This window comes from Opisthocomus hoazin, chromosome 20, assembly GCF_030867145.1.
Source record: "Opisthocomus hoazin isolate bOpiHoa1 chromosome 20, bOpiHoa1.hap1, whole genome shotgun sequence".
Classification (NCBI taxonomy): Eukaryota; Metazoa; Chordata; class Aves; order Opisthocomiformes; family Opisthocomidae; genus Opisthocomus; species Opisthocomus hoazin.
This window is the reverse complement of record NC_134433.1, coordinates 14,868,861-15,155,939: the sequence shown is the minus strand read 5'-3', so window position 1 is coordinate 15,155,939 and position 287,079 is coordinate 14,868,861. Positions and strand designations below refer to the sequence as shown.

Sequence of the window (287,079 nt, the reverse complement as noted above, 5' to 3'; positions counted from 1 at the left end):
CTGGAAGAGGACCTGGCCGAAGCCTGGCACAGCACTGCAAAGCAAAGTGCAACAGCATTTAAAAGACGGCCACGAGACTTTTCAAACTGAGATAGTCCAAAGCAGAGCTCCTCCGTCACACACACATCATTAGGGATCTAAGCAAGTAACACACACAATTCGTGGGCAATCTCTTGCCTCTACCAAAGGCTATAAAATTCATCCAGTACGTAACCCAGAGACGGAATGTTAGTTGGAGCAGGGGATGAAAATTCTCTTGAAGTAAGACATGCTGACATCAAATAACTGTACGCCTACAGTTGCGCATTTAATTTAGCTCACAGGCACACCTCCCTGCGCTGCTCTGGTCCTGGGAAAGAGCTGCGAGTGTGGTTTACCATGGAGTTTACGTGGGTCACAATGCAAACACAACTTGACCCAGTTATCTCAGGGAAAGAATCATAGACTGGGCAAAACCATACAGTTAACTCAGGTGCAATCTTTGATCATATAGGGAGCTAACTGGAAAACAGCTTTCATCAAAAACAAACAAAGCAATATGTTCATTTAATTTTTAATCCTTTTTCCAGTAACTGTACCATAGAAAGACAGAGGCTTACAATAGCAAGACATCCGTAAACAAAATATGATCATCCCAAGACTCAGTAATGGCATTTTACAGAGTTCGCAAGAGTAGAGCATGTACATTTTTAAAACCACAAAACGAGAAGAATTAGCATTGATTATGGAGTGGCAATGAAACTCCGGAGTTGCAAGTCCCATAAAAAGCTATAAACACAGTAAATGCTACAGGAGGTCTTTCCAGAAGAGAGAAAAGGAAGACACAGGGAGTATTTCACAGTGCAGAAACAGCATCTGGGAGGGAAGGGAGGGAGGGAGGAAGACCTGTATGGCCGTGCTGACCATGGATCTCAGTTCTGCCCTCAGGTGCACACCTGCAGCACCTCACCAGCGAAAATTTCTCCATTTCCATATCAGACGCACACATGCACCTAGAGGCAGACTTTAGCCCACTCCCTCAAACAACACACAACTAACAGAAACGGACACCAATTCTTGCCAAATGTCCCGTTGCCCAGTCACGTTGCTTTATTGGAAGCATACAATACAGATGTAAAGTAGCAGTCTTTTTTCCACCCCCTGAAAGTGCCTGGGTACTTCTACTCACAAGCATACGAACAATCCGGTGCAAAAATCTGTATACATGTACATGTGTTGCCACCATGATGTAACCCAGCCTGGGAGACTTCCAGTCCCAAACACCCCAGTGAATACCTACCCACCTCCTCACAGGTACAAAAAATCCAGCCTGCACAATGGCTGCAATGATGATCTGCTGAAAGAGAACGCACCTTGCCTATATCATCTATTAATCTCCGCCCAGAGGTCTTCCCCGTACCAGTGCGTGCTTTTCATACTCTGTTAAAGCAAATCACTGGTGTTCTTCAGTGAACAAGTGTCCCAGGAAAGGACTCAAAAACTGGCAGGAATTCAGTTTTGGCAAGCAAATCCCATATTTTTGTCTTGTATTTGCCATTGCTTGGGCATATCTATATACCCATCTGTACACCCATCTTCATAAAAACCTAACTGCAACAAAATAAGTAATAATAATTCTGCTGTTTCTCTGTTTCCTGTATTCTCCACCAGAAAGTGGGTAATAAACCAGCAAGCTCTCTAAAGTAGACATTACCAATCCAAGCCATGCAAACAAACACTTCACCATTTTATAATCTCACATGTCGAATGAACATCATCGTTCCCTTTGGTGCCTTAAAATACCAGGTCCATAAAATTACTAAAAGGCAGAGCAGCAATGCTGCCTAACGCTAGGACTGCCTAGAACAGACACGAAAGCTGAGAGTGCTTTTGTTTCCCAGAAAATCCTTTTCCCCCTGCAGACCCAGGCGATGGTCCCTTTACAGGCTCCCTAACCTAACAGCTAAGTTTTGATTTCTCATATTTGATATGTCAGTTCTCTTTTTTCCCCCCTTAATGTGGAAGGAGAAGACTGCATAATGCATCTGTGACTCAGTTCCTCTCCTAGCTACCCACAAAGACGCAATCACACCTGCCTCTGAGAAATGATGTTAATTTGCAAGGAAGCCTGAAGCCCCCAAGCTACACCCGTATCATCCTCACTCATTTGTGGCTTTGAATTTGCAGAGCAGCGTTTACTGCACGAAGTGCTGGCAGAGGCAGCGGGCGAGCGGGGCCCACCTTGTACGTGAGCTTCCCTGGGAGAAAAGCTGGCTGGAAACCAGAGTCGGCATCTCCCTGCCGGTTTCCAGCGGCGTGCTCAGGGCAGGGAACCGTGGCCAGAGGCAGTCTCCAGCCCTGAGCCGCTCGGCGTGGATGCCGTCGTATCTCCCCGTCTGTATGCAAAAAGAGGGTACCGGCACTTCGCTAGCAGTTATTTCTTGTTTGGCTCTCCCATGCACTGCTCAGCAGCATAGGGAGGCTAAACAAGAAACATGGTGGGACACTGAATATGGGAATTAGAGGGAGAGAAATCCCTTATATACGTCAGTCTGTCCATTGCTGTAGTTGTTTTTAAATAATAATGTACGCGGCATGACGGATGCTGACAGGCAGAAGCTGGCTTTTCTGGGAAATGGATAGGGCTTTCCAGCTTTATCCTTCCAGAGCAGTGTTAAAAACAAACAAAAAAAAGCAATAATAATCAAAAAACACAGGACCAACGTCACTGATGAAAAATAGAAAATGAAAATACGAGCACTGCTGCTGGGGGCTCTCCTTCGTTCAGAACGCCAGGTTTACGACAAGGCTACCATTCTGCAGACTAATGAGATCAAGTTGGTGGCAAAAGAGGGCGGGGGGGAGCGGAAATCAAGCCTGAGCTTTGGGGAGAGGAGGAAGGAGGCTGGCGAAAACGCTGATATTTACTTACTGTAAATGTTGAGCCTATAAAACCTTCCCTCACACAGCAGCCGAAAGGGCCAGGCAGACCCCACCATGCCAGAACGAAGCTGTAGATCGTTCTGTGGAAGCGGCAGAACGGAGATGACTACCAGCTGCCCCAGTGCACGCTCCATGGGCACGCCGGCACTGGCCGATGGCACCGGGCCTGGAAGCGCAATGGCACCGATTCACTCCGACGTCCCTTCTCCGGCCTGGTTTGGCGTTGGGATTTTTTTTTCCTCTTTTCCAAACTGGAGTGAAAAGTGAGCAAGCTCCTGGGGTGTTGCCTGAGGGACACCCCGGGCGCCCGGCTCCTCTCAGACACAGGAGTTCAACCCGCAAACAAACCCTCTCGCAAACCTCTCTCCTGAGGAGAGGAGGAAGGTTCAGCAAAGGAAGCCGGGGCAGGTTTAGGTGGGCCTCTCGCAAGACTCTGCCCGGCAAAGCCACCGGGACGGCAGAGCAGAAGTCCTGCTAGATATAAACACGCTGATTTGGGGCGATAAGTGCTTACAGCTGACCCCGCACCATCCCGGGACGCGGGAAAAGGGAGGTCACAGCCCCCCCCCCCCCCCCCGCGCTCGGGAGCCCGAGGGCCGAGCCGCCGCGGCCCCGCCCGCCTTCACCCCCGGCCCCCGCCGCTAATTGCGGCTCGTGCTTGTTAATGAGGTGTGGAGCAGCCTCTAGCGGCGGGCAGCGGCTCAGCCACGGGCCCCGCGGGACCGGCCCGGACCCCGCCGCCGCCGCCTCACCTCACGGCGCCCGGCCCGGCGATGGCCGCCAAGCTCCCCTCCGCCGGGGCAGCGCCTGAGGACGACGGGCGCGGGAGCCGAGCCGCGTTCGGCCTCCTCCGTGGCGGGCGAGCAGCGGCCTGCCGTGAGGCGCGGGCCGGCAGCCGGCCTGCGAGCCGCCGGGAGGGATTTCTGCTTCTTTTCCTCCTTTCCCACCATCGGAGGCACAAATTAATCCGTCCTGGATGTGTGTGTGGGCGTCTAAGAAGCAGCGCAGCCGGCGTCGGGTGTCTCCTCACCCACTATGGGCATCGGGGGCAGCTGGGGTGCGCGCCCTCGCAGGGAGCAGAAGCCTTGCTGGGGAGCAGCGCCAGAAAAACTCTTTTTTAGGTTCTTTTTCCCTTTTATTTAGTCCCCTCGCCTCTGCCCAGAAGCCCTCTGGAGCCCCCACGTAGCCCTCGTCCCCCTCTGGCAGCTGCGCACCCGCTCCTGGCCCTGTCTGAAGCTCTCCTGGGGCTCTCGGGGTGGATTCGTCCTCAAAAGCCGCGAGGAGTCGAGTAAAAAGCAGACACAAAGTAGAGCTAAGAAGGGCCAGGTACGGGGCACGGTAGCAGCTCGGCACAGGTGAGCAGCCAGACACGCAGCTCTTGCTGAGGCACGTTGCATGGATGCAGGCTCCCATGTTGTTCTTCTGTAAAGCACCAAACAGAACGAAATCATAACTATCAGTTTTCGTTTTTGTTCTTCTGTAGAAGAATAGGTGGTTTTCCTAAAACAGAGACAGAAGATTTAGTAGGCAAAGTTCTTCCTGTACCCCCAGTTATTTACTTACTCTAGGCAAGATGATGATGAGTGCTTTAAAGCTGTTTGGATACCAAATAAATGGGCATCAGACAGCTGGAGAGAACCAAAATTATGCTATTTTCCCCGCAAACACGCAAGTTTTTGAAGAGCAGTTTCCTCCTGGTCAACCATTGGAAAGTCTGATGCACCATGTTTGATGGTAGCTGTTCAGCTTCACTTACCTACTTTAGGGATGCTTCGAGTTTTAATCAATTAAGAGTGCATGAATCGGAAATATTTTGTTGAAACTTGTCGCAGAAACACAGAAAATTGCCCTCTCAGTGCTTGGGTTGAACTCGTGCTCGCTGGTTCCCTAGCTGGGCCAGGCGCCCTCAAACCCTTATAGTCCTTGTTCCCTTCCTCTTGTCTCTGGATTGTGCTTCCTTCACCGTTAAATTCGCCTTGCTTCATCTTCTGTCCTGAAGTTCCTTCAGCACCAGACCTTCTCCCGGTCACAGCCGGGGCAGTCCAAGCCACGTCCTCACAAGAGGCTCAGCGGCAAGGACCCACCGGCCCAGTGCTCCGCCAGGCACTGGCACGTCCCACACTTGTCACTGTTACTCCAGATTACGCTTCTTGACTGTGTTATATCCAACCTTTCCTGCCACTGCAGGAGTTATATCTTTTGGCTTTCCCTGGCCTATGATTTGCATTAATTCCTCAGAAAGCCACTGTCAGTTTTCTTCTCCCTTTATTGGCACAGCTACCAATTTTTTAATCCTTGATGGTTTTTCTTAATTAAACTCATAACTTCTCCTATTTCTCTACTGCAACCCCAGATTAAACCACACGTTGGCCTCCCAAGCGTGCCAGGTACCTCTGTACCACTGGCTTTCAGTTCTGGAAAGCTTCCTCAGACCTCCAGGCTTGGCACTTGCAGAACCCTCTCCATCACTGGTCTTCAAAGAGGTTTGTGTTTCCCTCAACAGACTTTTGCCTGCTTTTTGCTGACTCAGCTCAAAATCCTGAAAGGGAGTTGACACGGACCACATGCTTCCAAGGTTTTTAACACTCTTAATTTCTCCATCACCTCTGCTCAGTTTCCTTCAATATTTCTTCTTTATGCAAAGGAAATTTATCTTTCATTCTGGCATCTGCCCTGCCACCCGCCTTTGTGAACATGAAAGCAAAACTGTCAGGGATTTTTTTTTTTTAAATTTTTTTTCTTACACAATGCCTATCAATAACTCTTAGCAGCTTTTAGAGTCTTTCCATTGCTGATCTATTATTCCTTTGGCCCATGCAACGTTTCTTATTATTTATTATAACCATTTTCACAGTCTTCCCTTCATTTCCCACAGTGCCTCATCTTGTCCCTTCTTTTGCTCCTTGCATCATTCTGAATTTGCAGTTTTGGGACCAAATGTTGGCACACCCTTGTTCCTCTGCACCGGCAGGGCTGCAGGAGCTCCTGGGTAGGTAACCGGCCACTTACGGTGGGAGAATTCAAAGGGTGGCAAAACTCAGACAATTTTGATTCTACAGGTATACAGCACGAGAGGGAAGGCAGCAAAGAGCTTGTCCTGACTGCAGACGTCACTGGCCATTTTATACCAAGTGTATTTATCACACTATAATACCATATATTGCCTTTTTGATACCTACCCTTGTGTATTTTCCACTTCCTTCCATTTCATTCTGATTTTCTTCCAACTTTCTGCTTGTTTTTCCCAAGAAAAATTTCTCTGTTCCCTGTTCTGAAACTCCGTTTACTTTTTGTGATAGCAGCCACAGACTGTGGTTACTACCTCTACTCAGCGTAAAGCACCAAACAGAACGAAATCGTAACTACAAATTTTAGTTCATCTGTGATGTACACTGTGAGGGCTCTAAAAATCTGTGAACCTTCATAACTAATGCTCCCATCCATGTCAGTACCGAAGGAGAAGGTTTGGCTCTGTGAATTTGAAATTAGACACCTAAGAGAATAAATCAGTCCTTTTACCAAGAAGCAGAAATTGCCCTCATCTATGTAAACAAAATCCCTCACTCAAGGATGATTTCAGATTTTTTCTAGCTGCAACTTCCAGTGAGATCTTTGGAAACCCTCTTTTTTCCATTACCCTCACCTGAAGTTGTTCTCAGCTCAACTCTGGTTTTTAATAGCTGTGACCACCTTAACTCCTACAAAAGTAAGCGCTAAAAAGCCACAGCCCCGAGGGTCAAAGTGGAAACGCTCTTTATTTATACGGAGCACATTCAACTGTCACGCAGTTCCTGCCTGGCTTTTGTGTCACCGTTATTAATAGGCTGCTCTAGCCCTCCCTGCCTCGGTGTGTGCTCGGCTTTCGAGGACGAGCAGCACCACCTTGGACACTGCGTGGGACAAGGGAACCAATAAAAAGACACTCATGAAAATGACCATTTCAAGGGAGATGATAAAATATCATTATGTGAAATGGATTTGCTGGCACTCCTCACCAAATTTAGCACCTACTAAATTATAGAAACCATTATTCCTCTTATACAGAAAAGTCTGAAACTTTCCTTCAAAGATGTATTTTATTGTTGTAAGTAGGGCTTAGATATATTTTTGCCTTGTGATAGATTCCCACGTATGAAATTTTCTTAGAGATACAACAGGCTCTTGTTCTACTAGTAATTTTATTGATTAAACGGGACAATACTTCTCTTTTCCTACAGTGCAGGAATATTTCCCTCCCAGACTGATACAGCTGTATTTTATTAACAGCACATCCTACCTGAAGTAAACCAAAATGCTTCTACGTACAAAAATACCGCTACACCTCCAAAGTGTGATTCATCTAAATCTGCTCCCTGTGCTTTCCTGCTACGTTTTCTTAGACTCTGTGTGCTCACTGGCCTTGTCCAGCGTGCCATTAAAGGCGGTCAATGCAGAATGGCCTGTCTGGAGTTGCAGGAAGGGGGTTTTTTTTCCACTTTCACTGAGTGAGCACTCTGGGAAGACCAGAGGCTGCAGAGCAGAAGTGTTTGGCGAGTCTATAATCAACCTTCCATCCCCTGGCTGGGCGGGCTGGGTGCGGGAGGCCAATCTAATTGAACAGAACATCAACGCGCTGAGGGAGTCAAGCGTCTGAAGAAAGTTGCCGGGAGAAAGAGGAGCGGGTTGGAGAAGCAGGTGCCTCACGCAGGAAGGAGAAGTGACCTTGCAGGACGAAGCTAAAGCTGGTAGGAACGCTTGCTGCAGACGCCTAAAGGGCACCCGTGCTGCAGCTTCCCAGCAGACGTTGCTCCAGACGTACATCCGAGAGGCAAACGTGGAAGGGAGATGGGCTGATCCTGTTTGATCACCAAGCACAGCAAAAGTGGAAAAGAGCGGATGCACCTCTGGAAACAATATTTTTCCACTTCCTTTTTAACATCAAGAAACTTTGAAACACCTGCAGTGGGAAACAAAAGGTTAATTAAAAAGAACCCCAGTCTTTGCACTAAACTGATTGCTGGGACTCCTGCCAGCCTGGGAAGGTTAAAGAGCTCAAGCATGCGTGGGCTGCGGGGGGAATGGCTAAAATTTACAGCTAGCTCCCTGGAAAGTCACAGTTCAGCTGTTCTCCCGGAGCAGGTGCTCATGGGAGCGGGCCTGTCCCTTTCAAAGCGTGAAGATTGATGAAGCCTTCGCTCTCACCAACTGTAAATATACAACCAGCCTTGTCAGAGCAGGTTTGTAACATCACTTGCTGACAGCAAGAGATTTTTTTTAACCTCCTAAACACACACACACACGCCTACCCCACACAGACTCACACACACACAAAAAAAGTACTAAAAAAAAAAAAACCCACCAAGATTTTCTCAGGAAACAGAGAAAAGCCAATAAATAAAGTGGTGTGAAAGGCATTTATGTTTTCCCTGCCCAGAGAGGCAATAGATAGAGGACACACGCGGGGTGATTTCATCCTGTCCTTCAGAAAACAAGCAACATCTTCCTTGGGCTGCGCGGTTTATGGCCAAGTCCTGTAAGGCAGCTCAGGCACTTCAGCACGAGAGCCAGTGTGGGAGCCTGGCGGGCTTAAATCAGCGGAGCTGTGCGCTGCCAGCCACCCCTCCACGGACGAGTGGTCGTAAGAGATGATACGGCTAAAAAAAAATCACCATTTTACGCTGCCCTGGTGACTGCTGGCTGAGGACTTCATAATGTGTTACAGATAGGAATTACTTGTTCTTTGCAGCTACACTTTATAGGGTTGGACACACTTATGTTTAGGTTTGAGGTTTCGATGAGGCCTTGGAGGGTCCCTCACCGAGGGAGTGCCAGCTGCCCATGGGGACAAGTGGATCTCCCCGGGGACCAGAGCGACAGGGCAGGGGCCGGGCAGCCCAGCAAAGCGATGAGTACCAGGGCTCTCAGCCTTGGCATCTCCCTTCCCGCTTTTAACGTCACGCGTGGCACAAATCCAAGCACTCCTCACCCAGAATTAGTGGGGTAGTTCTTTGAAGGCACCGTGGCAGAGGTGAGGCCTCGGAGAGTGTTTTCACCGGGAGAAGACTGTCCTCCACGATTAGCTGACGATGGGTGTTCTGTGCCTGGTTAATTGGGCAAAAGCCTGAAGAGCACCCTGCAGGCACAGCCCTCGGTGCTGCCCGTGGGGACGGAGGGAGGATTCGATGCACAACGGAGCAATCCACAGCAGAGACCGAGCAGCAGCGAAGAGGCGGCTGCTTCTCCATAGAGGCAACTATTTCCACTAATAGCATTGAAGAGTCACAGGCAAATCTAGCAGGAAAGAACAGCGTCGGCAAGGCCTCCCCAAAGCCCGTGGAAACCAGACAGACTACGAATCCACTCCCGGCTTCAGTGACTGAACTCCTTGGATGACTGGAAGCAGAATTAATATTCTTGTATGAGTTTCTTCATTGTCCTGCCCCAGAATTCATTTTTAGCATTGCAGTCAGGTTAACTAAAATAATTCTGCAGCATCCTATACTCATTTCTTTCCCAAGGAAATTCCTTCCGTGTTATCATTTCTCTAAGGCAAAATTTCAGCGTAATAGAAAATGTTTAGCCTAATTTCCTAAATTTCTGAAGTTTGATGTGACCTTTGCTGCATGGAGGGATTAAATTTGTTGTTTTATGAAACATCAATACATTCCAACTACCACCAAATTTTACCTTGGAAAATCAGCATGTTCCATCTGGTGGCTTTTTTGGTTTTCATTTTGCTCCACTGGTTCTGTTTTACTACTTTCTTCTGCTTATGATTAACAGATTAGCACAAGGCTGCCCTTCCCTAGAGCTCCATGATCTATCCCCTGGTGCTCTTAGGCAAAAACACACCTTGGATAATTTCCTGAAATTTTCAAAATCCTTTGGTTATCTCTTTCTACGAGAGAAAAAAATGTCTACATGTCTAACATAAAGCTTGCACATAGACTTGTCCAGGATAAAACTCATTTGCATTTCCTTCAAGATACTTAAAGAACGAACGCACCTATGAAAAATCCTGCAACTCACTCCATGTTTGCAAACTGTCACATTCTTCCTTTTGCTTGTGTTACATCCCTTCTTTCAAATTCTGTGACTGACGTGGCTGTTTGAATTGCTAACACTCTGTGATGAGGACTGTCACTGTCATTTCTGCGGTGTTTACCCAGTGCCGCTCACAACGGGGTTCCCCTCCCCGGTGCAGTCCCTCACACTATGGTACATGCTAATAAATAGTAAGAGAAAAAGGTACTTCCCACTCCTCAGCAGCAGAAATAGAACAATTTTGATGAATAGGCCAGGGACTGGGAATGTTTCCAGAAGCTGTAAGGAAAAAAAGAAGTAATTTATTGCAGGTGCTGCAAATACATCATATACCTGTGAATACAGGTGACCATCACTTGCTCAAACGACTGGTGCTGTCCTTGGAGGGAAAAGACCACGAAGGTCTCTTTCTACCATTGTGAACAGCAAACAGCAAAGTCCTCCCCGAGTTTCGGGAGAGGCAGGCATTGACACACGCTTGCGATATGCTCCACGGCAGAGCTGGCCTGAAACACAGTTAAATTTCCTCAATAAAATTTAGTTTGGGTCTTCCATGAGATGCAAAATGGTTAAAGGAGTTTTTCTATCAGGTTCACTGTTACCCTTCAAACAACATTGCCATTCTCCTTCAGTTTTATTTTGCTTATCCCTTCGCTAAACTCTGCCTGCTGATGTTCCAAATCCCCAGTTATTTGCCCATTTCTTGCCCCGTCTCTGTCACCCCCAGATCTCCTCGGCTCCCTTTCCCACTCTGCAGCCGGGAGAGGCTGGGGCTGTCCCTCTGGAGAGGGCAGCCAGGGGCTGGGGGGCACGCACCCCCTTTCACACGTGTGCACAACACCCCACGCCATCCGGGCTGCCCCCGAGGGGCCCTGCTCTTCCTTACGTTTCTTCGTTCACACCTCTGGGATCGAGCTGTCGTTACCCGCTCTGCTCTGAACGCAGCTCCCCTGAGTTCCTAGGGATGTTTCAACGAAGCCACGGTCCCAGATACTTTTTCAGGAGCCTAAATTAATCGAGCTTCTTTAAGGCTAATAGGGCTGCTCCAGTTTCCGTCAGCTGAGGGTCAGACCAAACAACCTGCTTTCCTTCGCTCATTTTTGCCAAGGTGCTACGGAGGGGGTGGCCAAGGCATCGTCTCCCACCCCCTCCCTCACCTGACTCCCTGTTCAGAACTGGTACGGTGAAGAGGAGGAACCCGAAACCGAAGCTCTGCTCAGCCCTGCTCTCCCAGCCCGCCCATCCCACCCAGTGAAACGCGCAGCGTTACAAACTTTGGCAGCTGGGAGCATCTGATTATTTTTATGGAAATTTGCTCCAAGTTCAGAAGTGGATCAATGACAATTTCTCAAGCTGGCTCCATTTGGAGAACCAAAATTGACTTCTGGAGAAGCTGCTTGATTTCCCAGCTTTCCCCCACCAGAAAACAGATCATTGCATAGGGCGGGGTGGTATAATTCAGCTCCAAATAGGTTCTGGGCCTATTAGACCCCAATATAAAACTCACCTAGGCTCCAAGGAAAACAGAATAGCTCCCTGCTATACTCTGCCTCGTCACCCCTCTACACCGGAGACAGATGGGAGTAAATCCATTTGCTGATATTCAGTATGCCACACAGATATAAATGGCAGCTCAGGACATAACACAGGAGAGGCTCATTTTGAGCAATTTAGTTCAGCTGTTCCTTTTCCGAGCTCCGCAGTTTGCCCTATTTCCATTACCCAGTCACGCCACTTCTTTGCTGTCTGTCTTGTCTTGCTGCCTGCCCATCGCTCTCCTCGTTCTTTTTTTTTACAGTTGAAAATATTTTTCTGCAAAGGTCTCTCACTTGTGTGTGAGTCCCTCTCACCTGCCAGGTCTCTGCATCTCGCTGGGACCACATTAGCAGCAACTCGCCATCTTCTCCGCACCGAGCACCCTCCCGGCGCTCCCTCCCCTACCGAGCAGCTCCCAGGGCCTTTCCCCCTGCGCAGAGGGACCGTGAGCCCATGTGAGAGCTGCATAACCCAGAGCTCTTCTCCTTTCTTTTCTCCCCCACAGGCCTACAGCATTCGGTTCACAGAGAAACCTGACTTGCCTTGCATTTAGTGCCACAACTCCTAGCATTTAGGGAGAGTTTTACTTGAAGGTTCTGCTCATAAAAGGTAGCCCGGTGTGAAAACTGCATTTGTGCAGGCTGTAATTGCGTCAGTGGAGCGCATTCTGCACCGGAGGATAAACGAGGCTTATCCCTGGTTCAGCTTTAATCCACCCAGCACCTCCCAGCCTTTGCTCACGCCTGGCAGTCACCGCAGCGCACAGTCTTACCGGGCTGAAGGGCTGGGGACGAGGGAAAGCACAAACCCAGCGGCCAGAACAGTCCCATGTGGTAAACTTACATTTCGTGGTCTGTCTGCGACGGAGCGAGTGACCCTGGACGCTTTCTTGGCCTCTCGATGTCCCTGATGGCATAGCGTGGTGGCACGTGCACGCACCGAAAGGTCGTCCTGCCCCGCGGCAAAGGGCCCTCTGCCCGCCCTGGGAAGAGCAGTGCACCCTTTGCCATCTGTCTTCAAAGGCGAAATTCAGACTTTCTCTTCTTCCCATCTTCCCTCTCAGCTTGGCCTTTACTCGGGAGCAGGATCTGCCTACAGAACGCGTTGTGCTGCGGGAGAACTTGGTTTATTTTTGCTACAGCTCTGTTTAACAAATACTTACCTGAATACATATACAATACAAATACACTTTTTTCATACTCCATCATATAACTCAGGAGATGAGTCCCTCTTAGTAGGGCTGAGCAACAGTAACAAACGCAAGCCCTCTAGTCGTTCACTTAACGTGTTAAAGTCATCCTGGGGTCACCAGAGGTAACACAGATTCAGGCAGCTAATGCAGATTCCTGGCTTCAGGTTAGCACAGTGCAGTGCTTTCTGCGAGGCCTCCGTAAAGAGGCTTTTAATTTAGCTCTAATAGGGAGGTTATTGTATGTTAAATAAATACTAATTGATTATTTAATATATATGCATTGAGGGTTAACTGCTATATAATGAGCTCCTCTCCATTACTGGAGCTGCTAAACATCAATTAATATGGGGTTTATAACCAACTGATATTTAACACGCCCTAATTTCCCTGTTTAGACCTAACGGGTCAGCATTTCTGAAGTGGCCAATGCCAATAGTTTCTTTTAAAAATTAAAAGATATTTGTTGGGAGATTTACAACATGGTGAAAAGTTATGAATCTATTAAAAGCTCAGCAAATCAGCTCCACAGAACTGGACGCAGCAGGGCTGCTCTGTCCGATGCCAAGAGCTGCACCTACCAGAAACCTCTGGAAACGGGAGAGGGGAGCCATGCTCCCTCGAATTCTGTAGGACTTGGAGTTTTTCTGTACTTTCCCAGAAAATGCTCTGTACTATTTCAAAGCTTTGTACCGCTACACTCTCTCCTTACTCAGAACACTAAGCAGTGTATGGCACAGAGCGGGGCTTGGCCCCTGTGTGAGCCCGGTTTTACTGCCCAGGTGCACTTAGATACACGATAGAGATGGGATATGGGATGCCCCATTTGGAAAAGGCTGCCAGATAAGTATTAGGGACAAGATTTTCAAGAATGACCAGGGGATTTAGACACACAGCTTCCATTTATTTCGATAAGCATCGTGTCTCTAAATCTCCCAACTGCCTTTTTAAATGTCTAATGGCTACGACTTCATTTATTCCCTTTGCCTCTCCACCCCAAACACACAGAGATAAATCATGCGCAAGCTGTTTGTGGTCTACACCAGGGAGAAAACAAGGAAGTTTCTAATGAAAGGAGTGATCATAACGCATTAATGACCATTATCTATCGCAATTTCTTCTCTAATTTCCTTACTGGCAGCTTTCAGACAGTTTTCATGCCGTGGAAGAGTTTAGCTCTGCTTGCCAAAAATTTGGGCTGGAAGAGAACACGCAGGGAATTACAGGATCTTTTCCTATATGAGAGCATCTTTTTCAGGTTTGCCCTCTCTTGTGCCCAGCTAGACCCCTGCACCCTAGCATGCCACTCCAGAAGGTAAATGCTCGCTTGGAGTGTTACTATATTTCTGACCAGCAGGCCTGGGTGCAGGATGATGGATTCCCATTTCAGTGTCCTTACTCTGGTATGCAACGGCACTCATCAAAGGCAACTCGATCGCTTTGCCGTTGTGGAACGCAGCTCATCTTACCCACACTGAAAACGTGTCAGTCCATACAGGTTGTCTAACCGATATTAACATCGCAGCCTAAATCCTAGTCTAGACAAGGCCCCCATCTCCCACGCCTGCTCAGTGGGTTTTGTAAAACGTGTGGGTGTTTTCAGCGATGAAAGACGGTGCAGAGCAGATAAAAGCATGGAAATTCCTCCTCTCACTGCGTTTGTACAGCCCTAAGACAATGGAGCTTAAAGCATCGTTGCAGCTTTCAGGCAGTGTTATGATGCCGATAATAAAGATGAAGAAAGAACAAAGAGGAGGACGTGGCCTGATCATGGTTTGAAGTCTACAGGCTGATTTATGTCATTTGAGGATCTGGCCCAGTTAGATCTATTTTTAACATCCTTGACAAATTCCCTTTAACGGCGGGCTGTCAAAAGGGAATCTTTTCTCCGCCCCTCATCCTTCCATCTCCACGAGCTGTTCCCTGTGACAACACTGTTCTCCAGCAGTAATTGGCAGTATCATTCTATTATCACTTATTCTTAAGGCCTGAGGATTTCATTCCTTGCAATTTTCCTGTTGTACAAATTCACGTCGATTAGTTTAACACGTGTGCATGTGCATGCATTTATTCCCTCTGTGTGTGTGCGTGTGCTGAGTTGTCTGGGGAGGAAAACAGTAGTTAAAAACCTGAAAGGGCCATTGTCTTATAAAAAAATCTTAAGGAAGCAAAAGAGCTAATTACTGCTGACATGGGGCTGTGACTGGCCGTAGGAGGTGCCTCTGGCGTCTGCAGCAAGCAGTCTCACATCTCCTCATGAGCATTTTAAATGGATGATGATCCTAATGAACTTAATAGCATCACTATCCAAGGACAGCATCAACTCATTGCCGTCCTGTATTTTGCAGAAATAGCTTCTCTTTAAGCAGTGTGCCCCTGCTTTGAACAGTAATGGTTTTTAAAAGTGTCTTCGCACACAAAGGCAAAATCTTTTTTGAAACAGGGTGGAATTGGTTGGTGATTATCACTGAAAAGCTGGCAGCCACCAGCTAACCTTCTAACAATGAAATATGGGAATTTACCTTCATGCTTCAATGCTTGCTATTCAGCTGTCTACCAGGGTCTAAATCAATGATTCTACACCCTCCACTCAAGGTTTCTCTTTCAAATGCTGCAGATATGACCTTAAGTTCATCATCTAAACAATGCAGTTCATGTTTAATTTCATTAATCTAAGATCTTCCATAAAATTGCAATATGGCACCATACCTTTCAAGTACCTTCATTAAAATCCATGTTATTTCTAAATCCTATGCATATCTATGAGGTCATATGGTGTTTTATTAAAATGGATTTTTGAAAGGCTCAGCTCTTTTATCGCCAATTGTCATAAGGTAGTTTACAATTAAAAAATTTGAAAGAAGAAATCCTCTCCTATCGCTTAGGTGACGAACAGATCACCCATTTCTGCAAATTACCCCCTTTCCTAATTTTTAGCCTTTTTCCAAGGATTTTACATTTGGAGGGAAAACAAAGAAAGAAGTTATTAAATCACAGAATCCTCCTTGTTCCTGTATTTTCTGCTGTTTACCCTGCCTAGTGCAGTTACCCTTTTGAAAGGTGCCATGCCAGTCAGATCCAGTGGACATCATTTCCAAGATTTGCCCCCAGATGTCTACATGGCACCATGTTCTCAAACTGCACATCAGGTGGGTTTTTTTGCTATTCTGGGAAGACTGGCACAAGTTTATTTTCTACAGCATCCCTTTCCTTATCTCTTGTCTGTATCATGTATTACTTGGTATTGTGATAACACTTCGGAAGGCCAGTTGGAACAGGGAACTCACGACAGTAGATTCCGAGAACACAAAAGACAGATCCTGTCCCCTGAAGTCCCCCCTCTCAGCACTTCCCACCCATTTAGATCAGAAGATATTAAAAGGAAAGAATTTTCCTCTTTATTTTGTGCTCGCAGCGAGCAAACAGAATTTGTGCAGTAAAATTCTTACATAATTCAGGCTTATGCCCATAATAATAATAGCAGTAGTGCAAAATAAATAGATTAATCATCCTCCTAATAAGCGTGCACTGAGATCTGCCTCCAGTGCCCTGATCCTGCAAGGGCCCCGGTGCACGGCTGCCTGCCCGCACCGTGGACGCCTGCAGACCCTGGACCCTCCTCCAGGCCGCTTGCTCTCGGCAGGATGATTTCCAGGCTCAGGGAACAAATTCATCCTGCCCATACCTGAGCTTACCTGAGCCGTGCTGACTCTGGGCTCTCGCAGATCCCCCCTGCTGCTTTAATAAGCAGCAGCGCATCAGGGAAGGAGGGAGGGAGGGCTGAGCTCCCTCGGGAAGCATCTTGGAGCCGGGGCACATGCCCGATCCTGCTTCTTTATTAGTACTTGCTTTACTCCCTTCCTGTAATGAAAAGCAAAATAAGCTCCACCATTTATTGCAAAGCTACCAAAATTCACTTCCAGAAAAAATCAAAGCAACAAGTTCCTTAAAATAAGAATGTTTTATGTGTCTCCCTGTGAAATGGGGAGCAAAAAATATTGAAAGAGAGTCCTGGGAGTGCCTGCCTCGCGTCAGAGTGAGACGAGCACGCTGGGAGGCAGCCTGTGCGGGTGCAGAGGGCCCTGAGATGCTGCTATGAAACACTTGGTAAGTCAGACTTTAAACTGGGTCCCTGCCTACGCGTGGAGGCGAACCAGCAGAGCGGTACCGCGTTCCCAGCCTCGGCCCTCGGGGCGTCACAGCTCGGGGATGCAGGCAACAAACCCAGCCTCCCATGCTTTCCCCAGGCTTCCCTGCACTGCTGCTGGTTCCCATCAGTAAATTCTGCAAGTCTGGAGCGTAGCCACCGGGATACCTCTCTATGTGTAGGGACTCAGTTTAGACCTCATACTTTAATTAATTGCAAGTGAGGCTGCGTTGGAGCAACCATTGCTCCCTCCTTAATTAAACTTGCCACTTCAACGTAAGTACGGCACCCGCTCTATCGATCTCTTCTGGAAAAAAATCCACCTCTTACGTTAGTGCAAAAACAAAAAATAGATCCCTGGCAAAATCTAACGCAAACATTCAAGTATACAGATTTTTCACAAAGGTAAAGAGGACACAAACGGTTATTTCTGTGCCCAAAGAAAAATAACGGTCCACAATGTTTCCATCTCTTCAGCAAAACGTTAAGCAGCCTGAAGAGACAAAGCTGTCCCACGGTCCTGCCCTCATCCTCTGCCCTGCTTTACTGAGGCTCCAGCAGGAGACACAGAGATGCTGCTATTGAGATGTCATTTGTGACAAACCTTCCACAGTTAATATTGGTTGATGACTTCAACCTCGCCTTCCTTCATCCTTCCATAAAAACATACCCCAGCTGCAGTACCGCACTTACAGTGTAACATTACTCTGAAGAAGCAATTACAGCGAGCAGAGCAAGGAACTAAAGACAGGTCACCTAAATGAACTGAGGGAAAAGTACATGAGAGAACAAGAAAATGTCTTCATCACTTTTCAGGCTTCAAATTGGAAAAACAGGGATCAATACAGCAGAACTTCATTTAATGGTGTGAAAAACAATCCACCCCAAGACAGGCAGGAATCACTTACTGCAAAACAAACAGGCCAATTAGGGCCGGGCAGGGCGCAGCGGGACACAGGCACCCGAGCCATTCCTCCAGCCTCGGCCACCCCAGACGCGGGCGCAAGGGATGAAGCTGCCAACGAAGGATGCTCTGAGGCCACACAGCAAAATATCCCCCCAACAGTTTGCTGCTTTTTCTCCCCAAATTTTTTCATCCGTTGTACTTCTCATTCATTTGGTGATCGCGGACACGGCGTGCGGCACTGGCTGAAGCAAACACCAGGAGACCTGGGCTAGGAGAAGGGGACACGACGTGCTCATCTGTGCTGAGGTTCAGCCAACGCCTTTTGGTCTGGCCGTAGCATAGCAAGGAGGAGGAGATTATTGAGCCGTGGCTTTATGTTGTCCACGATGCTGGGGACATGCAGGAGAACCCCTTTACCACGGCTGCCACCCCTAATACCATTCCTCATTGAAAGCAGCAGACCTTGCAGAGCCACGCTCGCGTCCTTGCTGCATCCTTGCTCACAGCTTGGTCCAACACAGCCTTAAAGCGCTTGGTATCCGAGCCCAGCACCCTCCTCAGCAGCTCACTCTGCTGGAGGACTCTTTTGGCTTTGGGAAGTTTTTCTTCATCTAAAGAGAAATGGCAGCTCCTGTCTCCAGCATGACACGGTACCCGAATGCAAACATCTGCCACGTGAGGACTTTATTGCTTTTACTGTCGTTGCCACTACCAGGTCCGGGAGCATATTAAACAGATTAATAGGAGTGATGTAGAGGGAGTATAAAACCCGCCAGCCTGCACTGTGGGCCAAGTGCCACTGAGACGGAGAGAGAGGGGCTGCAGCTGACATTTGCAGAAGTAACGCCATGTTATTAAAACAAATTTGGCATGAGGGAAAAATATGTTTGCCTTGCACTTAATAATGGCTACGAAAGCATATTCAAAAATCAAATATTTGTAAGGCAGTAAGTTAGCATTTTCTCCGCCCCTTCTCCTCCCCCTCGTCAGCCAGAACCAGTCCTCGTGTTACCGAGTCACAGGGCTGCTGTTTTGAAAGTACATCAAAATGCAGAGTGGACATCAGGCCGAAATCTCAAGTCTAACTGGAATTTATATTTGTCTTCAGAAAAATAACCGACCCCAAAACATGTGGCCACAGTCTCTAGATGCATTTACAGAAAATTGCTATGAATTGCAATTTTTCTCTTTTTTTTTTCCCCTCCTCTTCTGCCGAAACATTGGTTGTATTTTCTCCCTTTATTTATTGGAGTGCTAAATGGATTATTTCAGTAATAAATCAGACCCTTCCATTACATTTTTTAAGGTGTTGTCACTGTTATGAAGTACAGTGTGCCATCAAAATTAAGCTCAGATTGCATTACCACCTATTTTATAGATAGAGAATTACTTGATGGATTTTTTTTTTTCCAGCAGTCTAAGCATTTTCTGTCTTTCCTTCAAAGAACAACTGGCTCCTGAGTTTCAGAGAAATTTTCCTCTACAAGTTCTGGAATTTTCATTCAGATTGTCTCACCAAGATCTTTGCGTTCTGTTTTGAAACAGAGGGATGATATTTCTTTTAGCCCAAACTAACCATGCAAACGCAAGGAGTTGTTAATGGGTACAGGCAACGCTAGAGCAGAATCACGCGGGGTGTCTGCCTCCTCTCTCGCTTCCCGAGCCGTAAATCAGAAGTAATTCCACTGGAGTCAGTACAGTTACCTTACAGCAAAAAAAATGGCCTTGCTGGCGCTGGAGTGAGGCAGCCGGTCGGTTTTGCTGTGTCTGTGGCAGAGGCAGCTGAAGGAGATGCTGATTTCCAGGGTGATTTCTAGCTGACTTCGGGGCAAGCGTCCGTTCTCCTTGCCCGCTGCCGTCTTTCCCCCAGGTGAGCGTACGGAGCCCACTTCATCATCCCCCCTGTTCCACGGCTTCCCTGTGAAGGACAAATAGCATTACTGGGGCTGAATTTCTGAACAAATCTCCGTCTGTGAGAGTTTAGCATTCACATTCTCTAATTAGCAATGGAAATTTCTACCTGGGTGTTTTTGTATGCAGTAATCATATATGAAGTCACGTGAATTATCGAGTGTAAATACAATCATAACTCTGCATGTGTGCACACGTGTCGGAGTCAGAGCCAGTGCAGGGTAGCTCAGAAAATCCACGTTTAAATCTCTGAGCTGCGTTATGCAACGGTGGTGAGTGACGACAGATCTCTCCTTGCAGAAGATGGAGCCATGCTGCGTCCCTACCTCCGAGGTCCGCGTGGAAGCGGAGTCAGGAAAACTTCCAGAAAGCTTGCAGGGGTGAGAGCCTGCGTTGCATTCCGTGTCCCGCCCCAACGCAGGAATCGTACGTGTACGGCCCTTTGCATCCCTGCTGGGGCTCTCCGTAGGACACCCCGCATGCACATGGAGGCCAGCAGTGGGAAAGACCTCTCTGAGCCCCCTTACAGACCCAAACGCAAAGCACCTCTTTTCTTAAACGCTTCAGCTGAAAGGAACGTTAAAATGCTGCTCCAGTAAAAGTACTGGAACTTCAGCACGTGTTTAAAGGTAGGTGTGTTATAAACGGCTTCCTGAGTTGCATGGGTATTATCACAGCATGGTGGGGGTTGGCAGGGCCCTCTGTGGGTCACCCAGCCCAACCCCCTGCCCAAGCAGGGTCACCCAGAGCAGGCTGCACAGCACCGCGTCCAGGCGGGGCTGGAATATCTCCAGAGAAGGAGACTCCACAGCCTCCCTGGGCAGCCTGGGCCAGGGCTCCATCACCCTCAGAGGGAAGAAGTTCTTCCTCATGTTCAGCTGGAGCTTCCTCTGCTTCAATTTGTGCCTGTTATTAAATATTATATTATATATATTATTATATTTATCTTCAATGTAAGACTTAGAAAAGAGATCCGTAACACAGCCGGGTGCTGCGGCGTGGCCGCGTTGCGCTGCGGGACAGACGGAGCCGCACAGCTCAAGTCAGGTAGAGCAGGTGGACGGGACTTTTCGCCATGTAGGTTGAACTCAAACCACTGACCTGCGGTCTCCTTGCCGCCACTGCTGCGATGCTGCCCGATGTAAGCAATAGGTGGCACTTCAGGAAAGATTTTCTTCTAAATTTTCAAAGCAAGGAGTTTTTCAGCGTTCCTCCTCTGCGCCTTGCCTGTAAATTGACGGCAGCATTTTTGCCAGGACTTTTAGCAACCAGAATGTCCCAGAAGAAATGAATAAGGAATGTCTGACCTGCAAATTATACATCTGCCTCCAACCTCCGCTGTGCCCGCTCCTTCTTCCGCCCCCCGACACAAACTGGGAGCAATCCAAAGAAATTAGGGACATTACCCTCCAGTAGCCTGGTAACACTTATGTTCCAATCTTCAGAAAAGTGACTGCAAATCTGTGGACATGTCTACCTCGTGCTGCAAAAGTAATTTTAGAAAACTAGCTGCCGCACATTATGGGTGATACTTTGAGAGCCGTACGTGTCAGTGAACCGCTGCTGCATCCTCTGACAGAGCTGCAGAGCATTTCATCCATCTTCCCTTTCTGGCCACGGCACTGGCAAGAAGAGAGCTGGGAATCTTATGTATTATCTAAGCCTTCCCTGCTATTTTTTTTCTCCCCTTCGCAGCATTTCCGATTGCCTGACCTGGGGATAGCCACGGTGCAGTGCACTGCGTCCGCGCGGTCCCGGCGCCGCTGCCGGGCCGGATCCAGAAGCTGGCCGCTGGCCACCCCCGAGCGAGGCAAGGCTCGGCGGCTTTGCAGGCTGCAGAGCCGGAGCAGAACTTTGCAGCTTCCAGGAAAAAGCTGTAATTTCCCTTTAGTGCTCCGGGCTGACTCTTCCTAAGTGCCAAGAGGATGACTTGGGTGCTTGGTGCTCTCCAGGGAAGGGAACCCTGTGGTGCTGGACAGAGAAAACAACTATTTACAACTCAAAACTTTTCTTGTTCATTAAGGACATAGCAGAGGACCAAGCTGCTCAAGGAGTTAAATGTATTAAGCAATTTACAATTAATATAGAACTCATTCCAGAGATATCTACTAGAGAGTACAACAGGGCAATTAACCCACTAATACACTAGGCTATTACATCGCTATGTCTCTTATTTTAGCCTGAGGTGATTTGAAACGCATTGGATTAAAGGATATTACAGGAGATAGCATGAAAAATAGCTTAATGTAATGAGCCATCCCGTGATGTCTGCTATTAAAGATGATTTGCAGTTGAAAACTACAACATACAGTAGTTCAGCCATTTAGAAACATGAGTATATTTAACCCTTTTCTGGCCCACGTCCCTTAGATGAATCGGTGCAAGAGTTTTCCCTCTCCACCCCCCCCACTCCCAGTGCCTTTATCCGAGGATTATCAAACGCACCTTATTAAAGTACAATGGTATCTTTGGGAGATTGGTGCCTGAGGTTGATAGAAAACCAGTAATCTGCTAATAACTTTTAAAAATAGATCCCCGAGAGAGTAAATAGGCTCAGGCGGAGGGAGGCCATTTGACTGGCGACACGTTAGCGAAATGGGAACTTGTCACAAATTTCTGTACTAGCCTTAGGCCTGTCATATCAGCTTCAAACGGTAACTCAGACAGAACCGGGAAACAAAAGCACCTTATCTTAAAATGTGTAACTGTACAGCTTAGCGTGGAGACGGCAGCACCCAGGGAGAGGAGGGCTCGGCGGCTGGAAAAGATCCTGCCTGTAGATCAGACTTGCTGTGGAGACCTCTTTGATAGCTCGGGCACGTTCGCTGCTGGGTTTGGACTGCGGGCAGCCACGGGTCGTCAGCTCCTCTGCTCTGGGTTAGTCTGGCTTCGGTCAAGAAACCGGCACCGACAAGTCTGGGCCTTGAATAAAGGCACCTAGAAGGCGCCTTGTTCCCACAGAGAAGAACGCACCCGAGCGGATGCGTAGCTCTAAGGACGGAGCTCTGCCCACGGGCTGCGTTCACCCTTGCCAGCACGGGCAGGGCTGTGCCGCCGGCGTGGAGGTGCTGGGCAGAAGGTCCTGCCCACGCCAGAGCCCACAACCTGCCTTGCACCGAGGTGCCTTCCCACGGGTGGCTGCAGCAGCGTTAGCAGCGCGCTCTGCCGAGTTACACAGCTGTAAATCTCCTTCCAAACAGCTTCGCTGTGCTCCTGCAGGAAGCCGCTGACTTCAGGGATGACCTGGCAGCTCAAGGTCTCCATCAGGTGGATTTTAAAACTCTCCAGGGATGGAGATTCCCTCACACCTCCAGGTGCTTGGTCACCATCATTAAAAAAAGTGGTTTCTTTACATCCAGCCTGAATTGTATTTACTGTTGCCTCTTCTTTCGTTTTGTTTAAAACCAGGTAGAAACGCCTAGAGGAGACCGCTCCAGCCACTACATCTACTGATCATGGACAAAAGGGAGGAAATCAAGTTCTCAGCAGGAGCAGACGAATCCAAGCAGAACCGTCCCGCAGCCTCTCCCAGAGCCTGGCATCAGTCTCCTCTGCAAACCCACCCAAGCCGACAGCCTCTGCCCACCTGAGCCAAGGAAGCAAATCCCACCGAGGAGACCTCGGACGTCGCCACCGAGGAGAGGGAGCCTGTCCCTGGGCTTGGTGCTGGGAACTTTTCCTGCTGTGCTTCTAAACATAACACAGGTTCAATCACCTGGAGCTGTGGGTATTTGAGCGCAGCTTGCTGCCTGCAAACCGACGTCCTTCCAGCCCAGATGTCTGCTGATTTCAGTTCTCAGGAAAAATCACAATCCTGGTGAAGCCGTTTCCACCTGGACAGCGTGCGTTTCTCTTATTTCTGCATTTTCCTGTCCAACTTGGAGTGCAGTAAAATCACTGAATTCACGCTGTCAGTCATGATGGTTTTCGTCTGCGAGACAGGTAAGATTCTGCACACCCCAGGCACAGTCTCTCTTTTTAGCAACCCATTTACACAGAAATAGAGATGAACAAAGCTGGCACTTATTTTTCCACCAGAAAAAGGTAGAATTTTTTTTCCCTGTGTTTCCTGTGAAAAAGTTTCATTGTTCAACAGATAGAAAGCAAGCAAAACATCCCATGCAGCCCATTAAAGATGTTCCTGGGGGTGGGGGAAAGGGGGAAAGTTACAAGTAAAATTAAAATATGACGGAAAGAAGGTACCGATGGTACTGGTAGGATCTTACAAAGAAGCCTGTGTGTACCAATGCTCTGAGCATTACTGTTGCCACCTTGTCCCTGCAGTCCAGTAGCGAAGAGGCTCGGCGCCTGCCGAGCAGCCGCGGTGCTCCCTGCGCCAGGGCTGCCCGTGAAACGTCCTGCTCTCCCCACAGCACCCGGGATGGGGCTCGGCACGCTGCATCCCTCCGGGTGCCCCTCGGCACCCCGACGGACGTCTGCTCATGTCAGCGTCGCTGCGGGATTCGGGCTGCCAGCGGTGCAGCCCTCTGGCCTTCTCAGGGCAGCACTTTCTCCCTGAAACCCAAAGAAATGCGCTTGGTTGTAAAACAATGTTTTTCAGAAGGATCAAATGAGGATTTTCATGTTCACATAGAAGTAAAAAAACACTTCACAGTGCAAAGCAGACCAAACTGATTACACTTCTCGTGGAAGGCGCTTTGGTAAGGTGCTCTTTACACAAGGGATACCTTCAGAGGAGTCACCGTGAAGAACCGGGCAGGGTGGTTTGCAAGCAGGAGGACACGAACGCTGCCTCGACCCACACCTCCCGAGCATCCTCCGCTGCGGGTGCAGCTCCTTGCTTCCCAGGAGTTTCCATCGCCTGCACCAGCGCTCCTCATGCACTGTCTCCTCAAGATATGTGTAAACATAGCAAACAATTGTCCAACAATTAAAGCAAATAACCACCACTGACACAAAATTAATTCTCCACCTGAGAAAACACGACCCAGCCGTGCTCGCCGCCTCCCTCGCACAGCTCCTAGCCCCGTCCCGGTGCCAGCCACCTGGGAGCTGAGGTTGCCCAAAGTAGGGTCAATGGCTGCTCAGGGATGCCACCACCGACTGCGTTTGCTCTTGGTTGTTAACCCATGCCCTGGGATTTAAGAGATTTAAGTTTACACTGAAATTATGAGGAGCATGGATGGTGTCGTTATGGTTCCTCCTCTGAAAAATTTGTGAGGAATACGGAAAAGGAAGTGAAGACTAAATAAAACAGGAAAAAGTGAGATTCTTCTGGACATTCCTGCACCAAAATGGAAACAGAAGACATAAAAAAGCCATTTCCCCACCCGCCTGCCCCAACCCGCAGCGGCATTCAGCAGGGATTTTAGGCAGAGGGTGGTGCTTGCCACGAGCCCTTCCGCAGGGACGGCAGGGAGGAGGTGGTGGGGACCTCTTTCTAATCAAAGAACTTGTCACTGTCACTTTGGTGTTAGCAGATGCCACGAACAATAACCAGGATCCCGCGCCTCTGAAATGCATTATTAACAGGCTCCGCTCGTTGCTATCCACCCCGACTCCGACCAGCCTTCCTTTTTGTTTCACTCTGGGCCGCCTGCATCCCCAGTGGCACGGGAACCTGTCATTTCTCATTTCCATCTGGAGGAACAAGTGATTTGGGAGAAGAGGAGAGGATGACCAGGGCTTTCTGACCTTTTCTCCTTCAATTTCACTCCCCTCCTCTGCGAGGGGAAAATGGCAATCACGCTAGGTGGAACCGACAAACTCATCTCTGTGTCACTGCCTTACGTCTACAATGGCCGTGTCACTCGGCATCAGGGACGAGGGGGCAGTGACGGGATTACGGGCCCATGATGGCCCTAATCTGTGAGCAGATTTCCGCCTTCCCGCTGCGCCCTGCGCTCTGTCGGTGCTGGCTGGGGTGGGGTTATTTAATTGTGAGCCCACCTATGTGAAGTGCACCAAACCCAAAGATCTACCTACTCTGTCCATTTGCCCTTTCCAGGCGGGGTGGGTGTCTCCCTGCGCCTGCAAAACTCCTCTTCAAGGGGGTAAGAGCTTGTGACTTCTGAGATCACGAAGCTCTTCGCGTCACTTTGTGAATTAAATTGAAGATATCTCAGGGGTATACTGTAGCAGTGGGGAAACTGAGGCACGGACACAAAGTGGGGCTGTCCCAAAGCCGTGCCGTAGCTACGAGGGTACCAAGCGCCCAGACCCCTGCCCTGCTCCCTCCATGGCTCTCCCGCAGCTGAGCAGACGGAACGGACAGCGCGAGAAGGCAGCCGGACACGTGGGAGCAACCTCTGCTCTGCGATGCCCACCCTGTGCCACCCCCAAAACTGCTCCGCCTGTGCCAGCAATCAACCCAGCAGGCAACGACGAGAGACACCAACGGTCCCCCCAGACCCATCCCCGACAGCTTTCGGTCACAGCGTGGAGGAGAGGAGGGCCTGGAGCATTGCAGCCACGTCTGGAGAGCCAGCCCAAGGCACGGCCAGCGTGCTGATGAACACAGAATTAATTAATAAAAACAATAGGAGTAAAAACAACTGGGCAGGAGGACTCTGTGCCAGGACTGGTATCTCTTTGCCAGGGCTTTGCAGGTCACTTCTGAGCCCAGCTTTCTGGCTCTCCTCTGCCTTCAGAGCAGAGTCCTGGGCCATAGGGCTCACTACGATTTGTTTGGCTGGTTTGATATCAAACGTGGTCGTTTGCCCAGGGAGCCTGGTGGGTGCCCGCCAGCACCGGCCCAGCTCAGCCCCAGCACGGCTCCAGCTACGGCAGCAGAGCCACCGCCACCACGAAGCCACCGGCTCCACACAAGCCAGCAGCCGTGCTCCTCGGCTGGCGGCCGGCAGTTCGCATCTCACCTGGTAGCTGTGTACGGTCTGCAAACACGTCGTGATCCGTGAGGGGGAACGGTTTATGGTAAATTAGCGATATCACATTAAAGAGGATTTTTCGAAACTATTCTTAGCCTCGAAAGAATAGAGCCTAACACAAAACTGCTGGGGGGAAGAACAAAGAACAGCTATAGCATCATTTTAGTCGACTGTAACTAGTTCGAGATGAGCTATGGTGTTGCAGGACTGTATTCCTGGTTGGCATGATGCAAACCGGCTGATTACTCCTAATACTGGAACGGAAGAGTGCAGGAAGGCGAAGGGGGGAGTGGAGAAGGTTTCATACAGAGACATCTTCTACAACAAAACTCCCTTTTTGGAGGGTAGGAGGGATATTAGTTGGTAGGAGCAAGAGCATAGATTTTTGCACTCCTATAAATCATTATTACTGGAATGTCCCTGAGGGGATGAGAAGAATGAATCAGTTACACACACACAGGCAAACTTTTAGATGGAGAAAGGAAAAAAAGAGAAAGGAGAAATAAAAGAAAAGGGGGGGGAGAAAAAAAGTGGGGAAAGAGAAAAAAAGATTAAAAAGAGGGTGAAAAAAGAGAAGGGGGGGAAAGAAGAGAGGAAAAAAAACAGGAAAAGAATAAAAATGAGAGAGAAAAAAAGAGAAAAAAGCAAAAGAGAAGGAGACAAAGACAAGAGAAAGGGAGGAAGAGAGAGAACAAAAGCAAAAGGAGAAAAAGAAAGCGAAGAACGAGAAGAAGGGAATGAATGAACTTTGGAAGCAATTTATAATTCCTTTCACCTACATCATGAATTGAACATGCAAAAAAAAAAAAAAATAAGGAAGGCAGGAAGGGAAAATATTCCGCCCAGCATGCAGATTATCATTTGAAAAGATTCTGTTGCTATGTTTTTGTCCCTGGGTGATGAAAATGAAATTGTCTGATGTGTGCGCCGTGTTAGATTTACCTTTGCAGGGTTCACCCACAATCAGTAGAGAGGGGTCATGCCACAATATGTCATCTCACAGCTCCATCACACCAACTCCAATTTATACGAGGAGGTATTATGCATTTCAAAGGAACCCCCTGCGCGTGGCTCTTGTTACTGATCTATATCACAGCTCAGCTGAGGGAAGATTAGTTCTGCTGCAAGGGCAACGAGACTTATTTGTTTATGATTATATTCTCCTTAAAGATGCACTATTCCTTTTTTTAATGTCTGATTTAAAGTGTGCATTAAAGGGGTTGGGGAGGGGGTGGGATGTAAAAGGTGAGAGAATTCTGCACTCTCCCACAAGGAAACCTAATAGTCTTAGTCTCCCATGCATCCTGCTCATTAAAAAAAAAAAAATCTCCATTTAAATGCAAATTTGAGTTTTAGCTGGGGACTCCCCCAAAAGCTTCTCTTGGAAGCACCAGGGAAATAGGATTCAGAAACCTAAAATGGCTGACAGCAGTCGAACGCCTGCAGAAAACGCTTCCCATCTAAATACCCTCGTCCTTCCCCCTCCGCAGCCCGATGCCCCCGGGTCCCCGCGCCGCGTCCTCGTACAGCCCGGCTGGCTCAGGCACAGCATCACTTATCACCGCTCTCCGCTGCAAGATTGTTTTACCTCAGGCAAACACCACCCCAGCGAGCTAAAACTGATAATATTAGCCTTTCAACTCCTGCTCGCTGTTGCTTTAATCAACGTTTTCCCAGAAAGCCGACGGTTTTGTCCCTGATAAAGGCTCTGAAGGATTTAATGAGGCCGCCGAGCGCTGCAGACCCCGGGAAGCCCCACGCCGCTCAGCGCAGCTCCCTCCGTGCTGCTGAACATGGCTTTAAATTTGGGGGGCTCCAGATGACGATGGGCACCCAGGACACTGCCAAGCAGCCGGCACTGATTTGATGCGGTCCCTGAGCTTTGGGGGGACCACGTAACCCCCAGCATCAGAAAGCCAAGGAGTCCTGGGAAGTTTTACAGCAGAAAAGCCGATTTGTTTGACGGGGAAAGATGGAGAAGGAAAGGGTGGTTGTACCTGGTGGCCCTGCTTGTGGTGGTGGGGATGTTCAGAGCTGCCAAGGAAACCCCACGGCTGCTGCTGAACCTGCCGACCGCAGGGCAGCCCGGTTTGCCCCCCCACAACAAACACCCCGCGCTTCCACGCACTCCCCGGAAAAAGCCAAACATAAGAACAGAATCGGGGTTTTCTAAAGAATAAAAAGGAGAGAGGCGGGATGAGGGGGGCGAGGACGCCTTTGGGCATTCTCACAGTGGAAGGGCGCTTGCCCACACAGCCAGAGCAGGGCAGGATTTGTGCCGAGCTCTCACGCGCGGACACTTTTGCTCATCATTGCTGGGCCCGTTCCCAGCTCCTCAGCCCGTGATTAACATATCGCTGGTTGTAATAAATAGGCCCATTCCCATCTAGGAAACAAATGGGTCCATCGGGGACCCACGAGGAGCAGAGACACGGAGATGCTGCTCTCTGGCCCCATCTCTCGGCACCTCCCAGCCCCTCTGCAGAGCAAAACCAGCAGCGCCGGTGGGCTGCGATGGGAGCAGGCAGCAGAAGTTGCATGGGCACCTCGAGTTTTGCTTGCTGTTTCATTGAATCATTTTGCCAAAGTTTGCCAGACCAACGCAGAATCGGAATCATCAAAGCTGCTGTCACCTTGGCTTCGAATTATCGTCAGCAGCATCAATCAGATGTGCAAGACTGAAAGCGATACCCGTCCCCCGTTGCAGTGCCACAGGCACACTGGAGCAATGAATGAACAGATAAACGTAGATGGAAGAAGATGAGGGTGGAATTGGCTCGTATTTCGCTCACAGCCTACTGTACATTTATGTGGAGTGTCCCCTCACCCGGGGTTTGGGTGCTTGGCGGGGTGGCAGGAAGGCTGCAGTACCCACAGGGATCCCACCCAAAGAGCTGCCAGTCCTACAACAGGTCCCTCTCTCCCTGGGGGCCTGATCCTGCTCGCCCACGTGCTGGGGAGCCCCCAGGGACAACCCCGGCATTACCAAAACCCTGGGCATCGACACGAATGGCCACACTGGGGAAGGGGTGCTCCCACAGTTCAGACCCACAGTTCTAAGTATCTTCTGCTGAAGTGTAACATCTTTACCATACAGCTCATTGAGTATCTTCCTCCCCCTGGAAGGAATTGAGTATCTTCCTCCCCTTTCCTTCACCAGAGAAGCAAAGCCTGCCACACCACGGGTGGGTCGCAGGTCCCCGAAACCCGGGTTTATCCAAAGACCCTCGCAGCCATCAGGCTCTGACCTGAGCAAACAGCCCGACGGCACCAGCCACGGCATCACCGGCCTCCAGCCCGGGCGAGGAGCTGAAAGCCTGGGGCGGGCGGGGAGGTGTCCACCCCTGGTCTTGCAGGAGGTCGTCCTGGGGAAGCAGTCAGCCTTCCCTCTCCCTGCCGTTCCCTCCCTTGTTCTTCGTAAAAACCACACTCATTTCACTACTTTCAAAGCTCATAATATGATGGGTGAAAACAATTAAATGAAATAGACTGGTAATACCCATGGGAAAACATTTTTAGATATGATATTACAATCTTGTTTCAAAATTGGATTTTGCCAAGAGGAAATACAGTTTATTATAAAACACATTTTCTTTTAATTTAATTATATAATCTTTGGCTTCAGAGAAGGGATGCTTAAATCAGACCCATTTAATTTTCAAGTGTATTCACCCATCACCTAGGGCAAATTGGTTTAAATTAGTAGGTGACTATATAAGTTCTAGATATGTGTCAGACAAAAATTTATCTGAGATTTCTGTGTAAAGGACCGTCTACATCAGCAGCACAGCAGCAGAAATTACAGGGGATGAACAGACAAGTACCTGAAGAGTAGTGTTTGCTCCGATTTCAATGATACCCACTACAAAACCTGATCTAGGATTATTTTTTTTTTTATCTTTGCTAATGTTTTGCCAGATCAGTTCATCACACTGCATGTCTGCACTATGCCAATAAAAACTGATGACCTGCAGTTAGTTTCTACCAGGTGCATTAAATTCCCATAACGTGAGCAGATCTTGCTAAGTCTACCATAGCCGCTTCTTGTGCGGAGATTGCATTTCCAACCTAATGACAAGAGCGGTTTGTTCAGACGCCGCAGTCGCTGAACTCTTCCTCCGATCCGTCACGGTGACCCGGCGCCCGGCGCTCGCTGCGCTGTCACAGAACGGCTCGGGACGGACAACACTTGGTGAGTTATATCGCACGAGTCTCTTCCCATCCCACCCTTTTTCCCCCCCGTTGCTGGGTTCCCAGAAGCCGAGGATGAGCCTGCTCACAGTACACCGGGACACAACATTTAAAAGTGGTCAAAGAAAATACCTCCAGACCTGGCAGCTACCTGGGTTTTGCACAAGCAGCCGTGCACTTGCGGATCCCAGAACTTCAGTTCTGTGGGTTACTGCTGCGGTTGGGGACAATCACTCGCAAAGACAAGAGGAAATTCCTCAGCGAGGGGAAAATACTGCAGTGCAGTCAAGGCTGACTCGGCGAGAACACTACGGGCGTAATAAATAATCATACGTGGGACTTGTAAGGGGTTTTTCATCGCAGGTGTCACAACGCTCTCCACGAGTGCTGGCCGGGGGAGGACAAGCGGCCCCGCTGCTGCGTGCCAGCCCGGCTCAAGTGCCCGAGCCAGCTCACCCGGGCATCCTTCTGCCCCGGGAGTCCTGTGCCCAGCTGCACGTTCTGGAGACCTCCTGCCCCAGCAATGGCTCTCAAGACCCACCTCAGCCCCCGGCCAGGTTCATCCCCCATCAGCCCTCCCGTATCTCTGCTCACCTCCCCAGCAAACACATCTAGGTTTGTCCCATCCAGAAAAAAAATATCTAGGTGATGGCACCAGCAACGAGCAGAATGACCCCAGCATTAAGTAAACCACAAAAAGCAGGGGTTCCTGCCCTTGCCCGGTGCCAGCTGGCCAGAAAACCTAAACAATACCAAAACTCAAGTTGGTTATGATGATGCTTGCAAGGCTGTTTTGTTTTTAACAAACAACAACAAAATATAGATCATAATTCTCATGCCAGAAAGTGAGCACAGGTCCCTGTAAGAGGTGAAGCCTGCGAAGGCTCCCACTGCTGCAGCACCAGCAACACGGGCATATATATGGATATAAATATATAGATGTATCTATATATGCATCAGTGTAGGGAAATTCTGGAAAGGTGATTTGAACTAATTGAAAGTGTTTCTTAAAGGCAAATACTTAAACATTATTGGCAAAATAGCTTGTGTTAAAACATAGATCACAAATCCAGAATTCCCCCAGCCAAGGTCTAAACCCATCGCTCCAGGTTAGACACAACTCTGGCATCTTCTCGCTGGCAGGGGCTCATCGACACAGCCCTCGCTGGCACCCTGCAGCACGGGGTTTGCACGAGGTGGGAGCTGGTGGGTGCCAGTTCTGCGCCCATGGGTGGTCCCAGCATTGCCCGGCGGCCCTTCCCCAGGGATGTGCTGCATCCCACGGGCAGGGAAGGTCACAGCTCCGGGCAGCGCTGCCCTTCACGCCATTTTACCACTGTTTGTGGAATGTTGATGGCTGGCTGTGGTTGCCCAACACGTGTAGGTGTATGTGGATGCGTGGGCAATCACGCTCCTATATCCAGGTAAGCCATGAATAAATATATATGATTATTTCAACAGGTGTTGGACATCCACCTCCTTCTGGGTCTTTGATGCTCTCCCCCCTGGCCACCCGATCTGGAGAGGCAGCCGGTCCATCCCACGAGACCAAACCCTGAGCGGACCAACCCTGCCAGATGCTGAAATGCAGATGTGCCCCAAGTGTGACGAAAACAGATGATCTCAGCCACGTCTGGCAAATAAACATTACAAGGGGCTGTTTCAAATCTTTGTAGTAGCAAATCTCAGCACTTAACTAGTAATGCAATAAGTCCTATCAAGAGCACGCTGAAAGGTGGAATAAATTTCCCGGAGAACAATGCGGGTGATGTATGCATATGACCAAGGCACAATAAAACTGTAGAATGGGAGGGAAAAAATGCATACAGTCAATACAATAAAATCAGCACAAACATAGGCCATGTAAGCAGATAAATCTAACAATCCAAATATTTTACAACACACTCACATGCAGAACATTTTTTTCCCCCTCCAGAAATCTTAGGGTGAGAAAAAAAAAAAATTAGACTGTTTTGCATCTGAGTGTATTGTAAAGGCATCAGCGGCTGTCTGCACAAATTACCATTCATCTAGGCGTTGTTGTGGAAATTTTCAAGGGATTTGCAGTAATTATATGACAAAATGCTTGCAAATCTCACTCATTGCTGAATAGAAACACACGGGTCAAAGATTGAACACTCTCAGCTTGGTAATTTGTAAATGTCAATCAGACAGGGGGCCACGGGAGGCACGGAGGCGTAAGCAGTGAAAGGCAGAGCGATTCCGTAGCAACCAGAAAAAGCCTTTTCAATGCAGATTATAAAAGGCACGGGATAGTTTTACTTTCCAGCTTTTTTTTTTTTTTTTTAAACAAACTGATCACCTTGCACCAAGAGGAGGAGGAAGAAGGGGGAGATAGCAGGAGGGAAGTAAAGAAAGGAAGGAAAAACAGTTTAAATAAAACTGGTGAGATTAAATTAACTGATACATACATTCGCAGAGGTAGATCGTTTGCTCTGTAATAAATATGGACTCCTATCTTCCCTTCTCCGAGACAGCAAGGAAAGCAAAATAAAATTAAAAGATATAACAATAAAAATTATAAATGCATTGCGGTCCCACAGACCAACAGCTTGTAATGAAGGCTGCTGCGGAGTTGGGTAGCGTGTTATCTCTTGGGATCGTAAATAGGTGGTAGTGGGAGGCAAGGTGTGGGGGTCCGACGTCTTCCTCCCCTCCCACGCTGCCACCAGCCTCCCGTGGGGACCCAGAGCCCTGTCGAGAAGTCAGCTCCACCTTTTCCCATTTTCCAGAAAGTGGGATTCGGAATTGAATTATTTTAAACTATACAAAAGAAATAATCCAGTTCAGAGCTCCCCAGTTCAAGAAAGATGAGGAGCTACTGGAGAGAGCCCAGCGCAGGGCTATGAGGATGAGGAGGGGACTGGAGCATCTCTCCTACGAGGAGAGGCTGAGGGAGCTGGGCTTGTTCAGCCTGGAGAAGAGAAGGCTGAGAGGGGACCTCAGAAATGCTGATAAATATCTGCAGGGTGGGGGTCAGGAGGACGGGGCCAGACTCTTTCCAGTGGTGCCCAGCGACAGGACAAGGGGCAACGGGCACAAACTGGAGCCGAGGAAGCTCCAGCTGAACCCGAGGAAGAACTTCTTCCCTCTGAGGGTGACGGAGCCCTGGCCCAGGCTGCCCAGGGAGGCTGTGGAGTCTCCTTCTCTGGAGATATTCCAGCCCCGCCTGGCCGCGGTGCTGTGCAGCCTGCTCTGGGTGACCCTGCTTGGGCAGGGGGTTGGGCTGGGTGACCCACAGAGGGCCCTGCCAACCCCCACCATTCTGTGATTCTGCGAATCCCAGCATCTCCCACTCCCCAGGGAACACACCGAAGCGACCTGATTTGCCTCGGAAGGGTCTCTCCTCCGCGAGGGCGATTTCAGACACAATTACAGCCCAGGCTTGGAGGGCATCAGGAATTAGTGGCACTTGCCTATGGGGACCCGCAGCTTTTCTGCATCTTGCCCTCTATTTCAGTACTAACAAGAATTTGTTCGAAAATGGTAATGTTTGGGGGTTCCTGAGGCTGGTTGTCTTTGTTTTTTAAGAAAGAAACAGGAAAAATATCCCAGCATGAGAGGAAGCTGCTGTTTTTTTCCCAGCCAGCCCAGCTACGCCAACAGGGCTCCTCATGCCTCTTCACCTGCGCCGAGTCACACCCAAGTTTTCTTAAATTCCCCATCATTTCAGGCAAGTTTCAAGCACAGAGGGAAACACCACAGCCAGGAAGCTGCAGAGGTGCTTGCTCCATGCCAGCAATCCCTGAAACCGCAGCGAGATGCCACCGCGCCGCGGGAGGGGTTGGTGCCAGCCGAACGGCAGGGTGAGGACTTCACACCAAAACGATTGAACGCCCTCAAAACACAGAAACACCGACTTGGGTTGGTGGCACCTCACAAACCAGAAAGGCTGCGATAGAGCGTGGTGAAGGCTGCGGCCGAAGGTTAACGCAGAAATCAGAGAAGTGCTACAGATTTTTGTCAATACAGAATCACAGAATGGTCGTGGTTGGAAGGGACCTCTGTGGGTCATCTAGTCCCACCCTCCTGCCGAAGCAGGGTCACCTACAGCAGGCTGCAGAGCTGCCAAAACACACCTTCATTTTAAGTGCAAGGTTTCCCTCCCCCTGACCCGTGGTTATGGGAGGGAATGACTGGTTTAACTGGTTGAGAAGAGAAAAATCGCCCTAACCCCTTCATAGATAAGGAGTACTCATGAAAAAGACTCCAAGGAGCACAAGAAGCTTTGTCCAACTGCCTCCTTGCCCACCCAGTGCATCCATCTGCTCCCGGCACCCCTGGGACCACCCAGGTGGGACCCCGTGGGGTGGCTGCGGTGGGCCAGGGTCCCTCCTGGGCTTGGTTCTGGCGGTATTGGAGAACTGGGCTGCAACCAGCTGCGTTGGTGTGAGGTGAAGCCTAAGGAGATGCTGTTTCTTCGCTGCTGTCACAGGCTGAGCTCCCAAGCCTGACCCTAACCCCGCAGCTGCAAAGGGACTGATGTCTCCATACAGACGTACGCCAATGTTTAAGCACCGCCGTGTGCTCCACAAGCGGGGCAGCGATTGCTTCTTCACCAGGACTGGGTGGTCTCGCCAGCAGAATAACCACGAGCTGGCAGCAGCTTGCAGCCCTGCCGTGGGTGGCCTCCAGCCAGCAGCCATGGGGTGTCCACCACCACCACCCCTTCCCCTCTTCCACCCGCAGCCCAGGGTTTACCTCACACGGCGTGGGCTCATCCTGGAGCCGGCTCCCGCACCTCGCGGGGGGATTACAGGCTGCTCTGTGGCACTGGGAATGCACTACCTGCTCTGCCATTAGCTCCACCCTCAACTGGATTTAATGAATCTGAGAAAAATTATGAAGTACCATAAAGCCACAAGTATCATAAAAAGTATAATAAAATTGAGAAAAGCTATTAAGTTATAAATACAACCAATACATGCAACATCACTCAGGTGGCAGAAACCAGCTATAAAATAAAGTCATTTTAAACCATCATTCTACAAGTTACCAAGTCTCTTAATTCACAAGTCACACGTCCCTTTATGGCATCCAATCCTACTGTCTGTACTGAGAGCTTTATAACATCTCTTCCTGTACCAGTTAAACATATATGTGCCCTTCTGTATGATGTAGGACAAAGGACTTCAGCAGGTGCTTTGGTACCTCCTACAGCCTCCCAGTCAGTAGCTGGGCAGATCTCCACCCCATCCCTGTGTGATGTCTTCTTCAACCGACTCCCTAAATAGCTGGCAAGGGCAGAAAACCCCTTTGCAGGTATCGCACCAAGTGATGCCGCTACAGAAAGCGGGTTTGGGGAGCGGGGAAGAAGAGGGGCTCCAGGCACTCCTTCGGCCAAAACCCCAAAACCAGGTGGTTTGACAGAAATCAGTGACCCTGCCTGCGAGTCGCAGTGCTGCCGCATCGGGCTCCAAGTACTTCTATTTAAAATCAAAGTTATCCCAAACATACCTAGCACCTGTTGAGAACAAATGACTCTCAGATAAGTTGCTGAGTATGAAGTGTATTAATTTCTTCAATATATATATAGCAACTGCAAAACCAAGAGCGTACGGTGCAGGTGTATCTCATTTTGCTCACTCAATTTAGAGACAACGTTTTGCTTGTCAACCTCCCGATCACCGTGGAACAATCTCTTCTCTATTTATTCTAAAGGTCCTGTATGTTATGAATATTCATCAAAATAATTAAACACCCTGTTCACAGCTTGTTGTGTTTACTGTTAGCCCAGTAAAAACCAAACAGGTTAATGATGATCCTTAACATGGGAATTTAATATTATTTCACCTATACATCGGCTAAAAATTTAGCTTCCCCTTTAAGCCTCATCAATTTACTGAAGCTAAGCAACCACCATAAAAACATGCTGTGGACTAGAAGTCAGAGGTACACGCCTCTACGTATGTGTTTTCTGTGCTTTTTTGCTGAATTTCTCATTTGGTTTTAGTTGCAGTAGTACAGAGAGAAAAAACTAGGTGCGATTTTTTTCCACACACACACACACACACACACCCCTCCCCAAGAATTATTCCCGTGACGGGGAGTCTGGTGCAGTTCGGCCACGAGACACACGTGGAACAGGAGTGCGGTGTGGGCTGACACTGGGAAAAGCCTTGCTACGCTCCTGCGGTCGTCAGAAAAACGTATTTACCAAAGATTGCATCCTAGCGAGGAAGCCTCTTCAAGAAAATTGTGCTGCGCGTCTCTGCCCCGGCGTGGGATGCAGCAGCCGCGGGAGCATCCCTGGGCAGGTGCCACCCAACACAGGGCTGGCACCCGCTAATTAACCCGCTCCACCAAGCCCTAACTGCTCTCCATTAGCTATTTAGAACAGGCTGTCAGAGACACATGGCGAGGACGGAAAGGTTCAGCGCAAATCAGGAGAGTTTATGAGGATAACTTACATTAATTTTATCCTTTATAGGCAATAAACCTTTGCTGGTTCATTACTGGCCACGGTTAAGTTTTAAAGGAGTTTTTTAATGCGCAGGGGAGGTGCTGCCCATCCCCGCGGGCGCTGCTTGGCCTCGCTGCCTGCTGTCACCACGGAGGAGAGCGGTGGGTTTGGGGGACAGTGGGGGTTTGCACACTGGTGTCTCGCCTGCGGGCACAGAAGGGCCCGAGCGGGGACTTTCTCCCCCAAACTGGGGTCCCTGACGGCGTTGTCCCCGCTGGTGGCAGAACACAACGGGGTCCCCGCTCCGATTGCTCGGTTTCCTGCACACCCCAGCTTAGCACCCCTGAAGTTTGTTCTCTATTTTCGGGAAGGGCACACAGTCCTGATTAACCCTTTCCTTTCTGCTCCCAGCAAGACTTCGACCGGCGCCAGCAGCCTGGGGGTGCCTCCATGGTGCCCCAACCCCAGTCACAGGGCATGGTCCCGCAATAGAAACGCAAACGTCGGGGCTTCCCGTTCCTCTCCCCGACCCGGGGCTGAGCATCTCGGACAGGAGGCAAACAACGCCAGGCGTAAGCAGAAATGCCTCCGCGAAGGGCCGGGGGGGTGGCTGCTGGTACAGCCCAGCTCCCCCTCGACACTGGGCATCACCAGCCTGTTGCCATCCCACGGCAAAACAGCTTAAACACCCGGTAAAAGCAAGTGCCATTAGGTCAGCAAGGAATTACAGAGCAAAATATCTGTCTGCAAGAAAAAATGATGCTAAAGGTGAAAACCTAGAAAATAAAAAATGAGGGGGGGTGGAACCTGCACACCCCACCGCTGCCCGATCTATAGTTTCATGGTGATTAAACAGAATCGACTTGGCTGGAGACTTTCCCTGGGTCTTGAACATTAGAGAAATATTATTCTCAGAATTACCTGAAGTTTTATTTAATGCAATAAAAGCTCATTTTCAATGGGAATTAGTCCTGAAACAGATGACTATTAAGAAATGCTGGATGATGTATAGCTCAGCCCTCTGAACTAATGAACTCCCAAATACCTAGTGGGAAAGCGCACGGGAGGGGGCTGCAGGGGGGGGTTGATGCCTTTCTGTCGGAAGGGTGGCTAACAGGACAAACAATTAAGAAAATGTCTAATTTAGCACTGAAATTAACAGACCTCTCAGAATTTCTACCAGCTAAGCAGCTATTCCTCTACCAGAGCTGGAGGGTTTCCACAGACCGAGCCTGAGCAAAGTTCTTCCCTTTTCCAAACTACGCACAGGAGACAAGAAACTAAAACCAAACCAACAAACAATCCCCACCCCAGAGAAAATACAGAACAAGAGAAAACCAGGCACATGACCTCTCTTAGGGGATTTTACAAGGCCTTTTCTATTAATAGAACTGTTAGCATCATTTAATGAGAGATTATTCCCAGGGTCCCCTCCAGCCTTAACCAAAGCGGGCTGCTGCTAATTTTAAGAAACAGCATCAAGTGTTTTTCAGTTTATTTCCTCCCAATTCTTGGCACCTATTTAATAAAGCGAAGGAATTCAGGACAAACAAAGGAGAGCAGCCTGAGCCGGGGTCTCAAGGGTACCCCTCACAGCCCCAGTAAAACACCTCCGTGCAAGAGGAGAAGAGAAAAAGGAAAGGAGAAATCAGTAAAACAAAGCCAGCAGCAAGGAGACCAGGTCCTACCCCAGCAAAGACAACAGCAAACCTCCAGTTCCCTGCAGAAGGCTCCAAGATGATAGCAGACAAGCAGAGGACTCCAGGAGCTAATCCACATTTCAGGCATTTATAATCTTCAGCGACCCTTACCTGAAACCCAGCTGGGGGAACCAAGGCTCCTGAGGAAAAGCCCCACCAGATTGATAACTGGGAGCACCTGAACGCTTCCTCCGAAGCTCTCCCTGGCCAATTAAGGGACAGGTTCATTTAGAAATCACTTGTTTCTCTGCAATTTTATTGAACTGTGCAGTGGTTCTCAGCACAGCCCCCACAGCAGCAGCCAGGGCAGCTCTTTAACAAGTTCCCTCGAATATTTCTCCGTGTAAGAGGCAGAATTACCCCCATTTCCAGCAGAAAGCAGGTAAAAGGCAGGGAAGGTGAGTCAGCCACCCACACCTGGAGCTGCACTTTTGGGCAGTTTGGCCCAGAACTGGCGTGTTTGGCACCGGGATAGCTGGCAGCATCCCCTCCCGCCCCGGCTCTGAGCTGGGGGGCCAAGCAGAAATTTGGAGATCCGAAACAGAAGATGTGATGTAGAAAGAACCCAACCTAGGAAGGCAGCTCCTGTCCGCCGGGTAGATGCTGTGTTTGGTGAGGTTGTCCTTTTCAGCTGTCTATATAAATAAAAAAGCTCCCCCTCGTCTCCATTTTTTTGCGCCGAGCAGCCCGTGTTCATTGTAGCAGTAAATGGAGTTCTTTAGAAGGTGTACGGGAGCTCTCAGCACCACGGCTGCGACGCTGACGGACACCATAGATCAGGGGTAACGCAACGCACTGCGAATGCAGGGCCTGATCCTGCTCCCGTGCCCGCGGGGCTGCGGAAAGCCCTGGGAACCCCCGACCCAAATGTGGGGGGCGAAGCCACCCCGAGAGCCTCGGGGAGCCGTGGTGCCCGGAGCAGGGCTCGGCTCCGACAACCAGCCTGGTCCCCAGTTTCCGCGCGTGGCAGCATCCTCTGCCCACTGCGGGTACCAGCCTGCGGCGCAGTCCTGCTCCTCACTTTTTCGGGGGTTTCAATGTGGGTTTTTTCCTGTTGAATCATGAATCACAGAGTGGTGTGGAAGGGACCTTATAGACCATCTCGTTCCAACTCCCCTGCCAACCCTTCCACCAGCCCAGGGTGCTCCAAGCCCCGTCCAACCTGGCCTTGAACCCTGCCAGGGAGGGGGCAGCCCCAGCTTCTCTGGGCAACCTGGGCCAGGGTCTCACCACCCTCAGAGTAAAGAATTTCTTTCTTATAGCTAATGCAAATCTCCCCTCTTTCAGTTTAAAGCCATCACCCCTTGTCCTATCACTCCATGCCCTTGTCACAAGCCCCTCTCCAGCTCTCTTGTAGCCCTCCTTCAGGCACTGGCAGCTGCTCTAAGGTCTCTACAGAGAAGCCCCAGCTCTCCCAGCCTTTCCTCCCAGCAGAGGGGTTCCAGCCCTTGGATCATTGCTGGGGCCTGCCCTGGCCCCGCTCCCACAGGTCCGTGTCCCTCCTGTGCTGAGGGCTCCAGAGCTGGGCGCAGGACTCCCAGGGGGATGCATTTGCTTCCTCAGCCCCTTGGCTGTGCAAAGATGAGCTGTGCACAGTCCCAGCAGCAGAGCTGGCTGCGCTGGAGATGCTGGGGGTTTCCTCCATCCCACCATGTTAGCTTACCTCTGCTTCACACGCACCTCCCTGGAGTCCCATCTTCTCCCCAGATAACCCCCAACCGCCTGTCCCTGCTCTCTGTCACCCCTTTCCTTTGCTGTTGGCTCATCCCCTTGGCTCACCCAGAAGTTGAAGGCAAGACCCCAGTCCTCTGGCACATCCTGAGAGCAAATGCAGCCACATGGGCAGGGACATGCCATCAGCAGCGGCACCACAGCCAAACCCGCTGCCGAGAGCCCAGAGCTCAGAGCAGCCCAGCGGCGTTGGTGACACAAAACGCAGCGCTGGCTGCAAGTGTGCGGGTGTCAGGACGCTGCCCAGCCAAGCTCTGCCCTCTCGCCAGCTTCCCCTTGTTTCCAGCCCACAAAACAAGGCTTGAGGACAAGCAGTGACGGCTGTGCAAAATAAAAGAATAAGGAAAAGCATGCTGCAAGGCGAAACTGGGAAGGGAGTGACAGGTACGGGGGGTACCTCCGCCGGGGACAACGGCCGCAGCCTGTCCCGACATACGGAGCACAGGAAGAGGGAACCAACCCTCGAGCAGCAACCCCGCACCGGCAGCGGGACGGGAGCAGCGCTGGCCTGGCGCTGCCGATATCTGGAACAGGCTGCCCAGGGAGGCTGTGGAGTCTCCTTCTCTGGAGATATTCAAGACCCGCCTGGACAAGGTCCTCTACAGCCTGCTGTAGGTGACCCTGCTTCAGCAGGAGAGTTGGACTGGGTGACCCACAGAGGTCCCTGCCAACCCCTACCATTCTGTGATTCTGTGATTCTGTGATCCCTCGAGCATCCCTCACAGTGAGCACCCCTCACCACATCCCTCACCGCATCCCTTACGGTGGGCATCCCTCACCGCATCCATCCATCACCTTGAGCATCCCTCACCACTTCCCTCACCGCATCCCTTACGGTGGGCATCCCCCACCGCATCCATCCCTCACCGTGAGCATCCCTCACCACTTCCCTCACCGCATCCCTCACCGTGAGCGTCCTCCACCACTTCCCTCACCGCGAGCATCCCTCACCGCATCCCTCACTGCATCCCTCACCATGAGCATCCCTTGCTGCAGCCCTCACTGCGAGCACCCCTCACCGCATCCTTCACCACATCCCTCACCGTGAGCATCCCTCACCGCATCCCTCACCGTGAGCACCCCTCACCGCACCCCTCACTGCGAGCACCCCTCACCGCACCCCTCGCCCACCCACACCGCCTCGCCCGCTCCCTCCAGCGCAGGGGGTGCTTTGGCTGAGCAGCCCCTCTCCCCCCTCGCATTCCGGTCTGCGGCGCTGCCTGCCACCTTCTCCGTCCGCACTCAGGGCTGCAAAGGGAGAAACCACCCCCGTTATTTCCAAACTCTATGAGGATGCCAGATTTTTTTTTTAATTTATTTGAGTTGTGACGTTGGGAGCTAAGCCAGACGCGCAGGGCTGCAGCGGGGACGAGGCTGCGGGGCGGCTGCGGGTGCCCTGAGCCCCGCGCCTCGGATGCGCTCCCGCCCCGAGCCGGCCTCACACTTCACCTGGCCGCTTTGTAGGGAAGTTATTACACGTGAGGCTTGGCTGTGGGAAAGCAGAGATTTTGCAAATGATGCTGAGGTTTGTTTAAAGCACACCTTGCAAAATCACATATGTTAAGGTAAAACAATCTGGAATACACTACCACCGTTAATACATTATTTTGTATGACAAATAAAAACGTGTTTATAAACATCCATTGCTGCACAAATAAAAATAGGTCTAAAAAAAGAAATCTATTATAAAATAAAATTACTTTCTAGCTTTAGAAATTCAGCTGCAATCATGAGAAACAACCCATTTCAGCCAGTAACAGAAATTTCTTTCTTTTTTTTAAAAAACAGCCAAGAACCCAACCAAACAACGAGCAAGAGGGAAAAAAAGCTGATCCTTAAAATGACGTGCAAAAGGGGGCGGGGGGGTGCCTCCAAATTTCTCTCGTCTCTTGAGAGCTGAACAGAGAGGAGCAAACGGCCTGAGCTGGAGGCACGATGATCCCCACCTCCCCTTCCCAGGACCGATCCCAGCTCAGGGCTTCCCTTCCGCAAACCAGAAGCTGCGCATTTTCTAACCAGCTGGGTCGAGAAAGAAAGAGAAGAATCCCCTGTATTTCTGAAAGCCCAGCTAATGTATACACACACATATATTTTCCATGTATATATTGCTTCAAGAGGCGTAACAAATTGCTGTAATCAGGGTTCCTGTTCTACCTCTCCAGGCCAGCTAAATAACGCTATTACACCGAACACGGCTGGCCTCAGCCGCCCTACGCATTCCATACGTCAGGGTTTGCGGCACCCGGCGTGCTGCTGGGTGTGGGGAGGGCCGTCGGTACCCAGACGGTGGGGACACCCAGCTGGTGGGGACACCCAGCCGATGGGGACACCCAGCTGATGGGGACACCCACCCGGTGGGGACACCCAGCTGGTGGGGACACGCACCCAGTGGGGACACCCACCCGATGGGGACACCCACCCGATGGGGACACCCAGCTGATGGGGACACCCACCCAGTGGGGACACCCAGCTGATGGGGACACCCACCCGATGGGGACACCCAGCCGATGGGGACACCCATCCGGTGGGGACACCCACCCGATGGGGACACCCAGCTGATGGGGACACCCACCCGATGGGGACACCCACCCGATGGGGACACCCAGCTGATGGGGACACCCAGCTGATGGGGACACCCATCCGGTGGGGACACCCATCCGATGGGGACACCCAGCTGATGGGGACACCCAGCCGATGGGGACACCCATCCGGTGGGGACACCCAGCTGATGGGGACACCCAGCCAGTGGGGACACCCAGCCAGTGGGGACACCCAGCCATCCCTTGGCATAGCCACCCCGTGCCGTGTGCCTGGGGACCATGCCACGGGAAAAAGCAAAGCGGTTTTCCCAGCGTGCTCCCCGCTCAACTTGTGCTGCCGCTGGACCTCGGCGCTTGGGCTTTCCCCTCCCGCTTCCCCTCGTTGGGTCCTGCTGGGAGGGTGCAGGGCCCCCGGGCTCGCCCGTGGGTGCCCACACGTGCCCGTGTCCGATATCGGAGCTCCACCTAGCGCTGCGCAGCCCGGCCGGCGCGCAGAGGGGAAAGCGGGGGAAAAGGGAAAAAAAGAAAAAAATTAAAACATATTAGAGGTGTTAATAAGCGACTTATTTAAACGGAGTATCACATATTGAACATTAATCACCTTGCAGTAAAAGTGTAATTAAGGAGTCACTCTGCCTTCTGGGGAAGGCTCGCTTGGAAGCCGAGAGAAAATGGTCTCTTTATTAACACAAATTATTTTATTTGGCTAAAGGTAATAATTCTAAGTGAGGTCAACGGGACTCGTGCACACGCGAGCGGCACCGGGTCCCGGCCAGCGTTTCCATGGCGACTGAGCCAAGTTCATCCTCCGCGGTAATGGCTTTGCTCTCCCACCACCGCTCGGGATTGTTTCTCGGGAAAAAACGGCATCTCCTGTCAGCGGCATCTCCTCGCCGCGGTCCGGGCGGCAGAAACCCCCCCGGGCCTTTCCAGGCGGTTTTTGCCGAAGCTCCGTGTTTGAGGGGTGGCAGCTCCGTCCCCCCCAGCCGCTCGGCCCCGGGGGCTCGTGGCACGGCGCCCGCCGAAGGTTCTCCACGTGGTAACGGCGTTCCACGAGCAGGACCGGCACATGATGTTGCTTTTCGTGTTTCCTAGCACAGCCACAGCCTGGGATGGTTATGGGACCGCATCCATCCCAGCCAAGCCGTGGGAATTGTCCCCTGCTGCCTTCCCGCGGGGGAGCCGGGGCTTGACAGGGGCTGCAGCCTCCCCAGGGAACTCGGACAGACTGCAGACCCCCAAGGAAATCTGTCCCAGGGATGTGGGTCCTGACATTTTCCAGGCAGAAATACATTTTCCTCCCCGTTTTAGCGCAGCTCTAGTTAAAGCATTTGCTGCCTTAGTGGGCACCAAGTCGCAGCGAGTCATTTACCTGCGAGCGTTTCCAGGCTCTTTCTTACAGCACTGAGTGTCCATTACGAGCAGGGAACAGCATATTTAAAAATATACCTAATTTCATAAAATTGAGCTCTAGTAAACGTACCAGTAAAAATCAGAGAAGGTTTGGGCTGTAAAGCCCCGTTTTCCCAAGCACATTCCTGTGCTGGGAGAACTCATGTGTTATTCTGTCTCCCGCAGATTATTGTCTGAACACAGCGGTGATTTATCTGTCTCCCATGTCATGTCATCCGTTTATGTACAGTATTATATGCAGAGTACGGCATTAACATTTTACTATTATTCTTACCTTTCAATGCAAAAAGATAAGAGTGTAAATCTGGGAGACAAGGGATGTGTCAACAGAGCTGAGCCGGCGCGGGGCCGGGTGCTGGTCCTCCTCCCTCGCTGCGCGGAGCCTCGGCTCGCCGTGCCCGGTGCCCGCGGCGGGGGCATCGCCAGCCCCAAAACGCAGCCTCACCCAGCAGCGCGATGGGACCCCTGGCCATCCCCCCCCGTCCCCCCCAATAAAACCAACCCCCTCGACGTGAGCATCCCTCGTCAGCACACGGCGTCCTCCCGCGAGGATGGAGCAACAAACAGCCTGCTCACAACTTACGGCCGGGCCCCCGTAACTTATTAACACCTAGTCAGGATTAATCAAGCGGGGAAAGCTAAAGCAGGTCCCTAATTAGTTGCTGATGATAACTATATTTGTCATCCTCTCCCAATTAGTCTACTGTACATTTTGGAGCTTAATTGCACCTTGTTCTTCATTTAAATGTCATCATGTGCATATATTCTCCTCATTCTTTAGTAAATTTGAGAAAAAATTGACATTAAATATAGATTATCTTTGGATTTTCATAATTAACACAACTGAACTGTCTTTGGCCTAAATACATCTCCTTCTGCTATAAATCTAGCCACTCTCTCGGAATCGGGTGTTTCTAGGGGTGCCACGGATGCGGGTTTACGTCCCCCTGGCACCGGTGACACTGGGGCCGTGCACAGGTGACACTGGTGGCCATGGTCGGGACGTGGCCTCGGGGTCCCCCACAGAAGGAACGGATGGGGCTACCCTTGGGTTTTTCCTCTCATTTGGATTTTCTGCTTAATTTTCATAGCTGATGGCGTTTCTAGGAGCCCGGTCTGCAAACGGTGGGTCAGATCACACCCAGGGAACCGGTGGAGCTGAGGAGACTGCTCCACCGCCCTCCCTCCCGCTGCCAGCCCTGCCCCAGGCAGCGTGGGGACGGGCAGCCCTCCCGCCCCGCATCGCCCTTAGGACAAGACACGTCTGCTGCTCCGCACGGGTCGCACCCGGTTCCCGTGGATCCAGATTAGAGAATATTCGATATATTGATGTACAGGAGAAAGCTCCAACTAGAGCCGCTGCCCAGTGACCTGCGCCTCTGCATCCCGCTGCCGTTAACCCTTCAGCCGCTGCCCGGAGCTCACCAGCGGGGCTGGTGCCTCCAGCTCCCCTGCCACACAGCAGAGTTGTCACCGGGGCTGGGGACCTCCGGCCACATCGCCCACCCGCACCCCGAGCTGGCTGGGCGCCTGCTTGCTGACCCAGTGTAATCCCGGCGCGCGGTGGCAGCTCGGAGGGAGCGAGACCCGGGGAACGGCTGCTCGGGAGCCATTCCCTGCCGTCACCCAGAATTTAAAGCCCCGTGTGAGCGTGGAGCTGCTCTCCGGCCATAACCAACGCGTCCTCATGCCGAGCCCCCAGCCTGGCCGGGGCCAGACCTGCGCCGAGCCACCGCTGCAAGGGGACGAAACCACAGCGATGGCCCGATGCCCCAGCGCTGCAAACGGAGCTCCGGGGTGAGGGTGCGACGGGACGAGCCGGGATGGGGGTCTGGGGATGGGGGTCTGCTCGTGGTGCCGATGTGCCGGCCCCCACGTCCCACGGGGTCTCGCACCCACCGGGCTGTCCCCAAGTGATGCTGGGGTACCGAGATGCAGCCATCCCCTGGGCACAGCACACGGGAGCCGACCCTCTGCTCCTGCTGCCCAGTAGGGGAGGCTGGGACCAGCACAAGCCCCCCGCTGCCCACCCCAGCCTCCCCAGTGCCTGCCAGGGCAGCTGGGTTTGGTCCGTGGGGCACCCACTGCCGCCTCCTGAGCACCCAGTGAGCTGGAGGAGATGCTGGTGACTGGCAGCTCTGCCCACAGCCCCTGCCACAGCAACGCTGGCACTGAAAACAAAGGTCAGGCTTACGAAAAAGAAGAGGAGGGGAAGGGGAAAAGCAACAAAGGAAGCTGTACGGTCCTACCTGTCCTTTGGGAAGAGGTGCAGCGCACAGATCATCCCTACCGCCTATTAAAAGCAAAAAATCAGTCCGGGCTACGCATTTCCGAACTGGTCCGGGGCTCGGCGTGTCCAGCGCGGGGACTGCAGCCGCTCGCTTCCCCGGGAGGAGGTTGCTGCTGCGTGAGCGGACAGAGGAAGGCGAGGAGAAAGGAAAAGTGGGAAAAAAAAAAAAAAATTAAAAAAAAAATCAAGGAGTAGTCAAAAAGTGTATTAGAAGCAAATTTGGAAAGAAATCAATGGCATGTAATTAGATTTGATTTTTCTTCACATTTTGTTTGGCTGGGGGTTATGTACAGACTCTCTCTGTGAGCGGAGCGGAGAGATTAAAGCACGGAGAACAGGTGCCAGATCACGAGCCGGTGGCCACCAAAGCATGACAGCTCCATCACCGCTGTCAGGAGGCACAGCAAAATAAACATGTAAATAAATAAAGGGGAAACCATGAAGGGAGGAGACGGGCATTTGCTTATTGGCTATTTTAGCTGCTGGGTCTCCTACCCACGCCCAAACCAGTCCTGCCAGCAGCAAAGGACCCATGGAGGGTTGGACTAGATGACCCACAGAGGTCCCTTCCAACCCCTACTATTCTGTGATTCTGTGAAAGGGGCCGTGCAGGGAGCGGGGCTGTGCCCAACACCTGGCACTGCCCCAGCATGGGGGGGACCCAGACGAATGATAACGATGTCCCAAAACACCACGTGAAGGGACCCCAGGTCCCTGCCAGCAGCGATGCTCCGACGCCCCCCAAGCCTTCACCGTGCTGCACCGCACAGCGGTGCACGTCCAACACGGGTGCGTGGTCACTGGGAAGAGAGAGGAGAGACCACTTGTGCCAATTCACCCCAGGTGTCCAGGCAGCATCAGCACACACTGTTAACACCACAGCTTTTTCTGTTTGAGGTTTTAGTTCTCTAAATGGGAGCGATCCATATGGTGCTTGGAAAGCAAAGCCACGGCACGGGCTGCAGGCAGGGACGCCGGCGCACGTCGCTGCTCCTTAGGTAAATACAGGCAAGCACCAGGCTGAAAAGGTTCCTCCTGCACACCACAGCATGGTTTGATAAACCCAGGTCGACAGGGAACCTCAGCCCTCTCCACACCCACCAGCGGCGAGAAAAAGCTGCTTTTCCCTGTTTATTAAACCTGCTTCCCAAGGAGCCTTTCCGCAGCTGGAGCGTCCAGCTCCACATGGCAATGTTTTCCAGCCAAAACTTGGGAAACGGGCGCAGTCTGCCGGGAAAGACGATGGGAACGGCTCAACGGCCCACATGGCCTTGTGGGAGCACGCATGCAGCCACATATGCACACATACACACACATATATATACACACATATATATATACACACATACACACACACACACACACACATATATATATACATATATATATATATATATATATCTATCTGCCTGGCACAGCTTTCAGCGTTGAGTTCCCAACCGTCACTCCTCGTCCTCTGAAGTTGTGAGCTTTTTTTTTTTTTTTACCCTTTAACCTTGAAAATTAACCTAAAACACAGGGCGCGGTACAGATGACTTACTCAAATAAATTGCATCCTTAATTATGAACACCCTCCGCTCCTCTGTGCTCCAGGCCATGCTGCCCCGGCAGACACCCCCCTCCTGATGAGTGGTTATTGAACACGCGAACAACAATCAACACTAATTAAATACTCAGCTGTTGAGAGGAGACAATGTTTATCAAAAAATGCAAGGGGAGGGGAGCGCATCTTCTGTTTTCTATAATTAGTTAGCAATATTCCCCAGGCGGTCTTGGAAATCGAACTCGGGTTTGTTCACATCTGTTTGGCACAGGCAGACAAAGGCCACCGTGGCCCCGGCCCCTCCCCGTGTCCCCCCAGACTTGCACCCCAGCACAGCACCCACACGGTGCCACCGCAGCATCCCTGGCCAGTGGAGGAAGGCCACCCGCCCTCCTCATCCCCTCCGTGGTGCCTCTGAGGGGGATTAGGACCTTCGAGGGGAGCGAGCCACTGGAGCGGCTGTCGGGTGCGGGGGTCCCATCCTGGGCAATCGCGGGGACTTGGGCGTCCCAGCACCACGGGGTCCCCGTCCCCCACGGCCGACCCCGCAAACCCTGGAGCTGCGGAGGCTCGGAGAGAGGTGAGCGGGAAGGGCGAGGGCACAAGGTGTACACACCTCCCCTCGCACCCCGTAAAAACGAACTCCTCATCGGCAGGAAATCATTTGAATGCAAATTTATACCTTTTTAATTCTTTACTTTGATTCTTTAGCGGTTTTCAGGCAGGGAAGGGGCAGGACGAGGCTGTTCATTTCTCCCTGTCTCACGTTATTACCGGCTTAAAGATCTACTCAGCGGCAGAGGACAAGAGTTAAAATTTCCCTGAAGGAGGGGAAGTAAGGCGATTAGCGATTGCCGGGGTTTGAATACTGAAGCCTGGGAAGGGCTCCAGATAAGAAGATGCTGGTTTCATAGTCTGTACATGACTGAAGAACAACAGGAACACAAAACCCTCTCCGTCATACTCTGCGCTCTGACATTGATCCCAGCGCTGCTGAGGAGTCCCTGTCCTACGGAGCCGCACTAGCGTTGCCCACCCTCCTACACACCGCTGGTAGCGCAGATCAGCCGTGTCGTGAAACGGGCTTTGCGAAGAAAAACCAACCTCAGCCATGCTCTGAGGGTGCCACGCGGCCCCGGGCGTCGTGCTGCCAGCCCTTTGCATACGCTCCCGTAGGAACTCCTAGAGCTATACAACGTGCTTACTACTACCACTCGTAGGCATCCCTCTGCATGCAGGCGCTCCTACACTCTGCATCCAGATGAACACGAGGACCTTTCTGAAGTCTGTTCCACTACGTTGACAGTTCATCTTTCCGAATATTGTACATAATTCAATATTACCAAAGCTTCGTCCCCAGCCCGTCCCCGCGGTGAGGCAGGGCAGCCGCATCCCCTGGGCTGGGAGGGTGTTCGGGTGATGGGGACAATCTTTTTAGTAGAGACAACAGTGACAGGACGAGGGGTAATGGTTTTAAACTAAAACAGGGTGGGTTTAGGCTGGATATAAGGAAGAAATTCTTTACAATGAAGGTGGTGAAACACTGGAACGGGTTGCCCAGAGAGGTGGTGGAGGCCCCATCCCTGGAAACATTCAAGCCCAGGTTGGACAGGGCTCTGAGCACCCTGATCTCGTTAGCGGTGTCCCTGCTCGCTGCGGGGGGGTTGGACTAGATGACCTCTGGGGTCCCTTCCGACCCAAAACTTTTTATGATTCTATGATGCTCGGCTGCCGGTCCAGCGGGAGAGCGAGCCCCGGGGACACCCCTGCCACGGCCCCCGCCCGCTCCCCGCCAGCAGCCGTTGCTTCCCAGCAACTTCGATCCGTCGATACCGGGCGCAGTCGCCGGGAAGGGCAGGCACGGCCCCGATCGATAGGCACAGCCGCCAGCCCCCTGGGTGCTGCACTTGTTGAGCGAGGCTGCGGTGGAAGAAAAAGAAACCCCACGCCATACATTCCTCCCCCATGCAAAGCCAAACCCCGAAGCGCAGGAGCAACCGGGGGGCAGAAACATCTTTTCGTGTCTTGCAGAGGCTGAGTAAGGGCAGCGCCAGCGAGCGCGGGGGTCCGGGGAGGAGCAGCGCCAGGGGCCGTGAGCCCACCCGGCAGCATGCCCGTGTCACCGCTCCCGGGCTTCGTCTGCCGCAGCCGGCACCGCTAACGGCGTGCAGGCTGCGGTAGTAAAATACACTGGGAAAAGCAGACGGAAGTTCAGCCCAGCTCGGTGGTAGTGCTGGGCTCCCGGTCCTGCGCACGTGCCGGTGACAAGGGCCTCGCCCCCTCTTTTCACCCCCTCTTGCTCTAAGAATCAAGAGCAAAATCTCACTACAAGAAATGGCAGATGATACTTTCACCGTACTTTCCATGCCAGGGATCTCAAACCACTTTTATTAAAACCAGGAATTAATCAATGCTGCCTCCATACGAGACCGAGAGGGACCGGCACCCTCCGCTCATGGATGGGACATCACTGTGGACAGGGAAAGCGGGGGTGGCACCAGCGCCGTGAGCCGGGACGAGCCGGGACGTTGGCAGAGCAGAAGCTGCCGCCGCTGCGGCTGCGCTCACCGGCTCGCTCGGCTCGTGGCATCAGCGCTATGGCTTTACGTAACCAGACTCGGAAATCAGTACATTGCCCTTGCACTCCACTCTGATCTACCCTAAATACCTACAATATTTCTGGTAGTAAACAATCTCCAGGACTCATTTCTTAGAGCAGTAGCAGATGGTCAAGAGCATTTCCAGAAATTGAATATTATAATGAATTTAGGATCGAAAAAATTTACATAATAATCTGGTTTAGATTCTGATAGTGAAGAAACCTACACAGAAACTGCTTCTTTTCAGCTATTTGAATTAAAGTATAAATCTTCAAGTACTTTAATTATAAACAAACTCTTTGCTATTCCAGATCCATGAAAGAAATTGAAAAATTAACTACCCAGTGAAGCTCAAGGCCACATGTCAGGCTTAATTCATTGGTAAGTTTACCTCTCGCGACCCAGCGGCTGGGCTCGCCCGGCAGCGGCTGGAGCGGGATGCTCGGGTGCCATGCTCTGCCGGGGTCTTGCCTCGTGCACCCGGGTTGAGATTTGGCTGCTCCTGTCGAGTCCCCATCAAACTTCACGGCCAGCACGGTCCCACACCATCTCAGCTTGGATTTGAAATCTGCAGAGCTGCTCAAGGGAAGGCAAGAGCTCTCGGTCTGGGGCAGCGTTATGGCCTTTGAGCAATTTGCTGTGGGGTATAGCTGGGTCTGCACCCACAGCCAGGATGGAGATGGGTGGGGTGAAATGAGAGGGGAGGGACGGGATGGGATGGGACGGAATGGCATGGGATGGGACAAGACCATGCCGCCCTGGGGATTAGCTGTGCCCAGATCCTGGTGAAGGAAGGTCCTCCAGAAGACACAACGCCCCGGTCACCCACAGTTGCTGGGAACCAGGTCCCACCATGCCTCCCCCTCGCCTTCCCTGCCCGCTCGGGGTGCCCGCGGTGACGCAGCGGCACAGAACCTGCAGTGAGGCTGCGAAGCCCCTCTCGGGGTCATCTCTGCATCGTGGCACCCGGCACAACCCCGGCAAAACCAGCCCTGTGCAAAGTGCAACCCCGGCTGCAGGTGCTGATGGGAGGCCCTGGAAGCGGAGGGGCATCCGAAGGGGCAACACATACAGCAGCAATGGCCAGATTCCTTAAAAACAGCCACAATTTCCTTAAAAATAACAGCAAAGCATCCGGTCCCAAGCCAGCTCTCCTCCCCAGGGCCAGAGGAGCGAGCTGAGGGCCAGTCGGGAGGACGCACGTCGGGCTGGGACGAACCTGCCGCGGGGGCTGCCAGCGGTCGGGGCTCCGGCGCAGACACCTCCGTCCTCCCGCGGTGGTTGAGCCACCGGAAAATTTCACTTCCCACCCTCGTGCCGGGAGATGCAGAGGGCCTTCCCTTTCAGAAAAGCAAATATTTAGTCTAGATAAAAAACCCCGAGAGCATTTTCCCCAGGTAATACTAGTAACTAAAATAATCACATTCACTTTGCTGGTTTAATTTTATATTTCCATTTCTACCTTATCTTTTTTCTGCAAGCATCATTAAACCACACCATAACAAAAATACATGAACTGTTATTCTTTCAAGAGAAGCCATAAACCACCTCAAAGCTTTTCAGGTTTATTCTTATCTCGTACATCTTCCTCTGGTTCTTTTTTTTTTTTTTTTTTTCCCTTCATGCATTTCAGAAAGGTAGTTTTCCCTAATGTTAAGAATAGTTGCATTGAAAATGAGATGCTGCCTCTGAAAAGCCCCTCTGGAGGATTAAATAAGTAAAATATAGCCAGAAAATAAACTGGAACCTCATTAAAATAATTTTGCAAGAAGAAATCCTGCTTTACAATAGGTTTTCAATATCACTTAGAAAATTCTTAGAGTCGTATATATATGTTCTTAATTCAGGACCTTCCATTAAAAAAGACATTACAGAGGGAACTGAAAGGCCATTTAGTACCCTAGTTTATGTGAAAATGCATATTAGGCACAGATGCAATCTCCAGCAAAAGACTTGTGGCACAGTTTGCGTCGGCCCCGCTAACAAGGGCTGGCAAAGCTGCCAAGGCGCTGCCACCTCACTCCTTCCGCCGGGCAGGGCGAGCCCTCGCGCATCGCTCCTGCACCCACCTCGCCGATTGCCCCGGGGCGAACCGAGGGGTTCGCTGGGCTCGGCTTGAGACGGTTCTGTGCCACCGACGCGCTCCATCCGCAGCGGGCAGGGACGGGGCTGTGCAAGCCGCTTGGTCTGGGGTTGCAAATCCACCCGGTTCCCCCAGCTCATGGGATGGAGCTCGTGTGCCAGGAACGATCCCAAGCGGAACTCTCCTTGCTGTAACTCTACGTCACAGATATTTCATGGATGACACTACCCCATACCTTGACGCACGCACGCAGAAGGACACTGGGCTGGGACAACCTCCACCCTCGCTGCCTGCAGCACCGCTCCACCATCCACCACTGGTTCCCACCCCGGGACCTCCTCGCTGCTGTCCCCACCTCCAGCTCCCTTCTCCTTTCTCCTGCCCCAGCCCCGCACCGGTACCCGACAGCACGCGGGAAAAGGGGACGTTTCAGGGGACATTTCCTGGAGCAGCTGCTGCGGGGTCGGATCTGCACCGGCGTGCCCAGCCCCATCTGAAAACAGCGGTGTCAGCGACCCCGGGGAGGCTCGAAAGCGCGAAGGAAAAGGCACATCTGCAGCAACAGCTTTCAAAAATGGGAAAAGCGATTGCAGTTTGGGGTGCCGGAGAGAGGAGAGGAGCGAAAGCATCGTTTCACTATTCATTGCCTCCTCCAGGAGGAGCAGGCAGTGATTGTTCCTGTAATTAATTAAACATTGGAGTAGCACTAACGATTTCTATAGGCACGGAGGCTTCGACCCGAGGCTCTCCGAGCCCTCGGCAGCGCTGTCACCCCGAGCTGCTCCACGGGGCTGAGCCTGTCCCCTCTGCCCGCTTTGCTCGGAGGCTTCAGGGACGCCTTGGCAGGACCCTGAACCCGCAGGGTCAGGCGGCCTTTTATCCACTGTACAAACCTTTCAAAGTCAGCTTTAAATATTACGAAAGGACATTTATACCCAACTGCAGGCACTACAGCTCCCGCCTGCGCAAGCGGCCATGAAAGAGGAGCCGGCCGAGCCGGGGCCGGATCCGTGGGACGCGCAGGACGCGACGCTCGGATCTGCAGAGCAAACAGCGGAGCTCCAGCTTCCCAACCTCGGGGGGAACACTGCTGAGTTCGCAGCTTCTAAAAGAGGCCAGGAAAAAAAAAATAAAGACAAAAAATTGGCAGGTTTAACTTAACATCAATTCACAGCGCATCGTTACATTTTTAAAGTATATAAAACTATTGATCATAAGCAAGGCAATTACTTCGGCCCATATTTAAAGCCACACAGAGGGCGATACGGAGGGATCCCTGAATCCACCCAGCCATTTGGCACGGAGGAGGCAAAAAAAATCTCCATCAGAGGGAAAAAGCCGTGAGTGGAGCCTCCTCACATGCAAGCCTGCGCACGTCTGCGGGGCTGGAGGTCTCTGAACCTGACTCATGGTTAAATCATGGAAATTGCCAAGATGGGAGCGGTTTTGGACACCCTACTCAACAAGAGGCAGAAACACAAGCGGCCTGAGGATGCACCCCCAGCGTACCGACCAATATTTCATCTCCAGAGGCTTCCAAACCCATCGTGAGCATCATGACTGCTCCCAGGCGCACTGAAAACACGACGAGAACTTCTTCAGCTACCGCCAAACCTCCATCATTTTGAGCTGGGCCTTGAGCTAGCTGTAATGATCCTGAGACCGAAGAGCGAGGGAGGTTGAAGCATCTTCCCCTGCAGTGAAGGAACCCCTCGCCCTCCCAGTCACCCCCCCAGGCATTGGGACAGCATGGGTGCAGAGCCCGAGCCGCGCGGGCTTTACGCACGGCACAGCCACTGCAGAAATGCCTCCGCGGTGACCCAGCCTGATCGCACGCGACGTTTGGGTAGCAAGTTTTGCAGAGAATAAATATCACACTTCAATTTCATGGTAACTTAGGAGGGTTTACTGGCAAATACCATGGCTTTTACATGGTTCTACCAATTACCGAGCAATTACACGTAACCTGGATCTGGAGGACATACAGTAGCAGTATAATGTATTCCTCTCTGCCTTAAGAAGAAAAAGGCAGCTAACAGAAAACACTTTTTTTTATATATATATTATAAACTCCTCCACAATATTCCTGTGTGACATTATTAAACCTCCACATCAATATCAAACTCAAAGCAAAGACTGCTGTCCCATTAACACATCAGTTGTGGGATGATCAATAAAAATTTACGTTAAACCGCGCCATATGTCGCTCCCCACAAAGTTTTATTATTCAGATTCACCAGTTTGTACCTCAACCCCCACGCAATTAAATCCCATTTAGCAGCACTGACCTTCTGATTTGAACTTGTCATTCCTACATCTGGTTTGGAGTTTTGCAGGACTTTTAAATAATGAAAACAAAATGTCTGTGAATTAACGGTGGGGTACGGGGAGCCCTGCGCCGGAAAATCCCTCCCGCGCTGCTGCCAGGGAGACGGGGGGCGGGGGAAAAAAAAGAGTGCCAGCACATTTTAACATGTTGTAGCATATTTGTAAACATCGTTAATCACGGATTAGCAGATGGTAATGTTAATTGCACCTGTGGAAGTAACAAGACCTCAAGGTTGATTACATTTACAAACTCGGGTGGGGGCTGCGGCGCAGCGGCGGATTCCCCACCGCCGGCGAGGAAGGGGCCCGTGGGGCGGCGTTCCCAGCCCAGCGGTGCCAGGATCGGCCCCCAGCCCCCGCGGCTCCCTGCGGCCGTGGTACCACCTCGAGCTTTGCAAAGACAAGGAAGGTGTCCTCTGTCCCACAGCCCTTCCCGCCTCGGCAGACCTCATCAGGACCCGGTGGTGGGTTTGACGGAACGGGACGTTTTCGGTCGCGTTGAGAATCTGTGCACTAAAGCGAAATCTGGGGCACGAGCGGAGCTTCTCTCGCAGCCAGCTCTCCCCGGAGTTGATTTTGGGGGATGAGAAGATCTGCGTTTGCCCTCGTCTGAGGATAAAAAGGGCGAGGCGCGGAGCGCATCTTCTGAACCAAGGAAGGCAAATATTCTGCCACTGCACTTAGAGACACTTTGATTATGGAGAAATCATTCTAGAAGGGCAATTACTAATTTTTAAGATCAATTTGGTAAATAAGCCTCTGAAAGGAGTCCATGACAAGCAGCAGGGAGGGAAGAATTGACTTTCAAATTACACACGCACTTTATTCATATCTAAATATCAAAGAGACTGTATGTACAAACAAACGTAATCAGGAAGCATGTTTTGATCTTGCTGATGTACACAAAAAATGACAATTAATGTCCTCCTTTATGATATAAAGCTGGGAGTTTTTTTACAGTTACATTACAGGGATGATTATAGTCAAGCTTAAGGCTAAAAATAATGAAAGACTATAAAAACTACATTTTAACATTTAAAAATATCCAGGAAATTAACTGGAGAAGCAGGCAATGATCCAATTAATGGATCGCATTTATTAGATGGGGGCAAATCGCACAGCACAAAGCTCCATCCACAAAGGTGCGAGTGCGCAGAGGTCCCCGTGCTCCTCGCGGGGCTCAGCCCGGAGCGGGATGGAGCTGGGGCAGGGAAAGCGTCGCCCATGGCAGATGCATCCAGAAGCCGGCTGGGTGACAGCAGAGGGGCATCCCCCTGAAACAAAGCGGGGCCAAAAGCTACCACGGAGGGAAACGGGCCCCGTGCAAACCGCCGAGCCGTCCGGCGTGGGATTTACTGCACCCACAAAAGCCTGTGTTGCAGGTCTCCAGCAAAAAGTCTGAGCTGCAGCCCTAGCTACACACGCAGATTCCTGCCTCTTGGAACTCCAGCCTCGTGCAACTCCCCGTAAGCCTTGTCCGATACTCCGGTGCCAAGACAAGGTGCTGCACGGGGAAATGCGCAGGGGAGCTGCGATGGTGCTGGACTGATGGGACAAGCGACTGCGGGAGCTTCGATCTACCTCACCCACCCCGTCGGCAGAGCCGCTGCAGGCACCGAGGTGTCAGAGCGTTTTGGGAGCCTTCCAGAAGTAAAGCAGCTGCTCCATCGTTACTCGTCTGCCTTCTCATTTGAGGGGGTGAGCTGGCATGGCTAAGCACAGTCTGACGGCGCCCGGCATTCCCAAATGCACGGGAAGGCAGTGAAGTGCCTCCTCTATTAAAGTACTGCTCAAATAAATAAAAAAGGAGAAACTGCAGTTCCTATGAAATCAGAAAAATATATATATACTTACCTACAGGTCAGGAATAAAGAAACAGCTTTATCCTCATCCCTGCTGCTCGACAGGAAGGATTCCGTTACCCCAACTGCTGAATCGTTCCTCGGAAAAATGTGGAAATCTGAGCCACGGGCACCCTCTGCTGGGACACCCACAGCTGCGGGAGCAGCGCCGGCACCCAGCTTGACAACTCGTTATTATCATGCTTTTTATTTCACATTTAAAAAAAAAAAAAATACATTCAGCCCACAAAATGCAAGAGCTGTCGCCCCAGCAATGCGCCAGTTCACTGTTAGTGACCAGCTCGCCGTCAGACTCGGGGAACCAAGTCCTGCTCGCACGACGGCCGCCGTTCCCGAGGGGTTTGGGATTTGTCCTTGGCCACTGGAGAGGGTGAAGGGGCAGACACAGCTCGGGGTATGGCCCACCACATCAGGCACCCGCTCCAACCCAGCCACAGCAGCGAGCACTCGACACCTTTGAGGAGCTCTGTGTCCCGTCCTGTCCCCCACCCAGGGCGTCCCCAGCCCCACAGCCACCCACTGCCACAGCACCCACTGGCCAGGCCCCCCCAGGGACTCATCTGAAAAACCTCCACATCCACAGACCGGTTTACAGACTTCATTTAGCTCAAAGGAAAGTCCTAATTAGTCACTCTGAGTGATTTACTTGTTCATTTGGATGGGGGGGAGGGAGGAGACTAAGCTGAATTGTTTGAAATTATCCCTAAAGGGCACTGTAAATTAAGTGTTAATGAGGAATCCTATGCAAAGGGCCACAGTAGCTAAATAAAATAATTAAGGTGCTAAGTGATAACATTCATTTGGTTCTCAATAATTTAGCCAGCCTGGTTTTCAACCAGGATATTTGCAAATGAAGCCACCCTCACCCCTCCGTGCCATCAGCGGGGACAGCAGCGCTGGGACAGCTCAGCATCCAGCAGGATCAGGCCCACCACAGAAAGGAAACTTCCCCGGAAGAGAACAAGCTCCTGATCCCCTTCCCACCTGAAGGAAGCACCCTGTTCCACTAATCACACTCCGGATTTATATACGACAGACGCAAAAAGGATTGACTGGAGCCTACAAGCAACCTTTACAGAGGGTTTATTTCAAGGGGCTGCGGTTCTCCCCGCGGCAGCGTTCTCCTGACAGCTCATGCCCATCCTTTGGCAGGGCTGCGGACCTGGCTTACAACCAAACACCGCACGGCGTGTTTTCAGACATCCAAGCAGCAATATGTAACAGAGAAACTGCCTCTTCGTGAAGACACTGCTAACGAGCAGTCCCGAATCCTACCTGGTTCTCACCAGCACGCTCTCGGCTGCGAAGGGGGCAGCGGGCTTGGGCTTGGGGCACGGCTGCTCTCGGCGGCGGTGCCAGCCGAGCACCATCTCTCACCTACAGCCCAAATTCTCTCCACAGCACGAGCAATGCACAAAGTCCCCCGCGCAACAAGCGCAAAGCCGGGTATTTTACTGCAAGAACCAAAGGATTTGGCTGTCTGCTTTTAAAACCTAGCTTCGCCTCCCCTCCTCACAGCCGCTCCTCCGAGGTGTTACCTAGTGCCTGCAGGTGTCTGACCTCAGCGTTCAGCCAGGGTTCTGGTGGTATCGCGCATCAGCCAAGACGCAGCTCAGGTCAGTGGGGCTCTCCCCGTAACTTGCAGCGACGGTGAAGACCCTGGAAAGAGCACTTCCATATCCACACCAACAGAGCACAGCCACGGAACGCCGAGCAGCTTCCCTCACCAAATACAAAAAAATTCAGTCACCGTGCCTCAGCTTCTGGCTGCAGATGGAGTGCAGGAGAATACCTGCAGGGAAGTAAAAATAAATTTTTTTACAAAAAGATCTTTTCTTAAACCACAAGAAAATCATTCTGTGGGCCTGGATGTCTGTTTGATTTGGAAATTTGGACTGTGATGCCTTTGTACATCAGAGCTGTTTTTACCAGTAGCAACAGAGACGTTCAGCGACTCGATGCCGGGGTGAAGCGCTCTGCCAGGCGGTATGGCCAGCATCCGATGGCACAAGAGCTGCGTCTCTAGGGAAAGGCCGTCACCTTCACTACCTGCAGAACAAAGACACTGCTCAGGTCAGCTTGCAGCTGCTGCCATGTCCCTTTTGCCCCCTCCCAAACACAGTTCTTGGTAATGCTCTGTCACAACTACACCCTTGCCCCTCAGCTCACCAGCATCCTCACCAGCTCCCATGCAGCAACAGCCAAGAACTACCAGGGGCGAGATGGGCACTGTACCTGCCTTCCCTTCCCGGCCACTCCAGCCTCCCCGGATATGTTCTCCAGTATCTGAAGTGGTTTTGAGGAACACCTGTGCAACATGTCTGCACGCCCAGCGTAAGGCACAGAGCTTCGTCACCTGAGTGCAAAGACCCCCTGCGCAAGCAGCCACCATGCCAGCGGACGGCTGCCCATGTAGGAGGGCTGCTGCCAGAGGGACAAGGCAGACAAGAGGCCACAGGGCTGATCTGGTCCAGCAAACCCCACATCCCTATTGATAGTGACGGGTTCAGCCTTCTCAGCACACAGTACCACCAGCTGGGTGCAACTTGTGAATGCAGACAGTTTAACCAGAGGCTTCAATTGATTAGTTGTTAAACCATCCAACAGCCCTGATATGTTTGGGCTGATACACTAGTGAAACAGAGTTGAAATCTATCCCAGGTCATTAGTAGTTGTTTGACTCACACTGTCACAAAGGGAAATGGAAAGGGAGAGGCTTTAAACAATCCTGCGTGCAGACAAGTGAAAATGCAGAAGACCACAGACCTCCCAGCCCGCTCGGCTCCCCACAGAATTCTTTCACATTCATTATTTAGAGCTACACAGACAGCTACACGGCTGCAAGACCCAGCTCATTCCTGCGACGTGCCCACCCTCCGACAAAACAGGCTCAGCACGCTGGAAGCCAAACGTTCCCCTTCAACAGCCGTCCCCCAGCCGCAGCCAAACCAGGGACGGCACTGCCGGGGCACGCGCTGCCTACCAGGGGTTCTGCGCCGCTGCCTGCGTGACCAGGGCTGCCACCACGGCCTCGCTGAGCTCACCTGAATGTAGACACTTACCCGAAGTTTTAACAGCATACATGGATGCTCTAGGCACTTTCTGTGCCACTGGAGACTCACTCCGCAAGGCAAATGAGCTCCTTGCTCGCCCGAGTTGCCACAAAATTCTTCCCCTGGTGCCTGCTTACAGCACCTCCGCGGCAGATCCCTACGTATCGATTGCGTGATACTCCTCGGACCGCACGGGCTAGGAAAAGTGTTCTTATTCCCATTTGGTAGACTGGAAGCTGAGGCCCAGTCTCGTGTTTTACTGGTGTGATCTAACTGGCAAGATGCATTTTGTGCAAGCAGAAGAATGCTTTGAGTAATGCATCTTGCACCACCTTCCCACATGAAAGAAGCCACACTGGCTAAAGCATCCTTTGGCTGGGGTAAGCGAACCTTCAGAAAACCAAAATCCCATCCTATCCTAACCATTATTTTCTTCCTTCTCTCTTTAAGCCAGCAGTGCAGACACGACCTGGGTGCGTTATCCAAAGTCACAGGGGAAGCCTGGGCAACACAAGGAATCAGAGCCAGGCCTCCCACGGCCCGGCCTGCCTCTTCATCACTAGACTGTGGCTCTCTAGGGATGCTTGAGGGAAAAAAATTATTCTACTTTTTCCTGATCCAACACAGAAAACTTTACAACTTGCAGACATATTTGTCTTCTGAGCCTCTCAAATCAGACTCTCGTGGGACTCTCCAACTGGGACAGCAGTGACTTCAAGAGGTACAATGGCTCCTGGAGCAATCCCCTCCTCTCTCTGATAAGGGTCTTACGATTCCTAATAAAGGCAGCAATTTTGCTTCCAGCTTTTACAAAGCTTTTTATAGCTCTGGCTGCTTAAAATAATTAGGAACCATAAATTCAGGGCAGAAAGACTTGCACAGAGCGTGACACGAGGGAGGGAGTATTGACCGAATCAGATTAAATCCTAGTTTATACTGGTGAACAAAACCCTTGCCACTTCAGATCTTTGACTTTCATCTCTTAGCTTCGGCCCTCACTGACAGGCCTCAAAGACCAGAGTTGGAGCTTGGGTGAAATGATAAAACAGGTTTCCTGCCCCGTTTACTGTTAACTCCGCTGTAACAACTGCAGTTGCCAGTGCAGGAAGTCCAAACCCAGGCAGAAGCAGCTGCGCTGGCAGTTCAGAGAAATCTGCAAAATGCGAATCTGGATAAAACCACCGATTCCATGAACAGCCTTAAACCCCAAGCTAAAGACTGAAGGTGTAAGAAGAACAAATAACCCAGAAACAATTCTCGCTCAGACATCTAAGTGCTCCCAATCTGTTCCTGTTCGCACAAGGCTCCCAGTCTTCAGGGCAGCCAGCCTGCCTGTCACCTTCGGCAGTGACTCCGGCGCAGACAACATCAAGCTGGACTGTCCAAATCACTCCCTGCCAAGCCAGCGAGGATGCCAGGAGGGGGAATTCAAGTCTGCAAATGCTTAACTTAGAAGACACCCTGCGCAATGCGAGCAAGCTCACTACCATGCTAAATTATCTCTGCCGCTCTCTGCAGCTGCAGGTACACTACATATTCAGATCTAGGACGCTTCTTCAAACAACCTCAGCATCAGACGACTGTAATGTTCAATTTTCTTTTCAGTGAAGAGTTAGTGCTCAGCAGAGAGTTGAAATCATTACCGCTGCAAGGTCCGGGAGCTCTCCTCATGCATCTACCAATCAGCCTCCAATCTCCCTTGACAAAAGGATATTTGGACTTTTTCCTGAAGAAATCTCTCATAATTCAAGGTAACGACACTGCTGCCACTTTCACCCCCTTCCTTCCTCCTGGTATTGTCGTTGTTTTTGGGATGCATTTCTTTGTGGTCCATCAGCAGCGCTGCCAGCCTCCCTACTCCCTTTATAATATAGCTCCACACATCTTGTAGAGATGCCAGATTTGCAGCGTTGTCTTGTCAGTATTTCTAGGAGTTCAATAAACATTTTAATTAAAGGAATGTCCTCCGAGCCAAGAAAAACGCAGCATGGGGCAGGATTACAGCCCCTTGATGGCTCATCGCCAGCATGACACGACTTCCAAGTGTAAAAGCTCAAACCAGCTCTTCTGACAGGTGACACAAAGTGGGGGCCTACGGCATGGCCACACAAGGTTGCCTAGAGCAGCGCTCCTGGGTGAATTTCTTTCTCTAGCTGCCACGAGGCCACTACTCTCTTCCTCTTCACCTTCTGGGAGCCAGCGCAACCCCAAACTCTGCCTACAACAGAGAGCATCCTTTGCAAGTCTCCTCTACTCAAAGAGGGGAGAGAAGCAGAGGGCTCTGGAGTAGCAGCCCAGTTTAGGTGCTCAGGAAGCTGGCACCCATTGCTCAAACAGCGCAGGGGTCTGTCAGGGAGGAGGTTACACCTGCTCCTCCTGCCGACACCGCAGCAGCCAGCAGCTCCTGCCTTCTCCTAGGCGTACACAAGCAGCCACCGGCTGGTCTCCACGGCGGTCTCTGTGCCACAAAGCCCAAGTCTGTGTTCAGACCATCCCCAGCAACAGCTCCTCATGCTTCTTTCCAGACCTGGGCACAGAGATATATTCCTGTTTTTTGGAATGACAGAGCAAAGTCATGGCACAGCTCACCATTACCTCAGCGCAGCAAGAGCAAACGCTCCCGGGTCTCTCACTCAGGTCTGTGGTTCTCCAACACAGAAAATCCAGGTTCAGGGCTCTAGGATAGGATCAAAAGCGCTGCAGAACACAACGCAAAATGACACGCTGTGGCTACACTGACCCAGACCTGTCCTGCCACTGAACGCTGCCATCTAGACCCTCTGCAGCTGCTAAACTCCCTGTTTATCTACACAAACTGGTTTGTTCTTGCAGTTCCTACTGGGAGGCTTCTCAGCTCCCTCTCTTCTTCTGGGTCCCTATTTCATTTGCAGCCAGATCATTCTAGTGTTTCTTGCCCAGCTTTTCTTCTCCAGACCAAAGTGCGATGTAACATAAAAGACCTGCAACTAGCTCTGGAGTGAAACATCACCCAGACTGTTCCCTCACACGTGCACTTCCACCAGCCCCAAAGCCCTGTACATTGAAATACCTATTACTATAACAACGGGCTTATTCCACCGAAATTCCAAGCAACTGATGACAGGAACATCTTCCACATCCTCAGGCTTGCCGACAGTGCCCACAATTTCCCAGCCTTCTGCAGTTTTAGCCTGGAAAGGGAAAGGAAGCAAATGTTAAAAAAAATGCCTACTTTTCAAGCTTAAAAAGAAAATACATCATGTATACAAACACGGGGGGTTTTTTTAAACGTTTTCAGTTAAGCTGACTGGCTATTCTAGATTTTTGGCATTCCCTGAACTGTCACCACCAAAGTCCTCCCAGCACCAGCACACAAACGTGAAAAAAAAAAAGGGGAGGGGGTTGTTGGGGGTAAGGAAGCAAAAAAAATAATTTTCCTTCTGGTGCTTATTCCAGTTCAGCAAGCAAACAAACAGCACCTGGAAAGCTTTTTTTTTTTTCCCACACAACAGTTCTGGGGAGGTTTTTGCCAGAAAAGCATACAAAAAGAGCAGTGTTAAACAAATCAGCATAAGGCTAATTCACAGAGCAATGCAGTGGAAGTTCTCAAGTGCAGGCTGAGCCACCAGAAGCCCAGAGTAATGTTTTCAAGCACAAGTGCACATTTTCAAACTCTCATGCCAAAAATCAGCTCACACAAAAGGCAGGGCACTCAACACCCAGTGCCTCACAGAACCACAGAACCAGACTTCCCTCCCGCACCCTAGTAAAAAGAGCCTTAATTATTTATCTTAGAAATCCATTCCAACAATAAAAGAGCTGCTGCTTGTCGCCAGCTTCATTTCCTGTGAAATCGGCACTTTTTACATTACATCAAATTTACACCAGCCAGGCAATGCCAAGGGTTAGGCCAGTGAATCCGGGTCCAATTAAATGAACTGCTGCAATGGCTCAACATGTTAAATAATTCAAGCTTTACAGTAACAAAGTGATTCTTTCAGGTGCTTCAATTAAATATCAATGTATTTTACATGTCTTTCATTTCATCATCATCCAGAGCTCCAGTTGCCACCAACCCACTGTACAGCTGGACAAGGGTTTTCTAGCACCAAGCGGCAGGAGTCCAGGCTTAACCCCTGCTCGGTCTGCTCGCTGTCACCCCAGACCATGCCGAGCTCTTCCTCAAAGGGACGCAGCCGCGCAGCGACCCAGGAGCAGAGACCAGGGGCTTCCGTTCCCCCGAGGGTCCGCAGCCTCTGCCCTCCCACACCATGCTGAACCCCCCAACCCCACTGCTCCCCCAGGGCTGGGAGATCCCACACGAAGAGGGGTGGGCAGATGAGAGCCTGCAGCTCCCTGCTCCGCGTGCACACGATATTCAGCGGGTCCCCAGTCCAGCCAGGGCACAGGGGATCTCCACAAGGAGTTGGGACAGTCACACAGTGCCATCACAAGGGATGGACACACTGCCAATTCAGAGCAACATCCATGGGTTTGTTTCAGTTTAAATCACTTTTTCCCACGTGCATTCCCTTTCCTTTTGCAGCACGTTCTGCGAAGGGCCCCATCTCACCTCACCGCATAGGTACAGCGAAAAAAGACTCCCAGGAGCTGGCCCCAGCCCTGGTTTCTCCTCTCTCCCCTGGTCCAAAGGCTGCCCAATGCTGCCATCGTGTGCCTGGGCCCCGGGATGCTGGGCAAGACCTGCTGCGGCCAGCAGCACTAGCTCCCATCCCCAGGGAGAGAAAGGGAGACGGGGGGACACCATTTCACCGAGCTCGCAGCCTGAGCACGGGAGATAGAGACGGTGTTACCCTGCTAACGCCAACCCTCCAGGAGAAGAGCAACACCTCAGCCCTGTTACCCCCGGAACGGGACTGGGGGTGCACACCCGTCAGAGGTGGTCCGACAGCACAGACCGCCGGCAGCAAACAGGAATGCAGAGAGGGAGCATAGGACATTGCAAGTAACTGAGTCCTCCTCCTGTGCCTCCTCTCTGTTCGACACATGCAGTATTTGAGGTTTTCTGAAAGGAAATGGGAGGCAGGGGGAAGTGGATCATTCTACCTTCAAAAAGCTCCGGAGATCATCTGTGCTGTAGACATCGAAGACTTCCATAGCTCCAGAGCTAGCTTTGCTCACTGTCGGAGTCAAGGGGCAGCTGCAAGGAAAAAAGAAAGAAAAAGTGCCATATGAGAACAAAAAAGGAAGTCCAGGAGAATTTTTGTATCTGTATTTCTGTCTCTCGCCCGTGCAACCGAATTTGAACTAGTCTGCAAAAATCTGGTTCGCTATACAGACATATTTTCCTACGGTGAAAAAGGAGGGCTCAGAAATTCATCCAGCGAAGAGGTTGTAGCAGTTTTGTGCACAGTTCGACAGCTGAAACACAAAATGGATTAAAACAAGAAGTAGCCAGGGAGGTTCCTTACTCGCCTGGAATAACACGTCCCACAGCCCTCTGCAGAGCGCAAGGCAAAGCAGCAGCGAGCCAAACTCCGCTCGCCAGCTCAGCCCTAGAAACCCCTCCGAAGAAGCTGTCGCGCAACGCAGGCTAAAACCTCTTTGGGAGACGAAGGAAAAGACAGAGAAAAGCTGAAAGAGCAGACAACCAACCCCATACCTGTTCCTCTGGCTTGTCACCACTCTGTCCACCCCCAAGAAGTACGCAGAGCGCAGCAGTGCCCCCAGGTTCATGGGATCCTGGATCTGCTCCAGCACCAGCCAAATCAGCTGTTGGTTTGGTCTCCCTTCATCGCCCAAATCTGGTTTTTCAGCTTCTTCCAGACTCTTGAAACGCAGAGGAGTGGCCTCCAGACAAACTCCCTGGTGGACCTGACCTCTGCAAAGCGCATCCAGCTCTCTCCTTTCGACGTGGTGCACAGGGACTCCCCGGGCCGTGGCCTGAAGGACAAACTCGCTCATGACGAGCCGCCGCGAGCCGCTGCTCCGCTTGAGGAACAACCTGAACAGGTCCCTCCTCGACTGTGAGAGGGCCAGGGAACACGGAGCGATCCCAAACAAGATCTCCGAGCCTTTGGTCCTCTCGATGGGTGCTGGCTTTCGGTCCAGCCGCTTCCTCGCCCCTGAGAAGCCACCGTCTCGCGAGGCCCACAGCTCCCCGGCACCTGCCGTGGCCGGCCGGGCCCCTCGCTCGTGCGGCTTCTGCCATGGTCGCGGCCTGCTCTGCGGGGCCAGGCCCCTGTGGGAGGCCCAGGAGCCGGCCGCGGCCCCAGAGTCCCCCGGGATGGCTGGCGGTGCGAAGGGCGGGGGCCGGGGCTCCCGAGTGGAGCGGTACCTCGCCCCCCAGCACCAAGGCCCGCAGTTACTGCGGGACAGCCCCGCGGCCCTCCGGACACCGGACCTGAGCGCTTGCTCCATCGGTGCCCCGAAGGCCTTTCCACGCGGGAGAGGCCTGTGCCGGCAGGGACCGCCGGGCTGCCCGCGGGAGGGGGCACGGCCTCAGGCCACGGCTGAGCTGACAGGAGGCGGCCCCACGCCACGGGCACGGGGGGAAAAACACCGAGCTCAGTTCCGGAGACAGCCGCGGCCGCAGAACGAGGACGGCAGCAGGGGCACGGAGCCCGCCGAGGGGGGGAGTCCCCGGCACGGCAGGACACGCGTGACCCCCCCGCCGCCCCGCTCCTACCGCCCGCCGCTTCCGGGAGGGCACGCGGCCGCACCAACGAGAGGGGCGCGCCCCGCCCCGCGCGGCAGCGCCCCCTGGCGGTGGGCGGGCGCGCAGGTGGCCCCGGGTCCCTCCTCCCTCCCGCCCCTGGCAGCCCTGAGGGGAGCGGGCGGTCCTCGGGCCCCGGGCAGGCTTCAGGCGGGCCTCGGCTCCGGGCAGGCCTAGCCTCCCCGTCGGGCCCCGGGGCCTCTGCCCCCGGCCGGAGCCCGCAAGGGGCCCCCGCAGCCGTGAGGGCGGAGGGCGGTTTTGTCCCCGGGCCGAGCCGGAGGACCCCGATGGCGAGGGCTGCACAGGGCAGAGCGGGCGCTGCCCCGGGCTCGTCCCTGACAGAAAACAGGCCGGAAAACGGGACAGAAAAGTGCTTTTAAGCGCTTCATAGGGCATCTCACCAATTCTGCCGTGCCCAGCAGCCTACCTGGCATCTCAGCGAAGCCCTGCGGCGTGCGGCTGCAGGTGAACAGGGATGGACGAGTCCAGCCTCCGCAGGTCACCCACAAGACACCCAGACGCTGTTCTGCTCCAGAAAGCAACGACGTTGGGTTTGTTTCTCATGAAGAACCAAACCCGCACGTTTCTGTTTGAACTCTTCACAAAGGAAAGGCTCGGCTGTGAACAGTGAAAAGGACGTTATGTTTCAACACAAAAACGACTCTATACGCAACAAAAGGACCGCAGTGTGCCTCTCTCTTTATTCTTTATTTTACAGTTCACAATTAGAAACCTACTGATAAATTACACGTTCACCCTGCCGTCTGGGGTGTTTAAACGCCTCGGAGTGGTGCAGCCAACCCCATGCCATCGCAGGAAGGTGGCTCAAGCTCCCACCAGGTTACGCAAGGCAGAGCGGGCAAGCAGCCCGCGCCAAACCCCTCCGCAGGCCCTGCTTCACCTGGGAAGCTAGCGGGCAGCAGGAATTATCCCCTAAAAACACATCTGAAATGGAAAAATAGACTGGGTATCATTTCAAGGTTATTTTTTAGACTTGCAAATGCTACAAACATTTTTTTGGGGAAAAAAACCCAAACTTCCAGGGCTGCGGGTCAGCCGGGCAGTATCTGCAGGGAGCAGCCGCCCAGACCGGCCCTTTCTCAGGGCCTCACATCTTGAGCCATTCTCTCCAAAGCCTCCTTTCACAGCGGTAAGTTAGGTCTGTCCCCAGCCATGCATTTCAACATCTGCTTAACTTTGTACACAGCTGCAGCCACCAATTCAGATGTTTCACCAGTGCTACCCACATCCCTGCTCATTTGCTTTTCTGCTCAGAAGTCTCCAATTTCTCAAACCTTTTTTTTTTTTTTGGCCTCCTGGTTCAACCACCTTCTCTTAAAAAGATGGCACACGCTGCACAGGGCATCTGCTGAATTTCAACAAGCTCCTGCAAAAGAAACCCTATGGAAAACACCAGGAGTTTTCATGTCAAGTCTAACTTTATAACACACGGGCGTTATAAAAAAAGCACAGTAGTGCTTGAACCTTCCTTGGCCAAGTGCCCCCAAATTGAGGATCGTGGTGGAGACTGAAGAGCTCCTCCAGCTGGCGCAGGCTCTCTGCTGCAGTGAGGACCGCTGGCTGCGTGCAGACCTGGACTGGCCGCTCCTTGCGGGACATGATCTAACCCAGTGCCGCGGGTGAAACCCAGCTCTGTGCCAAAAACCCACACAAAGCCACCGCCTCGGCACGGGGTAGGAGGGCAGCGCACTACAGTGGGGCGAGACTGCACCACGGGCCACAAATTTCACTCGCAAATTAAAAGACCAAATCCAGAGATGAGGCTACGCGTACCTGCCCGTAGATACTGGTGACAGACGAGTAATGGACAGAACACACCATGAGCATGTATTTGTAAAGAGAGAAAAAAAAAGCAGGGCAAATTGCCTTTGTTTCACTATTATGAAGGAATGTTTTACTGTTTTTTTTTCCTTGTATCCTTCTACAGTTGCTCACCTTTGGCACAAGGAATTCTATGTATCACAAGATTTAATTAATAATAATACTTCATATCAACACTCAGCACTTACATAGCGCTTCTCATATTCAAAGTGCTTTACAAAAGTTTGTGAGTCCTCACAACACCCCTGTGAGGTAGGTAAGTATTATTATCCCCATTTTACAGATGGGGAAACTGAGGCAGAGAGGTAAAGTGACTTGTCCAAGTCTTTATAGGGAGTGGAAACTCATGACGTAGTGGCCCTGTTCTGGTCTCCCTTACGGTGATGTAACACACACAAGCTCCCACAGAGCTATGCTGGTGTAAGCAAAACAATCCAACCCAAGTTTCTCTGGCTCCCAATCCTCCACTCCGATCAACGGACCATACCTGCTCCACCTAAACCAACGGTTCACCTTCCAAAACACCACAGAAAGTCCAGAGCGCAGCAGGAGCGATCGTAAGGCAACATTTACATTAACAGCTCCATAGCTCTGCAGCAGGTTGGACTACACACAGACGTGCTTCTGCCATGCCGCAAGAGTCTAAAGACAACTCAAGTGGTCTCCAGCTCTGCACATGTCAGCTTTGAGGCTGATTCTCTTCTCCCTCAAGTTAGAATAAATCTAGAGCAAACAACGAGGCTGCCCCAGCGGAGAACTCGTATGAGATCCGAACCAGACCTTTTACCTGCTGCTTTGCAGGCACACGCCCCCACTAACACCTTTTCATTCTGGACAGCTTCGGCATGGTTCATTTCACTCCCTCTCTCCGAGTTTGTATCTCTGCATAAAAACAAACTTTCAACATTTCCAACTCATCAGCACCAGCATTGAAACAGCACCATACATCTTTCTAAGACCGATCAATATTTCCAGAAAAGTGTCCATGCATGCAAATATCACATACAAAAACATCAAGAGTGCTGGGAGATGATACCAAGCATAGAGGTGATCACAAGACAGCACACATTTAGTTTTTATTAAAAATACCAAACAACTCACTCTTACTGTAACTATGCCACTTAGATGATCGCTCTAACCTGCACAAGTACAGGTACTTTTCCTCCAACTATTCACCTACCTACCTAGAAAGAAAGAGAAATAGCAAGCGCACACATTTATACTTCCTCAAACTTGGCAGGCATGATTCGTGTGAATGGGAAGGGAAGGTCTGGGGAGGTGAGTGAGATCGTACACTGGGTTTAGGGCAGTGGAGTTTGAAAGAAGTAGAAGGTATCACATGCATCATTACCATCAGTAATCAATCTGATGAAAATAAACCCCCAAATTAGATGGATTCATGTATGACATCCACTGAAAATCTCAAACCCTAAGCACACTGAAGCTGGCAAACATCTTGTGCCACTTCACCTATGTCCAGCAAATAAGATCAAACCTTCAAAAGAAAGTAAAAGGAAGAATAAACCAGCCTGGAGACAACAATCTTCCACAAACCACTTCCCTGCATTATTTTCAAATACAGTTTACTCTTCAGCAGTTTCAGAAAGGAGTGGGGGAGAAAGAGACCCACTACTACTTTTTTTTCAAACTGGCTCAGCACCAGCAGCAGCTCAGAGAGAGGGAGAGAAAAATAATTCTTCAGATGTGATCCTTGGTACTTGATTAAAACGTTGCTTGCCAGCCGACGAAACCCTAAATTGCCAGAGGGTTCGAAGTGGAGTGGATACACGGTGCTGCTCACGCTCCTCTTCATTTGCTATGATATCTGCTCCGTGGGCCTCATCTGTATATCTGCAATCTAGGAGACACCAACATAGGATTTTACTGGAGCACAGGAGTCCATTTTAAATCCTGCACTGGGCACGTCTGTGCTGCACAATTGCAGGGGCAAGCTCCACATGAAGAAAGATCCTGTGACTAGAAATGAGCCTGCTTAACTGAGATATTAGAAAGAAATAAAGGTGAATGTGACTGCTTTGCCTTTAGCAGAAGGGATAAAAGCACAAAGCTGTGCAGAAAAGAGTGCAAGCTGACACTGATTACAAACTCTCCTGGTTCAAGTCTTTAGCCTGGTCCTGCTCACCGAGGGTCAAGCAGAAGCACTGCTCGATCAGCCACGGACAGGACTTTTTACCCTCTTAAGACAAGGCAGCCAGCTATCACTACTGATCCGGTGTCAAGACAGCCACGTCTTGCTCCAAAGGAGCAGAGTTCACACGAGGGGCTGCTAAACCTCTCGTGATCAAAGTCTGCTTTTGCAACAGGAGCTTTTATGTTACATATACTAGACTTTGACACTGCTCCTGCCTCCTCCTGGCTCCAGCTCAAAGCTGGTCACTTATTTCTCATTTCACAAGAGGGAAGTCCCTCTGGCGGCACAAGCACCCTTGGGGAGGTGCACAGCACTTGGCAGGATCAGGCCCAACACGTCATTTGGCAGCTGGTAGGATCCGACCCTGCTGCAAGGCTGTCAGCAAATCTCAGATGGCACCACCCAAAAAAAGGGCAAAACACACCCACATCTCTCCCATTCCCCCCGCCTTGCGCAGTCCTTCTCCAGGGTCAGAGCAGCCTTTGCTCCATCTGCAGGGCTGGGAGCAACCCAAGCAGCGCAATCCCATAGCTGCCATAAGGGACGTGTAAACAAACGTGATCTCTGCTAATCCCAGCCCAGGCTCTGCTAAGCTCAGAGCTGATCCAGCGGCTGCAACGCTGGTTAGCAAACGTCAGGGCAGCAGTTACCCTCTCCGCCTTCAGCCACCCACCGCAGAGCCCTCCAACCCAACCCCAGCCTACCTGTACGTGAGGTGGGGCACTGAGGACATATATGACAGCGTTAGCCATATCTTCAGCTTTGAGACACTGGAAAGAGAGGAAAGAGATTCTCAGTCAAAGGGCACCTCGGGAAGTTAACCACAAGATCACTCCTTTCCTAACCGTCAATAATGAGTTTCGACAGTGTCACTGGGGCATGTCAAAAAGATGCAAGCAAGCAGGAAAAAGTAATCCATTAAAAAATTAACAACGGATGTGTCTGGTGCTGATAATTCTCCATTTGCTGTGAATAATCTTCCTACTGGCAGAGTCATTCTGCCAGGTCAGGCATTGCCAGCCTTACCAAAAATTGCCAGAGAAGCACAAGAAAGCCCATGTTAGCCACCTGCAAGACAACGTGCTCTCCCATCTTGTGCAGGCACGTTTGCTTATCATATCGTCTCTCCAATAAAGAAGTCACAGCCTGCAGAATGTCAGAGCTGACTAGTATTTATATCAAGGAACACCAAAATAAGAGGAAAAATATAGGGATTCGGAAACTGAACCTGAATGAAAATCTGCATAGTGTGTAAGTACCAGTGCAAAATCTGAGGTTTGAGTGCTGAGACTTTGAGGATGCTGATTACACCCTGGAAAGCACTGGGCACTCTGCAGAACAAGTTCCTTGTGCTATTAGCCAGGAGAGAGACTGTTAAACCATAATCAGAGCCACTTCCCTCTGTTTCCATTTCTCCATGTCCTACCCGAATGCTCTCATAGGTTGCAGCAGCTCTCTCCGGGTCATTATCATGAAGTTTAAAAGCAAATCCCGTTTCCACCAGTCCTGGAGATATACACTGGAAAAAAGCAGAGCACATCCTAATAGGATTTGTAATTCCCCTTCAGTAAAAGAATAAAAAAAAAAAAAAAAAAAAAGAGAGAAAACTTTTTAGCACTGAAAAAGCAAAAAACCAAACCCACACAGCTCCTTTTCTATTGTTCTCCTTCCCCACCCTTTTTCTAGGGCAATAGTTTAAGAGAGCAGACTTTGCCTTAACGATTGTTGTGGCAGGTACCCCTGGGGAACCGCTGACAGGTACTTCCCTCTTTATGCCTCAAAGGGACAGAGAAGCAGAGAAAATTACAGAAAAACTTGCAATGCCAATTAACTTCTGGACACATCACTCCTGAGATGCAAGTTCTGAAGGAGAGCAAAGAGCCCAGCTGAGTGCCTGCCTCTGCTGTCACGAGCCCCGCTTGCTCCCCGACAAGCAACTGCCCATATTGTGCTCCCCTAAAGTTTATTATCTGACACAGCTAATTGCTGCTGTACCTTCTCCTCCCCCCAGTCTCTCTCCACCTGGGGAAACAGAGGCATGGAGCCCTCTCGGTGGCCAAGGACAGTTGGCCACAGGACTTGAACATTCCCAGTGTGCTGAGCACTATATCTGCATTTCCTTGCCTGTTTTCCAAAGGGAAAACCTCTGCCCCATAAAGCCTGCCAGCTCTCTACCACCCACAAAAGCAGGAGAGAGGAAGAGAGCCCACAGTACTCACTGTCGCTCGTATATGGGTCTTTGCTTCTCTGAGTTCTTGCCTCAGCCCCTCCGTGAGGGCTGTAACTGCATACTTGGTGGCACTGTAAAAATGCACCACCGACTGTGGCACAACACTGTGGCCGTTCATGCTGAGGAGAGAGCAGAAAGGAAAGTGCTGAGAGGTGAGAGGCAAGCCGAGTCCCAAGAAAGAACCAACAGGATACTCAAACCACTGCAACGAACACAGAAAGAGACACTGACACGATGGCTACGCGAGGAATTCCCCTCTCCTATGGGAAACGCACACCAGAGGCTCTTCTTGACACGGTTTTCTGGAGCTGGTCAAGAAGTTTCAGTCTTCAGCTTTGCACCATCACAAGCGGTTGGCATTATCCTTTTCTCCCTGGTTCAGTCTTTGTTGTATTTAGACCAGCAGAGGTTAAACAACAGTGGTTTGAAAAATCAACCATCGCAATCCTTGGAAAACTCCTCTTCAGGCACCATCAGCCCTCTCCAAGCTCAGAGATCCACTGCCTAAATCCTCTCTACGAGGCAGGGAGGAGGAAGCCCGTGTGGCCGATCCCACATTCCCCCCTTGCGTACCTGTTAATGTTAATAATATGCCCATCATCGATGTTTCTCTCTTTCATGGACTGGTAGGCCTCTCGGGTGCAGATGCTCACAGCCATCACATTGACCTGAGGGATGACAAAAGAAGAAGAAACTCAGACCAGCAGCCCTGCCTGGCACCCTTGGACTTGCCCCCCGCACGCCCGAAGCCGTGGATGCAGGTTCCAGTCCCCACCCCACGGCAATTCCTGCAAATGCCAACAGAGGGAAATGCACATACGCACACCGCACGCCTTGCACACCCCGCGTCACGCCGCAGCAGCAAGCGGTTTGGGCAGGGCAGGCACAGATCCCCTGTTCTGCGAGACAGCCTTGGCCTCTGCCAGAAATAAACGGACTTCACGGTTTTAGGGGCAAGAGTGAGGGTAGAGTGCAAAGTCAGGGAGAGCAAACCCATCTCCCCACAGTCAGCACTCGGTCCAGGAGACAAAGTTGTTTGTTTTGTACAGCACTGAGCACACTGGTGTTTGGGCAGCTGATGGGACACTAACAGCAGGTAATTAGGTCAGCTAGTTAACGAGGAAATCCCCAGATATTGCCTGTCAGAGAGCCAGACGCTCAGAGGCACTGCAAACAGGTCAAAGAGCGTCCCGTGCACAAATGAAGCCAAAGATCACATTGTGCCATGGGGAGGGCCAGGATGGGCAAGTAACCTTGCAGATACGAAAGCCACCAATCTGTCACACTGTCCACTGATATTTTCCCTCAGCCTTAACTGGATAAGCCAGGGAAGAAAGGACACAGCAACTTATCCGGTCCTTTTAGCACAGGATCCAGAGCTTTCCAGGCTCTTGCTCTTTGGACCAGCACTGCCCAGCACCACTGTGGCTCAGATAACCCCAGCCGTATCACCCCTGCAATGTCCCACCGCTAACACGCAGATGCCTTGAGCATTTGCTGACCATAGAACACAGAGTTAAAGTTTCCAGGAAGATGGAGATACGGAAATTCCCACAGCTGGGATACAAAGCACCCAGAGGTGTGTGCACGACTGATGAGCAAGCCACCGCAGCAGCAGTGCTGACTTCTCAAGCGTACAGCGGTCAGAAAAGTAGCTGAAAGGTAGAAAGTATCTGCTGAAGCCCTGTAGAAAGGATGTAACCATTTCAAGGCAGGATGCACTGGCAGGCCCTACCTAATGGCATGTCACTTTGCTAACTAAATGAGCAGGCCAGGCAAGTCTAAAAACACTGCTGTGAACTAAACTTCCAGGAAGAACCAAATTTCTGATGTATCATAAGTCAGATGCAACTACAAATGGGAGGAGCAGCAGGAACAAGGACTTGTGGACAGTGAGTGAAGGATACCTGGGAGGGCTGGCTATCATCATTTGGAAGCTTATAAACAAGAATGGGGCAGGCTAACAAGCACTTGCTAGCACAAAAGGACATGCAAGAGAGGAACATTAGTTTGGAGACCAGCAAGGATGAGGCAGAAAGGGATGGATTTGAGAGATGCAATTACTGAGCAGCACACAAAGGACGAGTGGGGTCAGCTGAAAGATCTTCCAGTCACTGCTTCTGTCTCAGTCATTATTTCCTATTCATTAGTAGAGGCCATGCTTACGAATTCTTGTCTTGGCGATAGATAAATAGCGTGCTTATCTGATCTTGGAGTACCCAGGCAACACAACAAGTAGAGTCATCATCCTCATCCAAGTGCACTTTGGTTGAGCACAGTCACTGACCGATCTCTCAGTCATCACACCTGGAACTACAGAGATAAATCCCCTGGCACCAGGCTGAAGATTTACCTTGGCTGTGCGAGGAAGAAAGGCAGCAGACATGTCAGCAGAAGTGGCACTGTACAACCACCTCAGCGCTGGAGCAAAGCCCAGAGCAGGGCAACCGAAGGCTTTTGGATTTCACAGTAAGGTGGTCAAGGAAAGCAGGAGTAACCCACTCCAGTCTGATATACTAACCGAGTGAGCGGCCAGTCCTTTCAGATATGGATCTGGGCAACTGTTAGTATAAAAAGCCTTGGTGACAAACAACATTTCCGTTTTCCTCCCTGCTCCAGAATACCCTGAACCCACCCTGTCTTTGGTGCAGTTGCTCACTGCTCCACTCCATCTCTGTAGGCCACTAGAGGGTAACATCAGCCTGAAGCCTGAGCCCCAGCTCCAACGCTGTGACTCACAGCGAGCAATGCTTCCTTGCGTGGGTAGAGCTACAACGTTTTGACAACTACTGGCAAAGCAAGATACTAGTCAACAACCACATGGGAAAGTCCAGAGCCTGTACGATAAGACACCCTGGTACAACAAAACAACTGGCTGGAAGGCAGCTGAGCTGGGATTGCCTCACTGCCTTTTGCCAATAGCACCCACAGGATTTTCAGACGAAATCCCACTTCAGGATGTGGAACAGGCACTCAGGAACCTAAAAACATGCCTGTAAAATGAGCAAGTCTTGGGGCTGCATCGCTTCAAGAAACAGTCTAAAGGTCATTGTTATAAATATCCACGCAAGACGTTTTTCAACCTTGTTCTTATTTTAAGAACAAAAGGTTCAAAGGTCCCTTAGCAAAGATGGCCAACATGTCTGCGCTCTGCCTTTGCACAGCGTGCTGCACCGGGCAGCAGGCCTGGGACTGCCGCGTGTCTGTGCTAATGCAACAGAAACAATGAAGGCACATTTTCTAGTAATTAATGAGTTCCAGTTGCCAGGTTGGAAGAGCATAAAAGATCCTGTTCCTGGAAGCACTGAGCACTTCACTTCCCAGAATCAGCCTTTTCTAAGGCATCAAAATTAGTATCCCAGCTCCTAAGCACATATAAAACGCAGGTTACAGAAAACATATCTCTGCACAGACAGTATTAAAAGCAAGAAGAACAGAGCCTCGCTGATCAATGAACAGTGCCAAGAAGAATCAAACCTGCTTAGTGTCTAGAGGAGTGAGAGGATGTATGCTGCAGTCCTCTGTGCCCTGAACAGTGCAAATGGGAAGTTCAGCTTGGATTCCTGGCTGTAAAGGTCAGTAGGTAAAATGTGAAGGAGCTGTTCAAATCCCAGAGCTTGGAGTCAGTGTGTACACAGCACCCAGCCCCGGCTACTCCCGTGCGGATCGGGGACGGCTGGAGGACTTTGCTCCAGCCTCATGTCAAGCACAGCCTCACAAACAAGTAGAGAGAAAAGGTAGGGCAGCTGTGAACCGAACGATGACGGGCTCAGATCCTGCCTGCAGCGACACGCTGTCTCCTGCACACCCACAGAATTTGCTGGCTGGCAGCGCTGGGCTCTGTGCTGCTGTAAAGCGACGGGAGAGGCGATTCCCAGGGTGAGACTCCTGCAGCCCAGGGAGATGCAGCTCCCCCTTGGGATCAAATACCAGACAACCAGGAACTGGAATGCTAAAAAAGGAGGAGGAACAAGTAAATGATAACATGATTTTGATGGTTAGATGCCAAACAAGAAATTTTATGGAATGCGTATACCAAGAGGGAAGCCTGGAAGGAGGGGGCCGCAAATCTCATAAAAAATGCATGGAAACAAACAAACAAAAAAATCAATTTACCAAAAAAGAAAAAAACCCCACTTTTAATTTAAGGCCCTAATGCCTCCTAAATGGATAGATCGATAGCTGTTTAGAAACTTCTCCCGTTTTGCAGGCCAGAAGTACACCAAAACTCTCCAGCAGCATCTCTCAAACCACGCTGCTCACTACCACCTTTCTCCAAGGGACCTTTGGAAGAAGCCTCCCTGCTCCCGCTCGGCTCTGCAAAGCCCAGTGGCCCGTGAAAGGCGCTGGCAACCTTCCCCCGGCCTGACCCTCCGAGAGCTTCGGAGCATGCAGGAGAAACGGGCCTGGCGAGCGTTTCCCTGGGGCTGGTGTGCGACAGCGGGGAGAGCTGTCAGCGCAGATCCCTCCCCAAACCCTCCCCAAACCCCAGCCACGGCACGCTTGGGGAGCGAGATTTCCAAGCAGGGAGGTCACAGCCACAGAACTGGGGACACAGAGCAAAACCCTGAGCTGTTTCTACACTTACCAACAGGCTAAAAAGCAAACCCCGGGCTTGTCAGGCTGCCTAGGCTGAGGTGGGTGAAGCATTTGGCTCCGGAGGGTCCCAGGGCGTCACCTTCACATTAAAGGTGCAAGTGTTATTCAGACAATTACACACAAGCTGAGAGCAAACCCACCAGCTGCTGGGAAGCTGGCGAGAGGAAAATAATCTGCTAGTATATGAAGGAGGCCTGGGTGTCTCGGTCTGTTCCAAGTGCTACGACAGCATTTTTGCCAAGCAGACGAGAGCAGATGTAGCCATACAGATCACCTCTGGGAATAAAAAAATTCCCCCAGCCTGGTTTCCTAACGCTGCACTTGCAGAGCCACCACCCTGCCTCTCCTCCCACCCCATCCATCACCCCGAAGCAGCTCCAAAGGGTGCACACAGCAGCACCCACAAGGAGGGGGACGCCACAGGCTCCCAAAAATTTGAGCCACTGTAAGTACCAACACAGGAGTGTCTCATGCAGGACAATCCCTGTTCCAAAATCTTGCTCCCTAAAAGTGGTGGAATGCGAGTCAAAGGGAGCACTCCCACCTGAGCAGCCAGGGAAGGGAGCACGGAGAGGGGAAGGGCCTTTGGCTGGCAAAAGCCACGTGTCTCCCCAGCCTGCCCACCTTACAAAGAACAAAAGGTCAGAAGAACAAAGAGAAACAAGTGTGAGGGACACGCAGCATCCACGGAGGCATCCACACAAGACGCAAGGACAGCGACCAGGACAAGGAGTAGGTGACCCGCAGGGCCAGGCTTGCAGCGAGACAACGCTGGGAAGTGCCCTGCTTTACACCAGCTCAGCCTCAGCTACACTTCACTTAATTTTCTTTAAAGACTCCATGGCAACCGGGGACAGGGAGATGCGGCTGTGCAGTGACCCAGGCTGAGGGGTGCACAAAAGCCTGGCTGGGCAGACAATGCTGAGCTTGCTTTGGCTGCAGTCACAGCAGCCAGCAGACCGGCCAAAATCCTAACAAGAACTTAATTAGCCGGGATACGGCACCTCTTGCCCTGGCAGCAGGAGTCTGAGGCCTTGATGTACCTCTGTTTTGGTTTACACAGCCCCTGAATCTGCTGCTGGATGAACAGCCACCGGCTGCCACAGGAGCCAACAGATCCCAGCTCACTCCACTGTCGGATATAGTAGCCCGGAGCCGACAGCTTCGAGCACCTTTTCAAACAGACATGTCTTTTCCTTCACTAGGACAAGCTCTCACAGCTGCGGGAGGTGCTGCAGGGTTTCGTCAAAGCCATGAGTTCGACCCTTGTTCCTGTGAGGACGATGCTTTCATGCACAAAAGTATACAGTATAGGAGGGGAAAAATCACCTTCGGTAAAAGCTCCTGTTTCAGCATCTCACCAGCCAGAGCTTCAGGAAGCCCAGTACAAAAGGGCTGTTGCAAGGGCACGCAGACTGGCCCGAGGTTGCCAGTGCTGGGCACCAGAGAAAAGGGCCACCACATAACGACAAAAGATGGAGAAGTCCCAAAAAGATGCACAGCAGCACGCAGGGAGCAGCGCTGCTAGTAAACAGCATGGACTGTTTGCACAGACTCCCAGTTCGGCATATGAAATTGCCTCATTCATATCCAGCTCTAACCAGATTATGGGCAGAAAATTCAGCTAGAAAGACAAAAAGCATTACAGCTTTTTAAGCCAAAAAGAATCTGCCCATTTTACAACCCACTGCTACAACTAACAGGATTAGCTGCAAAAGCCAGTGCTTGGCATTCAATTTCCTATTTTACTGAAGAAAAAAAAAAAAAAAAAAGTGAGGCTCATCATCCTTTGCAAAGCCATGGAGCTAAAGGAAAAAGTGCTGCTGAAGCGCTGTTTTCACAGTCCAAGGTGAAGACATGGCTCAGCAGAGCACGACGTCTTTCCACCTCCCCGATCAGCAAACCCGGGCCACGTCAGAGCCAGCTGGGAAGCAGGTCCTCAGCGCTGCACAGGGGAAGTAAGCAGATGGGGACAATGGTGCTGGTGGCCAGAAGAAATAAAAATTAAGCACACATCCTGCTCTGCCAGAGGCCCTACTCACATCTATCATCGTCCGCCAGCCCTCTGTCTTCCCCGAGAGCAGGGGCTCTGGGCGAGCCAGCCCCGCGTTGTTGATGCAGACATCAACTCCTTGATGAAGGGTCTTGATGGCGGAGAACATCGACAGGATCTCCTCTTCGTTGGAGAGATCGCACTTGTACGGGATGAGGGTCCCCGGATAGCCGGCACTCTGGCATTCGGCTGCCAACTTCTAGGGAAGAGAAAGGAAGGAAGAAAACAGCCATCAGCCTCCTCCTCTCATGGAGCAGCTTATCCAGCCATTTGCTTAAAAACACACCCCAGGGTTAACAAAACACGGCAGGCTTCCTGGCGAGCCTGTCTATAAAGCAGGCACATGGGAAGGATCATTTTAAATGCTAATTAAGAAAAAAGAAGTATCGATATACATGAGAGTCTGAGCGCTCCGGCCTTCAGGTTATTAAACTTGAGGACGCGCTCTGTGCTCGTCCATCACCCCAGGCAATACAGGTCGAGGCGAGCATGTGCTGGCAAAATACAAATAAATACTGCCGCAGCACCGGGCTGCAGGTCTGCCACACGGATAAAGGACACGGCAATCGCATGCCTGACAACTCCTCGTTAGCCACTACCAACAATTATTCCAAGCATCCAGGTCTTTTATCAGACTAGACGATACAAAGCGAAGGAAAGGCGAAGAGCTGCTGCCGACTGCCTGTGTTAATGCGGCAGCCACCACACCAGATCCTCTGGAGGATGCCCTTTACCCTCTGATGCTAATGAGAAGCAGCATCCCATCTCTGATGTGTCGTATTAGCGACAGTGACAGCTCCAGCGCGAGGCGAGAGCCACGTGATGTCTGGTTTCTGCGGAGAGACGGACTCTGGCTACAAACGTCCACCAAATCACTCGAACGCCATCGCCCGTGGCGGTTTCACCAACGTGACATTTCAGAGGATGCAATAAAGCTGCTCTCCTGCCAGAGGCAGCTTCCCCCGCTCCTCACGGCTCCTCCCTGCATACCAAGGACTGAATTCACAGCCGTTTACAAAAGGAGGAGCGAGGCCCAGCCCAGGAGCCCGCTGGCTGGAAGCAGAGGACAGTGAACAGTGGTTGCACATGAAGGTGGCTGCTGACCTGGCCTCAGCCAGAAACAAGGACACAGAGAAGCTGGGCCACCAGCTGCAGCACCCGGGACCACACCAAACACCAGCGGGAAGCTCGCACTGGAGGGATGCTGAGCTTTTTTGCTTGCTATGAGGTACAGCTTCACCTCCCAGACTGTCCCGGCTCCTCCCAGCCCTCCAGGAAGACGCACAGAGAAATTCCCACATTGTGGAGGAGGCAGATGCTGAAACCAGCCCCACCATCTATACCGGCATGGGGAGGAGCCTGGAGAGCCACGCTGGCCTTGGACACAGCTTGTTCTAATGGAAGTGGTGACAAACCAGAGCTTCGAAGGTGTCTTTCTCCCAGGGGAGGCTAGCAAGCCCCCGGGTCCCCTGTCCCTTTCACTTAGCAGAGCTGGTCTTTTGGCAGCTGCCTCAGGGTCAGTCTTGGCCCCAAAACCACCCAGCACTGGCGACATTCACAGAGTCTGTCAGCCAGCCTGATGTCCGAATTCTGAAATAAATATTAGACAAAAGGAAATAAAACGTGGAACATAAGTGAAAGTGGAAAGAGAAGAAAAAAATTTGCAGACAGCACGGCACCCACTCCCCTGGCACGGGCTGGCAGGAGAGCTCGTGGGGCTGCATCAGTTCACAGACACCACCCGACCTGGCGAATGCCAAACCAAAGCAGGGGCCCAGCGTGCCATCCCGCAGATCAGATGCCAGTACGCCCGGGAAACCTGCAGCTTCTGACCCCTGAAGTTTCGTTAGAATCGGCTCTCTGCTCCCCAGCCAGTGCAGCACAGGACAGCCACGTGCCTCAGGGTAACTGGGGGGGCTGGCGACTCGGTTAGATGCCACAAAGTCCAGAAAGGGGAAAAAAATCCACCTGAAGATGTGAATGGGCTCCCAACTCCAAATCATAAAGCGTGCTCTCTGTCAGTGGCTTTTTCTCTTAGCCAAGTTTTACACAGAGCAGGGCTGAGCATCCTTACTGGGAGAGGGACAGACATGCCAGGAGACCTCCAAAGCCTGCTCTGCGCCCCAAGCACATTCATTTTAATTCCTCTGTTGCAAGTGGCTCTGGTAAACTGTTTTCAACGTTTCTCAACATCCAAGAGCACTGCAGAGGTGAGCCAAGTCCCTGAACAGTGAGTTTGAGCTTTTCTGCTTTGCTTTTCACAGAAATCCACAGCTTTCATGGACCACCAGCTGAAACCAGCCCAGGTCTAAGGATCTGGTCCAGAAGCTGCTCTTCTTTCAGGGTACTGCTTCAGTGAAGACCCTGCAGTAACACAAGCATAATTATTACTGCTCTCACAGCACCAAGCGAGAAGGGGACGGACATGCTGGGTTCAGCCCGGAGATCGATACATCCCAACAGCATCTCGGTCTCTGGAGAGCTCTGCTTGGGCTGAGCTAGACAATATTTCTGCCCGACGGAGAGCAAAGGTGCCCCTAGGACTGAATCGTACCTCTCTGCACCCTCCCGCGGCTGGTTTCACTTTGCTATACTTGCAAGCTTGTTGATTATGTGCTGATAATGGTAGAAAAATACATACTTTTTAAAGATCAGAGTACACAATTAAGAAAATGGTTGGGGGAAAAGTCTGCAACAGCAGCATTTAGAAAATTAAAAGCAGTATGAAGGGCTGCCGGAAGGTGCTGAACCACTCCAGGGACGGGGCCTTGTTCCTGCAAAGACACAGGAGGGAAAAATGGGCAAGGGGCCCTCAGCCACGTTCTTCATACCCTGGCACCAAGATGACAGCTTCAGAGCTCTCTCCATCCCACTGCCCAAACTCGAGCACTCCACTAAGGGATCCATCCCATCCAGTATTTGCTTGTAAAGTACCATGGCTCACGTCTGGCACTTTTCCTTCCTAGTTCACCAGGTCATGGCCAAGAGTGCGGTCTTCATTTGCTCTCGGAAGAGGGCTGATGTCCTGGCACCGCCTGCAATTGCCAGACCACATTTAGTTTGCTTGATTGAAAGCTGGGTTGAGTTCTCTTTCCGGTGGTGCCTCCATTTTTCACTGCTGGTGTCAGTGCTCATCACAGGTAAAGCAGGGGGCTGTCTTTCAACGTTACAATACTCACACGCTGCAAGGAAAAGCAGGCACCCATCGCGTCCCGAGGCCGAGCATCACGGTGCATCCCAGAGCTGCGGGGAGGAAAGCTTACAGCTCGCGGCAGCAACCAGCGCAGCTGACCTTGGCCCTGCTGAACTCGAATCAAGCAACGCCAGTGATTCCAAAAGACGAGGGATTGGGATGAGTCTCCCATAAGACGACTCGTGCCAGGAGAGCTGGCTGGAGGGAAGAAAGGCCCATCGGCACGGATGGGAAAGGACAGACAAGCTCATCAACAGCCCGTAGGGAAACGCCATGTTTAATAACTCCGTTTCCATGTTCAGCTGTCACTTTTCACTACTGGGTGAAACCTTTCGCTGTTCAGTAGAGCTCCTCGATGGAGGCAGACAGGGTCTAAACACCACGGGCTGCAGCACAGCAACCCAGATGAAGGAGCAGACGAAACAAGGGGTGCTCTGGACAGCAGCGGCTGTCGTGGAGCTGCTCATCCCATTTTCCCAGTCAATCTCCTTAGCTTGTGTCTCAGATACACCAAGAGAAAGCTCTTTCTCGCTCGGAGAAAGGCTTCTCTGCCACAACTGACCAGAGAAATAAAATATCTCTCAAGATCCTTCTTTCCTGTCTGGTGTCTCGCCGCCTCACACGAGACTCGACATGGATCCTTTCATCTCTCAGACTATACTTGTGCTAACAAATTCTCTTTGAAAATGAAGTGCCGAACACCACTGACATCCAGGCGAAGCTGAACGGGCTTCAACCATCTATAGATAAAGAGTCATCACAGGCTCTTCAAAGAAACATCAACTGCGGGCAAGTTTGCAAGAGAAGACTTATGTAGAGCAACTCTCTGAATTAGAAAGCTTGCAGTATTTTTTCAGAGCATCCGTTAAGTCACTCAATGCTCATTCCACTTTAAGCACACCACATGCACAAGGAGAGAAAAACAAAAAAGGAAAAACCTTGTTTTCCAGATTGCTTAAGCAACTTGAGAGTGACCATCAATACAGAGAGGGCCAGAGCACCTCCAGCAGCTGGAGGTGTAGATGTGAAACAAGAGCTGAATGCCTCTGTACCACAACGTTATCACTGGATGCTTGGAAATGGGCAGCCAGGTGCTACAGGTACTGGTACAAACTGGAATAATGCAACCTAAAGAAAAAATAAAGAGCCTATGCATTAAAACCTTTAACCTAGAGACACTCACTGCCATGGATGCAAGCCCTCCCCCACGTAACTCTGCTACGCTACCCAGCAGGGACACAGTACCCGGGAAGCTCTGCAACACCCATGACAGACCAGCTTCCCACAAAGGGCATGGGAAGAACTCGTGTGATGCAACGAGCCGATGCGGCAGTATTCACGCACACTGCGATGTCTCTCTCGCTTAGACATCAATTTTTCCATTGACATCACCGTGATTTATCTCAGCTTCCAGCGCTGCTGGATGAATGGATGAGCAGATAAAAAAAACCACCTAACACCTATGTGTAAGTAAGACAAAGAAGAATACCTGGTCATGATGCTTACTATAGACAACTACTTAGTTGTTTGCTTTTGACGGTCTAAAAGCATGCCTCGCATTTATGGGATGTTTTCCATATGTTAATAACACATCAGGTGTCCCAAGAAGGGGTTAATGTTCTCTGTGTGTGCAACACTCGGGAAGGGCACAGTGCCATGCATTTAGATTCAGTCTTGGTAAAATGGTTTTACAGAACTAATTGATACAAACATTTAAGGGGACTCTTAAGGGGAGGAAAAAAAAGAGAGTCACGTAGGGCTTTATTTGGCAAACCATCCTATTAACTTCAGACGCATTTAGTTCAGAGAGATTGAAGCCAGAAGAAGTCATTAGGTAATTTTTAATCTGACCTGCCATTCATCACAGGTACTTGCATCCTACTGATTTAGCTTACGCTTAAACACATCGCTGTACCAAGAAACCAACTGGAGAGAAACCAAAGTCACCCCAATTACCTCTGCTATCTAAAGGAAATGAAGGAGAAAAACCCTAACGAACAGCACCACAGTTGTGAAAGAAAACTGGGGGCTTACAAATCCTTTCATTTTACTGATTGGCAAGTTTGAAGCTTCTTTTAATTAAGATTTAATACCAGTGCGACAGCAGAATAGAGGAAGAGCTACATAGCGAATAAAGCACTAGACTGAGGTTTATTTCCACCGTGTGCTCTGTGACCACTGCAAGATTCAGAGCTGTTTCCCCACCTGCAAAGCAGAGATAATCACACTCGAGCCCCCTCCTAGGGCCGAGGGGGACTTGGGGCTTTTTGTCCATATATGATCCAAGGACGAGTATTACTCCACATTTGCTCCAGCTCCTTTTGCCCGATTCCAGGTGCCCAGACAGGGCCTCCATGGGAGTCTAAAAGGAGTTTTCAAATGAATAAAACAGTAACGTGATTTCTCCTTCCCTCTCCTGAGCTTTAAATCGATGCTTTTCGCTGATTGTTTGCCATCGCCGCTCCTCAGCTCTGATCCGTGCCTGTTCCAGGACGGCAGGCAGAACGGTGGGGATGGCAAAGCTCGGAAAATAAGGTCTGAAGGAAAAGCAAACGTGCAGTACTCAGCTGGGGACACCAATACCAAAACCTAGTACAGACGAAGAAGGACTAGCACCAGTTTCAGACCATTTACCTGAAGTTCATCTGAAGTACAGGCTGCCTGAGCAGGCAGACTGAATTTTTCACACTGGTCCAGAAACAGACCACCTCTCAGCACAGGCAAAGGAAAAAAAAGTGATCAAAACTTGGACAAAATTTAAGTCCTTGTATGTATTTTTTTCACCCTGTATCATCCTAGATGTACTGACTTTACATTCCTTGCAAAGACTCACAGGTGGCACACAAAATCAGCACTCATGTAATAAATAATCCAGAAAAATCCGATCTCATTTTGTGGAAGAGAAGGGAATAAAACCGTGGGGTCCCTCTTGGGCCCATTTGCTGTTTTATCCACTTCCAGCAGCGAGAAGCAGACCGTGGAGAGGCATCTAAGGGGTAACAGTCCCAGCCGGGTCGTCGTGACTGCGGTCATCAGCAGGGTTACAGAGCACGGCACGGCAGCCCTCCCTCCTGCCGGGCTCCTCACACCCGTGGTGCTGCCACAATTTACCATACCCACTGGAGACAGCACAAAATTACATCTTGGCATATCCCCGGCATCAGCTGTCCGGGACATGTCCTGAATGCCACCCAGGCTCCGGACACCAAACGTCAGCACGGCATCTGCCCTTGGCCCAGCAAACCTGTCCCAGGGGCTCTGTAAGGGCCAAGCAACATCCTGCCCACCGCCTCCTCGCCCACCACCTCCTCGCCCACCACCTCCTCGCCCATGGGTGCGGGGTGGCCCCAGGGAGCCCTTCAGCTGGTTTCATCCCAGGCACTGAAGCCAGCCTCCCTGCTAAACAGGGGTCTGCTTGAGCAGTCACGTCTTCCCAGTACTGGTAATTGGCCTACCAGACAGCTCCAGACTCACATTGCTTTTTTCCAAGCCCTCCCTGCACTTTTTCAGTAGTTAAACAACCAAGATTATTTTTTTTCCTAGCACACTCCATTTTAAATTCCCAGTCTCATACACACAAGCCGAGTCGCCCCATTTATTCTGCCCCGAAGGTCCCTGCTACCTTAAGGCATTCAAACAACCGCTCCTTACGTCAAGGCTGAAGGCACTCTTTTTTCTTTTTACTGCTTGCTCAGATCACGTTGCTACGGGCTGGCGTGGGGGAGGAGGAAACACGCTGCTCCTCCGATGACAGCTCATTAGAGCAATATCTCGCGCTCACTCTGAGGTACAACTACCCTAAAACAAGCGTCGCAGGTGCCTGCCTGCCCTTCAGCCCCGCCACGCATAAAGCAGGTGCCCACGCAAGCCGGGCCCGTGGATGTTCTTCTTCCTCAGAGAACCCCAGAACTCTTATTAAGACTGAAGCTGCTGTCTGGAGGTCTTCCACCAGCCCTTGGCTGCCTTTGCAAGCAGGGTTCGAAGACCACGTAGCTCCAAGATGCCCAAGTGCCCGCACACGGCAGGCCCGATGGTCCCCGCGTCGCAGGCTGGATCGCTGCCCGTTCGAGCGCAGATTTCCAAGGCAACCTGCGAACGCAGCACGCGGAGGGCAGAGCCGAGCCCGAGCTTCAGCACCCTCACATCAGGGCACATGCCTTCTGTGTCATCTCCACAAGCGAGCACACCTCCACCACGCTCAAGGAGTCGAAAAACATTTCCTTACTTATTTTTAATTAAATCAAATTCCACCTAATCTTGCAGCACTGAAGGTCTGAGATGCCCAGCGATAGCCTGAAGATCTAGGGCGTGATCAGAGGTCCACAGAAACCATCGGCACATGCCCACTCTGAATAACGTGTGTTGTAACCAAGTGTATCACCGTACCTTGTGGGTGAGACTCGGGAGCACTCCCGAGGACAGCCAGGACCCGTTCCCAGCTCTGCCACAAGCTCACCGGCAGGCTTTCCCCCTCCCCAGCCCCAGTGTCCCCACCTGCGAGACGAAGAGGCAGCAGATGACACCCAAACAGCGAGCTCGTCACTGGGGGGCCCAGGAAAACCTGAGCATCGATGGCGGCCGCTGGGCTCCAGGAGCTTGGCCGGGCCCCACGCCTCGCTGCGACACAGCACGCCTGCCGGCACGGCCGCCTGCACAGCACCCGCTGCTGTCACCGAGAGCTGTACCCCAACAGCAGCGCTCGCCTCGGATCACGGATCGGCCTCTTCCCCTCTCCACACGCCGGGCTCCGCTCCGAAGCCCGCAGAGCTGGATGTTTTCCCGCTCCTCCCCAGCGCCATCCCCACGGCAGCAAGCGAGGGCAGGGCGAGAGCCGCGGTCCCCGCACATCCCCGTCTCATCAGCTCCCGTGTAATCCTCAGCAAATCCTCTTCTGAAGAGGCAGATTAACACACGCCTGGAGAGGAGCGAGCCTTCCCCCTCCAGCTCCCAGTGCTCCCCAGTACCAAAATTCAGATCACAGAATCACAGCATGGTCGGGGTTGGCAGGGCCCTCTGTGGGTCCCCCAGCCCAACCCCCTGCCCAAGCAGGGTCACCCAGAGCAGGCTGCACAGCACCGCGGCCAGGCGGGGCTGGAATATCTCCAGAGAAGGAGAATCCACAGCCTCCCTGGGCAGCCTGGGCCAGGGCTCCGTCACCCTCAGAGGGAAGAAGTTCTTCCTCATCTTCAGCTGGAGCTTCCTCTGCTTCAGTTTGTGCCCGTTGCCCCTTGTCCTGTCGCTGGGCACCACTGGAAAGAGTCTGGCCCCGTCCTCCTGACTCCCACCCTGCAGATATTTAGAGGCATTTCGAAGGTCCCCTCGCAGCCTTCTCTTCTCCAGGCTGAACAAGCCCAGCTCCCTCAGTCTCTCCTCGCAGGAGAGATGCTCCAGTCCCCTCCTCATCCTCGCAGCCCTCCGCTGGACTCTCTCCAGCAGCTCCTCATCTCTCTTGAACTGGGGAGCCCAGCACTGGACACAGCACTGCAGATGGGGCCTCACTAGGGCAGAGTAGAGGGCAAGGAGAACCTCCCTCGCCCTGCTGCCCACACTCCTCCTAATGCACCCCAGATGATGGGTGCCGGATTTTAAGACGCCCCAGCTTGACACCCCACTGCCAAACGTGACGAAGGCTCCCGCACGCCCCAGCCCAGGCGCAGCAAGCGGCAGCAACCGCAGGGATTACCCCTTCCATCACCGCGCAGCTGCGGGTGCCGCGATTAAACATCTGTAGCAACGCCGACGGACACGGCGGGCTCAGCGCTGCTCACACCTACGCCGATGCTAAGCCCCGGTCAGGCCGAGCAGAGCTGCAGCCGATCTGCACGAGCCTAATGGGGAGAAAAGTCTGGCTGAAGGAGCAAGACCCCAGATCCTCTGCTCCCACCCTGCCCTATGAACCAGGGTGGGTGCAAACCCACCCAGGAAATCACCACTGACACTTCCCACACGGACACCGGCAGCAGCGAGGGTTAAAGCTCGACTTTGGCACAGCCAGTGCTTTCTGCAGAGCTTTAACTATTAACAAGCCCCAGGACCACCACCATCGTATTTACAGCCTCTCTGCCCCATGAACCCAAAACGCAGATCAGAATAAAACCCCTCCAGGTCCGAACGCTGCCCCCGTACAGCCCCCCCACCTCCCCAGGGCGGCAGCTGCCAGGTTTTATGTGGGAAAACTGAGGCACGGGACAGCCACCCGATCTGCCCCGTTACCTAGGAAGGCAGCAGCAGAACCAGAACCCCACCACATCCCCAAAATCCCGGAAAAGGCTCGGTTATTCCTTATTTTTAAGGCTGCAAGCACAACATACCCTGGTATCGCTGTGCTATTGCAAAGCCACAGAGAACCAAAGAGCAGCAGAGAAGGGGGGGGGCTGCTGCGATAAAGGACATTTTGGGAGGAAGGAGGAGGAACCCAACCCCCTTTAAAAGCAATCCTAGCCCCATGCACCTCCTGAGCTTCAAGGCTGAGGAGAACCATCGGGACAGCAAAGCATTTGTTCCCACTACTCAGAACAGCAATTACGGGACCTCATCTAGCCACAAAAGCATCTGGTCAGGGACAAACGGCAATAAAAGCACCTCGGAGGCCTTGAGCACCCACCGTCCCCGAGGCAAGGCCTTCGCCAAACACAAAACCAGCCCCTCCAGAGGCCAAGGAGATTCTGAAGGTCGCTCATTTACACATTTACAATCCCATACCTTGGGATTATCCTGCCTGGAGCTGCTCCTCCTGTCTTAAAAAAAAAAAAAAATATCATTCGTCGGGCTACCACACAGCCCAACAGCTCTGCAGCCTGCAAGCCAGGAGAGCGACGGGGCAGAGGAGAGGGGCAGCGATGAGGTCCACGACCAGCACCTGGGGACGGCAGCTCATCCAGCTCCGGCACAGGGAGGACGGGAGCCGCAGAGGCTGCCCAGCGGGTGGGAGCCGGGCACCAAAACTCACACCTCTTGCGTTCAGCCATGAGCCCGTTGCTGTAAATCACGAGATGAAGACACTGCGGGCACAGAGGCAAACCTGTGTTTTCAGGAACACCCCACGAAACCCAGTCTGGGCTGCAGGGCACAGGGACAGACCCCACCACGGGGACATCCACAGCTCGACTGCCCCGGACAGACATTCACAGGGGGAGGCCAAAGTTTTTACCAGTTGACCTCCACGCCATCAACATCATTCACACGACGTAATTAAACTCCACATTCAGGTACTACGAAACAATTTAGCCGTTAATTAACCACCTTGGAGCACCGAAGGGGTCAAGAACCTCACAGCCTGGTGGAAGCAAACAGCCAGCCTGCAAATGGCTCCTCGGGATGCTCAGCTCCCGGGAGGAAGGCTCGGCTACTTCTTCCTCCTCCCACACCACCAGAGCGCTGCTTGCCGAAGAGAGCACCGGCGTCTTCAGAGATCGGCCTGCTCGAGTCTGCAATCAATAGCTCAGCTTATCAAAGGCTTTTTCTTGAGCACGATTTAACCTTGACAACGCAGTCCCCGGCTATAAATGTTACCTTTGATCAATAACTGTCACAAATGCATTAGAATGAATCGGTTAAACCTTGTATTTTAAACCGCATTTATTGCTTCCTGCACAGCCTGTTCTGAGAAAAAGAAAAAAATATATATATATTTTTTGTTTACAACATGACATCCATGATTAAATCTCTCCAACACCTTTGATCTTGGCCTGGATCTCTCCTCGCTCAGAGGGGCAGAAGGTCGGTGGGGGGACCTGCTGCCCTCCCAGAGCAGCAAAGCAGGTCCCCCCACCGACCCCCTGCCCCTCTGGCAGAGCAGCCAGGTCCCACTGCTTCAGGGGATGCTCACCAGTCTCCCCGAAGCAGCCAGATGTTTTGTTCTTTGGCCTGCAGCAGACCCAAAGCATTCCCCTCGCAGATCGGGATCCCAGGGGAAGCCGTACAAGACGAGCCAGCCGGCACGCTGAGTTGTGCAGCTCCGCTGAAAAACCTCACAAAAAAGGGACAGACGCCCCTGGCCACCTTCCAGCAAGGTATCAAAGGAATGAAGGAGCTGCTGGAAGATTTCTGGCAAAAATTCGTGCAGCAGCATCCAGTGCTGCCTGACCTGAAGCAGGTGGGGCTGCCCCAACCGGAGCTTCTCCCACCGGCGACGGCCCCGGTCACGCAGCCGCCATGCATGCACGGATCCAGAGGAAGAACTCCTACCGGTGCTTTTGCCATTCTCTACAAATATAAAAATACATGCAATCAAATTTGACTGTTAAAAAAGAGTGCGATACCAAGCAAACTCTTCGGAAGCAGCTCCCTGTCTCCTGCCTTCCTGTGATCCCGAAGAAAAGCACCGGAATACCTCGATGCTTTTACCATGCCTCTGAGCCAGACCCTACGTTTACCCCTCCCAAGCTTCCCCTCATCCCAGGGGAAGAACACTGCAAAACAAAACTTCTGCATCATGCTTAAAAAAAGATCAGAGAGCGTTTTACCAGTTGGGGGATGGGGGGAACTTCTTGTCCTGCACACAGAGAGCGACCCCGTATCTGCGGTCACTCTACCATTTTGTGCCGCTGCAAGAAGTCAGACACAAAACATGAATTTCTGGAGACTGTCAGGAAGAACTTTCATTGACGAGCCTTGTAGGGAAGCCATCAAAAGCGCCGCTCTGCCTTTTGTCTGCGGGATGGAGTGACTGCAGCTCACTGTGCCTTCCGTACCAGCTAAGCTGCGCGAGGTCACTAAATCCCAGCAAAGCTGCTCGGCGCTGGAGACCCCCGTGCTCAGCGAGGGGGTCCCTGTGAAGGTGACCAGCTAACAGGGAGCAGCTGCCACCAAAGCCTGCTCTTGCAGGCTGCTAAAAACTCTTGGCTAATTCATGAAGGCACTGACGCTCGCTCCCGACTTGGAACGTGTGGAGGCATCTGAAGAGCAGAAAACACTCAGCAAGAGCACATGCCAAACGTCTGTGCCAGCTGCTCGTACCTCTCGGCTTCTCATTTAAAGCAAGCTTTCAACCCAAATTATCTCCTGGCACGCAAAAGTAAAATAAAGCCATTTTAATCACATCCTATTCCTCAAAGTCTGACTACAGTAAAAAAGTTCCTGCTGGAGAACCCACACGTGGAGTCTCCACTCACAAGGGTGGCTCGAGGAGTGGGGAACACGAGGCTGCAGGAGGGTCAACGCCGTGGTCTAAGGGGTCCCAGCCAGATACGATTACAGAGGGGAAACCCAGGCGTCGGAGCCTGCGCTGGCTGTGCCTGCACGTACAAAGATGTGACAACAGGAAAATCAAATCCAGTCTTGAAATGACAGCACCGAAGTCAGCCGGAACACTAACTCAAGGCAAGTCGAGCACGTGGCTTTTCTACAGAGCCAGTGGAAGGGAAAAGAATGAAAAAAAAAAAAGAGAGACTTTTGCAGGTTTTGTAAGCCATTAACATTTTTATTTCAAAAGTCAAATAAAGAGCACTGGAGCCACGACACGGGTTTAACATCAAAACCACAACTTTGCAATTCCTTCGTTACCTTGCCTCAAGCCCTCGTCTGATTTTCCAAGAGATAAAGAAATCTTGACATTGCATTTATTGCCCGAGTTAAACTCCCCACAAGACAACGTATTCTTTTGGTCACCAGTTTACAGTAGGTTATAAAACCACCATACAGAGTGGTTCCAGCCACTTCACCTTACAACGGATGACTGGTGCATAGCGTGAATGAAAACACACGCTTTTGTGCTACAACACGGGTGCTGTGTTCCTGGGTTTGAGCCGTACTGTTGGCACTCTTTCCACTTCAAGCTGCCTTGATTTATCTCCCAGGTCTGCTCCTCAGTATGCAGTTATCCACAGCGGTATTTCGCGAATTATCCAATTTTATACCGCAACAAGATTTGTCCTGCAGCAATCACGGCCGCGATGCTCTAACCTCTCCTCTGTTCACACCTGGCAACGCCAAGCCCTCAGCTCCTTCCTCGTTCTCTCCTCTCGTCCCTCCGTCGCCGCGCCCCAGCCCCGAGCATCGGCAGCGCTTCCCCCACCCTGCCCCTCACGTGGGACCCCAAACCAGCGCATCCTTCGTCCCCCCACCAAGGCTCCCCGCAACGACGGCTTGGAAAACCAGCAGCCGGAGCTAACCGATGAGTGTATTTTGTGGACAGATCTGGTTACACAATAACTAATCAAGGTAACGACGTGCTCGCAGAGCGCCGACGGCAGGCAGGACCTGCCCGTCGCCTTCCCACCGCCCGGAGCAGCCGAAGCCCCTCCAGCGGGCAGGAGCCCCAGCAGCAGCTCCCGAGACGGGGTCTGGCCGCGTCGCCCGCTGCAGCACGGTCATCCCCTGCACCAACGCCAGCTCCTGCTCCTCCAGACAGTTTCCTACAGCCACGGCCAAAGTCCCAAGTCCCAGCGCGAGCTCAACAGCCTGATGCCTGAATACCTTCCTCTTATTTTTTTTTTTTTAAAGAAAAAAAAAACCACAAGGTGACACTCCTGGAGGAAAGCTTCGTTATGGTGAACAGCTCTGCTCCGAAGGCACGGCAGGACTCATCTGTGCCGACACACGCGTTCCTGGCAGCCAGCGGAGGTGATGGACCTGTTCCTGGAATGACCCTGGACCACCTCGTGCTCCAGCACCATCCCCTCCCTGAGCAAGCAGCACCTCCAGGATTTTCTTCCTCTTTAAGGCAACATGCTTCACAATAAATAAAATCAGAATAGCAATGGAGCAAAACACAGGCCAGACACCTACCGAAGCTAATGACCGTGCGCTGCTAACACTGTTGGGTTCTTAGAGAGGAGAGGAGCGAGAAGGAAGCAGGGACAAACATCAGCCGCGGCGTTAAAGGCAAGTTTTTGAAATCCAACAGTAACCAGGGCCTTGGAAGACATCAAACAGCACAGCTCAGCACACACGCACACCGCACAACCCCGATAAATCACCTACATCAAACGTGACTGTGTTTTGTGCAGACTCCAACAAAAAGGCAAAGCCTTTACAAGACTACTCTTTCCTAAATCTATACTGCATTGTTGCCAGAAAAGTTTCAGAAAGGAAAGCTTTCGGGCTTCAGAAAGGAAGGAAACTCCTCTGTAGCTCTGAAGGAAAACACAGGTTTCATTGATTTTCTTTGCCAAAGAAAATCAAAAGATTTCAAAAGAATACCAGAAGAAAGAGCAGTATTGGAAACGGCAATCTTGGAAATGGCTTTTCTTTCCTTTTTGGAGGAGAATGGGAAGCAACAGCATCCTCTGCAGCGTCCCTTCCCCGGCACGGCGAGGCTACGAGAGCCTCGTGGAGCCGGGCTGCGGCAGCGCCTTCGCCACCCTCCGCCGCGGGCGGGAAGCCTCGGGGGAGCTCGACGCTCCCCGCCAAGCGCGGCACCGAGACCCCGGGCAGCCCAGGACCAGCAGCCAGCCCCAGAGCACGGCTCAGCACGCCGCATCGCTGCGTTCTGCCCTCCCTGCACGCGCTGCCCTTCTGATTCACAACGAAGAACGGAAAAAGTTCGGTTTCCTCCGAGCGTTTCTGTGTTTAACCCCGCTCCTCAGCGGCAGCGGCAACGTCCAGCCTTGTTTTCCATGATTTTTCGGACGATTTATTCCTGCACGCAGCGAGTCCTTAGCGATAGCCTGTGGTGAGGACACACAGACACGGGGTGCTCGCGCGGCTCTCCCTGGGCTCGGCAGCCACCAAACCGAGGTGACAACGCTCCCGCTGCCGGACCGTAACTTTTCCTTCCCTCGGAGGAAACTTCTCAAAGTAAATCAGCTTATACAGCTGCGAGGTAAAGCCCACGGACGCAGCCCGCGATGGAAGCGGGATCCCGCAGAAACTGTTTCTTCTGAGCACCTTCAAGGCTCGGAGGGTTCTGACCTGGCCCCGGAGATGCTCGTGGCAGCGGGAACCCCGCGCTCAGGGCCGGAGCCCCGTTCTCAGCGGAGCTCGGGGAGCGTCCGGCTGCCGGAGCCCGAGGGCCGGTCACACCCCACCGGCAGCCGGGCCCCGCTCCCCCCGCCGCAGCCCTCACCCCGGTCACGGGCACCTCGGACCCCCCTCGGGCAGCGTCCGACCGGTCGGCCCCGCTCCCCCGGGCCGGGAAACCCCCGCGGGGCCGCGGCACCCCCGCACGGCGGGGCCCGGCTGCCCCCTCCCGCAGGAGGACCCCGACCGGCGGGGAGCCGGGGACCGGCCTCGGGGCGGGGAGGGAGAGCTCGGCTCGGCCCGGCCCGGCCCGGCTGCCGGCAGCACCCCCGCCCCGGCGGGGCCTCCCGAGGAGGCGGCAGCGGCTCGGCCGGGGCCCGCCCGCGGGGGCTCCCCCTCCACCTCCCCCCGCCCCCCAGCCCCGGTACCTCGATCTTGTCGACGCTGCGAGCGCAGCCCACCACCTTCATGCCGTGCTGCACCAGCGCCCGCGCCACGGCCGCGCCGATGCCCACCGAGGCGCCGGTCACCAGCGCGACCCGCCCGCTCCAGCGCTCCATGGCCCCGGCCCGGCCCGGCCCCGCCGCCGCCGCGCACAATGCGCCGCCCGCCCGCCGCCAAGGCCACGCCCTCTTCCCGACGCCACGCCTACTGCTCGACGCCACGCCCACAACCCGACGCCACGCCCGCGGCTCGACGCCACGCCCACTACCCGAAGCCACGCCCCCCCCGCCTTGCGTGCGCCGAGTTTGTGAGGGCTCAGCGGGAAACGTGGCGGGGGGGGGGGGTCGGTCAGGAGCGTTTGCGCTGTGCGGGGTTGGGGTTTTTCCGCCCCAAAAGGAGAAAGCCGGACTCGAAGCACCACCCCCTCGGACTGGTTACACAGCCTCACTGAAAATTCAGAAGCAGAAAGCAAAGAATAAACTAAAAAACAGGTTTAAAAAAGAAAAAAAAGAAGTAGAGCTTGCGTCTCCCACACATCAGGGCGCAGGGGTCTTCCTGGAGGAGCTGAGCCTGGGCGGGTGCGGGGCCCGCAGCGAGCACAGGGCTCCCGCCCCGGCCGGGGGACGCAGGAGCCGGTGCGGTGAGATCGGCCCCTCGGCCGTGAGAAACTCTGCGGGGGCGACCGCGGGCGCTGCCATTCTGCAAGCGGGAGAGACCGGGCACAGCACCCGCTACGGCTGCGGCGCTCGCCATCTTCCTCCAGCCGCCCCGACCCCCAAATCTCTCGAGTGGTCTGCGGGAACGCTGCGTTTCAACCAGAGCGATTCTTCGTTCATTTTCTTTTCCCCATCATTTCAGCTCCTGGTGAAGCACAAAGCGACGAACGCTGCGTTGAGAAGCGACGGTTGCGCCACTGACCAAGGCCAACTCCCGCGCTGAACCCGCTCCTGGCGCGTGCACAAGCGGGGCACAGCTCTGCGCCGCGTTTCTCCCGTCACCGCATTTTTCCAGAGCGTGTGGTCGAAGAGACCCGTCCTGACAAGCGCTCCCCTTCCTCGCCTGGAGGGTGGAAACGCTTCCCTGCGCGAAGCCAGCCCTGTGCCCAGCACCCCGAGAGGCCGCCTTGCTGCAGGGGAAGCTGGAGGTTCCTTCTCAGGAAGCTGAATTTCACGGTGAAGATCAGGACCAGGAAACAAGTCCGCCCGTGCTCTCTGCTCCCCTCGGCGAATCGACCCGCAGGCTCCTTGCGAGAACCCCGGGCAAAGCAGGCACCGCCAGGCACGGCCGCTCTCCGCAGCGTGGCTGGAGCACGAAGCACAGCTGAGAAACAAACCGGTCTCTTCCCCTTTGTCGGAAAAGCTACGGGACTACAGCGCAGAAAATGAGGAAATTAGGAATGATATTCTGTAATCCTATTTACAGACCCCCCTCCCCCCAAAATCAGGATTTTTTTTCTTTTAGATTGTGGTAGCCGCTGCCACGAAGTCATCGCATAAAGAAGTATTCATATCTTCAGTTTTCTTCTGTTTCATGAGTGAAATAACCTGTCAGTATATCTTAACTGATATCCACTATTTATCACTATTACCAATTAATTTGGAAAAAATTATGCAGCTAAAGCTCAGTCCAGAATGTATTCTTTACGTCCGATTTTGCAAGACAGCTCTCCAATAACCAAGCGGGGGTGCGCATCCACAGAGCACCCGCTCCTTTAAATACGGACGCTATTCCAAGCTTTGTTACGATTACGAAAACCCTTGTGCCTTGATGTCAATGTGCACGCGGCGTTTGCAATTCCTCCGTTTTTGGGGTTGCACGGGTGCCAGGAACAGCCTCCACCTCCAGCTGCGCCAGCACGGAGCGGCTCCCCGGTGGAAGGGCCACGCAGCCGGCCGGTGGCAGCAGGAGGTGGGTGCTCACCGTGCAGAACCACGCCAGCACCTCATCTTGCTGATTTAGCACCAGGTTTTAAACGGCTTTTTTCTAAATCTCCCACAGCCCTCGTCCTCGCCGCCTGTCAGCTCTGCCTCTTACCAACAAGCCGTGCCCTTACAGACCGTACTGGTGAGGACAAGATAGGGGTGAAGGGATTTTTATGGAGAAGCACTCCCGCTCTCTCAGAACAGAGCTCATCATTCCAGTAAGAAAACGTCAGGGTGTGTTGAAAATCTGCTTTGTTTGGTGATGTTCTGATGGGCTCAGGCAGAAGCTTGAAGGCTGCTTTGTCCAGGGAGAAGGAAAAGGAGCGCCGCAGTCTCCTCGCTCGCCGGCACCGGTAATTGTCCTGATGAACAACTAAATTACGCCCGCAGAAAGGTACAGGCTGCACGCTCCGAACAAAGTCAAGGCCATCGCCAAAGGCAGCGCGCGGGCGCGGCCGTCCCGCCAGGATTCGTACAGCCCGGCCCCGCAGCACGCGGCCGCCCGGGGCCAGCCCTGCCGCGCCGGTGCATTGTCGCAGACCCTGGAAGCGGAACGCCCGGCTGGGCGCAGCGCCGCGGCCCCTGGCAGCAAGGCGACGATCCCCCGCCACACTGGTTTCGACGAGCACCTCCGAAGGGGCTGTGCTCTTCCTCCGCTCGCACCGACCTCCCCGCAGAGCGAAGCGACAGCCGCCCATCTACACCGCAAGAATCCAGAGCGCTGGGAGGGCGCCTTCAAAGCAGAAACACGTACACCGACTTTACTATGCATATTAATAAATATTCTTTATTTAAATTTTGCACATTGCGCTTTAACATATTACATCCAAAACATTTTGCAAATGGATGTCTACTTTGTAAAATCTTATATTCAGCTCATTGTCATTCTGTACAGAATTATAGGTACAACATTACTTTGCCACTAGTTTGCTTTTTGTAAGTGTCACAGTAAGAGAAACATTTAATGAAAAGAGATGGCTTAAATTATAAGAGAGGCTTGCACAGCTACTCAACTAAAGATACAAGCCTGAAGAAAGAACAAAATTAATGAAATCACCTCCACCAGCCTCCCCAAAAAAACCAAGAAAATAAAGAATCACATTAATTTAAGATAAAATTTTGCCATAAGTCACTAAATTAAGTTTTTGAAAGAGAAGGCGCAGTAGTCATCTTGAGAATCTCAGTGAAAGACAGAGCTATTTCATTGTGTTTAGTTCGCTCCAGCCGTTGTCAACCAACCATTACAAACGGGCCCCTTGTGATCATTTAAGCGGCAGTATTTATTAAATTTCTCCTTCAGATGCTGTCGGTATTGTTCTCTATTGCTGTAAAAAGACTTGTTGTTTGCCATAAAGGATTGTATTTCGTCTTGTGAGATAAAGATTTCCTCATCAGAAGTGCATTCAGACTCATCCTACAAACGAAAAGAGGCATTTGAGAACTCCGGCGCTGCCCTCCCCGCGCGGCAGACCTGCCGCGCAGCCGACGCCTCGCCCACAGCAGCTCCGAAGGACGACCGAGCCCCCGGGTCCCGACAGCACCCGGCTCGGCTGGCTAATCCAGCCCCCCCCCTCGCACACCGCGCTCTGCTGCTTTTCGGGTAAGAGGCAGCCTACGCGGTCATGGAATCTACCAGAAAAAGCTTCAGAGTCTTAGCACATTTCCATCGAGAGAGGATGGCTTTTATTAGAGTTTAAAAAAAAAAAAAGAGAAGAAAAGCAGAAAAAGGATGTAAAGCAAGGGGAAGGAGAAGGGAAGGAGAGGCAGAGAAGAAAGCTGTCCAAGGAGCCCGTAGTGGGAAGTAATATCTGAGGCATGAAGGCAGTAATAACGCACGCTTCATTTTACAGATTAGTAGGATCCTTGATAATGAGTGCTTACACCACCAGTCCTGTCACTTGCATTCCAGTGACAGCAATTTCTCCTCCTCTGCGAAGCACCCGAGTTACAGACTTCACAGAGAACGTGCAAAAACACGAGCCACCCGGAGAGTAAGCCGTGACTCTTCGGTTCAGTTACGCTCTTCTCTTTTAACAGCTCCTCAAGGGGATTTGAGTGCTAAGCCCCATTCTCAACCCGAGGATTTCAAACAGTATGCTACAACCTAAAACTCAAAGAAAATGGTTACTTACAAGGAGTTCCACTAAGCTCTTGGCACCTTTTCCAGTCTCGGGAACAAGTGACATTTCTGGAGGTTCTGCAAACTGTGACACGTTTTTCATATGCTCAAACCAAGGCAACTGCTGCCCGCTTTGTTCTGAGCTACAGCAGCTTTCAGCATGTGTGTCTTTGGTCTTGTTGCGATGAAACTCTGTGTGCATGATATTTCCTGAGGTCTCTCTGTTACCTGGATCTGCCATGCAGCTTCCAAGTTTCTGAATCTAGAATTGAAAATAACCTGTCGTGAACCACTCGCAGCGTTAGACCTGAAACACTCGAGTTTCAGACGGAAGCAGAAGGGAAAGAGGAAAGGAAAATGTTCCTAAAGAGAGCAAGGATCTGTGGGTTTTAAACACGTGTGCCGGGGAGGGGGGAATGGCACGGTAATTCACCGAGAGCACGCTACGTGCATGCGCTCAGGAACACAGGAGAGCAGAGGCTCCTCCGGCCACAGCCTGCTCTGGGCAGGACCTCGGCTGCAAATCTTGGACGGAGCGGGAACAGACGATCCCCGTCACCGCGTCTGCAGCACCGCTCACCAGGGAAATCTGAAATGCTGTTGTAACTACTGTAAAACGTATGCATTTAAATAAGTGTTCTGGAATAGCTATGTGCCTTACGTGTTCATTCTCACACTTCAAAGTTTTACTTTTCTTTTTCTTCTTTTTGTTTTTGCCTTTTGTGTTGTTCTCTTCTGAATTAGCCCAGCACTCCACACAGCTGTCTCCATCCTCCTCTTTGTCGTCACAGCGATGGACACAGGAATCGTCTCCTGCAGAAGACAGGGAATTTTCTTCTCCGATACTTAAGCTTTGTGGATACCAAACCCGTGTTCGGTTCTTACCAAACCTACCATTTTCATCATGGTTGCAAATGCCTTCAGTGCAGGCCACATCTGACCCCTCTCGAGATCCGGTTTCGCTGCCCTCCATGCTAGATGAATAGCCGCAATCGCTGCCGTTACAATGTGGAGATAAACCTGAGACACAGGGAAAAGTTACGGGAATCCATAGCAGCTGTTGCGTATTCTTTAGTTATGCCTCTAACAAGGAAGAATTCTTAAATTTTTTTTTTAATTATTTTTTAAAAATTTTTTTAAATTTTAAAGATTTTCTTAAAAATAGCTGAGCACTGTTTATCCCACAAGTGGTAGACATTTTTAAAAATGAGAAATGACACTTAACATACCTTTCTTGATTTTAGGTGACCCTAATAGGGTACCACTAGTAGGACAGGTGCAAGAAGTGCTTTCATTAGTAACAATTACTTCTACACAATGGTTAGCTTCTTCGGTGCTGCCACAGGCTTTGCAACTACTTTCTGTGAAGTTCGAATTTTCCTTGAAACAAAAACAAAAAACACTTCCAAGTACTGAAAGCGGCTCAGCCAGCACCTTTACAAAGGACACCTTTGCCACAAGCCAAACCAGCTGACGCTGACTGGCAGCAGCCACAGCATTGCTTAGAACTCTTCACAAGTACAAGACAATTGAAAAAAAAACCCAAACCAACCCCCCCACACTCTCCCCACAACAATATGACCTGCAGTTAGCCCCTGAAGTCCAGTCAAGCGATCTAGAATAATAATTGCACTTACTTAGTCAGTTAATGCTTCCCCTTCCCCAAAAATGTAATGGTAATTGTCTGTAGCTAGCACGTGAATGTCCATATTCTAAGTGATCTTTAAGAAATGATAGTGAAAAATATTCTAGCGTAACCTGGCCCTTTAGATTTAGGATTTTTTTTTTCTTTTTAAAAAAACCCACCAAACCAAAACCCCAAAAGCTAAGGAGTTCCAGGCAACCGCTTTACAAAAAGACTGCAGTAATCTGAAAAAGTATTAAATTCCACTAGCCATCAAAAAACAGTTCCCAGAACTGAAATGCAGTAGAAACCGCTCAAGAATTCTAACATGGAACAGCGAGCTGCTGCCTGAAGCCCCAGATTAGAACTCCAGTGATTTACTCCCAGCAGAAAGCCACGGCTATCAGTGCTTACCTCCGCTTGACTCATTTCCTTCTCTTCTGTTGCCTGCAAAGGAGCAGGGATCTCACACACACACTTATTTTTCCGTCTGTTCTTTCGTTTTTGGCGCTTCTTCTCTTGTTTAAGCTCTCGCACTCTTTCTTCTTCTGAAAACTCTTCACAGAGCTGTTCCAATCGACTAATACCCTGCACTTTTTCCACCGCCATCTGTTTATAAGAGGTTAGATCTATTTATAGATGTTAACACAATTCAAGCTTTTACATTTATAAAAGAGGAGGAAGAAAACAGCTGATACGTACTTTTTATAACAAAATCACAGCAACACAACTATAGACTATAGAAGAAAAATACCTATCCAGACTTAGTCACTAAATTTAGATTGCTGGAGAAGACGTCTGTACAGGGGAGTCCTGCATTTCACTTATGGCCCAAATCCAAAATTATCAGTAAAAAGTTGCAGACGTGAATGCATTTTTTGCTCTGTGTTTGCACCGTAGATGCTCTGACTATTTTACGCAGCAGCACAAAGAACCATGTCAGAGCTACTGCTGCAGAACGGCTGCAGCTCTTCGTCCAGGGTAACCAGTGAAGAATCTGACCGCAGGCCAATTTTTGAAGTGTAGACATCTCTCAAAAAATAGGAAGTATGTAAACATCTTCCTTAATATTAAATTTCAAACAAATATCATAATGGCACTTCTACATAGAAAGTTACATTAATATAGTTAGACTAGTAAACTACTCTGGATCAATGCTCCTACAGAGGTAAAAATAAATCCATGTATGTTTGTTTGTTTTTCAGATCACTCTGGGAACTCCTTAAGCCAAAATGAGACATCACCATTCCCACTCACCTTAGAAAAGGGCTCCATATCAAGATTTAAAAGTCCTGTACTTCAAAATTCACAGGCAACCTTGCATACCAGTGTAGTTATCCGAGTTTTACAATGTAAATGTATTTTCAACACCTTACTTTATTAGATTAAAGAAACACCAAAACAAAACCTGACCAAAATGCCACGGTGTACCCAGCCCGACACCACTTCCATAGCATTGAAAGTTTTAAAAAAAATACTTCAAAAAACGCCAAGAACTAAGTAGACTAGGGTTCCACTACGATCTTTCCCAAACTGATTTTGTTCCTCCTCCTCTGATGTTTTAAAAGTTTTCAGAGAGAACAGTCCTTATGAATGGCAGATAGACCAAACAAAACCGATCTACGTCACGCCGAAGGGAAATACGCTACTGGCATACGACAAAGGAACTGCGGGGAGTTCTGTCTGAAGTGCGAGGCCCCACAGGATTACAGCGTGCATTCGGAACACACCGAGTGCAAGAGCTAGCAGTTGTGTTTGTAATTCAAAAGCACATCCTCCATTTTTACTAATAAGAGAAATAAAACTGTTGTAGCCAGAGCTACTGTAAATGCTGTCAGGTAGAAATACCTTCGCTGCAAATGATAAACACAGCAGATCCAGCGTACTGTTAAGGTGCAGCTTGGAAAGTAAAAGCAAGCCTCAATCTTTTACGTTCCAGTAGACTTCACATCGGAACGCAACTCAGCTGTGCTACGCATTGATGTTACACAACTGTTGCCTGCAGTGCACGAGGGACTGAACGCAACACCCTTGCAGCTCCTTCCAGCCCAACGTTAGTAGAAAGCAGAAGAATAATTTTAGTGGCAATGCACACCGTTACTATAGCAATTCAAATACAAGTTAGATAAGTTTGATTTTACCTCAAAGCTTTTGCGTAAAGCATCGACACCTAGGTAAAAAAGCATCTGCCACGTTTGTTCCTCAGCCCGCAACTTTTGCCAGATTCGGTGTAATCTTTCATAAAGGTGAATACCCAGGCAGGTCAAAACTTCTTCTTGGGCTATGTCTATTGTCTTAGCGTGCCTTTCTCTTCGTCTAAAGGAAGAGTTGAACCAAAGCACAGTACGGTTAAAGTCGCTGGAAGTCTACCAAGAGATCAAAGCAGTTCAATGACGTATTTTCTTTATGTACAACTGAAGATATGTTTGCATGAACAGCTTTTTAAATCGAGTTCTGCTGTGCTGCATGCGGATGCAAAATAGAAAGGACCAGGTCAAAACCACCACTACATCCCCAACACTTTAAGCTGTGCACGGCACAGTGAAGCTGCACTATGCCTTCCCAAGCTGGTGCCCCATCGGTCTCTGCTTGCTCCTACTACGAGGGGTCAGCAGAGTTTGAAAGCCAAGGAGATGCAGCCATTCTTTTGTTTCCTAGAATTTGTATTTAGTTTATATAGCAAGTATTTCAGCTTCCTAGACATCTATGCGCCAATTCTCTGAAGCTGAACAAACACACATAGGAGTTTATACGTTACTTACTGCACAAAGTAAAAATATTTCAGTGTTAATCTGTATCTATCATCTATTAAGGACAAATCATTATAAAAGCATTTACCCTCCTAATCAAGCAGTTATGATTGAGTTCTAAAGACATTGTGCTCAGAATTGTGTTTGTCACTGGAAGATTTTCAGATGCTAGAACAGGTTCAGAAATCACTGTAACACACAAATGGCGACAGAACTAAATTGAACGCCTGGCATTTGGTAAAACTGTCAACCAAGGTTCTCTTTCTATTTCGCATATTTTCAACACCTCAATGGAAAAGCAGGCAGCCCTAGAGAGTGAAGAAATGAACTGGAAGACATTTGGCAATTTCTTTCAGTCTTGCCTTCGGAGCTAAACGCACTTTAAAGTCAAAAGCACATATAAAATCTTCGCTGCTTTGAAGCACGATCTTGAAAGTCTACTTCAATACAAATATTTACATTCAGAAGTTTATTATGCAGCAAGGAGGCAAAAATCACTTTTGCAAAGTACATTCCATAATAAAATAAAGAAGCAAAGCGCTAGATAGCCCACTCTAGCAAATTACATACTCATACCCTCCTGCGAACTCTGGTTCAGCTCGACCCAATAGGTGCGCGATGAAATCTGTTTCACAGCACACATGTATGTGGCGCTCGTGGGGACAGCAACGCAAGCCCTCGTACAGCGCAGCGCAGTAGCCCTTTTCCTTGCTGCAGTCTAGCTCGCCAATAAGAATATTGTATGCCCGAAGGACTTTATTTTTGCAGTCAGTGCAAAACCTGTGTTAAAACAGAACATAGCAGAACTGAATTCTTATTCAAGCAGAAATTTAGACCAGCTTAGTCTAAGTTCTAATACACTGAGCCATCTACTAGCGCATGCTATATTTAAACTAGGTCACGTAAGGTTTATGGTACTTCAAAAGGTAAAATAGTAAGAGTTTGGCTGTAAGCCACGTAAGTTTACTGTGTATTATACTACCTATCATATATTACAAGCCTGGATATCAGCTTTCATGCTCCAAGGCATAAAGCAGGCTAATTGTCAATATGAAGAAATTCCTATTTGGATATGCAATTCCATATTCATTCAAAGATCAGAAATCTAACAGTGAGCAAATGGAATCATTAGTAGAAGCCAGGACAAAATCCCTCTCAAGTAACACACTCCAAGTTACTTTATAGCAATTATTTAAAGTACACTCAAGTGAGTGATAAGCAACAAGGAAAGAAGTTTCCTCTGTTGCCTGCTGTATAAGAGCAATGTTTCCACTACAAGCACCTTTAAACACATTTTGAATCATTAGATTACTGCACAGATAGCCAAACAAGGTTTATTTATAACAGAATGTATTCAATTTATACACATGATAGCTCAGATAACTAATACGAGAAGAGGATAGTTACGAAGTCTGTTATAATTAAAATACAACCAAATTAAGCTCATTCTATTTTATAAGAGGAAGTAATCTTCAAGAAGCTACAAAACCTCTTGCTGTATTATTCTAAAAATGCAAGTCAGACAAGCTGCTCACATTTCAGCTTTCAGCTTGAAAAGCTGGCTCTTCGTGCCATCTCTGGATGGTGTTTTTCCCTTTCCTAGTTTGTCCAGTCACTTGACAACACTAAGTCAAACATATTTTGATGTTTGATAGAACTATGATAACTGGCTAGTTTCTGTGGTGAAAGGAAAGAAAACAGTAATATTATTGCAGGTTAGCATCAGGAACGCTGCCAACACCGTGTTTAATGTCACAGAAGATTAAAGTTATTCTGTTTCCAAAGTGTTATTTCCACACCACCACCCCCACACCCATCTGTGCCCCCACAGTTTATATCAGAACCTTGAGACTACTGCAAATTAAAACTTTTTAATCAGCATGGTAGCTACCGTACACACACAACAATAATTTAGTGGCCTATTTTTTCCCCTGCAAAAGAGACCTAATAGCATGAGTACTACTAAGTCATAAACAACTGTTTTAAAACTGAGATTTACAAGCAACACCAAGCCTCAAATGTGCTTCTATTAGTTTCGTTCACATTATTTTGAAATTCATATACTCCCCGGAAGCCTAAAAGGCGGCATAGTTGCAAACAGGGTAGGCTACTTGTGAAAGAGTGAAAGAATATACACAGTTTTAACACATTAAATTGTAAATCATAATTTAACCCTAACCAATAAAAATTAAGACAAGCAGCTATGACTTCATCTGAGGTCTCCGCATTTCCCCTACCATAACGCAGAACAACAGGTAAAACACACAGAATGTTTCACATCCGAGTCTCACCAACTGTCACAATGCAATCTGGCAAGGCTCTACACCACCACGGAGCTTAGATATTAAGTTTCAGATGGGTATCGCAAGAATCCTCTACACTTCTAAACATTGTGTAAACCCTACATACATTTTGATTCATGAGAAAAATGCAGCAAGTATTCTTCAAAAGAGAGGTGTGTCTTTGCTCTTTTAACATACCTGTGTTTTCGTAGATAGGTTTCTAACGTTTCTAAAAGACAACTAGAGTCAATTAAAACTACTTCATCTCTGCATTCCTGGGACATGAGCTCCCACACATCCATCCAACAACCCCTGAAAAAAAAAAAAAAAATCATAAGAGACAAAAGACTGTATGTTATCCTGCCAGGGGTTTAGAAGAGAAGCAAAGTAAAGCATCGTTAGTTTACCTGACGGCTCCCTGGAAAGGTCCATAATGGAAAGTGATGCTACACTTGCTCTCCTCCTTCCTGCTGTCTCCGCTATTTTTCTTATCTGCACTTAATGTCTCTGTACTGAGTGTGCTACTGCTCCCTTTGCTGTCACATAGTATTAAAAAACATTTTTAAACCTACACCATATATATCACAAAAGAGTTATTTTTCCTAAACAAATGCTGCGAAGATGCTACCGTGTTCCCTAATTTACTTTGAATCCTTCACAGGCTAAGCCTCAACTTCTAGTAAAGTTAGGGTTAGACATGAGATACAAATTTTGCTGTCTGTGTTTATAAACCCAGATTTATAACAACTTTTTAAAGTTACAGCTGAAGGCCAGTAGCAATTTTTCAGAATACCGCCTTATGTATAAACATATACAAGTTTTAATACTTCTGGCAGATTAAATTTCATATGACATCTTACTAAAAAAACAACCAAAACAAAAACCCAACAAACTTCCACACATCTACCAAAATAAGAAACCATAAACCACCTTATATTAAATTACCAAAATTTGTTTAAAAACCCCAAACTTCACAACACACATTTGGATATGCTAGAAGTACACTTGGAGAGCACAGTACAATCTTTAAATGGCAAGTCATGTTTACTTACAGGCTTGTCTACACTTGACATTTTATCAGAACGGCTGTTTCTGTGTAAGCTCACAACAGAGCAGGGAAAGAGCGGAAGGAGCACTTCTATTTAATAATTAGCTCCTCAAGAGTATTTGTGTATGCTGTTATCTAGTTTGCCAGATCATATGGCTTGAGTTTATGAGAGGTTAAAACACTCCTTAGCCCCGAATGGAACCTCGTAGTCATAAACCAGGCACATTGGAACTGGGGACGTCAAGTAACTCTCAAGTGACATTAGCTATTTAAGTAACTTGTATAATTAAGCACAATTACAATTCAAAGCTTTTTTTGTGTGTATAAAATGCATAACAGATGCAACTCATCTGAAGAATTTTCTTGTAATGAAGTCAAGCAGCAGCTCCGAGTTGATAAACAGAAATTGTTCCGTAAGACAACCCTATTTGATGCCTCCACGTACAGGCTGTTAGCACGCTTGCTTCCACGCAAAGCAGCAGGTTTATTTGGAGACGTATCAGCACTGATACACCCTGATCACTTCTGCGGCACAACAAATGGGTATCGACTGAGCCAGCAGAGTGCAAGCCGTGTTTCTTTAGCAAACTACACTGATTGTCCACAAGCCACGTTATCAGATAAAGCTGAAAGCTTTACCTGCAGTATATTAAATAACTGCTCTTTCACATACTCCCGATTAACCTGCCAGCATTCAAAACACTGCGGGGACTTACTCCAGCAGAAATCGAGGAAATAGAGGCAGCATTTTCCTCTCCATTCACTCACTTTCAGATTTGCTCTGCCTTGCCAAAATACTAAGTGCAGGTTTCATGACATATGTTCTTACACAGAAAAGATTAATCTTAATACTTTCATAACACTTTGAATTTGCTTTATTTTAAACAAATATACCCCTATACCCCTACGAACTTTTGCTTGTGTAACATAAGCTTTAAACTAATTATATGAAAGGCCTGTAACCAAAATATAATAGGAGATAATGATTAGCTAGCGCTGTCCTCAAGCAGCACAAGTGAAAATCCAGTGTCAAATTCCACAAGCCTAGCGTCTCAGGCGATTTATCTAAACCCAAAGAGACTCAAGTCTGCATAGAAGAATAGGTGTCCTGTAACTGGACACCACGAGCAAGCTTTCACGGGTTGTATGCTTAACCAGAAGAACACAACTGACTAAACAGGGTCCTGGACACTCCAACTAAGCACAGGAGTCTAAGTTATTGGTCATCATATTAAAAAAAACAAAAAAAACCAAAAAACACCAAAAAATACAAAAAAACAACCAAACCACAAAAAAAAATTCCACCCCACAAACAAGAAACCCCCCAAAATCCAAAACAGATTTACAGGGAGAGTTTTTCTGGTTAACCAGCTGGGACAGACCATTTCAACTTCCAGACCCAGAGGCATCTATGCATCCTTTTCACTAGTGTATTCCAAACACGCGCTCACATTTTGAGAAAATACATTTTCCAGAGTTGTAGCTTTAACCCTGCAGCCTAGCCACAACAAAGCCCTTTATTAACAGTTGTGCAAGGCATTTTTAACAGTCCCAAGCAAAACGATGTATATTTGTTTAGCATGTACCCTTTCACCTCAATGTGAGAAAAACTGCTGATCAATCATTGTGGTGCAGAGCACAAAACCCAGTTTGTCTCTCCAGAGCATTGTTTATATCACAATGCAGAAGCCATCCATGCCCCAAGCAGACTATATTCCTAGTTATGCAGATGAAATACAAAAAACACATCAGAGAGCATTGGTTTGTAATGGCCAAGTGGCATTTTGGCAACTGGTTTTGAAATTCAATATGTATATTTTTGTACAAAAAAAACTCGCAAACAAAACACCCTCCCATCAAGCAAAAGACTTAAAAGCCGAGAGGCAAAAATAGAACAGCTAGAACTAACAACTAGGCCTTACAGCGCTAGCTTTGTCCACTCAATAAAGCATGAGCAAAGGCAGCAGGGAAAGTACTGAACATCCTACTGATAAGACTGTCACTCTTACTGCACAACTACCTTCTTAGGGAAACCTGTGGAGAACTGCTGGGTGCCTCTGTTCCTCTCCCTCACAACTATCCGGGTCTACTATACTCCAAATAGCCTGCAGATTACTACTCTGGCAAACAGATAACAGCATAAGAATTGATCTCAATGCTTAAAAATAAATTAGTAGCAATAGTTTGGTTCCTTAAAATATTTTCGATTGAATTGTGCATGTTAAATGCAAACTTACCCCAAAGGTTTTGGTTTGTGTGTGTCCAGGGAGTGTAACTGACATCTCTTGTTCTTCTTACTTTTGGGAATTGCATCAATCATATCATTCAGTTTGGACCTACAAAAAAAGCGTTAACTTAGTATTCTGAAAACATGGTTTCCCAGAGAAATCCTAAAGTGATTAATTCAGCTCATGTATCAGAAACAAGTATGCTAACGAACGTTAAATGTGAAACTTTCTTCCTCTCCCCCATTTTTACTTATTGGGCCATATAATCCTGCAGTACACAAGGAAAACACAGTATAGATTTTCCAGACAAATCCTAGCAAGCAAGATAAAGATAACCCACATCTAAAAAGCTATTGCGCAACTTCCTAAGTAACAGACCTCGAGCAACGACACCTATTTCAAGAGTGCAGGGAACCACTACGACCGCTTTATCAAGTTACACTACCTCACCCTCTAAGCCTCAGTATCCCCAGCTCTGCACTAACCCTTCCTACTTCTCACTGGCCTGCTAACTGGAGCAAGAAGTAGAATGAGCTGAAGCCAACTGGAAGGCAAAGGCACATTGCGGTGAGCACTGTTTGGTCCGCTGACAGCTGAGAAACAAATGGCACTAAGACTGAGGCTATTTCTTGTGTTAGCTAAACCCAGAAGGTTTCACTTTCTCAGTGTTACCTTTCTACCCAAGAGGGGGGAATGTGTTAATTAACTTTCCTTTTTTTTTCTACATGCAAAGTAGCAGGGTGAAGAAACACTCTTCTTCCAGAGACCCTGAAAAACCCACAGCGCCTATTTCCGATTGACGACTAAACATTTTAATATTGGTATCTTTCAACTGCAATCATGGCATTGCAACTGATGCTATGAAAGACTAGGTCTTTCGTGTTTGCTTTTTTACCAGTTTAGGCAATAACTAGTTTAGCATGGCTGTAAAAGACAAGCAGGTACTACAACATTCAAACTTGTGACAATTCAGTATCACCAATAAGAAAGCTGCAAAGTCAAATGCACAGAAAGCAGCTTCGCTTTTCCCCAGATTATTATTATCTGAGCAGTTCCAAGACAGCTGTGGGTCTAACTTACCCATGCACATAAAACAGTGTATAAAGCTTCTTTGCATCAGTCATACAGCTCCGAGTTACAGAAAGCACCCCCTTTGGCCCTACTGTTAGGGGCTCAAGCGCTGGATTTCCAGACTCAACAAGCTGAGAAAACAGACGTTCCACACTACGACGACAGCCGACACAGGGGACCAGCTGGGAAAGTGCACTCAAAACCTCACGCGATGTCACCATCATGGCAATATTTAGATCCTGCTGTTTAAGCATGCTATGTCTCTAAAAAAGAACAAGAAATGAAATAATTAAAAAAATCCACGCCACATCTTAAACTGTTCAAAGTTTCTTCACCTTCAAGAGTATTTCCTTCTCAAGATACACGTGAAGTGGAAACTGTAAGCAGTGCTCAGAGTTTCAGGTCTGCTGTGCTAAGCAGTGCTCAGAGTTTCAGGTCACTGTCTTACTGTAGATCACTTAAAATACTTACTGTATCAACAAAACCACACTTGCTAATATCCTAGGAGCAATTCTGCCCCACGTCTTACTGTCTTACCCTCTGGAAGGAAGCTCATATTTTTCTCCTCTTGTTCTCTCCCCCTACCACTCAAATCAGCAAACGCTGCTTCCCAACAAACAGCACACCTCCCTGTCCTTATCAGGACGCCCTTTTTTCTCGTGTTTTAGTAAAGGGTCTCACATATGAACACTTGCAGAGTTGTCTTCTACTCACACTCATTTTATCTTTGGCACATAGAAAGGAAATTCCTGGATGCTCATTTGCATATATGGAACTGTCATTTACAACAAACTTGTTCTGTTCAGACCAAGATAATTTAGCAATATTTTTCCTGGAAGGCTAAATGCCATTTCCCATTAAAATCCTAACACCTGAAATTAAAAAAAGCACACATTACTAGTCAGGGTGAAACATTTTGCTTCGGCAGTGAACATTCAATGTGTGCTAATAATAGAACATTACAGAGAACACCTTCTAATATTTCTTACATCAATAAACAATTTTAGGAGCTTCTCCTGGTTCCTCTGGCAAACACATCCAGGCACACATAAAGCACATACCCTTCTATTTCTTCTTCTAAATGCTAAATTACTGGCTTGGAGTTCATCAACACTGAACTGCCACCAGCACAACTACGCAGCAGAGAGAGTCCCTTTCTCATACCCCAATCAACACATCTACACTTAGATTATCGGCACTTTCCAACACAATCTGGAGAAGCAGTCCTGTCAGTGTATTAGTTGTCATTTTTCCCTGGTTATACAAAGTACAGCTTTGTAAGCATAGCTGTATCTATGCAGGAAATATTTCGCCATGCTAGTATTTTCTGTATTATTGTCATATCACACCACTTAAACACTCCTAATGTAGAAATGACTCGTCACTGCTTCTGGAGAAAGAAAGAAAAGACCATACAACATAGCAAAACTAATCAATCCCATGGAACGTGTAAATACATCAATTGAAAACAGAAAATATTTTCAGCCCGTTTTATGTAATACGTGTTCTGAAAAGTAAAGCTACTATCAGAGAACATTCAGCATTTGTGCTCTTAAAGGCAGGCACATTAAGTAATCTGACAAACGATATCACTCTGCAATAATCCTCTTTCCTGCAATTAATAGTACCAGTCACGGCAACAGCAGGAACGAGCTATTCTGACAACACAGCCAGGCTTTCTATGCAGCTTATGTCTGAACTGCTGCTGTCAAACCACAAGTGAAGAAGCGCAAGCTGCATGTCCGCAAACTGTTGCGTCGAGTGGCACAATTTTTTAGTTGCTACAGGTGTTAGTGCTACGGTTATTTTCCAGAGTGTTAGCAGATAATTTTCTATATTGAAAGCTTCAGGGGTACCACAAAACCGTCTCTCACTATTCAACTACATATAACCTATAAACTGGCACACTACTTCTGTCTTGTATGGTACTAATCATAAGAACTCGATTTTAAGCAATGCCTACTTCCACTTGAAAAAGAAGTTCAAAAGTATTAAAAAAAAAAAAAAATCAAAGTGTATTTAGAAACTGTAATTTCCACTGTCTATAAATGAGCAGTGACCAGAAGCTGCATTGCTTTCACAAGTTTTCAATTCTAACTAGATATGCAGCAATTGCCTCCTAACAAGACAACGGCGTATAAATGCTGTGAAGTACAGAAAATGAACCCGGTGTACTTTGGTACCAACGCGTAATTGCATATAGGTGCTGACGTGTCTTTTAAGTCATTCCAGGAGTAACAACCTCCTAGAGAAGCAAAAGCATGCATCTAAGGAGAGCAAGATCTGATATGTGGCCTTCTTAAACAGCAAAAGGATGTATTTACCTGAATGAATTGTTTTAATTGTGCACCGTTGTTCTGATGTCCATCAAGGTTTAGCACATTATCGGGAAATTCCATCACCATCTACACAAGAGAGGAAAAGAAAAAAGAGCTTTCAGATAAAAGGCACACACAGAGCATTAGTTTATTCCACTTTCTAGACAAATTATGTTAAATGCTCATTCTTTTCATGTAACTGTTGGAAGTTTGGAAAAGGATAAAAGTAACAGTTTAAGATAGTGAATGTTTCAGCAAAGTAACTAACTGTTTCACTAATATAATGTTCTAAAGGCAGTTTATAAATGGCAACTTTTAAACAGCTGTGACACAGAAAGCAGAAGTTGCTAATTGGAACATCAGTATTTACACTACACCATCTACATGACTTGAGACCCTGGTGCAGTTTATAAAAAACTGCACTTCAACACACCGAGTTGTCTAACTCAATTTACAGAGCTATGAAGAAACAGTCACAACTGTTTAACGACTGAGTTGATTCATTCAAAGGCTAATTTAAAACCATATTAACCCAACGAGGTACTCCAAGGTATACTTTGTTTCGTCTGACTGCAGCTGCAACTCTCAAGAGGTTGAAAGTAAAATGTTAAGCCTACAGAACAATGTGATTACATGCAAGTAATTAATAACATTGCCTTTCAAATTACTGAGCAACAAAGAGGGCAATTTCGGGGGGGGGGGGGGGGGGGGGGGGAGAAGGGCAGAAATCAGTAAAATAATTTTCAGTCAAAAATCCAACTTTACAACCACAGAGAAAAATGAAACTAACTAGAAAAACATGTAAAGACTGGTTTAGTTGATCTTCTTTGTCCAAACTGAGAAATACAGAATTTATCCATAGGAATACTGAAAGTTCACTTTAATATTTGAAAGACAAAATAACAACTTTGGTTAATAACTCTAACACCAATCAACACCAAACAAAAATGTTGATTCATCCTCTCGCCTGCCTCCACCTTCCCTCAACTGTCTAGTAAAGACAGAATTCCCTGCTGTCTTCGTAACCGCTGACACTACCTCCAGAGAACTCATACATCTCCTTTTACAAGCACCACTTTTTTTTTTTTTTAACTTTTACAAACCACTCATTTGGAACAGCACTCAACATTGCTCCAGAATAAACATCTATTCTCTAAGGCCAGAAAGCATGGCAGTATTTTGACCTCACATGTGCTAGAATGGGAACATTAGCACAGCTGCCTTATCTTTGTGCCGAACACTGCCACAGTCCGTGCTCCTTCTGACCTCTCACGTATTTCTCTTCCAGTTTCCCTTGCCCCTGACCCATACACACTTAGCAGCAGCGCAAGTTTTTGCTGCAGAATTACAGCTTTCCTACATTGCTAATTTGATGTTTCTGGGGGGAGCAAGCTACATGCAGAAGTAAAACCTCTATCTGCTAATAACAGAGAGAAGAGGTAAATCTGCACATTTTTCTCCCCTCACCTTCATCTCCCACTATCGGGCAACACCCTTAGGTGTTTCATACAACAGAGTGAAATTATCAAAGACTGAATTAATTCATGTGTCTGTCTGATGAGAGTTTATTAAGTGGTTAAACATCAACCACCATCACACCCTGAACTGGAAGAAAAAATTCCCATAACACCACATCAAATGGAAGGCCTTCTAGAAATCATAAAAGCTGCTTAAGAAATGAAGAGTGTTGAATATTTAAACTTCCTTTAATTTCTAGTTGAGGCACCAGAAACAGAACAGTGGGACAGCGAACAATTCATTTAGAGGAGCAGTACCACATTGCACCTAAACAGCTTTCTGTGCTACTACAAAGCAATATTACAAGCTTTGGAGCACTATAGGCCACTCATTCGCTAATCTGCAATCACAGATTCACTATTTCTAGATTTACAGCATAGATGAAGTCTTCTAGCTGACTAACATCAATGAAGTAGTCCCATTACTTTTAAAATCTGAGTTTAAAAGAGGTCAACAGAAGCCAGTTACCATCAGTAAACACCACTATTTTTTAAAGGTAACGCTGCAGATGTAAATATATGTTTCAAAGACAGCTGCATGTCTTGCAAGAGCTCTCCTTGAGAATTTAAAACATACATTATAGGAGACCGAGACAAGGAAGCTAACAGTTCATTCACTTGCTTCTGTAGATTTATTCAACAAAAGCCTCCAGAAACCACCTACAAATCTGAGTAGTTTGTAACAACAGTAACAGAATGGGGAAAAAAATGGACCCGAGATGTGATTTCTTCATGGTGAGGATGACTTGCACTTGCATAAATGCCTTTCATCTAGATGGATACAAAACTGATTTACAGCTATAGGAACCTCTTCAATCATAAGTATGGCTGGCCTCTGATGTAAAAAGCAGAAGGATAGCGACAAAATAATGCAATTGCACAAAATTTGGGCCTGGCGTTAAATTCTGGCACCAAACTACAAATGGAATTTTAGGTCAGTTGAAGTCATCTACCTGATGCCTGGAATAGCCGAATTTTCACTCTCTCTCAACCTGTTAAACACGCCAAAGGTAACTAGAGCAGGGTAAGTCGCCTACTTGACACAATCTAATGAGTAATTTTTACTAGCGAGTCCAGGGAAGAAAAGAAAAAAAAAAAAAAAAAGAGAGAGAGAAATATAAGATTTTAAAACTACATGTGGAATGGAGGGGCAAAATAACTTTCAAGGTGTGGCCAAGACATCAAAAAACCTCAAACTTACACTATTCTTACCCACACTGCTGGGTTTTCCAGGTAATCAACCACTCTAGGAGGGCCAGATACCGCTTTGGATAACTTAAGGGGAAAATTTGCCTCATGTATAATAAGCACGGTTAACCAGAGATGACAGACTACGCAAAGCCATAAAACAGTGATAATATTTGGTAAATTAACAATATGCCATCATTTAAAACAATCAAAACTAAAATACAGCAAAAACCCTTTCTTCAAATGTAGCCAAACCAGATGGAATCGAGAGAAAATCTTTAACAGCAGGACAGAGGGTTAAGAGACCGTCTGAAGATACTCAGTTGTTTTGTTCTGGAAGACGGAAGAAATTACACTCCGAAGTTGATCAAGTTAGGTGGTGCAAGTCAGGCATTCTCCCATGCTAAAACACGAGATTAGGAATTTAAAGCACAAACATTTCACACCATTTAAAGTAACCGCAGTTACTGTCACACCACTGACAGCAACAGGAATCAAATACGAATAATTGAGATACCAAATTACACTGTCCAAGTCCAATTTTATTTTCATTCCAACATTTTCACACCTTAAGAATTAAAACAAACGACAATGGGCTGGTCAGAGAATTCTTTTTGCATTTGCTCTGTGTTCACCTACGCTGCAATCTCTGAGCCTTCCTACAAACACGTGAGGATGTGAACAGAGCCTCAGAGAGCCTCCAAGCTGCATATAGTTCATTTTTCCACTGAACCTTCTGGAAATGGCAAAACTCCCGTGCTTTTCAATCCAGAACAACACACCGAAATGGCAACTCTCTCGGATTTGTTACTGTAGTCACAGCAGCACGTTATCACAGACTCCACAAGCCTTACTTTCAGCCAAAGCTTTCAAAAGCAGCTTTAGCCTTTTCTTGCCTATTTAAGAGCGTAACAACCACCCAGTTGTAAACCCGTGGTTTAACGTTAATATGGCTCCCTTCCCTATTAACTGAAAAATGGCTTTGCTCCACATTTGGGCTTGGGAGAGCCGCTCGCCACTTGAAAACAAGTTACACGCAGGCCCCAGTGCAGCAATAACTCTCTCATTACGCGGTCTGCACGTTTTTAGGGCTGGGGATCAGATAAAAAAAGTTGCCCCGTGAACCCCTGCTAAGCCGCAGCGTTGCCCGAGCTGGAGGCTGCGGGAGCCAAGGAGGGGCCCGTCCGGAGGGGAAGGCCTCGCCCGGGCATCGCCAGGCTTTGGGGCCGGGGGCTGCTCCGCGGGCCGCAGGCGCTCACCGTCAGGGTGTCATCGATGTAGAGGGGGATCTGCCTCTTCTCGAAAGGGAACTCCTCCTCCCCGTCTCGGCACACCGCAACCAGCCGCGCCATCTCCGCCGGCCGCCGCTTCCTTCCCAGCTCCCGGCCTGCGAGCAGCCAGAACCCCGCCGAGGTAAACGCCCGCCCCGCTCCCCCGCCACACTTTCACCAGCCCGCGGAACCAGCCTGCTTTACCCCGTCGCCTGATTCACCACGCCGAGAGCCGGCCCCGCCGCCCGGCCCCCGCCCCGCAGCTCTGGACGGGACCCACGCAGACACGGGCCGGGGGGGGAAAGGAGGGGGGACGCGACGTAACGTGGAAGAAAGGGAGGGGGCGGCGGGGAGGAGCGCAGCCGGGCAGGGCGGGGGGGGATGGAGCTCCCCCGCCCCGCCGCCGGGCCGGGCAGGGGACCCGCCCAGCGCCGAGCCCGGTTCGCGGCTCTCCGCCAGGAGCGGCTGCGGGGCGAGGGGGGGGAAGCGGGGCCGCCTCTCCTCCCCCGCCCCGGGCAAGCCGCCCTCCCGCTCCCCGCAACAGCCCGGGATCGGCGGCGCCCGCGGGCCCGCAGCCTCGCTCCGCCGGGCCGGGGAAGGGAGGGAGGGCCGCAGCCCGGGCGACGCGGCGGGCAGACCCACCCCTCTGCTCCCTGTCCTCGCCAGGGCCGGGGCGGCGACGGCGGGGAGGCGGCCCCGGGCGGAGGCAGCCGGCGGGCCGGCTCCCGGCCTCCATCTCCACCCGCCTCCCCTCAGCCCCGCCGGGGCCGCAGCCCTGCGGCCCGCCGGCCGCCTCGCCTCGCTCCCCCCCCTCGGGCCTTTACCGGCTCCTCCGCGAGTCGGCGGCCCAGGCGCTCTGACAGGCGGGCGGACACCCCGAGCCCCGCCGCGGAGCCGCCTCCTTCCTCTCCCCCTCCCCGGGCCCTCCCCGCAGGCGGCGGCCCCGGGGCCCGGCCCGCCCCGCCCTCCTCTCGCGAGAGACCGCAGCCCCGCCGCTCCCCCCCCCCTCCCAAGTCCCCCGGGCCGCGGCCCCGCCTCGCGCCCGCGGGGCCTGGCGGCGGGACGCGCGCGCTCGCCCGTTACCTCCGCGTGCCTCTCTCCCCCCCCCACCCCCCCCAACGGGCACGGACCAGCGCGAGCCCCGGGGATCGCCGGGCGGGAGCCTGAGGTAGGGGCGCGGGAGGGGCCCGGCCCCGGTGGCTCCTTGGGCCTTCGCCTGCGCTGAGGGGCGGGACGCCGGGGGGGGGGGGGGGTGGAAACCGGTCGCTGTCTGGAGCGGGCCGGGGCCCGGGTGTTGCCGCCGGGGAGCCGCAGCCCGCAGAACCCGTCAGGCGTGGCCCGGGCGTCGAAGCGCGGCCTCGGGTTCCTTGGGCCGCGCCGGGTGAGGGGGCTGCAGCGGGGCTGATGGGCTCGGGGCTCCCGCGGCGCCCTCGGCCAGAGATCTCGTGGCCAGGAAAACCCCCCCGGCCTTTCTCCAGCTATTAAATATCACAGCCGATCTGCTCATTCTCGTTATTTATGTATTTATTTATGGTGACCTTACAGCAGCTGCCAGTACCTGAAGGGGCCGACAGGAAGGATGGAGTGGGGCTGTTCACAAGGGTGTGTAGTGATAGGACAAGGGGGAACGGCTCTAAACTAAAAGAGGGCAGATTTAGGTTAGATATTAGGAAGAAATTCTTCACCATGAGGGTGGTGAGGCCCTGGCCCAGGCTGCCCAGAGAAGCTGTGGCTGCCCCCTCCCTGGCAGGGTTCAAGGCCAGATTGGATGGAGCTCTGAGCACCCTGGGCTGGTGGAAGATGTCCCTGCTGATGGCAAGGGGGTTGGAACCAGATGATCTGTAAGGTCCCTTCCAACCCAAACCATTCCATGATTCTATATAGATGCTAAAGTCCTCACAAGAAAATGCAGGGGAGGCTATTAGGGAGCGGGATATGTTTTTTTTCCTTGTTTCTGCATAAAAGCCATCTTTAGTGGAGGAGTTAATTTACTCGAACTCCTCATGCAACATCTCTTCCTCGAACGGAAACACTGTGCAGAGCTGCATCGCTGCACCGTTTGCAGTTTGTGTATCTTCATGGTTTTCTTCTTCAGCAAAAAAACAAGCTGGCATTTTGAAGCGAGGGGTAGTTTCTCACAGTAGAGTACCGTGAGCACACCAAACCATGGCGAGCATGCGTTGCCTTCGCAAGGTCCGTTCAGCGTGCGGGGTCCTGGGTCGCTCCTGCCCCTCCACTCCCGGAGCGTGGCTGGATCGCGTCATCAGAACAGGAGTGCCCCAAATTTTGTATTCTCAGGGTCCACACTGATAAACTACGTATGGAAAGCACCACTACATTTCATGTAATTTTTATCCATGGAAAAGGGTTGTTTTTTTTAAGTTGCCAGAACATGCAGCTCGCTTATGAGCTACAAAACAGTGAAAAGACCGCCAGCCCCTTCGTGCCGTTCGTTTGCATGCCCCTCTTTCGCCTGGAAGAAGTACCCGTTCTGTAGGACACAGTGGCTTGGAGAGAGGATACTGCCTGAAATCTGTATTGTAACGCTTGACTTCGAAAGAGACACTGCTGGGTTGGAAGTAAGGCATGCTAGAGAGCTGATAGAAATAGTGAAAGATGAATGATAGTTGAAATATGAGTGATATGAAAAATAATTTGGTAAAGAAGAAACTTGGTAAGAACGATACTAATGTTTAACAAATAACAAGGTTAAGGATAAATGTAATCAGCCCTACTCCCCCACTGTATTTTTTCTATCCTGCAGCCCTACAAAAAGGTCATTCGGTGGAAATAAGGCAGCAAAGACAAAACATTTTATGTTTTCCCAATCCTCTACTTTACTGTTATTACCGAAGTCGGTGGCATGCTGTAGTTGAACCATTTTAGTCTTAGTTGAAATATCTTTAACTTCTACTAATTATGTAACAGCTAAATCAAAGTTTCTGATTTTTTAAAAATAGATCTTTGATCTGTATAAGCTTACTTGTCTAAACACACCCCAAAGTGAAATGAAACGTAGCGTTCGTGTTCCTACCAGCCACTGAGCTAACAGCTATCGAGGTGCCTGTGGAGAAAGTGTCTGCAACAGCGTCGTAGCGTTCGCTTCTCTCCCGTCTTTTCAGGCTCGTTACGGTGCCGTTGTACAGACTTTGATCATGCTTGCTTGCATTTCTTGGTTCTTTCAGAAGCATGGTTAATTATCTGTATCTATTCATAGTCTAAACATTCAGCATTAATAACTGCTGGTTGCTTCAGGGCAGAGCTCGCCGCATTTGTTATCGACAATAAGCAATGAGAATTAATTGTCTCTCATTAATTCAGTGGTGAACAACTTACTTCATACGGCTTTAAAAGCAGGACACAACCTCACGATGCGGTGTTGTGCTGTTGTTGAGAGAAGCAGGCTGTTCTCGCTCTGGTCGTTACTTGCGCACGGCAGTCCCCTCGGGTTTGCAGGCTCCGTTGGTGCAAACCGCAGCTCCGGTCCTGGAACCGGTGCCCGGCGCCCTGCTGCCTGTGCGGAGCCAGCAGGGCTCTGCGCAGACACAACAGAGCTCCCACGTAGTTTCTGCTTCACAAAATGGGGTTGGCATCTACATAGTTCGCTGCTTGTCCAGACGCAACTCCGCTTTGTCACACCCAATTAATGCCTTAATTCTGAATCACGCCGATAGACTTGTGCTCACAGGCAGAACTCATTGCAGCTGTTGTGCTTCAAATATTTAAAAATTAATATCCATGTGTAATTTTGCATAAATGAGTAGTGCCGTTCAGTTCACGATGGAGGCCCTTCTTCCGTAGGCAAGGCTAGGAAATGTTTTAAAATAAATACATACCCCAGTTACCAGAAAACTCTGCTATAAACTATGACAGCTGTTTATAAGACATTGTTGGTAATTAATTGTGTTTGTCCCCAGGATAATACAGGCTGGTTTTCTTTAGTTCTGGAGACTATATGGCTATAACTCAGAAGTAAACAAGCATGAAATCAGCATGGCCACAGCCTATAATCCTCAGGCTTCACCTTTCCATTGGCCAACAGCTATGAGAACCTCATAAATTTAAGAATATTCCACAGCATGTCTGCCTTAAGGAATCTGATTTAGAGGCTTAATCTCCATAGGTTTTATGATTCATCGCATTTGATAGACAGGGAGAAATATAAAATGTGGCCCATGTGCACTGCTGTAACTCCACTGACATCAGACATCTATCATCAACTACCATTTGTATTCTACCTCTTAAGTATTTGTATCTCCCATTATTGGATTCCTCACAATCTTTAAATGTATTTCTCTTCTCAACAACTTAATGAGGTCAGGAGGAACTGTCACAGTCAGGAAAGCGAACAAAGACCGTGTTCTGCTCCAGGCTCGCAGGAAGACTGTGATAGCAAAACTGAGCACATCTCATCAATACTCTGCCGGTACCCTGACCTGCTGCGTCATGCTTCTCTCCATTTGCACACTGTTTGTTTGCTAATAAAAATTAATACAGAATGTTCCCACTTGGAGACATCTCAGCTGTCAAAATACAGTACTAAATGAGCTGCTGTTTAAAATAATTTTACAGACAAGTAGGCGGGCCTTGAGTACTTCCAAAGTAAAGCTGAAGACTGTATTTTACAGCGTTCCTACAGATGAGCTGTCACAGCATGTTGGTGTGCAGTCTGGGGGTGAATTAGGTTCGGGTCTTTGTATTTTCTTATAAAAGGCTGTGCTGCTCTTCTTATCTGCACCACAAATTCCAACAACAGCTTTATGAACTCATCTGCAGTTGAGTTTTATCCTTCAGCACATCACACTTTATCTAGGGTCTTCATTTATATTCATCAGTGAGGATGAAAATAAAATGTAGCTTTAATTCAATGGCTAATTTAGATTTCAGTACATGATTAACATTTCACATACAATTACTGCCATCAAAGTCAAGCATATGCATAAATCTTTGCAGGACTGGGGCCAAAACATTTTTGATTATCCACTTATTCAGTACATTTTATATAAAGAATTATTCTTATCTATTATTTATGCAAGGGCCTCAACTAGGTAAATCTTGACACAGCTAAGTCTCTCTCTATGTAATTACTCATTTTCTTACTTTTCATCTGACTTCTGCTCTGTGCATTGTTATCCACATCTGCCAGCACTTGGGCACGAACACAGTTCACTAACTGTAAAACCATGTTACTCTGCTGCGTGGGTGTTCACAGGAGCAGCAGGGGTATGCAGCAAACAAGTCCCAAAACCTGAGTTTCCAGGAAAATGTGTAACAACTCCAGTAGGTAACAGCACTGACTGTATCATTTGGTAAAACCAACCACTAAAAAGTAATCAATACTAAATCATAAAAAGGTATACTGAGTTATAAATTATTGCATCTCCATAACAATATTACCATTCATTAAAATACTCTCATTCAGCTGCAGCAAAGAAAGGTCAACCAGTCCACTTAGGAGAGAGTGGAATCACCAGAACTTCACTACTATATTTTTGGCATGCAATATATACATAATTAAACAGTTAAAAAACATATACAAGTGTAGTATACATAATGTAATTGCAGTCTTGCTGTGGATTGTATCTATCAATATATTCACAGCACCAGTCATAACATTTGCTAGCAAGAAAAACAGTAACTGATTTTTATTAATAGCGCTAATCAGGCACGCGTGCGACAGCCTGCCTTCCCTCCCCACAGGCACGGCCTCCGTGCCGTGCTTTGCACTGGTACCGGGGGGCTTTACAATGTCCCAGCAACAGGGCACGCTGGAGCCCTTCACGAGAAGCTTTGCAAACACCAACGCGAGATCAGTCACTACAAACCAGAGAAAGAACGTCAGACAGTGAGCGAGCACCCACAGGCAGTAGGAGAGGTTCGCCATCCGGCGGGAGACGGGGTCCGCACACGCCTGCGACACGCCAAGCAGCAGGAAGAGCGCGAGAACCGTCAGCAGGAGGAAACGCAGCGCCTCGGTCCAGCCTCTGACTGAGCTGCTGCACCTCAGCAGGCGGAGTCCCAGGCGGACGCTCGCCATGTATATGGCCAGATAGCCAAAGAGAGAGAGCAGGCCTTCCCTGTTGGCATTCAGAAAGCCAGCCCTCGTGTCTCTGCCGTTGCTCCCGTGCAGGATAAACATCTTCAGAGAGGTAGTGTTAAGAGCAAGCTGATAAAGTACAGCGAGATTTATAGCAACAATCCAAGATTGATTTTTTGGAAATACAGCTAGAAGTAGAGATGCTGCAAGCCTTACAAACGCTAAGGTAAAGAAAAAATTCCAGTGCACTCCATACTCTGAGGTATGTTCATGGTACTCGATGGACTTAACACTAACCAGTCGTCCAACGCCAAGAAAAATCAAGGGCCAAACAGAAAAGAACTGCTTGGCCAAACTGGAAAGTTTTAGTTGTGTCACATAAGACTTCTGCCTAACTTCAGGACAAACGAGAGCATTACCAAAAATAAAAGCTCCGACCCCCAAATCCATAACTCCTGTTCCATAGGTCTCGGCTTTGGCGTATCGCCTCGGATACTGCGGGAAATCCACTGCTAAAATGCTGATCGATGTCAACACATTGATGTAAACGCGAAACACAGTTACTGCTGGAATGTATTCTGGATCCAAGTACACCTCCTGGAATTCTTTTACAATTTGCCTAAAAGGCACTCTGGTCTCCTGTTTTCTTTGGCTGTATATTTTAGAAAATATTCCGGCACAGAAGGCTGCAATGAGAGCTGGCACGACAAAGATGACTGGAGACAAGACTGTACAGGAGAACACGAGAGGAGATATTAGCACAAGGAAGTCCAGCAGCAGGCGGCATTTCCTTGAACTGAGCGGTTTCCCATAGTGCAGGTAGTATAAAATCAAGAGGAGTCCCCTGCAAAGCAGGCAGAGTGGAGGCAGAGACAAGCCCAGTGAAATTTCCAGTAAACTCGTTCCATTTAAGTTGCTGATAAAGGCTTCTTTCAGGTGATTGTGTGACATTCTTCTCGCTTCCTCTGAAAACACAAACGCGAACGTGCATTAGTTTTGTAAAACAGGGCTCTTGGAACTTCGTTAAAAATGAATCTTAGGCACTAGTTCATTAAAACATCGATTTCAAAAACCGTCTGGTTTTCAGTTACTCTTCAGTTTAAGGACCACGGAACAGCCCCGTGCTGCAGACACAGGCGCCAGCGCTCAGCGGTGGCCGGGGAAGCTGAGCATAGAATCGCAGAATCAAAGTTGGAAAAGACCTCTCAGATCACCAAGTCCAGCCGTCACCCCACCCCCACCACGCCTGCCAAACCACGTCCCGAAGGGCCATACCCACACGGTGTTTGAACCCCTCCAGGGACGGGGACTCCACCACCGCCCTGCGCAGCCTGGGCCAGTGCCTGACCACCCCTCCAGTACAGAAACTTCTCCTGATCTCTCCGATCTGAACCTCCCCTGGCGCAGCTCGAGGCCTTGCGAGCCGCGGCCCAGCTCCAGCGTTACACATCTGGCTGCATTCCCGCGAGATTCTCTACATATTTTTGCCGAAGATCGCTAAATATCAAATACTCCGCTGAATATTCGCACTGTGACTGATCTTACCGCACGGCCTGCCCCGGAGCAGGCTTCGCCACGCTCCCTGCCGCCCACACGAAGCGGGGACATGAACCGAGGCCCCCCGGGAGCTCCCGCCGCCGGTCCCGCAACACACCGCCCCCGGGCTCCCCCTGCGGGACCTGCTTCAGGAGAACGCACGTTAAATGTGCGAAGCGTTAATTAGAAAGTCGAAATTGCCGCTCGGGAGCCCTTACCGCGTCGCGGGGGCAGGCGGCCTGCGGAGGCCGAGGCGCCGGCGGGGCGAGCGGCCAAGCCCCGCACGTTCACCGCCCGCGCTCGGCGGCCCGGGCCCTGCCCGGCTCTGTCCCCCGCTCCCGGGCCGGCCCCGCAGCGCTTCCCGCTCCTCCCGCCCTCAGGTAAACGCCGGCCGCGCTCCCCGCCCGCACTTTCGCCAGCGGGAGCAGCCTGCGCTTCCGCAGCGCCCGATTCGGCACCGGCCGGGCCCGCCTCCTCCTCAGCCCGCGCTGCCCGCCCGCTGCCCGCCCGCGGTGAGTGAGTGCGCCCGCCGTGCCCTGCCCTGAGGGGAGCCGCCACCGGCGCTGCCCCGCGCCCGCCCGCCTTTAACCCCCGCGGAGGGCCCCGCCCCGGAGCGGCTGCCCGCGGGTGGGCCCGCCGGGGGGAGGCCCCGGCCACGCGTGGGCTCGCTGCGGGCCGGCGGCGAGGCGCTGGGGAGGGGGAACGGGCCCGCTGGGAGCGGCCTTGGGGGGCGGGTTCTGCCCTGGCCGAGCCCCGGGGAGGGGCTGCGTGGACCGGGAGCTGCGGGGCGTCCCGCGGGGCTCCGTGTCCCCCGCACCCAGCCCTCGGGCAGCGGAGCCGCGGGGCGAGGCCGGGACCCGGGAAAGGCTGAGGGGGTCTGGTGGCTGCGTGCGCCCTGAGCTCTGCGCGCCTCGGCCCCTGGGCCCGGGGAGGCCCTCGATGAGGTGTTCGTGCCAGGTAACGATGGGGTAGGGGTGGGACAGGGGTGGGGACAGGGGCAGGGATGGGAAGGGATAGGGTAGGGTAGAGCAGCAGGCAGTCTCAGGTGCTGGAAGCAGCCCGTTCTTGCTGGCTGTGCGACTGCCGTCTCTGTTGCTCAGGGACATTCGGAGGGCGAGCTGGGCTCGCCTTGGATTGGCCTCCGCTGATTTTTGAAGGAAACAGGAAGACAGCAGCCAGCGAGCGCGTCTTGTCTCTGCTGCGATACAAACCTGCCCGAGTCACTCCCTTTCCCAAAGCCCGAGCTTCTCTGCCGCCGTCAGACCCACAAATCTCTCCTATTTGTCCTAACAGGAGGAACTCAACAAAGCTGCGATTTCTTGCCAAGAAACCTTGCTTTATTAATTCAAGAGAAACAAAGCATTTTATTCCTGCAGTAAGGAAAGATACGTTACTCCCTCCCTCCAAATACACTTTATTTGCCGGGGCACACAGAATGTACGGCTCTCACTCTGATGGTGCGGGTCGGAGTTCTGGCTCCAGCGTTACCTGGGCCGCGCAGGGATCGGTACTTCTGTCTGAAGCCTTTGGGCTCTGCTTGTGGAACCCTCCAGAGAATGACATGTCCAGAGTTAGTTTGTTCTAAATGCCTTTTTTTTTTTTTCCTTAATTATTTAAGCGTTCTTCAGTCTGATTTGAATGCGATACCTTGGAGTAAAGGCCCTCTCCAGCGTTCCTGTCCATAGGGCTGGACAAGATGCCAAAGCAGGTAAAAAGAAAAACAAGAATTGTGTGTGCTAATTAAATTTTACTGCCAGGAAAGAATTCTTGGCTTGTTTCCACGCAGTCAGGATTAGGTAACTGCTAATGTACATTCACCCCCACCTCATGAATTGGCGGGCCCTGTTAACTGTGTGGTTTGAGCTGCGTCACTAGCGGCAGCCGTGATTTTTGTTGTGCCATTGGCTTGAATGGGGCAGGTGTTAATACATGTGGCAAGCCCATCCCTGAGGGTGATTTCTCCGTGAGATCAGTGGACACACCAGCTATGCAGTGGAGCTGTGAGAAGTGACTGTATTTCCAAATATTGCCTTGGCTAAGCGATCCCCATCTCTTCTCAAATGAAGCGATGTTGAGCGAGGGGGTGCAGGCGAGCAAAAACAAGCCCTTTCTCAATTCTTGCACTATCAGCTCCGCAGCAGACTGAAGAGCTTGGCTGGTGCCAGCGTAACCCAGTGAACACACAGGAGGGCATGGGAAGGGGGGGGTGACTGGCAGAAACCCCTCTTGTCCACACAGTGTTTCATAATTGTGGAAAAAAAAAAAAATTGTAATACTGGAAATGAACTACTTATGCTGTCTGGAAAAGATAATAATGCTCCTAAATGAGTACATTATTGTAGCTTTATTTTTTTTTTAGAAATGTGTTAACGGGGTATTGCGGTATATTTTCCCCTTTGTAAATGAGGTTAGCTCACCTAGTGGGAATGCTGCTAACTGAATTTAGCACTTTTTTCTGTATAAACAAGGTGATACTGTTCATTGACTTGGTTACCTTGTAAAGAATTGCAGGTTTATGCTACTAAATACAAATGAGTAGGGTTACTTTGAAGGAGTTTCTGTCAAGGAGAACAGAAAAGGAGTATCTGGAAAGCAAAAATCAGGACTGGCATCTTTTCCCTTTGCATTTTCCCTTATAGCTCCTCTCTCCTTCCCCCCAGAAATGACAAAGAGGACCTGAAGTCTCTCTTCTGGCTAAGTTTTCCATTATGTGTGTACAACAAATGTGTCCTTCCAACTAATATTGTCAAGGACGTGGGAGCCCAGAGGCTACGATTTAAATACTTTAAGTGATCCAAAGGGGAGAAATCTTCACCTGATGCAGGCCAGCTCTTATAATGCCCCCGTTTCTTTCCCCTGGCTGCGATGCGTGCCCTCTGTAACTTCACTGTGGGTGCCCTCAGTCTCTGCTTGAAAAATGAAAGTCTCTGCTAGGAAAACTGCATTTCAGTTGGACCACAGTAGCCTGCAGCTCTGCCTTAGCCTCTGCAGCCAGTCCTTCCTGCTCCCCTCTGCCCAAGGCAGTGTTTGCACGGAATGCATGACAACCCTCGGCTTAGAAACGTGCCAGTTATGAACACTGTAGAAGAGTGTCTGTGCACAATTGCAAGCGCCAGGTAGCGTGAGCCTAAGGACACGTTCTTTCTGAGCGCCTTTGCTTACGGCCAGCATTGCCAGCGATGAATTCAGTGTGCAGACAGTGTTGTCAGCCTGCCATCTCTCATGCGCTGGGTAATACCTTTCTGAAAACAGAGCACCCCATGGGAACCATTGATGCCTGGGGAGGGCAACTGGGAGGAAGAGTAGCTCAAACATCCTCAGTTATGACTCCTGCTGAGGCTGAACTCCTGCTACATGGAAGCAGCAGAAGAGCTCTAAACTATCGTGAGTGAGGTGAAAGTCCAGCTATATTCAGCCTTTGGTGCTGATCTGACATCCTCTCCAGGAAAATGGCCAAAAACAAGATTCTGTCATCCAGAATGACCTCAGTGAAGCATTTGAAGAAGAAGTTCGAGTGTTCCTCAGTGATGAAGAGAAACTGCATCTTTTTGATGACCTCACGAAAGTTAATCCAGTGACAACTACGACAGGTAAGCAGCCAGCCAGAGGCGTATCTCCTGGGGAGTCACTTGCCCTGGTGGCTCTAATGTACGGTAGTTACCGTTCTCATTGCATTAATACTGTCGTGAACACAGTAGTTAAAGATTCAAATCCTACTGAAGCCTAATCAAAGCCTTAGAAAGTCCCATTTGGCTTGGTTGAATTTTTTAAGAAATACTTCTATTGTAGATTTAGCCACGCTGATATCTTATCAAGCTCTGCACACAGAGCTCACTTTTGTATTGTTGGTGCAGGTAGCCAGGGTGCAGCTGAGCGTTGAGGCTATCGCAGGGCTCCTGCATGACCTTGTGATTGTAGTCTGGCGCTACGTGAACACACCAGCAAACGAGGCTCTAACTTAGATCCAAAATATATCCATGAAATTGGTTTTGAAAAGTAAATTCCTCACTCAACTTTTAAAGATGATGCTGTCAAGAGAAGCTAAGGCCTGTTCCTAGTGCAGGTGGGGAATTCTGCTTGTTCTGCAAGTGAACAGATTTTCTTTCTAGGACTCACTATGTGAAACCTCATAAAAGCACAGGATTTATTGAATGGTATAGTTAACAGATCCCTTAAGATGTTTACAAATAAGGGCAGCTTATGAAGACATTGTTATCTGTATTAAACCTGCATCACTCTCTTGATCACCTCATTCTCTGTTACACCTAATAGGTAACATATCTGAAGATTTTTGTTACAAACAGCAACAGGAAATGTTAAATACACTTTTCAAAAGATGCTAACAGAAGGTGTGTCTTTCAGTTCTGAAATGTCTTCAAGCAAGATATACAGTAAACTTGTTTTATACCAATGCTGGCTGCAGCCTGGTGGCTTTAAATCCATTTCAACCTATCTCGTGTCTCTATTCACCCGAGCTTATGAGAGAGTACCATGTTGCACTTCGTCCCCAGGTAATCCTTGTATTGAAATAACTGTCCTTTCGCAGAACCCAGACATCAAGTTCTTCAAAATCTATATAAGCAAAATAATCTTAAAGGATAAAACCCATTTCTAGTGAAATATGAGTTCCGTTAAAAGAGCAGTACTGCTTTCAGATAAACGTGAGAAGACCTTTGCTGTCCGTTGCTGTTGAACTTTGTAATTACTTTTCTCTTAAATATGTATATTCTCTTTTACTGCCAGGATTTAAAACCTCACATCTTTGCAGTGGCTGAACAGACCTACCGGAACGTCCAAAGCCAGATAGGCCCCGTCAACCAGTCTATAATTGTTAGTGGAGAAAGTGGTGCTGGGAAGGTAAGGAGATTTTTTCCTGACATTGCTCTTAAGTTTTGAGATTTGCTAATGATTTGTAGCACACAGTGTTTCAGTGAACAAGCAAAGATGAAGAAAAAAATATTCTGACAGAGCACCTAGCCAGTCTGCTCTAGCAGGACTTTCTTCAAGTGATTTCAGCAGTCAAATAGACACTGCTAAATATAGCTGCTCTGTAGGTGACATCTGTAATTTCTGGGAGGGCTAGACTTGAATCATTCAACAGGAATTGCACCCGAGTTAACGTCTCAGCCTAGTCTGTTAGGGAGCTAGTGTGGGTCTTGGCACACCCTGTGTAGAGACTTTGAAGAAGTGGGAGACTTCAGATCCTGTCCTGGGTCCTTCTGTAATGGTCCATCCCTATTCAGCCAGGAGATTTTTAAGCCTGAGAACAAAACGATTTGCTGAGTGTTGATGACTCAAATTCCATTTATATTCAGTTCATCTTAAGATATTAGCTGTTCATTCCAGCTGAGCTTCCAGATGCTTACATTGTGATAAGACTGCCGTTTAGCCAAGCACTCCAACTCCAATAGCGTTCAAATGTGTGTCTGTTGCGCGTAAGCATTCGCACAAAAAGTTCCCACTGAGCTAGAGCTATAAACCTGACACAATCACTCCCTTTAGCGTCGTCGCCAGCTGCATACTGTGTTTTCAGAAGCTAGCACTGTTTCGCTAACTGACATAACTAATAACATGGTGAAAGCAAAGGCCTGCTGTCAAGCCTCTCTCTTGCAGACCTGGACATCTCGCTGCCTTATGAAATTCTATGCTTCTGTTGCTGCTTCAGTCATCTCTCCAAAAGGCAATGAAACTGTGGAAAGGATAGAGAAGAGAGTGTTGGATTCCAACCCTGTCATGGAAGCGTTTGGTAAATGAGGCTTTTTTAATAGCAAAAAGAAGTAGCGTCCACTGTGGGAATTTTGTTTGTTCATACACAAGTCTAAGCTAGCTCTTAGTCCTCTGCTTAAAAGACAAACTCTTCAAATACTGGAGCTATATACAAATCACCCTTCATATCTGTATGTCCTACACAAAGAGTGGAACCACTCTGACTATGCTGTATCTGTCACTGGCAATTTCACAGGAAATGCATGTACCCTGCGGAATAACAACAGTAGCCGTTTTGGAAAATATATCCAGCTGCAGTTAGACAGGTAATAATTGCTGTGTAAAAACCTTATCTATTGTCTTCTTCCTTTAAGTCTTTACAAACCTGTTTCTGAAGTCTGCCATAGAATATTCTATCTGTCTTTAGAACGTATTTTGGTTTGCTGGTGGCTTACATTATTATTTTTATCTTCCTTCTTTCTCCCTGCAAGCTCTCACCCTGATCTCTGAAAGAGAGCAATGGAAAAACAGAGATGCAGTTAAGAACGCTGAGTAAAATGTTACATTAAGCTTGCACAAAAGTGAAGGTGAACTGCAAAGCATTCATAGTCCGTCAGTATCGTGACAACACAACACCTGTTGGAGCTTTGTTGAAATCTGCGCTTTTTTCCCCCCCTGCCTAGATTCCACCATCTGAGTAGTGCTTCCATTCAGACGTTCCTTCTGGAGAAGACCAGAGTTGCCTATCAGGCTCCCAATGAAAGAAACTTTCATATTTTTTATCAGGTTTGACTTCAGTTAATTTTGCTAGATATTTCTGACAAACAGTGGGGATGAAATCACTAGATTTAGCACAGTTGCAACTTTTAATATTTAACAGTTTTCCTGTCTGCATGCTTCCAAATTAAATCATGCTGCCAGCGTGCTACTCTTCATTGTCTGCGAGGTGTAAATACCAAAGGCAGAATTCAGTCGTTACCTTGTTTTCTGTCTCCAGATCACAAAAGGTGCCACTGCAGAGGAGAGGCTGGAGTGGAACCTTCCAGAAGGGGCTGACTTCCGCTGGCTGCCAAATTCTGAAAGAAACTTAGACGGTAAAGATTAGTTTCACAGACTGTCCATTGATAACGGCTGTAACTTTAAAGGAAGGCAGGCAGAAATGCATCTGCTCTATTAAATCCCATGACCCAGGCTGGCCAGCCAACAGCAGACGTTTTGCAAAGCCACCTGCATTAATGTAATGCTTTTTAAATGTCAGTTTGCACTATGAAGAGTTTTCATCTGGCTTAAAACAGCGGTTTCTGGCCTAGCGAATTTGCATCTCTCCGTGGCTATGTTTAGAAACTGTCTCGTCTTTGGATGTGCTTCAGCAACCTGCTGCCCAACTTCAGAGCCAGTACTGAGTCAACGACTTGGTTCTTCAGCTTGTACTCTGGGATATACCAAAAGAGCATCTGCCCTCCTCGATCTCCTTGGACAATTGCAGCTGAACTGGCGGTGGTGTGGAGTGGTCTGCTTGCCTGTGTTGTTGTGCATGGCTTTCTTGTAAACAGCACCTGTTTGGCTTTTCAGAGGACTGCTTCGAGGTGACCCGAGATGCAATGTTTCACTTGGGCATTGACCGCTCCACGCAGAACAATATTTTCAAGGTCAGGTACACAGCATGGTCACCGTGAGGCTGTTTGGAATGTCTTTTTAGCATGGGATTTCTGCAGAAATAAATGTGTATCAATGTATAGGGCATGGGTTTTTGGTATTCCTGACTGGAGGGCCTGCAGCTACGCATCGCATTAGGTTGCATAACCAAATATTAGTTCTTAACTAAAAGCCTGCACCTGTGAACTTTAGTTTTCCTTCAGTAATTGCAGCAATAGCAATTAGCATAGAAGCTTGGAATCTGCTTGCTTTTTTTAGTGCAGAAATGTTTTGACTTGTCCTGTTCCTGTGGCTAAGGGAAGGCTAAGCGGACACCACCTTGGAGGGGAGCTCTGTTGTAGAAAACTCAATGCTTGGTCATATTTCAGGTGTTGTCAGGCCTTCTCCATCTTGGGAACATTCAATTCTCTAATCCAGTGGATGAATCTCAGCCTTGTGAACTAGAAGACAAAGCCAAAGGTGAGGCAACAAGCATGCCGTGCTCCACAGAGTCTTGTTGTCTTAGTGCAGATGCCTAATAGAAAGGATTATACTACGCTCTTCTGCTTGACAGGAGACGATCACGGTCATGGGCAGACCAAAATCTGGGCACGTTTTTGTTCGGTACTTCACAGTTTCAAAGTACTGAACAAACCAAAACCTAATGCTCCCCTGCTCTGAGAGATAATATCCTTCTGTTACAGGTCAAGGCAGCCACAACATTAGACAGTCGTTTCAGAAGGATTATTGGCAGAACTGTTACTCTTGATTGTAGTCTTACGCTGACATCACAAGACTTCCAGAAATCTGACCCAGAGTGGAGAGCAGGGCTTTTTAAAATTAAAGCTTTGAAGTTTTCATGATAAAGGCTAAAACTCCGCTTAGTAACAGCAAATCTGTTGAATTGCAGCGTAGAATGTAGGTTGTTCTGCCTGTCTGTAGGAGGTTTGTGGACCCTTCAGAACTGCAACACTGTCTTGAATAGTGAAGTTTCCTACTATGATTTCCCATGCTCTGAATTCAAACTAGTTAATATTCAAATAGTTTTGCATACAGCTCAGCAAAGATCTTAAATGCTTCGTTTGCAAATACTCATTCCTCTAATGAAGGGATTACATTTCCTTACTATCCCCAAAATTATTCTTTTTTTTTTCTGGTCATGGCTGTTTGATAAATCCAGATAGGAAGTAAAGGAAAGGGGTGAAAAAGTAACAAAGACACGCCTGGAGAGTACTCCGGAAAATGCCAGCTTCAGTGTGGCAAACTACATACTTTTTTGATATTGTTGTTGCATTTGAAATAGAGTACCTGCAATTCTTGGGGTCCTGTACATCCAAAGTTAGAGGCTGGTCTTGCAAAACTTTCTGGTGAGTTTGGGTGAAAAGATCCAAAATCCACATTTAAGTTGGCGAGTTCCTGGAAGTGTCATTTTTCTGTATCCTCTCAAGACCTCCTGTAACTTTAAAGGGGCTGCATCCATTTGACACTCCAGATAATCTTGCAATGTTATTTTTCCTGAACAAGATTTTGTGAAGACTGCTGGAGATTTGCTGAAGATATCTGTCGAGGAACTACTGGAATCATTAAGAATTCGAACAATAACTGCTGGAAAACAACAACAAGTCTTCAAGAAGCCATGCTCGAGAGCTGAATGTGAGACTAGGAGGGACTGCCTCGCCAAAGCGATCTATGCCAAGTAAGGACACGCAGGCCAGGCTGCTGTGCTAATCCATGCAGCTTCTGTGAGGGAAAAGAGAGGCCAGAGGGATTTACTTGCCCTGGCTTTCTGCTTGGACTCAATAACAGCGTAACCCTCCCCTCCCTGCTCGGCACACCTTTGATGCGGTTGTAGATACTGACATAGCTGCGGTATCTGGCGGAGAGATCTTCAGAGAACGGCTGTTTCATGTCAGCGGGCAGCATGTCGTAGCTTTTTTGTTTCTTCCATGTGATACCGGTGAAAACAGCAGTAAAAGCACACTACTCTGTTGTAAGCAAGCACTTTCCAACTAATCCGGTTTTGTTGTCTGCAGATTGTTCGAATGGCTCGTTTTGGTCATAAATGAAAGCATCTATGCAGATCCATCAGTGTGGACCAGCTTCATAGGTATGGCTTGTTCATCCCTGGTTTAACTGACTAACCACAAGTCCTTCAAATGCCTGCGAGACCAAAGGGCACTGTCTTCCCGTGTTCCTAGGTTTGTTGGATGTTTATGGTTTTGAAGCCTTCCCTGAAAACAACTTGGAACAGCTCTGTATTAACTACGCCAATGAGAAACTGCAGCAGCACTTTGTCGCACACTACCTGAAGGCACAACAGGTAATACTCCAGGAAGATCAAATGTTAAAGATCTGATTTTAAACCAGCATCTTTTGTCTCTTTAATTGTATTTCTGATGAGATTGCAACCTTCAATTGAGTAAATAATGCCACAGAAATCAGTGGGATGTGAGTAAAGATTGCTATTTTAAAGAGGAGAGTGTGGGGCCGTTGATGGAATGAGACAGCTTTCTCTCCTGGGGTGCTGGAAATCTGTTCCTTGTTATACATTGGCTCTGTGACCTGTTAAACTGTTTGCATTCCCTCAAAACGCTGAACACAAAACTAAATTCCTGAAGTAAGTGTAGCCTAAATTAAGATTCTCTTGGAAGCTGCTGCATGTAACCATGTGAATTCTGATCATTGAGCATGAGGTACCCAAATGAGTGAGGAGCTGACCTTAGTGCAAAGCAGAGAGCCCGGCAGAACCTCGTAACCCGACCATCAGTGGCATGCAGTACCTGGTGGAGGCGTTCTGCTGCAGGAGAGCTGCTTCAGAAACCCAGTTTTCAGGCTGCTACCTTGAAAGACAAAAACACACTGCACATCAGCTTTTATTTTTGAATGAGGAGGTACAGGAGTTGTGTTGTTTCACAGCAGAGAAGCTATTTGCACCGTGCTAAATGCATTGCAGTCACTTGCCTAACTGGTCACACACTGCTAATTCCAGTTCTCATCTGAGTGCTCTGAAAGCTACAGAGTCCCTGCCCGGCCTGCTCCTCTAACAGATGTACTTCAGTCCTTGTTGAATTCCTCCCCATGCCACACACGTTACCACAGTGCTCGTTGCCATTGACAGGAATCTGGGAAATTATTTTCTTTACGGCACCAGCATGATGGTACCCTTCTGCCTAATGGCATAGTTTTGTCAATTTATTCAGGAGATAAGTGTCTCTTGGACCATAATTTGTGCTTTCAGATGCCCAGTGGGTTTTTTCCTGCCTGCCCTCGTCAGTATACCAGGGGTTAATGGTCAGTGAAGATGGAAGCAAGTTCAAGCACACAATTACTTTCCTTGAAACTGAGTCATGACCTCTGTTTATTGTACCCCTCCCAGTTACTGCCTGCCCTCTTACCTCTCTTGATCTGGCTGTGTCCCAAACCACTTAACGCCATTAGTGGCTGTGCTGAGCTGAGCTAGCTTTTGGCAGGAGACTTCTAAAATAACTGACCAGAGCTTGCGCTTGTTAAACGCTCCTGACAGTTTGTGCTGTAATTCAGCGTACAAATTATTTCAACCAGTATCTTTCTCCTTCCCTTTGGCTCAGGCTTTCTTTTAAATGGAGCCCAGTTAGTAAGGTCTGGGACACAATGGTTGGTGTAGGGCTATGTCCCAGCCTGAGGAAGGAGTTCTGTGCGTTCCGTGCCCTTCAGGGCAACATTCGGTAGAGCCAGGAGAGGCTCAGTGTGAGTGGAGCCTCTGTAAAGCAGCCTGGCAGCTCTCTGAAAAATCTGTGAGGTTCCCAAATACTTAAACAGATTGCTCCGGCAGGATCTGCTGCTACGTACTCAAAAGTTACCTGGGGTAGAAGATCCTCATTTGTTTTTTTTCCTCAAGATTGTTGTTGAACACGGTTGGGATGAGCAGGCTGAGCCTGGGATTAACTTGTTCAACAGCAGCTGCATCAGACGGCACAGGGCAGGCCGTTATTTGAGCCGTAGTGCCCTCTGCCGCAGAGTAACCCGTTTCTCTCTGGCTTCAGGAAGAATATGCAGCCGAAGGCCTGCAGTGGTCTTTCGTAAACTACCAGGATAACCAGAGCTGCCTTGATCTGATAGAGGGCAACCCTCTCAGCATTTTTGCCTTGCTGAATGAGGTAAGTGTGGATCTAAACCCCTAATGCTTCTGGCCTAGTTGCCTGCCTTCCCTTCCATGCCATCAAAGAAAACATGAACACTAAATTAGTAGGAAACTTGTCAGCTATAAAATTTCTGCAGAATTTATTTTTCAGAACAATCGTGACACTGCTGCTTCTTATTCTGCCTTTTTTTTAACTCTGATCTAGGATGTTCTGATTCAAATACAAAGCCTCGATTACTTTTTTTCTTGCCCCCACAGTATTTCAAGGCTTGTGTACTCAAAGCAACTCTAAAAGTAAAATGGCTATGATTTTAAGTTAAAGTGTCTTAGCTTTTAAAGACAGTTCATTATGACAAGCAAGAGATGCTGCAGTTTTGTCTTGTTTTTTTATGCAGGAGTGCCGTCTGAATAGATCCTCTAACACTGACCTGTTTCAAACTCGGATTGAGAAAGCCTTGGCTAATAATCAATGTTTAAGTCGAAACAAGTTTAGTAAGAAGCCTAACTTTATTATTTCACATTATGCTGGCAAAGTCTGCTATCAGCTGGCAGCAATGGTGGAGAAAAATAAGGTAGGTGTTTTCAGAAGAGCTGTTAAAAAAACAAACCAAAACCATCTTACAGACCAAAAGCTACTTAAGTCAAGGCACCACTAATGTGTGTATGCAGTGGCATTTACTGGCTGTACATACCTTGCTCCAAATAAATCCTTCACGCTGTGTAAAACTGGGTAATGTTCTTGCTCAGATTTTTAGGGAACCATGACTCACTGGCACAAGCAAATGCTTTGTTAGCAGACCTTCCGCTGAGGATTAAGCAGACCAAATGTCACCAAATCAAAGCTGCTTCCATTCCTGAGACAATGCATAAGTGTTAATGGCATTGGGGCATTTACATAACCATAACCATCTATATAACCATCATTTCCCCCCAAAATTCAGATAAGTTTATGAGAAACAAGAGCATGGACTTGACTACTGGAAGTTCTGGAAGTACCAGGAAACCCAAGTTTTGGCCTCATTGTGCCATCAGGGAGTAAGTGAAATGGTCTGCAGAGAGGAGGGTCCCTGTTCAGTTCTGACAGCACCAGCAATTATGGCGAGTGGTATTAGGTGATGCAATAAAATACCATCTCTTAATTAAAAGGAAAACACTTTCTAATGTCTGCTGCAGACTGTCCTATGGGGATTAAACTAGTCCTGAGACTTCTAGATCACTTCAGTTGTATCACAAGAACAACGTTAGGAGCAGTCGCACATTTGACTAGATGTGCGAAATATTGAGCCAAACGTTGTTTTCTGTTCCTGAATCTTGACTATGAATGAATGTTTGTAGTCAGATTTGAAACTATGGCTGTGGTTAAATCGAAGTTGGCATCAGAAATACTATTCCATCTATGTAGGTTAAATTTTGAGTCATTTTCGAAGGTGGCCGGTTTCTGCCCAAGTCCAAATACTAAGGAGTCATGTTTGTGTTTGCAGGACCCCATTCCACCAGAGCTGGTCCACGTTTTGCGGAATTCTAAGGACCCTTTGCTTCAAAAATTATTTCCCGTGACAGAAAGGAACCAAAATAACATCAAAACGCAGAACAGAGCAGCTGTTGTTACAGTGGTGTCAAAGTTCAAGGTACATCCTATTCAAGCCTCTGATTTCTGTCTTCGTAACTGGATGAGAAAACAGTATGGTTGGACCAAGAGCAGTAAATGTTATTGAAATGGAACAACTGTAAAACAGAAATAGCTTCAGACTCCTGATATTCTCTGGGTTTTAACTCACTCCAGTTTTACCTTTTCCTTTTAACTGTTGGGCACTTGCATTTCTGAGGCTTCTTCCTACCTGTTCCTCATGAGGGGTTAGCTTCAGCTGATGGCCCCACTGTAATTTTGGGAACTTTATGAATTTGCCCTCAACAATTTTACAAAAGCATCCACAGAGTGGATTTTTTACTCACGCTGTCCTTATGGAAGAGCTCTGCTGACACCGAGTCTGTAAAGCCATCCTTGCAGAAATCGGCTCCATTGTTTTTATATAAGATCAGTGATTAGCTGAACTACCTGTGGAGGAGGAGTCCCTAATTAAACCTGTATTTGTTTTTTCACAGGGTTCACTTGAACATCTCATGCAGATTTTGAACAGCACCACGCCGCATTACATCCGCTGCATCAAGCCTAATGCTGACTGCAAGGCAATGACTTTCAAAAGAGAAGAGGTAACTTTGCAAAAGCCTTTCCTCAGCGGGTCAAGGAGAAGCCTCCTAAAGACATTGTGCAGGGCTTTGTGTTGGGTCTCTTGAGTCCCTTGCAAGGCTCTTTCCACAGCACATTTTCTAATAGCTTTTTCTCCTTTGGAGCTTCCAAGATGAACATCCTTTGAGAATCACTGGTGATGCTTGTCTAAAATGGAGCTAGTAAGCACAGCAGCTCTTCCAGGTGCAACTTACTTGTTGCTGTATGAGAAGTTCTTACCAGAGCACTCCTGAGTTATTTGGGGTGCTGCCAGCCCAGCCCTCAAAATAGATAAAGGTGATCCGACTGCTCAGCAGTATCTTCACAGTGAATGCCCACAACAAAACTTTGCTTGCTCCTGGAGTCTATTCTAGGACAAGTTAGATGAGATCAGCTGCCAAGCATGTCTTTGGGAGCAGAGCGTCAGATGGCAAAGCTATGACTGGAGAACCTCAAAAACAAGCAGCTGGAGTAGTGCTGCATTAATTTTAAATGCTAGGAGAATTTGCTGATTGCATGCAAATAGTAGTAAAATACCAACACCAGGTTTCCGTGTCGTGCTGCGTTCGGTCAGCGCAGGGTGCGTGGATACCGCAAGAGCGGGCACAACAGGACGGTCCCTCTGCGTCAGCCCTGCTCAGGGCGTCGCTCACAGCAGTAGCTCCGTGGCTGCACAATCCCCTTCTCCAGCCTCTCCATTCATTCCCGGCTGCCGGGGTGGTGGCTGCACCCTGGGCGAGCTCCGGCGCGGTGGCTGAGCTGAGCGGCGTGTGGCTTGCGTCGAGCACACCCCACGCAGACCGCAGCAGCAGCGCCACAGAGACGGTGGTGACCTAAACCTTCTCGATTTATGCCTCAGGTTCTCAGCCAGCTTCAGGCGTGTGGAATAGTCGAAGCAATCACCATCAGTGCAGCGGGCTTCCCTATTAGGTAAGTCCAAATTTCTTGAGCAATGTCTTCCATAATCCATTTCTATAGCAATTAGTGGCGTATTAGTTCTTCAGAAGAGCTTATGAGCAGGAAATCCAGATATTGTGCAGTCTGTTTCAGACCACAAAACTACTGATTCTTTCAAAGCTGTCTGAAGAGTTCGGCTCACTGCTGGCTTTCAAGCTTGTCTGAGCACATCTCTTCCATGTTTTGGAGACAAAAGTACCTGTCACAAAGCTGGACCGGTGTTCTGTGTTTTGGAGAATGAAACTCTGCTCATTCAGCAAGTCCAAAAGCGCAGTAACAGCACAGGAAGCAGTGCTAGGGCAACTTGCGTTCCAGACAATGGGATTCTTAAAAATATACCAAATGCTAACAAAGCCCAGATGTGCCTGTAACACACCCCTGGCCTGCCTGAGAGGTTGCTGTACCTTTCCGGTCTGAGAAGCTAGGGGAGAGATGTTTTGATGTGGATTATCACATACTAAAACTTTCTAATTGAGAGTGTGGCTTCACAGTAGCATTTTCAGCAATTAAAATTAAATTATAAATGGCATTCATCTAAACATAGTCATCTCCAAGCCGAGCATCTCATCGCAGCCAGTCACCTTGCTGGGCTTTCCTGACCACCTTTAGAGGCTGGAGGGAACGAGGCCTGAGCTAGCCACGGTTTTGACAGCTCAGTATCGAGGGAGTGAGGCTCCCCGTTACCAGAAACAAGCACAATGCCTGCCCAGTCTTTGCAACAGGCAAAAGTCACTGTCTGGTACTGGGCAACAGGCAGACTCCTGCATTTCTTCGGGAAGTCTGTATTTTCTTCCCTCTTGGTGGCTGCACGGGCATCAGTCCATTTGCATTTTCTGCCCTGGATTGTTGAAACCATTCAGCAATTTTTTCCCCCCCAAAGGCTAGGTTATTTACCATACAGTAAATGACACTTGCCTAGAATTAACCGTACGTTTGTCTGTCAGGATCCCTTTCCAAAGTTTCACTGAGCGCTATGAAATACTGAGAAAATCATGTGGGGCCAATAAAAACAGAGTGTGTGATAAAAGCAACTATCATACTGCTGAGAAAAAAGGTATGTTTCTTTAGATAATTCTCTGCTATCAAGTAAAATTATCACTGCACCAACATGGTATCGCATAGCTCAGATGCCGTTACTGTATTCAGCGCTAGGGACACCACTATTCTCAAAATATTTTTCTAATCTATCACCAGCTTGAGTTTCTAATTTGCCTAACGCTTACAGCGGGCTCTTTCTAAAATTCTGCCAATCTTTCGTCTTATTGCTGGTTTTCAGTGTTCCTCTTGGGTAGAACAATTACCATTACGATGGTGTTTGGGGTTCCCCCCCGATGTAATCTGATTTAGAGTTGGTTCTTGAGTAGCCTTGAAAACCACTTACCTTTTTGCTTATATTCCTTCTCCTTCCTTTCTTTCCCCCTCGTTTGCTTGCCGAACACACTGACCTTCTAGCTTACCTGGATTCTGCTGCTTCTTCTACCTTTTGCAAACTTCTGCATGCGATTCTTTTGTCTAAGCAAGAGCGAGGATGGACTTTAACAAACACAATCCAGTCTGCAAGGTAACACCTTTGGTAGGAACCCCTGAAGGAAGGAGCTCATCGGATGTTACATTTCATATTGAAAGTTACTGCCACGCCCTTCTCTCTCCCCAGTTAATCCCATCTTCACCCAGTGGGTCTGTTCAGTAACCACTAGATGTGGGAAGCAGGACCAGTAAGTACCAGCCCGTGTCAGATAAGTAAAATGGCTGGAAATCTATTCATCTTGCGGAAATGGAATGAAGTAATGAAGTAGAGGCTGGAAAATTACTTACACACCATATCTTTCTCCCTCAATTAGAAAGCCATTAGCTGAAATGCCTCATTGTGATAGGTTACTGGTCCAGCTTTTGATCTTCGGCAGGTAACATGCTGCAGACAAAGCAAAACAATTTCCTAAAAAGGGGGATAAGCATTTGGTTCCCTTATCAGCCCAGCCCCGTGAACACCATCATAGTCACCAGATGTCTTCCTGTAAGCAAGAATTGCTTGTATTTGTTTCCAGTACCTTAAAATGCTCTCATCTCCTTAGAAATATGTATAGCAGAAAAGCAAACAGTATCCAGGACGGAAAGATACAGAGACCACCAAGTCCGGCACTGGGCATGCAGAAGCTCATGCAGCATTGCCTTGAACAACACAATCTCTTTCAAGGACAGGTCTGAATTCAGTCTACCTCTGTTTCCAGATAGATTCATCTGGCGAACCTTGTCTCATAATGTAAAAAAATTGTGTACTATGTCCCAGAAATGGTTTTAATAACCTCTTACTGCTGCAATAAACTCCACATGTCCCTGTGGCTGCTTCTGATGCCCTGTGAAAGCTGTAGAATTGTGTACAATTGGTTTTCTGTTCCTGCATCTTTCAGTACATTAAGGCTATGAGTCCAGTTCCTTGCTTTATGTTCTTTGTTCCCACCAGCTCTGAGTTTTGGGTATTTCACCAGATTTTCTTAGGACTAGGTGCTCAAATCTGTTCCGAATTGCATTGCTGTTGCTTTCTAATGTTTCCACATAGGATGGTTTAAACAATGTGAGAACAGCTGAGCCCTCTGTATGTCTGTTTGTCTACATCTACCCAAAATGGCATGTCACCTATGGATAGGGCATAATAGAGGTGGGAAGACAGCACCCAAACCTACACCCTAGTTAAAACACACCACGCTGGTTTTCTAGTTGCTAGCACATGACAAAATGTATGCTGTCACAGTTTCCCTTAAACACAGCTAGATCTAGTGACATCTCAGCAATCATCTCCTGCCCTCTTGTTGTAGGTGAATCCCCCCTAAACGGACAAGAAGTCTCAGTGTAAAGACAGTTTGGTCCTCATTTCCAAGTTTTGTGACGCCTTCTCTTCAATTCTTCACTTGCAGGAAAGATTCCAGGGGTGGATGATGACAAAGCATCACGTTCTGTTGTTTTTGAGATCCTTCAGAATGTTGTTACAGGACAAACTGCTGAGCAGCCAGGGAACAGAGCAGAAAACACTTCTGTGTACTGCGGCAAAACCAAAGTATTTATGGCTAATTCTGTGGTAAGAGTGCTGCTTCCTTGGCTAACAGTTCCAGAGAGCGCTTGCGTAATGGGGATTCTGGCACCGATCATCATCACGGTTTAGGCGATACTCCTGCTCATGCCAGTGCGGCCAGAATTTGGCATTTTCCTTCAAATCATTAAACCAAGTCAAACATCCAGCAGAATCCAGCTATCAGAAGCGCTTTGTTTAATGGCGTCCCTGTTGCTAACAGACAAGGAGCTGCGCTTTGCCCAGTGTTGCCACTATCCTCCCGGGTCCAGGAAAGCTGACAGCTTTCCTTGGCTTCAGCTGACAGCCTCGGCTGCTCTGACAGCCCCGAGCAGCTTCTCTGTCAGAGATGAAGGCACTTTTTGCAAGGCTTGCATACTGGAGGATGCAGCTGTGCAAGAACCCCTGTCAACGGAGCTGGTTTTAAGCCAGCTGCTACTGTGACTTCGGGAGTGTCCACTTTTTCCCCCACAGCACTCCTTTGCCCCTCAGATGCTTACATTTCCGTTTTACGTGTTATCTAATAAGCACTGCAGAAGTGTTCGCACTTCTAAACCCCAATCCAGCAGTCTTAGGATGCTGAATTGTGCTTGTGATGTTCTGGCAAACACCACGAGGCTGTAGAAGAGGGAAGAGCTGCGAACACAACTCCAGCCCCGAGCATTAACTGCAGGCTCGTATCCCCAATGCAGCTGGAGCAACTTGAAGCTAGAAGAGCAGAGGTGTTAAATGAGAAGGCATTTTGCATTCAGTGTTGCTGGAGAAGATTTAAGCAGAAGAAACTAGCAAAGGAGAGATGGTCTGCAACCCTCATCCAAGCAGGTAATGGGGTAAGGGTGTGGCTGAACATAACAAGTAACATTTCCAGTTACGCTGGATGTTTACGGTGGCAGGAGCGGTTACGTTAATTGAACACGGAGGAAGCTTACATGCCGTCTCGTACATTGTGTGCAGGAGCTTCTGAGATTCTTTGTGCTCATTTTCTTTTAATTAAATCTTCAGCTGTTCGTTCCTGGTTAGCCAAGAATCGCTTCCAAAGGATGCGCAGGGCTGCTAATGTCATTAAGCGTGGCTGGAGGAAATGGAAGGTAAGTACATTGGTACAGGAAAGCACTGAAATTGAGCGACCGAGGGTTTCTAGTGTTTGAGAAACAATCTACCTCTGTCAAGTTACTGCACAAACCCCGTGCTGTCAGTGCTGCAGAAAACTCTTCTCTAGCTGAAGAGTAGAAGATGGATGCCAGCCTTGCACAGCTGCTCTTACAGCGTGGCAGCATAAAGACTGCAGAATGAACTCGTTCCTTACCTTCATAAAATGGGAAGATACCCCAAAAGGTGTCCTATCCTTTAAGATGCCCCCTTTTTTTAGACTCTTGATCAAAATTCAAAACTGCAAAACTAAGAATACTGTTCTGCATCTCTTTGTCAGGCAAAAATGGCTGCATTAGCAGCAGCAGAGTTGGATGAGGGTGAAGAAAAGGCGTTCTTCTCAGTTCCTGGAGCTATGGGGATCTTGGCCAAAGCACCTTGCTCTTTGGAAACATCTTGGCCTCTGCAGGCAATAATTCAGTTCTGGCCTCTCGGCCTTGTCCTGGCTGCTGCCCCTGTTACTGTAACGGGACTTCGGAGAGACCAGTCCCTGCTGGCGTGCCTCAAAGTACTTCAGGAGAGCGACTGCTACAAGGTGGAAAGCTGTTCCTTTGGCTGCGGCATCACTTCCATTAGAGCTCTCCCACAGGTAACAAACCCCGTGCACTCTCAGCAGCACAGCTAAGCTGCCATGAGTTAAGGAACCTGAACTCTGTCAAGCAGAGCCACCACGAAGGCTGCTCTCGAGCTACAGTCTTCCTTATTCCACTGGCTTAGACACGCGAGGATGACTGAGATCAGTAGGTCGAGCTAGGCACAGGGCTGCGCCGGGACTTTCAATTCAGCACCAAAACTCACTGATCTCTGTCATAGGAACAAACCGATCCAAGCTCTGCCTCAGAAAGGGAGGGCAGAGGATTCCAGCGTGGGCTCTGTTACGTACCACGTGTATTTTTTCTGCTTAGGGGATTCATGTTGCACAACAGGTGAACACATGAAAAAGCTTCCACTTGGGGAAAAGCCACTGGGTGCATTAATAATATCCCAGTAATTCTGTATTAACTTCACTGTGCAGACAACTGCACAGACTAATTTACACAGGATTTTCAGGGCAGAAAATGGGGAGCAACCATCCAGTACTTCACCTCCCATGCACATGCCGGACAGTCTTAGAGACCATTTATGACAAGCCACAGCCCACGCTGGCTCCTCTCTGAAGTTGCACTCTGGTTACCAATCCGCTTGTGCCTGTGCTTGGTTTTCCTGTTGATACATTTCTGAGGTTGCATAAAATCATGTTTGCAAGTATGCAGCCCGTGCCTGGTCAGCTGCTACAAGCAGGAAGAAGCAGAACCAAGTTCAGTACTGACTACATACTCAGATCTTCAGAGTTTAAGCTAATTTCAGTTCAAATTACAGTACTGGTACTCTTTGTAGTAATCATTTCTCTTAAATCCATTTGTACTAGGACTCCTTTGGAGGTCGTCTTCTGCCCTTATCCATATTCACTAGTTGCTTGTATACCACAGCACTACTTTGTCTGAATAGCAAAATGAGCTTAAAGTCTGGCAAAGCCATCCACTGACCTCTCCACCTCTTTTCTCGTAGGGCTCTATCAAGTTTCACTGTAAGAAGTCTCCCCTGCACTACGCAAACGTCAGCCCCCACACGGACACCTGTTCCATCACCGGATTTAACCAGATTTTACTGGACAGAAAAAAACTCCTTCCAACATAGGTTTGGGCCACCTGCATACACCGTACGTTTTCCTTCAGGGAAGGACTGACTGCAAGCTGCTGCTTTCAAATTACTCAACGTCCATATCTGCTGCTACCTCAGAGCTTTCTAGATTGATGCATTGTACGTAATAATATACTTCAAATTCAGAAGGCGTGGGAGGGGGCATTGCTCTGCTCCCACACATGCACATATTAGAGGAAATATCAATACTAGGAAAACACTCAACATAATTAAAACAGATCAAGTGCTTTAAGCCATATATACTTGAACTGAACACTTCTGCCACTACCTGAGAGAAGCAAGAGTAACGAGTGCAAGCACGCCAGATGCGTGTGGGTTTCTCGGTGGGAACAGGCAGCGAACAGCAGTCAGCTGTAACACTAACGGCACGGCTCAGGGAAAAGCCAGACCGGACTCTCGCTTTTTATCTATAGGACCAAAATATCTGTACTCTCACACCGGGACCAAAAGAGGTGTCGTCTCACACTGGCGGTGGGTTTCTAGCACTACCTCGTCCATAGTGCTTCCTCTGCCAGGGTTTCATCAGAAGCGCTCTGTGCCGTCTCTTTGTTGCCTGTGTGGGTCCTGGAAATGTTAAGCTGTTCTGTGTATGCCACTTCTAAATAAACTCTTCAATACCTTGTAAAGGTGCCTGACCATCCGCGACACGGTTTAGTTAACAAAAACATTTCAGAATAGTTTGTGGATTAAAATAAATGCAAATATATTTAATATGGTCACTGGGTAGCAACATTCCCCATGGTTGACAGTATTTCTGTACCAACACAAAGCAAGTCCACAGAACATCACATTTAATTCCTACGATCTAGAAATCTGCCCAACACTGCATCACTGGTTGTCAACTCTAAATCAAAAATCAGAGCACTGACACCCGTGAGCAAAGAGTGACCACACCTTGGGGCAGCGCAGACTGGGGCACCACAGCAGCACGGCGTGCTGACAAACGGGGAAATCTCAAGGAAAGAAAAATGTTCCCAAAGGAGCTCACTCGGGAAGAATGTTCTCCTTCTCCGGAGGCTCAACGATCCTCAGACAGCAGTCCGCAAACTCAACAAATAACGGCTCCTGCATGTACTTCTTCATGAGGGAGCTTTTGTCTTCTGCTTGGTCGACCGTCAGCAGCAGCTGCCTGAGATGCGGATTCTGAAGCAAGCCTCTCAGTTCTTCCGATTCCCCTGTAAAAAAAAAGATTAACGTAACTAACATCAAACAGCTACAAACATGGTTGAGAACACCCTTATTTTGCAAACAAACTTCCAGAGAGACACGGCGACGGCCAGGCAGCTGACGGTTGAGCCTCTGTGGCCTTGCAGTGCAGCACACGCCTGGGATAAAGGAGAAGGAGCAAGGGCGGAGGAGCGGCCGCGTCTCGGCTGGCTCTGCCCCCGGGCCCCCGCCCCTGGCGCTCACCCAGACACTGGAGCTTCTGCAGCGGGACGCGGTCCTGCTCGTCGCTCTCGGTCAGGATGTCCTCCACCGACCAGGGGCCGTCTGCGGGCCCGGCCTGCACAGCTGCCGCGGGCCGGGGGCTCCCCGCGCCCTCCCCTCCCGCGCCGTTCGCAGGCCGCTCCGCCTCCGGCGCGCACCGCTCTGCGGCAGGAGAGAGGCGACGTCAGCAGCGGTGCGGCCCGCCGGGCCCGCTCCCGCCCCCCCCCCGCCGGTCACTCACCCCTGTGGGTCCTGCAGCAGGGCACGGAGCAGCTGCGGGGCGAGAGGCGCCGGTCAGGGCGGGCGGCGGCCTCGCCTCCCTCAGCCCTCACCGCGCCTCAGGCCTCGGCGGGCAAGGCCGCGCCGCGCCCCTCGCCCCGCTCCCTCCCCCCCGAGTCCCCCGCCGCCCCCCGGCCCGGCCCGGCCCTCACTAAGCGGCAGCGCAGCGCGGACACCGGTACTTCGCCGTCCCGGCCGCCTCGCAGACACCGCACGGCCTCGGAGCCCGCATGACGACCTTCGCCGCCCCGCTTCCGGCCGACGGAGCGCCGAGCGCCTCCACCCAGGCTGGCTAGTCCAGCGCCGAGCGCCTCCACCCAGGCTGGCTAGTCCACCGCCGAGCGCCTCCACCCAGGCTGGCTAGTCCACCGCCGAGCGCGGGCGGGACGGAGCGCCCGCACAGCCCCTCCCAGGGCCCGGCGCTATTCTTCACATACATACATATATATATATTTACATATCTCTCTCTCCTCTGTAGGGGGTCCTGGCTGGATTCCAGCCGTCACCTCGCTGTTGGAAATGACCGCCACCGCGGCAGGCAGCAACGCGCTGGATATTCCGGCGGTTACAACGCCCCGCGCCCATGGGACGCCCAGTCGTACCACGAACATGGCGTCACCAGCCCACCCGGGGCTGACCCTCACCCTCCGCCCCGGTAAGGTTGGGTTTAATCTCTTGGTGCTCGGTTCCGGTTGAGCACCACGTGGTAAGAGCGAGCCGCTCCGCTTCCAGCCCTCGAGGCCGGGGGCGGTGGGGCGAGCAGCAGGCGCTAACGGAGCGGCTGCGTCCCGAAGGAGAACACCCGGCTGGGTGTCTCTTGCCCGAGTTACATTATCCATTTAAATATTTCATTTTAATTATGTTTCATTTAGTGCCATCCATATCCTTAAACGTCTGCATTTCAGTTCGCACAAATGAAATTCTCCAGGGGGTTTTACGGCGATCACCACCGGCACTGAGCCCCGGGCTGGGCAACATGATGGTGCTGGCCCCTTTGTTACCTTTGTGGGTGAGCCCATTTCCAACAGAAAACACACTCTTTTCTCATCCCCGCGCGGGAGAAGACGGATGGGGTTTGGCTCCTTGAAGTGCTGAAACAACAACGGGAAAGCAAAGAAGCTGGAAGGCAATCCCTGAAAACGCCAGCCTGCACTGGGAGGGCTGGTGCTGGTTGCGCCATGCGCGTGTGTTTCCTGAACGTGGGCGCGTTGTCACCGTACGGATCATCGCGTCGATGTGATACCATTGAGCAGCACCTGAGCACACTTTAAAACCAGAAAGAGAAGCTAACGCCTCCAAGGCTTCTAGATTGGTAACTGTGCAAGAGGAGGGAGAAGAAATTTAAGCCTGGAGATTCTGCTAGACGATGTCCCCCTGTGACTAAGAATAAGAGTTAATTTCTGCTGGGGTCTGACGTATTAACTATTCAGTAGCAAGTTTCTTTTTTGGAGAGGAAGAGGGTAAGACCTTCTTACAAAATACTTAGTCTTGAGATTTTTATTTTGGTTTGTACAGGCAACTTGGCTGCAGTTCTGATACTGAAGAACTCCAGCGAGGTTTTCTCCTACAATGGTGCAAATCTCAAAAGCCGCGGACTCAGGTGTGCCTCTCTTTATAAGCAGAAATATGAAAAGTGCAGTCACAAATGTCTCTCAAAAACTTGTGATCCAGCTAGATACCACAGTTAAAATCACACCAGTAAACCAGTGCTGAGTGCCCCATCGATAAAGCACGTCATCAAATATTCAGAGATACAATTTGGCTGACTGCAAATGAGGAAGTGAAGTCGCGTTTCCCCCAGGCTGCTGAACGCTTTCTAGCTGTTTCACTGCCTTCAGACCCAGACAGCGACACAGCAGGGACACCGCCTCCACAGCCGCTTCCCACGCGCGACGCCAGCCTGGCGAAAGGCTTCATTTGCGTCTCCACGTGGAACAGCCCTGCTGTCGCCCTTCGGCAACCGTGCGGACCGGGCCCCACTGCCACCATTCCCGCCAACCCGGAGAGCTGCTCAGGGAAGGCACAAAGCTCCCGCGCTCCCCTTCCCGTGCTCCCCTTCCTGCATTCCCCCTCTCCCACTCCAATTCCCGTGCTCCCCTTCCTGCTCACCTTCCCTCTTTCCCCTTCCCGTGTTCTGCTTCCTGCAGTCCTGTTCCTGCGCTCCCCTTCCCGTGCTCCTCTTCCCGCTTGCCTTCCCTCTTTCCCCTTCCCACATTCTGCTTCCCGCACTCCCCTTCCTTCGCTCCCCTTCCTGCTCCCCTTCCCACTCCCCTTCCCGTGCTCCCCTTCCCGTGTTCTGCTTCCCGCACTCCCGTTCCTGCGCTCCCCTTCCTTCGCTCCCCTTCCTGCAATCCCCTTCCCGTTTCCCGCACTCCCGTTCCTGCGTTCCCCTTCCTGCGTTCCCCTTCCCGCAATCCCGTTCCCGCGTTCTCCTTCCCGTTTCCCGCGCTCCCGTTTCCCGCGCTCCCCTCCCGCGCCCGGAGCTGTCCCCTCGCCGGGTGCTGAAGCGCGGCGAGCGTGGCGGGAGCCGGGTTTGGGTGCGGGTTTCTCCGCGGGGCCGGGGCCAGCCCGGTCAGACGTTCTGGCTGGCGCGGAGGCAGGCGAGGGCGCGGAGCCTGGCCCCCAGCGCTTTGCCTTTCAGGGTGTAGATGATGGGGTTTCCCAGGCAGTTCATGGTGATCAGCATGGCCGTGCAGTTTCGGAAGACGTACACGCCTGGGTAGAGGTCGGCGTGGCACTGGTGGGTGGTTGCATCGAATAGGACTCCCGCAAAAAAAGGGGCGTAGGAGATCAGTGCCAGGAGCCAAATAAAAATACTGGTTCTGGCGACCTGGGTTTCAGCCGATTTGTAGGTGCCAGTAGCTTGTCCACATGCTTTCATTCTCAGCTTTCTTCTCCTCAAGATGATGATGATTCCCAGGTAAGTGAACAGAGGTATAACAAAAGCCACCGCAATGTTGGGAATGGCAATGAAGATGAGGTAGTCGATGCAAAATGGACTGTAGAGGACAGAGAGATTTTTTTCCGTGTGCAAGCAGTTCCACCCCATCAATGGCAAGCAGCCCAAAATGAAAGCAAGGACCCAGTTAATTAAAACTGCAGCTATGGAATGGTTTCTAGCAACCCTGAATCTTGTCCTCATGCTTTCAGCCACAGCCAGGTAGCGTTCAATTCCAATGCTTACCAGGTTATAGATGGTGGATAAAATAGAAGTAGTGTAAAAGGCATAAGGCGCAAGCATCTCCTTGGATCCAAAGATCGTAATGTCAGGATTGGTGATGAACAGCATCGAGATCCAAAAGCCAGAAAAGCTGGTGAAGAGATCGGAAAAAGCCAAATTGCAGAAGAGTATAGAGATAGGCTTGTGCAGATCCTTTGTCGCCATTCTGGTGAAGATGACTGTGCAGTTGAAGATCACAGATGCTATGTTAATGATCAGTTGAGGGATGCCCAGCGAAAGCACTAAATAATGACTCCAAATTTTAGTGTGGTTAGCAGAGCAGTTCGAGTATCTATTCATGGTGGAAAAAATCCTACTTTCAACAGTTAACGAGGTCTGCTTCACTCATCCCATATTCCATAAGAGACCATGCTGCAGGAGTGTTCCTGCCACCTTACTCTCCAGGCGAGGAATGAATCCTGACACACGGCTTTGATCGCCACAGCATCATCATGACAGTGGATTAAACTTTAACCATTCGTGCTTTTAAATATTTGGGTTACCAACCCAGGGCATAGCCACTTAGGTTGAAGTTGCTAGGATAGCCGAAAGTGGAAAACACATTTACTACCATACAGAAGACAATCTGCTTAAAGCAACCTCTACCAAGAGCAAAATCCAGCCAGTTCTGGTGAAGATGAATGATCGCATCAGTAGTTTAAAAGTCTTGAAGGATATTCTAAAACGGAATGAATGCGAACTCAGCTTTCATTCACAAATAAACTAGCTGGATAAAGGATAGAGAGTCAGAAAACAGAGAGCAGTGATTTTTTTGTTTTGGAGGGGTATGTGACTGCTGGAACTCAAAGAAGAACATCACTGTTGTGTCCCTCACCTGGACCCCAGGTCAGTGAGGATGTAAGCCTTAATTTCAGATCAACTCTAGTGACATCAAAAAACCTCTCACTGAGCAAGAGACAAGAGAGCCTCGTTGTTCACCGTCTCTTGCTTACAGTTACAGACTGATGCAGCCAACAGAGGCTGCTTTTCTAAGCACAGTTAGGTCAGACCTACAGAACAAACCCCAAACTTGTAAGCAAAACCACACGACGAACTGCAGCACTGCAAAGGGGATCCAAAGGGGTCAGAGCCTCTGTCTCCACGATGCTCCTGAGCTTGGGCCCACAGAAATATCTGTACTGAGTACTGGAATACTCAGAATTTGTCAGAATACACCTGAAATTGTATGGCTTTTCTTTCACTTGTGTAAATTAGAGGTACTGATGCTTTACCAGCTAAAAAAAAAAGGAGAAATGCATTTAATGAGTTGTTGAATTAATTTTCAAACAGGGAAACACAGGAGAATGTCTTAACCCTTTAGTAGATTAATTGTATTGGAGACTTATGATGCCTAAACAGTTCTGAAAATGCCATTTTTTCCACCTTAACTCTCAGATGAGAATATAGCTAGAAAGTGACAGACATCTAATCTATACTCATACCTTCCTTACGGGACATTTTGTGTTTGCTTATTGAAAGTTAATGTGTAACTTGTACATTAATAAAACAACATAACATCGTGATATCTTTTCTTTCTCCGTCTTTTTAAAGGTAAACGATTTTTGAGAACTACATTTAAAATACTTGAGACCTGGGGGAAAAAAGCTCTTTGGAGATACCTCCAGTGCTAGCAGACAGCAGAGGGCACTGCTGGAACAAACACCACACCTCCGGGGAGGGGGGGGGCTGTTCGACAGCGGGGCAGCTTAGCTGGGCAGAACATCGGCACACCGATCAGAACAGCCCCGTGGGTATTTTATCTGTGCAGAAGTGGCCGCTTTTCTTGGCTGGTGCTGAGTGTGGGTCACCTCTGTGTCACCCCACGCTTTATTCCAAATGCCCACAGACAAGGAGAAAGCTCCCGTCTGCTCTGGCTGCTGCCTGGCGCCTGCCTGCAACTGAGCAGCTTTCCTTTGGCAAAATCATCCAGGTAAAGCCATGCTACTTAGAAAGTTATTCTGATTTAATTCATTTTTTACCGTTATCCTAACAAAGGATTAATTTGCATTAGTAACAGTTTTGTACCATGATATTGGTATAATATGGGCAAAGCAGCTCAGCTAAATTTATGGGCTTTCCACATTCAGTGCTGACATCTGATCATGATGGCAGCAGTTCCAGCTCTGGGACTGTAAATCTGCGAACTAGGTGATAGCTCTGCCAGAATTTACAGCATAAGAAATTTGTGCTAAAATGCTGAGCTTAAAAAGGAAAATTCTATAGCTTCTTTTTCCATTGAAGTTGAGGTGTATGAAAGCATATTCAGGTTAGTGTGCAATTAGTAGTACACAAGTGTTACAGACAAGCAATACTTCATGCAAATAAGTAGTAGCTGTGTCAGATGGTCACAAGGAAGTGCAAAGAATGATTCTATAGAAATAAGGGCTGAGAACTGATTAATCAAGTCTGCTGATGTATTCATATCCTATAAAATATGCTGCTGGAAGTGTCACAGCTACACCTTTCTTTGCGCATCCTAGGACCCACCTCATACAGCCTCGCCAGCCACACCTCTGGTGTGAGGTTGCTGCTGAACAAGGGCTCTACTATTTCTGTCACCTTCTCGGTGCCAGCACAAGTCAGCAAGTCCTTGCAATAACAGCAAGAATGTCAGCAGGTAACGTCCAGCCCAGCGGAACACCGGTCAGGAGCGGCAGAGGACACCAGACTACGGCACGTGTGCTCCTGATCTCTTCCGAAAGGGTTTTCCACAGCTCTGTGAACAGAGGGAGGGGCCGAGCGCTGTGAGGAATAGCAGGCTATCCACAAAGTAAAACATCTTTGAAAGTATCCTAGTTACTATGAAGAGTATATCTGTGAGCTCAGGCTTCAAAGTGCCCCAGATATTCCTGAAAATGCTACTTGAAATATCCCTAATTGGAAAATTTGGTGTTCAAGCATGAAATACTGAACAATAGGAGAACAGAATGTAATTAAAAATAATATCAAGTAGTAGAAGTAGCTCTTCACAAAAGCTTTGTAATCTTATTTCCCTAATATAATTGCATAAACATTAGCATAATGTTTCTAGATTAAAGGAGACAATATTACTGTGGAAACTGCTTGGTTAGTGGGCTCCAATACACAGAAAATCCCAGATTCATATATTCCAGCCCTCTGTAATAAAGTCTGAGCTCTCAAATCCCAATGAAAAGTAGTTTGAATCGAAGTTACTGTGTGAGAGAGAGGTCTATGACACAGCCGGATCTCTATGAGTAACAACCTCGATGCCAGGGTATTTGCATACTCCCATATTCTGGGAACTCTGCAATCTCTCTTCTACTTCTGCTCCCCACACACCTGCGAGGAAAGAGTGTTATCTGCACTTTACAAACGGGAAAAGAACAATCACTTTATTTGCTTAAGATCACACAGAAGTCCAGTGCGGAGGGAACTAAACCAAATCTCCTGTATCTCAGGCTAACACTTCAAACACCGGCTGTACCTTGCTGCTGGCAAGCTTCTGATTGGTATTTATCTAGATTTCACTTTCTACAACACTTTCTAGTTCTATAATTGTTTTTATATGTCTTTATCTGAATGTCCAAATTGCTGCTGTTTTGCTGTTTGTCATGCGTAAGAAATGGCATTATTTTGTATAGAAACTCAAAGTTCAGTAATAATTATCTGACAATTATGCCTGCAGAGAAGACTGAGAAAGAGCCATGTGAAGCTTCAGGCTGAATTTTTACTGACCATTCATCTCAAGTGGCTGTTGTGGAAAATCTGCCTTCACAGACTGGGCCTGCAGTTTCCACAACGCCCATAACCGGCAGCTCTCGGATGGCAGCAGCAATCAGAAGTGCTCAGCAGCTCTCAGAACAACAGGCCCCAGCTCTGACTCGCCAAAGCTGATTTCAAAACAGGAAACGAAGTTCAGGAGCGGAGAGGCTTTGTTCTGTGCGCTAACCCTTGGACAACAGACACTTTCACCTTAGCTGGAGAAGAGAAAACTGAGAGGGGATCTTGTAAATATCTGCAGGGTGGGTGTCAGGAGGACAGGGCCAGATTCTTTCCAGTGGTGCCCAGCGACAGGACAAGGGACAATGGGCACAAACTGAAGCAGAGGAAGTTCCAGCTGAACATGAGGAAGAACTTCTTCCCTCTGAGGGTGACGGAGCCCTGGCCCAGGCTGCCCAGAGAGGTTGTAGAGTCTCCTTCTCTGGAGATATTCAAACCCTCCTGGACAGGGTCCTGTTCAGCCTGCTCTGGGTGACCCTGCTGTGGCAAGGGGGGGTTTGGGCCAGATGATCCCCAGAGGGCCCTTCAACCCTCACCATTCTGGGATTCGGTGTTTCTGTGGCGCAACAGCAGATCTCTATGTCCTTTATGCTGATAACACATCAAGAAACTCGAGTTCTGCCTGAAACCATAGGAGAAAAAGCTGCATCCATGTAATGAAAATAAGAACTCCGTAGCACAATCAAGCTACAGATGATTTGGTGTTACTTCCAAAGTCATGTACATGCACTATACACACGAGAAAAACAAGGCACTGAAAGGATAATGGATTTTATTGTTCTGTTTTCTTTCCTGTCATATTCTCCCTGGACTCAGGACCAATTCCTGCTCCCTTTCTTGAAACACCAGACCTTGTTTGTTACGAAATGCTGCTCTGCACTGCAACTCCACACTTTGCTAAGCTGCAGACAACGCACAACCTGAACCAAAAAATGGCAAGTGAGATGCAGCTCGGCTAAGCACTGAGGAAGATGAATTCTGCCTTCCCATGACATTCAGCACAGCCTCCAGACAAGAATATTTGTCTGTTCAGTCTTTCAGTGAACATCACGAGGCCTACAAATAAGGAACATTCAGGAAAGGGAGTAATACAAATAAGGAGCCTATTTATCCAATTTATGTTTTAATTTATGCAGATTAAAGTCTTCCTCTTTGGCGAGGAAGACACAAATGGGATGTATGATCTCCTTCCAAGATTTTTCTGAGATGTTTTCAAAACAGAAAGCTCTCCGATCCCCCTCCACCCACTCTCTTTGAGGAATTTTTGCCTCGCAGGTTTTGAGTTATCTGATGTCCCAGCTATGCTTTCACGGCCCTTACCAGGAACATTAAGTGAAGACAATCATCAGGCTCAAATGTCTCCGACTGTTGTTTAGCATTATGTTAGCTACAAGCCACAAAATAACGGCAAGGAGAGCTTGTTGCAAGAACATCCCCACAAACCAGGCCCTCTCCTCGGCTGTGCAGAGGAACTTGTGTTATACTGTCTAAAGGGAGACAAGCACTGATGAACACCTGAAACCAAATCGTACGGTAAACAAAGCCTTCCACCGATAATTTCTGTGTGAAGACACCAGAATGCATCTTCTCCCTTTAGACATGAAACGGTCCACGCAAAGAGCATTTTCCTTCTGAACTAAACAGCTACAGAGGCAGAGTGAGCACTCTTCCTACAAGAAGGGAATGGTCAGAAATGCACTTGCTTCAACCCAGGCAGAATAACTGGACAGGCTGTGAGCACAGAGAGCTACATGTACCCCCTAGAGACACACATCCTCAGAATACATCTTCAGAATTCTAGGAAACGCTGAGCTGCATACTGCTAGCATTTCTTCGCTCACCAAAGGAAGGCTACTCATCCATGTGAAGAATAGTGCTTTACATAAATCCTGGGGAAAGGAGAGAAATTCAGCTTTACTAATGATGGCATCACATAATACAAAGTCTAATCCTCAGGTACAGCCTAAAATAGAGAACAAGCAGTTAATGCACTAGAGATGAGCAAAGGACCGGATAAAGAGCCGCTGCAAAATGCTTCTTACTGTCCCCCTGGGAATGACCTTGTATTAGCACAAAGTTCCCAATAGAGCAGGCTCAGGGAGAATCACAGCCAAACCACTTTTTCAAGTGAAAGGTGAAGACTTCATGTTTCTGGTTCACCAACAGCTATTGCTCATGAAATTCCAGATTTCCAGTTCAGTGGTCAGGGAACTCTAAAGCAGAAAATGACCACACACAACTAAATGAAGAGCACTTAGTGTTTTCTCCCACTCTGAAGAGTAGGTTTCCCAATCACGCAGTCACTAATCATGAAATTCATCTGTCTTTTAAGTCTCTTGGAAGTGCTTCTCTCTCCCACTGCAGGGACGATTCCTCCCAGGCCAGCTCATCCACGGACAGGATTTGGGCTCAGGTCAGTCTCACCCTCACCAGCCTTAGCTCTTCCTTCCGAGAGCAACACCTCAGCCTCCCAGCACAAAGAGCTGTGCCACCGCCTTGGCTTTGGCCGGGATTCGTGCGTTTTGTACCCTGGAGCCAGACCCAGCCTGTTCTCACCCCCTCCTGCCTGTGCTGCTGGGACACAGGGGGCCTGCAGCCGTCCACTGGAAGGCTGGGAACAGCTCTGGGCTTCCTCCCTGCAGCACATGGTAGGATCATTTGGCTCGGACACATGCAAGCTTCGTTAGCCATCACGTCAGTCCCTCTACACTTCCTGTGAAGTCCTTTTGGTAGCAGCAGAATCATGCCAGATCTCACACGTGTCAGAAACCAGGCTGGGGGGAACATCTCCAAAATCTTTGCAGCTGTGGCTCTCAAGGCTACAAACTAAGTGCTATTTTCAGTGGTTTTGATATTCCCTCCTGTTCTTACCTATCCCGTAGCTATGGACACAACTGCAATCATTACGCCAGAAAAAAATAGCCTGGAGTTCAGTGATCTGCAATAGACTCCCAGTGTAACTTTGGCTCTTCGCTTCTCTGGCCAAGATCCTCATTAGTATTGAGGTTCAATGTCCAAAGGTCATTACGTAAAACCCATCTACAGCACAATTCCTTTCAAAAATATTCCTGGGTGCAAAGATGCCATTGAGAACCAATAACCAAGTGCCTGCCAGGTGAGTTTCTTTAGACAAAAAAATGGATATCACATAATGTCTGCCCTGCTTATTTAGATGACAGATTTTACAAGGAAAGAAAATGTCTTTCCCTGAGCCTTCACATTCTAGTACAAATACTTAGCTAACATAACTGCAGTGCAGTTTATTATTACTTTAATAACGACAGGCTGGAAGGCTGACAAAAGGAAAAAAAAAAAAAAAAAGGAAGAATGAATCCTGAATTTCAAGATCAAAATTTCTGACCCACAGATTTCTCAGTCCTAGACAGAGGTTTCTAGCAGGCTCTTAGCTTTCAGAGAACTAAACCCAAATATAGCGGGGAAAAAAAATTCATCAAAGAGCTTTGGTTCAGGCTCCCTCACTGAACACTGTTCCCAGAAATGAGAAAGAGAAAAGCCCCAGAGTACAACGCCTTGTAGATGCCCTTGAAGGCTGCCACCACCTGACACCGCCGCGTTCACGCCCCCGCTTCTCTCTACGTGCTCCGCATGCACCTTGCTTAGATAGCTCTGCCGAGCCTGCCAGGCTGGGAAGGGGAAAAACGCCGCAAATTCCCGTATTGTTCTTGTCACTGCAGCAACTATTTATCTTAGCACCATGTGCTAGGCAAATCATCGTCTGTTCGTGCTTTAATCTACCTAATCCAGGATGGAAAAACACTACCCAGCAAGTCTTCATTGTTGGAATGTTATTTATAGCCATCCTTTTTGTGAATAAAACCTGCTCAGAAGTCAGCTGTCAGATTGCCCATTGTTATTGCAGGTCCCGATCCTGTGCGACCCCACTACTACAGCAGAACGGCCGTGCTCTTCACCTGGGAGCCTGCGGCTCTGGGTAAAGGCAAGAAGCGCTTCCTTGGCTCTTTTTTTTAACTCACCCCTTGCTGGATGCCGAGGCTTGCTCAGTGCAGCCAGCATAATGCCACTTCACTCTGTCCATCCCTCGCTGGGTCAAGCGTCCTGCTCCTCTGCTTGCACCCAGCCCAACATGTGGGTGGCATCCCTGTGGACAGAGAGGCAGTTGGGGAAGGGGAGGAAGAACTTGCACTCCCTCTCTTGTTTTCCTCAGCTGTATCAAAATCCAACCCCAAACGAAAAGATGAAAATGTATCTATAATAGAGACTACAGAGCAGAAAGTAGTAATGCCACTTTCCCGTACACGCCTTTGTTTGCGGAACATAAAGCCCGAATTGCCACTGAATCAGACACATGGAATTAAAGCATTCCGATAGGAAAGCAAAGGGAACAGGAAAAAAAAATCTGGACATGTTATAGTACCAGAAGCAGAAAAGTTAAGAAAAAGTATTATTAAAGGAAAAAAAAGGACACCTCCCCAGCACCAAAGAAACAAATAAACAAAAGATGTGCTCTCAGGTAATTCACTAAGTGCAAAAGCATATAGAAGTGAGGTGTTGGTATGCCACCTAACAAACAGTTCCTGTCACTGCACACAGCAGTCCCATTTCCCAGCCTCACAAACCTACTCCAGTCCTAAGCAGCTGTTCAGAGGGTTGCAGGGTAGGGGTGGGTGTGGGGAAAGAGCTGGTTTTGTGTTTATTATTTCAGTGGGGTTTTTGGAAACAAATCACAAACCTTAACGTACGCATTAATCAAATGTCATGTGGGCTGTCAGAAAAAGAAGCTACCAGAAAATAAAAATGCAGCATTTTAGTAATAGGTTACTAAAAGTGCATAGGTTGCAAAGTATCAGTTATTCACTACAGGCTGCTTGCTTAGTGCTGGAAAGCCTTATTCCTTTTGCCATTCATTTTGGAGAAATGGATAAATGCAGGCAAATGAGGGTAGGGTGAATCTGGAGAAATTACAAAGGGGAGGAGTTCACCTTCCTGGCTATGGCTTTCAGGTCTGTCCAGGACTACTTACTCCAGTATAAAACTGAGAGCAGAAATATGATCACATACTAAGAAGTCTAATCAATTCTGGTTTCAACACTGAGCCTATTTAAAATAGATAATGGAATTGCTGTTCCTTGTTCTGTTCTCTCTGCATATTCTCAAGACAGAGGCAGTAGGTAAGTCCTTGCCTGCTCTTTCTAACCCCATGTACCAAGGTTACTTATTTGTGATTAGTTTCTGAGTATCAGTACTTACAGTACAGACTTTCTAATTCTTCTGTATGACAAATGAAGGATGTTTTGTTTATTTCTCTGCCTTTTATTATTTGTGGTAAAATATCAAGTATAGACTTTTCTCATGAACGAATGAGTGCGGGTTTTTTTTCACCTTTAGAGATCCCAGTTGCCTTCCTCCTCCAAAAAAAATCAATGAGGTTTGACTTGATCTCTATAGTTAATTATATATGTAATTTTTAAAAATCAAAACATAATTTCTTTATCTGTAAACTTCTTGAAACTTCAAATAGCTTGATTTAGGTTTCTACACATACTGCTTTGCTGGTTATGGTATAAAATGAAATTCTTATGGTTGCCCACTGAGAAAGAACAGTATGTCTTTTGCTGCATTAGCCCAGCAGATCCATCTGTTTTTGCACTGTGTGCACTATGTACGTAAGTACACTATGCACTGACGATGACTAGATTAAAGAGCGATCTATAATTAGTATTGAAAAATGCAGAAGGTATTTTTATGCTTCTATTAGATTAGCAGTGTTGTAACATTGAATAAATCACCTTCCTATGTAAATATCAGCACACAGCCTCAAAATTAAAGACAAACAGTGCAGTTCTTAATAGTAATGAAGGATCTATTGTTTGCACTAAAATAGACTAGACTGCATTACGGAAAAAAAAGAGATACAGTACTATCAGAGGTATCAGAGGGAAGCACTGCACCAAGAGCCTGTTAAAGGGACGTGGTTTTAAAGCAGATCAAGAGTCAGTTGCCAGACTTAAAGTAACAGAGGTCTGAGGTGCTCAGAAAGTGCCTCAGGGAGCACACTTTGAGCACTGGGGAAACGGGGGGGGGGGGGGGGTGTCCCAAGTTTTATTTCTCTGATCTTAATTAATTCTCTGTATCGATGACTCAGTCACTTGCCTTTTCCAGATTCTTACCTGACAGTTCAGATACTTTCCCTCTTCTTTAGTCTCTATTTTGTGGGTATTCTCTCTCCAGAGGCTCTCCACATGTGGCACAGGTAAATAGAAACACAAAGAACCTTTGCTCTTCCAAAGTCTACAGCAAGTGTTTGTCTGATATTGATTACTGACTGTTTAACACTTTGCTAAATTTACTGCTCTGTTAAGGGATTTATTACAGGATCTTGAAAGACTATTTCGAAAACCGTTACAGGCTTTATTAGATTAGTGTCAATAATTAGTGCTTCAGGAGACGGAAGTAAGATAGGGAATGGATATAATATTTTATGTCGCTTTTCTTCCCAACCATGATTATTTCCACTTTCTTCCCTCAGTATGGAGGCAAACTACACAGTCATTAACGCACAATAAACCTTCTCTCCCTTCTACCTTCTTTTCCAAACCTTTTCCTGAGGTAGAAGCTTCACAGGATACATTTCCAGAAACCTTAATGTCTGAGAATCAGCCTAAATTACTTTTTGCTATATTTGGAAGGTATCTTTTTTAGAAAACAAGGACTTCCTTTCTATCTGACCACTTTTCAGAACTAGCTGGAGTGATACCCACTTATCAGCTCATTTAACACACCTCCACCTGGACTGTTTTTCTAATCTGGGCAGCCTCATAATTTGCCAGTTAAATCGTCAATGTGACTGATTGCTACTCTTGCAAACTGCTCTCAGCATTGCCCTGTCTTAGTAGCATATCACCTATACTTAAAAATTATTACTAACAGTACTTGCAGGGCTTTATAAAGAAGCAAGCTTCTTTATCCCCATTCTACAAAAGCAAAACTGAGGCACACTGGTGCAGCCTCCTGCCCAGAGATCAACCGGCACCCGGCAGAGAAACCATCTAGCTTCAATCTCTGTCCAGCATCTCACCCACTGACTTCTGTGAGCCTCAGTGAGCACACTCCATTAATCGCTGCACTGATGCCCCTCAGATGGCTTGCTTGCTGCCTTTGAGAGATCAGTGACCCTCCAGTTCTGCTATTAGACAGGCAGGAGAGAGGCAAAATGTCCATAATGTTCCAACAGGAATATTCCAGACCTGTGGAGAGCGAGCTTTTATTGATGGCAGATTCAGCCTAGTGCCATCCAGAGAGCAACAATTGCAGAGGACGGTAATGTATGTCCGTCTAGAAGCTTTGTGGTGGGGTTACAGCAAGCTCCAAGTGTTACAGTAAAATAATTTTCTGTAAGAGGGATGGAATGAACCACAGCACTTTTTAACCTTTTTCTTTATCACAGACTGGGACTTAGCCATGAGAAGACGTTCTCGCACAGTCCATGCTCTAGTGCTCCAAAAGAGTGATGCATGATAGAATACAATTCCTCTATTTTTCTATATTTCTACTTACATAGTTTCATCTTTCACAAACATAAAATTTACATAACCATGCTGGCACTGACGTTGTCACATTAATTCTCAGTCTGACATTTCCTCCGGGCTATTCAAATACAAAGTATATCTGATATCTCTATAAACAACATAAAAAGATGTTTGAACTTCTTCCATTTCCACTTCTAATGGTATCGACTGCACATATAGTTCTATTTGTATTTCAAATCCATTTTAGGGCTGGCAAAACTGGGATGCTGCTGCACTTAGGTATGATCCAGGATAAAAAGTTTTATTTTCTGTTGTTTAAGAGAGAAGGATAACTGCAATATGAGACCTAGAACACATAGAAAAGGCAGTAAGCCACAGCTGCTTTAGGCAGTAATCCATAGGTGCTTTAGGAGGTACGGATTGCCCGAGTTTCCCTCTCTCCACCCACCTAATCCAACACGAGGTTAAATACAACTGGGAAGCTGTCACTGACATTATCTCAAAGTAGTTACCTCGACTATCTCAGTGCAGACAGACTTTTGATCTCAAGTTATGATCTTTATGCAGCATACATTGCTTAGGGCTTCCTTCTCATTCTTCCTTGTAATCGTTCAAGCTGCCAAAATAGATTTAAAGGCTTCTCTGAGTCTGCCTACCATCATCCATACATGTCTGTGTATGCCATTATTATCAGATCCACTGCACACAAGAAGAAACGAGAGCTCATATTTGTCAGGTTGCTGGGTGTGCGCTGAGAGCAAGAGATACCCACCGGTACGGCTCTGCTCTCCCTTCTCCATGTAGCTGCAAGAGCAGCCTGCAGGCAGCAGAGAATTTTCTAACTTTATCATCTGTGCCGAGCCAGTAGCAGCCCTTAGTACTTCACATCTTTGAACTCTGCAATTTTTTTTTACTGAGGAACTTTCCAATTAAATGTGGATCCTGCAATAAAATATTAGCAAATGACCTTTAGAAGAGGGACTGTTATGGTGAACAGAGGTTTAGCCACTCTCATGCTCACGGTCATGTCTGTCTTACAATTGGAGGGGTTTTATGGCTGAGTGAAGAATGGACACAGACTGCTCGACCAGGATACCTAAGGATGCCAACCCTGTAATCTCAGAGTACGCGCATTTCCTTCCGCAGTTTATGATAAAGGCAGAAAGTGATAAGGCACTGTAATCATTTCATTCTCACTCTCTCTTTGACACTAAAATTCAGCAAAAGACAGAAAAGCTCGTGTGGCAGGGCAGCAGGTGAGAGAGTGGAGCCAGAGAGCAGCTCTTCGGTTAGCTGTAACAGCATCTTTCATTCCGGGGGACGGGGAAACAAGCCTAGCAAGTAAAGAAACAGCATGGAGTATTCCTGGAAGACTCCCGAAAGGCAGCTACAAGACAGTATTCGTCGTATATGGAATAAACTTTGAAATGTTTTTAACTTCTTACATTTCTGTAGCCTGCCAGGTGTGTCATTCAGACATCTCTGCTTTGCACAAATGGATATATTTGGGTCAGAACAGGAGTGCCTTGTTTCTCTTCACATTACGTGTGAAGTTATTCAAGAGTATCTACTGTGCAGTCACAACTTGCTATAATCTGCATTCATCTGTGGATCCTGAGTTCCTCTGAAAGAATTACACCTGTAAGCATGATAAGGTCACCTCTGCTGCCACCACCACATCGAAGTCCACCACCTGCCCCTCATCCCCACGCATGACTCCCGAACTGCGGAGGAGTGACTGCGTATAGCGTGAGGTGACGAATGGCTGCTATCACAGCTGGGGTGAAGCCTGCTTTGCTTTACCTGTGCCGCCCCTAAGGCAGCATACATCTGTCCAATGCCTCGGCAGGCATCGAGGCTCTCGAGCAGATTTTTTACTCGGCCGATGCACCCAAGGGCGTCACAGCTCCAAGCTCAAAAGTCGTTGTTCACTCCTTTGCAGCCTGTTTCTGGTGACGTGCAAGGAGCGGGCAATTTTCCATGTACACAGTGGACCCAATCACATTATTAATGCTCCATTTAAGGACCAGCCTGACTAGCGTGAGTACACTACATTGTCATCAGTTTGTATTAACTCACTGTTTAGCTGACCTCATGCAGAGTGCAATGTGCTGCACCACTTTGCCCTTCTCTAGCATCCAAGCCAAGGTGCTTTCCTGCTGCTCTTCAGCTCTGGGGGAAGGACAGGACCATGGTAGAAGCCATACATAGGAGTTGTGGGCAGGTGACAAGCGACTTTACTTCAGCTTAAGAATTACTTTGCTTTCTCCTACAGCAAAAGTTATCAGCATAAGAATTGGAACATCCCTTATATACTGCAAGTTGTGCTCTGTGATACTGAAGAAAACTGGGGTCACGGTTTCTCCTAGGTCTTACATTTGGATTTTGAAGACTGGACGCAGAAAAGCGTTTTCAGAGACAGGCACTGCTATCTTAGCTGTCCAAATACCCAGCACAAAGCCTTAGGTCTTCAAGACGTGCTGCAAGGCCCAGTTCTTCAGCTAGGTGCCTGTCTCCATGGGAATAGGCTTTTTTCCCTGTTTGTGCCCTGCAGGAGATGCTTTGTTACGTCGTAGAATATATCTAATGGCCTGTTATTAGATTTTTAGTCACATTTCTAGCTGTAGGATCAGTCATCATAAAGCCAGCATAAAAAATTACAAAGTGACTGTAAAGTCAAAGAGTAATTTGTTTTAATTAAATTTTACAAATACTAAAAAGAGCATTTCTGAATTTTGTTTGGCACTGCCTCTGTTGTAAACAAAGCAAAGCAAAATATCCCACAGAAGCAAATCACCTTAGCCCTGGATACTCTTTTTTTGTTAAAGGTCAACTTCCTTCTTAGATACAGCAAATTTATGAGGACACATATATATGACAGAGGCTATAACAGTATCACAGGTCACAGCTAAAAACATTTTCCTCACTCTCTGACACAAAGGAAGTAGTTTGCAAGTGTTTATAGGGCACACTTAGAATCCTCCACTCTCCTCGGATTTTTCCTTTAGTTTATAGACGAAGACCTCACTGAGGATGTGATTTACATATACATGTGCGAATCATAAACACTGTGCTCAAATCAGATGTGGGTACTTGTCCTGTTTCACTACTACAATAAAGCTTATTTTCAAGGCTAACTCCCCATAATATCTTAGAATGTACATACATACAGATGTACACCATCATGAAAAATAAAATTCCCAGGTAAAAGTGAATAGAGGAGAGAGGGATGACCACAAATATTTGGTTTTACATGGTTAGAGATACACAAATCCAGAAGTAAACGTCTGGAGCTGATTTTGCCTGTCAAAGTAGTTGATCAGGACATCCTGAGGACGTGTAATACTTAAGAATGTATAAATAGACTTCTGTACATATGCTCACTTTGTGTTCAGCAATCTCATTAATTAGAAAGACAGACTTAGATTCCACTTGCTTTTAAGTTGCTTTGTCTTTTGTACTAAAGATAATAAGTTTCACAAAGCAAGCTAAAAATAGAGCAAGCCCAACACAAACCAAAGCTAAAAATATATCGCATGCAAAACTAGCTTTTGCTATTTTCATAGGAACAGCCAGTCTTCATTCCGCCGGCAGTGACACCAGACTTGAGGGGTGGATTTGAAGCCGGTGGACGATAGAGCAGCACGAGAACTCTGACATTCGGGGCAGCCCAGGCTTTCTGAAACACAGCAGCGCAGGGGAGCACCATCAGCTGCGTGTCTCAGAACACCACGAACTGTTAGCGAGGGCACGGCTAAAAGAGGGTGAGAGATCTAAAGGGCCAAACAAAGGAATCAGTCAGTGAAAGAGAGAGAAGGGATTTTAACTAAAACGCCGCAGAGGATATTCTTACTGCCTCAGTGCTTCAGACTGTTAGTGGCATAAAGGTCACTCACACTTCAAGAGGTTAAATATAGTTCATAAAAATAGCTAACCGTCAACATATAAAATTAATAGGTTTCCAACCACTTTATCCAGAAGGACAAAACCTGTTTTGGTAACTCTTTTGTGCAGATGGACAAATCAAAAGGGTGATTTTCAGCTAGCCTGGACACCACCGGAGTCAGGGGAGATGCGGGCTTCCAGGCAGCAGCTCAGCAGGTCCAAGTAGGGCAGTCAGCGTGGAACACGGACAAAGTAGATTTAGGAACTTTTATGGAATTCAGGCAATCTGACCATGGTCCAAAGAGCTGAAGGGTCTTTTCCTAGATCACACAATAGCATCTTGGCAAACTGCTAACCCCCCGGCTTCCAGCCAGCAGCACTGTCCTCCATCCAGCTGCATAAGTGAACAGGAGAGGGAGTTCTCAACTGAAGGAATTTTTTCCTCAACTTTCCAAACTAGGCTTGATAGCTAAAACAATTGAAAACATTTACAATAAAATGAAAACAATACATAATTGTATTGTTTTGCAGCTAGTCTGGTGCCAAGAAACAGCTTTGGTCAGGAAATCAGTTGTAAATTTGACAAGGAAGAAACAGAGACAAGTACTGGTTGCTTGCCAAGAGAGACTCCCTAAATTTAACTGTCTTGAACTTTGTGAAGGAAGGGGAGGCCTTCAGCCCAGTTCAGCCCAACTCTAAATGAAAACCCGGTGAAGTCCAGGTGACACCTATGATACGGTGCCTCACCACTGAAATCCGGAATCCGTGGCACAATGTAGGAGCCAGGTGCGGCTGATGATATAGCAGTTATCAGCCCAGGTGTACATGCGTACTGAATGACACTACTTTCAATGGTGACAACAATGCAAATGCCTCTATTTAATGCCAATTCAGCAAGAAGCTCTTGGAAATCTTGGCTAGTATCTCACACTGTCCTGAGCAAAGTGTGGATGCTCATGGCTTAACTCACGTGTACCAGCAAGGTATGGGAGTAAGCTACGGAACTCCCCAGGGCAGCTCAAACCGCAGCAATGGTTTCAGCACCTCAGCTACAAAAGCAAAAAAAACCCTGAACCACCAACCCCCCCCCACATTCTGGTGCATTTTTTTCTGGGCAACAAAATAAACAACAAGAAAGAAAATGGGAGGGCTGAGGTTTGCTCAAAAGAGCAGTCAGGTGAGAGGACCACAGGACGGGATCTGATACGTACCGAGTCCCTGTAAGAAAGGGGCTTCAGAGCAAGAGAGACGAAAGTCTTGGAAGCGGAAATGGTGGAAAGGTGAAGGGCATGTGGCCAAGAGATGGGACAAAGGATGGACGAAGCAAGAACAGGATTTACAGATTATGAAGGAACTATTTGAATGCTGTAAACACCAGGGAGGGAAAAGAATTGTTTAGGGTGGTTCAGTGATATTCCTAGGAGTGATGGGATGCAGATAAGCAAGTGGAAAATGTAAGTTATTAAACAGGAAGCGTTTCCTGACAGTGAAGGTTAATAGACTGCGGAAAAGTCTCCTAAGGGAAGTGGCAGGAGCCACTCAGACAATTAAAACTAGACTAGACAACATACCTTAGGGCATAATCACACCTAAGACCAGAGACAACTGACTGGATGTGACAACTATCTTTCCTTCTTGCTTCAGAAATAGAGCCATAAAGCCCAGGGGGAAAAAAGGACCATTGTAAATGCAAGTTCCCTGTACGTAGGGATGAATCACACCTGACTCGAATAAAATCCAGATGCAAATTTTCCTTCTAAGTGATGCAGGCTATGGCAGTTTGGTTCCTCCTGAGCAGTATCTACACAAAAGATCCTGTTGTTTAATGTTACCTTACTGCCAACAAAAAAAAAAATCTAATTCACAATAAACATTAATTCACTGTTTGCTTGGGCATTCTGCAATGTTTAATTAGCTCATTGTTTCAGGTGTTACAGCTTTAAGGACCTTTTTCTTATGAGTTGCTGAATTTATATCCTGTTCTACTTCACTGATACCATCCAGCTTTCTAAACCACAACTGTGATAGAAAAACACGGATTGTGTGTTACCTTGTAGATACTAGGAATTTTGCAGAAAGCTTGCAAAAATTAGATGTTAATTATTGGGTGTACATTGCGCTCGACAGAAGGGAAGAATACTCCTGCGTGCTGGAGGGAAGGCAGCAGTAGCCACCTGAGGGCTGGAATTTTTTTTTTAAACTTTTTAAACTTTTGCAGATAGGAAGGTTTTTAGTGTGCTCATGTGTCGATCTCCTAAGACGTGATTGAAACCCACAAGCTTATTTGAGAGAACCTGCCAAACACCTATCAGCCAGTAAAAAGTCAGTGGCTGTTTTGTTTGAGAAGGGTTGGACTCAAACCCAGCGACAAAAGGCTCCATAACCCACTGCCATATCGCTGCTCTGGTACAGAGGCACTGTATCGGGACCATTGGCAATACGATTTGTGACATTTACCTTCCCTCGGTGTTTCCTGTGCTCACCCTTGATTTTCCTGGTTCTGTGGTCGTGGTCTAAAAGCTCCACAACCTTGCACCCAATGAACAATGAACTTGGTGCACTTACTCCTCATTGTGAATCATATTGACCACAAAATTTGATTTGCATTAGAGTAATGCTTTGATGTCTAAGTCATGCTCACGCTCCTATTGTGCAAGGCACTCTACGAACCCAGAACAGCAGACCTTGTTCCAAGAATTTACAGTAAACAGACCAGAATACCTCAGCCGACCTTGATTTCTCACTCAACAATTTTCCTCTCTGGTCTAACTCACATCCGAAAGTTTGAGACCAAATCTTTGCACGTAACTGTCCTCTCATGCCACGTAGGTGCTACCACCTTCAAACATTTGTGTCCAGGCCATTTCTGCAGTGCAGCACTTTTCCTCCCAAAGGTTCATGCACATATAGCCTGCAAAAACAGACCACTCCCAATCCCAGTGTGCAGCGGTTGCTAAAGAATACACTGACCACCGGGCTAGAGCGGCTGCCAAAAATATGTCTGCAGTCCTTCATCCATGCACACACTAACACGTATGAAACATCATCAAGAGCTGTGAAGCTTGGCTTACCTCGTGTTTGCTAGGCTCGTATTGATTAACATATCAATTAAGGCACTTGGTGACATTCTGTGCTTGCAGCTTCTGGTTCTGCTGTTTCCCAGCGGGGACGGGACATCGCTCAGCGCTGCTGCAGGCCTGGCTGCTCTCTTGTGTGCAGAGGCCTGAGAAAACACAATAATCGATCTTAGACATGGCAAGTTCTATAGCTAAGGTTTGTGAATGTCTAGAAGTGTGTCAAAATAAAACTTTGTTGACACCATTTTTTTTATAATTACAAAATGCTAGTGGAACAGCAATGTAGAAATCACTACAGTTCTTAGGATACAAGTGTAGCAGTGTTTACTTTTCTTCTCAATACTACTAAACATTTGCTAAACTAGCAAGTGAGTCAATATTTTTTATAATTTTCAGCATGATTTTAATTTTTGTGAGAGATGAACTAAAACAGTATCATTTTTTTCAAGATTATATTAATTGCCACAAGCTCATCCGAGTCTCCCTCTGTTGTTCTAGCTAGCCATATCTTACATCAAGGTTCCATTTATAACTTATTCTAAACACTGAGTAGATGGATGGTGTTGCTGTGCTGCTGATATGAAGACCAAGGTGCTAAAAGCAGTTATGAGCCTTCCAGCAGATGCGTTATAACAGACTGCAAATTATGGTAATTAGCAAACTAATGACAGGAGTCCTCCATAATAATCCCTAAAAATTGATTAGCTATTTATTGAAATGTCTATAATTTACTAATCACAGACAAACAGAAACTATATCATTAACCATGAGTGTAAGAGGTTTCGAATTGTTATTGGCTAAAATTAAATAGCCAAAGAGAACTATTCCTATTAAAGTCCATTTGAACTTTACAGCTGTCATAAACAGCCATTGAAGCGTGCTGCAATAAACAGAATAGTCCTTACTTTCCTGACTAGATCAATACTTACTAAAGTCAAATCAGCTCTCTTCCTCTGAATTTCATATTTTTTCTGACAATGAAAAAGTAAGATTAAGACGTTCTGTTGAAAAATTTTGCAGCCTTCTGTGTGGGATCGCAGCTGAGTTAGAATGAAGATTCTTCCTGCCTTTCAGGAAAGGAGATCCTTCGTTTCTTAAAATTCCTTATTGCACCAATCTTTAAAATAATTCCTGGAACGGAGTGAGATAAGTCATCTCGCATAAGTGAATTTACAAGTATATAAAAGGACGGCAAACACAGAACTGATAAAAAGAAATTTATTTTAACACTATATATATTCAGATGTGGAACTTTTGCCTCAAGAAGTTGCTGAAGCCAAGGTTTCAAAACCAAATTATTTAGAACTGCAACCAGTCCAGAGTTCTTTTATTTCCTGCTAGCACAGTTTTTGGAGGGAATATTAACAGATGTAAACTGATTCATTAAAGACCAGAAGGAGATCTGGAGAGAGACAGAGCTGCCTACGGCAGGATTTTTGTGCTCTCTTCTGAGTTATTTGATATCAGAACCCAGATTGGTCTGGTAAAACTGGGCAGACGAAAACAAGAAGTTGTAAAAACTGAGTGCCCAGTTATCACCCTCTGAAGATCACAAGCTGCAAATCCATTTCACATCTGCTTTTTCAGGGGACAAGTTGTACAGCTTTTCATTCATCCAATTTTGGTTATCTGATCTTTTTTGTTTTTTTCCAGTTAGCAGCCACTGGTGCTATCAGTCACAGAAGTATGAAGAGCCGCACTGTCAAGGTACTGCTAAACAGTTTGTTTTTCCAGTCACATTAGTGTTTGGACTCTCCTGTTTTGCAAAGGGCCTCTTGATACAAAGAATACAAAAATTCACACAATGCAGCATTGAATGCTGCATAATCATGTTCTATGTAAATATGAGTGCTAAACAGGACACCTAAAGAAGGGTATTTTGAAGACACTGGTGTTTGTGCTAATGATGCATTTTGTTTCAACCAAGGACAATGCACAAATATAAAAATAACTCCAAATGTTCTCCAGAGCTAATCACCCCAGCAAGGTGGATTTAGACAGCTATTTAAATTCTTAAGGACAGTTACAAAAAATCCTAGTGTTCTACCTAGAGCTGCAACTTTTGCTTTACCAGCGGTGTCCACCCAGGGCACCTGCTCTCTTGCTCATCCCTGTGTCCCACCCAGCTCTCCCTGGAACTGACTGCACATGAAAGGGCTTCTCACTCCCAGCACCACCAACCCCCACACACACTTTTTTTCATTTTTCATTCTAGTTTCCAAGTTTCTGTAGTTCAGCCAACCTCAGGGGCAGTTCACTTTCTATTTTACAGCCATTTGCACGTGCGTGTTTTCTTGTTAAGCTTAACAGAACATTTTTGATGCATATTAATATTTTTAAAACTACAAAAAATTACATGCTAAGAAAGTTTCTTTATTGAATTTGAATACCCAGAGACCTTTCCTTCAAAGATGTCTCCAATTTCCCAAGTGAGATAACATTCATTATTGGGTGGTTTGGCTTTATCAAGGATTTGCAGTCTACAGAAAGAAATTCCTTCCTTCCTTCCTAAATAGATCCTCGAGAATGGTATCTAATAGACGTCACCTGCCATGGAAACAAGCAGTCACCTGTCAATATTGTCACCAAAAATGTCATTTATGACAACAGCCTTAAGCCACTGAATTTTGAAGGATATGATGTAAAAGAGTCTTCAACGTGGGACATAGAAAATAATGGACATACAGGCAAGTACTGTCAATTTATTACAGTTACTATGGGCTTTACCTGTGTCTTCACTTGGAACCACCCATTCACTTCTTCCACATCCTGGGCAAGGTGTTAGATATCACTACCGCTCCTTGAAATCAAGGAACCAAAAATAAGACAGCATCCCTGTATTTCAGAAGCAAAACTCGCAGAACACCTTCTGAACCAAGGCTTTCTGGGAACTTGGTGGGAATTATCTAGATTTTGGATGTTTTCCTTGAGCATCTCAGCAGAAATTGGGTCTGTGCATGTGCAGAAAGAGAACTTGAGATGTCTAGGGAACCTGTAAGTCAAACATCAACCTCTAGGACTAGGAGGCGGGTGAGTACAGGGCCTTAGGACAACAGTTTTGGCAGAGGTATATCATTTCTGCTGAATGCTCCTATACCCTTCATTTCTGGGTTTGTCCTTTCTGACCCTTGCTTCTGCACAAGGAAGAATTCTGCTGAAGATGAACATAATCTGGGAAAGTCATTCAACCAGGGACTCGCAGTGTGTGTGTCTTACTAGTTCTTTAAATAATGAGCTGAAATAATCTCAGATTTCAGCCTGTATCCTGCGCGTGTGGAAGAACGCTGATGTGAGCTTCTTGATCGGCTGCTTACTGATCCAGCAAACAGTGAACCAGTGGGCAGCAAATCAGTAAACATTCAATCACTGAGTAGTAATTTAGCACTGTTTCACTTCCTCCACTGAAAGCAATACTAATGACGATGCTTCAACAATATTATGCTAAACCACTTTAAAAATAAATACGGTGTCCTTTTTTTAAAAAAAAAAAAATTATCTATAGGTGTTCTTAAAATCTTTGATTGATTGTTTTAACTGCCAAATCCCTAAAGTGGAAAGTTGCAAGTGGCAAATATTTTCCTAACTTAAAATGGAAAGGTAGGAACGCAGACAGCTGGGTAGATTTTCACAGCCAGAGATTCTAGTTTAAAATGTCAGTATTTTGACAGACCGTAAAACAAAGACGTTTGACTTTTCACCAGTATATGGGTTAATGACTTTCCCATTACGGAATTATATTGTAGAATCTCCATATTACAGTCGCTGTGCATAGAAATATCTTTTACACAAGAATTAATATTGATAAGGCTTGGTCAGAACTCTCGTCTTTCCCAGCCAAGCAAAAGGATTAGGTTTTTAACCTGGGCTTTTAAAATTTCTTCCTTTTGAGGGCAACCAGTTCCTGTGCTACAATGAGTACTACACTGGAACAATTATTGCTTAAATTACAGCTGCAATCAGAAGCTCTACGTGAGATTAGACTATCATTATGTTTGATGATGTGCTGATAGTGAAGGCCAGTGTCTCAAAGGTCCTGCAATCTAAATAAACAAAGCCAACAAAGAGAAGTTACTCATCCATTTACAGATAAAAAAGCAAAGTAACTAAATGACTCACACAAGCTTACAGTTCATTTGGAAATCTGACCAGAAATGAAATCTCTGGGGCTTCAATTCAGGTCAAAACAGCTTTTCCATGGAAAGAAAAGTACTGTGCTTAATGTAGAGGTCTTAACAAGTAAATTTTAAAAATATATCCCAAGTGTCTCGAGCACAGGAGGTGATGGTGATTTATAAGTAGAAAAGTATCTCCTAAGAAAATTTTGTTTTGCTGTTACAAACAGATGAAGCATCACGTTAAACAGATATAATGAGTTCGATGCTTTGGCTTAAATTGCAACACTACTCTAAATTAAAGCAGAATATCTTTAAACCCCGCCTAAAACAAATGTTACAGTGCAGACAATAGGAGATAAAAATTGTGCTTAAAAACCACATAAACTCTGATCAAGTTTACTTCTAAGGATACTTTGACAGAGGGTGTTCTCCTGGAAAAAAATGAAGGAATATAGGGTCTTCTGAAAGGTAAAAGTGCCTGTGACTGCTGGGGTTATAATGGCAGTGAACAAACCCCTACAAATCCCCTGAGTGCAATCAAGGTCTGTTACCCTGCACCCTTCAAAATGCAGCTCCCTAGTGATACTCCAAGGGATGCATCAATGGATGCCATAAAAGCCTATAAGCCCTTTACCTCAGAACAGTCTGAAGTAGTGCTCTGTCCTTCTCCTCCGTTTGACAAGGGGAAACAAGTATCATGAAGTTTTTGGAGTTATTATTATTTATTCAACTGAAGTAGCGGGTAGCTCAGCTCTGCAGCAAGTGAGGCTCTACACAAGTCATTCGACTTCACTGAGCAGATCCTCGGTACCGATGGGAGCAGAAGCTCCGAGTGCTGTGCCGCAGAGGGATGCCCAAGTGCTGTTGTGCATTACTGGCAAGTGGGCCATGATATTTCTCCCTTGCACCTCAGATTAATCTCAGCTAGTATGTTGTGAGAGTTGTGTTTCTGCAGAGCTGAACTTCTGGAACACTTGATATGAAAAACCAAGCCAGAATAGGATAAACTTGAACCTCAAGAGCATGCATCTCTACTCTCACATACGATTAATGTATGATCTGTTGGGTTCTTTTTAAACAACTTTTTTGTTTTCCCCAGTTAAAGTAACATTAAGCACAACCCCTAAAATTGAAGGCGGAGGTCTGGGAAGAAAATACAAGGCAGTAGAATTTCATTTGCATTGGGGAGTCCAAGGTGTGCAGCAATACTTTCCCGGGTCAGAGCACAGCATAGATGGAGAAAAACAAGCCATGGAGGTAGGTGAGACTGTTTGTGGATTATGGCTTTTACTCAAGAATTCTGGCTTTCTAAGATACCGTTGCACAAAAACTATTGGTTAGTTGTCCTATGATACCTCAGCAGTGGAAATAAAGAACCGAGGAGATGTTGCTTGCTGACCAGAGTAGGCAGAAAAGCACACTGGTTTTGCACTGCAAAGGCACAGGACAGACAGCAAACCTGGAGTTAGATAGCCTGTTGGGAGGAGAAACATCTCAAAGTCTGTGCAGCCTGATTACACTCTCACACTGCTTATTCAGATTATACATTCATTTCTGGGACTGCAACCACGAATTGACCTATGCAACCAAAAAAAATATTCACTTCAAGGCAAGACAAAGTCACCAGTGCTGATACACATGGATTGATGGACAGAACACCCTCCCGCACCCCCACCCACCTTTGAGCCATGACATAAAAATCTGCCTGTTCCACTGCACAGGCTGAAAACGGGGGGCTGCAGCAGTCCACAGAGCTCTTCACCTTCTGGGGACATGAACTGACACCATTGCCGATGAGTGAAGTTTCAAGTTATAGTCCGCTCTTTGCACGGTCCCTGCCCCAGGGCAAGCGCCTCAGGCTGTCTGTCTGTCCCCAGCCTGGGAGCAACCAAGAAGCCCTGGCCTCACCGCAGCGCAGGTGGAGAGCAGCAGCCGGGCTGCATGAACAGCAATGAACTGTAGAGGAAAACGAACAAATAACTGGCCTTGACTGTTGTGTTACAGCTTCACATTGTCCACATAAGAGAAGATGTGTCAGATATAACCGAAGCGAAGACCAAAGCAGATGGTGTGGCTGTGTTAGCATTCTTTGTAAAGGTACGTAGCCAAATTTTTAATCGCCCATCTCAAATCTACCAGCAATTTGTCTGAGAGATCGATTGTGTTAATGTTACAGTCCAAGACCTAAGTCTCCCTAACTTATGCAGGCATTCAGTGCCAGCACTTAGTTCCTTCACCCTTTTCTATATTCTGCTTGCTGTTATCTTTCAGCCTTGCAGTTCTTTTCTGTTTTATTCACAATTAATATAAAGCTACCAGTTGAGAAATGCATGATCTGGAATCGAATATTTCCATTTCAGGCCGAAGAAGAAAATAAAAACTATGCAACTCTAATAAGTGCATTAGAGAATATTAAATACAAAGGTAAGACACTTGTGTTGGTTAAAACACAACATATATTTATTTCAAGCACATACACTACACCAGGTATTTCATGGTCCAATCCTGTTCTAATTACAGTAAAGATTCTTACTTGAAAGTCAAAGCCAAAAGATAAAGGTTAGTTTGGCAAGCACTCAGAGCATCGCAGGTGGGAGAAAATCGAATTCTCCATATTTGCAGTGAAGAAACCCCTCCAGAACCAGAATGAGTATTTCTGCTTCTGCAGGAGGAAGCCAAGTGAGAAGAAAAACACGCAGAGTGTGAACACGAGAGGCGTGTGTAACTCGTGCTCTGCAGGGTCCTGCAGCCGGTGGGCAGGGCTTTCCCGAGCAGAGCAGCACGGCTGCCCCAGCTGGCGTGGGAAGCGTGCGTGGGGATGAGGCTTGGCGCAGCCATGAGCAGCCACTTTTGAAGACAATGTGAACAATTATTAATTTTTTATTTTTTCCGCCCTTGTTATGAGCAATGTTTCCACATGGTTTGTCTAGGGCAAACAGCACAGATGGAGCCTTTGCCGCTGAGTTCTCTACTCCCACCTGAGGAAGACCTTGGAAGATTCTATCGGTATGAGGGCTCCCTCACCACTCCCGACTGCTACGAGGGTGTCATCTGGACAGTATTTGAGAAGCCAGTTGAACTCAGTATTTACCAGGTGAGTCGCAGAGGGATAGCCTGGAAGGTCTGCTTATGGTTATCTGCCCCTTTGGCTGCCTGCTCACTCACAGTTTAGCAAAGGCTCGTTAGCTACTCCACTGCTTTGTCCCAATGACACACACACTTCCTTGACGTTAGCCTAAGCAGAGTCCCTAGTGCCAGGTTTTTGACCTTATTAAATTATCTCAAAAAATAGCAGGAAAGGGAGAGGAAGGGGAAATGACAATGTGAAAAGAAAGCAGAAAAACCCCCCAGGTAAGCACTTGGCTCAGCACTTTGACAGCAGCACTTCCACTGCTGTCATCTGCTCACCCGCAGAGCTCACTGCTTTTCTCCTGTTGGTGTAAGCGTCAGGATACCATAACAGAATTCTTCAAAATCCAAACTTTGAGCCTATCAGCACCAGCTTTAAGTAACCCATTTTTGTCCTATAGAGAGGAACAGAGACTGAATCATGACTGCCTCTAAAATGCAGATTGTTCAGCTGGCAGAGTACACGTCTGAAAAAGTCAGATGTCCTGGAGTGGACTCAGCAATGCTGCTGGCCAGCACAGCCCGGCCAAGAGCCAGCCCCTGTATTTTAGCTCCTTACCTGCAGAGCACTCATAATGCATGCAGCCACAGAGCATTGCTCAGCCACGCACAGGTCAGCATAGCACAGTACACGAGAGGGAGCATCTGCTTGCTCTGAGCCAGCTTCTTGCTGAAGCAGGTAGAAATTTGAAGAGAGGAAAGAAATCCCAGTCTCCTCTGTCGCTGTGACATGATGGACAAGGACAGGACTGTGTGCGTCAAGAGGCCTGGTGTAGCCAGGTCTCTGAGCTGGAGAAGGCATTTGGCCCACACATAAAGGAAGTCCCCGTGATTTCCAAGGCTAGACGAAGTCAGCAGTTGGTGACCTCTGGCAGAAGCCACCATCACGTTGTTTCCTGCAAGGTTTAATGCATCCATGCAGTTCAACACAATGCCATGGAGTAAGGCACTGCACATTTACCGTATCACAATTTCCAGTGTTTCCCAGAAAAAGAATTTAACGATCTATTCTTTCTTCAATGTCTGCAGATCTCTCAGTTCTCAACAGTTCACTTTGATGAGCAGAACTCCACATACATGGCTGAAAATTTCCGGCCTGTTCAGCTTCTGAACGAACGCAAGGTGTACTGGTCCAGTGCCAGCATCCTCCTGCCCACTGCAAAGGTTTTAATGTTGGTCCTGATACTCACGTACATCCTGAGTTCTCTTTTCCAGTGAACACTTCTCACCTCATTCAAGGTTCTGGGCTTTTTGGAGGGTTTTTTGTTGTTGTTGTTTGGTTGGGTTTTTGTATCAAGCATTCTTTCTCACTACCAACTCCTGAATCATATCTGAATACAGAATTTAACCTTTTCCCCCTCCAGACACTAACCAAGGACTTTTGTTGCTGCTCTCATATAAAATGACATCCATTGCACTAAATTACAAGAATTCAAAGGAACTGAAAGATAAAGTTAAGAAGATTCCAATTTAAAAAGACACTTGAAGAAAACATTAGGATGGATTCTCTGCAAGCCTGTAGTTTTAACACAACACTGGAAGGACGCTTTGCCAGCTACACAGAGGAGCTACAGAAGGAATCTGTTCTTAAGTGCCTATGAAGGGGGTTGCTTGGAGTATGTTTACATTCAGCACTGCATATCAGGAAGACAGTAACACGTGGAGTAATTCTTATTATCCCTACATGAAGGTACAACACAGAGCAAAGGCAAAATGCTCACACACAACTGAGCAACATCGGGGTCACTCTATGTAGTGAAGGACGTGTGACAAATTTTGTCTGTAGTAACACTATTCCATTCCCCCCCCCTTCTTCCTTCAGAGTATCTGAAGTTAGTTTTTAGATGAGGATCCTGGGTTCTTTTTATCTAATCTACTGATTCTGGATTTCAAGATGCTGTTAAGCCTATCCAGCCTAGTACAGCATCCTTCTCTGAGATGCCCATGCCCAATACGATGTGCTGAAAAGAAAAAGGGAAGCTCAACTGCGCGTATCAACTGCACATCTGTGGAAATTCCCTCTCTTTGGAGGGCTGCGCCTGAAGCGTCAGACTTCGATGATTCTTTACAGTTTTCATTTGCCCAAGCAAATGGGACAGCTCAAGAAATGGCTCTTTTAAGTATCACATTTTAGAAGCTTTTAAATTTCAGTTTAAACATTCCAGCATGATGATTTCCCTATGAATCCCCCCCCCCGATTTATTTTTGTATAACAACATTCCTGTAAAATATTCACATATGGTTGAGAGTCATAGTTTTTCCAAGAAGACTGTGATTTGAACTCATTTCTTCAGGTCTTATCCATTTACTTACACAGAAGCTCAATATATTGGGAAATGGGATTTCCTTCTATTATTCTAGTTCTCTCTCTGGAGAGAGACATCACTGTTTCCTTTGGCTAATGCCATATAATATGTTACTGCTTCTTTTCGAATTTTAGATTTTGGCCACACCAAGCCAGGATTTCATATTAGCAGACCTGTATTTTTTTTCATTAGGGCAATGTTTGTAGGGATGAGTTGATGCTACAGCTATATGGCCATTTTCAGGGCAGTGAGACTAACCACAGCTCACCAAAGGAGAAAAGGCAGGGTGAAAAACTATTTTCATGTTTCACAATCAATAATATAAGCTTAAAAAAACCACATGGGAAAGCAAATTCACCTTTTTAAGTTTAGAGGAATGATTAAGACTTTAACTGTATTTTTAGCTACCTGAACAGATTTTGAGAAGCAAACACAAATGAAATATAAAAGTTGAACAGAAACCTATATTTTCATTGCCTGGAGTTTTTATTTCTTTTGTCCTTGCTGGAGGAGAGTCCACACAGCACTCATTCAGAAAAGGAATGTAACTTTTTTCTCTTATTTTCTTCACACTTTTTAGGGTTGGGTTTGCGTGGGGAGGGGGGGAGAGAAGGGAGGGACTGGCGGTACATTGGGATGTTTTGGATGTTATCTGGAGATTCTGTTTCGCGTGAGTCACCTGGGTATTAGCTGCACAGAGAAGAACTGCTGTGAGTATGGCACCATGCTCAGCAGAGCTGGCACACACACCCAGCGCGTCAGGGAGAGGACAGGCGGATTGCTTACAACGAAGGACAGGGCACTGCGGAGTTACCCGGAGGAACTTCACCTCTGCAAAAAACACGTGGCTAGTTAGTTAACCAGGATAAACAGTGCCTACTTATCCACCTATTGAACATCTCTTTGCTAGCTATGTCCATCATATCCCTCACCATCCCACAAACAGAATGCAGCAAGAAATTAAGAGGAAAGATGCTTTGTTTTCAGGCTGTTTTACGAGACGTAATAAATGGAAGAATTCTGAAAGGCTCACATTTTTTTGCTCTTTCAAGACTTACAAACAACACAGTAAACAGCACTATCAATCATACACAAAAGTCCTGTGGGCTTGGGAGCTCCTGTTTTACAGACCAGCAACGTGAATACTCCTCAGATTGCCTCCACCAAGAAACACGCCTTCTGCACTAAAAAAGCCCCCTGTCTCTGCTGGGACTGTGTGTAAGAGCCCACAATCCCTCTCCGTTCTTATTAATTACTAAATTCATGAAGTGAGTCTCATTTCATAGGCAGCTCTCTTAAGGAGGATTGGAAGAAGCTACAGAGGATGTGGGTCTCCTGTCATTTATTGATAGTGATTCACAGGGGCAATGCTTCACAAGGCAGTGCCTCAGTTTACCACGTGGACAAAGAGCAGCATTTACAGCAATTCCTTACAATGAGGGAGGATCTTGTTTACTATGAAATGCATTAAAACATAACTAGGAGGAAGAAAAAAAAAATCTGCTGAAAAGAGGGTTTGTCCTCTGTCAGCAGTCTTCCGCACAAACCTTAGCACTAACAACATCTGAATAAACAATTATGACCATTTTTACTGAATAAATCTGAATTTTATGCCAACAAGGAAAAGGGAAATGTTACAATCTGCATCTGTGTCAATGATCTAGTTCAATTTGCTCTTTGTCGGAGGCACCTTTTTGCAACCAGGCAGACACATTCTGTTCTGGTGCAGGACGTGACAGTTACAGGACTGGCACTGATGCAGTAAATCAATACAAATCTATAGCAAAAGCTATCAAATTTAAAAAAAAAAACAATAAAAGACAGGAAGGCTTGAAGTGGGACATTTGGTTTTCTTTTGTGAAGATAGCTATGGAAAAGTAATTTGCTGTTGCACAGGTAGCTTCAGGAGTAGATTTTCAAGAATGGTGGCTACGTTTCATTTGGCATGAAACTTCTCATATTGCGAAGACACTAGGAAACAACAGTAACTCCTGAAGAAGTAAAAGTCAAGCTGTGATAATACAGGAAAGGGCGGGGGGACGGGGTGACAGGGAGGGGAGGCAGAGGTATTTAGCAAGACACAGAAAGAGCAGCATTTTCCCACGTACAGAGCAGTTAGCACAGAACTTTGCTAATACATTTCACATATGCTGGAGCCGGAGTTGAAGACTGCTTAGCTTCTGTGACTGAAAACTGGAATACAATAGAAACAGAAACAGCAGTGGAAACTAAAATTCACTAGAGATGCACGTTTTCAGCTTAAAGCAAAAAAGACAAGCAGGGGCTTTGCCAGTCTGAATCAAGTCAGGGGCAGACTGGCATTTGGACTGCAGAAAACCAGAGGTATGAACTGATTGCTTTCAAGAGTGCAAAGACCAAAACATTCTGGGAGTTTATCAACATCTGGGTGCAGCTTTGCTTATGAGAACTCTGTCCTTCAGACGCAGTTTGCATTTTGGTTTAGGGTTTGCCTGTAACGGCCGTCGTGGCAGAGTCCATTCACTGTAAGGTTGAAGAGCAGCGAGGGACTCACCAGACTTCAGCAGGTCCTCCCTGTCTCTAGAAATACACCGAGCTGAGATCACATGGTGTGGTACAATGCATCCAAAAAGCAATCCTTTTCCAGCTTTGCATCAGACCTTGACTTGAGTGCAAGCCTTCAGAGGTCCGAGAGGTGAGGGAACAGATCTGCCGTATGAACTCAGGCCCAGCTTCACTCCCACCACAGCCATCGGACAGTCAGCCGGGGAGCAGGGAGGACGACAGGAGGGGCAGGCGCAAAAAAAAATCCTAATACAATATGTTTTCAGCAAAATATTTTCTCAGGAAGCAGAAAGAGACAAGGAAACCTAGCCATTACTCACAAGAAAGATATTTACAGTGTCTACAAACTTGCCATCTTCATTGTCAGCTCAGCTCCTCCTGCTGACAAACACGAGCTCAAAATGCACTTTTCTTCTGCACAGAATTATTTTTCCATGACCACTTGGAGAAAAGGATTTCGCTTTTTGCTTTTTCATTTCCTCCCTTGCCCGTTCAGAAGTGGATTTCACAGGGAAGACAGCATTTACCAACACAGCCAGCAGCCTTCCTGTTAAACAGATGTCCTATAGCAAATCTATGTAAAATATCCTCCATGCATCTGTAGTCAAAAAAAGAGACGGAGAAGCCTACCTAGCTTCCCAGGCTGGTTTTGAAGTTTAATAAACGTGTTGTTAGTACCAGGTGGAAGGTCAGCCGCCCCTGAGCCAGAGACAGGGGAGGCCTGTTGCCTCCCACTGCACCTTGCATGGGAGATAAAACTCCATGACAAAAATCAGGCTGGACTCGATGTTCTTAAAAGTCTTTTCCAACCTAAATTATCCTATAAATGATTATATGAAAAATGATTATGCTTGGAGACGCGAGGCTCTCTTCAATAGCATTACAAGTGGACGTGGTGATTTTCTTCCAGTAAGCACTACGAATGACTTGGGATTTAGAGAATTGTCGATGACATTAAAAATGTCATGGTAGCCACAGAGGTGGCTGTGGAAAACATTTCATATAGGAGAAAATCATATAGACATTTTAAAAAAAATGGAAATTCAGGATTTACTAGTTAATCAATGTGTATCTATCTCTGGAAAAGCCAGTAAAAATCTAGCTGAGATGCACTGAAGAAACACACCCGAGGAATCCGAGGCTGGCAGCCTCCTGCCACGCTGCCCGGCTGGACGAGCCACTCCCCGCCAACACAGGGGACGACGTGGATGACCACAGTCCCACGGGATCCTTCCACAAGAAGCATCTAAACCCCACCCAGCTCATACGCCGCATCTCTCAGCTACTTCTTCCAGAGCCTCACGCAGGCATCTCTCCCAGCACGAGGGAAAGCACCCATGAGGAAGCACCGAGACCCCCAGGATGCCCGTCTGAGGCATCCGTACCCCAGGGCAGTGCTCAGCCTGGTAAACCCTTGTGTACCTTTTTTTTTTTCCTCAGTGTTCTTTCACCATCTACGATCTCCTTTGCAGACGGGGCTGACTCACCGCTTCGCTGTTGACAGGCGGCAGGAGCGGCAGCGCGGCCGGGCTGCGGCCTCTCCGAGGTGGGCATGGTGGCATGGCGGGCAGGCGGGCTGCAGCACCCGCTGCCACCAAAGTCAGGGTCAAATTCCACGCGGGGCAGCCCTGCCACTTAAAGTGACCTGAAAGGAAAAAGGTCAGGGAGAAAAAAAGAGAAAAATTCCTTCTCAGCACGGCAGTGGTGACAGGCGAGGGGTTGGGCACCCACAGACCTCGCCCGCCGCTGGCCGCCATCTTGCGAGGGTCCCTTCCCGTCAGGCTGAGGGGAGCCCAAGCAGCCTGGCAACCCCCTCGCTGCAGGCACCTGCCGCAAGCCCCATCTCGGAGAACAAAACAGCCCCGTGCTGCCTTCCCCACCACATTTAAGGTAGTGTAGCCCCAGGGCTTCAGGTGGCAGAGACATGGTGGCAAGCACTGCATCTCCAGACCTGCTGCGGGCTGGCTGAGGAGCCCGCTGCGATGCGCCACACCAGCAGCTCCAGTAAATGGGGGTGACATTTCCAGACCCCACCGGTGCAGCTGGCCAACACATCTCTCCCACAAGAAGAGGCTGAGGGAGCTGGGCTTGTTCAGCCTGAAGAAGAGAAGGCTGCGAGGGGACCTTAGAAATGCTTATAAATATCTGCACGGTGGGTGTCAGGAGGATGGGGCCAAGTTCATTTCAGTGGTGCACAGTAACAGGATAAGGGGCAACGGGCACAAACTGAAGCAGAGGAAGTTCTGTCTGAAGATGAGGAAGAACTTCTTCCCTCTGAGGGTGACGGAGCCCTGGCCCAGGCTGCCCAGGGAGGTTGTGGAGTCTCCTTCTCTGGAGATATTCAAGACCCACCTGGACAAGGTCCTCTACGGCCTGCTCTGGGTGACCCTGCTTCGGCAGGGGGTTGGGCTGGGTGACCCACAGAGGTCCCTTCCAACCCCCAACATTCTGTGATTCTGTGATTCTGTGAACACCTCCGGGCCACCGACGCAAAGTCTGGTGCCCATGGCAGGATGAACGGCAGACGATGGCTTGGGGAGCACGAGCAGCAGCGCAGCGTCAGCGGGGCCATAGTGACCTTCCCAGCCAGGCTGGGTAAAGCCGGGCAGTTTTTCTTCTCGATGCCCTCCAAACTCTGAATGCTGACACAACTCCTTCAAGCCAACTGCCGAGAACGGGAACATGCAGTTTTCATTATGAAGTTCAAATACACTTCCTAAAAATACCCTGCTGTTTGGGGCTTTTAGTCTCAGAAATAAATCCATGTACACCCATAAAACCTGATTGTAGTCAGTCACACAAGTAAAATTATGACTGTAATTAACTAGAGCAATTAATTAAAATGCCTTTGGGACATTATTTCCCTTCTTGCAGTTGAATGCAATTTGCATTTAAAGTTCTATTATAAAAGGTACATAAAAGGTACAAGATTGTAATCTGTTTGGGTGATTTTATTATCTTTTACCTATTAATATCTTCTGAAATGATTTAGACATCTAGTACTCAAACACAACTGTGATTAAAAAAATCCAAACAGCTGACCCTATTTTAATAACTACGGCTTTTGTTTGTTTATAATCTATCTTCTCCTGGCTAAACTTTTCCACGCCCTTTCTTTTTATAGTATGAAGAGAACTTCGCAAAACTATATTAGTTTCCATCAACTGAAATTACCTTCACAATGCAAACACCCATTCACTTCCCACATTACTAAGACTACTCGTTGTTCCCAGCACGTAGGAGAAAGGTCTTGATTGATTAGTTTCCAGATATGTGTGGTTATGAAGAATTTCAGAGAGGGAAAGGAAGGCAGAAGTTGTACATTTCGCTGATGTTGAGATTAAGTCCTAAATAAATCATAGTCATTTTCTGTCAAGAATGCTGTATCTTTGAAAATCTAGAGTCAATGGAGTTTGTTGTACATGAAACTCTCAGCATTACACAAAATGCTTTTTTACACGCAGTGAAACGTAATGTTTTGTGTCCTGGAACCCAAGAGTTACTGCTGAACCTGTGAATAATCCTGGGAGAAAAACAGTCAGCTCCTAAGGTAAAGGAAAGCTGCTGCTGCAGAGAGCAGGGTAAGGAGACAAAGTCAGGCACCGAGGTGCTGAAGCCTTCCTCCAGCCCCGTCAGCTGAAATGCTCTGAGGCTGGCGGCCGGTTGGCTCTGTGCAGCTCTTCATTGCACATACATGTGGTAAAAGGGAGGATTCGCCAGCCATTTCCGTGTCCTCAGAGAATTTCACTGCTCCAAATCGTTGATACAGCTCAAACATTTCGGGAACTGGGCGTCGGGACAGCCCCAGTCCAAGGAGTGTCTCTGTGTATAGAGTGCTCACATGAAGTTTATGAAGCAGGTTGTAAGCAGAGAAATTGCCAAAGCTCCATTTACTTTCATGGTTTACAACAGTTTGATTGGCAGAGAACCTGGTGTCTCCCAAGCACTGCTCAAAGCACTCCAGTGTCCCTCTCCTAAAAAAAGCCCAAAATGGGTTTCTATTGTCCCGACTGTTAATATTGCAGTGCCAGAGGATAAACGGGAAGTACGGGTTTATGGTCCCACAGATATGAATGCACATGTTATGGAACAAGTTTGATATATTTTAAAAAACAGCTATTAAAGCTCATAAAACACAAACATTCAGATTACACGGGAATGCATTTAAAAAGTCAGGGCAGTGTCTGCTGCAACCATAGGAATGTTTTGAGATTGTGACAGAGCAGAGTTGGTAGGACAACAGGCAATCCACAGCTCATGATTTACAAATACCTCATATAAAGCTTATTAAAAAGAAAAAAATCACGCCCGAGCATTCCTCAGCAAGTACCGAATGACCTCAGCAACAGACTCAGCCTCAAGAAAGTGACGTTGGTTTGGTGAAACCTGGTGGCTCGTTTTGCTAACGCCAGGCAACACACACCGGCAGCTTACAGAGGGGCCGTGCAACAGAAGCATACACAGAATCACCTCTGTCACTCACAAAAGAAAAAGAGCACGCACAGCTAGCTATACAAGATGAAATTAGCTCTTCCAACAGCTCGTTTCCCTGCCTTTGACTAAGACGTACATGGCTAAGTAAGTCTTCTCCAGAAGACAGAGCTGCCTAGGGTTTTCAACTGCCTGAACAGACTAAATAGAGGCTTAAAAAAATAACAAAAAAAGACTGAGATAATGGTAAAAAACCCCGACACATGAGAAAGTAAAACTTTACAAAAGATATTTTGCAATAGTTGTCCCCAGCAGAGCCTATAGAAGCGACAGCACAACATGCTTCTCCATTTAGAAGATGAGGAAGAACTGTACAACAATAAAATCTGCCAGAAGCATAGGCAGTGGTAATAAAAACTTTGGTATCAGTGCCTGCTTTGCTGTAACTTACTGCCAAGTTCCTGTCAAGAAAGCCGAAACGGAATGATTAACACATCCTGCGCCCTCATTACACGGCATTCAATTACCCCAGGATACTCTGTGGTAAATAGATAATTTTCCGTACAGCATGGTACCATGCTCTCTGCATTGCACGCTCTGGAAAAGCCTGGCCAGCAGCAGTCTGCTTTTCTGCACCTGATCCTAATCCTGGTGGTTTGTATGTTTGTTTTTCTTCTCTTCAGACTGACCTGGGAAGGAGCTTAAGAAAAGGCAGCGCTGTTATACCAATGCTCTTAACACTCCTGGGTTAGAATTTGTATTTAACAATTTTTATAAGGAACTCCTTGCAGCATGTTCTTGATAAACAGCGCCGTTTGTTCTTATTAAGAGGAATCTGACCGTCACTGAGGACTTCTAACAGTACTCCACCATCAGTAACATTATTTCTAATACTGGAAAGACAGTAGGTTCTTCTCCTCCCATCCCTTGCTCCTTTTCTCCCTTGGTTTTTTTTAAGCCATCCCAGCATGGTTGAAGTGGCACACAGCAAAACGCAGCTTTACCAGTCTTTCCTATGAGCAAACCAGCAACGTAATACAGCCCTTGACTCTTAGAATTATGTCTTTCCCGGCACGTTGGAGGAGTTACAGGAACTAAGATTAAACAGACAGAAGACATTCGCAAGACTCCAGACTTCTGTATGCACCTAGATAAAGGCATACACACACACATCAGTGGAAGCAGTATCACATCAAATAAAAGGAAATGGCAAGTACATTTCTACAACGTAGAAAGGTACAAGATACAGGGAAGATATTGTAATATACACTGTATATATATATATACACACTACATGTACACTATATATACTGTATATATATACACACAATATACACTGTACACAAGAAGGAAAGGTAGAGTTTTAGGAGCAGGTAGCTACCTTCACCTGTAGCTGAAAGACTCAATCACATATAAATAAGATATTCATAATAGTATTTACTAGATGCAGATTGTAAATTGGGACGCTAGCAGCATTCCACAAACCCAGCCTGCTGCTCCTGTGTGTCTTGTCATGGTAGAACAATGTGGCTTCATCAATTGTCGGCTCATTGGCTCTCTGCAAGATGTTCTAGGACAGCGAGTTGGGGAAGTGGGGCAAAAATTGACCCAAATCAAGTTTTTGTTCAAAAAGATAAAGATAAATAGCAAGCCAGACTGGAAGAAATTGTCCTTTACATAAACTACTATAACAGCAATTTTTTTTAAATTGATCTGTAACAATTTCCATTAGAAATTATTTGAAGTTCATATTTAAGTTTCACTCTTCACTGGGGCAGAAGACAGCGAATCCAACGCTCATAGCTAGTGAGACTTATTACTGTGATGGGAGCCTGACTTTTTTACCAGTATGCAGCCCGGCGTGCTGGGGTCCCAAAGGTGGGCTCCCAACGCCGCTACCAGAGACTCGCAGAAAAGCAAGGAATTCAAGGGCCGCTTTGTAAATCACACGGAACGGCACTGCTCCCCACCAGCCACCTCTTGTCTAGACAGCTGCTCTCCACTGCTTGTGTGTCCAGAGTCAGGCACTTGGGCTCTAGGCATCCACACCACTTCAACCCAAATCAATCTGGAACGCTATTTGTTCAAGCAGGATGTTTTTTACAAATCAAATAAAAGTGATTTATAGCGTCAATCTGTGACCCTGGCAGAATCATCTCTGTAAAGGCCAAAGGTACAAAGCTAATAGACTGAAGTGCACAGCCAGGGAATAACCTGTCATGTGAGGGTCTCTCCAGCAGATAACTGCAAAGACTAGATGGAAATACTACTCTTCTGTAACAAAAATTCAGTTAGAGCCCTAATGAAAGAAATAAAGTCCCATATAGGGTACAACACAGCACTCACAAGCTCACACAGCCATGTAGCATACGAAGGGTATGAACTCCTGAAAAGCAGAGGGCAGAGCTTTGCAGTCACCCTGCTAGCGGCTGCATCGGGTGCTGTGCCAAGTTAAAGCATCGAATGCATTTTTCAGACTGACCTTATAACATTTGCCAGAGTGCTGGGGCTTCGAGGAGAACCACAGGCGAACCGCAAGGCTTTCAGTTAAACTGTGAGAACAGAGAGCACCAACCATTTCACGAACCCTGGCAGAAATAAAGGCTATGAGGCCACTGGAAAACTGGTTCACTTGCGATCTATTCACTCTGAGCCAGGGTGTACAACTGTGGACGTGGAAAAACTACCAATGGTACAAGTGACCTGTCCGCAACAACCTCTGGTTTTGGCATTCCCCTTCTTTGGAGGGATCGAAGTAGTATAAATACTGGAAAATATTTGGTACAGCTTGCAAGGGCTTGTCAGTGTCCATCAGTTCAGTGAGGGTAGGCGTTCTGCGTTAAAAGGCAACTGTAAGCAGGTTGCGGGTCTCTGTAAATTCTGCAGGTCGTTCTCTAGCCGATAGGCCAGGACCGCCAGCCAAAGTAAATCCGGCCTCTCTCTGCAAGTATTCTTCCTCACATAGCTTCCTTTGGAGTAATCTCTTATTTTAAGTAAAGTGCATAAACAAAAGAAAATAATGTCAGTGTTTCACTATTGTACACCCGAATCCAAAATAGCCATTATAATCATCACCAAAATAAATTATTGTACCGGTTTGAAGTGGTGGGAAACTTCAGTTTTCCTCTCATTCATCTGGAGAACGTTTCATAGTGAGACACTCCTCTGGAATAGTGTATGTTTTTTGTGTATTTACAGAAAAGTTATCATCTATTTTTTCATATCAAGGATATTTACGTTAAATTTAGTACTGTGGGAAACAGAAAAAGAGCCTGATGAGACTCTTAAATGATCATTTTTATGCAAGGGAAATAAACAGTGCCATTTCCAATGGCTCTTGCGAAAGCCCTTTAAATCAACAGCTGTCCACAGACGTCCGAGAACAAGCGGGCAGATATTTGTGCGGAGCATCTGTGTCCGTGTTTGAATGACTGCAGCCTCTTTCTCTAGGCTGGTGACTCTGCAGCATTTTTCCAGTAAGGAGTTTACTTTCAGTAAGCTGAATTACAGGACAGAGAACTCAGCTAAGAAAACGCCCCCCTGTCCCCTTTTTCCCTCTTTTTTTTTTTTGTTTTTAATCACAGAGCAAAGAAAAAGAAGTTTTGTTTAACAGACTGGAGCAATCTGAAAAATCAGAGCTCAGGTTGCGTACGTGTCAGCTTTTCCATCGCTGATACTGTTCCCTTCAGCTACTCTGCATTTATTTCTAAAAGGTCATTAAGCAAGACACAAAAGGTGAAGTGCAATGTTACAGATTTATAACCTGCCTGAGCCCTCCTCAGACAAAGGGTCGATGCTGCCTGGAACACAAAAGCTGAGGCAGAGTAGGCTCTGCTTTCCACCCTGCAACATCAAAGCCCAGCAGTTAAAGGAAGCAAGGCCAAACCCAGCGAAGACTGAAACATATTAGGAGGGGATACTCACATCTGTGTTCTATCCTTCACCTTCCTTTAATCAATTCTTCATCTATTTTATTTATTTATTTGAACTTTACCCTTCTTCACACTCAACTTGCCTTTTGCTGGGTTGGACCGCCTGCCACTCAGATGAAAGAGAAGGCAACTTTAAAATATAGCCAGCGTTTCTGTCCCAGTGAAATCAAACAGGTTAAACAACGGTCCAAGCTTCTTATCCCTACGGATTTTGTGTTAAAAGCTAATCAGTCTTCAGGTCACTCTTAATTCTCATGACTTTAAACTGCTGCTAGTTTGCCTCGCGTCGCATTAAACAGTCAAATACCTGAATTATGCTAAAAGCAAAATTCAACAACTTCTTTAATCGAGTCACTAATTGAAAATATCATACACACTGAAGGCAAGCGTATTCTAGCTTATATTTCATTCATTATTATTTAAAGCAATAGAATTACAGGGAGAGGTAAGCAGTCTAAACACCCTATGCGACATCTTTGTTCACATATCATGGTCAAATTCGCCCTCTGATAAGCTGCCAACTTTTTATCAAAAAACTTCCACTAAAATTCTCTTTGTTACCAGTTAAATACTGGGGCTGCCGACGCTCTCAGAGGCACCAGGCCCAGAGATTTATTCCCTTGCGTGTGCCTTTTAAACAGGAACATTTTTATAATCAAACCTGAAGATGAAAAGGCAAAGCCACATGGCAGGCAAGCATTTACAGCTCACGTGCTCGTGAGCAAGGTCACGAACAGGAGCGTGCGCTAACGGCCAGTGTGCCTCATCTGGGACTTCCTCTGCAGACTCCTTCCCTGCCTCCTGAAGAAACCGGCCGATACAGTGATGTGAATGGTTTTGATTGGAAAGTCTCCAAAGGGGTTTTATACTCCCTATCAAAAGGAAAACATCATCTAACAAAAATTAAACTAACTTTCTGCTCTGTTTGCTGGTGGATCACAGAAGAAAACCTCCAGCATCTAGAGGGAGCATTGAAATGTGTTCTGAAGTGCTGTGTGGATATCGGAACAGCAGAGCTCAAGAATTCAGCCAGCTCTACCCTTGTGAGTTTGGAAATGAGCCCAAACTGCAGGAGGATTCGGGCTGGAGGGGCCCTCGGAGGTCTCTAGCCTGGCCTCCAGCTCAGGGCAGGGTGGGTGTGCCATCGCAGCTGAGGGGTCCATCCAGGCGGATCTTGGAAGCCTCCAGGGACAGAAATTCCCAGCTGCGGTACCAGCCTATCCCACCACTGCGCTGCCCTCGTGGGGAAAAAGTTTCTCCTTGTACCTTACTTCTATTTCTGTCTGTCGTCTCCACGCTCTTGCCTCGCACCACCTTTGCAGCTGCCTCCTTGTCTGCCTTCACAGCATCACAGAATGGCGGGGGTTGGCAGGGACCTCTGTGAGTCACCCAGTCCAACCTGCCCAAGCAGGGTCACCCAGAGCAGGCTGCACAGCACCGCGTCCAGGCGGGTCTTGAATATCTCCAGAGAAGGAGGACCTGGCAGGGACCTGCCTTGACCAGGGCCTTGGGGAAGCAGACGCTGCGCTCTCAATGGGGCCGACGAGCGCTGAGCAGGGGGGATGATCACTTCCACCCGTCCGCCAGCGCGGCTCCAGCTGACGAGGCTCTGGGTGCTCTTCACCTTCCTCGCTGGCAGGACACTCCGCTGGCTCCTGCTGAGCTCGCTGTCCTCATCTCTAGTTTACTCTGAGGCCACATCGCCATAGGTTCATCCAGTCCCCACGGCTGAGCTCTTCCTCCCTACTCTTCCTCCCCGCCTCGGGCGAGCCGTCCTGCCCACATCCCGTCTGCTCTGCTCTCCCCGTGGCACGCTCCCGCGTGGCACTGGCACCGAGAGCGGTCACAATGCCGACGGAGCGCTTCGGAGGAGGGATCTGCCTAACAACGGCAGGGCCAGATCTCTGTAATCACATTGTTCCTTGCATTGTCCCGTTACTCCAAACATCGCAATACAAACATCGTTTGGAAGGCTTTCTTAATTGCCACTGGTGGTGGTGGGTCCTGTTCCTGGCGCTGAAGCAGCAGCTTCCCTTTGTTGTTGCCCAGCTCTTAGCTAACACGCACTCTGCAGTTTTCCTGCAGTTTCTCATTGTAAGGCCAAGGTTTATTTACAACATGTATAAATATTTTCTTCATCAAAATGCTGCGTTAAGCAAGGGGACAATTTTTAATCTGCAGACCATCTCAGCCACTCCATGCTCAACATACAGAAGGTTTAGATGAACACTGTGCTCTCTATATCACATTTCAGCAGATTTTAAACAAGATTACCCACGTACCCAGAGCTACTGGAATACCCGGCCAGACTTCTCCCTGACGTTCAGACTGAGCTAAGGCTGTTGCCTCAAACTATTTCTTTGACTCCAAACGTAGCCAGCATGTAATCCACCACCTTTCCAATTTATTTGTCAGTTTAGATCCTTTCTTCTACCTTTTGAGGCCAAAAAAGCTCTGGAATGGATGGTGTAAAGACACTAAGTTGCAAGATAACTTAAGGAAATAAAAAACTATAGAAAAGTCAGCAAGAGGAAGATACGTACTTGCTGACAAGATCCGCAAGCCTAGATAAGATGACCTGGCTGTTACAGAATACTGACAAACCAAAGTAAGAAGAAGGTATTTCAGAAAGGAAAATATCTGCATTTAACTTCTTTAAATCTTTTTTTTTTTAATTTTACTTTTTTAAAATCAAGTGTGTCTGCAGGCATTAAGGCATGCCCAAATTCAGTGCCGACACTGCTTTGAGCAGAAGGCTGGGCTGGATCAACTCCTGAAGCTCCTTCCAACATGAATTATTTTATGATTCTATAGTTCTATGCAAAACTATACCCCATGTTATTATTTCGTTTGTATTAAGTCTATGTTCCACTCCGCAGAAAAGCCAGATGGCATAAGCCAACCCTGATCCCTTCAGTTTGAGTGAAAGGGAAATGCATCTGCTCTTTCAGGAGAGGAAATGAGATCTGCAGTGGTAAGGCCACCACGAGCTCCCCGTGCTTCCCGCTTTTGGGAAAAGGATAAACACACTCTCTTGGCATGTGACACAGAACGGAGGCACAGCCTCCTGCGAAATGTCCAAGCGGCAAGGTGCAGAGCAGGCTGGATGAGTATTTCCAAAAACCAGAAAGCACAGTCATCTCACCCAAGAGCTCAAGGAGCTATCCTCTCATTTGTACTTTGCACCCAATAAAAACTTCATGCTGAAAAATATCTCAGCAGTACTAAGATAAATAATACTGCTTCACTGAGTACAAGGAGTCCCCTATTTGCAGAGATCAGACAAACACTTTCACAAAGGCTGTGAAGCATCTGCTGCTGGATTTATCTTTTTTGCAGCAAATGGAACTACTTGAACTCTGATAAACAAAAGCAGCACGCGACCCACCTAGGGACATTGGTCTGCTCTGCAGTCCCGATCTTTAAATACAGAGTTAGCAAGCGAGGTTCAGCAAGTCAGGTAAGGTGGGACAGGAGATTCAGCTGCCTTCGCTCTGCTTTTACTGTTTTATACTGAGAGGAGACATGAACGGCTGCAACCAGCACTGCGGTGATGGATTATGTCTAAAGACTAAGGAGAATGTCAGAGTCCGAGAGTTCTCAAGAGCTGCTGGTGGGCATCAGACACAGCGCTGCTAGCCAGCAAAACCCCACGCCGCTCCCTGAAATCATGCGATCCCTTCGTCTGCCCCCGAACGCGGGCGGGAAAGCAAGTAATGACATCGACGGAAGCCAACGCGGCGGTAATCCAACTGCAAACGCACCGTAGGACCGCAGCTTCAAATCCTTCCAAAGGAAGCATCTCACTGTTAGGCATCTGTCTGGAATGATCCCAAATACAAATGAAAGTTGCATTTCGCCATTATTTTTCCTTGTTTGTGTTCTACGCTAACACCTAACAGAACGAGTCTGCTGGATGTGTCTCTGTACAAATGGACACTCTTTTCTCTTTTTTCAGTCTTAAAATGAGTATCCACTCATGCTTCTGTTGTCTCTGCACTTCTCCCAGACTTGAACACACACAGGGAAGCAGCTTGGGTTGGTTTTATGCCCATTGCTTGTTCCGGGGGCATCACCACCACGCTGCCATGCAAGATGCAAACGCTGCCAGCAACTGATGGCGTTAAAGCACAATGATTAACTGCAGTTTAACAAATTAACAGATACTTTCCTTGTGATTTTCAGTCTTGAATTTACTTTTCATGAAATCTTAATAAAGGACTAAACCCGATTTTCCAGTCTCTTTCAGCTGTGCCTTTAGATGAACAATTACAGGAGCTTACGACAGGTCCTAGGGACACCCTGACACCCTGCCTGGTTCTCTCTCCGCAGAGCCTATCAGCTTTGTTTGTCCAGACAAAAGGACTAAATTGCAAAAACTAGGAAAACTGATAAAGTCTGTCTCAATCATAAACATTAATTAATCTCCAAATAACGAAAATCTTGAGTTTGTGTGTCTATATGATAAAATAGGCAGGATGTCACCCATCTGGTTTAGTTTTTGTGAGCTACTGAGACTCGGGAAGTGAGCAACCACCAGTGAGAAAAGCATTTCTAGATTCTACAAATACGGTCAGAAAAAATTGATTTCTATTACATCCCTAAGCATCCTTAATATATTTTCTGTTTTGTGGATGATTTTGCTGAAGGGACCTTATCAAACACAGCTTTTAATTTTCACAAACAGGAAATCTTTTACACATTAACAAGGAAGTTGGAGGCTTGTCCCAAACAAAAGGCACCATCTTCCAAGCTTCTGTCAGGTTTTTATTTTCCTGAAACGATAAATCAGCAAGCATGGATGACTGCATTTTACTAACTTCTTGCTTCAATTTACTAGACCTAAGGGAAAAAGTGTAGCAAAAGCTGCAGTCAATACATGCACACGCTGATCCCGTGGGGCCGCAGCCAGGCGGGGCAGCTCTGCCCGCAGTCCCGGGGCTTTCTCAGGCCACGTAATGGCACCGATCTGTAGATAATGCATAAATCCATGATATGGAGAAAATCAGCGACAGAGTCTCCTGTGCCAACCGCAGGGAACGGGACGATACACTCCGACCATAACCAGCAGCTCCAGAACAGATGCAAACAATCGGGTGAAGACGAAAAATACTTCTGGAGTTGGGCTTTCACGATTTTGGAGGAAGTGACAGTGGCCAGCTCCTCCTGGTAGCAGAGCATCGGCAGGAGTTAGTGCACCCGTGCCTCCCATCACGCTGGGGGAAAGAAGAGGCTTTTGCATAAGAAGGTACTTTCCCTGCTGCCTCTCTCCTGCTCCCAGGAGAAAGACCAAAAGCCATTCAGTTCACAGAATTTACTCCAGGTTTAAAGGAAGGCTACCTAACTACCACCTGCAAGTGTAGGCCAGTTCTTTTTAGCGCTTCGGACACACATAGAGGTACGTGGGCAAAGTCCCAGCACAGCTCCTATCGCAGTGGCTCCGCTCTGACAAAAAGGGCTCTGCTCACTTCAGACAGTCCTCATCTGAAACCCGTACTGTTTTGATCTGGGAAGTAAACAGCACTCAACAGCAGAAAATGGCTGCAGGTTTTTTTGGCAGTGACACGATCCTTTCATCTATTTAATGGCCCTTGGTACATTTCTGAATCAATAAAAGCTTTACTACTGAAAACAGCACGTATGAACATGTTTGGCAATTAGAATTTTTAGGGGTTTTTTTAATTGCGTTTTCAATACCTAAAAGCCTTAATAGAGGAAATTAATGATCGGAGTAACTATAGGTCATATTTTGTGATGCAAATTAATTTTTCGACATTGAAAATGCACAAATGACTCAAATGACACTGTGGAATTTGCATCACTTGTGAAGAACGACCACTGTGAATGCTCTGAAAATCCACCACCAGGCAGTAAAGACGACTGCTTTGAGCAAGTGTCATCATTTAACGCTGCACAAGTGCTCCAGTTGCAGCTGATAAGCATAGCAAGGGATGACTTCATTGCCAGAGACATCAGCTTCCCTGCCATCATCCCTGGTGATAACAATGCGTGCTAATCCTCGGTTAAATATCCATTTAGCTTCTTGAAGGGCCATAAAATAAGAACAATAGTTCATTTCCATCTAAACATAACTACACTGTTTTTGGAAACATTCGAAAAACAAACAACCCCAAGCGATATGTGACTCCTGATAGACCAGCTTACTGTGGACTTTGGTCCAGCTGCCAACTCCACAAGATTTACTTCCTTTTTGGAAGAAAGCGTGATTATAATCGTAGTCTCATATAGTCAGTGTCTGCTCAGAGGAAATGTCTCTACACTATGTACAATCAAGAAGAAAATACGTGAGCAAACACTGGTAAACGTAGGAGCAGCAGCAGGAACACATCAGTACACCGGGACCGTACATGACGTACCTTCAGCTCCTTGTTTCAAAAGCACTGCTTCCGAGCGCAAAAGCTTCATGCACGTAAGGGATCATTATTCCACTTACTTTCGAAATAGATTGCTTTCTAAGTGTCATTACTATTAACCACAGTACTGAACAAGGGATTCAACTGAGAAAATATCAGCCTTACCCTTCGTAAACAGTAGACGAGTTTCAGATGAAAATACAGCTCAGGTACAGTCTGCTCACCAGTTACTGGAGTCACCGTTTCCTCTTTTCAGCAGTCCCATGAACGAGCTGGATTCACTTTCTGCAGTCTTGTTTTACTTCCAAACTGCAATCCATCTGCAAGCACACATGTCCAAGCAACATCAAGATCAATTTTGACCTGACTCCTGTGTATTTGTCTCGGAGCTGTCCCTCCAGCAACCAAGTGAAAGATTTGCAGCTTTGACTTTCCATTTGGTTAGCCCCAAGTCTTGCATCAACTAAAACCTAGCAGGAGGATACAGCTAAAACACACAGACATACGTGAAAATAATATCCACAAACATGCGCATCACGAATGGAAAAGATTCTGAAGGAAATCTCATGATCAGCTCTGAGTAAAAAGCCCAAGTATTTTCTCAGATAGAGTATTCTCTTCCTTTCCTTTTTAAAAACTTGGTGTTATGATCTGACATGTGCAGGGAAGTGCTTGCTCTAGCAGCAACGTACCAAATGAGCCAGATTGCCAGTAGAATTTACCTTGCTAAACCCTGCATCCCATGCAGAATTTTCCCATGGACTTTTTGCCATTAGCATTAAGCTCACAGTTCTTTGGACTCATGACAAAGCAAATCTTCCTAAAAAGCCATTCTTAGTCTCTGCTTATATAAAACTCCATCTTACTTCTGCAGGTAGCACCAGAAAGTGGCATTCAGGATGGATTCAAGTATTTTTCCCTGCTTAAAGAAATTGCTTGGAAAAGAAAGCAATTTAGTGGTGCACTTGCCATGACTTGTACAGAAAAATGAAATGTAACCGAACATATCACCTCCGTGTTGACCACAGCCACAACAGAGGAACTGTTACAATCGTGAGCCGAGGTGTACTTCCAGCATTCAGATGGAGCAGAGGACTTCCTTTTTTCCAGCCCAAGCTATTCCATGATTTTACAGACTTAACCGGTTACAAAACACCCCAAGAGGAAGCGATGACCACCTGTGCTACAGCGCGTGACACTTCCTTTAGCTACAGGAAAGAATTTCCTTTGCTGGCAAACTCGGCAGTTTCGTTCTCCTCCTCAGCAAGCTGCTGTCTGGAGACGACCAGGCACCTACGCTGAAGCCGTACAGACACTTTACTCCTCGGCCTGTTAGTATACGCTGTATTTATTTTTGAACTTGCATCTTTCCTTTTGCTTCTGTGTCTTTTGTACAAACCATATGTTGATAGAGCTGTTTCTGTCTGATAGAAACAGATAATTCTGCTTGACCTAAAACGGCTGTTGATCATTTATACAAGAACGATTAAACAAATTCTTACGTGCAGGACTAGTAAGTGTCATTTACTCCAGATTCTACCATAACATGAAAGCTTTTAACTTCAGAAATTGTTCCCCCTGGTGAGGCACACCCCTGCGCTCACAAGCAATCCGCAGAAGATGCCCCCTGCAGATGACCTTTGCTTTATTTTCTCATTTTAACAGGTTAACAACACCCCTCTCCATGAGCGCGCTGCCCAACGCGACGCAAGCTCCCGCTGCGCGTGCGGACGAGGCGGGCAGCGCTGCCGCCGCGTGGCTGCGAGCTCGGCGGCGCTGCCCCGGGCCCAGCGGCAAGCAACCATCCCGCACACACCATTACAAGATCTGTCTCATCACTTCTTGTCAAACCTTCCGACAATGCAAATCGTTGTATGATTTTCTTACAATCCCATTCTTTCTGGGACATCTTGGAGCAAAGCTTTTTTTTACCTACTTTTCTCTTAAGCTCAAAAGGAGCCTTATTTATCACAGCATGAGAAGCTGGAGTAAAATTATTACAGCTCAGATTTTAGTTGTCCAAGTACACATACAACAATTAAGCAATTAAATATTTAAAAAGACAATTAATTTTTTTCCCCACTTTATCAACCTGTAGAAGGATTCTCAAGTGCAGGTAAGCAGGGATCCCATGTGCAGCCACTGTGCTTCTAAGTCATCTCTGCTCTCCTTCCAGATCCATCAGAATTACACCACAGAAATCGGTGAGAACCGCTGAATTAACGTGGTTCAGTGCACTAGTTCTTCAGACTTATTTCTAAGAAGGAAAAGTCTCACTGTCTCTCGTGTACACAGGCACACCTTTTAAATAGGATTAAATGGACTAACTCTAAAAAACAGAACAGAAAGTTCTGAAAAAGAAAAGTAAAATAACTTAAAAGCAAAACTTGGAAGAGCTGAAATATCCTGGTACTCAGAACTAAGTGCTGTGCTGGACAAATGGCAAAGAATTGCTGCACACTTCCTCACACGCTTCAATCTTTTGGATTGACAAATCCATTTAAGCTGAATGAAAAGAGTACAGAAACTTCAAAGCAGGAAAACAGCTATTAAAAAATATCTGGCAAGAAGTGACACTTCATCTGCATCCACAGTATTTAATTTGTTTGAATAATATAGTTACAGATAAACAGGTTCACTCCATATACAATTACCAATACCTTTTTTTAATACAGCTCATATTCCAGTACATCAACACTATTCTATTTACAAGGTATTTATGTACATTAACATCTTTCTAAAGTCAGTGCATTGTCAATAAGTTTTATACAATAATTTACAAAGTGAATGTAGTTAATAGTTAACTTAATAAATTTACTACTAATTCATGAATTAATTTAATTTAAAAAATTAATTACAACCAATGTAACAAACACAGAAGATCAAATAACATTAGTAGATTGTGCTACCTGCTTAAATAAAACATTTTAAAGTAAATCAGTTGAAAATCTTTCACTTTTCATGGAGTTTGCGTAGGAAGGAGCAGACACGTGGGTACTGAAAAAGCTTATAACCTAGAAATTCACAAGCCATGGTTGCTTCTCTTCAGTCTCAGTGTTCAGACCACTTTAAAGATAAAGACCGTATAGGATAGGGAGCAACACTTCACCAGTAAGACAATACTTACTCTGGAACTGACCTGCTGTCCTAAGGAGGCACGGCCTCCAACACAGGCAGGGAGGTTTTTGCCTGAGTGCAGACAGCAGGATGAGCTGATGTAATTTCTTAAATGGATAAAACTCAGATCCTTCCGGGAATTAGAAAACTTACTAGTAGGTTTGGCATTCTTGTAAAACACAATAAAATGAACCCAAACATTTATTTCAGAGATCAACCGTGTACGTATCAATTTTATCAGTGAAAATATAAAAGCTAAAGAATTTGGAAGATGATGTATGACAAAATTAGTAAGCTGCTTAGACTCAGCTGAAGAACAAAAGGCTGAAAGAGCAAAATTTTTATCTTCATTCAAATACGCAAACAATTTAACAGTCAAAATTTTTAAAGAATGCCTACTCAAAAAACAGCCATCTTTTTTCCAGTCTCTGTTAAGACTCAGTCATGCTTTCCCTTCATGCCATAACCCCGTTAACTTAAATGAGCATGTTGCAAGGGCATGGAAAGCAATTCTGGTCTAATTGCAAGTCTATGCATAACCTGTTGCAAAAAAGAAAACTTGAAAAGGCAACCAAATTTTGAAAAAAAGAAACTCCATTAAATTGTGAAACCAACAAAAAAAAACCATCCATGAATGCTACGATAGCTACCTGACAGCCACAGCTTCTCATTTGTTTGAAATACACAGTGGATAATTCACAGCCATTCACTCCAGAGCCCTTACAACAACAAAAACAAACTATGTTTTTGAATTTAATTATACGGATTTTTAAAAGTGCAAATTTAAAAGCAACACCAGTCATGAAACATAAGCTCAAGCATCTTTCCTTCCAAAAGCTGGGAACATTCTGTGCAATGTGCACATTTTAAGACACCACGCGTGTAATCACAACTACTCTCTTCAACCTGAAGTTTCTTCTTGAGGCATCTCAAGCGCTCGAGATAGCACTCGTCAGGCAGAAAAGCCATTCCTGAAACATGTTGATCTGCACAGCCAACACGTGGAGAGAACACAATTATAATAAACCATTCCAGTGCAGAAATCAGTCTCTTCTCAAATGACGATTTGGTTGTGCTCCCAACATGCAGAAAGAAAGCAACTGACACACATTAGTGGTGGCAAAACTGGAAACGTCTCCTACTCTTGATGTTAATTCTTTAAATTTGTGCACTTTTCATTCTCTTGCTTTCCCTGTTTTGCCAATAAAATGCAATAAAACTGCAGGAAAAAAGAGGTAGCAATATCGTGTTGTCCAAAGACAACACTACAATTTTTTTTCCCCATTATCTTAAACCTAAAGAGAGCCTTAGGGGGTTGTTAGAACAGTTGGTAAACTCTACACTACTTTCTTTAGCTCTTATCTGGACTATTTAATTTAGCTCTTATTTGGTCCTAGTCGGCTTTTCTCAAACCATTTTATTTAAAGGCCAATGGCAGTCTCAGCCTGATGTCTCACATCAGAAATGTTTAGAGCATGTAGTGAGATAACAGAACAAAATAATACTATCTTTATATTAACTGCTATTTAATTAGGGTTTTCTTTTTGTGCTTTCAGGTCACAGGGTACAATACCTACACTTAGGTTATCTGTTTCAGTAACATTTTCACCAAATGCTAGTTTCAGGATGTCATCCCTCACGTTCTTAGAACAGTCCCCAGAAGATCACCTGCTTACTGTAAAACACAGTACTTCTTATAATCTGACTCAAAGTCTTCATCCATGCTGCTTGTGTCTGCCATCTTTTTGCCATCTATCTTTGGCAGAAATTGTGCATAGTCTACCCCCTGCTGCTCGTAGAAAAGAATGTAGGCAGAGTCGGTGTCGATCTCGTCGGGATGCAATTCCTGCAAAAGAGAAAAACACGGTTTGAAATACCCAATGGGACAATTGTGTCACTCAGCCTAAAACACATGCGATTGCCCTAGACACAGTGTTTTAACTGGCTGTTTACAAGAAGAATAATCCCATTTTCTGTCTCCCTTATTATAGTTATGAGGTTCCATTATTTACTTGAAAAGTGTCATAAATTTTATAGTGATAAATGCAAATACTTAGAAATGTCAGAGCTTAATTAGGTAATGAAGATTACAATTATTTGCTATAAAAGTAAATAATTTACCTTACAGCTACTGTCATTGTAGCAGTACCACTTGTTGTTCGGGTTTTTGGCATAAGTGACATAATGACCCCCTCCCATAATTCCTGAATGGCACTGAAGAAAATTAAGAAGAAAATAAATTCTGGATCAAACATCAAAACTCAGAATTCACAGAACAAATTACTCACAAATTCACAATCTTTAAGTGAGTGACAATGGTTCATGAAAATCTATGCACCTGGAGCTGACTAAGCTTATACAGTCAGGCAGAAGAAACATTACGCAGAGAAAGACTTTTCAGCTGTACCCAGTTTTACAGCTAACTTATTCTGCTGTCAATGGCTCTACTTTGTTCTTCTTCTCAATAGGTCCCTACTTTTTGTAATGAAAACAACAGAGTAAATGCATTTAGTCAAAACAATGCCACATAAACATAGTTTACTTGCATAAAAAGTCAACCTACCGAAATTGCATATAGATTGTAAATAGGGTTGACACACACTTCTTCTCTTTGGTCATCTGTAACATCGTCCTCGCTGTGGCTATCAATTTGACCGTTGATACTGCCATTGCTGTATGCGTTCTGCTCACAGATGTATCCATTGGCCAGAGTCATCTCATTGTCCTGAGCAGTATATAGCTCACTCTGGCTACCACCCAAAATCTGCCCTCTAGTAAGAGCATCACCTTGATCAGAAGTAAATCTCTGTTCCTGGTCAGTACCGTTCTCTTTACTTGCATCCAAATTTTCTTTGCTACTTGACAGTTTGTTTTTACCCAGTTGTGGTAGCCGCAGACGCCCTTTACCTCTTCCTAAAGTCCTTGGGCTATTATTTGGGCTACTGTTTTTACTTGAAGGACAGCTGGTTCCACCTTTCCTCCCCAAAGACGGAGATGCTAAAACAGAAAACGTGGACCACTAAGATAAGTAAACGCACAGTCTAGATTTTTTTTACGTGGGTTTTTTTGAATAATCGAACGTTAAAACACACTGTTTCACTACAACTAAGGAGTGGTATATAAAAGTAAAACTATCTTTGCGTACACACAGACATATACATATAAACTGAAATTTAGCTCTTTTATGCAGGAGTACTTTCCTCACTCTTCATCCAGCCCACTCACACAAGCAGACAGTGCCAGTTATCTGCTGTCACTGAGTAAATTTTTTCTCCTCTTTTTTTTTTCTTTCGATAAATGGCAAACCTTCAGTAAGCTTTCCAGTGCAAACAACAGGAATGAGTGTTTCAAAATAAGAGCAGTACTTTGGCCAAAGAAATATTAAAATTTTTTTCACAATATAATTCCCCCCCCCTCCAAGTATCAGTATTGACTGGAATTTTCCCTAATTATTACCTACCTTTGATATTATTCAAGACAGTAGTGTTAAGTGAGGATGGACTTCTGTTCAGTATATCTCCTTCTCCCAGTGTGTAAGTGATCTGGAGATCCATTTTTCGAGACTCCCCTTGGAGAGCCCGTGGTTCAGGCAGGCTCTCAACCTGGAGCGTTAGCTGCTTTCTTTGAAAATGACTCGGATCCCTTTGTACCAAAAAGGCACTTGGGTCAAAATTTTCTCTGGGAAATTTAACAATTTTCTGAGATTTTATCCAGCGGCCATTTACAAACTGAAACCTTTTCAGGTGAATGATCTAAGGAGAAACAAGTTAAAGAAAATTAAAGGAGGACAATTACATTCACTGTTTAAAAATGGTTTCTCATGAAACATACACATTTTATCATACACTAATAATAAAACAGTAACAATGCCGTATGTGACAATTTGGATTTTGGGATCAAGCCGGTAAAATATGGAACTAACATTTGCATGAGGAAATGATGGCAAAGGTTGCTTCAATCCAGTGATCAGCACTGTGTGTTTTGAATAACCTACTAAATTTGAAAAGCGACAAATGCAGGTATTACACAACTAGACAAAAGATCATGTTACCAGAAAGTCTGCCTCAGCATGAATTCTATGTCAGAACAGACGACACTGAATGCAGAACACCACCATTTCCTGCAACGTATCAGCTAAAAAGATTCAAAAGGATTTGAGGTTTATTTTATTTGCCTGCATTACAGAAATGCATGAAGCAATCTAAGTCAATGCCCCTCCTGAGACTGTGAACAAAAGCAAATCTTCGTATTCAGAACAAGGAGACATACCTAGCAATTCAAATTTGTGATCAATGTACTTTGGTTTTGTTGCTGTAGAGGAAAATTACACAAGATCATACCAAAATAGGGGGAAGTCTCCAAAGATCCAGTTTTTTCGTAGCCAAACAATGGGTCTTGCATTTGGAACAGTAGTACATCTCATCCTCCCCCAGTTCTTCCTCACTGGTGAAGGCTCTAAGACAGCTGTCCAGATTGATGGGCTCTGCTTGAGCTCGTCGGCTTTGCTCAACACTTTCATGTTCTTCTACAATCTAAAGTGAGATAAAACTGTATCTGACTTGGAAACATATAGCAACTGCTCAGAGGAAGGCTCTATTCACAGTATCACACAAATATCATATAGTTACTTTGGATTAAAGATAAAAACTGTATGCACTAAGTTTTAGAAGAAATTTTATTTCAGCTGTGAAGAGGCAGACATACAAATAATGCACTGTCCTTATTCTTGGGTTCTGCTTACAAAATTATCCATAAAGCACAAGTTTATAGATTCAACTCACAAGTTTGAACAGCTATTCTAGAGTAACCCAGCTATAGGCTTACCTTTAGATATGTTTTATTGACTCAATGAGGAAATAGGCTTACTCACATGCATAACTGTTTATAGTACTGGTGTGCTTAGAAAATTTATCAGATTAACGTATTTTGTAATACATTGTGGAGGCTAGATCAAAAGCAACTCACGACACACAGAAAATACACTGCTGTGGTTTCTTAAAAGCTTCCCTTCCACATTATGGTCACATAAGAGGTCTAACACTAAGACATTAATTTGCCCAGACTATACTGTTCGATGATTACTGACTTTATTTTAACAGAAAATGGGCAAAAGCAGCATCAATAAAATAAAAATAGGTGAAATGGGTTGTGCTTCAGAGCTATTAACAAATAACAAAGGGTTTGCGTTGAAACTTTACCCGTTCTTGCGACGTCTGGTAGCGCAGATGGAGTGCTGTTGGATCCCAGTCTACAGCAATGTAAGCATTCCCAACACAAGCTCTGTCTTCTGTGCACTCAATTTTACAGCCACGGCAAAATCTAAATCCAAAAGTTAGATATGGTAAGTAAACTGTCTGGTAACTAAGTGTTATATTACTTCACACTCCAATTCTGTTCCTTATTTTGTAACATACGCACCCCCAAAGTTTCAGGCCCTGCCTTCAGTGTAAAAGAGAGGTATTTTTATAAAACAACAACCAGTGACAGTTTGCTATGTTATTAGAAAACTTAACAGAGATGAGAAATGGAAGCAGCTGGGCGAGCTCAACCATCTACCTGCATATAATGCTGACCAAGCCTACCCATGACACCAAAAAACTACAATGCTTTGTCTCCATAAATATTTTACAACATGATAGCTAATGTACTTTATTTATCTAGCTGTAAGAGACTTTTTTTTTTTTTTTTAAATGAGCATATGGTCTGAATATCTTCTGACAAGTGTCTGAAATTTCTCTTAGCATGTCTTTGTTTGGGGAAAATTCCAAGTGTGCTTCCAGGGTGAATTTCTTATTGTCCATTTTAGTTCTCACTCTTCAAACGGCACAGGAACTAATGAGGGCAGACGATTTACATCTAAAAGTTTGGTTTTGTATGAAATGCTCACATATCATCCAAATATGTATACATATGTGCCTGCATATATACACACATGCCCACAGAATATTCTAAGGGGTTAAGAGGTTTTTGATAATCTCACATCTGTCTCCTTATGTAAAGTTTCTGTGTCAGTAGAGCTTTCAGCTCTTCAAGTCATAAAAGCTGTTCTACAGTGAAAGTCTGCCCTGTGAAGGTTTTGGTTAAATTAGATTCTAGACTCTTATTGTTTGATATTACCTCTGAAGTCTGAAATGTATCACAAACCCATTACCATAAATTACCTTTCTGCTGGAGTAGTTCCCTTCCTTAAATCTAAAAAGCACCATTTACCTGTACCATGGACACCAAGCACAAGAATTTCCATCCTTCTGCACTACCCGTAGGGTGAATGGATACTGATATCCCATGCTATCATCACTGAAACAAAAGAAAATGCAACATGAAACACGAGCACTCATTCAGGCTGCCAACTATCTTCCTTTGCTATGGTTGCTATGTTTACGTTAAAGCTACAAAAAAAACCCACTCAAAAATCATAATATTGATTAGATAAAGCTATTAAAACAAGACCTGCCTTTATACCACCTAAATTTGTTAGATATAATTAATTGTCAGTCACTGGATGAGAATGAATCAACGGCAACCTTTAAGTGCAGCTAGAAGGAACACTACATTAAATTGCATTAAAAAGGATTAGAAATTATTTTTAATTATTTCCATTATTAAACTGCAGGACTCTAAAATGACTTCTTACAAAAATAACCCCCTAAATGGAATGTGCAGGCAGAAAGCACCTGGGGCAAAAGCGCATGCACTCATTCCTAAAGTTGTTGACATTTAAAGCTTAATTATACATTAAAAAAAACATATGTTCATTCAACAGAGGTATTACGAAAGTCAAAACTGATAAACATGAAGAATGAATATGGTTTTAAATCTTCTAAGCAAGTCTGCACCACTGTATCAGGTAATTCAAGCCAAAGACTGAGATGCCAAACTCACCAGTCCTGTGCATGATTACTAGCTTCCTGAGGCGGGAGAGGGCTAGCAAGCCTGGAAACCTGAATCCACACTGCATCATACAGGTCTTTTTTCCGTGTATGAACTGTACAAGGAACAATTAGTGGCATTCCAAAGAGACTAGGACGATTCTTCTGAGATGAAAGAAAATATAATTCTGTCCGCATCTGCGTATGTGAAATAAAAGAATGACTCAGATAAAAGTATGCATTAGCTCACGTTACCATAATTACTAGGGTGCTGACCTTGTTACTTATTTCAGGCTTTGGCAATTAAAATCAACCATTATTTCTATTAAAAGTACTCTACTTCAGCAATTTTTTCCAATATTAAATAATGTACATTTTGATCACTGACTTGAAAACTTTTTTGTATTTTATGACATTATGGCAATGTTCTTTAGGCATTAGACCACATGAAACATAAAACTGTATTTCAAACATGTACAATATTATGTATTTCACATGATGTGCATTTCTTACTTTTCCCACCACGTGGTACTATTGTAATGCAGGCATGCACCTAATGATGCTAATACCTGTCCCCAAATGACCTCTACACCAGGCAAGCTTATGTCTGCTAAAGAAAGAAAACCTTTACATCTAAAGGAAGCACCACAGCCTTGTACGCAACTTCTTCCAAGCAGACAAACTAACTTTCACGCTACATCCCCATTTTGTAAGACAGATTTAACACGCCGACTTAAAGACACTGAGGTACAAGCAAATGGTTACTGCCTTGCTTAAGTTTTATACAATTAACTCTTTCCATTGATAAGATTTTTGACAATGACAAGCGTGGATTCCTGGAATAGCTTCTACAAACAACTATTACTGGTTTTTAAGCTGTGTAACCAGCAGTTTGTAATGGCTCAGAAGTGGTTAGTGGCCACTACTTTAGAGACCAAAGCAAAAAAGCCTCATACAAACACACAGTAACGAGGGAAGTTAAAGGGCCTCCCGGCCCACATTTGCCAGGCTCTAAACATCAACACACTCTGAAGTCTGGCCACAGTGCGCACAGAACTCGTGGCTATTTGAGGTGTTCAGTCATCCAGCTTTGACATTTAGAGTTCAACTTAACTACAGATGCTTTTACAAAGAGCAGTTCATGCTAACAGAACAACCCAGGAATGTACTATACATCCTCTCTGTTTCCGTATAAGAAATAAGGCTTTTCCACATAATGGGAAAGAAATGCACTTCTAGTAGCTCCTCTAATTAGGATTTTTTCTGCTCAAAGAGTCTGGAACATTTCATCAGGGAGTCAGCGAACGCCCAAGTATGCATCTCAGCACTAAAGAACTGGGAAGCACGCCAGTACTAAGGAAAGAAAAATACACCAACATTAGACATTACGATTTAAATTTACAAGAGTTGTGTTTGTGTAGAACTTGGCACTCACTGAAGAGGCAAATGTATTCATGTTCCCTCTTCTTAAGAAATAAAGAATAGATTATCATGTGGACATTAAAAAAAAATCCTCACTGACTTTCTCTCAAAGTGTGCTACGTGAACAATTTATAACAAATGCCAACTCTACTAACCATTTTTCTGTGGACAGCAATTATATACCCTGTGCAGGGACTATCAGAAAGCAAGGGCACGTGACCGTTGAGAGTCCAGTTGGCAAGGTTACGCTCTGTTCCACATGGCACTACAGTATTTGGCATTCCGTTGGGAATTAGCGTTGGTTTAGGAAGGTCCCCATTCATCATTATGTTGGGTGCTCCATTAGCTGATGGCCCAGTTGAGACATCTGTAGACAGACAATTACATTCTCAGCTATCTGCAGTAACCAGAACTGGTCACACAGTTTTTATCCTTTCCATTCCGTTCAATGCATTTCATGAAGTATCTCCTATTCTCCTAAAGACCATCATCTGACCTTTTATTTGCCTACAACTTTGCAAAATCAGAGCATGCAAGAGCAAAGAATAACAGAGGTGTTTACAACCCATACATGAAACCACAAACAATAACACCAAAACCGAACACCATGCTTCCAGTTTTTCACATGTCCTGTCTTAGCGCCAATCTGCAAGTAATAAAATATTTTGCATGTTTCTTGTGTTTTTAACTAAGTATATAGCAATCTTCAGCCTGCTATCCTGGGCACGATACGAGAAAGGATTACAGACCATCAGTAGATACTGAGACTGCCCACAGCTTCTTTGTGGATCAGTACTCCAACTTATTTGTCCTTTCTTTAATCCTCACTGTTTACGTTTTACTGGGAGGTAAGGTTTTCTCCTGAATTTCTCCAGTATCTAAGCACTGTTCATTTTAAATGAGCCAGAAAATAATTACATTTTCCTTTACCTGTCTGCACAGGACTTGACGCTGATGTAGGAGATCCTGGAATAGGTATTTCAAACGCACACAAAAACCCACTCACTGATAACCGGACTTTCTGGTTGTCTTGAGGAAAGTTCTTCAGTAAAAAAGGGAAAATTAGTCAGACGTGTATATACAATTATCCATGACTCCGAACATATTTTGTTCTTTTGAAAACACTGTACCTGTCAGCTCATCTCCCCCCTCCCACCTGCTTTCTTACACCTTCTTAGAAGGAAAAAAGGGAGCCAACAAGCACACCTCTGACGATCTCTGTGGCAAGACCTGGCAGACTTATTAACGGTTCTCTAAACAGCCTGAGTGCACCTAGTTTCAAGTAGTTTTTATCCTATTCATATATATACATAACATATACACACACACATACACGCTACATGGAACTAAACCATTCATTACCTGTGCCTCCAACATCTCGACAGCGTTTAAACTCATTAGCACTCTAACTTGAGATTTATTACCTCAAGACGACTTTCTCCTTTTTTTCCTAAAATATCATTAGTAATGAATTCAATTAAACTTCTGTAAACTTCCACATCACTATTAATTTTGTTTACAAGTGGTTTATTTTGGTTCAGATTACACTGATTTTAAGTTTACTTAAAGCAAGCCAAACTGAGGTTTAAGAACGAAATAAAAGTTCATATGGAGATACAACTAAGCTGTCTTTTTTATTACACCTTTAGTTAAATTATTTCACAGTTCTTGTAAGCAAAACTTAATGTCAAAAAGAATGGAGAAGTATGCTGATGTACACTAACAACAAACAAAAATACCAAAACCATGTTGCAGCAAACATTAGGTTTTTTCCTTCTTACCTTTATATTGGAGCTATGCACCTCTGCAAGTAGAATCTGCTCTGGTTTTAGCCCACAGAGTTCACTTAACTGTTTTTTCAGACCTGTATACTTTTCATCCATGTTCAATCTCAGGCCATATCGAACAGGAGTAGTACCATCTAATTTAATTACTTTACAGAGGAAAAGAAACACACTGGTCAGCAAACCAGGAATGTTTTAACGAGAATAATACATTATAGCTACTTCTTCATTACAAAGTATTTTTTTCCTCCACTTTGGTATGATTTTTTTTTTTTAATCAGCCAGATTTCAAGGGCTGCAGACAAATGTCAGAAAATGCCTTGCTGATAGGCGGTAGAAAATGGTTTCACAATTTGTTTCACTTTTTATCACCTTTCTTTTGTCTTTTTTCCAACAATACATGGGTTCTTCACAGTCTAGTTCACAACCCATAAAGTATTTTTCATTTGCGTACTCCTCCCAGCCCTTCTTTTTCACTCTAGGCAGATTCAGGACGATCTCCACGACACAGTTAAACAGAATACGTATTTCTGTATTAATTGCTTTAGTCAAGACTGAAAATGTGCCATCTATGCTCTGTTTTTGAAGGTTTTATTTCAGTTTAGCTGTATTCCGATGAAAATTCTTGTACTCTATTATATTAAAATAGTTATACTATTTCTAAGCATAAGAGCTAATATAAGCAAGATTTGGATGTTTTGTAGCTGTTCGACACATCAAATTTTTATTTTACCACTGGCAAGTTTATGGGGAGTTAAACACTACTACTCACCTGTAATTTCTAGGTGCATGTAGCTATCCATTGGCAACGGCAAGGATAAAAAATTAAAAGGGTCAAATCTAACACTTATATGTCCACAAGTTTTACATTTTACTTGTGACTTCAGCTGCCCATGAAATAAATCTACAACAATGGATCTGTTTCTTCTCAGATGGTTTTCCCAGGCCTAAAAATGAAGTAAAAAATACAAAAACAAAAAAAAGAAAAACAAAACAAAGTTAGAAACTGAAGACTACTTGCTTGAACTACAGGAAGGAGGATATGCTGGAAGGCCTCCAAAGTTTCATTGGCCAATGGAAGTCAAATTATTTCCACGGAAATTGTTTACCCATTTCTACTGAAGAGGAAATATTCAGTTTCAACATGAGTAAAGAAAAGTTATTTCAATTAACACAATACTCAACGTATGACTTCATTTAAATTACTTCTGGAAGGATCATCAGATATCTTAAAAAATTTTGATACTCCACAGTTTTGAGTTGTTGTTCAAATTAATTGTATCACCTTTATACCTTTATTACAATACTTCAAAATCATTTTCCGTTCAAAGATTAAACTGACTCCTTAAATCACAAATCTAACAAGTTTCAAAAGACATTACAGTCCTGAAAGAGTATTGCCATAGCCTGCCTCATCAACAACTTAGTACCTTAGTACTACAAGGAAAAGAACGCAGCAAACAAACCAACCCCAAACCCCAAAATTTTACCCCATACCTCTGCTGCTACTTCCCAGTCTGGTCGACCATCACTGTCTTTCAGTTCAACATATGGCTTATCATGAACTCTGTTCAAATCCTCATGAAGACCATCCAAAAGAAAAGCCAGAAGCTCCTGTGAGTCTTGCTGCTGAAAGCCATTAAATCTTGGAGCATATTTTGCTATTGTCCACTACAAAAAAAAGCCAGAAAATTATAACATCATGTAACAAAAGTTGTAACAATAAATGAAAATATTGTAGACAAGACGCATACTGTCAATGTGCACAAATTCAATTGCCAAGAGTTATGGGAAACTGCCTGTTCTTTCAGAACAGACCATTTGCAGGGAAATGCATAATCTTTTGTCCTTAACAAGGGCTATAAAAGCCACATTTTATATCACAATCTCTGATTCATATCAGGTAATATCCCTTGACCTTAGAACCACTGAACTATGACTGTATTCCACAGAAAGCTGCTGAAGTCCTGAGCACCAGGACTGAGGCACCCTGGCCTCCTCCAGATGTGCATCTTGCCCCTGCACAGCCCTTTCCTGAACACCTCCCCTACATTCTTTACAGCAAGAAAACAAATTCTGTGACCGGTTTGGAGTAACACGCGTGATGACTGAATGCCCAGGATACAGCCACTGGCTTCACAGCCAACTTCTAACACCTAAAATACACGCCCAAGTTTCCTTCCCTGATACTGATTTGAGTCCCAGAACCATCACAATACAGGTAACATCAGGAAAAAGTGCATTAAAATATTTCTGCTATCCAAAGAAATTCTTGCTTTCCACCTTATATCCCAATAATGCACATCACAGACTTACCCGCAGCTTTAACGGTGCTATATTCTTCTGAGTTCCACTCCACAACTCCTGAACCAAATCCCCATAGCACTTGGCCATGTGTCCTTTCATTCCTATTGGATTTGTCCTAGAAATCATGAAGTAATCAACACCATACTAAAACACAAAGTTTAAGCATGGGGATAAGCAAGGAAGTGCAAAGGCTTCTTGCTGAACTGTTTTAACTCTCTCAGAAACAAGAGATTATACTTTTATGGATCTGATCTAGTATCTCCTGTATAGCTGATGGCTGATAACACTGAACTTAAAAGGATTTATTCATACTGTCTACTTCTGAAAGAAGTTTTAAAGAAACACTACAGCATCTAAAACGCCAGTGGTCTCAAACAGAAAATTACCTGTTAAGTTCATAAAGATGTCTTCCTGAGATGAAATACCGTGTTAGAGGTTGTGTATTACTGACACACTGGATACTGGAGTTCATGAAACATGTGTTACCCAGATTGCTTAACCCAGTAGCACCCTTTTCAGTAGGAACTGAGAAAAAAAAACAATTATAACAGTTGTGCAGGTGTGAAAAATTCACAACGGATGGTGTATCAGTGAAGTTAAGAATATGACCTTTTCACAGTAAGCAATTCAATTTAACCTGCTCCCAATTGCAAAATTACAGCTAGCACAGATGCAGCAGAGGACCAGTCTGTTCAAAATACCTGCTCTCTCCACTCCAGTTTAAAGAAATTCAGGTATTTTGTTGGATCTGATGCACCACGGGCATCAGTACAATCCATACAAACTATTTTCAGGTAAATAGTTATGGTCCTGAAAGTTCTGGATGATTTTATTAAAATTGTAACTATTCCTTACCTTAAAAAAAAAATCCAAGATAACGAACACAAAATCCGGAATTCATGGTACCATTTGCTACTGCTGCATCTGAACATCTACAAAATCTATCTATCTATATATCCAACCCTCCCACCCTTCCAGCATCTAGCTTCATAAACCAGAAAGAACAAGCAAAGCAGCACAGGTATAAAAGACCTCTTCCAATGTTAAGAGCACTTGTATTAAACAGAATTGTTTCAACATAATATAGCCTTTTGGATTTTTCTCCTCATCATAATTCGATTACTATGATGAAACACTTACCTTTATGTCTGTCTATTTTACTGCTGTTTGCTATAAAAGACATCTCTTCTGGCCAGCTCATGTCTTTGTTTCGAACTAGAAAGAGACATGGTACAAGGGTTTTTTAAAATTGTTTGTTACTTACTCCAGAGAGCTTATACAGCTGAAGAGGTTTAATCCAAATTTTCTAATATTTAATTCAGATTAGAAATTTGCCTATTTTTAGTATTTTTGCTAGTTTTCATTTCAATGTTTCCAATCATTATTGGAACTCATTCTAATACTGGCATCATTCCAATCACGCCAGTAACATCTTCAGAAAGCAGCTTTGAGATTGCTTTCCTGTTGGTTAATGAATTTCACCATACTTGTTCTAATACTTAATAAGGATCCCCCAGATTTGAACAAATCTGTTCACTTCATGAGCAATCACTAATATTTGTTGTTGTTACGAACCAACAAAAGATTCAAGTGTATTTCAAAATACAAATTACACGAGTTTCAAGATGAAGCGGCACAAAAACCCGCCAGCTTTCCTAAGCTTGCTTTACCACCACCTCCCCACAGGATCCCTCTGTAAACCTCTGCCTCGCGCTGACACCAGCCTTACAGCACCCTGGCGTAAGGAACTGAGCTAGGTGAAAAGGGGGAGTTATTTTTCAGTAGACCACTTCTGACAGCCAGTTCATCAGACAGGTGTCAAGTAGGCGTCCACGGGTAAGGCAGGTGGCATAGTGCACAGAGGGAGGGCAGACAGCTTCTTTCAGTGGCAATGGTGACTTCATGCCCGTTTGCTTACTGAACTGCAGCCTCGGGGTTCTTTTGCCTGATACAGCAAGGTGCAGTCCCTCTCCCCTTTCTCTACTCATAAATTCCCATTTCTTCTCTTGTGTCTAGTGATGAACGCAGATACACAATGAACTGCATCAGCCACTTTGCCAAGTTTAAACGGATTAAACATGAGCTGAGCTAAGCAGCAATAACGATGCCAGCACACCTGAGTTGTAATATGAGGCTACGCTAAGAGAAACTTGTAGAGAAACAAAGCAAGACCCAGCTTTGTATACTGCCTTTGTGATGTAAGGACGACAGTAGAGTGGATTAAACATGTACGCTTCTGTTTCTCACACTAAAAAATTAGCCAAAAAGGTCAACCTACTCGGAAACTCAGCTAATCCGTTCACCCTGACACCTTTGACAAAGGTTAATGTATTTGTGACTGATACCACTGCCTAGCGTAGTAGCGCACAGCAGGAGGATGAGACACAATGGACATAAATTGAAACAAGAAGGGTTGAGATTGTTTATGACGCCTTTTCACCACGATAAGAGTCAGTCAAGCAGCCAAGTCCAAAAGCGTTCGGTTCTCTCCAGATGTGAAAATAAAAGCAGCTTGCAATGAAAGTCTTAGAAATGAACATGGACTCAAGCATGCAGTTTTCTTCATCTTCTGCTTTGTGAGTAAAAATGTGTTCATGCAAATATCATAACCTGAACTCTTGTAAAATTAGTGAAAGAAAAAATGAGATAATGAAAAAGTCTCAGATGCCTCACACTGCTTTTGTTAAATCTTTAGTATTTTAGTTATTGTCGTAGGGGTAGTGGATTACTTGAAGCTTTGATATTTCTTCCTGTATTTCTCTCAACACATGCATGTATAGAGACAGACATCTATTTACACATGCTCTTCCTTCTCAAAACATTTCCAAAAATAAAATATTTGGGCAGCAGGCCTATATATTTGTGTAGTTGGGGCAATTACAGAAATGGGTACTACACACAATTTATTCACCAGATTTATATACTCATATAAAGCTATTCGGTTTTAGCATGTAAATCAATTATAGGCCCTTTTAATACCTTCTATCACTAAATGCTGCTCATCTTGGATTTTAAGATATTCCAGTCTGTGATCTTCATCATCCAGCAAAGTAAGATAGTTCTGCAGGAGAAAAAAAAATACTTCATATAGTTACTAGTTCTAGATTTAAAACTCTCTGAGGATATTTTAATCTCGAAGCAATGAAATTAAAATAGTATTAACAATTTCTTCACAACGAGAACATCAGTTTCCTACCTTTGTTAATTAAATACAGTAGTTCACTGATCTCCAGAAGCATCTAGTTCAATGCTTTAATTTTATGTGGTATTTCTTTAGAATGAGAGAATTACATGCACTTAATGACATGGAGGAATACATTCTGCCTGTTCATTGTGATTTGTTCACACACACATTTGAAAAAGATCCTGGATGGCTGCCGGCTTCTGTGCCAACAGAAGCCCACAGCATCACGCGTGTCAATGAAAGCATCTATTTTTATTTCTATTTAAAACAGTTTTAATGAAACTTCCCACCAAGCCTTTTAAAAGGTCAACCAACTGCCAATTTTTAAATACATCACAGGATAATTTAATGTTTGTCAGGCTACTAGGAAAACAGAAGATAAGTTTCCTGGGTCATTTAACACCAAAATCTAAATTTCACTGCTTCGAGTGCACAAACAACTCTAGAACATACATGGTAAGAGTTTTCCAGTCTGGGCAGTTATACTGCAAAGGACACTTACGTCCACTTCCTTTTTTTTTTTCCTATGCACGTGTACTTAATAGTTTCTAGAAAAGAATAAGATATACAATATCCAATAGCTGATAAAAAAAGAAAAAGAAAAAAGACCACCATTACCTCACTATTGTATAACCAGAGGCGCATATCTTCCTCTTTTATACGTAGCCTCTGGGAGAGATATTCATGTATCTCTTTAATTGTTTGCATTCGACTAAAGCAGCCGGTGTAAGCCAACACTCTTTTTAAAGGAGCATTCGGTGAAGGTACATTTCCTGCATTCACAATCATAACAAAAGGGTAAAAGATAACGTACATACTCGTAGGCCAACTGAAATCAGATTAATAACAACTTCTGCACTACATATACTACAAGTACTTTCTGTGAAAAAGTACACAGTTCTATTGCTTTTGTTTATGGATAAAATAATGAGTTAGACTGAAAGCTAGTTGTTACCAATCCTTTGGGACAACAAACTTGCCATCACAAACCAGATAAATTTACCTCCCTTCTTACCAACACCTCCCCTAAGATTCTCATTGAAAATATATAATTTTAAAAGAAGTTTTAGAAGACTGGACTATTCTCTTCTTTCTGTTTAAGACATAGCATCAGAAACAAAGGTAGTTTTCAAAATAAAAGAACCTTAACATTTCATGAAAATTTTCTTTTTGAGAGAACACTGTAAGCAAAAAATAAGGTAAAAAAATCCCAGCCTGACTATTGTTCTAAGTAGCAGGACTTTCCTTCAGCTATTCTATGGAGATGAATGCTGATCTGTGAAGATGAAAATCAGCCTGGAAGTTTCATAATAAACATATTCTTAAAAACTAAAATCCTCAAAATATATTTTGTGAAGATGCGTAGGACTGTCACCAGAATTACTCAACAAGCTCATGTTAGCAATACAAAATAATTCCATCAGTCCAGATCGTTGCTCTTTTCTATCATGTGAGCTCATCTTTAAATAAAACATTTGCACAAGAGATGAGACCAGCTTTACATGCTTTATTTTTTGATCATCTTTAGTTTAAACTCGGGAAGTTCCCCACTCCTCACAGAGACAGGTCTGTAACACAGTCATGAAAAGCTTTTATTATACAGTCAAACCCAACCAGGCAACTGCATTACTTAAGTAACCAGAGAAGTGACATCGTTCTACTTTCACTGCCAAAAGATTAAAATAAAATAAATAGTACCATATGCAAAGATGGACTATTACATATCATTTGACAAGAGTCTGAAACTATACTGTCATCATCTTGTAAGTCAGCAAAGCATCAGTTTTGCTTCAGTATACCAAGCAAAGTACTCATTTTTTTTAAAAGAAAACAAAAAAGCATTTTCTGAGATTAGGGATCAGAGGATTAGTTGTAAGATTACAGCAAGAAAGCGTATCTGAAAACTCAAAAAGATTAATAACTGATTGGACGAATAAATTAGTGCAGAGCAAAATAATTCCAAATCAAGATCAAATCTGGCACATCAGAAGAGTCTCTTTATTTGAATTTGGGCATTTTAGGATGTCCAAACAAAGCAGTTTCCATTTTATTAGGTCACGTAGGAAAAAATGAATTTGGGTAGCAGGCAGTTTCTGTAGCGGAACTCGATCAAGCAGGCAGCCACTATCTACACGTTGAGATTCTACCAAAGCAGTGAAAAACTGAGCATCTGCATGAGATTTTTAAACATGGGCTAACACTAGTAAGGCTAAAGGACTTAATTTTCAGTAGTCAGGTAAGCCTACTTCTGGACATACGTGACTGTGGATGCATACGCCTATTTGTGTGTATCCAAATGCACATGCATGTGAACAGCAGATACTGCTTCAAACCTATTATGCAAGGCAAGTATGCAACTGTGCATACAAACTGGTGACTGAACACAAATCCCGCAACACTTTTCATCTGAAATGTCAAGCTGCCATCTAAAGATTATTCTTACAGCCCATTACTTGTACAATCTTTTGGTGAGCATTACCACCACAATTACGGCACATACATTTTAGATGTTTACACTTTCTACTGAATTGTCTTTCTGAACTGCATCAAATAACAGTCCATGTATTCCATTAATTCAGTCCTTTTCTACAGACTATTTAATAATTTTGAGCATTAAAGCCTAGCTGCCCAAGTAACTCTGGACCAGCTGGCTGAACAATGATCTAGCTTATCACATCACCGTACTACCAGATACACACCCCCACCTCAATGCACAGATGCACGTGTGCTGTGGCTACACAATCAGCTACCAGCAGGATTAATCACATCTGCCCTTCTTCGCTGTGTAGTTTATGCAGTGCTCATTTCTCACTTTCGACTCACCAATCTATTTGCAGTGACTATGCGACTTAACTGACTGCCCTGAAAATGCTCCCTCATGCCTCTTCCTTTCAAGAGAAGACAGGAGGAAAGCCTTTAAATCTTTACCAAGTGCTGATTGTGCCTTACAGTTGATTAGCTGGTGGACAAGCACAGTGGCAGCAAGCTTCTACAGCTGCGGGTCTCGCTTTCTTAGAAACTGCGCACTTGTATTCTTGCTGCATTCTTAAGTTACCTCTAGGTAAATGCTGAGGAAACATTCTCAGGCTCATCATACCCATATTCACCCAGATGTTTGACTGCTGCGTTCGAGTGGCAGGCTGCTGTCTCAGGAAGAGCAGATAGCGAGGAAACAACTCTAGTTCAGGCACGTTTGTTTTGCTGTTTTTGATCACCTAGTAAAGAAGTTTAAAACACATTTTAGAGACTGCTCTTCCAAACGTGTAGGAAATCCCAGCAGGAACAGGAAGTAATGATTAAAGCAGATGGTTAAAAAAATAAACTATGTTTTACTGGCAGGCAAGAAATCCTTTGAACTTCTTATGAGGTCTTAGGCAAATATCCACAGGAATAACAATTTACTGATTTCTAAGCACTTTTTCAAGCTTGTTAGTTGCAGATTGTCAAAAGCAAACACCTTATTTCATGGAGCGTAGCTTCCTGCACAACACCATGGAAAGAACATTTTTATAATTCCTGAAATGTACGTGAAATTACAATGAACCTCATTAATTCTACTCAGCGTATACTTCAATATAAAAGTTTCACAACTGTTGCAAAAAACTCTCACGTGCTAAGACATTTGTTCTGAACTTTTTGAAATATAGGATTGAATTCAAACCTTCATATTGTAAGAACAGACCGAAACTTACTTTTCTTGCATTTTGATACGTTGACAGAAAAAGCTGAAATTTCCCCAGAACATGACTTGCAGCTTTTCAGTCACCATTTCTACAAAGACTTTGCTATCCAGTTCCACCCAAACATAGAGATATATAAATGGCAGGAATGTTCACTATTTTTGTGACCATGTGAAGCAGAAGAAAACAGCTGAAGTTGTGAGAAGCAATACAATGCACTGAAGTGCCATGGTATTAAACTTCAGTTACAACAAAAACAACAGTGATGACATTTTCTGGAAAAAGACAACATAATAGTTCCTGCTGCGGGGTGGGAGACTGGGACTGTCAAGTGCCCGTATACATCGTCACGAGTAATCAAACGGTCTTCAGAATTCAAGTGTTCACATAACCGTCAAAATATTCCTTAATTATGGACTGAAAGGCTAAAGTTTATACATAAATTAGTTACATTGTTTTGCAGACAGGATACCCAAACTAAAATTCTCTCATTCTGAATAGAAGTCTCCTTCCTAATGACCCTATCACAAAAATCTCAAGCACATTAGACTGTGCTGTGTATAAAGAGATGTGGCCTTTTCTGGATCATGCAAGGTGTTTGTTTCCATGGAGAATGTGTGGGAGGAGGGTAGCAGAAGCCAGTGATTTTTCACTGTAAAATAATTGCCAGTACTACAGCTAACAGACCAAATTGTCAAAAAATCATACAGCTAATTCTCTCCCATTTGTGACACGGAAAATTCGTGACATCAACCACCTAATCTCTATTGCTACCATTAAAAAAACATCCCCTCACTCCCTTTTTTAAAGTGTAGCTCCTATAAGAGACTACCTGACACAGAAGAAACCAACCACTATGTGGAATAAATATACTCAACAAAAATTACATAAAGTTTCCAATGCCTCTAAGTGAACAGAGCAAATTAATTCCATTTCTCTTGCCTCCAACATCAGCATACTTTTTTATAAACTCAATATTAATAAATCAAGGCATGCCAGCTTTAGCTCCAAATGCTTATGACCTGTTAAACGTTTTATATTATTACACACAGAGAAACAGAGATAGCTCAATAAATTGTGAGTAAATTATGATTTAACAATGACTATTGCTATATAATTACTGCTTCTCTTTCAGAAATACTGTTGCTGTTATAACTGCAACCAAAAAAATCTCACTGCGATAACAGAGTAATTATTAGTCCACTTAGTCAACTCCATTTAATACATAGCACTTCCACATCTGAAAATTGTATTCTGCAATATGTTCTGCACTGTACCCAAAATTAATTTTTAATTAAAGATATTACAGCTTTGATACAGAAAACACTAGTGTTAGTTACAAAAAGCTAATTTCAGCTCTTCAAGGTTTTTTTTCTTTTAACACCTCACCTTTGATAGGCTCTTTCTAATTAGTTCATTTCATTGTAAGGTTTTAAGTGACTACAGGCAACTAGATAATTGTTGATACAAAAATACATCATTACCAATTTGCAAATATATTTTTTATTACACAATGAAAACATGTTAATTGTCTGTAAAACTCTTTCATAATTTCATTGTCATTCAGTGGCTTTTCTGCTTTCTGTCAAATGTAAGAAATGTAAAAATTCACTACATACGGATTATTTGCTAATAGAGTATTCCATAAGTTTGGAGAAGTATTACGGATTTTGTGGCAAAGAATGAGAACGATCATCACTTGCCTCATCAGTAAGATCTTTAGTTACTTGTTAGAAAAAATAAAGGCAATTATTGTAATACTAGAAGAATGACACAAAAGAACATATTCTGAATATGCGATCTGCTCAAAGTAGCAACTGGCATTCACTCAGCCACGATACATAGTCCTTGCAACAAAAATCAAAACTGAAGAATTAAATCAAGAGCAGCCTGGATGAGTGTATCAGGTGACATTACTGGTCTTTCCTCTTAGCACTGAATGCAGTTAACCAGAATCATACCGATTCAGCCTTAGATAGTAGAAGCCAACTCTGTTTTAGCATCTGTATCTTGAGGAACTGCTTATGATAAAGGCTTTACTTAAAAACCTTTGACTAGAAGCTGAACAACTTCACCAGTCTGTGTAGTATTCAAAAGCTGATATGCTCATTTGCAATTCTTTTCAGGAATACCTGCTCCTGCTGCTTTTTAGATCTTCACCACATCTTGTGGATTGCATTTTCTATGACACTGAATTTGAAGGACAGCAACTGTTACCTTCCCTCTACTTCATGAAATTGTAAGAGAGAAGAAACACATTTTTAAAGCTGCATGTGTCCCAGTTTTAATTTTATTGGTTTTGCAGACCAGTTGAAAATTTATCTTAGCTTTTCAAGATGAGTGTTTTGATGCCAAGTCTTTTAAACTGATCTCAAGTTTACTTTTGTCTGCTTTAGCAATCATGATCAGTTAAGCAGCACTTCTGCCCTGCTGCAATATCTCCTAGGGTTTGTGCTGCAAACCTCCTGGTAAATATCCAGAACTTTCCATCCATGCCCATCTCTAAGACTGCTTTTTCCTAGCTTGCTCTTCAAGACTTCTCGTTCAGACTATCCATTTTGGATGAAGTGGGAGATGACTACAAAAGACTACCTTATGCAACTGGTAGAAGCTTGGACACAGCAGTGTCCAATTTAATAATAAATAAGCAGTGTTTATATTATCCCAGTGGTTAGGGCAAATAAAGTGTCTATAATCACAACTCACCGGCCTGGGCAAGGACAGATTTGCTCCATACCAATGGTAAAGTGCTCTCCAAACTGGTTCTGGTACCATTATGTAGTCCTTTCCTTCAATCAGCTGTGGCGATCGCCTTAATCTTCCACCCTCCATTGTTAATGATGCAGCCTTTAAACAAAAAGGGATTTTGTCAAATCTCAAGTGGAAAAAACAGTCTACAGCTACAACGATTTTAGTTCATGAACACAGAACACTTCAATTATTAAAAAAACTTTAAAGCAGCAATTAGCAACTACTTTTCATACTAAAAGATGGTATTTAAATGTAACAATAATTAACACTGAAGTTTTACTACTTACTATTTCTCTAAAAGGCTGTCCAACACAAAATGTCTATTACACCTCTCTTGTGTCACCTACTCCAGCAACTTCAGATACTGCATAGAGAAATCCAATCTCTACTCATCATAGATGGTGCTGGTTTGTGGTTTATGTTTTGTTTGCACGAATACTGGAAAAACGTTCAGTTTTGGTTTACTATTTAATTAACTATTTTCTGGGTTTATGCAATAGTAATAAACTCATATTTAGATTGAAAACACTGAAGAAAAGTGTTTAATTACTAAAATATTTTACAGTTAATGCAGAAAGTTGTATTTTCATAAACGCCTTTTTCATTCATAAGTTTTGTGAAGCTGTTTAAGAACATTTTGAATGTTTCTCTTCCCACAAAACACTAAGTAGTAGTCTCAGAAACATCACACAATTTTTTCCTCTCATGATACGAGTAAGAAACCCAAATTTTGTTATATGACAAAGCAGTGTTAATTTAGAATTAAGCCACTAGCTGAAAAAAAAACACACAAAAAAGCCGTGATAGAAGTATGCTAAAAAGATACTTTTCCCATATTCACGCATTTACCTTCACTGGCTCTTGTGTTACTAGGGGTTGGTTATCAATTGCTCCTGGTTTTTGAGGATTAAGTTGTAGCAAGGTATTCCCATTTGTTCCAAGGAAACACTGGTTATTATTGTCTGAAGTATTATGCTGCCTAGCAAAACATACATCAGTCCCTGGTGTGCCAGCGTAAAGAGTATCTATAACAGAATACAAGAAAAAAACCAAAACATCTCTCTATTTCAGTTCTTGACTCCGTAACATAAATAAATCAGTTAAACTGTTGTACCCTTTTTTTTTGTTTGTTTTTAAAAAAGGCTGTTGAAGTTTTCTGTGCTTTGTACTTCAGGAAAACATGCAACTCTTCCAAAGTACAGAGTGACAATACACTAGTACTCTCAGAAAAGATAAAGAAGTAGAGCTTCAAATACAAAGCAGATATTTATACAAATACTGGTTTGAAAACAGCTGAACTAGGTTTGTGTGAGCAAATGTGTATGGCATTTGCTTGTTGTCTGGATATGTGAATATCAAACTCTTGAAAATCTTGTATATAAAACTGAATATATATGCAAGAATGCCTTATTTTAATTTTTTTCCTCTTGAAACAGCAAGTATTTTTATTCCTACGCCAAATCTAAATTTCAGGTTAGAAAAAAGAAAAAGAAAGAACCTTTAATCTAAAACTTGCTTCCCTCCTCCCCTTCGTCTATTCCCCAACCCCCACCCCCAAAATGATCACAGTAATTTATCTACTTTAAATTGAAGTTACAACTTTAAGATACATATTTTAAAATACCAGATGCAGCATTCAGCTGTCTTTTAAGGAAAAAAAAAAAATTGCAAGTTCTCACAAGAACAGACTGAACTAAAAATCCCTTCTTTCACAAAGATGGCTCCTAGAATATGCACAGATTCACTTACACCATATGCCCTGTAAAACTCTCAGCACATTTTTCCTAATTTTTTTTCTGCTTCTTTCGTCTTTGTAGTATCTGAGGTCATCTCATTGCAAGACATAGTGCAACACCAACTAGGCATGAGCTAGAAACAACTTATAGTGAAGGGAGGGGTGGGGGGGGAAACATCCACTCAGAAAATAAATGATAGGACAAAAGCTATCTTGGAAACAATTCTGGAAACTAATCATAGCGTAAAAGATAAACTGCTGTTTAAACAAGACTGTTTGCTCTTTATCCACCACAGACTACAAAATCCCGGTAATTCGTGCTGTCCACATGTAGGCCACTTCTGCAATCTAAACCATGTTATCTTTTCGCCTGGAGGAACCCATGCAGTATCTCAAAACTTGTTCTACGTTAAACCTCCAAGGAAATAAGATGTTATGCTTACTGCTGCTAGTAGACTCTGAGGCTTCTGATGCAGTAGAAATATTATCTGAAAACTTTTCTTCTGTTGCACTGAAGTAATTAAGACCTCCCATTTTGTCTTCTCCCTGTTCTGAAGTATTGGCTGCAGCAGCTATGAGTGAATTCTTACCTCCACTCAAGACAGATGAAGGCTCTATCACAACAGGGTTTGCATCCTAAAATTAGTAAGCAAGTAGAAAAGTTAACTATAAGCCAATATCAAAGACATTTAACATCAGTCAAATTAATTACCAGCTTTCACAGCTGTGTGACCACCCTGCATATCACAACAAGCTTTATAGAAAAAAAAAATAATTCTAGATGTACTGATGAAAAATCTGCAGAAACAAACAGGCAAAACTGCTAAACCAATAGAATAAACTCTTCTGCACAATACAAAAATGTGAAATGCCAGATTTATTTTCTCTATCTAGATACATAAGACAACAAGCATTTTAGACAGATGTAATCACAGACTGTAAATATTTGAAGATTTGTCCTTGTTGAATATCACACGATTAAATGAGAACAGCAAGCACAAGAACAAAAAACGTTCTTTCCTCAAACCTGCAACATTTGAGTCTTCCCTAACTTTGTTTCAAAACAAAGTTCCTTTGTTTCCTTTGGAGAAACAGCATTGCAAAGGCAATCTGGCTCCCTCTCAGGCAAGATGAAGGTGGGCAAAAAAGTCTGCATCCCTCAAAAGCACAATTTGCCAGTCCGCTACAGACAAGATGCAAGATGAATCCTACCCAATTTAGAGCACCAGTCACAACAAGAAATGTCAATAAATGAGAAAGCAGAAGAAGGAGGGAATTAACTGAGGCCTTAGAGAAGAAAAGCGAAAATCCAGGCTATGAGCATCACTGGCAAAAGTGTTCTGTGTTGTCTCCTATTTATCACATCACTAAACACAGCATCTTGTCAAATAACAAAACTGTGCAATAAAGCTAAAAGTATAAAAATAAAAATAAAACCTATGTTGGAATTACAATAATCACTTATAGAGTTTCATGGAAATTCTGAGTGTTCTCTTTGCTCAAGAGGTAGACAGAGCAACTAATGGCATTGTGCTGCTGTGCAAAGGATTAGGTACGAAATCTTGTGCACACCTGAGTACTCACACGGCGACAAGGATCAAACTACCTACTATTTCAGGAATTTAAGCCCTCATTTGTCCACTTTATTGTGCACAAAGAATAACTGTAATTACATGGTTAGTTAATGCACACATGGCAGTTTTCTGAATATTTTTAGTTATTTATAAAACAACTCAAATATTTATATGATTACGTATCATATATAAAACTCTACTGCTAAATAGTTTATTTCACTTATTCTATATTCTTGATTGCAAAGAATATTTATCTCCACCTCAGTTAAATTTAATAAAATTTAATAAAGTTTACTCATTGTTATATGTTATTATATATTACTAATATATATTTTATTATAAATTTGATAAAATTTAATAAAATAAATAAATAGGCTTTGTTTTGTAAAATTCATAGTGATGCTTTAACTTTTACATTTTAGTTGGAGGGTATATGTAACTGTAAGGTTTTAGCAGGACTCCTTTGATCACCACCAGGTGCTCATAAATCAAATTATACCAATTCCCTCCTTCATTTGTCCAGAAAATGCACGGTGTGTATTTGTGGGCCAAGCAAAGTCAAAAACAAAAAAGGTAGCTTTATTATCAAACGAATCCAGAGACTTCAGGGAAGTACTATTGTGAGACTATGCTTTTATTCAGAAAAGTATTTTGACATGCAGGAACGATGAAACAAAGTAGAGGAGGACATGACAGTTTAATGAAATTATAGTGGAAAGCTCACCATGTGCCAATGATTCAGCAAAACAATTATTTTCCACTAAGAGACAGGAGATACTTAATTTCAAGCATTATTGGTTAAGCAGTCATTTGCTCCCTACTCTTTTTTTCATGAGCACATTCACAAAAACAAAGAAATCACTTCTTCAGTACACATTATTATACTTACGTATTTGACATATTCCTTCCACTGGTGCCACCATGGCATTGCAATAAGAAACCAGTTGTGCCCTGGCTGAAGGCCATACCTGCTTTCTCTCTCTAACCAGCCTCTGGACATATAGAATGAACAACATGAAGTATTAGCTGAAACGGGGAAATTAAAGTTCTTCTGAACATATTAAAAGGTGATTCTGAAACCCATTTAAGATTCTGAGCAAAACATGTACCTAATAATCTGTCCTTCCTCTTCTGGAGTGGCAGGTCGTAGCCCCAAAACTATATGACACACCTGGAAGAGGAAAGTAATTCTTATTAAGAACTACATGACTATGAAATGAGCATCAGGTAAAAGAAAGAACAGAACAATTCTAATGGGACTCTTCAAAAAATTTGTTTTAGTTATGTACCAAAATTACCTAAAATTGAACAAATCACTAAAGAAAAAAAAAACCAACAACCAAAAAAAACCAAAATGGAAACGGGAGAAAATGGGGAGACGCGGTTATAAATGGGACAAAGGAAATCGAGCACATGAAGAGATGGAGGGAGAAGCTTAAAGCAGTCCAACCAACCAGTCACCTCCAAAAACGCTCTCAAAATTGTAGAACATTCTCTGGATGTCTGATGCTTTTTTATTTTTTTTCTTTTTGAAACAAACGCAGAAGAAAAAGGCACCCTCCCCTAGATGGCCGCTCGATTTGGGTGGGGTTCTGTTCCGAGCACGAGACAGCAGTCCCAGACGGCTGGCATTTCACTCCTCTCCTCCCAGTAAAACCACGCTGGCCTTGGCCGCAGTGGGGTCTCCGGCTGGGCGTGCGGCAGGGAGTGAGGAGCACAGGGAAACAGTCTCTGCAGGAGCCTTTGTTTCCCATCGCAGGGAGGAGGGTCAGCTGTCTCGTCTCCGAGACAGTTTTCAAATTGGTTGCTACTCATAACATGATTTATAGTCTTTTCCTTATGTCTCTTTGGAGGCTATCAATTTGCATCTCAGCTGGAGATTTCTAATGACTGGTGAGATAACTTATTTAAATTTATATTACAGTGTGAGAGAACATTTCACATTCCGAATAAAACAAAGGCCATTAGCTGCTGGGAAGCAACAGATTTTCCAGGACACACAACACAGCTGGCTCTGCTGTTTCTTTTTGAACTCCTGTAACACACGCTAGTATCAGATTCTTCACATAAACTGCTCCTGCTGCAAACAAACCAATTTGTTGTCAAGCTTTGCTTTCCAAGGCATTCCACTCAGGCTACTTCGCTTTTCTGTCTGCAGGTGAGACACACAAGCTCACGACAGTTCAAATAAATACCCAGACAAATCAATAGCAGACTCTGTCCTGTGCAAGTATGCTGTTGAGCCTGCAGCATGAGACAAGGGTGCCTGATATGACAAAGCTATCAAAGTATATAAAAATAAAAATCTAACACGAAAATGTAGCAACTCTGTCAGGAGAAAAAAAAAAAAAACAACTGTAAATGAGACCTCCAACAAGCAATGTGTAAAAACTGTGGTGTGTAATCATCAGCGAGACAAATTTATTAAAAAATGTTCATTCATTCTACCTCAATATTGCACAGATATTTGTTAGTTAATCAATATTAAGTTATGATAGGATATTTGATGCTAGGCAGTCCAAAAATAAAGACACTCCTTCTTGACCAGGCTGCAGTGTAAGCAAATGCTGATGTGATTAGAGATAAAAAGAATTCGCAGAACTTTCTGATTTTGTTCTTTCCAGCTGTGGTGTAGCTGATGGCCATAGAATACTCTCACTCAGTCCCCATTAAGTTCTTGGCAATATAGTACAAAATAGTAATCTAACAACAGAAGTCCTCCATAATAATCCCTAAAAATTGATTAGCCATTTATTAAAAATGAAAAATAATACTAGTCTAGGGTCACAAACCAGAGCATCAGTAGTATGCTATTCCGGTAGCCACTCACAACAATTACTTGTTTTTTTAAAAAAAACACAGACCTTCTTTCTGACGAAATATTTTTCTGCTACAGTCTGACCCTGTAACTGATTAAGCTTCACTCATAAGACAAGAACAGAGCCCACTGGTGCTCCCTGGCCCTCCCTGGGAGAACCGAGACTGTCCTACAGGGCTGGAGGCGAACACTAAATTAGGATTAATCTTCAAGGCTCCATTAGGATTATTATTACTTAAATTCAAAGTTAAGGACACAAACTGCAGTGAATGAAAATACTCTTAGGGGGTTATTGTCTGTACAAAGTGAGCCAGCACTAAAATATGACTTATAAGGATTTATAAAAATCCAGATCAAGCTCAGTTAAAAACAAATCCAGCGCACACTTCACCCTCAGCTTCTGCAACACGGCATCACAGCGTTCGAGGACTGCTCCACTAAGAAAGCAATGACAGGTTCCTTAGACAGCCTTAACAGAAAATGTAAAGGGAAAGAGTCAGCAATACCTTTTCCCACTTCCCGTGTCACTTTCTCAGCAAAGATTTGCAAGAACAACTGTTTAAGAACACGGCCTTTTTCTAATGGCAAATATAACTGCTGATACGCTTGAAATTTCTTTTCATTTTATAAACAGTACACTACATTCACTTTAACAAATTATGGTTTAGGCATCTCCATATGCTGCAAAGAACAGTAATCCAATAGATCTTCATTCTGCCAAGGTAACGCACAATGGCGAAACCACGTAACTTATCACAATAGACAAAACCGCAAGCATGCTGACACAAATGCTGACGCTGCACTTCATGGCCACATAAAAAGCTAGTGAGTTAATTACTATAATTTTCAAGTTTAAATTTCCTCTAAACTTACCTGAAAAAGTAGATTTAAAAATTCATTGGCAAGTGCACTCTTCACGCTCCATATCTGGTAGTCCTCCAGAGTGAGATGTCCAAGCTTAGTTAAAGGGAAGAGAAGGAAAGGGGAAGGAAAAAACACCAAACCATTAACCTATTTCTACTAAAATGCTCATTAAATGTGTCATACAAGGCATGTCATACAAGGCATGACAAAGTCAGAGATTTGATAAAAATTAGCATCTACCACCAATAATAAAACCTGATTCAATGAAAGAAGAAAAATCCAGTTTTAACATATGCAACCTAAAGGACCAAATAGCTTTAAGAGTACAGAGGACAAACTATGCACAGCGTGTAACCTTTGCTCCTACTCTCCATCCTTCAGACGCAGTGCTCATGCTCAACTGCAGCAGTCATACTTTCTCAAACCATGAAACCAGCAGAAGCAGCATGTGACTGGTCAGGGCAATCACTTTGTAGGACACAAAACAAGACTGAGACTATCCAAGACTTTGATCGTCCAAATGCACATATAGATACTTGCATCCATTCAGACACCCATCACCTTCTTCCACGGGCTGGGAAAAACTATTTTGGATCATTAAGTCCTTATGATCTTACCTACAACACAAGTCCTACTAATTCTTAATGACTTGCAAAGTTACAGTAGCATAACACTGACCGATGTCAGAGGAACGTCTGATTTTCAACAATTCAGTGACAGGATCAATCTGCATGTTTTATATTGTAATATAATTCATAGCCATTTTTACAGCAGTGGCAGTTACTCCACCTCTTCTTACAGATCGTTTTCTCCAGAGTTCACACAGGTCAAAGCTAACGCATGAAAAGGGGTTAAGTAATTTATGTAATTACTGTACCATCCGCTCTTTCCAGCACTACATTCATGATGCAAGTATTCAAGATATTCTGACGAGTTACTCTTCTTTTTTAACTCTTTGTGGAAACGAGACTGCTATACACTTGCTTAGAAACTACCCTTTTTAAACAAGCGAACAAAAAAACCCTCAGAGGATGAAAGAAGAGCTCACTGAAGCCATATTTTCTTTCATAATGAAAGAATTATAATAAAATATTTTCACACCACTTTGTTGGAGAACAAGCAGGCAAGACAACAATTCAAATAAGTAATTAAGCATTTCTAGACATTCTTTATAGATTTTCTTAAATTATTTACAGTTTCCAGACACTCTTCCTAACTGGTGAAGCAAAGGATGAAATAATGCAAACAACTTCCCCTACATTGTTTGCAGACGATAATGGCTATCTCAAAAAAGAAAGAACATACTTAAAGATCTACACACAGCCAACTATAAAGCACAATATGAACTACGAAAACTTTTTGCTGTGGGTCACGACAGTCATGATAGATACCTCCATAGTTTCACGGATACTTGGCTCTGAAACAGTATCATCGTATACACTTCACTGGTTGTAACATTATTGCAAATCAAGTAATCTAATAATCATAGTGCATAAGTTACTATAGAATTAATACAGATCTCTTCCAGAATAGGAGGATAACATGTCTTTACACAGCATAAAATAGACGATACACTAATGCACTACCCCTTTTTTCATAAGATCATTTTTAACATGAAACAAAAGAACAGTTTCTCCAGAACAGAAGTCAAGCATCAGATTTAAAACTGGTATTAATTATGCATAGCAAAGCCTCGCAAACAGTGTATGCTTCAAATTAATTTCATCTGGTTATGTATTTTTGGTTTAGTTTCATATATAAAAATGGGTTATAAAATTCAAACATGTTCTTTCTCTCACAGAACAATGTGGGAAATTTTAATGGAAGACTGACATTTCTTGAAAGAGATTCTTTTATTGACACATCTCTGCTTTAAAGAGAGCACAGGATTTTACTTTCTTTCTTATAAATAAACTGAAGATACTAGGATATAAAAACGACAAGGAAAGAATAGCAAATTCCTACCTTTGTGGTATCATGCATATTCAAAATATCTTCTACAATTTCAGACAAATCCATGTCCAATTCCTTAACAAACAAAAGGATTAGAAAACAGAGTTAAATTCTCACAGCACTCTGGAGCTGTATAACTAAATATAACTGTAAGAAATGTTGATGGTACATTTATGTAATTCACAACTGTGCTTCCAGACAGTTATACTTATGTACCTAAGATTTCTTTATATGGAAGAGCATCTATTACAGTCAAATCATTCTGCTTTGGTTAATGGCAGGTCGAAGTTATGCAAGGTAACTTACATCCAGTTATCAATACTCCCCAGCTAAGGCAGTTCAAGGAAGCCTGTATTTCACTGAAACCATGTTCAAACATTCACAGTCCTATTTTTGAAGGATGACTTTAAGAAACAGAAGCAAATGAATACAAAACCAAATATAACTTACAGGTATTTTATCAGTACGGTTATCTTTCCAGACCTCTAAAAGTGCAACCACCATTTCTTTAAGTTCAGTGCGAGACAACACACCATCCCGGTCAATGTCAAAAACCTTGAAGCAAACTGAAAAGAAAGGAAATTACTTTTCTATGTTAGAACTACTCAACAACTATTTTTTTTCTTGCAGAATGTAAGTCTGCAGAGTCACAAGAACATGATTTAGTGCTGACAGTTTTGATGAGGCAGGATGCATGTGTGGTAGTGAGGAAATGGAGCAGCTGTGTTTAATAAACTGAAATCTAGATTCCTGCAATTCTGTGCTGTGTTTTCTGATGTGACAGAGCAGCGAACATATGTGCATCCAGAATTTTCCAGTGAATGATAGCTTTTAAGTTGCAGCAATATAACTTTGGAAAAGTGTGGAACAAAGGTATTTCAAAACACAAAAACCTTGCAGGGAGCCAGCTGAAAACTGGACAGTAAACAAGCCACAACATGCTATTCACTACAAGACAAACAGGACATTTGTTTTATACTATATATAATGAATAGATAAGTGTTTGCTCTTTCTATACTGAGATGCATACTTCCACATCATAATGCAGAACAATGAAAAATAACTGCAGAAATATTTTTTTTTCCCCAAACAGGTCAACAATTTATGTGAAGTTATGGAGAAGTTATAAAATATGCAGAATTAGGTTTAATCATGCTTTATAAAAGGAAGTCTTGATATTTAAAATTCCTTTAACTTTTTAACTTCTAAAGTCTGTCACCTTTCACAGACACACACTTTTTCAGTGGAAAAAAACTCTAAAAATGTGGAAACAACTAAACTTCATTGCTCAAACTGAAAAAAATTTAAAAGTAATAGTTAACATTTCACATACTTACACTTCTGTCTTTCTGCCAAGGGTCCCCTGCAACATGCTGAGAGCCCACAGGAAATTTCTTTAAAATCTATGTGATTGTCTCGGTTTTCATCAAAAGCATTAAACAAACCTGCAAACCACAAAAGCATCTCCTGTTACAGCACCTAGCTGAAACAGCTGACAATCATACTTTGCATTTACCTGAAGGGTTAACAGTTCCTACGAAACTCACTGAATACCACCGCAAATTTGACCCTAAGTGAGTGAGGAGTTCCTGTTGCTGGCCTTCAAAAGATCTAAGAGTTCTATTTATTCAGCACATACGACTTTATTTTATCCCATAAAAACTCTTTTTTTTTTTTTTTCAAGTGACAATGACTCAGTTGCAGTATCCACAGAAGACATGTAGAATGACCAGAAACCATTCAAGTTTCCCCATAGCAGCTGTGTAAAATTATATCACTAAGTAGGTAAAATGCACTTACAAGGAAAAGGATGTGCAAATATATCCCTATTGAATTGAACACAAGTTCAGGCATTCTAACAGCTTGCATCATTCGCAGATGAATGTCCCATTTTCTACTTACTGCTGCCACTTGTCTGCAAAGCTAACCACTTGGTGATAAAAAATTGTCACTCTAGGACAGCAGACAAAAACTAGCATGTAAGTAGAATGCTACTTAACATTCTTATGCTGTGCGGTAAATGACAATTAGACAATTGTAACCACCAGAGTGGCTTCAACTTGAAAGACCAGCTTGGTTATTAATGAGTCTGCATTGCAACATACAAGTCTCCTGCCCAAGTCTTCTGAACAAAACCTTCCTTAACTTACACTATTATGGAAGACTGTTTCATTGACCACGCGATACAACTTCTGACTTGCATGCTGAAATGTCATTTAAAAATGAAACATTTGTCAGTTTAAACATGGTCTTCTATTTAATCTCATTCACGGACAGCAGAATATTTTTGTCATTATAGAATCTTAAGGAATCCAATGAAAAACTTCAAGCTACTACAAGGCAAATTATGCATCAAGTTGGACATATTTTCTGACATCTAATAAGGCTGCAACACACAGAATCATGATTTCCTTTGTCATTCCAGATTTTCCAAAAAATAGAGGTTTCTCGGGTATCTTTTTCATTTTCAAACATTCAGAACTCAGTGGAATGCATCTCTCTAATTCAAGCTTAAAATACATTTTAAAATAGGCCCACTTTTGAAGCCATAAAATCTGTACGTCAGCAGACCATCCGGTACTGCAGACCCCAGCAACATTGATTCCTCACACGTTTGACTGAAGTTCCATACCTTCACTCAGAGATGGATGAATAGGAGGGGAAACTAAGGGGGCAAATGTTTCTAAATCGAAACGTCCAGTTCTTGATTGAGCTTTTAGCAGCCAGTATCGTTTTTCAAGATCGATGATGTCAGATTCTTCCACTGTATAATCAACAAAAGAAAATTTTGGTAATATCTAGACCATCTTAGAATTCAGCACCAAATAAAAATGCAGCATTATTTTGTCGCAAAGAGAGATGATGTTAGTTTTCTTATACCTTACTCCTGCATACAGAAATTAAGAATACGAGCAGTAGAGAAATAAAAATTCAATTTTACCTTCTTGATCTACACAATCATTTTACCTGTTCACCATCTAGGAGTTCAATATCAATAACACATCACCACAAGTGTTTAGAAATACAGAGATGAACTTTTCCCACTGCTAAAGGCACCATCAGTCTCTTAATTTTCACATATTTCTTCTTGGTGAACTGAATAGGTAGATTATACGTGCAATATCTTATTTTCCCAAGGTATCCATTATTTAATTCCTCTAAAAGGACTCAAGGTAGCATTTAAAAAAAAAAAAGCAAAAACAGAACTCTTACAGGGAAAAAAAAAAATCGAGTACTCCTCTGGTCTTGAAAAATTCTTATTTGAAATTTTTAGCCTTCTTATAAAGTAAGAAGGCTAAATTTTAATGTGACATTTAAATACTACATCTCAGAACTATTTTTTTCAAATATAAAATAGTTTGTTTCACTTTATTATTTATAATATAGATGCACTTATAAACCCAGACAACATTGGGGAGTGATTATACAAACCTAGAAGACACTTCATAAGGAGGAAATTGCAAGCTAATTTAAAGAACAGAAAAAAAAACCCAAAACCCCCAAACCAACAATGAGGAAAACAAGGTGCTACGTAAAAGTGAAGAAAAATAGCCAGAGGAAGAACTTGTGTTTTCTTTCAAAGTATTATTATATACAAAAGCCAGTCTGCTTACATTTTGTCCTTGAAATTAAATATACATACAACATTATTAAGTTTCTGCTCAACAATACTTTCAACCTTTTTACACATTCAAGTGTGTCAAAACACCGCTTTAGGTCAGTGCATATTAATTGGTTCTCAAATAGATATGTAATGACAAAGCTGTCTATATTAAGAACCACTACATGTGATCCCATTCCCAGATGGTTCTGAGTCTTTAAATCCACGCCAGCTCTCTAATAGGTTTAACTTGAGCTATTTGGCCTGGTTTAGTCTACAGAAACAATAATAATCCTGTAAGGCTTAAAAACAGAAGAGAACCAAAAAAAAGGTTATATGTCAAATTGAAATTTCATTGATTTCTTTTCCCATTTCTATCATCAGGAGTAGTTACTTTATCAGAAGAGTAACTTAGGTAACCTACAATAAGCACAAACTAGTTGTAACTACCCAGAAGGCACATCATGTAATGCATCACAAACTACACAATACCTTACACCCCTCATCAGCAGAAAGTTTGGAAAAATTTTAACAAAAGATTAATACCAGAAGTAGAGTTGGAGGAGTGGAAGGGGACTGCACCTTCCTGTTAATATTTTTAGACAGTCTAACTAGAAAAGTCGCATGAGTGAAAACACATCCTCCTTTTCCTCTGTGCATTCAGTACAATCACTACCCAGACCACGCACCCACACCGAAGCTGCAGTTCTAGGGTCACGCTGAGCTACCGTAACTTCAGGCTGAACAGAGGAAGTTTGCCTTCCCCCTTAACTCCCAGGCACATGGTGCAGCATCCTCACTTGCATTGTTATCAGCTATAGTGCATTTACACAGTGAGATAAGAGAACTGATCCAAAAGAAAAACTAAACTGATTGCTTCTCCTCTCCCCCTCCTTCCTAGATGGATCAATCCCCTATGTGGCTTACCATCTCCTGACTCTTGGTTGTGTTGTAACCACAGAATCATAGAACGACCTGTAAGGGTCACCTATTCCAACCCCCCTGCGATGAGCAGGGCCATCTTCAACTCGATCAGGTCGCTCAGAGCCCCGTCTAGCCTGACCTTGAACATTTCCAGGGATGGGGCATCGACCACCCCTCTGGGCAACCCGTGCCAGTGTTTCACCACCCTCAGCGTAAAAAATTTCTTCCATACATCTGGTCTGAATCTCCCCTCTTTTAGTTTAAAACCGTTACCCCTTGTCCTATCACTAAAGGCCCTGCTAAAGTCTGTCCTCAATACATAAGGAAATGGTAGTCTAAACATACAAAGGAACATTATTCTAATAGAAATCAAGAAAGAGAAAGAGTTACTTCTTTGAAGATCAGCATACAGAAATATCCTAGATGCTTAGGACTGCCACAGATCTAAGCACCTTCTTGATCCTAAGCAGAATAGTGAAGTGATGTAGAGCTTGATGTAGAACAAGAAATACAGGGATGTCTTGATGATTCAGCGACATATCTGCCCCAAAAAGGTCTGCAGATCAACAGATGAGAAAAAAACCTACCAAACAAAATACACTTTCCCTCAATCCTGTTGCCTCTACAAGTATCTGGGTGCTACGGTACTGACAAGAAAGAGCTTGCAAGACATGGCATTGGGACTAGAGTACCAGCATTCTGCAGAAAACACAAGAGAAAGTACATTCATGGAGCTTCAAGAACAGAAATTAAAAAAAAAGTAAAACGACAAATGAAAGGTAAAAGTCACTTTATGAGACAGAACCTTAAGTACACGAAGAGAATCACAGTACTATTATACTACCTAAACAACTGCACATAAAGGGCAACTTTGTACTGTCATTTAGAAGAACTGCACATAACACATTATCGTTCTCATTAGCAAACACAAAAGCATTATGCCAATTCTCTTGAGCATAAGCATGTAAATCACTTTGTTTCCTTTTAATCTACCTTTGTGACTAGGAAGAATAACAAATGTGCTAGCTGCACTTCATTCTTGAAATGACGCAACACTAAGAATATTCAAAACACATAATGAAGCTCACATTGTCTTTACTGAAGAGAAAATCTGCAGAAACGTACATTCACTGGCAGGTGCATGATTTATCTTTAGTAGTTCAGAACTGAAAGATAGGTTCTCTGGCAAAATAAAACATTCTCAAGTATCTACAGTAGAAGCTAGCTGTACTCCCTTTTTTAAATTGTACTCGTACAGTGCTAACTTTATTGCTTTATCATTTTAATCTCAAAAAAAGAAAGGTTATCAGAAAGCATCCTATCTGCATTTCAGTCAAGCAGTGGTTGAAATGACATGGTCATTTAAAAGACGAAGAATTTTCAAATACTCATCTTCAAAAGAATAGTTAGTAAGTATTAGCATAAGCGCCCCATTGACATTATAGCCAAGGCAGGTGCAGTGTATTGACTTTCCACAGAAGAGCCAAACATTTTAGAAGGTAAAACTGACATAGTAGTAAATAACGCTCTTTGTACTGCTTAGACTTACACAACTTCGGTTGAATATAAGTAAAAATGTGACAAAATAGTATTTTTCTTTCATAGTAACAAGGAATTGGAGCCCACTGCAATAGTTTCACTTACATGAAATACAGGAAGATTTATTGGATTACAGCACGTGAAAGTTTAACTCCACAGTTGAAAAGCCAGCTGTTACATGATTTAATTTCTCCAGTGTGATTTTTCTGCACATAACTTTGTAAATTAATCTCGGTATACACAGGGCACCATCTATTCCTCAATAAATCTAAACTAAAAGAAATTGCTTGCAATTTATGATATATACATATAGTCATATTTGTTATTGAAGTTTAAATGAAGCATGATAAAAGCAGACTGCACTTATTATCCAAACATACTAATGTTTATGAAAAAATACCATCCTCTTCTAAAGAGGTTTTACATGGATGATGTATTTCACCTTTGCAAAGTATAAATTATTTTGTTCCGAATGCCTGTTCAAATCACATCAGAAGTGTGAAATGGGTTTTCATTTAGCAGTTCAACTTTAAATAACTTAAGATCATTTAAAAAAATTAGTCTTATAAATACAATATAGTCCAAAACATCACAACAGACTGGCTTTCTAGGCCACATAAGTAATCATTTTTGTCAATTAAATATATGATACGACTCTTTGAGGTCATATGAAGATATTGTGCACCTGTGAAATTTAGGCATACAGTACCAGTTTACTACCATATATTATTTTATGTCTCCCCATCACTTGTCCATTAAAAATACGAAAAACTTTCAGATGTGCAAAATTTTGAATAGTGTTTCATAGTTCAATTCTTTTAAGAATTAGACTGATAACGTCAAGTACACTTCAAGCCACAGTCTTCATATACTCAAGGAAGAACATGAAAACAAAGTATTTTCAGAAAAAAGATGCATCTGAGCAACTGTAAATCTACTAAAAATGAGTTAATTGAAAGCCAGCTGCCATACTGTGATTGACAGTCAGGCTGCACGACAGTAACAAACATCAAAAAAGCACCATTCATTTTAATGCCATTTTCATGAAATGTACACCCTTCTTAAATATTACATAGGCAGCAAGCCATGAGTATCCTTCTCTAAGAAAAAAAAATTTAAAACATTTTCATTTCAGGCACTATTTATTAAATTCTTTATAACATCAGAATTTATTAACTATTTCAATATATTTTAAAACTTTTAATTTTTACCCACCTAATGGTACAATCCTCTCTGGTTCACAGCAGTAGAAGCATACCATATTCCCAACATTTTAACTGAAACTTGGTTTGTTTTACCAGTTACCATATCCTCCACCCAAAACCCAGTTCCCAGTTGCAGAGACGGCTCTTCATCGTGCAGTGGCTGAGTCAGAACCTGAGATCGAATGACTGAACCCTAAACAGTGTTTATGACTAACCACGGTTGGTTGCGGCTTTCAGATTAACACACAGAAGACTCTGGGACCTGGGCACAGAGAGCTGCTTCGCAAGACATAAAATAGCCTGGGAACTAAGAGGATAACAAAGTGGCAAGATGCAGATTAAGTGACACTGAGGGTTTTTCTTATTGGCCTAGCCTGCTGTAATACTTTCTTTTTTTTCTTTTTTTCCCCACTAACTGAAAATAGACACACAGAGAAGGGAATATTGTAACTTCAGTCAAGATCCTTGTGTGTATCAGACACAACTACCCAGGCGCTCATCTAGCAAAACATAGCTTGTCAGCGCCTTAAGATGGGAACCCATACAGAAGAGGCATTAAACACTACAGGTCCTCTCAAACCACAACTGTTCACACACTTGGAAAACAAAAAATAGCACAGAATGAAATATGCTCTTAAAGGCACCTTTAATAAAGCCAGAATCTTCAGAATTGTCTTCTAGTGGCCCTCCATATACCATTAAGAGACAGTGTTTCAAAAGTGGGTACTAGAACTGAAGTGGGCAAGCTACAGAATATGCATTTACATCCAGACAGCCTTTTAACATGAGCAAAGTGAAGTGATGACTTCATTTCACTCTCCTTTCACAGACTGGCATCTTCATCCTACCATAAAGCCCTACGGGTTTATAAATCCATCTCTGTGAGGAGTTACTTCCACAACATTCAGTTTCCATTTTATACTGTTTTAAAACCTCACTCTTCCCTTTCAGCCATGCTGTCTGGTTATCTAGGGCTTCTCTCATTATGTTAAATAAGCAATAACTGTACCTTCTAAAATATAATTATTATACTGATTACACACTATATCTTACTGCACCTCAGTACATAAGAGCTGTCAGAAAAAGCACGAGTATTTTGATGAATTTTTCTGATGACAGAAGAGAGACTCTTCAATGCAAAGGAGAATTAGGATGCTATTTAATAAGAACTCAGTGACACAAGAGCCAGGTAACAAAGAAGTACAAATTACAAGGTCTGTCAGTTTGAAACCAGTAACCGCTCTGATAAATGGGAATATTCTCCCCATGGAAAAGGACTGAAAACCTGAGTATATAAGCCCATCCCGTGACACTGAGACACGCCAAAATGACACGGTCACAAAAAAAAGAACCACCACCTATGTTGCAGCAGCCGAAATATTTCCAGCCAAATGAAGGAAACCAGTGAGGTCTCACCTGGAGTCAGTATGACAGCAATGTATCACCCAAGTGCGAGATGGAATGGTGGATGGTGGCACCTGGTCCAAAAGAGACCTGAACTGGGCTCATTTTACTTTGACAACAAGGTCAAGAAGAAACCTAAGAGTCACTTGCATTTATACTGAATGGTAAAAAGGAAGGAGAGGAGAGACTGTCTGAAACCAAGGACAATGCGGACAGAAAATTGAGACATAAACTGCCCACAAATACATGTAGAAGATGTACTGGAATAGTTTTTCCCAATTGGATAACAACAAAACCAATAAGCCTCAGCATTCTATGAAAGGAAAGATACAGTGACCCCCAGGGTCTGCACTAGGTGAGACAGGAGACTCTTCCATAACGTCTCACGCTCCCTTACGTGTCTCTGCCAGACTAAGCCACAGAAAGCTGCACTTCGCAGGACGGACGGAGCGAGGTCCACACTGATACAAGAGTGCAAACCAGCCAGGGCAGGCAACAAAAAGACATCCTCCCCTGGGCTGGAACTGCTGTATTATTGAATTACTGCATTTGGACTTAGAGTACCAGAGAAGATTAGGAGTTGAATTTGTAATTATTAAGGATGTATAATGACTTGGGGGAACATCCGCCTACAGAGAATTTTAGTGTTGGTAGCAGTCCCTGACAGGATTTATCTTTGATTTACATGCTCCACTGCAGTCAGGAAGCCAATCATACTGCAAAACTGAGAAAATCCAAACTAATGTTAGTTTGTCAGTGCTCAGGTATAGGAGAGACTCATATCCCTGGAACTGGTTTTGGCGAACAAAGGTCCAAGAGGAACTTCAGTTATTTTGGTAGCTTTCAAATGAAATGATTCATATTTATGATTTAAGTGAAACGGAACAAAATTTGATTAAAAGCAGCAAGTGTGTGCACCTTCCTGTAACTTCTAACTTTCATTTCTAACTATGTGTTGAGAAATACAATTAAAGTCATCTGCATACCAAAATAAATGTTATTTACAAATGAAAAATTAGAATTCCTTTGTTTCCCTCATAGCTTGGCTCATTAAGCAAATTTAAATGGAGTCACTGACGCTTTGAAATAAAACTTTCGCTGTCTGATTCTAAATCAATGTTAATGACTTTCACTATTTTTATCACTGCAATTTTTCATGTCTCTGACACATTATTCAAGATGTTCAACAGGAAGCACCCTGAAGCTTGCGCCAGGAGAGGGCGTGCTGCCGCCCAGCCGCAGCCCAGCAGCCAGGTGAGAAATTCACAATTGCACCAGCAAGTTTCACAAAGTAGTTTTCATTTTACAGTAGAAGAAATTTTAAAAACTTTCACCCTGTTGCTATACTTTGCTAACAGTGTTTGCCTAGGTTTACTAAACATTATTTCAGTTACTTGTTCTCCCAAAAGGCAACCATTATCCTAGGCAAAAGTATTAAAGACAAGGCTTCATTTAGAGCAAAGGAACTGTCATAACAGCTCTTACTGTTTTTACACTGTCATCTGTGTTAAGACTACTTCTGTACTAAATTTCTTATTCTTTAGATTGACCTGATTGGACTGCAATTATTAAACTTAAAAAACAAAACAGCAAGGCCCCAAGTATTCATATTTTACCGCAATTACTGATTTTTTTTTTTTCCTTTTCCTCTCTTTTGCATCTGTTGTATGAGATTCCTATACTGTCTCAAATCACACGGGAAATCATCAGATCCATCAAAGTATTTGTCCAGACCTGGGGGAGGCTGGTTAGCCCACTAGCAGGTTAGTTCACCAGTTCATCTTCCTACTATCTTAAATTCCTGTCAATTTTCTGTATCTGTCATTCAAAAGATACCGGGCTGCAGACATCATAACACAGCACAACCACTTTCTGTTTTTCTTATTACATTTAACTGAAACACCACAAAACTACAATAAAATTTAATTTTATTTAGAGGTCCAAACATAACTGGCTATGAACTGTCCAAATTTGTTTAAGTATACTGAGCCTGCGGACAGCATGCACTTTGAAACACGTTACTGATTCAAAAATACATGTAAGCTGCTTAGTCTCTGGAATGCAATGAAAAGCCCGACCCCAGATCTGACACGTACTTGAAGATTCAATAACCACCTCAAGCACTCTCAAGTATTTTATTTCAGCTTTTTAATCCTAACAATGGGAAACGACATTTTTCACTCAGTTCTATCTTCACTACCCCCAGCCAACAGCTTATAAAAGTTGTCAGTGAAGAAACAGAGAGCACCAACTACCAGAAAACACCAGTTTTGTCAGTAGCTTGATGCAATATGTAGCAACAGAAATTTTTTTTTTCCAGAATTTTTTTCCCCAAGAACATAGGTTGTGTTTAAACACCCAGAAGAGACTTAACACCTTGCAAACATGTTTCATGAGGCTCTGAAAATCTAACTTCTCCAACAGAACATGTAGCCATATGAGCTAGCACACGTAAAAGAGCAACCATGCATGCAAGTTTCCTAGAAAAGAAAGAAGACTAAACACTTCCTTCTGTAATTCAGTTTACAGTATCAGATGTCTCAATACACAGCAGTGTTGTGAAATTATTATAAACCAACTTGATCACAGAGAGATTAAAACCAAATACAGGAATATTACTTGAACTTCTAACCTTCAAATATGAGAAATTACAAGATACAGCTAAGATGCAGTGAGCTGATTTCAGGACTGACATTTTCAACAAAGATGATTGCTACACTGAGGTAGGATCACTGAGTCTGCTACGAAAATTTAAACAAAGAGCAAGACAGTTGCTTCATGAAGGAGTCAGTATATGTAAGAGCAATTAAGCAAGATTTGAGACTCTACCGTTGAAGATGTCAAAGAGGTAACTGGAAATTAGAGGGGACAAGAGTCATTAACAGGCAAACAGACAACGCTCCTGCAGAAGGCACGCTCAGGAAAGGAATGTAAGGCTGAATGGGGAGTGAGACACCACGATTAGTTGAAAAGTCCCTGCGATCAAAGAGGCTCCAAGGTAAACTGAGGTACTTGAGGCAATGTGAGTTGATAGAGACGGATTAAGTAACTGGGATTCTGTTAAGACAAAGGTTGAGAAATTTGAGATAAGAAGATGAAAATGCTCTCTCTACGAAAAGGAAAAAACACACTAACTACTACAGTAGAAACAAATATGACATGGAATCACATAAATTTTTTTTTCTAAGAACTAGAACAGATTTTGTCTCCATTCATTTCTTTCTAATATGCTTCTTATCCAGTCTCTTTAATTTTGTTTTTATTTATAGCACTTCAGTCTTAATTTCTCTAATTCTTTAAAAAAAATCTTTTAAAACTGAAAAAATCTCTTGTCTTGGAAGTTGAAGAAATAACAGCTTTCGTCTTGGTACAAGAACATAGGTGAGGGTTGGCTAAAGTAGAATATTATGCTGTTCAGCCTAAAGACCATTTCTTTCTTGAATAATTTATTTTGCACATCTGAAATAGCTGGGAATACAGTTCAGGGCCTGGCTGCAGAGGGTAACAGTGACAGGTATATCAAAAACAGAAGTGAGAAAAACATTAAATACGCAATAAAACCTATTAAAAGAGTAGCTCTTAAAAATTTTTCGGTTTTAATTATAAACCTCAGTTTCAGTATAAACTTTCTGCTCAAAGCACAGTAAAAACTGTTCAGAAAACATTTCAATTTCAAAGCATGAAAAAAAATCAAAGTAAGCTCTGAGGTAACATCCAGAGGCTTAGGGGGGTAAAGCTTTCTTTGAACACTTAGGGCAAAGGAGACTTGACAAGGTTGGAGGCACGACAGAACTCAATTTGATACAGCTTGATTTTTCCCAGGGCTGAAGTCGAGAAAATTCAGAGGGTTGGTTGTTTTTTTAGCATACCTCTTTCTCTACCTTGTCTACTAGACCTCAGAGTATTTAGAGGTCTTCTGTAACCTCAATGTCTACTGCAGTCTCTCATGTAATGCAAATAAATTACCCGCGTATAAACTTCTAATTTTATTATGCATTTTCGTTTCAGATGGTCAGAACAGAATTTTAATGCTCTTATTTAAAACCAAGAGAAAAAAAAAAATGTATGTTGCTTTACTCAAGTAACCCACCATTAAAGAGATTAAATGCCACGCTGACACCAACAAAGAAAATCTATGAGAGTACATAAAACACAACCAGATTGCTCAAATCACTGACATCTCAACAGCAAACACCCTTCTCCTAGAGATACCAAAGTCCCTTAGATGCTTTACTGTAATGTATGCTTACATTATACTTGCACATCAAGTATAATTTATCAGCTTTTTGTTTTTACATTTAATTTAAAAAACAGCTGCTCCTTCTTTTACATTAATATAGACACATAAGGAAGCATTTGTTCTTTGCAGATTATTCCTAAATGCAAATCCTGAGGAGGCTTCTCTTTAGTTAATTCAGTTCCCTGACTACATCACATGCCAGGAACATTACTTATTTTACTGCAGAAAACAAATGAAGAGGTAATACTTATTTTTGAAACCAGCATTATTTTCGGAACTGTCTCAATAGTTTTATAATCCACTATATCTGAAAGAGCAAATATAAACCCAGTATTAATATCAAGTCACTTTAGATACATGTATTTGTCAAAGAGAAGATATTTTCCTTTTTACTTTTTTTAATTTGCTCGATAGCAAACTTCTACTGAAAGAAGTATTGTAATCTCAGTATTGTTATCTCTTAAAAATAATGACCCAGAGTCCTTGTATGTAACAATGTTTTACAAAATGCAGAGAACAAACCAGCAGGGAGAAGAAATTTATCTTGCTGAACAGAACTGCATGTACCTCATCAGAGTAGTGAAATTTAATGAACAACTACAGCAAGGCAACAGTTTATGTCTGTGGACTCTGAAACAGTTCTAAAACCCAAGTATAATAACAAACATCGTTTACTTACAGTGTGTGACTCCAGCCAGGGTTTGATAGAAGGTTGGGGTATCACTATCATCAGTGAGTGTCACATACACACCTCCAGACAGCAGCCAACGGGAAAACGTGAAAGCATCTTTGTTGTGCAATAGCCAAACCCTAAACTTCTCATAGTTTACCTTTTCACTCTGTAAGAAAAATAAGAAAATGAGCACTGTTTTTCTTTGCTTTCTCAGTACCAGTAAATAGGAACCATCCAGCTGTATGAACAATAATTGGGACAAATCTCCTACAAAAATAAGTAGTGAAATAATTTCCTTCTTTGGAGCCATGCCTGTTTTTCCCTTCCATTCTGAAATACAGCATTGGGAAGGAAATTAGACTCCTCAGCTCTCTCTGTATTTCAGCCACCTACTCAATGTGGCCTTTGGAAAGTCATTTACTCTGAACCTCAGGTTAAAGGGATTAGAAGAAAAATGGTTACTTATAACTCAAAATAACAGAGGTTATTTTTATGAATTTAAATCTATTATGATAGACAAAAGTCCTTATGTGCCAAATAACAGGTGCTATAAAATCATAAACATTCTGTTACATCTGCGCATGTATACAAACACTTAACACAGGAAAAATTAGATTTGTGAATAAGTAATAGTATGATTAATCACTGCAGTAGCATGTGAATTTTTTGCCTCTATGGACCAAAACCCACTTTGGAGCACACATGTAAACATGCCATTCACAGTATCTCCTAACTCAGCCTCTCTTGCTGGATGTCTCATGGAACTGCCTGTTCAGGAACACATGCAAACTGTAGATTAACAGAGTTTAAATGCTGCAGAGGCTGTTAAAACCATTTAGTTGAATGGTTTCCAAGCTGTGGCCATGAAACCTTAGGGATCAGCAGACTAATTTCTACAGGACCTACAAAACTAACTAAAATAAAAACAAATCTATTATCGGTAGACAAATTCATCATATGGAGATCCTAATCTCCATGGGAAATAAATAGGGGTCTGCAAAGTGAAAGAGGTTTCAAGTCATTGATTATTCAAACTTCCCCAATATCACAGACCATTAAACCTCACTGAACTACACCTCTGCGGAATCCAACAATTTGCATTTGGCCACGGACTATCTGCAACAGCCAACTGCAGAAAATTTAAAATCCACTACTTCCTTTGCCAGGCTGCTCAAGTTGTTAATCACCATCACTGCTAAAATATTTGCTTCATATTCCAGTTGTAATGGATTATTTCAGGTTCCAGATACTAATTCTTTTTTACATCTCTTTTTCCTAGATTAGAATGTGTTACATTTTTCTCCAACTCCACGCAGAAATACCCCAATACTTGCAGCTACTACGCTAGACTTCCACACAGTTACCATTCAAGGTAGTCAAGATGCTACATCGCTATTCCATCACCAGTTTAGTACACATCCACACTACTGACTGACAGCATGGTCCTAACCTTCCTCTTACCAATGCTGTTTCTGATCCTTCATCCCTTCTCTTTTGTGACAGCAATCACATTAGTGCAGTCATGTGGTAAAACAGATCTAGCTGAAAAATAACCTGCAGGATTAGGAGATACAGAAAAAGGGCTTACTTCTCAGCCAGATCAGTTTCCCCATCCAGTTCATTAAGGCATCATGTAAATACCTGAGCCAGCACAAAGGTAGGAGAATGAATGACAGTCAGGAAAAGGGTAACTCAACTACATCAACTTTGCAGGATTTAACCCCCTATGGAACCACCTGCTTAAGCAAAAAAAACTCTGCTGCCAAATTAACAGAGAAGAAAAAAGTAGGCTTTTTTTTTTTACTTCTGTAACAGTTTGGATCAGAGACAAGATAATTTTCACACTACCTGTTCCACTCTACTCTCCCTCTACATCTTGCACTGCCTTCTGTAAATGCAGCAAGAGCTATGTCACATTTCACTAAGACCCTGCATTCTTCCAATTGATCAGAGGAAGGACAAGGAACAAGAGGGACAGGAAAACTTCGGACAGATGGAAAAAAGCACTGGAAGCAAGTCATGTTTACAGCTGAGCCATGATGGAACCCGAGTAACTACAGCAATACAGATATCACTGAATTGTTTCCTGTATTTCAGAAACAAGAGTGCGGAAAACTCAGATATATAGTAAAGCTTATATTTCTAGATGAGTACATGCAGTAATTCTGAAGAATAGTAGTATCTATAAACATCATCCTTGAAAGCATAAACTCATCCGCCATACGGCAGGAAGGCAGGCCCACAGCAGGAACATTAAACTTTCTTGCTCTCCAGCAATGACCTAGTATGATTAACAGGCCAGTAAATCCTGCTGAGTGGGTTATTACACTATTTTCATTTTAAAAGAAAAATCAATATACAGCATTTTCTTGATCAGGAAAATGGTATGAAGTCAGATTGATACTTCACTTCCTGCAAGTCTTCATAAAGTATTTCTGGATTTCTTGGACAGTGTGCAATGAACTTTTAGGGTATAATTCATCACACCATATTGATGAGAAATTAAAACAGGAAATACTGAAGTGGGTCAGCTTCAGAAACTAGACTGCAGTATACATATGATTTACGATTCCAGCCAAGAATGAAGAATGTAATTGTTGCCTACAAACCCAACAACGGTTACACCATCAGACCAAATGAGTCTGCCTCAGCCAATGCCCATAACTAAATTTATCTTCAATACAGTACAATAAGATTTAAGGTAATTAAGTAATCTGATATCCACAATAATGCTTCTAGTCAATCAGTTTCTCAGTGGAATGTATAATGATGACTAGATTTTGCTGATCACAAATGGAGCAACCAAAGCACAAAAACCTGACAATTCATCAAGGTCACTAGTGCCAAAGAACTATCTGTGAAAATTTAAAAGTAACAGTAGCCTGTTTTAGACATGGACTTCAGCAAGCTTCATGCTTGTGCACATTATCTTTCCTCTCTCAGACGTGTGTTCTAGATTTCTTATCCGACTGCAATAAAATGTCCACACTGATGAATGAATTTCCACTAACAATACTAGTATTTACTTGATAACAGAATTACCCTTGGGAAATTACATCTTTCAAACCAGCACAGTTAAGTCAAGCAGCATGGAGAATACCTACATTTACTTACCAAGCTGCTATTCACAATACAAAGGACATGTAATATTACAACATAAAAACCTACAAGCTTTAACCAAACTTAAACAAGGTCAATTTGTTACCATACATGCATGAGCATATGTATGTCAGAGAAAAACAAACTACCCAATGCAATTTTCACTTTTTTGTAAATGCAGTAGGATAAAACCTGTATGATATACCTCAGAGAAACATTTCTTGAGTGACTCTGGGACCTTCCCATCAACCACATGCAGCATCTTCTCCATCTCTTCACGGACAACATAACTTCCAGATTCATTAGAAAAGAGACTGAAAATGTCTGAGGAAGTAGACATATGGTCAAGCAACTACAGTAGTTACATTTTTCACATATTAAGTTCACAACTGACTGAGAATGCCAAAGGCTGTGCAACAACTAAAGGACTGAAAACTTCGGTTGATTCAGTTTCCACATAGCTTAACAAGATTTAGGTCAAGAAGTATCTCCTTTTTCTTATACCATTGTCCACTAATCAAAAGGAAAATAAATACTATCAAGTCAGATTAACAAGGAAGACAAAACAACAGAAGTATGTAGGCAGATGCTTTCATTTGTTTTGAAAAATATCAATGCCGTCCTCTGCCCACATACAGTGATCAACACTCTTTCTGTAGGTTTCTAACATTTACATTCATGATGACTGATCAAGTATTTCGTTTTGGTGAGTACAGAAAACAAAAATTCACTGAAATTCAAAATACACAGCTAAAAATGTCTAAAAAAATACTATCTTCACTAGCAAATGTATGCCCTGGTTACACAGAAAAACAGAGACTTAGTATACCACAGTTAATGCTTGCGTTACGTAAGTGTATTTTACACTCACTATGCACTGTCCTGTTGTTACTGTCGTAAATTACACTACTTACATTTTGTTTTCTCTTCCTCTCTGCCTCTCGTAAGTAGAACTAATCCGACTATCAAGTTATTGAAGTGCAGCCCTTTGGATATTCCTCCAAATGAACAGTAGATAACCTAGAAGAATAAAACAGAGAAGTTAACCAAAAAGTTAACAGGGAGAATAGAGATGTCAGAACTAAAAGCAGCAACTTATATTGAGGCTCTGTCTTATGTGGGTTTAAGTTAGTCACCTTACATTCAGCTAAACACCCTTTTAATATTAATTCTGTTATGCTTTTGTAGCTCTTCCAGTACCTATAAAAGAGCCTTTCCAGGGTCTTCTATTTAGTGAAACCCAGGTACTTTTCATCAACAGCTATATAAAAAAACGTTAGAATCCTCCAACGAAGACAGCTTTTTGCTTGGTCGCTGGTGCTGTTTCCCCAGACTTCTTTATTAAGGCAATGACGACTAAATCTCCTCCAGACTAGGCTTTGATAGTCTCTAAACCATGAAGAGGCTGCTGGAGCACCAAGTGTTTCATCGCCCCAATCACAGGAGATACACTTCTACTAAGCCATCAAAAACTACTGCTTCAAAAAGATGCGACGCACAAAAAAACCCCTTCCATCAACTATACCTTAACTATCTTAACACTGCAACTGTTGCTAGAATGACCATTCCAGTTTAGTACCCTGCTCTAACAATCTTATTTATATCTTCCTTCCAATAGAAAGCACTAGAAATCAAGACACCTATTCAGCAGCTACTCGAAGATCCACAGAGTGGCCACCAGGAACAATGCAGTCAACAGAAGGGCTGAAGCATTTACCTTTCACATGGAAAGTCTGTGCACTGCAGCTTAACTCACTCAACAGCATCTTAACAGTGATTCAACACTGATACATGAGTTATGAAGGCAGCATGTCATTTTAAGACAAACAGCAACTAATTTTAGTAAACAAGAATTACCACCTCGCTTATTGCAATATATTACTTCCCCTTGCCTCTAATGCTACAGAGCACAAATTAAACTATGTATGCCACACTGCTCTTCAAACATGGGACTCTCCCTGTAATCCCAAATCTATTCCTACAAGCGTCAGTACTTTATAAGTATCACAGGACAGAAATCTGCATTACGTATTAGAATTTACAGCAGTCAGAACTTATAAACTATTCTTACATAGAAGAATTATTTCAGTGTCTATGTCTTATAATTTGATTTTCTTATAGGTATCACACTGAGTATCTAACCATAAAGAGAAAGTATTAAGTCTAGCTGATGGGGAACTATTACTGTGAAAGACCAGAACAAAGTGATTTGTCATTGATCATGGTTTGGATAGCAGACTTATTTGCTGAACTTGTTTTTTAAATACAAATCTTTCAGAGGGAAAGACACAGGAACAGAGATCAAATTCTATTAAGAAAAGTGTTGTGCACATTCTAGAAAATATTTTCTTTGCTTGCATCTCAATTACATTCTAAATAAACAATGATAAAACCAGGATGTGTACACTCAGTTATGTATTACTTTTTCATTTTTCTCCAGTAAAGCTTTGAGAATATTCTTTATATGAGAAACTAGCCAAATAGCAATAGCAGACTTCAGAGGTCAGCAGAGCTTCAAAATTATTGTGGACAGATTGACAGTGGGTGACATCCTGTGAATCTACCCAGCAAGTTAAAGTTTTCAACACATCAAAACAATCTACTTTTAAACCACCATAAAACAAAATCATTACAGGAGTGTACAAATTCCCATATTAATTAGGACTTCAGTTTTGAAGTATAGAAGTTGGTACAGCACAAAATCTACCACTGTCTGGGCACCTCCCACAAATTGCAGAATTAGGATCATAAATCCACTGGATGCATCCAGCAAACACTCTAGTATAACAAATTTATCTTTGAAAAAAACCCCAGAAATAATTCTAAACCAGATTTAAAAAAATAAATGAAAACTACATTTGAGTACAATCAGAATTTTGCCTGTCTCTTTGCAGACACATACTGCCTACAGGTTGGTTTTTGGTTTTGGTTTTGGTTTTTTTTAAAGCAGTTTTCATCTTCTGCCTCTCTTAACACTGTAGTTTCATTGCTGGTTTAAACCAGTGCTAGCCTTTCCCCTGCCCCTGATAACTCATTCCCACCGTCCCTCCACTTCCAACATCTATGCCAAAACAAGCATTCATGCTGCGGGACTACGAATGAAATCAGGGAACGAACCTGAGTTGGAATTAACCCTTTTTGTTATCAGGTTTCACTAATCCAGCTCAAAGTGGATGACTGCAGAGTGAGAATAAGTAGCCAGGATGAAGCTGACTGTGAAACTGGTTCAAAATAACTAGATAAATGACATTTAAGTATTACAAGAGAACTTCTATACACTACCATAACCATGTAGGGTATTCCACGTAATTAAGTGCAGTCCTTTAAAGGAGTCAGAAAGCACAACATTATAATGAGGTGGAATAAGGAGGAAACCAGTTCTCCACAGGCTGAAATCCCTTTGCAAAATGTTGAGTACCATGTCTCCCAAAACAAAATTTTAAAAAGTCCCAATCTCACTGACACAGGTCTATATGCCAGGAAACCGTTTACCAAACACCTGACAACTGTCAATATTTGTTACTCTAATTGTAAGCTAAGAAACCAGTAAAGTGCTTTAAAAGAATTTGCGCCTTTTACACTGATAAAGCAAAGTGTAATGAAATTGGTTGCCAAAAGATTTATTTACCATAAAACAAATAGCTGAACACTAGAAACAGACATCAGAGAAAATAAATTCTTCCTGCGTTGTCAAAAAGAACAGCTTTTGAGGTCATCTGTTGACCACTATTTGTTATTAATACAAGAAACTTTAGCTTCCTTAGTAGTTTAATCACTTAATAATGTTTCATAATAAATTACTTGTAAATCACAGACAGGAATCTGACACTTTTCTGAGACAGTTCTGAGTAGAGATGGAAACAAACTGACAGCAGTTACAAGAAACCTCTGTAAACAGGTGCTGTAAAGGTCACCGTGACGCCCTGGACCTGTAGTTTTAGGAATCAGTTGAAAATTCCGAAAGAATGTATTACGTGCCAACTGACTTCTGTATCTGCAGAGGCTGGCATATGTCTCCTTTGAGTCTCTCGAGGATAATGGTGTGGGGCTCAAAAATGAGCTTCAGAAACATCTAGTGACAAAGCTCAGACAGATCTGATTCCCCAAGTACCTCAGCCTAAATGAGCTGGGACTCTACAAGAGGTTCACAAGGTTAAGCGGAACAAGAAGAAAGTCACTGGACCCAAAAGCCCTCTTTCTATCCTCTTTTTCCTCTCCAGTAACAACAGTCACAATGCCGCAGCCAGAATCCTCAAGCACAAGGAAAGGGTGGAAGAGGAGGGCTGAATACCAGAGGCATGTGAATGAGTCACTGCTCTTACTATCTCAGGCGTGGTTTCCATCTCAAGGAAAAATTAAGCCAGGACTGGGAGTGACCAAACAAAACCAGCCATGGGCCTGTCAAGGGCATTGGACAGATCTGGCTAAGCCACATAGCATTGTAGTGGCAAGAAGCAGCAAAGGAAATACCTACGACAGACTAGCTACATTAGATTTACTACTCTACCTGCCCTTTACGCTTTGTGTATAACAAGGTGTGGAAAATGTACCATTGTCGCCTTTCCAGCAATAGCACGCAGACTAGCAAAATTCATTCGCAGACTGTGCTCCAGACAACCTCTGAAGCAGTATCAGGCAACAAGGTAGTAAAAAATTCTAAACTTTTATTCACCTCTCTGTCACAGTTCTTACCAGACACAATGCTGAAGCAGACAGATTCCCTGAAGACACTTCACCTCGATACAGTTCTATGCGTTACCTTCAGTAACTCCTCTGCTTGCCCACCCCTCAAGCTATCACTTTTCATTGCTATCCACGTCAGACTATTACAAGATGTCTGAAGGCAAGTAAATGTAAATGAGGCCGATAATACAGAAAGATCTAATTCTACAGAAAACATTACGTAGAAACTGCAGTTTCATTCCACTATAAGACACAGTGCTACCCAAATACATTAACTTCCTATAGGGCGTGCAGATCATCCTCTTCTATTACAAAAGTTTAATCCATTTACAAACGCTTGAAGGGGTAAATTATTAAAACTAAATTTGTGCTCTATTTGGACATAATGATTGTATATGCTTCATGGACAATGTCATGGCAGAGATTTGAATTCCACACTTTCTACGTCTAATCATTCTGATTTCACAAGATGCCTTCAAGGCTACACTGCATATGTAAGCAAATTAACTTTATATTACATTGGAATCATTACTTTTTTTAAAATATGCAGTTAGCTCTGCTGAACGCTATAGTTTAAGTCTTAATATAATTATTTTTGATCAAGAAAAAACCACAAAGAGCACAAAAAAGAAGAGAATTCCTACATTCTAGATTAACAGGACTTCCAGGACAAAAAAAAAAAAAAATACATATATATGAATAAACAAATAAGAAATCACTGGTTTTCCTTCACAAATGTTAATAGTATGATCTTTTCTTTACACTTTATTCTCCATCACTCAGATTTAACCTTTCTGTGCTTTCAGACTTCAGAACAGCTGTTTTACAAATTATCTCGAATAAAGCTGTCTCCTCTGTTCATCCACCTGAAAGCGTATTTCTAATTCATACCTATTTCTGAGTTTTTCCACTCACTTCTGTTGAATTTTGTACATCTCAGTTATGATATCAGTTGAATGCCAAATATTACATTTATATATTATTTCAACATAACACATTGACTGTTCATGATATATGATATAAACACAGAAAAGGAATTCTATGGATAATGTCCAATCTATCAGTATTTAACATACGCAACTACAGCCATCGGCAGTTGGCATTACTTTGAATTTAGCTGCTTAATAATTCTTTGAGAAGAATTTATAAACACTGAATAGTTATAAATATATAACAGAGATTAGTTTGCATTTCTAAGGAAAGGAACTCCACAATTTTTCACACTAACGTGCTATTTGGAAAACTTCTTCTAATAAGATGTACCATTAAAATCTGATGCAATTTTGTATTTTCCAAAATTACTCAATGCTCTTGCAGCTTTACTTAAAATAGCCACACCCAGACAGGATCATAGCAATTTAAATTTCAGAATGTAAAATTTAGTATAATTTTATGGTACATAGTCACATTTTTTTACAAAATGTAAGTCTGACATGTTATGTTTCATGGATAACTGAAGAGTATAACAATACAGCTCCTTTTCTATTAAAAAAAAGTCTCAGTTTATACAAACAGTTTCCTTCAGGTCCAAATCCCTGGCCCTGTGCCCACACGCTCCAGTAAGCCTGCTGGAAGCCTAGGAGACTATGCTCAAGGCATTCTTTTGGCTCCTTTCTCTAGTGAGTATACAAAATCCTGGATTCTTTCCTGAATTTATCCTTCTGACTCCTCTTCTCTCTCAGTCCTTGAGAAGTCTGTGTTCTTGGTCCTTTGGCAGCCCCCTCAATATGTCCTTCATGTCTCTCTCAGCATTATCTCTCTTCACATTACTTGGCCTGCAGCTTGTTAATCGATTAGTCACATTTGAAGACAAAGATGGACTGGCACTTAACTACTTAGTAAGTATCATAGAATGCTGTGTATTCACAATCATAATATATGTAGGTATACATAAAAGGTATAATCTAATTAGTCATTGAAATGGCTGCACAGGCTGAAGTTCAGAGGTCCTTTCTCAACATTCTTCCCCTCCTCAGTCTAAAATACAAAGCTACTAAAAATGCTTTCTTGATATCTTATCAGCATTCCATCCTTCCACCTCCTCTGAACAATACTTTTTCTGTCAAGGAGCCCACAACTGCACATGGTAATTGCATTATTTCCCTATATTTAAAAATAAATGCTGTATTCATACACCTCACTGCTTGAGCAGCTTTCCCGCAGTTAAAACAATGCAGATGCAGCATATCTCTTAATTTCATTTTATTAATATCTTCAACTCCATTTTTCCGAGTGATTCTTTCAGAACACTACTGTCCTGAACATTTATATTTTGTGTGCATGGCAATCATGCACATGGTTTGACCAAAGTTCCACTGGTTTCAGTTCACTGTTTTATGTCCCTGCTGTAAAACTCTGCATTTTTAATTTAATGAATTCCTGAAGGCCTATCACTACTCAGATATGAAAAACTATTATTCAAAACATGCAGAGAAGACAGCCCACCAATCTGAGGCTCAAAATGATCAATTTTAATGATTGAAAAGCTCAAAACTCAGAAGGCGGCTTTAAGCCGCCTAATGACTTTGCCTGCTTTTCCACATCCTGAAGCCAGGAATCACAAAGCACCCCTTTACAGTATGAGCAGAATCAAATCCAAATTTTGTCCAAATTTACAGTATTCAAGCTCACAGATATGACTACTGCATTGCCTGAATATGAATGCTAGCAGTACACAGTAATTTGTGCTAGAATTTTAGATGTCAATGTGCTAGTTTTGATGAGATGACATCAAAAACCAATTATGATTCTTCCATTAATTTTATTCCACCAACTGGAAAACCAGAAATGCAGTATAACCATAAGGAGTGTTAAACAGATAATCATCAGCAAAACTGTGTCTTTAAGGACAGATTTCTAAAAAAACAAAGTAGAAGGTAGCCAGCAGACATTTGAAAACCCAGAGTCTCTATTCGTGACCGAAAGTTTACTTCACCCAAATCAGTAACTTAATCCTTAACACTGGTATACAAGGGATAAAAAAGTACAAACTAACTTCATAACTACATAGTTAATGTAAAATTCTCAATATTTTATATTATTTCAAACCAATCATATACAGTGTAGGATATATATATTTTTTTTAATCTTATGGGCTATTAACAGTCAAAGCATCCAGACAACATATACAGAAATTAATACTGAAGACATGCTTTAAGCTATGGGCATACTTTCTTTTAATTTGATAGTGCTAACATACACTGCAATTTTTCCTGTTAAGAGCTTGAAAACCCACATAAAAATCAAACTGTTAACTATATTACAGAAGGAAGTAATACCATCCTCTTTGTCAACACTTAGGAAAAACAGAAAAAAGAGCAGAGAAAAGATTAAGCTTAGGAAAGAAGTAACTCTACCACTGTGCTAAACCTTTTGCAATGCACACTTCACCACTCACATTGTCTAAATAAAACTGGAAGACTTGTACGCTGCCTGTGAGGTCAGTAACACTGAAGATACCAGAAAGAGAAGCTGTGATTAGAAATGACATGGAGCAAGGTATCATTTGAAAGATCTGGCTAATCTTTTTCTTCTCTACCAACAGCATTTTAATTTCTCTCTCAAGACAGGGGCAACACTATGAAAGAAAATATTTTTTTAAACATGCATGTGTGCAGGATGGTATTATTATTTTTTTTACATACATACACATACAATATTTATATCCAGATGTTCAGAAGTTTAATTCCAAGTCATCTACCACCTATTAGTCATGTTGGAATCAGCAGCTCAGTCAAGCACACATCAGTGATAACTCATGATCCAAGACTGGAACATTATCTTCAGATAGAGAACATACATTGCAATATTTTAGCAAAAATGGAAAGAAATTAAATTAGCTCATCTATCTGTATAGGCATAATTGTGTGTGCACAGCTATAGGTGTACATTATCAACTGTATACGCCTCCCCAGAAAAACAGCGAGCCCATAGATTACCTCAGCAACTTTTGGAGGGACTCCATCACCAAGAACTTCCCTGATGAAGCACTGTTGAGTCATATAATATGAGAGTCCACAAGTTCTCTTGAAAGCATCTTTCAGTCGCTTTAGCTCTATGTCTGTAACTGTGTTGAGTGAGTGAGAACAGAGGATAAAAAAAAAAAAAAAAGAGAGAGAGAGATTTAGTCAACAAAGACGTCATAGAAATGTAATAGCCTAAGGACTCTCAAAATCTGATACACTTTACATTTACCTCTACAATAAAGAGATAGGAAGACATTAAATGCATTATTTCACCTAAATAATGGGAAAATCTGACTACTAGAAAATGAGTTCTAATAATCTAATCTTCCCGAAAAAAGTGAAGTAGACCTTAAGTTACCATCAATGATTACAACAATTCACCAAGTTTTCTCTGACTACAATAAGTGTATTATAATTTGTTCTAAATTAAGGACCATTATTATCACACAAAATGAAAATAAGCTAGCTTTATGATCAATTTTACATTGCATGTAAGCCAGAGAAATGCTCTGTAACCAACAGAGGTGAATATTATTAAGACCAGCTCTAGCAGCACGCTTCAAGTAGTTTCATCTAGCAACCAGGCTACTTCTCCGTATAAAGAAAAAAAAAATTTAATCACCACTTACATGCTTGTAAGACAGTACAGTGAAGCACGAATTTAACAGGAATACCACAGTTGAATTTTGGATTAAATGTAATTCTTCACCTAAGATTTTCTTGCACGGTCAAAATCTAATTGACAGCTAGAACCTGCCCAAACTTGCTCACAATCTGTAAACGTGAAGTTTGATGACATCCCATTTCTACTTGCATGTGAGCTTCCTGAAAAGCAGTCAGTGCTTTCAGACTTTACAAGCATAAAGCAACTTTCTAACAAAGTGTTTAAGTGAAGTATCTCACTGAACAAAACATGTCCTTTGGCAAAAATCACATTGCAGAGAATAACACACCATGACCTGGATCACATGTAAGTTACCATGTAGTGCAGAAAGAGCTATTTACCATCTAGCAGCCAAAAGAAATGATGCTGGACATGACAGCTATTTCACTGTATTTATAGTAAGGCATTTTCCTTCCCCTGATATAACAAGCCAGACAGAAACAACAGTGACACGGCCAAAAGTGTGTCAAGCTTTTTGTCAGCCAAAAGAAAACAGAACACTTGAGAGCTTAATCCAGTGCTCTCTTTAAAACTTCTACATTTCAATTAATTTATTCATCAAAAGAAAAATCACTCCTTAAAAGTAAATCGCACTGAAACACTCCTCTGTAATTTTAATCCTAGTCAACATTGAAACAGATTAGTGACTTCATTTAACAATTGTAGTGTGAAACAGAAATTGGGTCATGTTTCTTTTTGAATTTTGTTACAGATTCTGGCTACTTCTGACCTGAAAATAATTCAAAGGGTCTAAGAAACAAACCTAAAGTGTGACCCACACAGCACTGGTGCTATCATTTAACACGGATTTGGCAAAAGATATACTCAAGTTATCATCATCACATATCATATTTTAATAAAACAAGCGTACTTTAATTATATGGCAGAAGAATGTTGGTATAATACTGTTACCTGGTTTATATGGTGTTTAAATTTCACTATTTCATACTAACGTCTGTCTGTAGAGTCATTTCCCTTCTCTGTGCGTGCGATGCTTTAACAAATGCTCAAATGCTGTTAGGCACACCAGTTAAAGTTTTCTTCCAAGATATTCCCTAGCTAACTGGAAACAGGCTCTCAGATATGGTGTTTACAACCTGAAGCGACACTCTCCACACTCCCGAGCTCTTCTGCATTACGGAAACAGGAAGCAAAATAAAGATTCTGCAGAGAAACCGACCCTCACACTGCAGCCTTTCCTCCAAACATGTGCAAGAAATCACCAGCAGTGCTTCACTTCAGAGAGATGCTTCACCTCGTCCCCTCCACATCTCTTACACGCCACGTAACTACAGCAAATTTTCAGCCACCAGGAACAACTCCCCACCAGATGTCTAATGAGTAAAAGCTTGGGATTGCTAAGGGGACGTAAAAAGGCGAAGCTACCAGCTTCATCATTTTGTCAAGGTAAAGCAAACAACCTAGAGCCTAGACAAAAACCTAGCGACCATACTTTGATGAAAATATTTTAATTCATTGTATTTTATATGCGTGAGCACACACATACTTTTAATAAAAACAGACTCTGCGTTCCATTTTTTTCTCCCCCTTAGCTAACTTCTTTGAACTCCTCACCAGTTAATCCAATCTGGTTTGTACTGATTTGGCAAAAAAGTTTATACACAAAGTGTTAACTAACCATATGCTTATGGCTTTACACATACTATAACGGACTTTCAAATGACCTAGCTACTGCTTGCTGCAAAAATAAGGCTGAAACATACACAACATATACAGCTACTTCATATAGCATTCTGTCATTATCAGTGTTTTCAGGTTTAGTTCCTGGCTGCATAGAAAATTCAAATGATTTTCATAAAAATCATATGCGAAATATTTTTTTCTCCCAGCATCGATGATATTGTGTCCCTTGTTCCAATTCGTTGAAGTTTCTCCCCAGTGTGGCAGCACGGCGGGGAGGAGCGAAGGAGGCTCCGTATGAGCCCAGCTGCACATCGGCACAGTGCTGCGTTCCTGCCGCACTGACAATCCCTCCCGTTCCACCCCACGCTGGGGTGACCTTCCAGCTGCTGTCACTGCTGAGCCCACTTACCGCAAAAGCACTTCTCAACAGGAACACACGTACAAGCTTGCCAAGTTATACCTGTGCACTATTTTCTTGCTAGGATTAATTCAAAGAAATACAACAGCCCATAGCCGTGTAAAACTTCCAATTACTGTTTTAATAGAAAATTTTATTAATCCAATAAATGTGAACTGACTACATGTAATAGGCTAGAATATAAAGTTATTTTAGTCAGTCAAGTACTTTCATAATAATAAAATTTACCGGCCATTCCTTTATGAGATTTACCTGTATTAACAGAAATTAAAGCAATTTGTAATCTGACAACCTTAATTGCAGACCATATTAGTACTCCAGAGATATTTTATGTATCACCTTACATCCCTAAGTGCATGAAACAAGTTATATGTTTCTAGGAGTTACCGAAACGCAACAACCTCTCTGGTGACAGAACTGCATACAGCAGTATTTCTCGTTATAAACTCTGATGTAACAGAGAGCAGTGAAATAATTTCACCTTGGTAGAGTTGCTGGTTTGCAGCTTGACAGGACAGAGAAGGTCTCTACTCTAAGCAAACAGGTCTCACTGTAGCACCAGTTAAGACAAGCAGCACAGCAATGAAATTCAGGCCCACTACATCTAGGAGATACAGAGTCTGCCCAAGAGCACTGCATGCAGCAGTTATTGGTGCTTCCTCAAGTGCCAACGACTGCCAAGGGTGTGTTTCAGGCAGTGTTCAGGAACAAGAAAATCCCATACCTACATATCTACCATGAAACACAGCAGTGACTGGGGTCCCACTGAAGGATGGGTTGACGTGGAGAGGACAGGGAAGAAAATCAGTCAACCAATACTACTAACACCTTCAAAAAGAACTGTCAGTGTATCATTTAATAGCAGATGATAAATTGATATTACTAGTCCATGTTACATTTCAAAAGCCAGTTATTAGTTCTACAGACCACATAATATTGTTGTTTGCAAGCAGAAACTACAAAACAGGTCATGGAATTACAGGAAAGGTAATTACTTCCATTCATTCTCTATGACACATTAAAATGACAGATGCTGGCCATTTAAAATCATCTGCAAAGCTTTGTAGAAATAAGTTCATTACACATTTAGATCCAGGCACACGAAAGTACTAGTGAAACGAGCAGAGTATAAATCAAAGATATTATCAATGTTTACTATGAGTCTGGAAGACAAAATATTTGAATACAAAATCCAACACCAAAGTACCAATTATTCAACACAGAGATAAAACATGATGGCACAAGAGGAAATAAAACTAAGTCTTAAATTATGAAAGTAACATTTCCAGAAGCAATACGTCTATTACTGTAGCAATATTAAAAATTAGAACATACATACCCACAAGCTACCTTTTTTCTCTCAATTCCACAAGTCCTTGGCAGCATCATAGACCACGGAGGTATTCTTATTCCTCCCTTCAGATGTAAATGTAGTTAACAACCCTGTTTCCTACACCGACTTCAGTTCCTTCATTAACTACATTCACTTTTTCCAAAGGCACAGTCTTACCAAACACTTTGAGGTGAGGTTGTCTACAAACACCTAAGTAAAGACCATTCACAAGCCACTTTCATTAGACATACAAGACAGACACTACATTATCAGATACACTGTTGTTGCATTCATAACCCGGCAGTGAAAAACAGAACATTTCAGACTTTCCAAAACAAGTTTACGGCAGCCAACACAGCAAAAACTGTCTCCACCTTGCTCCTACCAGTAACAGGTGGCATAACCTCAATATTATGGCAGAGAAAGCAATGCAATTGGAACCACACACCTAATTTTTTCACCTCAAGACTACAGAAGCTAACTTTTTATTGTGAGGGTCTAAATCAAAATAATAAAAACAATTTTCCTTAGTTACATACTGTATTCTAATTCTTAAAATTCTATCTGCCTACTTCCAAAAACCACCACTGAAACAAATGGTCTCTCCCACAAAAGGAGTAAGTCACAGACTATGTCCTTCTGTCCGGGCAACTTTTATTAACACAAACCTCCTCAGTGCTACCTTGGCTGGATGGTTTCCAATAAAGTTAAAGACAGTTTAACAGAAGATTAGTGCTGCTTCCAACTCTCCAGGGAATACCCGAGCTCCAGTTTGTTTAATAAAGCTTAAATGAAACCATGCAACCTCAGCTAAAAATGTCACTGCAACTTACAGTAATTGCAAAAAATCTTCAGCTAATTCATCTTCCGAGGATATTTTTAGTTTAATAGTGTTACTTAAACTTAATGCTGTTTATATGGATTTATGACTCTACTTTTTTTTTTTTAAACTCACATCTGTCCAGGTAATGATCTGTGTAGTGCCTTCCAAAACAATCCTATGCTGGAAACCAGCGTCTTTCCACTGCTTTTACTCACATATTTATCTCCAAGTCATCCCACAGTTTTTGTTAGAGAATAAAACTGTATCTGAAGCTCAAACTAAGCAAGCCCAACTCCAGATTTAAACTTTATTTTGCCACCCACATAAAACTGACTTGAATTTCAGAGGAGATCCCCACCAGCTGTGTCACTGATATACCCAGGAGCTGCAGGGAATCTGTCCCAGAAAAAAATACGCTACATTTATGTAGAAGCCTAATGTTAGATACCCACATTCTGGATATTAAATATAACGTTCCATTTGAAAAAGGTAGGCAGAAAACAGAGCTGAAGTTACTCCCCTCCTCATCCTACTTAAAACTCACACGGGTGTGTAAAAACAAGGTTAGTTATCTGAAGTATGTACTGTCTAATACCAAAATTCTGTAACATTTACATGTGTGCAATCAACGACTCAAATTTAAAGTCTGTTTTGTATAAAAATTGTAGTCCAAATAGTACACATAAAACAATAATTGATGTGTCACAATTTCTCTTCAGGCAGCAGATACTATTCTTTTGCTTACCCATTCTGTAACGTTGAAGTGCATCTTTAGATGTGCCTTAAGGTCTTTTTAACTAAACTAAGGCGGAGGAAATCAACCCTCACAGTGCAGCTTTGGCAAGTTTTGCAGACACATTCTCTATTCGTTTTAGAAACTTTTTTCTTTCCACATCCTGTAGCGCTAATTCCACCCCCACCTTCTTGTCTTCATCTTGGAAAGTTTTAAAATGCATTGTGAGTAACATATGGTTCAACATACAGCACAATCTCTGCCACTTCAAGACAAAGGTCACACTGAAAAGTGCAGGACAGCTTTCTACAACAAACACCTGTGCAAAACTCAGCAAGGTGGGAAGCAAATACCTGTCTCAGTAAAAGTTACTCTGCTGTTACAAGACTGCCAGTGAAATTTATTAAGAGTCATCAGAAAAATATGACTACATAACTAAATACACCTAGTATTGATACTTCTGCTTGCTCACCCTCTCTTGGAAAAAGAGATAGAAGAAAATGGTTATATCAAAGCCAACTCCTCACTAATAGAAGTGCCAACACTGCATACGCTATCATATTTCTTTAGAGACTAATGAATCGAAGCTAAGGTTTGTACAAATTACCTAAACAGCTTGCTTTATTCAAATACTGTAAGAAAGTAGGTAAAATCTGCCTTAATTTTTTTTTTTTTTTTTTTTTTTTTTTTAAAGATGCAACATTAGGAACACTATTGAGGTCAAGAATATAAGAACTGCCATGTACCACAGTCTCTGCCTGGCACCAGTAACTAACTTCTACCTAAAGCAAGAACTAACACAATAACTTATCTTCCCATCTTTCAGCATATGGCTGCTCTCCAACGCCCTTGCAAAGAAGTTTAAAGATTTACAGATGCACTGAAGAGAAGCAACACCAAAATTTACAAGCAAGCACTGCTGCTTAAGATGCAACAGTTCACACGTGAATGTTAAGCATTATAAGAAACAAATACTCATTTTGAAGGGACCCTGTCTAAAGGTTAAAAGAAGTGGTTAGGCTTAATGGATTTATCACAGCTTATATAATCTAATTATTATATACCTTGCCTATGACATGTGCAATGAGAGTGAGCACAGTAAATGCATTTTAAATTCCTATTTAATATTTATTAGGAAAGTCAGACCAGCCACAAAAAATACCTTCTTTTACAATGCTTTTTCCCCCACCCTTCAAAATCCAAGCACAAATATGTAAAATGCTGAGGTGATACAGAATGAGATACAAAACGCAGCTTTCAAAAGCATACAGTCGTCTGTTGCAGTAAAGCATAAGAACAAAAGCATAACATTTGAACTCTTCATACTGCCCGAGACACTCAGGCAAGAGACACTTCACCTTTCCATGTCTTAGTTGTCTCAACACTAAAATGAATATAAATTCTAGTCTACATCAGACAGATGTTTGATAAATGATCTAAGACACTCTGTAAAAGCACTATAAGCTACTACTAAGGAGCTGCTTTAATCAGTGAAAAGGACAGAATCCCAACAGTTTAACTGTGGGTAGGTGGAGTTAATCTGCCATGGCTACTATAACCTGACAGCCAATTAACGCAATTATAACAAACTGGACACAGAAACAATGCACATAGCTGTTTTCTTTCCTTTCATCTTATTAAAGTAGTGACTGCTGACAACAAACCAGTGATTTGGTAACCTCTATTTACACCAGAATCACAGAAGTAGCATGCAAGTCATCACTAGTATGAGCAGCAGCAACAGTATCAAAAAGCGATAAAATCTTTATGTCTCAAAAGCCTAAAATATTTTACTTGGCTACAAGAAAATAAATTATTTATTCCAGTTTACAGGTGACCAGCAAAAAAAAAAAAAAGCCAAATCAAGGCAGAAGACCACAGCATATGAACAATGCTGAAAATCAAAACAGGAAACAAATTACTTCATAAGCAGGAAGAAAAAAAAAAACCCGGAGAGGATAAGAAGTTCAGTTAAGGTGAAGGGTCAAGAAACTTTGAACTCATCTGCCTACAGTATCTCACAATATATCTAGTGGGCTGGTACTTTTTCCCAGAATTGTAAGCATCAAAATGCCCACAATACTCTACAAACACACACACAAAAAATCTGAATTTCCAATGTCTCTACTGGATGAAAAACAGCTTGCTATGGCAGCATTTAAAAAAAAAAAAACCAAAAAAAAACCCACCACACCCAACCCTGCAGATCTCCAGTATACAGAGCAAGCAGTAATTTGCAACCATCAGCATAACATTGCATTTATTCTTTACTAAAAATAACCAAACCTGAATTTTAATAAAACAACTTGATCATCCTTCAGAAAGTAGCAAAATTCACCTACCTCAAGCTCCTCCTGACTTCCAGCTCAGCTTTTAATAATTCTAATATTTTGATTTTTAAGTGACAATTTTACAGGTTCAATATCAAACTCACAGGGCATATAATTTTCTAACCAGACAATTATCTTCCCTGTAATCACTTGCTCAATATTCCCCCCAGGAATCTTCACCCTAGTTATACATGGAAATTTTATTACTTTTTTCATTAGTCTTTATTGTGACTTAATGGCTGCCGTTATGAAGTTGTCAAGAACCAAAGCAATTATTAAAAAGCTTCAAAGAGGTAAAATGTGCAAGTGAACATAAAGTATGTCTGGGAACAACCCCAAATAGGAAGAACAAACTGCAAAATACAATTGAGATAAACGAACCAGCTATGACTAAAAAGACAACCTCCACACCCACTCATTCCTGCCAAAAAGGAATTCACTTGAGAATGTTTTGGGGGAAAACACCAACAAAAAAATCCTGCCTCCCCTCTGAAAAAATTAATCCAGTCTTAAAGAATCTTTCACAGAGTATCAAAAAAGACACCATTCAAATTAAACAGTGCATCTCACTAAAGACTTCACAGTCTTAACATGACGTTTATCAATAACAGGGATTTAAGGATAGCAGCAACACAGTTTTGGTATTTAAAAAAAAAGAAAAATCAAATTCTTCAATCCATTTGTGTTTTTTTCCTCCTACCTATTCTTTGGCTGTTGGTAGTAGTGGCTCATCCCAGGGATAAAGCTTTTCTTGGTTCTATCAGACCTAACCATAACGCGTATCAAAGGTTTAACATCTTGTGTGCGGAGAGAGGAAGAAGATTTAGTTATTACAATAGGATTTGCCAATTTTCTGTAACATGAATACTTAGCATTTATGTGACGCTTTTAATCTTCAAAGAGCTTACTTCTCACAGTTACCAGCCTCAAAAAGAATGCCATTAAGTATTATTAGCCTGTTTTATCCATCTGTAAAGTATCTCCATCAGGGCACACACTGTCACATTGCTATTTGGATTATGTTTGCTTCAAGCAAAGCTAATCAGTACAGGTTCTGTGACAACCCTCCCCATAAGAACAGTGTGGATCGGAATTGCTACATAATAGCCCCAACAGTGAAATAATCCTCCCACCATCTGAGCACTTAAATCTTATTGGCTATATTTTATATCCTCAGGAATTAAAAGAGTCTAGTTTTATATGCTTACCAGTCCAACTCTGTAAGCCACAGAAGAAACCTGAAAGAACCTGAAAATTCAGATACCTCTGTAGATCATTAAAATAACTTACCATATGTACAAACGGCAAATTTTAAGTGCAATAGACTGCTATATATAATATACAAAACTAATTACTGTTATCAGTTAAAGAACTGGTAAACTCATTTTCAGGGACTGAACAAAGCAACTGCTAACCCTGATTAATCACAGGATGTCACCTTTCCCAGCCACAGGCTTCTGTCAGAGCACTTCTCACTTCTTCCAAGATGAGATGCTGTTACTGCTCTAGATGCTCTAAATAAATTATTGGTGACCCTGGAGAAGAGAAAACACACTCTGCCAGCTGACCAGCACAGCCAGCCACAGAAACAGTACAGAAAAGTAAAAGGAAAGGAGGCAGAGGTGCAAGCTCCAAATGGCTTTAAACACAGAGCATAAGCCATCTTGCAGCAACAAGAACCCTGAACTCCCCTCCAAAGGACAGAAGCAGGGGCAACAACAAATCAGGCGTTAGGGAAGCCCTAAAAGTAAGTAACCCTGTCTAGGATGCCTGCCTTCCCCTGAGCATTGTCATCGCTCTTTGCCCAGTTTCTAGCCTCTTCATTCCTCATTTTAATTTCCTTTTCCACTACTATTTTCTTCTCATGCTTCTTCACAGTTTACATAGTTTGTACATGATTTCCTAGGATGATGGTTTTAGCTCTCAATGCTTCCAGTATTTATGGTGGATATTTAGTCTGACAGATTAGAAACAAGACTCTGCTCTTCTGAGCTGCCCCTTCATCAGTGTTCCTGGCAAATACACTGAAAGTTTGTATTGTCACAGGTGAGCAGAACAGCTTCTGTCATAATCCAGAAAAGCTGCTTCCACTTTATTACCACCATGAAAATCATCTAGACATTTATGCTTGTTAAGATACACAAAATTACATTATATAACTAATTTCCAAGAAATAAATAGCCTATTAAAATGAAAGGCACAGGCAAATGCCAACTATATAAATGCGAACACCACATAAGGACCTTGCTACAAATAATTTGTAATATAACAAATATTTTGTATCCTGTCTCCCAACAGTGTCAAAGATACTAAATGCAGCCATACTACGAATTGTTCTTTAATTAAAAAAATATAGTCTAAGTCTGAAAGTTAAACATAATTGGCAACTTCTGCATAGGATGGCAGCGTTCCCTACAGCCTTTAGTGAGGATGAAAGGCAAGGCATGCCAATTTGCAATTGCTGGTATAGTTTTGATCAAGTACTTACTCAAATGCTAGTCTCTGGCAGCTAGAAGACACAACTCTAGTTAAGCATAGCAATTAAACACTATGGCAAGTAAAGAATAACAAAAGAGTCAGATAATATTCATATACTGCTAAATCTTAATTTCTAAAGTTAGAAGAAAAATAGTACTCATTTGCAAGTATTGTGGCACAAACACATTACACACATGTATGTATACCTACAGATGATGGACAACAAAAGGCTCTGTATTTTAAGCCTTCCTATTCTCAACTCTTGGGGATACATCTGTCTAAAATATAATCTGAAACTCAGAGGCAAAGTGAAGTATCTTAGCACCAGGTCACAAATTTCTGTCTTCTGTTACACTCCAACAAACACGTCGTAACAAGCTTGCTATGCAATCTGTGAATGGCTGAAAAATACGAGCAGAATCACAAATAGAGACACTAGCCTATATGGTCAATAAATAAAATAAAAACTAACATATGGTTAGTTCTGGGACCCCATTACATGTTTGGTAGAACACCAAGAACTGAACCAGTCTGTCTTTTTTAACAGACAATAGCAAACAATTAGCGTCACTATTTCCAAACTCCATTTCCACTGCTGCATCTCATGTTAAGAGGATTCTCCATAAACATGAGACAACTAATATCTTGAAGAACTATCCTGAAAGATGCCATACTAGTTTTACATATATCTGTGCTCTGTTAAAAAAATTATCTCTAAAAATATTCATCATTAGATGTATACTATTCCTAAGGTCCTACATTCTGAAGAATGAAACAGCGTGTTTAGATACACCGTATAACAGCTGTATGGGAAATCACCCTCCAGTGACTTTACTTCCACTGACCAGTTTAGATTGATGTGATGACTCAAATTTCAGAATTCCATATAAACACACTGTCCATTGTTTCACAGAAAAGAAGTACAGAAACAGAAAAAGTATTAGAATAACTTAACATCACAGAGCTCCAATGCCTTGAACAGCGTCAGCAGTTGGAATCTCTCCCTGAATCCCTGCAGAGACTCACAAGACATCCCCAAGGACATCACAGTCTCTGTTAGAAGCAGTACATTTCCGTAACAGATTATGAACGTTTTACATGAAGAGATATTTATCAAATATGTTATATTCTGCTTTTTAACCTCTATTCTTGTAATACTCTGGCTTATCTGGGTATTTAGCCCATGTTCTATATTACAATTAGTGTATACAATGGTTTCTTCCTCCTTTAACCTATCTACTTTGCCATCTACTCATTATTTAAAGAACAAGATCAGTTCACACAAGACGTTTACACACCTATTCTTTAAGCAAGGTGATAAAAAACAACACTGAACTGCAGGTAACACGAAAAAGTGAGGAATTTGCTACTGGCAAAAAGATCAATTATAATTCTTTTCCTAAAGAAAAATCATGTTGTTACCTGCAAGACTGGAAAACAGGCACCAAAAAGTTCTTATACTACTTTTCCACTGATAACTTTTGTTAACATCCTCACAGAATACTGAGCAGGCTATATTGACTGCACTGACTGCTGCTACTGATTTTTCTTAAAACAATGCTGCCTCAGCTATGCAAAGTGCAAATCCACTTCTCTAATATTTAATGTCTAATTTTAATTTCTAAATCCAGGATTTAGCTGTATCACATTGTCAGGGAAAATGTGGTAAAAACCTTCTTTACAAGACTAGGAAATCTGCAGTGCAGAGTAAGATCTTTGTTTCTGCATAACACCTAACAACTAGAAACATGGATTGAAAGGAAGTGTTTCTTCAGCCCAAAATAGATTCATGATGCCATTTTCAAGTTCATTTTTAGAACAAATTTAATCTGCAAAGCTGAAGTTCTCATAATTACTATCCCAATACTTTCAATTCTTTTTCTCTACATCCAGACTTATTAAATCTGGCACTTCCTGTTCTGCTTACATTTCTGAGTTTCTTCCACATTTTTCTCATTCAAGGTTTCAGAATTTTAAAAGAACCATTTTCCAAACTAATGCCGTAAAACTGATCATTTAACACAGCTGTCAAAAAATCCAACTAAACTAGTCTTATGACCATTTGTAGAGTTCCACTACAACAGTAGCATATACCTATTAAAGTATTTCAGTTGATCACTTGCTGCCAAAGCAGTCTGCCACAGGACAAAACCTGACCATTTCCATTATCACTATAAATTAAGATAAGGAATATCAATTCAAAACACAAAAGAAATGTAAGCATACATTCTATATTAAATACTTAACATGAAATTTAATTGTATGAGCAGATGACAACCAAAAGACCTGCTAACAAAAAGACAGATACATTGTGAATAAAAAACAGCTTGTGAGGAAGAATTCAAAAGGGCTTGTAAAAGGTTTCACTCAAAAGCCAAAGAATACATTTCCATGCAGAATGCAATTATCTCTATTTTGGCCTGGTGACATTGCCTCTCATAACTTCTGGGTCCAATTCAGACTCTAAACTAAGTGAAACAGCATCAAAGGTTTTGTACATTAAAAAAAAAATCATCAAAATAAACGTTATACAATACACTGGGAAGTACAGCTTCGTTTTCCCTTTGTAGTCGCTGGTTAGCAGCCTGTATGACACTGATGACTGAATGTGGCTGCTTCTCTCCAGACCAGTTCCACACTGCCTTTTCCTGTGGCTCATGACACACACCCGCAGAGAACCTGACCAGAAGAGAAGTCAAATCCCATTTTAAGGTACAGAATATCTCACCGGCTGTTTAAAACCATTCTAAAAGTCAAAATTGAAGCATAGAACAATGTATAAAGCCAGACGATATTTCTGCCCACCTCAGCTTCTCCAAAGTTACCCATTATGAGTAAGGGACTATCCTGTTAGTTTCAACGGCATCCTTGTCCCAGAAAATCTGGATGGTTTGCAGTGCATTCCACCTTAACACACTGGCGAACACATTAACCTTTGCAGCTTATGAATACCATTCCAGAAAAGAGATCGTTATTTTGCCCCAAACACACCACAGTAAGCACAATCAGTTGTTAGCCCCATCAGCACATTTCCATGTGATAGGAGAGGCTCGTTGTGTGTTGCAATAGGCTAAAAGGAGAAGGGAGAGGAGGACTTAAACATCCTAGAGGTCATGGCAGGTCACTTGATACACCAAGCCACCCTACCTGGGATAGCTAATCACTTTTGCAGGAGTAATGATTCAGGTAGATAACTATTTCAGTACTGTCGCCATTTTTACATTAAGTAAAACATGAGAAGTAAACTGTGGTCATTACAAACTGCCTTGATCATCGTTTGTCCAAACCTCTCTCAGGCATATCCCACCTTGCCTCAAAACCAAATAAAGGCCTTGTTGCAAACGTTAGCCTATTCTTAAAAGAAAGTAATTTTGTTAAACTATCAGATTATTTAACCAAGAAACACACATCTCTATCTCCTAGAACTCAGCCACATGTCCGTATTACACAAAAATAATGAAGGAATTTTTAATTGTCATGATGATGAATGACTTAATGGCCTACACAGAAAAAAATGCTGTGACTGATTATAACCTGCATCATTTTTTAAATAGATTTTGGTGAATCACTACAAAAACTATATGCAGACACATTTTGTTTTATACCAAGATCTGAACCCAGCTTATATCCATTAAGAATCGGAAATCCAGAAGAGCTTTTACACTAGTTTAATAAAAGTGCAGATAAAAGACATGCACTCTTTCCAAGCATGTCCCCACCTATAAGGAGGACTACATCAATTCTGCTCAATTGTAAACACAAGCTCATAAAAAACCCCACTTCTCAGAGGTGTTAAAATTCATTATGTAAAAAAGAAATGCTAAGTATTATCATACAGCTAAGCTGAAAATACTAAAGCTATAAAGACACAGTCATCACTAACAGAAGTAAGATGTCCCTGAAGAAATCACAAAAGAGAATGCGCATTAGGATTTTGCCACACTCCAGGCAAGCAGAGCATTTTTATGCCAGTAAGCACTAGCAATACTATAGTATTCAAAGTTTTGTGAATCAGACCCTTTCAAACTCTTAGTCAAAATCTACATTAATGGATTTTTCTTCTACATTCATCTTTGCCAAAAGGCTTCATTGTCTCATTACGTAAATAACCTTTTCATATGAAAATTCAGACGTTAAAGATGCTTTTTGTAGTTATTCAATATTGCAAATATCACATGGACATTCACAGTAATTCAGACTAAGTATAAATTAAAGAAAAAGCAACCACTTGAAGCAATATAAAAAATTAAGAAATAACTTGGTTTTAAAAAACTTAAAAATTGAAAGTCTTATTTAGAATTAACCTCCAGAACTTTCTTTCCTATACAGAAACTTAAATGCAGAAATCATCAGTTTTATTACGAGCAAAACCATAGACTAGCTGGTAAAACGCAGTTCTGAAAACCCATATGCAGAACTTCAAGACCTTCATATATACCTTTAGCACATTCTCCACCTCACTGGATGTTCCTTGTAGAACCCAGCCAGCAGTGAACACCCAACTGGAGCTCACCTATAGAGAGGTTGGGCAGTTCAAATCAAACGCTGCGTGCTCCTGGGTAGTGTCCACTGAACACCAAGTCCCACACGTTATTCAAAATAATTCTCACACTACTTCTACTCATTAAGAACACCACTTCACAGGGGCCATAAGTACTCTGTAAGATTCCATGGCCAGACGCTGAACATTTCTTGGTGGACTCCCAGTCCCTCGGTCAGCAGCAGTGAAACAACACTGCAGTTCCCAACCCAAGCAGGACTCAAGTGGATGCACAGCTCCCCGCTGAGCAAATCTTTAAAATTAACAGACTGCTGTCAAATAACCCAGGAGGCCCTAAAAAACCCAGCTGGGTAGCTCTGGTTGACAACAGTCCTTGAAATAATTTAGTCAGTGGACAAGAACAATTCTGGTATTTGAAAACGCAACAGTTGTTCTACCCCTCCTCTATCTCTTTTCTGTATGCTCACTGTACTTGGAATTTCCTCTTGGACTAAAAAAGAGAAGGATTATTTTAAAAATAATTAATAGCTAAGCCATACAGATGCCATGATGAGAGCTCAAGGACACACAACTCATTAGACCTACTCGGCACTTCCCATATACCAAATTATTTAGAACAAATATATGAATTCACAACCTAACTAGAAATACACTCAATTTTCAGAAGATATTCTGTTGTTGTTAAAATAACAAGTACTAGTAACATCTGGTTTTTTTTGAAATACAGAAAAATCATAATCAGTCCTACCACAAAGCAGCAGTTGTACAATAATTTTAATTTAAAGAATTAAGTAGACACATCATGCCTCACCTAATCACATTACTTCCTAATGCTATGTTCTTTTTTATTCTCACAAAGCTTGTCATTCCTTTACAGGTCCATTTTTTGAATGTGATTTCATTTTTTTTGAGTACCAAAGAACTGTATGCCGTACTTATTTTATGAAATGAGACAGTAGGCTGGCTTCCCTTTGAGCAGAAGAAAGAGGGTAAGGGTTGTTGCCAGCAGCCAGAAAGCCTGATACTGTTACCGGTCAAGTACAGCAGGACTCAAGTAGCCCCCTCTTTTTTTCCCTTCTTTCACATTAGAGATGCTTCATCTCATTTTGAAAAGCTTCCTAGTTTCTATTTTTGTCTTATCTTCTCTGTAGGCCACTGTCAGGTAGATTTAGGACCCTGATGATACATTTCATAAAAACAAGGCTTTACAAAATCCAAGACAAACAGAAAAATTTCATAGAATCTATCAGGTTGGCAAGTATCTCAGGAGGTCACACAGTACAACGTTGTGCTTGAAAGCGGGTCAACACGGAACTCAAACCAGCTTGTGGAGGGCTTTGTCCCGGCAGGTCTTGAAAGCCTCTAAGGATGAAAGTTCAACAGCTTTCTCTGGGCATGTATATTAAAAAATAACAAAAAAATAACCCCCCAAAAAACCCCAAAAGGCCTCCTGTTACAGGAGCAAAAACTGATTAGAAAGAGGTGACCATGACAATAACAATAACTGATTTAATTTATTAAAATACAAGAAATAAAGAACAAGTAACAGTTACATGAGCTACGAGATATACAAACATATAATCTATAAGACAAATAAATGTTTTGAGTACTCAATATTAGTCTATATCAACATAAGAAAGTATATTACATATTAAATAGCCTGATAGTGTACTTTTAGCTTATATCAAGATGTTTAACACTCAAAATGAGGATTTGTTCATCTTACCCTTTAACTTCCAGCCACCATGGCTAGAATGATATTATCTATTTACACCCATTTGGCAGCTTTCCTGACCGCTTTGATTTGAACCTCTAGTAACATGCTGACAGGACAAAAATGTATCTAATATTGAGACTACTATTATTTAGAGACACGATTCACTGTTGGAAGTGAGAAAGCAGAGGGCTCCCAACATTTACTGAATGATATTTCAAGGTTTTGAAGGCTTTTTGCTTTAAGATGTTTCTTGTTTATGAAATGCCTACATTTTTAAATCCTCTTTTATCAGACTTACATCACCGTGTGCACATCCAACATTCAAGCACTTCCTCACCAAGTTACTGCCAAGCTTGGTACAGCTGGACTTGGGAACCATCTGAGAATTACTAAAAACCTACTAAAAGGTATGAGATCAGCTCTCTCAGAAGCACAGCACCCACAGAAGCCTAAGCAGAAGGCAACATTTTCTTCTAATTCATAAGTTTTCAAGTGGTATTTTGCAAAGAACTTCTAAAGACCACAAACGGCATCTCAGGAAAGGAAACTTACTCTTAGTTGACTTAAGTTCACTATACAAATGTTCCTCATTTCCAATAGGAAATAACTTGGGCAGTTTTAAGTAAGAAGAGGTTGAAAACCACTGAGTACACACTTCTCTAAACTTGGAACCTGAAGTAAAAGAAAAGAAAATGGTCACTGCAACTCAGCAGATGAAGAATTACAGATAAAGAACCTCTCTTCTAACAGCAGCCTCTTTTCATCAGTTCGTGGAAGTTTAAGCTGAATTCCTCAAGTCACTTGTGCATTGTAGTACACGTTCAGCAGAGACTACTGAGGTATCCTCCCAAAATAAGCATCAGACCTGAATGCCAAAGTTGTGAAATAATTACTGCTCTGTGAATTTGAGAGGCTACTTGCAGCTCTGCAGATTTATAAACAGGAAGTGTGAAGCTATGCTTTCATACCTGCTTTAATCATATGACAGAGCCCTAAAGCCATCAAATACTGGCTGACAGAACAAGTCCCACTGTATAATCTAGACTGTCTCAGCAGTGGATCCTATTCATTCCGACAGCTGAAAAAAAAAAAAAAAAGGCTGAGAGAGAATTAGGAATTTTCATCATATGCATCTGAAAACTCAAAGCTCCTTAGACAGAAGGACACAGGTTTATACCCCTAGGAAACAACATACCCTGAAGAACGTTCATCTACCTATGGTGTTCAAGCACTGTTTTTCAGATATGAGAGAAAATAAAGTAGAAGAATTCCCTTCGTGGGATACAGAAAGAAGAGAATAAACCACTAAAATGGTTCCCCGATCATTTTTCCTTAAAATGCATCTTGGATTTAAAAAGATAATTTGATAATCTGGAGTAATAAAAAGTAGTCTTCTACAGGCTCAAGGGGCTGAGTCCATGAATTTTGTCACCAGGCTGAGATTAGAACAACCTCAAATAAATGATTATATATTTGCACAAGTTATCCATCATCCTTTTGTCAGATTTATTACGTCTGTAAGCTTGAGGATGTTAATGATCAGACACCAGATATATATGCCTTGATTTAAATAAAACAAATGTAGCTATTCTTCAAATCCAATCAAGACACAAAAGGTCATTAGCAAGATTTATTCTCTGTCCATCACATAACATTAGTCATTCCCATAAAGCATACTAACTAACCTTTTTGTGGATTAAAGCAGGTTTTCACTGCTTTGAAGGGTTTGCCGTTTTCCAACCAGTAGCATCTTTGAGGTATAAAAACTGGAAAGAAAAACTGTCATCAAAAACAGCTATTTCATGACCTCTCCAGAGGCAAATCCTGTGAAATTAATACACCTGCAAGTTTTGCCTCAATATTACCTGGTGTTCTAATTGCAAGCACTTTTTTGAAAGACGGCACTATTTTTGTTCTTTCTTTTTGCTCTTTTTCTCAGGGATCATCGTGCACAAAACAAAACACAATGACACGGATCTATCAGCAGCCACTCATTTCTCCGAACAGTATAGTCATTGACCACGCTGACGTCATGGCAGTTCCCCCTTCTTCCATCCCAGCACACATGCAACAAAAATTTTACCTTGCTTTAAGCAGAAAGAAAACCCCGTCTTCGTCGCTGGCACAAATCTGACAGATCCATGATTATCCACAGACATTTCTTTTAAGTGGTTACCTGACTGAATATTAGCATACTTAAGCTGAAAATGGCCTGAGTTAGCATGACCTGGTCTAAGTAGCACTCACGGAAACTTTGACTATAGATTCTATAATCTCATAATTTTCAAGTACCTTTGTAAATTTACACTCAGTTTGTGATAATATTCTGAAAGTTACTTAAGCAGAATATATTGACAGTCACTGGAAAATACAGTCTTTAAGGATCTGAAATAAATTGGCCATCAATACCACGTAGCCATCTCTTTCCTGGAGAATCCTTATTATATTATTCTGTACACAACATAGCATAGTGCAGGAGGTGCTCTGCTGGAGCTAATACAATAGTAATAGAAAGTTCTTCCTTTTATAAAGTTTTATTGGCCCAAAGACAGCCCATTAAGGAATCTGGTATCAAGGCTACTGGCAGAAGAAGTAAAAGATAAGGCAGACTTTCGAGCGCTAACTCCTTGGTATAAGGCAAGGCCTAACACCAGGCCATTCTCAGAGAGAGCGATCAGCCAGACCGCCTGATGAACAGAATGGCAGCAGAGGAGCCAGAAATCAGAGGCACATGCTGGAAAAGGCACCAAATCGAAAAGGGTTTTGGCTGAGCTAGGGAAGCCTGCCTGACTTGCGGCACTGCCCTAGGAAGAAAATTGCTGTTGGAGCTTAAGGCTAAGAAAAAAAGGAACAAACTCCAGAGCCACATTACCAGTTTACACCATCACAAACTTAGTTTGATAAAATAAACAATAATCTTATACCCAGTTTAGAATGCAAAACTTCTTTTACTTCACCTATAGTGACTTGTCCATGAATTTCACCTCCTTACAAAGAAGTCGCCCTCAGAAGGAGGTCTGCAGGGTCAGGAAGAGCTCTCACCACAAGTTCAGAACCCACACCTTTTCCACAGCAACAGGCAAAGTAGTGCCTCTGGCTACTATAAATAAGATGACCATAATTTGGCAATATTCATAACAAGAGAAGAGACGTCTAAAATACCATCCCTTACTTTTCACTCCCCAACCATACAACGGGACACAGATTTTACAGGGCATGATGGAAAAAGGGAGACTGACAAGACTCATTGTGACCTGCACTGGTGGATACAAGACAACTTCATCATGCCCATCCGCACGGCCATGTCACCCACAGCGCAGCCAGCTGTCTGTGCCGACAAGCAGAAAAAAGAAATAAATTGCAGTACTATCTCATGCTCAAGGGTGAAAAAGGCCATTAACACTAGACTGCTCTCACATTTTCATCTCCTTGAACAGAAGTTACATTTTAGCTAGTTACTTATATTGTGAGTGTTTAACCACAAAAACTCTCCTCACTTCTGCAACCTTTGGTTACTCCCAAAATGGAATTGCAATAAATAAAATTGCAGCCATTCGCAACTTAAAAGTCAGCCTTATTTTCTGAAGCTTACAGAACCAGCAGCACTCATTGCCTTTTTCCAGATATTCTGAGCAACTGAAATTAAAGCTAGTGTCTCAAAAATATGATCCCGACATTCTGAATGATTACTATTTCCGCAAGTACAGTCAACCACTATTGACTACACACGAAGAATTCACAGCTGAAGAATTCGTACAATATCACCTAATATAAAACTTTCCCGGCATATAACAACCAGGACACAATGTTAGAGGAGGCAGATCTAACTGGAGATAAATACATTCGGGTTTCTTTCTTTAAGGTTCTTGTTTATCCATTATCACTGTGTGCTGTTTGTGTCCACAGAAATGCCACAAGTACCAGCACAGTTCTGTGCAAGTAAGAATGGCCTAACAACTAATGTTTTGATAACTAGCCTGTTTTATACATACAATGATTCACTGGTTAAGTAAACAACATAGTTATTTAGCAAAACATCAATTTATATCAGAGAGCCTAAAACAACCTCTCTGTTCTCCTACAGAAAAACAGTATTAAATGCCTCATAGGGATAGAATAACATCAAAGAAAAATATTACATTCGCTATGCAAGAAATAATTTTAAATAACTTTAAAAAAAATCAATCTTGTTTTTATGTCAAATAAACTTAATTATGAAACATCTAGAGCAACTTCCTAGATTTTGAAGCAGTATACAAGCTTAAATCTAACTTTAAAATTGAAACCATTCAGGTTTTCTTATTTATGAACTTTGGAATATACATCCTGACCAAACAAATGTATTTTCGACCAAAGAGCTTATATCAAGCACTTCCTGTTATATTCAACTTCACGCCTCTACCAAGCTACATTTATGACTCCAGCTCCTCTAAAAATACATACACCAATGCTTTTAAAGACTTCCTATACTTTCACTAGATGTGAAATTCTTCAAGGCGGCTATGTTTAAAGCCTGTAACGAAAGTGAGCTTAAATCACGTATTTGTTTCTTCTGCTTGGCAGTATTTTGCTCCATTTCCTATCTGACATGGCACCCCTGAGAGGCTCCACCACAAAAAAAAAAAGAATTTAACAATATTTCATAAAAATCCCATTTGGTATTGATTTGTTTCCCCTTCAATTAACACTCAACGTTTCCTCCTAGCTTTCCCTTATCAAACATTACATGCTTCTCAGATGTAAGCAGAAATAGAAAAGGGCAGCTATGTATCCATCTGAGCTTATGAATTTTACCAATGCTTTAAATATCAAACAGGTGAACTGCTTTAACTGTCCGCACTACATCACACGCATCCACAACAGACCAACTATTACAAAAAACACCATCCTCCCTGCAAACCATTTACGGCTGGAAATTACCGTCCCTCTTTGTCCTTGGACTTGGATATCAGTTCTAGAGCAAGGTAGCTGACAGGGTGTAGCTTGCCCGTCGCCTCGGAGCCCTGCAGCTGCAAGTATTCACCATCCAGCTTGTTTATGTTTTCCTCCTCGCTAGTTCCTCTTTAAATCCTCCAGGAGGAATCTAGAAACGGACCAAACCAGCAACGCACAGAACACGCCACGCCAGCCTCATCCATCTTTCCACCGAGGGATGCAGCTGCGTGCTTCCCCACCACGGGCAGCAGCAAGTAAACACGAGGAGCCGGCCGGAGGGCCCGAGCCAGCCGTGAGCTGACCGGCGGCAAGGAGCGGCGAGTCCCGGCACGGCTCGGCTCGGCTCCCCAGCGCCCGGGCCGGCAAGCGACAGGCGTGGAAGCGGCCAGCCGCGGAGATCCTCCCCGCGGCTGCTGCCCAGGCCCCATTATTATTAAGACGGGGGAGATAAATATATAAATAAAGGGGGGGGAGGGGGCGGGGAAGGCGCCTGAGGCAGAGGAACGGCGCAAGTGCCTCCGCGCCGAGGTCTGTCATGGTGGTGCCGGGAGCCGCCAGACACCGCCTCGCCGCGCTGACAGGGGCAGAGCGGGGCCCCCCCCCCGCCCCCCCTCACAGGCCCGCCGCGCCTCCCCCCCCTCCCCTCAGCCCTCACCCCTTCGCAGGGCCTCGTCGTAGCTGAGGAAGCCGATGCGGGACTCCTTGGCGCCCATGATGCCCCTCAGTCCATGGCCTCCCCGCCGGCCGGCTCGGCGCCGCGGAGCCCGGGCTGCGCCGCCAGCGACTCCGGAGCGCAGGGCGCGGGCGGGGGGAGGCGGGGCGGGCCGGGCCGGCCGAGGGGAGGAGGCGGCCGCGCGCCCTCCCCGCCACCGCCTACCATGGCGGGTCACGTGAGGGGCGGGTCACGTGACGGGGGAGGACGCTGACGGTCCGGCACCGCCGGCCTTGGCGCCTCCTAACGGGCGCCGCGCGCCGAAGTCTCCCGCCACCGGGGAGCGCCCCGCGTCACGTGACGCGGCACCAGGCGCTGCCCGCCAAAGGCGCCGGCGCGCGGCTCCCGCCTCCCCTCAGCTGTTGCCGGGGCGGGGGCGGCTGCGAGGAGCGGTGCCGGGCTGCGAGCCGGGGCCCTGCCCTCGGGAGAGCCGGGGGAGCGGGCCCGGCCCCTCGGGCCCAGCCGCGCCCCACAGGCGGCAGGGAGGAAGAGGCTCTCCCGTCCCGCACACACGCTTCGAAATTTGGCGCTTGCGAAACTGTGAGCGCTTCCCCTTAGGTGCGCGCACCGAGGGAGAGGCGGAAGGTAACGGCCCCCCTGCCCTCCGGCACCCCCCCGGGCCTCGGCCCGTCGGCCCCCTCGTACCTCACAGGGGACCGCGGCTCTCCTCAGAGCGTCCTCTGCGGAGAAGCACTGCGAGCGCGGGGGGACGGGAGGAAGGTCCTGTGCCATTAAAATGGCTTTTCGGTGTCTGAAACGGACACACGGACTGAATGGTAAAAGGATCAAAAATACCTCTGTCCCTCGCTCCTCTTCAGGCTGTTTGCTTTTAGTATTCAGTCCAACACTTCTACGGCATGGGAGGATTTCCCAAATGGCTTTGTTACAACATTAAGCCTGGTAACATACCCTGGGTAACTCCTGAGCAGAAAATAAGGAGTTTGAAAGAAAACACTGATTTCCAAGGGCAGCTCGTTCCAAGGATTGTTCCTGCCCAGAAACAAAGCCTGTGAAAACACCAGTTGCAAGTCGCTCCCTCAGTTACAGTTTCTGTACTGGACGATCTTACCCCACCAGAGCTGGAGAAAGGTCAAGCCAAAGTTACTTTCTCGCTGATGTAAGTTCACGCGTAGGTATTTTTACAGCAAACATTCCAAGCAAATTTCATATCTGATATGTAAGGCCAGGAATGCTGCTCACAGAGAAGCTAGGTTGAAAGCCAGATTTCTCCTCATGTGACACTGCTCAAGTTCAAAGACACTACAAATGAATTAAGCTTCATAGAACCTCCTGACATTTATTTCTGCCATCATCTGAGCTGTTTATTATCTTAGATTTGTGACAAACCATGTAACTATGACACTCAAGCATAAAATCTGCCACAAAGGACCTTTTGCCTCTCTGGAATATAGACTATGGGGGTGAGGGGAGAGCTTAAGTGCTTGTTAAAGGTATAAATGAAATTGTTGGGAACATACTTCACCCACCAGCCACTTGTTACATACTTACCTTTTAAAGAGAATATAAGCTACTTCATATCCTCTTATTCCTATGCTACCTGTACATATCTCTTCTCAACATAGTCCCTCACCCAAGCAGCTTTCATTTCATAGACAATATAAACTCTTTAAAATATTTGAGAGAATGAGTTCAACAAACATGGCAACATGTCAACCAGAAGCATAAGTTGGCAATATTAGAAACAGCTGGAGAAGTCAGTTTATCTTGCTATTAAAAGAAATATTCCAACTGCTAACAGTGGCATTCCTTGTGCCATGCTCCATTTGTGGTGGATCACTTCTTTAACGTATTAACTCACAGTTAACGTCACAGAGACGTGTTGAATTCCTGAATTGACTGTGGTATTCCTGTTCGACCTTATGTCTAGTAAAAATTTTTAATGTTTTGGTTTCCCCTCTGAATTACAAAGAGAATGATACATAGAGAGTCCCATTTTGCTCGGAACAAGCTGCACTGGGATCCAGCCAGACCCAAACTGGCAGAGCAGTTACAGCAAGCAATTAGAGCAGGAAGCAACTACAATGGTGTTGTAAGACAGCTTCACACCAATTTCTTCTAGTTTTCACACCGATTTCTCCATGATTATTTATCTTTGCCTCACTTCCCTCAATTCTCTTACTTTCAGTAATTTATATTATTAAACAGCAACAACAAAACCCCCAGTAACAAGGCGCACCACAGAACTGACGTTGCACTCCCAGGCCTGTTTCATCTAGACGTACAGGAGCAGAGGAGCCTGCCAGGACGACGACTCCCTTCCGACGCAGTTGCAACCACCACGGTTTATAACTGCTGTCCTGCACCTACTCAATTCCATGTTGCAACATGGATGATTTACAGACATCCCTTTCTGTACATTTACAGAAGCCCATCTATTTTCAGCTTTCAAAAAAAAAGCCTCAACAAATTAGGCTCTTCTAGTTGCCCCTCTCTAAAGTACATCATTCCACCAATTCCGAGCAGATTCCCTCTATGCCAGTTTCAGATCACTTTTTCACGCATGGATAACCAAACTTTTATTCCGTTTGCAGCTGAGGCCTCACCAGCACTTTGCAAAACTATTCCATTTTTATGTTATGTCTTGACAGAACCGCTACTCATAGCATAAACAAACCCTGTTCTCAGGCAGCAATTATTAGGCAGTACAGCTTTTTAATGACAACTGGTTTACTTGCTAAATCATAACACAATGAATGTCTAAAATTATAATTACAAGTCAGATCCTGCCACCATGCCAGCTTAAAGCGCAGTCGTGAAGAGCTGATGTGGTATTTGATGCAAATGAGGAAGCACAAACCCCTAGTGAGGCGGTCCTTCCTCTAGAGGAAGGAAAATGGGTTGGAAAGATGGTTAATAATCATGGTTAACAATTTGTATTTTAAAAAATGCTGTTTCCAAAAATGGTTAAAAATACGCATTACATTAAAGCTTGCTGCTTTTCACAGCTGGCTAAGTTGTTTAGACTTGTACTGTTTTTTTGTATAACATTTTAAATAGTGACATCTCTTTTATGTCCCAGAGATGGAAATGATGTCTAACAAGCAGCAGAATTTTGTTTGAAGAGTGCTTTAAAATAATTTACTTGATCCATTGTATGCACCGTGGCTTGCACCAAATTTAATAACAAAGATATTCTAGATTGGAAAATCAGACTGGAGGCCTACGATGGCAGTGTCTTTGTTCAGATTAAATTAAGCATGTTCTCAAAGGCACTGAAGCAGGAACCTAGAGATAAGACTTTGTATGCTAACCATGGATTAGATCTGGCAGTAAGTTTTTAATGAAGCCTTATTGGGGAGCAGAAGATTGTAGATGGTGCTACTATTTAAATGTTATGTCAAAGGTAAATCAAGATACAGTGAATTTAGACTTATATTAGACGAATTGAGCTCCTCTCTTCTGGTGGAAAAGTGCTACATATGGAAATCTAACTAACTAGGCATGTGTCCTTTTGATTGCTGTGATCTATTTAATTATTCACTAATCGCAAATTAATTCAAACACACTTAGCAAATATCTTTAAGTGTCTTTGCATCATTGTCGAGTATCTATGGAAAAACAGACATTTACTGCTGCACAGAAGCTGCAGGAGGCTCACAGCAGCGTTACCTTCTTGGCAGAGCAGCTGCCGGTCACCAGGAGGGTGGCTGGCAGTCCACAAGGCTACCAGGGACAGGGAAAAAAAAAGTCACACAGACTTCAGCTGAGGCTGAAGAGGACATCTGGCGAGGAAGAGGTGTTTCGAGTTGCATTGGAAAGGCCTGAGCTTAGATAAGCCAAATGATTGTGGAACTGCTGCAGTGAATCGAAAACAATTCTGAGAAGAGCGGTATAAGTCCCTAGGATTTCCCGATTTAAATTCACTGAAAACAGGAAGCAAAAACGCAAGTTCTAGGCCCTGCTCTATTATTTGCCTCTAAATCTCTGCCTTTCTTTCCCCAATATCTGTCTCTCCCCCATCCTGGAATATTATTAATTTTTTTAAAGATCGGTTGATTTTCACAAACGACTTAAAAATATATAAATGTATTATGCTATTCTATTTAAATGCCACACTCTGTTCTCCAGAGTGGTCACAATCTTTATGTTGAGGATGAAAAAATACAAAACATTAGGCCCCTCTTTAGTATTTGTACTTAATACAAGATTAGGAAGTAGGGCTGAAGGGGTTTTTCAGCGCAAAGATGAAAAAGCATCCAGAGAGCTAAAACTAAAGCTGAAACTGCCGAAGTGTTGCATAGAAACTGATGGCCCAACAGACAAAAAGTACTAAATAGCACGAGGGGGTGAGGAATTGACAGATTAACAGGAAAACTCTTGTCAAAGGCCTAGGTCAAATAGAGCAGAAGGGATCTCTAACTGTGTACTTCCGCAGAGTAGTAGCCCATAGCACCAAAGATTCTCTGACTCCTCATATCTCATAAATATTTCCCTGTAATTATTACTTAGTTGTAATTTTTTTTTGTAAAATCGTATTATTATTATGGATTATTTACAAAAAAGCAGAATTCAGCTAAAATGCACCAGGGGGTCATATTTAGGATTTTGTGTATTAGGAATCCAGTAAGGGAGTTTTCTGGGTTTTTATTACTCCAGCAAGGGAACTTCTGGTCATCAGAAATCAAATTTGTGACTAGGAAAATACATGAGCATGTGAATGGTCAAACAATCATTTAGTGCTTAAGTTTTTACATGTCAAAAGTCAGCATTTCAGTCTGTCCTCTATTTAGGAAACTATTCCTTGTCTGTCCTGATCTACTCCAAGCAACTGGAGACAGGGAAGTGAAGTCCACACCAGGCACTTATACTTGATAAACCTTTTTTCTTTTTTTTTTTTTTCTTTTTAGGGAAAAAAAACTGAACCTGAACAAAACGACAGTCCCACACTAGAAGCATGTAGAAAACTGCATTTTCTCAAGTGGTCATGGAGCAGAAATGTAAGAGTAGAATTTGTAATTGCTTGTAGTGGATTCTGGTCAGACAAGTCCTACTCACTGCACTAGGATTTATTCTTTTAAGACATTTATGTGCTTTTGAAATGCAGATTCCAAAATCTCCAGTACAGACACAGCTAACAGAACTATCTTCAGCCGTCAGTCTGGAAGAAAAATTGGTAAAGGACTATAAGAGACAATTATTATCTGTAATTTGCACTTAGTGCCACCAGTGAAGATTTGAGAAGCACTGTCCTAGGCACTGAAGGAGCGTGAGACAACTTTTACCCCTTGCTGCTTCACAGACAGCCCTGAATGGAGTGCGCGGAGCACATCTCGAATATTTGAAAAGAGCAAAAGGTGAGAGAGATATCAAGGCACAATACGAGTATTCATTCACCCTAGGCCTGCAGTGTTCCTAGCTAAATGGCTTCTTATCTCTCTAATTCTAATGAACTGATGAATGAGAAAAATACCTCGAATCATTATCTGCTGATCTAATTCTGATTTTATCAGAGGGAGAGGGGAAAATACAAAAGGCTTCCTCCAAGAACAACAGAACTACATATGCAAATTGAAACTTTTATCACATCCCACATTTTCTAGGAAACAAGTGGTTTAGAATAGCAAGTCAGAGGATGACATTTGCTACAGATTTGTATGAACCGGGGTGGGGGAAAGGAACAGGTTCTTACCAGGACCCTCCTATGTCATATGGTTACCATATAAGCTGCACTCCCATGCTATTGCCAGCATGAACTTTGTAGTAGAACATTGCAGGGGAAAAGGCTGTGGCTTTTATGGTCAAAGATGATTTTTAAAAAAAAAAAAAAAGGAAAATAGATGTAATACTTAGAGAATTCAGTTTTAACAAGCACACTACAACTAGCAGCAGCAGATAAGAAAATTAAGCCCTAGCATTGTCTTTTTCAGGAAGCTCCACCCTATTTTTCACAAATTTTGTGTTTATTTTTTAACAACCAATACTGAGACGTGATTTCAACAAACCCAGTAACCATCCCCCTTGTTGAAGGGACAGGTTAATGAATGCAGTGCTCATCAGGGTTGCAGTGTGGCGTAGCCAGGGAACTCTGTGTGAGATGATTTGGATTTTTTCCCCCCTTATTTTCAGTACGAGGGCACTTCTCTTTTCACGCCTGCCCTACAGACCCCCACTTTGCAGCACTCTCATGACTTGTTCAAGCAGTTGCCCTTCCCCACCAATCCTGACCACTGCCTCTGCCACAACAGCCAGGCCCTTTACCCCCGGGCTGGCAATGGTCCCCTGCTACTTCCCAGGAGCAGCAGACACTCCACACCTTCCTCTTTCCTGATGAGTCGATACCATATAAGCAGGGTGAGGAGGCAGGAGGGAACAGTGTGTCCCTCTGCCCCGAAGGGCTGAGCTCTAGTGATGGTACAGGGTGGAGGTGACAACTACTGCTACGCAGGTGTCAGGAGACCTGCTACGCACACCCACATGTGGCAAACCCCATACCTGTGTATCTGGTTGCAGCAGCTATGGGAAGAGAGGATTGGGCAGTAGTGCCTGGTCCTCTACACAGAGGGATAGCAAGGGAAGTGGAAGTGTCCCACAGGCCTTCTTTGAGCTGCAGACTACCTCGATTTGATTTTGCCACCCCTTTATAAGAGAATTAGTTAATATTTTTTGCTGAGCCACTTCCCTCTGGATGTTTTTGTTCAGGGAGTTCACGACAGGTTTAAAGCCAGTCAGAAGTGCTACTCATATTACTACTCGGTACGTAATTTCAGCTCATGTTATTAATAGCATTATCTACACAGCCAAAGAAAATGAGGTACATCACACACATTCTTGGCTATTTTAAGATTTGTGGGTAAGTGATCCCCCATTTTTACTGCAGTTGCCTTTAAAACACACAGAAGAAAACACCATAAGGCACCCTCCGCTCTTGATGTTCTCTTAAATAAAGTTTCCCTCTGCGTGGAAGGGTGACACTGTCACACTTGAGGCCCACAGAGAACAGTAAAAACCTTTTTTTCCCCCGGCAGATTTTGCTGATGTTTCTGCAACCCAGAAGAAACAAGGTGCCACAGCTAATGAAAGTCACGAGGTAAGTGTAATGCATTAGAAATTTTTATAATCATCACATCCTTCCTGATTTTCTATCGACCTGTTTGCTTATGCCATATATGGGGCAAAGCGTGATAGAATTAATCAGCTTGCTGGATTGAATGCTGAAGGAGCAGATGAGCTTTGGCAAGTCTGTTGCTAGCATTGAAAAAGAAAAACTGTGACAAAAAAAAGAAAAATGAAAAACGCATACCTAAATCCAGAAGCATGTCACTCAGAAAGTGAGACATGCTATGATTTATCACCGTAGCAAAAATTGATGGGAGCATAGATCTCCCATTTCAAAGTGTTGTCTCTGTGTAAATTAAGAGTAGTATCTGTCATCAGGAAACAACGGGAAAAGAAATATGTTTGATAGAAGCAATTCTATGCTCTCTTGTAGACAGAAAACTACTGTGTCATTGGAAGTAAAGAAGTTCTCTGCAGTTCCATCCTCAGCAGCAAAAAAAAAAAAGAAGTGTTATGTCAAGAGGAATTGCAAATAATTAACAACAGAAGATGAAATGAAAGGAGTGGTTTTGCAGAAGTGACTAATGTTTACTCCGTTTCAGGAAAGTCCAAATTGCACTGTAGAAAGAGGATGCTTGCATCGCCCCCAGAGCGCAACAGCAAACGTGGTGCGCAGCAGGCAGTGGCTTACCACTGTGGCACAACAGGGCAACTTTCCCTATCAAAGAAAGAGCTTCTTTCTTCTCAGCTCAACAGCTGCGGCACACAGGGTCTCCAACATCTTAGCAGTTTGATTGTCGTATATAGAAAAAGCAATACCAAACATAAAACGTGTAACAACTTCATGAACGTTTTGCCAGCAGCTGACACAATGGAAAGCACATCTCAAAACAGCAGGACAGCGGAGTAGAACAAAAACCGTGGAGCCAGTACTGTCATGTCATTTGGCACATCCTTGCACTTCTCTTCATTCAGTTTTAGATTTTGGGAGGGAAGGCCGAAGCATCTTATTTGCTAATTAAGGTTTCACGATTCAAACACTGAACAAACAGAAGATATCCCCAAATAGAGAAACTTGCCAGCCTTCATGACCTTGCCAACAGACTGATGTCTCAGTTCAGTGCTTTCACAACACAAACAGTCAAAGAACTCTGGACAACTGCAGATACAAATGCTGATGCACACAAACACATTTTTACGCTGGTATGCACACACTACCACTGATCGTGATCCAAAAGTTACACCTCTCTATTTGCATTAAGGATGCTCCAGACACCCTACAGACAGGGGTAAAAAAAAAAAAGAGATTAAAATAACAGACCTCTATTTTATGGTGTCAAATGGCTAATGATAGTAATTAAGGATTTTAAAGATCTTTACCAAGTAGCATTATCTAAGATGGTATCATGCATGTAATCTGTCCTGAGTCAATGAAGAGCTGCTGATTAAGCCAACAAGCCAACAAAAAAAGTCTGAGGGCTTGCCATCTGCTCAAACCACTACATCGCACCTCTCTCCCCTAAATACAGCAATAAGCCACAACAAGATGCAGATGACCAGACTGTTTAGCTGTCGTTTCAGCTGAACACACAGCGGCTGTCGATGTGTTACAGTGAACTCTCAAAACCGAACGTGACATATCACTGCTGGACGAATAGCTCCTTCAACATTCTGTCTTTCCATTTTTGTGGATTCATTGTACACATGCAGCAAGGTAAAGCATTAGGGGCTAATCAACATTTTGCCTATTATATTAAATATTTGCATGTGGTTTTATTGTATAAAACATACTGCTAAATGATCCATAGAAGCCTGTGGCACTCACTCTCCCTTTGGGTAGAAGCCCAGCTACTCCTAGCAGAGCTTTTGGCCCAGCGGCTCCTTTCAGCTACTGTAATAAAAATTAGGCCTGGAATATTGAGTAGATTCTTGAGCAGATTCTTAGCAATAGAAGACAAGTTCAGGGTAGCTGTAGGTTGCCAAATCTTTGCAACTTGAAAAAGAAAATTGGTACATTCAAGGAACGGAGCAATTTGAAGTTGTTAAAAAGCACTTGGACGCCATGATGATGGGAAAGAGTTTCTCCTCTTATTTCTCTTTTTCTTATCACATCCCGGCTGTTTCTTCCACTTTCAGGTAGTTTCAATTTAATCCTTCCATTTTTACCCACGCAGTTAACTAACAGCATTCTAGTTGAGATTCTACTGGTTTTAGTGATGAGGTACCAGCTGTGCATCCCTGCAAACTGGTGCATGTATGACCTTGAAATTTTCTGTGTAGCCAATCAGAAAATGCCTTTAAACAGTATTTCCTATCTCCCAGAGAGCATCTCTCAATTTTTAACATTAGAGATATATCACTTTATAACATCCACAGTGTTGTGCAAATGTTAGGTAGCTAATACCAACAAAAATCACTCCTCTCCCAGCCTGTGCTCTGTTATTGTCTAAGTTACAGTTCCTCCATTTCACTGAAGCTAGCCTAGGGAGTTCTTTTTGCTTGCTCCTCTGCAAGAATATTAAAACAGAATGAGAATGAAGATAGCTGTTAATTTTATGTCACAGCTAGGAAACTGAAGGTCTTCAGATCACACTTTCTCCTCAGTCTTTTAATTGCAAAATTATACTTCAAGATTTGACACAAGCCTCTCACCTCCCTATTTTCAAGCTTCTAGCAAGCAAAACCAGACAAAAAAACCTGTTTTTTTTCCCCCACTCTGCACAGCCTGCACAATGCTTTAATTTCAAATAGGCGAAATACTGCTAATTACTAGCATATTCTAACAGTCCTTGCAATTTTACAGAGAGCTATGTCAAACTAAACCAAATTATAGGTCAGAATGTGCCAATCTTTTCATCATTATCACTAATTTCCTTTGTGGTTCATGCACCCTCCCAACATGTGTCTTACCGGGTTCTTTGAGCCTCTGGCTAGCATTGTTCAGCCACTCCGTAATTATTCATCACACTAGATACAGCACAAGACATTCACAGCATGCTCTTCTCACATTTTTTTTAAACTTTGGGTACAATAGCAGATAATAGAAAATTTAGATTTTGAGGCAAGAGTGACTGGAATTTGCGTGGAATCAGATGACTAACAGAGTCATTGCAAAAAAAAAAAAAAAAGGTGTAAGAAAAGATTCTTGAGCAGATATAAAGCCTTTCTTCTTTTTCTGGATAAGCATTAATCTAGACCCTAGAATACTCCCATTTCTAGGTAGGATGCTTAGTAACCCATTCCTAATATCATATTAAATTTTAACTAAAATAATGGGAATGTTCCCTGAAGAAGTTAGATCATGTCTTCCTGTGATCCTTTTCCAGATCCCACACTTTCTGCCTTTGCCACCAGCCCTACATGAACTCAGCAGTGCTTTGCCCAGCTGTCCCAGCATCCCGAGTCGTTCGGCCCCACCATTCCCTGTAGCCACCCACAGCCTCTTGCCCTGCGATTAGACCCCACCTTCTAAGACGGAGATGCACACCCTGCATCTGCACATCACCTAGCACAGCAGGATCTTATCATCTAGAGCCCTGGCTGTGAATTACACAAGCAATACATCATCAAAACCAATTTTTTTTCTGCAGATTAATGTTATAGAAATTATGCCTGCCATAAAGTATAAACAGCA

General features: G+C 45.1%; 9 protein-coding genes and 1 long non-coding RNA gene across 19 annotated transcripts; 2 read left to right on the top strand and 8 right to left on the bottom strand.

The window, feature by feature from the left end:
- Positions 1-57,729: 57,729 nt before the first annotated feature.
- On the bottom strand, positions 57,730-66,891 carry MRM1 (mitochondrial rRNA methyltransferase 1). Its single transcript, XM_009934550.2, has 5 exons — positions 65,844-66,891; positions 65,288-65,381; positions 63,291-63,411; positions 59,118-59,237; positions 57,730-58,980 (listed from the first exon to the last, which is right to left on the bottom strand). The coding sequence occupies exons 1-5, from the start codon at positions 66,599-66,601 to the stop codon at positions 58,931-58,933; spliced, it is 1,143 nt and encodes a 380-aa protein (XP_009932852.2). The 5' UTR covers positions 66,602-66,891; the 3' UTR covers positions 57,730-58,930.
- Positions 66,892-67,621: 730 nt separating this feature from the next.
- On the bottom strand, positions 67,622-95,429 carry DHRS11 (dehydrogenase/reductase 11). Its single transcript, XM_075440446.1, has 7 exons — positions 95,295-95,429; positions 79,762-79,971; positions 73,694-73,788; positions 73,110-73,239; positions 72,317-72,409; positions 71,595-71,660; positions 67,622-70,596 (listed from the first exon to the last, which is right to left on the bottom strand). The coding sequence occupies exons 1-7, from the start codon at positions 95,424-95,426 to the stop codon at positions 70,555-70,557; spliced, it is 768 nt and encodes a 255-aa protein (XP_075296561.1). The 5' UTR covers positions 95,427-95,429; the 3' UTR covers positions 67,622-70,554.
- A 2,563-nt stretch (positions 95,430-97,992) lies between these two features.
- GGNBP2 (gametogenetin binding protein 2) lies at positions 97,993-117,598 on the bottom strand. 3 transcript variants are annotated; one of them, XM_075440314.1, is made up of 14 exons: positions 117,473-117,598; positions 116,637-116,764; positions 112,679-112,759; positions 110,364-110,617; positions 109,293-109,391; positions 106,206-106,319; positions 104,296-104,505; positions 103,117-103,291; positions 101,390-101,584; positions 100,581-100,731; positions 100,246-100,371; positions 100,013-100,164; positions 99,365-99,613; positions 97,993-98,646 (listed from the first exon to the last, which is right to left on the bottom strand). In XM_075440314.1, the coding sequence occupies exons 2-14, from the start codon at positions 116,727-116,729 to the stop codon at positions 98,443-98,445; spliced, it is 2,103 nt and encodes a 700-aa protein (XP_075296429.1). In that variant the 5' UTR covers positions 116,730-116,764; positions 117,473-117,598; the 3' UTR covers positions 97,993-98,442. The 3 variants fall into 3 exon arrangements, with proteins under 3 accessions (XP_075296429.1, XP_075296431.1, XP_075296430.1); XM_075440316.1 differs by having other exon boundaries at positions 104,302-104,505; XM_075440315.1 differs by lacking the exon at positions 117,473-117,598 and adding an exon at positions 117,291-117,314.
- A 3,891-nt stretch (positions 117,599-121,489) lies between these two features.
- PIGW (phosphatidylinositol glycan anchor biosynthesis class W) lies at positions 121,490-124,530 on the bottom strand. 2 transcript variants are annotated; one of them, XM_075440428.1, is made up of 2 exons: positions 124,440-124,530; positions 121,490-123,650 (listed from the first exon to the last, which is right to left on the bottom strand). In XM_075440428.1, the coding sequence occupies exon 2, from the start codon at positions 123,634-123,636 to the stop codon at positions 122,116-122,118; it is 1,521 nt and encodes a 506-aa protein (XP_075296543.1). In that variant the 5' UTR covers positions 123,637-123,650; positions 124,440-124,530; the 3' UTR covers positions 121,490-122,115. The 2 variants fall into 2 exon arrangements, with proteins under 2 accessions (XP_075296543.1, XP_075296542.1); XM_075440427.1 differs by lacking the exon at positions 124,440-124,530 and adding an exon at positions 124,231-124,431.
- Positions 124,531-125,839: 1,309 nt separating this feature from the next.
- MYO19 (myosin XIX) lies at positions 125,840-145,478 on the top strand. 3 transcript variants are annotated; one of them, XM_009934548.2, is made up of 24 exons: positions 125,840-125,929; positions 127,667-127,811; positions 128,584-128,732; positions 128,965-129,078; positions 129,835-129,967; positions 130,184-130,253; positions 130,611-130,713; positions 130,925-131,021; positions 131,500-131,576; positions 131,952-132,042; positions 133,087-133,258; positions 133,596-133,669; positions 133,761-133,882; positions 135,585-135,698; positions 136,078-136,254; positions 137,164-137,310; positions 137,786-137,893; positions 138,769-138,839; positions 139,811-139,920; positions 141,779-141,939; positions 142,623-142,752; positions 142,933-143,018; positions 143,360-143,668; positions 144,628-145,478. In XM_009934548.2, the coding sequence occupies exons 1-24, from the start codon at positions 125,918-125,920 to the stop codon at positions 144,754-144,756; spliced, it is 2,901 nt and encodes a 966-aa protein (XP_009932850.2). In that variant the 5' UTR covers positions 125,840-125,917; the 3' UTR covers positions 144,757-145,478. The 3 variants fall into 3 exon arrangements, with proteins under 3 accessions (XP_009932850.2, XP_075296249.1, XP_075296250.1); XM_075440134.1 differs by lacking the exons at positions 142,933-143,018; positions 143,360-143,668; positions 144,628-145,478 and adding exons at positions 140,319-140,427; positions 140,939-141,065 and having other exon boundaries at positions 142,623-142,746; XM_075440135.1 differs by lacking the exons at positions 142,623-142,752; positions 142,933-143,018; positions 143,360-143,668; positions 144,628-145,478 and adding an exon at positions 140,319-140,427 and having other exon boundaries at positions 141,779-141,895.
- LOC142363727 (uncharacterized) lies at positions 129,835-130,988 on the bottom strand. The gene is made up of 3 exons (XR_012765916.1): positions 130,907-130,988; positions 130,313-130,433; positions 129,835-129,910 (listed from the first exon to the last, which is right to left on the bottom strand). It is a non-coding gene; the product is annotated as an uncharacterized LOC142363727 (long non-coding RNA).
- Positions 145,459-146,792, bottom strand: ZNHIT3 (zinc finger HIT-type containing 3). Its single transcript, XM_075440138.1, has 4 exons — positions 146,640-146,792; positions 146,450-146,481; positions 146,191-146,370; positions 145,459-145,955 (listed from the first exon to the last, which is right to left on the bottom strand). Exons 1-4 carry the CDS (start codon positions 146,717-146,719, stop codon positions 145,765-145,767), a joined length of 483 nt encoding a protein of 160 aa, XP_075296253.1. The 5' UTR covers positions 146,720-146,792; the 3' UTR covers positions 145,459-145,764.
- Positions 146,793-148,776: 1,984 nt separating this feature from the next.
- LOC142363726 (lysophosphatidic acid receptor 1-like) lies at positions 148,777-159,689 on the bottom strand. Its single transcript, XM_075440137.1, has 3 exons — positions 159,598-159,689; positions 157,444-157,568; positions 148,777-149,798 (listed from the first exon to the last, which is right to left on the bottom strand). The coding sequence occupies exons 2-3, from the start codon at positions 157,503-157,505 to the stop codon at positions 149,060-149,062; spliced, it is 801 nt and encodes a 266-aa protein (XP_075296252.1). The 5' UTR covers positions 157,506-157,568; positions 159,598-159,689; the 3' UTR covers positions 148,777-149,059.
- Positions 158,304-177,957, top strand: CA4 (carbonic anhydrase 4). The gene is made up of 8 exons (XM_075440136.1): positions 158,304-158,598; positions 169,572-169,625; positions 170,435-170,605; positions 173,133-173,290; positions 174,038-174,130; positions 174,394-174,457; positions 174,964-175,127; positions 176,192-177,957. The coding sequence occupies exons 1-8, from the start codon at positions 158,541-158,543 to the stop codon at positions 176,378-176,380; spliced, it is 951 nt and encodes a 316-aa protein (XP_075296251.1). The 5' UTR covers positions 158,304-158,540; the 3' UTR covers positions 176,381-177,957.
- A 19,381-nt stretch (positions 177,958-197,338) lies between these two features.
- USP32 (ubiquitin specific peptidase 32) lies at positions 197,339-276,519 on the bottom strand. 5 transcript variants are annotated; one of them, XM_075440121.1, is made up of 35 exons: positions 275,702-276,047; positions 272,467-272,547; positions 254,114-254,241; positions 246,407-246,512; positions 245,698-245,816; positions 242,400-242,559; positions 231,440-231,571; positions 230,145-230,252; positions 229,258-229,373; positions 228,820-228,882; positions 226,864-226,947; positions 224,282-224,343; positions 224,062-224,164; positions 222,042-222,234; positions 220,713-220,888; positions 219,819-219,959; positions 216,488-216,647; positions 214,051-214,205; positions 213,228-213,309; positions 211,389-211,463; positions 210,635-210,773; positions 210,258-210,363; positions 209,439-209,612; positions 208,714-208,888; positions 207,939-208,090; positions 207,088-207,199; positions 206,313-206,524; positions 204,749-204,933; positions 204,077-204,163; positions 203,065-203,185; positions 202,207-202,398; positions 201,327-201,618; positions 200,430-200,863; positions 199,988-200,080; positions 197,339-199,712 (listed from the first exon to the last, which is right to left on the bottom strand). In XM_075440121.1, exons 3-35 carry the CDS (start codon positions 254,174-254,176, stop codon positions 199,539-199,541), a joined length of 4,746 nt encoding a protein of 1,581 aa, XP_075296236.1. In that variant the 5' UTR covers positions 254,177-254,241; positions 272,467-272,547; positions 275,702-276,047; the 3' UTR covers positions 197,339-199,538. The 5 variants fall into 5 exon arrangements, with proteins under 5 accessions (XP_075296236.1, XP_075296232.1, XP_075296233.1 ...); XM_075440117.1 differs by lacking the exons at positions 272,467-272,547; positions 275,702-276,047 and adding exons at positions 271,334-271,453; positions 271,750-271,838; XM_075440118.1 differs by lacking the exons at positions 272,467-272,547; positions 275,702-276,047 and adding exons at positions 271,334-271,453; positions 271,750-271,838 and having other exon boundaries at positions 216,530-216,647.
- Between the last annotated feature and the right edge of the window lie 10,560 nt (positions 276,520-287,079).

Excerpts from the sequence above, each read along its gene's own strand:
- MRM1 (XM_009934550.2), bottom strand. The coding sequence starts at position 66,601 with ATGGAGCAAGCGCTCAGGTCCGGTGTCCGGAGGGCCGCGGGGCTGTCC. Across the intron at positions 65,382-65,843 it reads GTGACAAGCCAGAGGAACAG|CTGCCCCTTGACTCCGACAG; the intron begins GTATGGGGTTGG and ends TTTTCCTTGCAG. Across the intron at positions 63,412-65,287 it reads ATCTCCGGAGCTTTTTGAAG|GCTAAAACTGCAGAAGGCTG; the intron begins GTAGAATGATCC and ends TTCCCTTTCCAG.
- DHRS11 (XM_075440446.1), bottom strand. The coding sequence starts at position 95,426 with ATGGAGCGCTGGAGCGGGCGGGTCGCGCTGGTGACCGGCGCCTCGGTG. Across the intron at positions 73,240-73,693 it reads CATATTATTAACATTAACAG|CATGAACGGCCACAGTGTTG; the intron begins GTACGCAAGGGG and ends CTCTCTCCTCAG. Across the intron at positions 70,597-71,594 it reads GTGCCCCACCTCACGTACAG|ATTGCAGATATACAGATGAG; the intron begins GTAGGCTGGGGT and ends GGTGTCTCCTAG.
- GGNBP2 (XM_075440314.1), bottom strand. The coding sequence starts at position 116,729 with ATGGCGCGGCTGGTTGCGGTGTGCCGAGACGGGGAGGAGGAGTTCCCT. Across the intron at positions 106,320-109,292 it reads CACAAACCAAAACCTTTGGG|GGGTTGTTGGATGGATGTGT; the intron begins GTAAGTTTGCAT and ends TTTTTTTTTCAG. Across the intron at positions 99,614-100,012 it reads TGAAGTGTGAGAATGAACAC|ATTCAGAAACTTGGAAGCTG; the intron begins GTAAGGCACATA and ends TTTCAATTCTAG.
- PIGW (XM_075440428.1), bottom strand. The coding sequence starts at position 123,636 with ATGTCACACAATCACCTGAAAGAAGCCTTTATCAGCAACTTAAATGGA.
- MYO19 (XM_009934548.2), top strand. Across the intron at positions 127,812-128,583 it reads TCCAGTGACAACTACGACAG|TTCTGAAATGTCTTCAAGCA; the intron begins GTAAGCAGCCAG and ends TGTGTCTTTCAG. Across the intron at positions 142,753-142,932 it reads TGCAACCCTCATCCAAGCAG|CTGTTCGTTCCTGGTTAGCC; the intron begins GTAATGGGGTAA and ends TTAAATCTTCAG.
- ZNHIT3 (XM_075440138.1), bottom strand. The coding sequence starts at position 146,719 with ATGCGGGCTCCGAGGCCGTGCGGTGTCTGCGAGGCGGCCGGGACGGCG. Across the intron at positions 146,371-146,449 it reads CTGCTGCAGGACCCACAGGG|AGCGGTGCGCGCCGGAGGCG; the intron begins GTGAGTGACCGG and ends CTCCTGCCGCAG. Across the intron at positions 145,956-146,190 it reads GCAGAAGCTCCAGTGTCTGG|GGGAATCGGAAGAACTGAGA; the intron begins GTGAGCGCCAGG and ends TTTTTTTTACAG.
- LOC142363726 (XM_075440137.1), bottom strand. The coding sequence starts at position 157,505 with ATGGACAGAGTGAAGTGGCATTATGCTGGCTGCACTGAGCAAGCCTCG. Across the intron at positions 149,799-157,443 it reads GCCTCGGCATCCAGCAAGGG|CTTTTCTGGCTTTTGGATCT; the intron begins GTGAGTTAAAAA and ends TCTCTTCACCAG.
- CA4 (XM_075440136.1), top strand. The coding sequence starts at position 158,541 with ATGGAATTGCTGTTCCTTGTTCTGTTCTCTCTGCATATTCTCAAGACA. Across the intron at positions 158,599-169,571 it reads TCTCAAGACAGAGGCAGTAG|TTAGCAGCCACTGGTGCTAT; the intron begins GTAAGTCCTTGC and ends GTTTTTTTCCAG. Across the intron at positions 173,291-174,037 it reads GAGAAAAACAAGCCATGGAG|CTTCACATTGTCCACATAAG; the intron begins GTAGGTGAGACT and ends GTTGTGTTACAG.
- USP32 (XM_075440117.1), bottom strand. The coding sequence starts at position 271,783 with ATGGCTTTAGGGCTCTGTCATATGATTAAAGCAG. Across the intron at positions 210,364-210,634 it reads CATCTTTATGAACTTAACAG|GACAAATCCAATAGGAATGA; the intron begins GTAATTTTCTGT and ends CATGATTTCTAG. Across the intron at positions 208,091-208,713 it reads CATGCACCTAGAAATTACAG|TAATTAAATTAGATGGTACT; the intron begins GTGAGTAGTAGT and ends TCCTCTGTAAAG.